Source organism: Pinus tabuliformis, chromosome 7, assembly GCF_031772625.1.
Source record: "Pinus tabuliformis cultivar Carrire ecotype Pingquan chromosome 7, CPIR1, whole genome shotgun sequence".
NCBI lineage: Eukaryota > Viridiplantae > Streptophyta > Pinopsida > Pinales > Pinaceae > Pinus > Pinus tabuliformis.
The window spans coordinates 138,710,348-138,998,705 of NC_142293.1; the positions used below are offsets into that span (position 1 = coordinate 138,710,348).

A 288,358-nucleotide genomic window follows, 5' to 3' on the forward strand; every position below is an offset into this window, starting at 1 on the left:
ATTTTGTAATATTTTCCTAGTTGTAATATAGAAGAATATATATTGCTAGGGAAAATAGGATGAGTGTCTTTTGAATACTATGTTGAGGGATAAATTTAGGCCATTTAGGAATTTGTTGGATAATCCCTTGAAACAAAGGCCATTTAGGAATTTGTTGGATAATTCACTGAAACAAACTAAGTTTTTTGAATCTGAGTACGGAAGCCTCATGTAATAGATTTTCAATGTAATTGAGAAGATAGCATTTTAGAGGAGAGTTACAACAGTGCTCAACCCAAGAAAGGATGGAGGAAGGAGAAGGTGTACTAACTCCAGAGCCATAAATAAAATTACAATCATGTACGAATTTCCACTTCCATGTATTGATGGTGTGTAATAGATTTTCAATGTAATTAAGAAGATGTCATTTTAGAGGAGAGTTCCAATGATGCCCAAGCCAAAAAAGGATGGGGGAAGGAGAATGTGTACAAACTCCAGAGCCGTAAATAAAATTACAATCATGTACGAATTTCCACTTCCATGTATTGATGATTTAATTATCTGTGTAAGTGGTGCCAAGTATTTCCCCAAGATTGATCTAAAAATTGGATACTATTATATTAGGATTAAAGAAGGGGATGAATGAAAAACAAATTTCAAAACAAATCATGGATTGTATGAATGGTTAGTGATGTCTTTTGGTCTCACTAATTCCCCTAGTACTTTCATGAGACTGATTAATGAGGTTTGAAAAGAATTTACTAGTAAGTTTGTTATAGACTATCTAGATGATATCTTTGTATACAATAAAAAAAGGAAGATAACTTTAGGCATCTCAAGTTAGTCTTAAGAACCTTTTAACAAGCTAAATTATTGATTAATTTGAAGAAATGCAGTTTTATGAAGAAGGAAATGGTATACTTGAGTTTTGTGATATTAGAAGATTGTTTAAATATGGATTAGGAAAAATTTAAAGAAATTATTAATTGACATGTTCCAAAGAATGTCTGTAAGGTGGTGAAGAGTTTTCACAGTCTAGCAAGGTTTATTAGGATTAATAAAAATTGTGTTCCTATTGTAGAGACCATGAAATAAAACAAAAAATCATTCAAATTGACAATAATAACTGATAGGAATTTTAAATTTTTGTGATTAATAATGTTTAGAAAGTTTTTTTTTTCTAGATAAATGACATAAATAGTTTTCATGTTAACCAGTTTTGAAGAGCATAATGTGGTTCATCATTAAGACTAAGGTGGAAAGTCTCATCTATAAATGTAAATAAATAATGTAGAGATACAATGATTAAATTCCAATGAATATAAAGAAAGTCATTTAATAATATTTTTTTTATTGAATTATATATATAATCAAAAGAAATTTATAAGAACCTATAAGTTATTAAAGATTAATAAAAATTCTAAGTAAAAAATAATATGAGAGTGATGAAAATAAAAAATAAAAAAAGAGAATATATCTATATATATATATATATAAGTGGATTAAAGGTGAGGAAAAAGGAACAAAATAACCACATTTATTTAAAAATATAAACATACATTTTTAAGGATATACATAAGAGAATAATTTTATCGATAAGAAAAAATGAAAGACAAATAGATTTGAATATGTATCGTAGGAATGTGTGTATAGTATTAGCAATAAGACTAAAAAAACACTATAATGAGCTAGAATTAATTAAATCTTTTTAAACCAAAAGTAAGAAAAAAAAGTTACACAATTAAAAAAAAAGTTACACAATTAAAAAAAAATAAAAAGAAAAGAGAAAATATAAGTAAAATAAGCATATGATTTTAAACAAAAAGCTAATGAAAAGAAAGGAATAGACCAAAGAAATAAAACGATGGGTGTTATAGGAAAATTTACTGTTTCTACAAACGCCTAACCCTCTAGACCTAGTAGCTAGTCTAGAAACAACAGACAAAGTAATTCGTCGCTTTTCCTATAGTTAACAGATAAGAGAAAGAAGAACAAAGGTACTAACCTGTAACTTTCGCTCGATCCCTCTCTCCTTTGAACGATTTAGCCACTCCTTTCCGTACTTAACTTGCTTGGAAAGTACCTGCACACAAGCCGAGACATAAACCCATCAAAGCATACAATAATGGTGATCTATTAACTAAACATATCATAGTCAAGAATACGATATACATCATATGGACACATGAATGGAAAAATCTTAGAATTCTTTATTAATAGAAGGAAAGATTACAACCCATGTAGATGCATGTTTGATCTAGTGTCATCCTTCCAGCTTCAAACCCTTCTCTCCTCATGAAGCAACAATTCAACATCATTACAATACTCTTGCTAATCTCATTCAAATAGCATTTCCTTAACTCAAGAAATTCCAACCTAGACCAGCCTTTGAATGCTTGGTCAATTTATAGCTAAATGGAGGAGGTTAAGCCATTAATGGCCCTCATGTGCTTTGCCAAAATTGGGAAGTGGTTCCATGGAGGAAGGTATAATGGATTAAGGTTCATTCATCCTCTTCCTCATCCAAAAGTGAGCTCAATCCATCTGGAAACTTCCAGAAGGATCCATCGGATGAGGAATCCAATGGATTCATTTAAAGAATTCGATGAATCTCGCTCATTGCAGGTGAAATAAAGGCTAGGTGCAATGCATAGCACCCAGACAGTGCAGTTCCTGCAATGCATTTCAACCTGATAAAGGGCCATCTGTGCTAATCTCTCTAGGGGCATTTTTTTGGGTGAATGGTGTCATGAAACTCTTAGGAGGCAAGCATGATGTAGGTTAACCTCATTAGGGAATGAAAACAACTGAATTAGGGGTTGATGGACCCTAATAATATGGATCTGGAAGTCGGGGTTGATGTGCCCAAATTTTCCTGTAACAACAGGGAACCCTTAGGAAGATAGGGTAGGGATCCAATAACTAATAATATTTCAACCATTGACTCTATTCAGCATATTATATTTTTTTCTCAATTTCAATGGCCTCTAAACTTTCGATGATGGAAATGATCAATCTTAGCAATGACATGGGCCTCTTCTATAGAAATGTGATGTTTTGTCTTCTCGACGTGTTTGGCCAACGCTGAGGAGTGAGTCCTACAATGTTGGATGTCAGTTGTATACTCTTGAATCCTTAGATTTATGGAGCAACAAGTTTCTCCAATGTAGGGGGTCTCATAGGAACATGAGATTACATAAACACCTTTCATGTTTTTAGGGTCCATTAGATTTTTGACAGATCTCAGGGAGCTTTGAATGGTGTTCAGGGGCCTAAACTGGAAGTGACCTTGTGCTTCTTAAGAATATGAGCAATATTGTCAGTTGTCCCTTGGAGAAAGGGAAGATGAACATTGGTAACCAAATCTCCACAATCTTTCCTCATTCTTGGACCATTTCTCGCCTTTAAGAAAGCTTTGAGACCTAGGTGCTTATTATAACCTATTTTGAACACTTTAATGAGATGGGTTTTCTCATTATCCAAGTGACTTTCATCTAAAACCATTAAAGCATGAGTAGCCAATGGGTTGAGAACTCCTAGCTTTTGGGTCAAATAATGATGGGAACTCGCATGATGATATTTCTCTGTGCAATTCTTCTTGTGAAAGACTTGATGAGAAAAAGAACCATCATCTTTCTTAGAAACAAGAACGTCAAGGAAAGGCATGCTACCATTGACTTCCAACTCCTGGTAAACTTGATTGACTATTATGATGCTGAAAAAACAAATCTAATTTTTCCTGCCTATGAGGCTAGATGATATTGAAGATATAATCTACAAACCTCTTCCAAAATAACATGAGAGTGGAGAACCCATGACCACTCTGCATGTCTATTCATAGAATTCACCTTCAAAACTAAAAAGATTGAGGTAAAGAAAATCACAACCAACTTGGTTGTACTATACTTCAATAAATCTTAAATATTACACAATATATTTTTATAAATTATAATATTAAAAAATATATATTAAAATAATATGACACTTAAATTCCTCAAATTTCAAATAAAAATTATTAATTGGATTACATCTGTTGAATTGAGGCTTTTGTGATCCATAACATTTATAAGAAGAGTTTTGGCGTAAATCACATGTAGAAAACCTTTGTCGACGCGTTTCGAACCAACTAGTGTGGTTCATCGTCAGGACAAGTTGAGGAGTTAGATCATGGCCGCATATTAAATAGGAATAGCAGATCTTCCAAACAACTAGGTTGACTAGGTTGACCATGAACGGTTATATAAAAAACAGCTAGATTATATAATAATATTAAAATGTTAATAAGTCAAAGGTAATAACTTATAGTAATAAAATAATATTATAATAATAGTAAATAATTTTCTTCTTAATAAATAATTTTATATATTATATATTGGAATGTTATTATATTTTATTTTATTAATATATTTTTCTTTGGTTAATAAATTAATTTATTTAATTCCTTTTTTATTTATTTAATCATTTAAATCACTAGGGATAAGAAAAGGGGGTTTTTAGAATGTTATTCTATTTTATTTTATTTATATATTTTCCTTGGTTATTAAATTATTTTATTTAATTCTTTTTTAACTTATTTAATCATTTAAATCACTAGGGATAGGTAAAGGGGGTTTTATATATTAGAATGTTCTTCTAATTTATTTTATTTATATATTTTTCTTGGTTAATAAAGTAATTTATTTAATTCCTTTTTAATTTATTTAATCATTTAAATTATTTTATTTATATATTTTTCTTGGTTAATAAAGTAATTTATTTAATTCCTTTTTAATTTATTTAATCATTTAAATCACTAGGGATAAGTAAAGGGGTTTACTAATAATAATGATTTAATGGAATTAATAAACTATTACTAAATATTGGTTAAATTTTTTATTTTTTATTTTTTATTATTTTTATGGTAAAGGTAAAAGCTTAATAACAAATATACAAGTAAAGCCAAGTAATAGTACAAGCCAGAATTAATAATATTTTGATAAGGAAATAGAATAAAAATTATAACAAGTGACAAATTTTAAATACAAGAAAGTTAAGGACCAGACAATTAGTGAAGGTTAAAAACAGGACAATTAGTCAAAAACTACTGCACATCCATAACAATGCTGTAAATATATGAAAAAATTCTTCAACAAAGAATAAAAACTACACCACCAAAAATTAATAAACCTAAAATTAAAAAAAAAAAAAAAAAAAACCTATATGTCAGTAAGCAATTAATGGAAAGGGAAGAAATGGAACAACAGTAAGGACATGTCCATATTAAATGTTTGTACAAGAATTAGTTTGCTACATAAATCATACAACATGGAGGAACCATTGTGTTTAAGCTTCGATGTGTTTGAATATGATCTGCATACCATGCTGAGGCTGGAGAATAAACATAACGATGGGAGCATGCTGGTAGGCAGATGAAAAAGTGAATGAGAATCTCTGTAAAATCATAGCTAACACAGTCTTGGCCTCCAACATGGAAAAGTTTTGGCCAATACATGATCTTGGACCCACAGCAAATGGCAAATAGGCATTTGGATGAACGGTTGCCCTTGAAGGACCATCTGCAAATCTTTCTGGCTTAAACATGTTTGCATCTGGGCCCAGAGCTTCTCATTGTGATGCACTTCCAGAATTGATAAAGTCAAGGCTGCACCTTTTGGAAGTGAGAAAGCCCCGAGCTTCATGTGTTTGTATGCTTTTCTTATCAACGTGCACGCAGGTGGATATTGCCTTCATTTAACACCATAGTCATCTGTCCACCAGAGAAAACAGAGAACAGTCACCAGCTTAAATGACAAATAACCAACAAATAGAAATATATGATAGCTGCAGAGTTGATCAGTTTATCGTGTTAATTAATTAGGTGTACTTTCGTCGACTCAGCTACCTAATGTAATGGCAGCTACATCCGAGAAGGTCAAGATTTGACTAATGTGAAAACATTCAAAATAGATTCACCCGAGTAATGTGAAAACAAATGGTAGCTACCAAAATTATTGTCACGATGTCTACTTGATTTATGAAGATCAACTGATTGAAGAGTGGTGGAAGCCTCAGTGTAATGGTCAAGTTTGATTGGAATCTTGAAACAAATTGTCAAGGTTTTACCATATAATTTTTTTACATATGATTGAATTTGTCATTAAACTTTTACACAAACTCTTTTATACCAGCTCAAATGCTTACACAGAGTCTGAAATACAAGGTACATGCTTTGCCATGGATGCTCTGGCTGCTCTTGACTCTGCTATCAGCGCTGTTTCATCGATTTCTGGGTCTAGTTCTGATACTACTGCTGCTGGATCTATTATTAGAACACGATCCATTGGATAATTGTGAAATTTTTTATTTTTCAATTTGATATATTACATTTTTTCTTATTAGGATGAACAATTTGTCTAGAGAATAATGGTAACTGTTAAATGAAAAATTTGATGGGAAAAATATTTTTCAACGGTGGAAATTAAAAATGTGGGATGTCCTAGTACAACAAAGGTTGGATAAAGCATTTTGATGGTAGTAGCGAGAAGGCTGCAATGATAAGGAGGCAACTAAATCTACTTATTTATTTATGACATCAGCAACTGGGTCATATGAGCGAGAATGAGAAAGCACAAATTACTTCTAACTTTGAAATTTCTCAATTTAGTTTTCTAAAAAAGTTGTATATTTGGAAAACAACGTAGGTAGATATCTAAAGCAAGCAGTCATATTAGTTAAGGAATTTTTTATTATATTCATTCTGGTATTTGGGCTACCCCTTCAGATATCTAAAGCCATAAGTCATGTGTAAAGGAATTCTTTATTATATTCATTCTGATATTTATTTATTTGTAATATTTATAGATAATTTCTCCATAAAATTGTTAGTTTATGTTTTGAAAAAAAAAAGATAATGTGTTTGATACATTTAAACAATTTAGAGTAATGGTAGAAAATAAAACTAGGAAAGCAATTAAATATTTGAGAACAGATAATAGGGGCTTGTTGATTTCTTTAGAATTCAAAAATTATTGCAAAGATGTTGGAATAGTAAAACCATTATATATACTCCTACAAAGAGTAAGGGAGATACTCAACAATGCCAATTTGTAACAAAAATTGTGGGTAGAAGAAGTACTACTTGTTATCTTGTAAACAGATCACCATCAGTTACAATAAACTATAAAATAAGTGAAGAGATATGGAAAAGTCACTCTTGTGATTATTCAAACTTAAAAATCTTTGGTTGTGAAACTTACACACTTGCTCTTAAGAATCAACCATCTAAATTAGTCCCTAGATAAATATATATATGTTTGTTGATTATGATAATGTTGCCAAGGGATATAAATATTGTGGGACCCTACTTCGCACAAAATCATCATCAATAAAGATGTGATATTTGATGAATCCTCTCTTATTAAATCATATTGTGCACAAGATGTTTTGAAATAGGTATAGGAACAAGCACCAAATTAACAAATTTAGATTGAGATTAAACCCTCCATAGACACATGGAAGCTAGAAGAAACTTTTGATAATAAATAAGTCATATATGTTGAATACACTAAGGAAGATCTAACAAAAGATCTACACCGAATAGAAAACCTCCAAAAGGGTATATCAATTTCACATTATTTATTTCTTTGGTTATTTGTGATGGGGAACCTTCTTGTTGCTTTGAAATAGGATTTGGGATCTGTTAGAACTTTTGAAACAAAGAAATGTTGTTGGATGTAAATGGATTTACAAATTGAAGAGAAGTGGTGATACTGATATTGAAAGGTATTGATGCAGGAGCATTCAACCCAAGAGAAAATCATTGTAAAATCATTGTAATTAAGTAGACATAGGGAGTCATGTATCTTAAGAAAAGTTAGTTTCCTAAGTCTCAAGTCAATTTAATATTAGACCTTTAAGTGATTTAATAGATAATGAGAGGAAGTGGTAAATACTCTCGAATTAAAGGAGACCCTGAGTAGGTAGTAACGACAAAAGAGTTCAAAGTCAATTACAACTTTTAAACACTTGCATGGTTCGAGGAACTAGAGGGAGAGCTTTTAGGAATTTAATGAATTAGAAGTGGACATAGAGGATAGAGTACATCTAGGAGTTGGTTCAATAGATCTAGGAGTTAAACCAGGATGAGTTCAACAGAACTCACTGGCATATATGTAAGCCCACAGGCAGAGTCAAAAGGGAGGCCACAATATTGAAGAATAGACCTATGCGAGACAGAGAAGTCTCGAATGTAATCATTTGTTTATATATATATATACAGAGATTCATTCCTAACTTTGTCAGTATGCGTGAAACGAGTATTTCATGGATGAATTACTCATGAATTTGTAGGTTCTGTAACAAGCTTGCATGCAGAGTTCTAAAGGTCATGCAGAGAAGCAAATGATTCAGAGGAATCATAAAGGGATCTTTGAATCCAAGCGAAGAGACAGAGTGTAGCTCTGGAGAGAAGGAGCGAAGTGAGAATTCGCTGAAGAGTTAAGCTCAGAGAAGTTTAACAACGGAGGAAAAAGGTGAAACCTTGAAGAAATCCCAAATCACAGAGAAACGCTGAAGAAACAACGTAAATTCTAAGTAAAAAGAAGAGCGGAGATGATCCGAATTGGATCCTAGAACACTCTCTAAATTTTCATGACTGTTTCAAATTATGCTAAAAGATTCAAGTCTTAGAAAAATCAAAGCTATTAGAAGGAATCCTCGTAACAGTTGCAGTTGTGGCCAGAGCGGAGCAACGAGGACCCTCGGTTGAGCGTGCAAACCGTTGGCCCATGGTAACGCGCACTGGCACAAATTGGCAAAACCAGAGGCCAAATCAAGAAATAGATGCTAAAGCGCTAATCGCGTATCGCAGGGCATCCCCCTCAGTGAAGGAAAGCCCCGAAGTGCCTGGACCCGAAATCGTTATAAAATTCGAAAAAGTAACGCATTCGGTTCCGTAGCGTAGGATTCCACAAACCGGCAGGATATCGGAAGGCCTCGAGGTGATAAGAAGTTTTGACTGAGTCCTGCCAAATGCCACACATCAAGTGACACGCATTTGGTGGATGAGAGAGAAAACCGCTCGCATCGGATGAGTAAACATTGTGCAACTTGTCTGCTCGATATGAAGGACGACCGTAGAATCTGGGGGGCCCAGATCAACAGTGGAGATGTGTCCCGACGACTGACGGATTTGACAAGTCAAAAAGCAAGATGATAGGGGATTTGAAGTCCAACGGGTATGATGAGTTGGCAAACGATTCATGATTCGCAGGCGATCTTGAAGCAAACGGAATTAACGACCCTTCAAAAAAGATTCAAGGAATCTGACACCTAGTTCGTTGGGAAACAGGTGGCCACCTCCCTGCGAGGCATTACCCAGTGATGATGATGCAGAGTAGAGGAATTCAAATGGACAAAGGTAAGGAAACCAGAAGGCCGAGAAGCGGAAATGAACAGTCAAAAGAACAGATTGGCTTTAACGCCGTGACCTGACAAAAGCAAAGGGATGAACAGAGAGGCAAACAAGAGTTAGCTATACACAAAAGTTAAGAGCAGAGAATAGAGAGAAGAAGTCGAGCTGACCTGAAGGCAGCATCGAGCCAGATAGAGCGAGAGAGACTCAGAGAGTCTGTGTAATCCATTGAAGGCTTGAGAGGTTCAAGCAAAATCCTCGACATAGGCCTGTCATACTGCTATGACCCTCAGAGGTCGAGTTTCAGTAAGGAGAGTCTGTGCACTCCATTCCTACTGAATTCATTCTGTTTAGTGAGTCTCAAATCGAGCTCACTGTTGTAAAAGCTTTACTTGAAAACATAATAGAGAGGCCACCACTAAAAGGCTGGACCAGGAGATGTAAATCAGGAGCATTGGGTGAACTCCTTATTAAACTTGTTTTGTTTACATGTTTGACTGTTATGTTTTCTCTAACTGCCTCAGTGTCTATGTATTTCACAATCTTATCGATCCATTGCATAAACTAACATAGGCACATCCATGCACATGAATTTGTAATACCTTTAATTCTTTGTCCTGGATAAATTCCAGATCAAGTGGTATCAGAGCTCTAGGTTACTAAGGTTAGACAAGCTTGTGCTAGATCTTGTTGTTGAGTGCTAACTAGATCAATGCTTAAATTAGGAGAAGGAAAGTTGGCTGAAACTAACCTAGAAATTGGAAGAGTCTATTCTAAGAGGAAAATGTCAGAAGAAAATCCCTTGGAATCACACCCCTAGTTCAAGGATAGTTTTATGACCATGAGATCCATGGTGGAGGAAATGTATAGGGAATTTAAGAAAAATAGAGATGAAGATTCATCAAACTCCAAACAAGACAAAGGAGTAGAAGAATCTCTCCTCCATGACCACTCTAAAGGCAAAGGGAAAGAAGAAAATTTTCTCACGCCTCCTAATAGCCCTGAAAGTAAAAAGAAGACTTCTTTGATTAAATTAGATGTTAAATTTGATTTACCAATATATGATGGAGAGTTGAGTGCAGAGAAGCTAGATAATTGGATCAGATAGATTGATGTTTATTGCAGAGTGCAGAGCATTGACTCAGACAAGAGTAAGATTCAGCTAGCTAGCCTACGCCTTGGAGGCACTGCCTTGGTATGGTGGGAAGGCAGGACACAAGCTGACATGAAGAAACATGGTAAGATTCTTTCTGTCTGGAGTGAATTTGTTTCTGCAATTAAAAAGAAATTCTATCCACTAGCCTACATGCAGCAAGCCATGATGAGCTGGCAAACTCTTCGACAACTAAAAGGGAAAAGTGTACAAGGTTACACCCAAGAATTTAGGAAAAGAGCTTTGATTCTAGGAATTTCTTTAGACTCACCTGAGACTCTGTTGAAGTATATAGGTGGTCTACACAGCTACATGAGGCACACTATCCTCATGTTTAATCCCACCAGCATAGATGAGGTATCCATTCAGGCTACGTATCTAGAAGCTAGAGGTAAGAATGGGAACCCAAAAGTTGGGGGATCATCCAAACCCACTGTAAGAAAAAATAAGGAGAAAAGAAAACAGAAATGGAAAGAGAGGAAGACAAACACTGTACAGAAAAGCAAGTCTTCATGCACTCACTGTAAGAAGGATGGGCATGATGATGAGCACTGCTGGATTCTACATCTGGAGTTGAAACCTAAGAAGTTTGAGGGCAAGAAAAAGAAGACTGTTGTAGCTATTCAAAAAGATTTGGGGTCAGACTCAAGAGATGAAGCAACAATCGCTACCACAGGTATAGAAGGTAAAAATTCTGAAGCATCTACTAGTAATTCTGCACAATCTACTGATAATGAAGAAAATGAGAGAAAAAGACGTGAGCTTTTTCATATTCGAGTTATTTCTAATCATCAAAAGATTGATACTTTGTTTGATAGTGGCTCACAAGTACATTTATTTTTTAAAGAAATTGTAAAGAAGTTGGGATTACTAACCACACCTCACAAGAAACCATATCCATTAGGTTGGTTATGTGATAAAGCAAAGCTACAAGTGACTAGACAATGTAAACTTAAGTTTTCTTTTGGGTCAACCTTTGTAGATGAGGTTGAGTTAGATATAGTTCCTTTGGATATATGTGGAATTGTTTTAGGAAGTCCTTGTATGATAGAAAAATCTATTTTCTATAGAGCTGAGAACAAGTATCTATTGGTTAAAGATGGAATCGAATATATTGTAAGAGCTCATAAGCTCAAGAATAATTATAGTCTCATAAACTCAGGGCAGATGAAACAAATTGTAAATTCATGCAAACAATTTTTACTAATGGTTGTAAAGGAAAAGAAGCATGATAAAACCAATGTATTTGAGGGCTGTGATGCTAAACAACAAGCTGATTTAGAAAAGGTTGTTTTAGAATATGATATATTGTTTCAAGAACCTAAAGGTTTGCCGCCCAAAAAGGAAATAGTGCATGATATTAATTTGCAACAAGATGCTCCATTGCCTAACATCGAAATGTATAGGTTGTCAGCTTTAAAGAATGCAGAAATCAAGAAGCATGTACAGGAGCTACTCGAGAAGGGGTTCATCAGACCTAGCACATCACCATGCAGGTCTCCAATTGTTCTGGTGAGAAAGAAAGATGGCTCGTGGAGAATGTGCATTGATTACCAAGCACTGAATAAGATAACGATAAAAAATCGTTATCCCCTTCCTTGCATAGATGATCTATTAGATCAATTGAAAGACGTTGTTTATTTTTCCAAGTTAGACTTGCATAGTGGCTATCATCAGGTCAGAGTTGCAGAGCAAGATGCATGGAAGACTTCTTTCAAAACAAAGCAGGGACTGTATGAGTGGATGGTTATGCCTTTTGACTTAACTAATGCTCTTGCTACTTTCATGAGAGTAATGAATGATGTACTCAGACCTTTTCTTGATGACTTTGTTATTGTATATCTGGATGACATTCTTATATTTAGCAAAGCGTGGGAGGAACAATTAAAGCATGTTAAGTAGACTCTAGATGTTTTGAAAAGAGAAAATCTTTATGTTAAACTATCAAAATGTGAATTTGGAAAAACATCTTTGAATTATTTGGGACATATAGTAGGGGATGGTGAATTGAAGATAGATCCCTCTAAGGTTGCAGTCATTGTAGACTAGCCTAAACCCAAATCTACTACATAAGTTAGAAGCTTCTTAGGAGCACCACAATATTGGAGAAAGTTTAATTCTAACTTTTCCTTAATTGCGGCTCCCTTACATGCTTTAACAGGATTGAACAAGGTGTTTCAGTAGGGAGGCAAATAGTAGAAAGCCTTTAACAGCTTGAAAGAAAATATAAGTACAACACTAGTACTAGCACTACCTAATATTCAAAGACCATTTGAGATTGGAATAGATGCCAATGACTATGCCATGGGAGCAGTGTTGATGCAGCACGGTAAACCCATATGTTATCATTCTGAGACATTTAATTTTGCAGTAGTTAACTATCCCACATATGATAAAGAATTGTATGGATTAGTACAGAGTGTGAAAAAGTGGAAACATTACTTAATGGGCAAAGAGACAGTTACACATACTGATCATCAACCACTTCAATATCTACACTCCCAAACTAAGTTGCAGCAATCAAGACACTATAGATGGATGGGTTTTCTACAACAGTTTCATTTAGTCATCATATATAAAAAGGGCATACACAATAAATTTGCAACTATGTTGTCCAAACCAATTATAAAAGCATCTACTATACTTAAGCATAATTCAGTATTGGATGAGAGCTACATTGAACAATATGCTCAAGAAATAGATTTTAAAGATGTATATGCAACTTTAAGTCAAGGCAAACAAGTAGAAGAATTGGATTATCATGTTAAGGACCAACTCTTGTATCATTTTGGGAAGCTATGCATTCCACAAACTGAAAGAGTAAAGATAATTCGAGAAGCACACACTTCTCTAATATCAAGTCACCTTGGTGTAAGTAAAATGGTTGCACAACTACAAAGATTTTGTTATTGGCCAAAAATGAATGAGACAATTTCTAGATATGCAAGAGGGTGTACCATGTGTGCTAAAAGCAAGCCCAACAATAGAAAACTAGGCTTGTACACTCCACTACAAGTTCCTTCTCATCCTTGGGAAAGTGTTTCCATGGACTTTGTTGGAGGACTGCCTAAATCTAGGAAAGGTCATGACTATTTATATGTTGTTGTGGATAGGTTCAGCAAAATGTGTATTTTAATACCTTGTAACAAACAGATTACAGCTGAACAAACTGAAAAGTTGTTCTTCCAGCATGTATGGATCCATTTTTGATTACCCACTTCCACAATATCAGATCTAGATACCCGATTTGTTGGCAAATTTTGCTCAAGTTTGTGGGAATTGATGGACACCAGGCTGAAGAAGAGCACAACTTTTCATCCACAAACAAATGGGCAAACTGAAGTGGTAAAAAAGATAGTGATCCAGTTGCTCATAGGCTATTGTAGGAAGCATCCCAAACTTTGGGATGAACATTTATGTTATGTGCAGCATGCTTACAACTGAGCTAAACATTCTTCTACATAGAGATATCCTTTTGAGACCTGTTTTGGTTTCACATCGAGGTCTCCCTTGGATTTTGTATTTGGTAAGTACATAGTAGTTGATGGACATAGTGATGTGGACAAGGCATCCAAGTTCATTGAACAAATCCAAGAGATTCACCAGGTAGTACAGGAACAACTGGAAAAGAGCCAAGCCAAGTACAAGGCAAGGCATGACAAGCATCAGATGGAGCATAGTTTCCAAGTTGGTGATCAAGTCTAGCTGTATATCAGCAAAGATAGAATGCAAGGTGAAGGTAAGAAGCTAAATCCAATAAGGTATGGAAATTTCAAGATACTTGAGAAAATTGGTGATAATGTTTTTCGCCTTGATCTACCAGCTTACATGCACATCTACTCAGTCGTTAATGTAGACAGCTTAAGACTATTTGAACCTTCATTAATTGAAGATCCCTAAGATCAGAGTCAATTTCCTTCTATTGATGATATATTGCCTGAATATCTTAATGAATTGTAGGAAGATACAATTCTGGACAGGAAGGCAAGAACTACACGTAGAGGGGATGTTGAATACCTCAGGATTGGACTGAAAGGTTCAAAACCAAGCAGTGCGAAATGGATAGAAATTGAGCAAGCGAGGAAGAAATACCCTCACTTGATTGATGCTTAAAAATAAAACCAACTTTTGGTGGTCCAAAATATTTTTCAGTGGGAAGGCTGTGATGTGAATTAGATCCTACAACACTCTCTAAGTTTTCATGACTGTTTCAAATTATGCTAAAAGATTCAAGCCTTAGAAAAATCAAAGCTATCAGAAGGAATCCTCGTAACAACTGCAGTTGTGGCCATAGCGGAGCAATGAAGACCCTCGGTCGAGCACGTAAACCATTGGCCCATGGTGATGCGCACTGGCACAAACTAGCAAAACCAGAGGCCAAATCAAGAAATGGGGGTGGTTTCTGATGCGTGATTAGCACTAAAGTGCTAATTGCATATCTCAGGGCATCCCCCTTAGTGAAGGAAAGCCCCGAAGCACCTGGACCCGAAATCGCTATAAAATTCGGAAAAGTAACACATTCGGTTCCATAGCACGGGATTCCACAAACCGGCAAGATATCAGAAGGCCTCGAGGTGGTAAGTAGTTTTGACTGAGTCCCGCCCGATGCCACACATCGAGTGACACACGTCCGGTGGATGAGAGAGAAAACCACCCGCATCGGATGGGTAAACATCGTGCAACTTGTCCGCCCGATATGAAGGACGACTGTAGGATCTGGGGGGCCCAGATCAACGGTGGAGATGCGTCCCAATGACTGACCGAATTTGACAAGTCAAAAAGCAAGATGAAAAGGGATTTGAAGTCTAATGGGGATGATGAGTTGGCAAACGATTCATGATTCGTAGGTGATCTTGAAGCAAACGGAATTAACGGCCCTTCAAAAATGATTCAAGGAATCTGACAACCAGTTCATTGGGAAACAGGTGGCCACCTCCATGTGAGGTGTTACCCAGTGATGATGATGCAGAGCAAAGGAATTCAAATGGACAAAGGTAAGGAAACCAAAAGGTTGGGAAGCGGAAATGAACAGTAAAAAGAACAAACCAACTTTAAGGCCATGACCTAACAGAAGCAGAGGGATGAATAGAGAGGCAGACAAGAGTTAGCTAGATGCAGAAGCTAAGAGCAGAGAATAGAGAGAAGAAGCCGAGCTGACCTAAAGGCAGCATTGAGCCAGACAGAGCCAGAGAGAGTTAGAGAGTCCGTGTACTCCATTGAAGGCTTGAGAGGCAAACTCCTTGACATAGGCCTATCATACTACTATGATCCTCAGAGGTCAAGTTTCAATAAGGAGAGTCTGTGCACTCCATTCCTACTAACTTCATTCTATTTAGTGAGTCTCGAATCGAGCTCAATGTTGTAAAAACTCTGGGTGAAAACATAATAGAGAGACCACCACTAAAAGGCTAGACCAGGAGACATAGCCGAGGAGCATTGGGTGAACTCCTTATTAAACTTGTTTTATTTACATGTTTGATTGTTATGTTTTCTCTAACTACCTCAGTGTCTGTGTATTTACTACCTCAGTGTCTGTGTATTTCGCAATCTTATCGATCCATTGCATAAAGTAACATAGGCACATCCATGCACATGAGTCTGTAATACCTTTAATTCTTTGTCCTGGATAAATTCCAGATTAGGAGAAGTAAAGTATCGGTTCATATGAGCCATTAGATCTCAAAGATAAACATTCTTCGCATAAGAGGAGAGCGCAGGAGATAACTGGTGAAAAGGCAGCTTTATAACCTTAAGTGGTGTTTTGGGCGGTAAAGGAGTGGTAAGTGGTATCGAAGTTTAGTCCTCTGATTCCATTAATAACGCGACACGTAGCAGCGGGGGTGTGTGGGAAAACCGCTTTATCAGGTAGTTGAACCCTGCTCGTTGTTTGTCCGAAATAAACAACAAGCGTTAGATTTGAAGGAGAAAGATCGACGACGGAGTTATTTACAAAGTTTAAGTCCCACAAGTGTAAAACCCAGTTTACACTAAAAATGAGCGCAAAACATAGTTGGATTTAGAATCCAAACTTGAAAAATTATAAAATTTGGCCTATACCCTTATCGAGTCCAAGAGTATGATTGCATCAGAGGTTTATGTGTTATAGCATCGGTCCTTTAATACTCCGACTTGCGATATGGTGATGAAGCGATGCGTTGATAGCCGATAATCGGCGATCGGAGATCGGAGGGGTCGGAAGATGGAGATTGGTGCAACAGAAAGGCGATAGACTAAGAGGTAGACCTAATGATAAATATATATGTGGGCTTAAGATATTTGAAGTCCAGTTCTATGTTCCGATGAGTTTCCTTTGTTTTGGGTATGTTTCCTTTGTAAATGAGATAGTAAATAATTAAGCACTGATAGTGTATTCCGAGAAGTAATATAATCACATATCGGCATAGCGGAAGGATGGGTATTAAGGTGAATCGCGGCGGAGTCGATTGTGATCAGCGACAAAGGTAACCTCGAAATTTGTACGGAAGTCGTACGAAAAGCAGAAAAAGGTCTGTTTTGTAGCATTTTCCTTTGTAAATGGGTTTTAAAAGGGAAAATAGCATTGATGAGGGATTTATGTGTGAAAACCATATGTAACCAAAGTTAAGGAAGGTAAAGGTTATATATGCGGGTTTAAGGGTTACGATGGTTTAATGAAGGTTTGTAAGAGTTAATGAGTCCCGAATGGAAGGAGAAAGGGTTATATTGAGTTTAAAGTCCCGATAGGAGGTTTAGGTGGGGTGATTGAGTTCTAACATAAAGGAACTGTAAAAGAGGGCCTTAACCATTATAGGTTGAAAATTTGACTCCTTCGAGAGTCAAATACCTGGGATAGTTGTGTTTATGCATTTTTATGCATGCTGTGGGTATAAGCGGGGGTAACCCTGACATCATAGTGGTATCAAAGCAGGTTGTACTTGAAGTAATTGGGGTCAAAACAGAACAAAGAATTCTATGAGAAAGAATTGAGAACAAAATATGTGTTAAGGTGTTTATGCAGGAAAGAGGAAGGATCAAAGTCTAATCTGAGAGAAGGAAGGCACACAGAGGTGATGTGTAGTAGATCTTGCAGATGCAAGAAATAGAGGACAATCCATCTAAGGCACAGGTGGAATGGTGAAACAAGATCATGCTGATATCTTGAAGGTGAGGTAATATGTTATGTTCTGTTTTAAATTGAGAATGTGTGTTTATATGCTAATGCACATGTGACAGCAAGAGAAGCTGTGAAAGGAGAACCATATGTGTTCTTGAAGACAGAGTAAGGAAAACACTATTATGGAAAAGTGGCAGTGAACCTGAAAAATCCAACAAGAGATTGGATAGAGGACAACTGAAGTGTTCTCAAGAGAGAGTGAGATATTGCAGAAGCATAGAAGGAGGAAAGGTGTTGCTCAAGAGAAGGTTCCAGACAGAGGACCCGTACTTACCAAAATACTGAGTGAGGAGAGATTAGTGAGGTAAGATTGTAGTGAGGAGAACTAGCTGTTGCAGAGGCTTGTTACAGATGAGTGAGGAGCTCATAAAGAAAGAGGAGAAGAAGATGACTACTGATAGTCATAACAGAGGTTCAGAGAGAAGCCACAACAGAAGAAATATGAAGAAATAAGATGCCAAAGCAAATGGCAAGAGGATGAGTCAAGAGGAAATTGACAAAGAGATTGCAGAGTTAAAAGAACAACTCGATGCATTAAAGAGGATACTAGAGGAAAGCCAGAGACTAGGTTGGGTCTTAAGGAAGAAGCAAATGAAATGGCATGAGATACAGAGAAGGATACAGCAAAAGCAAGTAAAGTGGCTAAGGGGAACACTCAAGGAAGTTGAGTTGGAAATGGAAGAGTCCATTTGTGAACCAGAACAGGGAGAAATTCTGGGAGAAAGTGAAGATGAAGACTTGAAGACTGAAATTTCAAGTGAGACCAAAAGGTCTGATGATTTTAAATCTGACAATTTGTGTATGTTTGCAGGTGAAACATGTGAAGGAAATTTTTTTGATATTGTCATAAAAGAGAAAGAAGACAAGAATAATCTAAATTTTGTTTTGGAAGAAGATGAGACAGATAGGTCTCATATGCAGTTGGAGAAAGATATCAAGCAACCAAGTGAAGGGCTTGAAGAGATTGAAGAGGTGACCATCGAAGAAATTCTGAATCATATGAAGGATTTAGAATGGCAAGGAGATATGATGGCTGAACCATCAAGTGAGACCATAGAGTCTTATATTTTTAAAACTGATAGTTTGTGTATGATGGCAGATATTGCAGGAGAAAAGCAACCTTTTGAAGATATCTTCAAAGGAGATGAAGATCTAGAAATAAAAGGTGACAAAGAAAACTTCTCAGAAGAAGAAGAATTTGACTGCATACAGAAGAAAAAGTTTATGGATGAGTCTATAGAAGCTGTCATAGAGATGAAGAATCAGGATCTTATTCTGATGAAGAATGAAGGAATATTGTCTCAGAAAGGTAATCAAATGAGTTTGATTAATGTTATTGATGAAAAACAGATACAAGAGAATGATAATGCAGATGGTGAGACAAGGATAGCTCTTGGAGAAGGTAAACAACAAGAGATTAAAAGAAAACTTGAAGAAGAGACTATGTTAGTTGAAAACATAGTAAAAGATCATCAATTCACCATGATAATAGGCATCGTGGAAATAGCCATGGAAGCTATTGAGGAAGAAGGACATCTACTGAAATATGTTAAGAAGGAAGAAGTCTATGAAAAAGACTTAGCAAAGGGAGAAAGAACACTAATAAAGGAGTGTTTTGCAGAGCATAAACAATCTTTTGAAGCTGTCAGAAGTATGGAGAAGTATCTTTTAGAAGATAAAAACTCTGAAGTAAAAGAGGATGGAGAATGTTTCTTAAATGAGAGAAGCAGTGATTTATTGCAGCAGAAAGGACTTAATAATGAATGGATGTGTGAAGATGTGACAACACATGAACAAGTTCTTGTGGAAGAAGGAGATGAATTCAGTTTGAAGAGCTGATATGTGAAGCAACAGTTGAGACTGTTGAACCTTATGATTTCCAAACTAATAATTTGTTTATAAATGCAGGAAACATAAGTGATGATGAAATACTTATGAAGTGTCACAAAGAGATTACATTGCTGGGATATTTGCTGAGAAATTCAGAGTATGACAGTGTGATTACAAAGGAAGGAGTTCACTATGGTGGAAAAGAGTAGGAAGACATCATTAGGACAAATGATGTGGAGGAGAAACTAGTCGACAGTCTCATGAATTCTTTTGAGAATTCAACACAACGTATTGATGTGATGACAGAGGAGAAAGAAATAGAGCAATAAACTAAATTGTTTCCAAAGGAGGATAAGGCACAAAAGCCTTTTGTTTTTTATGTTAACAAGTGTTTTGTGAGTGCAAGTTTTGTTGTAGGTGCTGGAGGAGATTTGGCACAGATGAACAACCAAATAAAGATGAGAGAAGAAGATTTTGTGGAAGAATTCAATCCATGGAACAAAGATGTTAAATTGTTGGAAAGAGTGCTGGATAGTCATGATTCAATCATGAAAGAGGGTAAAGATGATAGGGAGGCAGCCAATATAGGAGTCACAACAAAAGTCAGCATAAGAGTCAACATAGAAGTTAGCATAGCAAGTATGGAAAAAGTTGGAACAAGAATAACAGAACAAGAAGAAGAACAACAGATTGAAGAACTAGTTGACAACAACAACAATCTGAAGCAAAGAGAAAGAGGAAGAAGTAAGAAGTAGAATATAGACCAGTCCAAAGATGTACTAGAAACAGAGATTGAAGAAATGTGGCAGCTAATGATGAAGCAGTCCAAATGGAGGAAAATGGTAGCAGCATGAAGTGTGATCAATCAGAGTTTGAATTTAATTGACAAAGAGAAGAAAATGGAGCAGAAGACAACAGAAGTGCAGCAGCAATAAAGGAACAAGACATTTGGGCAGTTACAACACAAAGTATGGGATCCAGGAAGACCAAGATCAAAGACACATGATCAGGAGATCATGAATATTTTCTACTTTGGGAGTCTGATGCAGGAGCATTCAACCCAAGAGAAAATCATTGTAATTAAGTAGACATAGGGGGTCATGTATCTTAAGAAAAGTTAGTTTCCTAAGTCTCAAGTCAATGTAATATTAGAGCTTTAAGTGATTTAATTAGATAATGAGAGGAAGTGGTAAATACTCTCGAATTAAAGGAAAACCTGAGTGTTATCACTTAGAAGTATTCCCTAGAAGTTTTAAAAAGAAGGAATAATCTGAGGTAACCACAAACCTAATCTTTTAGACTCAGGTTCTAGCCAACCTAAGTCTAGAGAGGGTTCTCTCTTTATAATTTAACTTTGTTTTAGGTGGGATTTCAGGCTAGTTCTTAGTGCTCATGATGTTTTGATTTTGATTGGGTGGTGGACTTATGGGAATAGATGGGAAAAGCAAGCCTTCAAGCCATTGGGCTATGGAGTAAATCAAAGAGTCGCTTAACTAGAGCAGATCAATTACTAAAGGTAGAGTTCACAGGGTAGGCTAGCACAACAAAAAGAAAATTTGCAGGTTCAAATGGATGAGGTAGTCCTAACCAAGGTAAAAGGGCAATGAAGAATCCTTAAATCAGGATTAAGATGAAGAACAGAAGGAGATCAGTAGCAAAGGGCAACTAAGAATCCTTTACTATGGACCAAAGCGGGGAAACTACGGAAGTAAGGGAGCAATTAAGAATTCCCAGACTAAGATAGTTTAGTAGAAACAGTGAGAAAGTAAACAGTCAAGACAAAGAGAATTAAAGCTAATTCTGAAATATCATTCCTTGTTTACTATTCAGTTTTCATAGAGAAACATGTGAATATTTATAAACATGAAGAGAATACAGTAATAAACACGAAGAGATAATACTTATTTGATTTCCACTATGCACAAGAATCCTGTGAAATGTCTTTAGCTTTATTTCATGATCCAGCAAGCCAATCCAATCTTGATTACAATAGCTCCTTAACTTGATAAGAAATGTCTACAGAAATGTCTTTGAATCCACCCTAATAATTTTGAAATTTGAAGTATTTATACAAAAAATGTTACAAAATATCTCCTAACAATTTGAGAATTATTCTAGGAAATCAAAATATCTTCGAGCATGAAGATAGAGACATGTGGAAAACTGCCTTCTTGCTGTCCCTTTTATTGTGATTGTCTTGGCTCTTGTAATTCGAATTTGGCTCTTTCAGTTGCTTGATATCTATGTGCTGGAATCACTTTATGTCTTCAACCTACTGATACTCTTTACCTTCTACACTTTGACCTTGTTTCACCTGTTTTACCTGGTTGCCATATGGATTTACCGCAATAACCTTAAAGCAAATCTGTTAATTTTACCCACCATTCATCTTTAGGTAATTTCATCTTTAGCATTTTTCTATATGTCTCATCAGCTTCAGTGTACTTCACAAAATTTGGCTTGTTGACAAACAAGTGCTTTACCTCATGCTCTAGGAAGAACAGATTTTCCAAATTATCATACAATACCTTTCCTGTGGGCAGAGCTTTTACCCCTGAAGTACTAGCTTGGTTGCTGGCCAACTTGTTTAGTCTCTCAACGTAGTCCTCTTGTGTCATAAGCTTGTCATGAATAACCATGGGATTGGGAAGACCTTTTTCCCTCAAAATACCAAACTTTGTCATGAATATATCAATATCAGCTTGTATGCTTTGGCATTTCTTCTTAAGATTCAGCATTGGGTTCCTTTTAGTAAGAATCTTCTTGATTTCTATGATGGTCCCTATCCTATCTTCTATGCCCAATTCATCTAGTTGATACTTTTTCTTGCTATTGAAGAGTGTTATCAGTTGGTTGGCCTCTTCCGACTTGTCTCCCAGCTCTTCTCTTGCCTTTTGAATTGCTTTGGTGGCCACTTTCACTAGTTCAGTCTGCTAAAAAATTACTTGAATTGATGACCAAACATCATTGACAGAGTCAATGATGTTGGCCCAGAGCATCTACTTTATATCTCCTAGTGGTTGTTGCAATGTTAAGTCCTTTTCAAGGATTTTTATCCTTTCACCCATTCTTTGACTCTTCTGAGCTTCTTATTTCTGTTGTATTTGTGCAAGTTTGCAGTAACTTGACACTTTTTCTCTAAGCCTTTTAAGCTATGTAGCCTGGATGGTCATTTCCTCCATGGCTTTTACTAACTCAGTTGTTTTCTCTATAGATGTACCTGCACTTGTAGATGTACCTATGACTGGCATAGCTGTAGCTGGTGGAACTGTTGGTGCTAAGGAAGTAGCCAATGTAGAGGGCACTGCTGTAGAGACTGTAGGAATGACAGTCTGTGGAGTGGTGGCCAACTCACTCTGTTTAGACTGAATCAATCTGTCTAGCTATTTTTCTGTTATTTTTAATTTATCATTTAGCTTAAGGACTAAGTTCATAAGCTCCCCCTGTTCCTTCTAGCTTTCTAGTACTTCAGCTGTTTGTGGATGATGCAAATGAGGGATTTTGAGTTGCTTTTTCAAAGCAGCTATGTCCTCATTTTTCTTTTTAATTAGCTTTTTTGCAGCCTTTACATCCTTGGGATCATGTCCCAACTCTATGATTAAGTCCTCTAAGGACTTTATCCTGGTATCCTTGGCCTGTGAAGAGGCCTTTCCTAGTTGGAATTGTGTTGATATATTATTCAGTAAATTTTGTAGTTGATGTGCTGCAACGGCCTTGCTGGTCAATGTAGAATAGACCATTTCTCCGGTCTGTTTGTGCAATTCTATTTGGTCGATAGGATGTATATCCTTCACCAACACCTCAAAATTTGTCTTCAAGTAATCTGCTATAGACCTAGGCTGCTGTGTGGTAGGTTTCATGAAAGTCATTTGCATCTTACCTTCTTTTACATCAAAGGCTGACATTAGCCTTGTTTGATTAGTGGGAGCCATTTTAAGGTATTGTGCATAGCTCTGAGCCTTCAACCTTTCATTTTTGGCCTTTATCTCTTTGTATTTCTCTCTAATGTCTTGGTCCTGGCCAGTTGGAGCCCTGAATGAGGATACTTCCACGCTCTATTGTCTTTCCAGCATTTGAGCTTGTGTAGTGGAAGGTTCTTGTGTTCCTCTAGAGGGAGTGGTCTGCCTGCTCTCTGCCCTTTATGTACCTGTGGTTCCAGCTGTTTCCTATGTAAACTCTTGTTCTAAAAAAGGATTTAGCCTTTGTATTTTAACTTAAGTTTGTGCAACAAGTCTGTTAGAAGGAGTGGCTTCCTCCCTGTCTCTTTTGGGATTCTTCTCCTCATTTAGAGGAGTCTGTACAATAGGAGGAGTACTCATGATGTGTTCTGACTGAGCCAAATTTTCTGATATGTCTGGTTCCTTTGATTCTTCTTTCCCTTGAGGTCCTTCTTCTGCTTGTTTCTCACTGTGTTCCTATGTTTCCCTTTGGGATAGGGATTCTCTTGGAACATGTACAAAAGAATCTTCATCAAGTCTCCTTTCTAGATCAATCAACACATTATCAACAACAACTTATGTGCTATCTCTATCCACTAAAGTGTTCTCCACCCATTCTAGTTGATTTGCATATTGTTCTATCTCAGGAGTCCCGTGATGGATATAGGGAGACAATTTGTTCTTTTGTCTTCTATTGCAGATGAAATCAAAAGGGTCGTATCTCCATATGAAGCTTTGTTTCAGTCTAAACCTTTGAAGGATTTCTTCTGCTTCCTTTCCAGCTTCCCTACTGTTGCATATAAAGGGGCCAAGTTGGAATTTTATTCTGAGTTGAGCTTTCTTCTTAGCCTTTACAAAATGTACCTCATTTGAATTAATTATTTGCCTGTAGTACTCCGGAGCAAACAGTCTCATGGGGAGGTATCTTGGTAGTTTGTAGGGTGCTAACTCACAACCATATATTCTGATTTCAGTGTGATTTTGGTACAAGTACCAATCTCCCACTCTGTGTTGTTTGGACATCTATAGGACCCTCATGATATCTGCACTGATCCTAGGGGGAGTACTTCCTAACAACATAGCTTCCATTGGGTGCACAAAAGGATCTATGAAATCTGTATAAGTATAAGGAGAGTCATATTGGTGGATTAATGGGGTCCAGAAGACTACCGATCTAGGGTTGCCTTTGGTATCAAGCTTTTGAAGTGTATATGGGAATTTATCAGCTTGATAGTATAGGAAGGATGATATAAGACTGATGAGTACTTGAATACTCTTTCATTGTCCATTCTCATGAATTGATCATGCATTTTATCTACAATGAATTTGACATAGTCAAACATGATGGTAGGGGGATGTCTAGGGGTGTAAATGGAAATGAAGGCTATAATAATCTCATTGAAAAACTCACTGGTAGTCTAGCCTAAAACACTAGATATCATTGATATATTTCCCAGCCAAGTTCAAAGAATATGGTCCACATGTATGGGGGAGGGTCCTTTGGAATGTATTTCTCTTCCACAACGAAGGTCTCGAACAATTGAGCAAGCTTGATAGAGGTGATTGTAGAGAATCTGTCAAGTAGGTCTCCAACCTATTTGGGGGTCAGGTTTGCGCTAGTTGCAACTGGAATATTTCATTGATGGCCTAAGTAGTGATGGCGAATAATATAGTATGGTAAGGAGTCATCACTGCTCTTTGGCTAGGACTATAGTTCATATGGCAATAGTGGACAATTTTAGGTAAGATATGAACTCTAGGGAATTGGTACTTAGGAAAACCTGATTCCCACAAACCTATTTTGTTTGCATGGTTTAAGTACCAGTCCCTGTACCTGCAGTATAACTTCAGTGGGGATATGGACAGAGGTGTCTTTGATTTGAAAGTCTTTGTCTTCCAAAGGGAGATGGTCTAGATTCCGGTGGGGAGTAGTAATTTGTTATGAAACCAACTCAAGAAAAGATAGAAAAGATAGATCAACACCTTAGAATTCAGCCTCTTCGAGGGGGCAACCTCCTTTACATTACATAAATGAACAATTCTTGGATGATACAAATGACAAAACCTCCTTTCTATATATAGGAGTCTAAGGAGTCACAATATAATCTAGCCGACCTAACAATAATAATATAAAGCCACAAAAATAACAATAGAGGGATTCTATGGGGCACAGAAATAACAACATGGGGGTAATAGGGGCACAACAATATAAATAAGGGGTATAACTACAATAGTAATGGGGTAATCACTAGTATTATAGGGACCCAACATGCCCCTCTCCTTCAAAAAAGTGTTGTCCTCAACGCTTGAGTAGTTCTGGATACTTCTGCATAAAATTCTCATCCTCCCATGTGGAATCTTCAGCGGATAAGTTCTTCCACTTGATAAGATACTCTGAAATTGATCGATTTCGTAGCTGTCGAGTTCTTGTTTCTGTGACTGCTTACGGTTCCAATATAATTTTTCCTTCCTCGTCAAGTTTTGGCAATATTGTTTGAACTGGGAGCTTGTCGCCTATAACCTTCTTTAAACATGAAACATGGAAAACTGGGTGCAATCGAGAAGCTGCAGGAAGCTCCAATTTGTATGCCATAGTACCAATCTTTTGCAACACCTTGTACGGACCATAATACTTTGGTGATAATTTATTATCCTTCTTAGCTTGCTTTAGGGACATTTTCTTATATGGTTGTAGCCGTAGGAATACCCAATCACCTACATCAAAACTTCTTTCACTGCGATGTTGATCTGCCTGTTGTTTCATTCTATTTTGTGCCAACACGAGGTTATCCTTTAAGAGTTGGAGGACTTGTTGTTGATGTTCGATGTGATGTTCCACTGCCTGAACCTTAGAATTTTCTCTTAAATATGATGTGATGGATGGTGGTTGATACCCATAAAGTGCCATAAATGGGGTCATTTTTTTTGCTGTATGGAAGGAAGTGTTATACCACCATTCAGCCAGAGGCAACCATTTGACCCATTGTGTTTGTTTATCAGATACAAAGCAACGAAGATATCCTTCCAAACATTTGTTTACTATCTCAGTTTGCCCATCAGATTGAGGATGATAAGATGAGCTATGAGCTAACTGAGTACCAAGACAAGAAAATAATTCTGTCCAAAAATTTCCAGTGAAAATGGGATCTCTGTCACTTACAATAATCTTTGGGTTTCCATGTAGCTTTTGAATTGTTTCCATAAATGCAGTAGAAACTGTACTGGCTTTAAATGGATGTGATAATGCACAAAAGTGTGCATACTTGGTAAGTCTGTCAACTACCACCATGATGACACTCTTTCCCTCAGACTTGGGTAAACCTGTGATAAAATCCATTGAAACCTCCTCCCAACGTTGGCTTGGAATGGATAAAGGTTGTAATAGACCCGGTGTCTTAATTGTTTCAACTTTATTTTGTTGGCAAACCAAACATTCCGCCACAAACTTTTGAATATCTGATTTAAGGCCATCCCAAAAAAATTCCTTCTTAACCCTGTGGTAAGTTTTTAAAAATCCTGAGTGCCCTCCTAAGGGAGAAGTGTGCAATTCCATAAGAATCTTTTGTTTTAGCTGGGAATTCTTACAGAGGTATAAGCGATCTTTGTACCATAACGAATCATTTTTCCAGCTAAATGTATCAGACATACTGGAATCTTGTTGTAGCTTTCGAATAAGTGCCCACACTTCTTCATCATTCTTCCATTCCTCCCTTGCTTCGTTTATCCAATCTGGTTGGATAATAGAAATGGTGCACAACAATGCTTCCACATCCTCATCCTTTCTTGAGAGTGCATCTGCCACCACATTTTGCTTCCCTTTTTTGTAGATGATTTCAAAGTCATAACCCAACATCTTTGTGACCCACTTTTGTTGCTCTTCAGAGGATAATCTTTGTTCTAAAAAGTATTTAAGGCTATCATGATCCATTTTTACCTTGAAGTGTCTTCCCATTAGGTAGGGTCGCCATTTCTTAAGTGCATGGAGTATTGCCAACATTTCCTTCTCATAAATAGCTTTGCTTAAAAACTTTCCCTTGATTGGACGACTTTCAAAAGCAATGGGTCTTTCATCTTGCATTAGAACAACACCAATTCCATTTCCTGAAGCATCACATTCCACAATAAAGGTTTTTGTGAAGTCCGGTGTAGCTAAGACCGGTGCTTGGCACATTGCCTCTTTAAGATGTTCAAAGGCCTTTGTTGCTTCCGGAGTCCATGAAAATGCATCTTTCTTCAATAATGTTGTTAGAGGTGCTGCTATTCTCCCATAATTCTTAACAAACTTGCGATAATACCCTGTCAACCCAAGAAATCCTCGCAGATGCTTTATGGATGTGGGGATTTTCCATTCCTTAATGGCTTTAATTTTGCTAGGGTCTACCTTAACTCCTTCATGAGATACAATATGACCCAAATATTCCACCTCCTGGACTCCAAAGAAACATTTGGATCTTTTTGCATATAATTGTTTCTCCTCCAATAGTTGTAGCACCCTGTCAACATGTTCAACATGATCCTTCCAAGACTTGCTGTAGATTAGTATATCATCAAAAAATACTAACACAAATTTTCTAAGGAATGGTTTGAAAATTGAATTCATCAAACCTTGAAATGTTGAAGGTGCATTGGTAAGGCCAAAAGGCATGACCAAAAATTCATAATGACCCTCATGAGTTCTAAATGCCATTTTCGGAATGTCTTCAATCTTCATTCTGATTTGATGATATCCCGAACGAAGATCCAACTTGGTGAAGTAAATTGATCCATGCAATTCATCCAGTAATTCATCAATGACAGGAATGGGGAACTTATCTTTAATAGTGAGCTTGTTGAGCTCCCTATAATCCGGACACATGCGCCATGATCCATCCTTCTTGTGCACCAATACTACTGGAGTAGAGAAAGAACTTTGACTTGGTTGAATTATACCAGCCTCTAGCATTTCTGCAACCATACGTTCAATTTCACTTTTTTGGACATAGGGATATCTGTACGGCCTGATGTTTGGAGGAACACTTCCTGGAATCAGATGAATAGCATGATCATGATCACGCATAGGTGGGAGACCTTTGGGAGTCTCAAATACCTTGGAATGATTGTCCAAGACTTTTTGGAGATCTGGAGAAATAGATGATTCCGATGTGGAAACATCTAGCGAACATAATTGTGCAATTACACCTCTTTGCTCCTTTTTTAGAAGCTTTGTCATACCATTAGAGCTGATTATCTTTCCTGGTTTCCCTGCAATACCCCTTAATTCAACTTCCTTTCCTTCTGTAGAAAATTTAATGAAAAGTTCTTGAAAATTAAAAGCTATTGTACCCAAGGATTGTAGCCATTGGACTCCTAGTACAACATCAGCACCTCCCATTGGAATGGAAAGCATTGGGCTAGTCAATACATATTCTCCCATGGATAGCTTGATATTATGGCACTTTCCAGAGCAATTTATTGTTCCTCCATTTGCAATCATCACTTGACACTCTGGTGCTGGATATAGGAAGCAATTCAATTCTTTTGCTACCCTACAATGAATAAAATTGTGGGTGCTTCCTGAATCAATCAACACTATTACCTTTTTCTTCTTGATTTGTCCTTCTATCTTGATGGTTTGAGGAGTGGTAATTCCCACCAATGCATTACAAGATATGGTCGGATTTATTTGTTCTTCATCTAGGCTTTGTTCCTGGAGTATATCTTCTTCTTTTGACCTTTCTTGCTCCTTTTCTTCTTCCTCTTCACAATCTATGTAGAATAATTTCTTCTCAACACACTTATGACCTTTAGTGTATTTGCTATCACAACTGTAACAAAGCCCTTTTGCTCTTTTTTCTTCCAATTGTTGTGGTGTCAACCTTATAGGTTGTGGAAGACTGGGGGCAACAACACTTCCGTCTTTATAGTTGTGAGTGGTATGCTTCCTAGTTGCCATAATTTTGCTTTCCATTTTTCTTGCTAACCTGAATGCCTTCTCTAATGAATCAGGTTCCCAAAGGCGAACATCATGTTGGATATTATCCTTTAAAGACCCTATGAACACATCAATCCTATGCTCCTCTGGAATATCTTTTACCCTTATGTTCAATTTTTGGAACTCCTCAATGTGCTCCATTACTGAACCCTTTTGTTTGAGACTTATCAATTGGCTAAAAAAAGTGTTGCTTTTTGTATCTTCATAATGTGCTATCAATTCTTCCGTAAAAATTGCCCAAGTGATAAATTGTTTACGAGAGCAAAGCCATTGATACCATACAAACTGATTTGGTTCCAAATATACAGTTTCCATACGTACCTTTTGTGTGTTTTGCACATTATTGAGATCGAAGAACTGCTCCATCTGTAATATCCATGTGGCGGGATCCTTGCCATCAAACTTCCTCATATCGATTTTTGGAATATGGTGGGTCTTCGATCCAACATTAGAGTCTATGGAATCATGATTAACATTTCTTTTGTTCACATCATGAGTTTCCTTTACAACCTTTTCACCATTAGTAAGTATTTCTTGTAGAAAATTTGTCAAATTTGTCTTCAAATCTGCCATGTCTGTCTTCAAATCTGTCTTCAAATTTTCCATGTCTCTCTTCAAATATGTCTTCAAATCTATCTTCAAATCATCCATCTTAGCTTCCACGCCATTTATCTTAGATTCCACGCCATTTATCTTAGCCTCTGTTAGCTTTTGTGAGCGTGACATTTGTTGCACTTGTTCTTGTAATTTTGATATATCATGTAGCATTTCTTCCTCTTCTTCATGAGTCATGCTAGAGCTTTCAGGTTCCTTACTAGGTGTTTGCATTTTCTTTCCTCGGGGCATCAGTTACCAATAATAATGCTTTACTATGCCCTTTGAATTCCGTTAAACCAAGCTTACACAAAAATTTAAAAAAAGCTACACACCTTTTTTCACTTTATAGAAGCCTGATATTGAATCTGATGTATCTCTGTAATTTCAGATCATCCAATTCTGAAATTGTGATTTGTAGTAGCCTTTTGTGTCCTCTTTCCAATGCCACAAGTCTGAGCCAAATTGGATTCTCCAAGGAAGAGTTATGTGAAATCTCCCACAGTGACTTGCTTTTAGACTAGTTCCGTAGAGTGAACTTGTACGACGTTCCACGAGTCACTGTTTCAACCTTTGGATCTGAAACACACATACAAGAAACTACAGTCCGTCCTCTTTCTATACCTTCTTACGAAATTTCAATCCAATCCCCAGAGAGAAAGTTATGACGATTTTCCCCAGGTCACCTGTTTTGAATGTAATTCAGGAGTCTGCAAAAAGACCAACTTCCTCAGATCATATCTCCGCAAATATCACGCGAAAAGCTCCGAAATTTGGACCCAAGGTTCAACGCGATTTCTTCTAAAATGGGTTTTTTTTTTTACTTCTGTAACATCACAGAAAAAAAGTTATAGTGAAAATTCCACGATGACCTGTTTGGAGCAGCGAAACCCTAGAATCCAAAGCTCCGATACCAAATGTTATGAAACCAGCTCAAGAAAAGATAGAAAAGATAGATCAACGCCTTAGAATTCAGCCTCTTCGAGGGGGAAACCTCCTTTACATTACATAAATGAACAATTATTGTATGATACAAATGACAAAACCTCCTTTCTATATATAGGAGTCTAAGGAGTCACAATATAATCTAGCCGACCTAACAATAATAATATAAAGCCACAAAAATAACAATAGAGGGATTCTATGGGGCACAGAAATAACAACATGGGGGTAATAGGGGCACAACAATATAAATAAGGGGTATAACTACAATAGTAATGGGGTAATCACCAATATTATAGGGACCCAACATAATTGGTAGGACATTCAGTGCAACTAGAGCAGCCATTCTTGGTTTTTGTGGATTCAAGAATGGGGGAAAAAGGGTTTTTAGTCAAATTGGGGGAAAATTGGTTCAATTCAGAGTGCTTTGGGGTTGCTGGGAAATTGTTTTACTTAATTACTTAATAATTTTAAAGCAATTGAGTAACAGGTTTGGGAATTAGACAGGGTTTCTCGATGTATTTGGATAAATACCTAGTTTTGGATCTGAACAGGTTGATGGATGATTGTGCATGGTTTGAAGGAGGCGTACGTGACTGAAGAATGGATTGGATGTTCAGTAGCTTCGGCAGGTTGACGGTTGAACATGGGTTGGCAATTGCATGGAGGTCTGAGCATTTTCCATGATAAAACCAAAAACAATGAGTTTTTTAGTTTTATTTGTAAAGTCAACCAATTTGGCGGGTACACGGGGAAAGGTACGTTTGGCATTAAGTGGGGGATGAGACGTTTTGTCATCTAGCGGGAGGCAGTAAGTGGGTTTGGGTCACACTGCTTTTGGGCTTGAGGTGGTTTCAGGGGGAGGTTGCCCGATGCCATTTATCGGGCGACACGTAGCATTGGGGTCCAAAGCGAAACCACCCATATCGGGTGGGTAAAGTTCGACCTTCAGAGGCCGCCCAATATGATCATCAACCGTCAGATCGAAAGGGGGCAGATCGCACAGTGATCAGGGTGGGGGTTTCATCACGAGGTTAAATGGAGGGGCTCGACGAAGGTTTTAAAAGTGGCAAGATTAAGTTAATCAGGGATTATGGTGTGGTTAGGGCATCGGGGGTGATTTCATTGGCGGGGTTGACTATCAATTAACCGCAGATCGGTTAATTAATTTCTTTTATTTGAATAGGGTTTATAAAGTTTATGTTTCAAACTTTTCGGGCGGGATATTAATATAAGGGTTTTTATTATATAACTATAGGGGAAGGGTTTATTGCTTTGGGAATTAATATACATATAAGTGTTAGAAGTTAATATGATATTGGTGGAGAATGAATAAAATGCTAAGTATAATGCATTTCTTTCTTTTGTTTTGTCACAAACATTATACTTAGGTTAAAGTAGTTTTTTGGTTTTTTATGAGAAAAAGGGTCTTTTCATGGGGGAATGATCACTTTTTCTAGGATAACAAGGTTTTATCCTTAGAGAAAGGGGTTTATTAGGGGAAAATGATTTTTCCTTAGGAAAATGATGTTTTTCTTGGGAAAAGGGATTTGTTGGGGAATATGAGTGAATTTGAAGGGGGTGAATGCTTATGAGGGGACTTTTAGCACTTAGGACCTATAAGTTATTAGGTTGAGGGTCTGGTTCCTCCAGAAGTCAGAGAAATGCTCTGAGCCCCTTTAACTTAAGATTTTAGGTACTTTAAGGCTTTTCTTGGAAATTAGTTAAATGGAAAATGTAATGAATGAGGGAGGTTAATCAATTGACTTTGTGTGCTTTGATAAATGCTCAATTTTCATCCATACTTAGAACTTTGATGATGAAGGTAAATAATATGATCTTATCTAATCAATCATCACAATTCTGCAACCATTCTTCTACTTACCCATCTACTTGTCCTACCATTTTTACCTCTCTTTATTAGGATGCACTTAAGCTAGCAAACCCTTTATCAAAACTTTTCTTTTCTTTTAGAAAAGTAATCTATCTAAGTCTAACCTTATTACATCCAAGGGTTCAAATTAAACAGTTGAGCTCCTTTTATTTACTCTACCTATCTACTTCTCTACCAAGATTAAACAATTTGGTCAGATTTATTCTCTATCTCTAAGCATAAAATTGAAAACATGAAATAGCCAAGTTTAAACATTTTGACCATCCATGGATTGTGGAAAAGGTAACAAGCTGCAAACAATATTTTATTCTCCATGAAAAGTAAATAGTAGTGGTATTTTGACTTGTACACTTTCATGGTCTTTTTCTTTCTTGGGGTTCATTTTTATCTTATTTGACTTTTTATTCTTTTTTTCCTTTGATTTTTCTTTTAGGACATACCCTGTTTACATTTTTTATTTTTATTTTTTAAATATGGAAAACATTTGCAATAAGCAAAGGTATGTACATATTACAGATTTGACCTCAGCCATTCAAAAATTATGACCCCTATTGGTATAGGAACACAATAGTGGCTCCACTTGGGGATGGAATTTCCTAGTGAAATGTCAAGAACTGGTAGATCAATGGCCTTCCTAATTACTGTGGTCTAATTTCTGCAACTTTTCCCTTTTACTTTGTTGCATTATTGGTATTTATGACAGTGAAACTTCTAAAGCTTAGGGCCTTCTCTTTGGGCTTCAACTCTAAAATTACCATCCAATCAACACTAAAATTTTGAAGAATAAAATATGTACAAGTAATTAGTAAAATCAATGACTGGGATCCATGTAGTGCTTAAGCATTCAACCATTAATGGGTCCTCCTTCTACTTCTGCACCATCCAATTCTTTGAGGAAAAAAGAATTATTAACCCTGAAAGAATAAATGATGTAAGGGCCTCTCCATAGGAAGTCGAACTTCCCATGTTTACCTTTGTCTCCCCTTCTTGAGTCCCATTCCAAAAGTTTATCTCCTAGGTAGAAATCTTCTGCCTTGGTCCTTTCGTCGAAAGCTTTCTTGATTCTCTCCTGCACAACCTGGGATTTGATATAAACTTCTTCCCTGGTTTGTTGTAAGTGAATTGTCTGGTTGATCCTTCTTTGAATATCATTTGGCTCAACCTGTGCTTCTTGGAGCAACTTCATCACTGGTGTTCCCAAGGAAGATGGGAAAACAACCTCCATTCCATAGACTAGATGATAAGGACTAGTACCAATGCATTTCTTTGTGGTCAGCCTATCTGCCCAAAAGGCATTTACTAGCTTCTTGTTCCAGGTTTTCTTGTTATCTTCCAACAATTCTTTGATGATATGTACTAAGCTCTTGTTGGAAGACTCTGCTAGTCCGTTTCCTTGGGGATAGTAGGTTGTGGAGTGACCCAGGGTTATATGATATTTGTTGCAGAAATCAATCATCCTCTTTGATTTGAAAGCTGCTGCATTGTCTATGATGATTTTGGTTGGGCAACCGAATCTAGACAGAATGTTGGCCTCAAGGAAACCTATTATGACAGTATCAGTAGCCTGTCTTGAGGGTATGGCTTCTATCCATTTTGTAAAATAATCTGTGGCAGTCAAGATCCATCTATGTTGGGTAGAGAAGGGGGGTGGATTTCACCAATGAAGTCAAGACCCCATTATTGAAAAGGTGCTTCGGTAGATATTGGTTTCAAAGGTAATGGTAATAGTTTTCATTTTCCTTCAAAAATCTGACATTTGTGACATGAGTTTGCAAATTTCTTTACATCAGAAAATAGAGTTGGCCAGTAAAAGCTAGCTTTTACGATCTTGTGAGCTGTGGTTTTCCAGTAAATATGCCCCCCACAGTCACCTGCATGAAATTCTTGTAATATTTATTCAGATTCTTCCTTTAACAAACAATTAAGAAGGATGCCTTTGTGATTTTTCCAAAATAAAGCATTGTCAATTATGCAAAACTTCAAAGATTTCATTTTAAGAATCTACTTTTAGTCCTGGATAACTCAGGAGGTGATCTGAAAATCACTTGTGAGTGATATCAGTTAATTAATTAATGAAGGTATTACAGACTCATGTGTTGGTGTGTGTCTATGTTATCTTAGGCAATGGATCAATAAGATTTCAAAATACACAGACACTGGAAGTTGGAAAACAGTAAGAGAAACATAGCAAGCAAATGAAAAAACACAACAAATTAATAAGGAGTTCACCCAATCCTCATGGGCTACATCTCTGGTCAAGATTTTATTGGTGGCCTTCTTTTATTGTGTCTTAGGTAGAGTTTCTACAATGAGGAACTCAATTTGAGTCTCCAGAACAAATGATGCTTAGTAGGGTGGTTCTTGGATTCCCCAAGCCACTAGAGTGCACAGACTCTCCCTTACCAAGTCTCGACCCCAACTGGTCTTGATGGGATGAGTCCAATTTGGTACTCAGTTCCCGACAGATATCTTCACAGGGATTGCTTGAACCTCTCAAGCCTTCTGTCTGCTCAATGCTGCCTTAGCTCTATAGGTCAGCTCAACTCTCTGTTCTTTTCTTCCGTCTCTTCGGTCTCACTGTCTCCTTCTTCTCTCTTTCACTGTCTATTCATGGCTTAAAGCCAATCCGTCCCTTGACTGTTTTCTTCCTCTTCCATCTCTTCAGATCGTCTGCTGCTGTCTGCTTGGAATTCCTTGCCTTTGCGTGATCGCCACTGTGTAACATTTCACAGGGAGGTGGCCACTTGTCCCTTCATAAACTGAGTGCCAGCTTTTCCTCAAGCGGTTTGTTATTTCAGTTATGCCGCAAAATGATCCATCTTCCAGCTTAGTGGTCAATTCGGACTTCAACCTTTATATTCCGTAGCTTAATTCTCCCTCCGAATCTAGTTTCCCATCGGGCACAATCTCCACCATTAGATTTGGGGCCTCCAGATCCTACAGTTATCGCTCTTATCATGCGGTTGACTTTCTCTAACGTTGGCCTACGATGAGAGCGATTTTTTCTCTCATCCTCTAGACACACGTCAATCAACGTATGGAATCGCTCGATCCCCTGCCAAATCCGCTTACCCCCTAAAACGCCTCCAATATTCCATCGATTTTGGAGCACAGAACCCACCTTCGGTTTTAGCGCTTTTCCCACAGTTTCCTGGCTTCCCTTGTGACCGAGCACTCGGGGCTTTTCCTTCTCAAGGGGTTTTTCCTAGCGATGCGCGATTAGCGCTTAGCACATTGGAAATGGATTTCATTTTCTGATATGGATTTCCCAATTGCTAGTTTGTGCCACTGCGTTGTCTCCATGGGCCTCGGTCAGCGCACTTTAACTGAGGTCCTCGTTGTTCTGTGCTGGCTACAAACTGCCATTATCCAGATGTCTTCCTGATAGCTCATTGTTCATAGGTTTTTGAAGTCTGTCATGATTTTTTACAGTCATAGAACTCTGATAATTTTCATGGATCCAATTCGGATCACGACCTTGCCATTGAAAAAGCTTTTGGACCACCAAAAGTTGGTTTTCAAGCATCGACTAAGTGAGGATACAATTGTCTCACTTGTCTAATCTCTATCCATTTTGCACTGCTCGGCTTTGATCCCCTGAGCCCAACCCTAAGGCACTCAACATCTCCCCTGCGTGTCATCCTCACCTTCCTGTCTAGAACTGTGTCTTCCTGCAATTCATTAAACAGGTCATCAATAGAAGGCAATTGACTCTGCTCTTCGGGATCCTCAATTAGTGAGGGTTGAAACAATCTCAAGCAATCTGCATTCACGACTGAGTAGATGTGCATGTAAGCTGGTAGATCAAGGCGAAAAGCATTCTCACCAATTTTCTTAAGTATTTTGAAGGGTCTATACCTGATAGGCTTTAGCTTTTTAACTTCACCTTGCATCCTGCCCTTGCTAATATACAGCCAGACTTGATCACCAACTTGGAAACTATGCTCCATCTGATGCTTGTCATGCCTTGCCTTATATTTGGCTTGGCACTTTTCCAGCTGTTCCTATACTACCTAGTGGACCTCTTGGGTCTGTTCAATGAACCTAGTTGCCCTATCCACATCACTATGTCCTTCAAATGTTGTGTCCTTACCAAAGACAAAATCCAAAGGAGACCTTGGTGTGAAACCAAAATAGGTCTCAAAAGGAAATATCTATGTAGAATAATGTTTGGCTCAGTTGTAAGCATGTTGTACATAACACAAATGTTCATCCCAAAGCCTAGGATGCTTGCTGCAATATCCCCTGAGTAACTGGATCATTGTCCTGTTGACTACTTCTGTCTGGCCATCGGTTTGTGGATGAAAAGCTGTGATTTTCTTCAATTTGGTGTCCATCAGTTCCCATAGACTTGACCAAAACTTTCCCACAAATCAGATGTCTCGATCAGATACAATGGAAGTGGGTAATCCAAAATGAACCCAGACATGTTGAAAGAAAAGTTTTGCAGTTTGTTCAACTGTAATCTGTTTATTACAAGGTATCAAAATACACATTTTGCTGAACCTATCCACAACACATACAGATAGTCACGACCTTTCCTAGATTTAGGTAGTCCTCCAACAAAATCCATGGAAACACTTTCCCAAGGATGAGAAGGAACTGGTAATGGAGTGTACAAGCCTAATTTTCTATTGCTAGGCTTTCTTTTAGCACACATAGTACACCCTCTTACATATCTAGAAACTGTCTCATTCATTTTTGGCCAATAACAAAATCTTTACAGCTATGCAACTATTTTACTTACCCCAAAGTGACCTGATATTAGAGAAGTGTGTGCTTCTCGAATTATCTTTACTCTTTCAGTTTGTGGAATGCATAACTTCCCACAATGATATACAAGTCAGTCCTTTACATGATAATCTGATTCTTCTACTCGTTTACCTTGACTTAAAGTTGCATATACATCTTTAAAGTCTATATGTTGAGCATATTGTTCAATGTAGCTCTCATGTAACACATAATTATGCTTAAGTATAGAAGATGCATTATAATGGGTCTAGATAACATACCTGCAACTTTATTGTGTATGCCCTTTTTATATCTAATGGCTAAATGAAACTATTGTAGAAAACCCATGCATCTATAGTGTCTTGATTGCTGTAACTTAGTTTGGGAGTGTAGATATTGAAGTGGTTTATGATCAATATGTATTATTGTCTCTTTTCCCATTAATTAATGTTTCCACTTTTTCACACTCTGTACTAATGCATACAATTATTTATCTTATGTGGGATAGTTAACTACTGCAGAATTAAATGTCTCAGAATGATACCATATGGGTTACCGTGCTGTGTTAACACTGCTCCCATGGCATAGTGACTGGCATCTGTTTGGCTCTCAAATGGTCTTTGAATATCAGGCAGTGCTAGTACTGGTGTTGTACTAATCTTTTCTTTCAAGGTGTCGAAGACTTTCTGCTATTTTCTTCCCCACTGAAACACCTTGTTCAATCATGTTAAAGCATGTAAGGGATTTGCAATTAAGGAAAAGTTAGAAATGGACTTTCTCCAATATTGTGCTGCTCCTAAGAAGCTCCTAACTTCTGTAGTAGATTTGGGTTTAGCCCAGTTTACAATGACTGCCACCTTAGAGGGATCTATCTTCAATTCACCACCCCCTACTATATGTCCCAAATAATTCAAATATGTTTTGCCAAATTCACATTTTGAGAGTTTAACATAAATTTTTTCTCTTTTCAAAACATCTAGTGTCTGCTTAACATGCTTTAAATGTTCTTCCCATGTTTTGTTAAATATCAGAATGTCATCCAGATACACAATAACAAAATCATTAAGAAAAGGTCTGAGTACATCATTCATTAATCTCATGAAAGTAGCAGGAGCATTAGTTAAGCCAAAAGGCATAACCAGCCACTCTGACAATCCCTACTTTGTCTTTAAAGCAGTCTTACATGCATCTTGTTCTACAAATCTGACCTGATGATATCCACTATGCAAGTCTAACTTGGAAAAATAAACAGCTTCTTTCAATTGATCCAAAATATCATCTATGTGAGGAAGGGGATAACGATTTTTGACTGTTATCTTATTTAGTGCTCGGTAATCAATGCGCATTCTCCACGAGCCATCTTTCTTTCTCACCAAAATGATTGGTGACCCACATGGTGATGTGCTAGGTCTGATGAACCCTTTTTCGAGCAACTCTTGCACCTACTTCTTGATTTCTGCATTCTCTAAAGTGGACAACCTGTACATTCCAATGTTAGGCAATGGAGCATCTTGCTGCAAAAAATATCATGCACTATTTCCTTTTTGGGTGGCAGACCTTTAGGTTCTTGAAACAAGATATCATACTTTGAAACAACTTTTTCTAAATCAGCTTGTTGTTTAGCATCATAGCCCTCAAATACATTTTTTTTATCAGGTTTCTTTTCCTTTACAACCATCAGTAAAAAATGTTTGCATGAATTTATCATTCGTTTCATCTGCCCTGAGTTTATGAGAGTATAATTTTTCTTGAGCTTATGAGCTCTTACAAAGTATTCGATTCCATGTTTAACGAGTAGATACTTGTTCTCAACTCTATAGAAGATAGATTTTCTGTCATACAAGTAAGGACTTCCTAAAAAAATTCCACATATATCCAAAGGAATTATGTCTAACTCAACCTCATCTACAAATGCTGACCCAAAAGAAAACTTGAGTTTGCATTGTCTAGTCACTTGTAGTTGTGCTTTATCATTTAACCATCCTAATGGGTATGGTTTCTTGTGAGGTGTAGTCAGTAATCCCAACTTCTTTACAATTGCTTCAGAAATTAAATTTACTTGTGAGCCACTATCAAACAAAGTATCAATCTTTTGATGTTTGGAAATAACTTGAATATGGAAAAGCTCATGTATTTTTCTCTCATTTTCTTCATCAGTAGTAGATTGTGTAGAATTACTAGTAGATGCTTCAAAATTCTTACCTTTTATACATGTGGCTGCAATAATTGTTTCATCTCTTGAGTCTGATCCCAAATCTTTTTGAATAGCTGCAACAACCTTCTTCTTCTTGCCCTCGAACTTCTTTGGTCTCAGCTTCAGATGCAGAATCCAACTATGCTCGTCATCATGCCCATCCTTCTTATAGTGAGTGCATGAATGTTATGAAACCAACTCACAAAAAGATAGAAAAAATAGTTGAATGCCTTAGAATTCAGCCTCTTCGAGGGGGCAACCTCCTTTACATTACACAAATGAACAAATCTTGGATGATTCAAATGAAAAAACCTCCTTTCTATATATAGGAGTCTAAGGAGTCACAATATAAAGCAGCTGACCTAACAATAATAATATAAAGCCACAAAAATAACAATAGAGGGATTCTATGGGGCACAATAATAAAAATATGGGGACAATAGGGGCACAACAATATTACTAAGGGATACAACTACAATAGTAATGGGGTAATCATTAGTATTATAGGGACCTAACATGCTCCTCTCCTTCAAAAAAGTGTTGTCCTCAACGCTTGAGTAGTTTTGGATGCTTCTGTATAAAATTCTCATCCTCCCATGTGGAATCTTCAGCAGATAAGTTCTTGCACTTGATGAGATGCTTCGAAATTGATCGATTACATAGTTGTTGAGTTCTTGTTTCTGTGACTGCTTCTGGTTCCAATATAATTTTTCCTTCCTCATCAAGTTTTGGCAATATTGTTTGAACTGGGAGCTTGTCGCCCATAACCTTCTTTAAACATGAAACATGGAAAACTGGATGCACTCGAGACGCTGCAGGAAGCTCCAATTTGTATGCCATTGTACCAATTGTTTGCAACACCTTGTACGGACCATAATACTTTGGTGATAATTTATTATCCTTCTTAGCTTTCTTGAGGGACACTTGTTTATATGGTTGTAGCCGTATGAATACCCAATCACCTACATCAAAACTTCTTTCGCTGTGATGTTGATCTGCCTTTTGTTTCATTCTATTCTGTGCCAACATTAGGTTATCCTTTAAGAGTTGGAGGACTTGTTGTTGATGTTCTATGTGATGTTCCACTACTTGAACCTTAGAATTTTCTCTTAAATATGATGTGATGGATGGTGGCTGATATCCATAAAGTTCCATAAATGGGGTCATTTTTGTTGTTGTATGGAAGGAAGTGTTATACCACCATTCAACCAGAGGCAACCATTTGACCCATTGTGTATGTTTATCAGATACAAAGCAACGAATATATCCTTCCAAACATTTGTTTACTATCTCAGTTTGCCCATCAGATTGAGGATGATAAGATGAGATATGAGCTAACTGAGTACCAAGACAAGAAAATAATTCTGTCCAAAAATTTCTAGTGAAACTGGGATCTCTGTCACTTACAATAATCTTTGGGTTTCCATGTAGCTTTTGAATTGTTTCCATAAATGCAGTAGAAACTGTACTGGCTTTAAATGGATGTGATAATGCACAAAAGTGTGCATACTTGGTAAGCCTATCAACTATCATCATAATGACACTCTTTCCCTCAGACTTGGGTAAACCTATGATAAAATCCATTGAAACTTCCTCCCAACGTTGGCTTGGAATGGATAAAGGTTGTAATAGACCCGGGGTCTTAATTGTTCCAACTTTATTTTGTTGGAAAACCTAACATTCCGCCACAAACTTTTGAATATCCGATTTAAGGCCATCCCAAAAAAATTCCTTCTTAACCCTGTGGTAAGTTTTTAAAAATCCTGAGTGCCCACCTAAGGGAGAAGTGTGTAATTCCATAAGAATCTTTGTTTGAGTTGCGAATTCTTACAGAGGTATAAGCGATCTTTGTACCATAATGAATCATTTTTCTAGCTAAATGTATTAGATGTATTGGAATCTTGTTGTAACTTTCGAATAAGTGCCCACACTTCTTCATCATTATTCCATTCCTCTCTTGCTTCGTTTATCCAATCTGGTTGGATAATAGAAATGGTGCACAACAATGCTTCCACATCCTCATCCTTTCTTGAGAGTGCATCTACCACCACATTTTGCTTCCCTTTTTTGTAGATGATCTCAAAGTCATAACCCAACATCTTTGTGACCCACTTTTGTTGCTCTTCAGAGGATAAACTTTGTTCTAAAAATTATTTAAGGCTACCATGATCCATTTTTACCTTGAAGTGTCTTCCCATTAGGTAGGGTCGCCATTTCTTAAGTGCATGTAGTATTGCCAATGTTTCCTTCTCATAAATAGCTTTGTGTATAAACTTTCCCTTGATTGGACGACTTTCAAAAGCAATGGGTCTTTCATCTTGCATTAAAACGACACCAATTCCATTTACTGAAGCATCACATTCCACAATAAAGGCTTTTGTGAAGTTTGGTGTAGCTAAGACCGGTGTTTGGCACATTGCCTCTTTAAGATGTTCGAAGGCCTTTGTTGCTTTTGGAGTCCATGAAAATGCATCTTTCTTCAATAATTTTGTTAGAGGCGCTACTATTCTCCCATAATTCTTAACAAACTTGCAATAATACCCTGTCAACCCGAGAAATCCTCGCAGATGCTTTATGGATGTGGGGATTTTCCATTCATTAATGGCTTTAATTTTTCTAGGGTCTACCTTAACTCCTTCATGAGATACAATATGACCCAGATATTCCACCTCTTGTACTCCAAAGAAACATTTGGATCTTTTTGCATATAATTGTTTCTCCTCCAATAGTTGTAGCACCCTGTCAACATGTTCAACATGATCCTTCCAAGACTTGTTGTAGATTAGTATATCATCAAAAAATAATAACACAAATTTTCTAAGGAAGGGTTTGAAAATGGAATTCATCAAACCTTGTTCTTCAATAATGTTGTTAGAGGCGCTACTATTCTCCCATAATTCTTAACAAACTTGCGATAATACCCTGTCAACCCGAGAAATCCTCGCAGATGCTTTATGGATGTGGGGATTTTCCATTCATTAATGGCTTTAATTTTTCTAGGGTCTACCTTAACTCCTTCATGAGATACAATATGACCCAGATATTCCACCTCTTGTACTCCAAAGAAACATTTGGATCTTTTTGCATATAATTGTTTCTCCTCCAATAGTTGTAGCACCCTGTCAACATGTTCAACATGATCCTTCCAAGACTTGTTGTAGATTAGTATATCATCAAAAAATACTAACACAAATTTTCTAAGGAAGGGTTTGAAAATGGAATTCATCAATCCTTGAAATGTAGAAGGTGCATTGGTAAGGCCAAAAGGCATGACCAAAAATTCATAATGACCCTAATGAGTTCTAAATGTTGTTTTTGGAATGTATTCAATCTTCATTCTGATTTGATGATATCCTGAAAGAAGATCTAACTTGGTGAAGTAAATTGATCCATGCAACTCATCTAGTAATTCATCAATGACAGGAATGGGAAACTTATCTTTAATAGTGAGCTTGTTGAGCTCCCTATAATCCAGACACATGTGCCATGATCCATCCTTCTTGTGTACCAATACTACTGGAGTATAGAAAGAACTTTGACTAGGTTGAATTATACCAACCTCTAGCATTTCTGCAACCATACGTTCAATTTCACTCTTTTGGGCATAGGGATATCTGTACGGCCTGATGTTTGGAGGAACACTTCCTAGAATCAGATGAATAGCATGATCATGATCACGAATAGGTGGGAGACCTTTGGGAGTCTCAAATACCTTGGAATGATTGTCCAAGACTTTTTGGAGATCTAGAGAAATAGATGATTCTGATGTGAAAACATCTAGCGAACATAATTGTGCAATTACACCTCTTTGTTCCTTTTTTAGAAGCTTTGTCATATCGTTAGAGCTGATTATATTTCTTGGTTTCCTTGCAATACCCATTAATTCAACTTCCTTTCCTTCCGCAGAAAATTTCATGAAAAGTTCTTGAAAATTGAAAGCTATTGTACCCAAGGATTGTAGCCATTGGACTCCTAGTACAACATCAGCACCTCCCATTGGAATGGAAAGCTTTGGGCTAGTCAATACATATTCTCAAATGGATAGCTTGATATTATGGAACTTTCCAGAGCAATTTATCGTTCCTCCGTTTGAAACCATCACTTGACACTCTGGTGCTGGATATAGGAAGCAATTCAATTCTTTTGCTACCTTAAAATGAATAAAATTGTGGGTGCTTCCTGAATCAATCAACACTATTACCTTTTTCTTCTTGATTTGTTCTTCTATCTTGATGGTTTGAGGAGTGGTAATTCCAGCCAATGCATTACAAGATATGGTCAAATTCATTTCTTCTTTATCTAGGCTTTGTTCCTAGAGTATATTCTCTTCTTTTGACCTTTCTTGCTCCTTTTCTTCTTCCTCTTCACAATCTATGTAGAATAATTTCTTGTCAGCACACTTATGACCTTAAGTGTATTTGCTATCAAAATTGTAACAAAGCCCTTTTGCTCTTTTTTCTTCCAATTGTTGTGGTGTCAACCTTATAGGTTGTGGAAGGCTAGGGGTAACAACACTTCCATCTTTATAGTTGTGACTGGTATGCTTCCTGGTTGCCATAATTTTGCTTTCCATTTTTCTTACTAACCTGAATACCTTCTCTAATGAATTAGGCTCCCAAAGGCAAACATCATGTTGGATATTATCCTTTAAAGTCCCTATCAACACATCAATCCTATGCTCCTCTGGAATATTTTTTACCCTTATGTTCAATTTTTGGAACTCCTCAATGTGCTCCATTATTGAACCCTTTTGTTTGAGACTTATCCATTGGCTAAAAAAAGTTTTGCTTTTTGTATCCTCATAATGTGCTGTCAATTCTTCCGTAAAAATTGCCCAAGTGATAATTTGTTTACGAGAGAAAAGCCATTGATACCATACAAACTAATTTGGTTCCAAATATAAAGTTGCAATACGTACCTATTGTGTGTTTTGCACATTATTGAGATCGAAAAGTTGCTCCATCTGTAATATCCATGTTGCGGTATCCTTGCCATCAAACTTCCTCATATTGATTTTTGGAATATGGTGGGTCTTCGATCCAACATTAGAGTCTATGGAATCATGATTAACATTTTTTTTGTTCTCATCATGATTTTCCTTTACTACCCTTTCACCATTAGTGACCATTTCTTGTAGCAACTTATTCATATTTATCTTCAATTCTTCCATCTTATCATCCATGCCATCAATTTTAGTGTCCATGCCATTCATCTTAGCTTCCATGCCATCCATCTTAGCTTCTACGGCTTTCTTTAAACAATCCATCTTAGCTTCTACACCTTTCTTTAAACCATCCATCTTAACTTCTACATCTTTCCTTAAACCATCCATCTTAGATTTTGTTGCTTTTTGTGCAAGTGACACTTGTTGATCCGGATTTAAACAGGAATGCAATAAAATACAGAGATAACTATAAAGACAGATATGCAGTGGAAATAATACCTCATTTCATTACTGTAAAATACTGAAATATGCTTACAAACAGAAATGGAAATAAACCAGCTAGGGCGATGGTAGCTTATCTCTGAGAAGAGATGTGGTGGCTACATGCCTCTGAACTATCTTACAATGAGGCTCGAAGGCCTATTTATTGTTGAGAAACAATGGAAAACCCTTTACATTCCAAAACCTAACCCTAGAAGATGAAACGCCAAATTGTGGGCCCCGTTTTTGGGTAAGTTCGTACATCAACTTCCCGGGGTCGCGAATTGGTCCTACTATCTCCGTTTGACGTGCATGATAGCCCGTTGGAAAGATCTCTCCGAGGACTACGACGAAAAAGATGATTTTTATCAGAAAAATTGTTGGCGGTAGGTTTCCCAAAAAACATCGTTTAGGGCCTCAAAATGGCTCCGGAAGTTTAGGACCCAAAAAACTGATAAAAATAGTAAATTGTGCTATAATTAAGGAAACTGAAAAAACTGTAAGAAGCACTAGAGGGGATCCAAGTGGAATTAGCGGGTGGCCACCAATATCCACCTGGATCATTCCTCCCCCCTTACGAAGCAATGGTCCCCATTGCGTTGAGTTCCTCCATGAGATGAGGGAACTTCTGCTGCACTTGGTCCCTGGTGAGCCACTTGCCCTGGTGAAGGAGTTGTCCTGCTTTGACAACTCGATATAGTTGGATATTCTGCTGGCGAGTGTGCTTGATCTGTGTGTCCATGATCCGATCAGTTGCAACTTGTTCCATGCAAGCTGGATTTAACTCTGTGGGTGTGAGTTTTTCTGCAATGTCGGACGTGTCTAGTAATGGTGGAAAGTATGGCCGAAGGCGGTCGACATTGAACACCGGGTGCAGGCCAAGGAATGGGGCAATGCTGAGCTCAAATGCATTGTCTCCCACAGCCTTGGTAAAAGTGTAAGGGCCATATTGGAGTGGTCTGAGTTTCCGATAGGCTCTGGTAAGGCGTTCCTTTTGCAAATGCAACCAGACTTTGTCTCCCACTTGAAACTTGTGTGGCACCCGATGTTGATCATGTCGCTGCTTGTACTTGGCATTTGATTTCTCCAGAATGTCATGGACCTGCTGGCGAATATGTTGGATGTGCTCAATGAAGTTGTTTGCCTTATCTGTTTTAGACTGGACATGAGCAGAATCTACATGAGTAGCTGCAAATGGCATGGCCACATCGATGGGACATAGTGGCTGGAATCCCAATCCCTCCTGGAAAGGGCTGTGGCCAGTCGAGTTGCGGAGAGCCCGGTTGTAGCTATGCTAAACATAGGGGAGGCTCTCGTCCCATGTGCGTGGATGCTTTGAGTTGTACATGTGCAGAATGTGTACGATCATCCTGTTGACGACCTCAGTCTGAACATCAGTTTGAGGATGGAAGGCTGTGGACTTAGTGAGTTTGGTGTCTAGCATTGACCAGAGGCTAGACCAAAATGTACTGAGGAACCTGCTATCCTGATCTAAAATGATAGACTGTGGGATCCCAAAGTGTACCCATACTCGTTCAAAGAAGAGTTTAGCAGTGGCTTCTACTGTGATACTCTTCTTGTAGGCCGCCATAATGGCCATCTTCGAGAACCTGTCGACGACCACAAAAACACAGTCATTTCCATGCCTAGTGGAAGGGAGGTCTGACATGTAATCCATGGAGATGGATTCCCAAGGTCGACTAGGGGTAGGCAGCGGGGTATAGAGGCCTTGCTTCTTGATGGTCGGTTTGGCAATGGTGCAAGCAGTGCACGATATGATGTACTTCCCCACATCATGTCGAAGATTCGGCCAATAGAAATATTTCTGCAGTACTGCCACCGTTTTTTCAACCCCAAAATGCCCAATGGCCCGACTGTAGTGTGCTTCCCAGATCATCTTGGCACGCTCGCTTGAAGGAACACAAAGGTGACCCAGGTGGCATAACAGGTTGTCCTAGAGGTGAAAATCTGGAACATGCTGACCCTCCAAGAGTGTCTAGTATGTGTGGCCAAATTCCGAGTCGCTTTTGTAGAGAAGTGGCCAATCAGAAGTCTCGTGCCCACAAGAGTTGAGCACGGTGGTTAACGCTATGATCGGTGGTCGACTGAGGCAATCTGCAACATTATTGGTGCTGCACTTCTTATACTTGATATTCAAATGGAACTATTGTAGGTATGTGGACCACTTCTGATGGCGATCATTCTGCAATTTCCCTTGGGTCTGTATGAACTGCAGGGGTCGGTGGTCTGTGTGGATGACCGTTTCCTTCCCCAAAATGTAATGCTTCCATTGTCGGCAGGCCTGCACAATGGAATACATCTCTTTGTCATAAATGGGATACTTCCGGACTGTGTCTGAAAGTGTCTCACTGTGATATGCCACTTGATGCCCGTGTTGAGTAAGGACTGCCCCAATAGCATAGTCAGAGTCATCTGTCTCGACATCAAATGGTTGTTGCAAGTCTGGTAATGCAAGAACTGGTGTTGTGCAGAGTCGATCTTTCAACTCTGTGAATGCCTTCTGTTGAGATTCAGACCAAATTTTTTTTGCCTTCGCTCCTCCCTTGGTGACCTGACTCAAGGGCCAAGTGATATGAGAAAATCCCAACACGAACCTGCGGTAGAAGTTGGCAAGGCCTAGAAAGCTACGAAGCTCTGTCAGAGTGGTTGGAGATGGCCAATCCCGAATGACTTGGATCTTGGCTGGATCCACATGCACCCCCCGTTCATCAATAATTATCCCAGATACTGAACCTGGGTCATGCCAAAAGTTCATTTCTCCAAATTGGCATATAACTTGTGTTGTCGCAGTGTTTGGAGAATCTGTCGGATGTGGTGGAGGTGCTCTTCCCAAGTCTTGCTAAAGATCAAGATGTCATCCAAGTATACCACTACAAATGAGTTGGTGAATGGCCGCAAGATGTCGTCCATTAGCCTCATGAAGGTTGCAGGAGCATTCGTCAATCAGAAAGGCATAACCAACCATTCGAAAAGGCCCTCCTTGGCTTTGAAGGCAATCTTCCACACATCAGAGGGTTCGATTGGTACCTGGTGATATCCTGACTTCAAATCGATCTTGCTGAAATATTTTGCCCCCTTTAGTTGGTCAAGGAGGTCATCAATCCATGGGATTGGGTACCTATTACGGACAGTGATCTTGTTCAGCGCTCGATAGTCAATACAGAGTCTCCAAGTCCCATCCTTCTTTTGTACCAGCACGATCGGGCTCCCACAGGGTGATGAACTCGGACGGATGTGACCTTTTTGCAGCAGCTCCTGAATCTGCCTCTTGATTTCATCGTTCTCCAGAACAGAGCGCCGATAGATTGGTCCATTGGGCAGCGGTGAACCTGGGGTCAGATCAATGGAGTGCTTGACCTGACAGTGTAGAGGAACCCCTGCGGGGGAGGTGAAGATGTCCTCATACTCCTCCACTACCTTGCCCATCTGTAGTTGTTGTGCGGAGGGGCCCTGTCTGGAGGTCGTGGCCACCGTATTCTTCTTTTCTTGAGGGCATATCATCAGGAAAACAAACTTCCCGGTTTTGGAAATGTGCTTACTGCATTATTTTGCAGTAACCAAAGAGATGGCGGTAGGCGGTGCTACCTCTGGTATCCTATACAACTTATTTCCCAAAGTAACAATAACAGCACGGGGCCTTGACTCATACACAGCATGTCGCTTCCACAAGTATGGTTGTCCTAATAACACATCACAAACTTCAAGGGGAGCAATGTCACACAATACCTCATCCGTGAAGGGCTTGATGTTGTATGGAAGGTGACACTGTTGGCTCACGAGAAGATCCCATCCTTGGTGCAGCCACCCAATGGTGTATGGTTGTGGATGTGCTGTGGTCGGTAAGCCCAACCGTTTCACAACCTCTGCCGAAATGAGGTTCTTTTGGCTCTCGCTGTCGACAATGAACTGTAGCGGGGAGCCCTTTACCCACATCTGGGAGTGGAAGAGACGCTCCTCCTCCTCTGGATCTTCAGGTTCCTCCTTCTGGATCTTCGTGGTGGCAACGGTGGCGTTGGGCTCCGCATTGGTAATCTACTTCCCTTTTTCATTCCCCTTATCGGGTTCTAACTCAGAGTCAGAACATGCATCTGATTCTGATACCTTTAGCTCGGCCACCAGTGACTGCTTGGCCCAACACTCACTTGTGTTGTCAGTGGAGCTCTTATGGAACTCACACCACTTTCCGGTGTCCTTTTTCGACTTCGCGGCGCTTTTCTTTGCTTGCAGCTTTGGCGGGTTGTCTTGGGCCGCCCCGCCTTGGCTTTGTCCTTTGTTCTGTGGTTTGGGGGCACCTTTCCCTTGTTTTGGATTCGCAGACCCAAAGTCTCGCTTCTTCTGTTTAAACTTTTGCTCCACCTTGATGGCATATCGGTACGCCGTGCCGAGCGAGGAGATGTTTAGGAATTTTATTTCTTCTTGGATGTACTTGTGTAGGCAGCCACGGTATTTGAGTACCAAATGCTGCTCTGTATCCTTGATACCCAACTTTGTGCGAAGGGTATGGAAAATATTGGTAAACTCTGGTACGTCTTGGTCCCTTCCCTGCCGTAGCGTGGTCCACTTTATGTATTGATCCTCATAGCTTTTGATAGGGTAGTACTGCTCCTTGATGGCATCTCGGAATGAATCCCAAGTCGGTGCGACTGAAAATAGTGAGCCTGTACTTTCATCCTTCTGCTCACAGTGGGTTTCCCACCAATCCTTGACGTGGGGGGTTGTTTTGAGAAGAGCGAAAATAATCTTTTCCCGACTGGAAAAATCATGAACAAAAAAATAACCCTCTAGCACATTTAACCATTTATCGACGGCATCTGCGTCTATCTAACCCTCGAATATGGGGATTTCAAAATTAACTTGTACCTTAAATGGTGTGGCGTTTCCAGAGTTGTTGTTGGAAGCCGATGCGTCGCCCTTGGGTAGCCGCTGAAGGATTTGGGCAAAGTTGTCCATCATCACATTCCTTTGTCGCTCGAGGGCTTCTTCGAGTAAGATTTTGATAGGATCTCCTGCCCCCTCATCTTTCTTTTCATCCGCCATGGGAGGCCGTTGGGATTTGCGAGGCTGGTCTTCAACCAGTTCAAGCCCTAACTCCTTATATCCCGACCTCGTTGGGGACATGCAAAGAAAAATAGAGAAGAAAAGCACACCGCTCTGATACCACTGATCCAGATTTAAACAGGAACGCAATAAAATACAGAGATAACCATAAAGACGGATATGCAGCGGAAATAATACCTCAGTTCATTACTGTAAAATACTCAAATATGCTTACAAACAGAAATGGAAATAAACCAGCTAGGGTGATGGTAGCTTATCTCTGAGAAGAGATCTGGTGGCCACATGCCTCTGAACTATCTTACAAGAGAAACAATGGAAAACCCTTCACATTCCAAAACCTAACCCTAGAAGATGAAACGCTAAATTGTGGGCCCCGTTTTTGGGTAAGTTGGTGCATCAACTTCCCGGGGTCGCGAATTGGTCGTACTATCTCCGTTTGACGTGCATGATAGCCCGTTGGAAATATCTCTCCGAGGACTACGACAGAAAAGACGATTTTTATAAGAAAAATCGCTGGCGGTAGGTTTCCCAAAAAACATCGTTTAGGGCCTCAAAACGGCTCCGGAATTTTAGGACCCGAAAAACTGCTAAAAATAGTAAATTATGCTATAATTAAGGAAACTGAAAAAACTGTAAGAAGCACTAGAGGGGATCCAAGTGGAATTAGCGGGTGGCCACCAATATCCACCTGGATCATTCCTCCCCCCTTACGAAGCAATGGTCCTCATTGCGTTGAGTTCCTCCATGAGATGAGGGAACTTCTGCTGCACTTGGTCCCTGGTGAGCCACTTGCCCTGGTGAAGGAGTTGTCCTGCTTTGACAACTCGATACAGTTGGATATTCTGCTGGCGAGTGTGCTTGATCTGTGTGTCCATGATCCGATCAGTTGCAACTTGTTCCATGCAAGCTGGATTTAACTCTGTGGATGTGAAGTGTTCTGCAATGTCGGACGTGTCTAGTAATTGTGGAAAGTATGGCCGAAGGCGGTCGACATTGAACACCGGGTGCAGGCCAAGGAATGGGGGAATGCTGAGCTCAAATGCATTGTCTCCCACAGCCTTGGTAATGGTGTAAGGGCCATATCGGAGTGGTCTGAGTTTCCGATAGGCTCCGGTAAGGCGTTCCTTTTGCAAATGCAACTAGACTTTGTCTCCCACTTGAAACTTGTGTGGCACCCGATGTTGATCATGTCGCTGCTTGTACTTGGCATTTGATTTCTCCAGAATGTCATGGAACTGCTGGCGAATATGTTGGATGTGCTTAATGAAGTTGTTTTCCTTATCTGTTTCGGACTGGACATGAGCAGAATCTGCGTGAGTAGCTGCAAATGGCATGGCCACATCGATGGGACATAGTGGCTGGAATCCCAATCCCACCTGGAAAGGGCTGTGGCCAGTCGAGTTGTGGAGAGCCCAGTTGTAGCTGTGCTAAACATAGGGGAGGCTCTCGTCCCATGTGCGTGGATTCTTTGAGTTGTACATGTGCAGAATGTGTATGATCATCTTCTTGACGACCTCAGTCTGGCCATTAGTTTGAGGATGGAAGGCTGTGGACTTAGTGAGTTTGGTGTCTAGCATCGACCAGAGGCTAGACCAAAATGTATTGAGGAACCTGCTGTCCTGATCTAAAATGATAGGCTATGGGATCCCAAAGTGTACCCATACTCGTTCAAAGAAGAGTTTAGCAGTGGCTTCTACTGTGATACTCTTCTTGTAGGCCGCCATAATGGCCATCTTCGAGAACCTGTCGACGACCACAAAAACACAGTCATTTCCATGCCTAGTGGAAGGGAGGTCTGACATGTAATCCATGGAGATGGATTCCCAAGGTCGACTAGGGGTAGGCAGCGGGGTATAGAGGCCTTGCTTCCTGATGGTTGGTTTGGCAATGGCGCAAGCAGTGCATGATCTGATGTACTTCCTGACATCCCATCGAAGATTCGGCCAATAGAAATATTTCTGCAGTACTACCACCGTTTTTTCGACCCCAAAATGCCCAACGGCCCAACTATTGTGTGCTTCCCAGATCATCTTGGGACGCTCGCTTGAAGGAACACAAAGGTGACCCAGGTGGCATAACAGGTCATCCTGGAGGTGAAAATCTGGAACATGCTGACCCTCCAAGAGTGTCTGGTATGTGTGGCCAAATTCGCGGTCGCTTTTGTAGAGAAGTGGCTAATCAAAAGTCTCGTGCCCACAAGAGTTGAGCACGGTGGTTAACTGTTACAGGGAAAAGTGTCTATTTAGAACTGCTCTATCCCACTAAGGTGTGACAGCTGCCTTAGAAACAAACAGAGAAAAACTACTTTTGTATTTCCTTTATGAATTATAGATAGAGAGGAATAGAAAGAACCAACCTCTGTCTTGCGCTAATCCTTTGATTCGATCCCTCTCTTCTTTGATAGTCTCCAGCTACCTGCTCCCTAGCATGCCCAGCTTCACAAAGTACCTGTAAGATCACAGAAGCATAACACTATACAAAGACATGGATCTATATTCATAAACAACTTAGGATCAGATTTAAATTGACCATACAAATGTAACAAGCATCAATGATACAAAAGCATGGAGGAAAACTCAAATTGCTTTTATTGATAAACAAGAAAAGATCCAGGAGGAGTTACAACCAGTTGTTCCGACCCAGCATCAACCTCCCAGCAAAGAAGCCCCTCTTCACCTCAAACAAAGCTTAGATCACCCAACAATCTAATGTTTGTCTTTAGAAACCAACAGCAATTCCTTACAATATGCAAAATTCCAGCCTCTGGATCTCTAGGATGAGGGATCCATATATAGATATCTGTAAGGGGGATGAGTCAGCTTGTGATTTTGTTAGTGTCTTCTCTCTGACAGTTCTTTCTTCCACTTGGAGACTGAGGGCCTCTTACTCATCCTTGGTCGAATTCAGTGAGGCAAGTGTCACAGGAGAAGATTCTGGAAGCTTCCATTGCCTCTCCACCTCGCGGAATGACACTGCCATTTGTCATTTCTCGCCCATCGCACCCCACTGAAGGGAGTTTTGAAATGCAACGCACCCTCACAGTGTATTTAGGTGAGATGCAACGCACTTAGCCAATGGAGCAGCTGCAATGATCCTGTTTTGACCAATTCTGAGCAGTTTCTGGTGGAGAACTTCTGGGAGAAGCTGTAATTTGTTGACCTTGTTCGTTTAGGGGTTAGAACAACACTTTTAGGGACTTAGGAGCCCTTGGTTTATGGACATTTCATGCTTGAGGTTGTAGGGCACAAAAATGTCTATAACAGTTACCCCCTAAAGTATGAGGCCGTTAACCTTTTGGTGTCGGGTGAAATGCTTTATTATGAGGATCCGAAGTTCTTTCAATTCTGTGAGGAGACCTGTAATAAGATACAATACAATACATTATCTTCATAATATTTTCATGATCTAGCTGAGGCAGGCATTCCCATGCTCAGCTTTATAAATTCATTTTCATGTACATAGGACAGACAATCGTCTGAGTGTAGACTGATGATTCTAATAGAGCCATCATCCTTTTGGTAGGATGATTATCTGTGCTGCAATGCTGTACATTTAATGTCTTTATTTCCCTAAATATATATCGCAGCCCGGATGGATGAAACTAGATCCGGGGTCTTCATTCTCGTCCGATCTTCACTCGAAGTACAATTCGATCCATGTGAGAAATGTTCTGAAGTCGAACATGGAAAGACATCGCTTGATTACCAGTCAATGATGTAAACTGTTAACAAGCGCGAGAGGAATCACCGATAATGATAATGACCCTCAAGGTACTGCAGTACAATTCACGTGGTGTGAATAAAGGACTTGGCGTCGAACACCACGCAAAATCTTTCGGTCGAAGGCCATTGATGTATACTTGTTGCCGGAAGTGAGAAACTTGCCATTGAGGCATGCAAGCTTCAAAGTACTAAATGGGGTGTTCCTAGATCAACTTCTTGGATAATGAGCTGATGTCAACAAGAAGTGATCTGTCACAGGAGGGCCTTATTGAATCCCACATCAATGACACGGAACGGAGCAAATGATTTTGATGGAGGTGAAAACGATCTGGTGATATAAGGTTCAGGGTGGCGGTCATGAAAGAATGGAGTATAATGTATGGTAGTGGGTGAGACATGGGTGACTTCTTTGGATGACTTCTCTTGAACATATCGGCGACACTGATGTGATGGATTGGTAGCATTAACCCCAAATGTGGATGGTATGGCGTGACCATGGTGATGTGACCGGTGAATGAAACAACCCAACCCAACTCGGACACGGAGTCGAAGTGTCATGTTCAAGAGCGACTTGCTACCAACAAAGTTTCTTTGAGTTTTCTTCCCAATTTTTCCCCAGTCATTGCTGACCAGTACCTCTTTATTTTTGTCAAGCTTGAGGAGGATAACATATGCTTGTTCTATAATTTTACCTTCGGGCAAACCCATCGCTATGTTTTAACGAGCCTAGCGATAGTGAAACTCGTTCTCGTCTATAGACAAGTTTGTTGCTATTAATCTTTTTAACGAGTTTAAAGACAAAGATAACTCGGTGCTTTTCAATTTTAGAGAGTCTGAAAAGGAACGTAAAGGTAACTCCAAAATTCCTTTTTCGTCATCTAATCCCTTAAGTCCGAAAAAGTATAAAACAATACAGAAGGGATGAATTTTCGATAGTTTTAACGAGCCAAACAAAACAAGTGCTCGATCTTTTTGTGTAATAATCCCTCAGGTCCAGAAAGATTAAAATCTAGAGGAGGGATAGCACTTCCTGTCCCTTTAACGAGCTGGAGAGGCCAATGGCTCGACAACCTTTTCATATTTTACGAGTCAGTTGAAAAGAGCTTAAAGGAGACTCGTCTTTTGAGGAACGAGTGATAAAACGGGTAGCAGCTAATTCCAGGTAAGGTTTGTAATTTTCCAATCACGGCAGTGTCACAAGGATGGCTAGTGAAATCACTCTTCGCAGCTGTTCCTCAAAATGGGTAAACAATCAAATGGAGGTGAATGATCGGCCAATGAAAAAGTGGAGGTGATGGTGCAAACACGACCAAGGCTTTAATGGCTGAAGTACTACATTCACGATGGTTATTTATCGGGGAATAGTTCATTTTTTAATGAGCTTAAACGCGGGTGGAAACATTTGCTCATGTCTTATGTTTATTTTTTAACGAGCTTGAACTATGTGCTAAAACTGCTCGATGCGGGTTTATTTTTTAACGAGCTTGAACCTTGCGGTAACACTGCTCGAGGCGGGTTTATTTTTTAATGAGCTTGAACCCTGCAGTAACTCTGCTCGTGATAAGTTTGCATGCCCCCAGCATAATAACGCAAATCGAGGTGCATGCCCCCCAAGATTCATTGCATTCAACCCGGTGGTTGGAATGAAGGTTTACCTTCGAGATCTTCGAAAGACTCAACTTTGATTTTACGAGATCGTAATCAAAGACTCGATTTGGAAAGGGAGTCATTTCATTTTTTAATGAGGTTGACATAGTAAAAGAACTATCCTCATGACTCCTTGTTTCATTTTTTAATGAGGTCGAGATGAGATAAGAACCATCCTCGAATTCCACCGTATTTACAGTATTTGATAGAAAGTCAAAAACTGATGGATGATTAAGGTCATTGGAATAATCTTCATTGTAATATGGGAGATGGGAACGATGGTGGTGATCTTCCCATGGTGCCTCTCCTATCATCATTGATTGAATGATTCCTTGGTCTGTAGAATATACATGCGACCAAGGACCTGAAGAGGTGCCATATTCCTTAGACCTATCTATCCAAACACTCGATGAGCGTTGATTTGGGTTTGGCCCCCAAGCCAAGAAAAATGATTGCTACAATATTTCTATAATGGCGATGATCCATGCTGACAAAATGTTTAGGAATCTTCTGAATCCATTAGATATAGAAGATTTCATATTGCAGGTTTCCACTGTGGCCACTTCCTACAAATTACTCGGAGGCGATAGGGCAAAAGTACCCATTAAGACAGGGTCTTTTAGGAGGCCTACTCCAATATTTTGAAGTGAATGATTGCTTCCATGGATCATTGGAATGCTTCCCGTAACTTGTGAACTGTTGGGGAGAAATGTTTGTTGGTCGACGATTGTAATTCCTCCTTGGAAGGGAAATGCAATCTTCCTGAATAGGTCAACACAACTGCGGCAATGGCATATATCCAGGGCATTCCCAGTAGGATGTTGTAATCGAGGTTTTCGTCGATTACTTCAACATCAATTTCTACTGTTTTTCCCCCTAGTTCAACTTGCAAGTTACTTAAAATCCCGTATGGAGTGTATGATCGTCCATCAAATGCTTTTAACATCGTTGATGATCTTGACAAGGGTGGTGAGCCTAAATTTTTCCATCAACTCATCGACATAATACATGTAGATGCCCTCTCATCAATAATTGTTCGATGAACAATTTTGTTGAGGGCTTTCACTTGAATAAGGAAAGCTAGTTGAGCTGGTAACTATGGGTCATATCCTTTATGATCAAAGGCCACAAGATTGGAATCCATTGGGTCAATCCCACCTATTACTGATAATAGATCCTGCTTTTGGGAGGGGAAATTTTGTGGTACCTCAAGTGTCGACATAGCGGACGGCGATTGGGCCAGGTCCTCTACTATATTATAATTCTGTGCTACTTTGGCACGAGGATTAAATGTCGATTTGTGTACTACTCCCTTTGGCGGATTTATTATTGGCTCAGGAATGATGGGTGACACAACTTTGGTCAAAGTTGTTGTCGAACTACTAGGTTGTTCATTAGCCTTGTTATTCGATAGCTGTGGATTCTCGTAATATTTATTCCTTGTCAAAGCATCATTTTGCTGCTTTGAGATAGACAACAAAAGCACTTGGGATCGGGAAGCATTTTGATTAGCAACCAGTTTGGTTCCCGGGTTTGGAAACGGATCAGTCAATACTGCTGAGGTTTTTGAACTCTTAAAGAGTTTCTTAACTTCAGCTTTATGTGGACAATCTCTCGTCCGATGATCCTCATCGCATATATGACACCCCGTAGGGGGTTTCCTTTGCCCAGAAGGGTTTGCAGAAGCTTTTTCAGGAGATGACTCGTCCTGCTTCTTTTTCCTGCCTTTCTTTTTCTTCTTGCCCCCTGGTTGATTCAATTGTTTGCCTTTGTCGGTCGACACGACATTTACTTCCGAGGCAAGAAGTTCCTCATTTGCATTTTGACTGGAAATCTTACGGGCCTTTTTAGATGTAGCCTTTGTCGATTTCGTGTCTGTTGCGCCAATCACGCCATCGCCGGCATGAGAGTCATTGTTTGATTTAGGAGGAGGAGGAACTGAGAATTCCGGTCTAGGAGCGTCAGGTATTTTATCATAGAGCGTGCCGGACTGAGTGTAAATCAAGTCCAGATATTGCGCACGAGCGATAACTTGCTCTTCTGTTACGACTCCCCCCTTTGCCACATCTTCCGTGATGGAAGGCAGTAATGACTTGATAAACCATTCAGCTAATAGCTGATCGGGGACATACGTTTTCACCATCCTACGATGACGTCGCCACTCATGTATATGATCAGATATGTGAGTGGCCGTTGTCTATTTGAAATTGGTAAGAAGTTCTATTCCCGTTTCGTACCTTATTGGTAACTGAAAATGGGTTAAAAAGGTTGTGGCTAAGGTACTGAAGTTGTCGAACGAAGCTCTAGGTAATTCGATGTACCATTTTGCCGCCGGACACGTTAACGTCCTTTGAAAGAGGCGAAGTCTTATCGAATCATCATTTAGGGTGTTTGATGAACACCATAGATGAAAGGTCATCACGTGATTCGATGGATCTTCACCCAGATTTCCATTAAATTTAGGAATATCTGATGTAAGTTTATGCGGAATTGCTGGCCACTAAGGGGCGTAAGCGATTGGATCGTTTGTTAACCGATTTAAATCAGGTAACTCTAAAGTTGCCACAAATGGTAACTACTAATTCAGGTTAGGTGAAGCATACCCAGGGTAAGATGGGATTGCCTGAGCAGTTGGTCTTTGCATACCGGCATAATGCATTTGATGCTGGTATGTTTGGTAAGGTTGGTGGACATGACCATTGTAAAATGGTTGATTTTGACCATTTTGAATGTACGACTGTCCACTGTTAGCAAAGATTTGTTGCTCAGAACCTTGGTATACTTGTTGGAATTGCGGTTGTTGGTATTGCACCAGCCATGGTTGTGAAGCCATGTGTTGTTGCCCGATACTAACAGTTTGACCAAGATGAGGGGTAATTATACCCGTCTGAACCTGTGTCATTCCACCGATCGACGATTGTAGTTGAGTCACAGGGTCAAGGGGCTATTGCATTACAACCTGAGAAACTTGAGGTTGGCATACAACAGGCAGCGCTTGAACTTACGACATCGTCACAATAGCTAGTGTAGTTGGAATATTTGACGTAGGTAAGCATTGTTGCATCGAGTATACAACTCTTGGTTGTTGAGGTAGTATAGGTACCCAACCGCTTGAGGTAATTCCAGTGTAACCTGAATGTTGTTGTGAACTCCCATATGGATAGCCTCCCAGAGGGGATAATGAAAGGGTATACTGCCCCCCATACGGTGGTAATCCAGAACTCAAGGGTATTGTTTGCCCTTGGGGGCCGGACTGCCCAAATTAACCTCCAAATGGATCAATTTGTTGAGACTCAACATAAGAGTTTCCGGATATTATTCCAGATGAACAAACAGGAACAGACCATACTGTCGAAATAGCCCTTGAGTGGGCTCCTTCTAGCGGCTGAGAGCTAGTCGGGACAGATGGTATACCGGCGAACATTGTCGGAGTGATAGCATGGAGTTCTGCTGTCGCTGTGTCAGACGACACAGTCCTAGATGTTGATGGTTGTTCAGACATTTGTAGTCTATCCAAAAGATTACCTAGCGATTCTACAGGAGCTTCCGCTAGTGGTAGACTAACTTCTGATGAAGAAGGATATAGAGTGATCCCGACTCCAAAGTGCGTTGGAGTACTTGTTTGAGGATCTTCTACAATTTATTCTATGGCAATCAGACTAGGTGGAAGGGGAAGACCGTCAGGTCCATAAAATATTTCTGGTGCCAAAGAAGGTGTGAAATCGGCAGCGACAGATGTTTGAAGAGCAAGACTCTCCAAACCGGTTGTAGATGGAACTGGTTCGGTAACACAAGTGTTTACTCTCATACTAGGATCAGTATCACTGTCCTTCTATGGCTGCTGAACTTCTTTTGTAGAGGCAGGGATTCCAGAAATGTTTGGAGTAACCGGAGTCTCTGATGTCATTGGAACACTTGTTCTAACTTTAATAGGAGATTTGGAACCGGTTAAACGAGTTCGATTTGTCCGTACTGGCTTTGATTCCATAGACAAAGATGATTGACTCGTAAGCCTCCGCGAACGATGGGGTTTCAATTGACTTTCTTCCATGATTTCGGATTACTCGATCAACTAAAATAAAGGGGAAGTATGTTTCCAAATTAAATGAATTTTAGACGCTTTGACACAACTTGTTTTTTCAGTTTTTAAGAGTCGAGAAAAAACAAAAGATGACTCTAGTCTCCTTCGATTTTTAATGAGCCTGAAGTGACAAGTGCTCAGATGGATCTTTTCCGTTAAGGAGTCTGAAAAGGAATGAAAGGGACTGCTCTGGAAGTCTAGGTAGAGGGAGTACCAAACCAATCGCAAAATTGTAGAATACTTTTTACGGTACGACAGTCAATCTTCCCGAATGCTGTGTTTGGTGCATTGCGATCGATAGGGCGGCAGACACGGCTTCCTATGGATAAAGGATTTAAGCCTATAGGGGTCTCCCAAAATATACTCGACGGTACGTGGGAGCACAAGTCCGTACTGGCACTTATCGTCTCAAAGTGGAGGAATCACCCGACCATCAGTGAGAAAAACAGTTACCAGGCTTTACGACGCCGGAATACGTCTCTAGCCTAGACCTCTAAATGTTGTGCGTTAAGTTCCAAAGCGTTGTTAGATTCATTGAATTTATTTTAAGTTGATCTTGTTTATGAAGTTTGCCTTTCGGGTTCACCACGAGATGTAGATGTAATTCCTAAAATGCAATCTAAAGATGATAAACAAACCTTTTATCTCTTATGTGCAATGAAAATCCTAGCTACTAGGGAAAAGAAAGACAAAATCTTTTCACAAAGAGTAAAGAGCACACTGTAAATGCACTTTCCTAAATCAAGCCAAACAGACTGTCTATATGCAAATGCACATGCATGTATTTGTTTTCGACTTTCTTAGTATTGATGCTAAAAAGAAAGTTGATGTACAAATCTGAATTTCTTTTCAAGCGACAAATATAAACAAGCGTCTTTTCGAAATCAAAAAATAGAGATGATTACGACACCTTACAATTTTGAAATTAATACTTGTTTTTGACACTAGAAAATTACAAATTCAGACCAAAAGCAATAGTAACAGGATAATCGACCATCAACAGCAATCAAACTTTCTCCTACGATCGAAATCGACACTTGCGACATATTCAAATCAAAGGACGACAGTACGACTATGCTACTTTTGCAAAGGAAAACTGTAAATGACTCAAAAAACACACAAAAACATCTACAGTTCTTTTGTACAAAGGAGGCGGAATAACAGCAAGGAGAAGGAGTTTCAAGCAGACATATACTGATCACAGGCAGCAAAATTAAGGAATAGAACTGGAAAGGATGATCCACAGAAGCCACAACTGCACAGAGCTAGTCTGATCAGCGCACCTGTAACACAGGGAATCTGAAATGAAGCGCAGGTTGCCCCTTCAGGAAGTGCGCTGAAATTCAGAATCTCTGAACAGTACCTGCGCTGGGCTAGAAACGAGGCTCTGTCCGGGTTCCGGGTCACAGTTTGCAGTTCAGTTCTTGGTTTTTGGCCGAGTAAAAAGCAATCAATAATGCAACAATCAAGGGTAGATCTAAGGAGGATCTAAGAGCTATCACAAGGGCAATCAGATAGTTTGTGAATCAGCTATTTAAATCATAAACAGATCCAGTGAATGGATTGAAGCAGCAGTTATCTACTTTGCATTTGTTATGGCAAATGCAGTTCGAATACTACTTGTAAGTTTATGAAACAAACAATAAAGAATGATAAACAAACAAACTAATTATCTCCCCAGCGGAGTCGCCATTTTGTTACAGGGAAAAGTGTCTATTTAGAACTGCTCTATCCCACTAAGGTGTGATAGCTGCCTTAGAAACAAACAGAGAAAAACTACTTTTGTATTTCCTTTATGAATTATAGATAGAGAGGAATAGAAAGAACCAACCTCTGTCTTGCACTAATCCTTTGATTCGATCCCTCTCTTCTTTGATAGTCTCCAGCTACCTGCTCCCTAGCATGCCCAGCTTCATAAAGTACCTGTAAGATCACAGAAGCATAGCACTATACAAAGACATGGATCTATATTCATAAACAACTTAGGATCAGATTTAAATTGACCATACAAATGTAACAAGCATCAGTGATACAAAAGCATGGAGGAAAACTCAAATAGCTTTTATTGATAAACAAGAAAAGATCCAGGAGGAGTTACAACCAGTTGTTCCGACCTAGCATCAACCTCCCAGCAAAGAAGCCCCTCTTCACCTCAAACAAAGCTTAGATCACCCAACAATCTGATGTTTGTCTTTAGAAACCAACAGCAATTCCTTACAATATGCAAAATTCCAGCCTCTAGATCTCTGGGATGAGGGATCCATATATAGATATCTGTAAGGGGGATGAATCAGCTTGTGATTTGATTAGTGTCTTCTCTCTGACAGTTCTTGCTTCCACTTGGAGACTGAGGGCCTCTTACTCATCCTTGGTTGAATTCAATGAGGCAAGTGTCACAGGAGAAGATTCTGGAAGCTTCAATTGCCTCTCCACCTCGTGGAATGACACTGCCATTTGTCATTTCTCACCCATCGCACCCCATAGAAGGGAGTTTTGAAATGCAACGCACCCTCACAATGTATTTAGGTGAGATGCAATGCACTTAGCCAATGGAGCAGCTGCAATGATCCTGTTTTGACCAATTCTGAGCAGTTTCTGGTGGAGAACTTCTAGGAGAAGCTGTAATCTGTTGACCTTGTTCCTTTAGGGGTTAGAACAACACTTTTAGGGACTTAGGAGCCCTTGGTTTATGGACATTTCATGCTTGAGGTTGTAGGGCAAAAAAATGTCTATAACATTAACGCCATGATCGGTGGCCGACTGACGCAATCTGCAACATTATTGGTGCTGCCCTTCTTATACTTGATATTCAAATGGAACTGTTGCAGGTATGTGGACCACTTCTTATGGCGATCATTCTGCAATTTCCCTTGGGTCTGTATGAACTGCAGGGGTCGGTGGTCTGTGTGGATGACCGTTTCCTTCCCCAAAATGTAATGCTTCCATTGTCAGCAGGCCTGCACAATGGAATACATCTCTTTGTCATAAGTGGGATACTTCCGGACTATGTCTGAAAGTGTCTCACTGTGATATGCCACTGGATGCCCGTGTTGAGTAAGGACTGCCCTAATAGCATAGTCAGAGGCATCTGTCTCGACCTCAAATGGTTGTTGCAAGTCTGGTAATGCAAGAACTGGTGCTGTGCAGAGTCGATCTTTCAACTCTGTGAATGCCTTCTGTTGAGATTCAGACCAAATTTTTTTTGCTTTCGCTCCTCCCTTGGTGACCTGACTCAAGGGCCAAGTGATATGAGAAAATCCCAACACGAACCTACAGTAGAAGTTGGCAAGGCCTAGAAAGCTGCGAAGCTCTGTCAGAGTGGTTGGAGATGGCCAATCCCGAATGACTTGGATCTTGGCTGGATCCACATGCACCCCCCGTTCATCAATAATTATCCCAGATACTGAACCTGGGTCATGCCAAAAGTGCACATCTCCAAATTGGCACATAACTTGTGTTGTCGCAGTGTTTGGAGAATCTGTCGGATGTGGTGGAGGTGCTCTTCCCAAGTCTTGCTAAAGATCAAGATGTCATCCAAGTATACCACTACAAATGAGTTGGTGAATGGCCGCAAGATGTCATCCATCAGCCTCATGAAGGTTGCAGGAGCATTCGTCAATCAGAAAGGCATAACCAACCATTCTAAAAGGCCCTCCTTGGCTTTGAAGGCAGTCTTCCACACATCGGAGGGTTCGATTGGTACCTAGTGATATCCTGACTTCAAATCGATCTTGCTGAAATATTTTGCCCCCTTTAGTTGGTCCAGGAGGTCATCAATCCGTGGGATTGGGTACCTATTACGGACAGTGATCTTGTTCAGCGCTCGATAGTCAATACAGAGTCTCCAAGTCCCATCCTTCTTTTGTACCATCACGATCGGGCTCCCACAGGGCGATGAACTCGGACGGATGTGACCTTTTTGCAGCAACTCTTGAATCTGCCTCTTGATTTCATCGTTCTCCAGAACAGAGTGCCGATAGATTGGTCCATTGGGCAGCGGCGAACCTGGGGTCAGATCACTGGAGTGCTTGACCTGACAGTGTAGAGGAACCCCTGCGGGGGAGGTGAAGATGTCCTCATACTCCTCCACTACCTTGTCCATCTGTAGTTGTCGTGCGGAGGGGCCCTGTCTGGAGGTCGTGGCCATCGTCTTCTTCTTTTCTTGAGGGCGTATCATCAGGAAAACAAACTTCTCGGTTTTTGAAATGAGCTTACTGCATTGTTTTGCAGTAACCAAAGAGATGGCGGTAGGCGGTGCTACCTCTGGTATCCTGTACAACTTATTTCCCAAAGTAACAATTACAGCACGGGGCCTTGACTCATACACAGCATGTCGCTTCCACAAGTATGGTTGTCCTAATAACACATCACAAAATTCAAGGGGAGAAATGTCACACAATACCTCATCCGTGAAGGGCTTGATGTTGTATGGAAGGCGACACTGTTGGCTCACACGAAGATCCCGTCCTTGGTGCAGCCACCCAATGGTGTATGGTTGTGGATGTGCTATGGTCGGTAAGCCCAACCGTTTCACAACCTCTGCCGAAATGAGGTTCTTTTGGCTCCCGCTGTGGACAATGAACTATAGCAGGGAGCCCTTTACCCACATCTGGGAGTGGAAGAGACGCTCCTCCTCCTCTGGATCTTCAGGTTCCTCCTTCTGGATCTTCATGGTGGCAACGGTGGCATTGGGCTCCGCATCGATAATCTGCTTCCATTTTTCATTCCCCTTATCAGATTCTGACTCAGAGTCAGAACATGCATCTGATTCTGAAACCTTTAGCTTGGCCACCAGTGACTTCTTGGCCCAACACTCACTTGTGTTGTGAGTGGAGCTCTTATGGAACTCACACCACTTTTCGGTGTCCTTTTTCGACTTCACGGCGCTGTTCTTTGCTTGCAGCTTTGGCGGGTTGTCTTGGGCCACCCCGCCTTGGCTTTGTCCTTTGTCCTGCAGTTTGGGGGCACCTTTCCCTTGTTTCGGATTCGCAGACCCAAAGTCTCGCTTCTTCTGTTTAAACTTTTGCTCCACCTTGACGGCATATCGGTATGCCGTGCCGAGCGAGGAGATGTTTAGGAATTCTATTTCTTCTTGGATGTACTTGTGTAGGCAGCCACGGTATTTGAGTACCAAATGTTGCTCTGTATCCTTGACACCCAACTTTGTGCGAAGGGTATGGAAAATATTGGTAAACTCTGGTACGTCTTGGTCCCTTCCCTGCCGTAGCGTGGTCCACTTTATGTATTGATCCTCATAGCTTCCGACAAGGTAGTACTGCTCCTTGATGGCATCTCGGAATGAATCCCAAGTTGATGCGACTGAAAATAGTGAGCCTGTACTTTCATCCTTCTGCTGGCAGTAAGTTTCCCACCAATCCTTGACGTGGGGGGCTGCTTTGAGAAGAGCGAAAATAATCTTTTCCCGACTGGAAAAATCATGAACAGAAAAAAACCCTCTTGCACATTTAACCATTTATCGACAGCATCTGCGTCTATCTAACCCTCGAATATGGGGATTTCAAAATTAACTTGTACCTTAAATGGTGTGGCGTTTCCAGAGTTGCTGTTGGAAGTCGATGCGTCGCCCCTGTGTAGCCGCTGAAGGATTTGGGAAAAGTTGTTCATCATCGCATTCCTTTGTCGCTCGAGGGCTTCTTCAAGAAAGATTTTGATAGGATCTCCTGCCCCCTCATCTTTCTTTTCATCCGCCATGGGAGGCCGTTGGGATTTGCGAGGCTGGTCTTGCAAAGGTTCGACCAGTTCAAGCCCTAACTCCTTATATCCCGACCTCGTTGGGGACATGCAAAGAAAAACAGAGAAGAAAAGCAAACCGCTCTGATACCACTGATCCGGATTTAAACAGGAATGCAATAAAATACAGAGATAACCATAAAGACAGATATGCAACGGAAATAATACCTCATTTCATTACTGTAAAATACTGAAATATGCTTACAAACAGAAATGGAAATAAACCAGCTAGGGCGATGGTAGTTTATCTCTTAGAAGAGATGTGGTGGCTACATGCCTCTGAACTATCTTACAATGAGGCTCGAAGGCCTATTTATTGTTGAGAAACAATGGAAAACCCTTCACATTCCAAAACCTAACCCTAGAAGATGAAACGCCAAATTGTGGGCCCCGTTTTTGGGTAAGTTGGTACATCAACTTCCCGGGGTCGCGAATTGGTCGTACTATCTCCATTTGACGTGAATGATAGCCCGTTGGAAAGATCTCTCCGATGACTACGACGGAAAAGACGATTTTTATTAGAAAAATCGCTGGCGGTAGGTTTCCCAAAAAACATCGTTTAGGGCCTCAAAACGGCTCCGGAAGTTTAGGACCCGAAAAACTGCTAAAAATAGTAAATTGTGCTATAATTAAGGAAACTGAAAAAACTGTAAGAAGCACTAGAGGGGATCCAAGTGGAATTAGCGGGTGGCCACCAATATCCACCTGGATCACTTGTTGCACTTGGTCTCGTAATTTTGATATATCATATTGCATTTCTTCCTCTTCTTCATGAGTCGTGCTAGAGCTTTCAGGTTTCTTACTAGGTGTTTGAATTTTCTTTCCTCGGGGCATCAATTACCGATAATAATGCTTTACTATGCCCTTTGAATCCCTTCAAACTAATTTTTCAAACCAAGCTTATGCAAAATTAAAAAAAAAACTACACACATTTTTTCACTTTGTAGAAGCTTGATATTGAATTTGATGTATCTCTGCAATTTCGGATCATCCAGTTCTAAAATTGTGATCTATAGTAGTCCTCTGTGTCCTCTTTCCAATACCACCAGTCTGATCCAAATTGGATTCTCCAAAGAATAGTTATGCATAATCTCCCAAGATGACCTGATTATAGGCCTTTCCAGAAGAGCGAACTTGTATGAAGTGCCACGTGTCACTGTTTCAAACTTTGGCTTTGAAAAATATACACAAGAACTACAGTCCATCCTCTTTCTGTACCTTTTTACAAAATGTGAATCCGATGCTCAGAGAGAAAGTTATGATGATTTTACCTAGGTCACCTGTTTGGAATGTAATTCAGGAGTCTGCAAAAAGACCAACTTCCTCAGATCATATCTCCGTAAATATAGCACGACAAGTTCTGAAATTCAGACCCAAGCTTCAATGCAATTTCATCTCAAATGGGTTTTTTTTTGCTTCTGAAACATCGCAGAAAAAAAGTTATAGCGAAAATTCCACAATGACCTTTTTGGAGTAGCGAAACCCAGAATCCAAAGCTCTGATACCAAATGTTATGAAACCAGCTTACAAAAAGATAGAAAAAATAGTTGAACGCCTTAGAATTCGGCCTCTTCGAGGAGGCAACCTCCTTTACATTACACAGATGAACAATTCTTGGATGATTCAAATGACAAAACCTCCTTTCTATATATAGGAGTCTAAGGAGTCACAATATAACCCATTCGACCTAACAATAATAATATAAAGTCACAAAAATAACAATAGAGGGATTCTATGGGGCACAATAATAAAAATATGGGGACAATAGGGGCACAACAATATTAATAAGGGATAGAACTGCAATAGTAATGGGGTAATCACTAGTATTATAGGGACCTAATAATGAAGCCTTACTTTTCTATGTAGTGTTGGCCTTCCTTGCTTTCCATTTCTATTTTCTTTTCTCCTTATTCTTGCTTGCAGTGGGTTGGGATGATCCCCCAACTTCTGGGTTTCCATTCTTTCCTCTAGCTTCTAGATGAGTAGCTTGAACAGATACCTCATCTATACTAGTGGGATTAAACATGAGGATAGTGTGCCTCATGTAGCTGTATAGACCACCAATGTACTTCAACAGAGTCTCAGGTGAGTCTAATGAGATTCCTAGAATCAATGCTCTGTTCCTAAATTCTTGTGTGTAACCTTGTACACTTTTCCCTTTCAACTGTCAAAGAGTTTGCCAACTCATCATGGCTTGCTGCATGTAGGCCAATGGATAGAACTATTTTTTGATTGCAGAAACAAATTCACTCCAGACAGAAATAGTCTTACTATGTCTCTTCATGTCAGCTTGGGTCCTGCCTTCCCACCAAACCAAGGCAGTGCCTCCAAGGTGTAGGCTTGCCAGCTGAATCTTGCTCTTGTCTGAATCAATACTCTGCACTCTACAATAAACATCAATTTGTCTAATCCAATTGTCCAACTTTTCTGCATTCAACTCTCCATCATATATTGCTAAATCAAATTTAACATCTAGTTTAATCAATGATGTCTTCTTTTTATGTTCAACGCTATTAGGAGGTGTGAGAAAGCTTTCTTCTTTCCCTTTACCTTTTCAGTGGTCATGAAGGAGAGACTCTTCTTCTCCTTTATCTTGTTTGGAGCCTGATGAATCTTCATCCTTATGTTTTCTAAAGTCCTTATACATTTCCTCTACCATGGACCTTATGGCTAGGATACTATCTATGAATTGAGGGTTTGGCCCCACAGAACCTTCCTCTGACATTATCTTCCGAGGATAGACTCTCCCAGTTTCAGGATTAGTTTCGACCAACTCTCCTTCTCCTAATTTGAGCTTTGATCTAGTTAAAATTCAATAGCTAAATCCAGCACAAGCTTGTCTAACCTTAACAGCCTAAAGCTTTGATAGCACTTGATCTGAAAATCACTTGTGAGTGATCTCAACTAATTAATTAATGAAGGTATTATAGACTCATGTGTTGGGGTGTGTCTATGTTATCTTAGGAAACAGATCAATAAGATTGCAAAATACACAGACACTGGAAGATGGAAAAGAGTAAGAGAGACATAGCAAGCAAATGCAAAAACACAACAAATTAATAAGGAGTTCAACCAATCCTCCTGGGCTATGTCTCCAATCCAGCTTTCATTGGTGGCCTACTTTTATTGTGTCTTAAGCAGAGTTTCTACAATGAGGAGCTCAATTTGAGTCTGTTGAACAGATGATGCTTAGTAGGGTGGTTCTTGGATTCCCCAAGCCACTAAAGTGCATAGACTCTCCCTTACCAAGTCTCGACCCCAACTGGTCTTGATGGGAAGAGTCCAATTTGGTACTCAGTTCCCAACAGATATCCTCATAGGAATTACTTGAACCTCTCAAGCCTTCTGTCTACTCGATGCTGCCTTAGCTCTGCAGGTCAGCTCGGCTCTCTATTCTCTGCTTCTGTCTCTTCAGTCTCATTGTATCCTTCTTCTCCCTTTCTCTGTCTGTTCATGGCTTAAAGCCAATCCATCCCTTGACTGTTCGCTTCCTCTTCCATCTCTTCAGATCACTTGCTACTATCCGCTTGGAATTCCCTGCCTCTGCATCATCGCCACTGTGTAACATTTCACAGGGAGGTGGCCACTTGTCCCTTCATGAACTGAGTGCTAGCTCTTTCTCAAACAGTTCGTTATTTCGGTTATGCCGCGAAATGTTTCATCCGCCAGCTTAGCGGTCAATTCAGACTTCAACCTTTATATGCCGTAGCTTAATTCTCCCTCTGAATCTGGTTTCCCATCAGGTGCAATCCCCACCATTAGATCTAGGGCCTACAGATCCTAAGGTTATCGCTCTTATCGTGCGGTTGACTTGCTCGGACGTTAGCCTGCGATGAGAGAGGTTTTCTCTCTTATCCGCCGGACACGCATCAATTAACGTATGGAATCACGCGTTCCCCTGCCAAATCTGCTTACCGCCCAAAACTCCTTCGATATTTTGCCAATTTTGGAGAGCGGTACTTGCCTTCGGTTTTAGCACTTTTCCCACGGTTTCTTGGCTTCCCTTGTGACCGAGTGCTCAAGGCTTTTCCTTCTCGAGGGGTTTTCCCTAATCGTGCATCAGAAATGGCCTCCATTTTTTGATCTGGATTTCCCAATTGCTAATTTGCACCACTGTGCGATCTCCATGGGCCTCGATCAGGGTGCTTTGACCGAGGTCCTCGTTGTTCCGTGCTGGCTACAAACTGCCACTGTCCAGGGGTCTTCCTGATAGCTCATTGTTCACAAGTTTTTGAAGTCTGTCATGATTTGATACAATCATAGAACTCTGATAATTTTCATGGATCCAATTCGGATCAGGAGGAGCTTGAAGATTTTGTAGAACGTATATAATGTCAGCATACCATGGTGAGTCAGTAAAGGCCTGGCTGATCTGTGGAGTCGCCATATCCTCTTCATTATCCAATTCTGCAATGAAATTTATGTCTAGGGCTTGACAGTTCGATTCAGCCATGAGCTTGGCTAAGCCTTGGCCTTTGATTAATTTTGTAGGTTAAATTTCTAGGTCATATTCTAATATGGTAGCTATCCACTTCCCTCTCTTTCCATCTGGTCCATCCTGTGTTAGGATGTCTTTGACTACAACATTGGGAACATAACCTATTATATAAGAATATAGGATGTAAACTCTGAAATCTTTAATGGCTTTGACTAGAGAAAAAACTTGCTTTTCCATTATATTATACTTTAAAGGTGAATCTCTCAAGGCTTTGTTAAAGAAGGCTATTGGTCGTTCAAAACCCTGATCATTTTTCTATAGTAGTACTGCAACAATGGTATGTTCGGAGGCAAAAGAAAATATGATGAAATCCCTATCAAACATTGGACTGATAAGAACTGGTGTTTGTGTTAAGGCTAGATTTATATCTTCGAAAGACCTTTTAGCCTCAAGTGTCCATTTAATAGTCGAATCTTTCTTTAACATATTGTTTAGTAATCTAACTAGCTCAGCTAAGTTAGAGATAAATCTTCTCAAAAAGTTTATTTTACCTAACAAGGCTTGTAGTTCTCTGATGTTCCTAGGATGTAGTATTTGTAAAATGGCTTCAATTCGTGTTGGGTCGATCTAGATACCATCTTTGGAGATTATGTGGCTTAGTAATTTTCCCTCTTCCAACCCAAATAAAGATTTTTTAGGATTCAGAGAAATTCCATACTTCCTACACTTGGTGAAGACTTGCCTTAGGTGATCCAGGTGTTGCTGATCTGATTTAGAGAATACCATGATATCATCTAGGTATATTACCAGGAAGTCATGGATTTCCTTAGAAAATGCTATGTCCATTGCTCTTTGAAAGGTGGCCCCTACATTTTTTAATCCAAAAGGCATCTTCACATACATGAAAGTGCCCCAAGGAGTAGTGAATGCAGTTTTTGCCTGATCGTCTGGGTGGACTAAAATCTGGTTATAACTGGAAAACCCATCTAGTAGTGAGATTCTAGTTGAACCTACTACCCTCTGTAATATGTGATCCATTTTGGGAAGAGGGTACTTATCCTTGAGTGAAACTTTATTTAGATTCCTAATGTCAACACACAGTCTAATTTCGCCAGTTTTCTTTCTTGTAGGAACCAAATTAGGAACCCAATCTGAGAATCTAATTGGTGCAATGATCTTGGGTTCGTACATTATTTTGATTTCCTTTTCAATAGAAGGCAATAGAATGGGGTTAATCCTTCTAAGCTTATGTCTAAAAGGCTTCTAGTTTTCTTTTAAGGGAATGGTGTGTTGTATTATGCTGGTGTCATAGGACTTAAGATCCTCATAACTCCAAGCGAAAACATCTTGGAATTTCTTTAACAGTTCTATGTATTCCACTTTTTCATTAGTATGCAAAGACTTTGAAAGTTTTATCAGTTTGGATCTTCTTCAAAGCCTATGTTACACTCCTCTATATCCAATTTTAAGGGTTCCATTTTCGACTTTCTCGGGACATCGTTTGAATCAAACAAGTCCTCCAAAGGGGTTAATCCTTTGGGCAAAATATTGTCTTTAAGATTAATGACTTTAGATTCTTCGTCGATTGCTTCATCAATTTCAATCTGTTTTAGGTTTTAAATATCTAATTTTGTAAACTTTGTGGGATGGAATCTATCTATCCTTTCATCTTATACTTTGTTAATTTCTATTTTGTTAGTATAATCAAAATCTAATGTTATGTCAGTATCTATGTTGCTATTTACAAATTCTTCATCTAAAGTCAGAAAGTTGTTAATTTGTTGATTGTTATTGAATACTTGCTAGTTCTTTAAGTTGTCAGGAATAGCAGGTCTCTGCCTAACCTCAGAAGTGTACTAATAGTTAGGCTGAAAAAGTAACTGGCAAGTACTAGCAAACATAGCTAAACTATGAGCTTGCATATTGTGTTTTCTTGGGATAACAATAAGGTTGGTTTCTTAAAAAGTACTTGGTATTTCTACAACTGTTCCTCTATAAAATCCTAACCTAGGATCCCTATTCATATGAACAACGTTAATTTGTTTTATTACCAACTCAGAATATCCCATAATAAACTCTTATGGCTCCTAACCTTTTGACCAATTTGAGACCTAACAGAAGTGATTCGTACTCGGCCATGTTGTTTATACATTTAAAGTTCAATCTATAGGCATGACCCTCTAAATGATCAGTTTCTAGGTTGTAAATCCATACTCTTGCTCCTGTACCTAGTTTGTTTACTGACCCATCTAATTCAAGATGCCATATAATTTCATGTTCGTAATTCTTACTGACTTGACTAATGTATCTAGTTCATATTTATTATCTGAAATTTCTTGAATTTGGACACTTTGATTTTCTTTTGCTATTGCAATTTCTTTTGGTTCTGAAATGATGTTGTTTGAAGTGTCTTCTTGGTTCGATTCATCATTATAGAGGATGAAATAATTAATATCAGAATGCATTGAATATATAGGAAAGTTTTGAGGTCTCTCCTGGGTACTCACTACATACTTCATCAGAGTCTCTCTATACAATTTTTTAGGATGTCCAAAGACTGATATGGTAGAATATGAAATGTCAATTTGCAGAGATCCCTAGAGTTTGGCACCCCATGATCTAGACAACAACATGCCATATTTAGGTGGTATATTAGCAACAACTATGTCCATAAGAATGGTCTTAGTAGGGTACTACACTAGGGAAACACACAGGTCTTTTATAAGTCCTAGGCACTTAACTTGGCTTGAATCAAATGAAAACAGGTCCTTGTAAGGCCTAGTGATATCCAAGTTTAGCTTCTCCATAACAGATTTAGGCATAAGATTGTGTGAAGCCCCAGAGTCTAGCATGGAATTATGTAGGATTTTATCGTGGATGTTAAGGCTAATGTAGAAGGGTGGTATCCCTCCTTCCACTAGTTTTCCATTAACATCAAGACCAAAAATTAACTCAGGTTGATCATCAAATAAGTTAACAGAGTCTTCATTCTCAACAAAGTTTAAAGATTTGCTTATTTGAGATTTGTAAGTTTCATTTTTAATCAGTTTTGTTAAAGGAACTAAGATTTTAAGTTTGGTCACCTTTGCTCCCAAATTGAAAGGCAAAGGGGATTTATTTGTCTGAACATTTGAAATCTTAACAACAGGGTTTGGAGTAGTTTGTTCTTCTTTTTCAGTGTTTGGAGTCTTTTTTATTAGATTTTCTAATATGATTTCTGGAGACTATTCCATTGTTCACTTGGAGGAAACTAAACTGGAAGGTTTCTCACTAGAAGGTTGGTCATTGGTTACATCTTCAATAGTGGGACTGGGAGGGTTCTGATTTGATCTAGATAGGATTTGGAGAGTTTTTCTAATTGGGGCTGCTTTAACTTTCTTAGGCCCATTAGGTATTGCTTTCTTGTTTTGGTCTGGAAAATCAATGTTCTTTTTGCTCCTCAAACTGTATTGTTTATGCACTTCAAAGATTACAAAGTCATACCCTTGCTTGTAATCGAATGATTCTCTAGTTTGGGTTTGTAACCACTGAAGCATGTGTAATTCTTGGTCATCTTGAGTCAGAAAGATAGTTTCCTCATCATCTAACCCCGTTATTTTAATTTGGGTGTCTTGCTCAGGGTCTTCTAGATGGGAAGTTTCAACATAGTTCTCTTAGAAAGGAGGTCTAATGTTCTGATCAGGCCCATTTTTACCAATATTTTGGTTCTAGTTCTTCCTAAAGTTTGGATTCCTCACTGGAGGTGCCTGTTGGTTGTCCCAATGAGATTTCCTTTCAATGATTTCTATCCTATCTATCAATTTTTCCATCCCTTTGGATAAAGCATCCATTTTTTGATCAAAGGGTGTAGTTTCCTCTTTCAAGGGTGTTCTTCTTTCATTTCTAACCCTAGGTCTTTTGGATAGCAGATTAGCTTCTACGCTAACTACTACACTCTGCATATCTTCTAGGGTTGGGGGATTCCTCTCTCTCAGTTGGAAAGCCATATCAGTGTCAAACTTGTATGGAAACTTTATCAAGGCTAAACTAGGTGGATGTCTAAGGTCAAGTGGTATTGCGTTATATACATCGTTAAATCTAGTACAATAGTCTTGAACAGTTTTGTTTGGTCCCTTCTTAAGGTTTTCATATTTAGAAAGCATTTGAAGAGGGTTCTTTTTCTTCTCCCACCTATTTAAAAATTGCTGGTAAAAAAATTCTAAACTATCTATACTATTGTTAGGAAGAGATCTAAACCATGTTCTCACTTCTCCAGCTAGAGTTTGAGCAAAAATTCTCATTTGGACATCTCCTATGTCAATTTCATGTAGTTCAAAATAATTTGTCATTTTTCTTGTGTGCTGCTATGCTGTGTAAGATCCAATGCCATGAAATAAGACAATTTTACTCTGGTAATCCGGTGACATGAGGAGTAGGCATCACAAGAGGGGCATATCTCTTTGCCATAGCTCTGAGTTGGGTAGGACTGAGAACAGGAGTTGGGGTAGTAGGGGGATTTGGGGTAACAAGGGATATTCGATGGGTAGTGATAGGCTGATGGGGAAGTAAAGGTATGAATGGAGATGATGAATGAACTTCAAAAATGTGAGGAAATGATGGTGAACTAAAGGAAGTTGAAGCTGTTTCAGAAAGTTCAGGGATCCTATCAGTAGTAAGGGATGACTAAGGGGAATTTAGAAGGTACTTATCGATTGACAAGTTTTCCCTTTGGACTTCAAGTTCTATTGTAAATTCTGGATCTAGAACTGTGTCATCAAGTGTACTCTCAGACTTGGTTCTAAATAGGGAAAGGTCAAAATACTCATTAAAAGGGAGGTCTTCCACAAACAACCACTCATTAGGGTAGGAATTCACTTTAATTAAAGGTCTTGGGCTTACTGATGGGCTTACTGAACTCTCTTGTCTTCTGGCTATTCTCAAAATAAGGTTGGGATTGTCAAATACAGGGGGAGGATTTGGATCAAGGTTGGCCCTTGTATAGTGAGTTCTCCTTGAAGCCAGATTTCAAGATTTTTCTAATTATTTTCTATTTTTATGAATTTTTTGAAATAACTTCTAATAAACCCTTTAAGAGGCTTGAAAATAAAAAATTGAATTTCTCAAAGGTTTATTAAGACTGAGGGTTTTATTCCCCAGTATGGTTGCCACTATGCTATCACTCAGAAGTCTTCCCTAGAAATTATAAAAAGAAGGAATAATCTGAGGTAACCACAAACCTAATCTTTTAGACTCAGGTTCTAGCCAACCTAAGTCCAGAGAGGGCTCTCTCTTTATAATTTAACTTTGTTTTAGGTGGGATTTCAGGTTAGTTCTTAGTTCTCATGATGTTTTGATTTTGATTGGTTGGTGGACTTATGGGAACAGATGGGTAGAGAAAGCCTTCAAGCCATTGGGCTATGGAGTCAATCAAAGAGTGGCTTAACCGGAGTAGATCAATTACTAAAGGAAGAGTTCACAGGGCAGGATAGCATAGCAAAAAAAAAATCTGTAGGTTCAAATGGATGAGGTAGTCCTAACCAGGGTAAAAGGGAAACAAAGAATCCTTAAACCAAGATTAACGTGAAGAATAGAAGGAGATTAGTAGCAAAGGGCAACTAAGAATCCTTTACTATGGACCAAAGGGGGGAAACTACGGAAGTAAGGGAGCAATTAAGAATTCCTAGACTAAGATAGTTTAGTAGAAAATAGTGAGAAAGTAAACAGTCAAGATAGAGAGCATTAAATCTAATTCTGAAATATCATTCCTTGTTTAATATTTAGATTTCATAGAGAAACATGTGAATATTTATAAACATGAAGAGAATATAGTGATAAACTCGAAGAGATAATACTTATTTGATTTCCATTGTGCACAACAATCCTGTGAAATGTCTTTAGCTTTATTTCATGATCCAGCAAGCCAATCCAATCTTGATTACAATAACTCCTTAACTTGATAAGAAATGTCTACAGAAATGTATTGAATCCACCCTAATAATTTTGAAATGTGAAGTATTTATACAAAAAATGTTACAAAATATCTCATAACAGTTTGAGAATTATTCTAGGAAATCAAAAATATCTTCAAGCATGAAGATAGAGACAAATGGAAAACTACCTTCGTGCTGTCCCTTTTATTGTGATTGTGCTGGCTGTTGTAATTCAAATTTGGCTCTTTCAGTTGCTTGATATTTGTTTGCTGGAATCACTTTATGTCTTCAACCTATTGATACTCTTTACCTGCTACACTTTGACCTTGTTTCACTTGTCTTACCTAGCTGCCATATGGATTTATTGTAGTAACTTTATAGTAAATCTGTTAATTTTACCCACCATTCATCTTCAGGTAATTTCATCTTTAGCATTTTTCTGTATGTCTCATTAGCTTCAATGTACTTGGAAAAATTTGGCTTGTTGACAAATAGGTGCTTTACCTCATCCTCTAGGAAGAACAGATTTTCCAGATTATCATACAATACCTTTCCTGTGGGTAGAGCTTTTACCCCTAAAGTACTAGCTGGGTTGTTAGCCAACTTGTTTAGTGTCTCAACGTAGTCCTCCTGGGTCATAATCTTTTCATGAATAACCATAGGACTGGGAAGACCTTTTTCCCTCAAAATACCAAACTTTGTCATGAATCTATCAATATTAGCTTGTATGCTTTGGCATTTCTTCTTGAGATTGAGCATAAGGTTCCTTTTAGTAAGAATCTTCTTGATTTCTATGATGATACCTGTCCTATCTTCTATGCCCAGTTCATTCAGCTGATACATGTTCTTGCTGTTCAAGAGTGTTATCAGTTGGTTGGGCTCTTCCGGCTTGTCTCCCAGATCTTCTCTTGCCTTTTGAATTGCTTTGGTGGTCACTTTCACTAGTTCAGTCTGCTAAAAAATTGCTTGAATTGATGGCCAAACATCATTGACAGAGTCAATGATGTTGGCCCAGAGCATCTCCTTTATATCTCCTAGTGGTTGTTGCAATGTTAAGTTCTTTTCAAGGATTTTTATCCTTTCACCCATTCTTTAACTCTTCTGAGCTTCTTCTTTCTGCTGTGTTTGTGCAAGTTTGCAGTCAGTTTCCAAACTTGACACTTTTTCTCTAAGCCTTTTAAGCTCTGTAGCCTGGATGGTCATTTCCTCCATGGATTTTACTAATTAAGTTGTTTTCTCTCTAGATGCACTTGCAATTGTAGATGTACCTGTGACTGGTATAGTTGTAGCTATTGGAACTGTTGGTGCTAAGGAAGCAGCCGATGTAGAGGGCACTACTTTAGAGATTGTAGGAATGACAGTCTGTGGAGTGGTGGCCAAATCACTCTGTTTAGACTAAATCAATCTGTCTAGCTCTTTCTTTGTTTCTTTTAATTGATCATTTAGCTTAAGGACTAAGTCCATAATCTCCTCCTATTCCTTCTGGGTTTCTGGTACTTCAACTATTTGTGGATGATGCAGATGAGGGATTTTGAGCTGCTTTTTCAAAGCAGCTATGTCATCATTTTTCTTTTTGATTAGATTTTATGCAGCCTTTACATCCTTGGGATCATGTCCCAACTCTATGATTAAGTCCTCTAAGGACTTTATCCTGGTATCCTTGGCCTATGAAGAGGCCTTTTCTATTTGGAATTGTGCTGATATATTATTCAGCAAATTTTTTAGTTGATGTGTTGCAATGGCCTTGCTGCTCAATGTAGAATAGACCATTTCTCCGATCTATTTGTGCAATTCTATTTGGTCGATAGGATGTATATCCTTCACCAGCACCTCAAAATTTGTCTTCAAGTAATCTGCTATTGACCTGGACTGCTATGTGGTAGGTTTCATGAAAGTCATTTGCATCTTACCTTCTTTTACATCAAAGGCTGACATTAGCCTTGTTTGATTAGTGGGAGCCATTTTAAGGTATTTTTCATAGCTCTAAGCCTTCAACCTTTCATTTCTGGCCTTTATCTCTTTGTGTTTTTCTCTAATGTCCTGGTCTTGGCCACTTGGAGCCCTGAATGAGGATTCTTCCACGTTTTGTTGTCTTTCCAGCATTTGAGCCTGTGTATTGGAAGGTTCTTGTGTTCCTCCAGAGGGAGTGGTCTGCTTGCTCTTTTCCATTTCTATACCTGTGGTTCCAGTTGTTTCCTCTGTAAACTCTTGTTCTGAAAAAGGATTTAGCCTTTGTCTTTTAACATAAGTCTGTGCAACAGGTCTGTTAGAAGGAGTGGCTTCCTCCCTATCTCTTTTGGGATTCTTCTCCTCATTTAGAGGAGTCTGTATAATAGGAGGAGTACTCATGATGTGTTCTAGCTAAGCCAGCTCTTATGATATGTCTAGTTGCTCTAATTCTTCTTGCGCTTGAGGTCCTTTTTCTGCTTGTTGCTCATTGTGTTCCTGTGTTTCCCTTTGGGATAGGGATTCTCTGGGCATTTGTACAAAAGAATCTTCATCAAGTCTCCTTTCTAGATCAATCAACACATTATCAACAACAACTTCTGTGATATCTTTGTCTATCTCAGGAATATTGTGATGGATATACGGAGACAATTTGTTCTTTTGTCTTCTATTGCAAATGAAATCAAAAGGGTCGTATCTCCATATGAAGCTTTCTTTCAGTCTGAGCCTTTGAAGGATTTCTTCTGCTTCCTTACCAACTTCCCTACTGTTGCATATAAAAGGGCCAAGTTGGTCTTTTATTCTGAGTTGATATTTCTTCTTAGCCTTTACAAAATGTACCTCATCTGAATTAATTATTTTCCTATAGTACTCCAGAGCAAACAGTCTCATGGGGAGGTATCTTGGTAGTTTGTAGGGTGCTAACTCACAGCCATATATTCTGATTTCAGTGTGATTTTGGTACAAGTACCAATCTCCCACTCTGTATTGTTTGGATAACCATAGGGCCCTCCTGATATCTGCACTAATCCTGGGGGGAGGACTTCCTAATAACATAGCGACCACTGGGTGCACAAAAATATCTATGAAATCTGTATAAGTATAAGGAGAGTCATATTGGTGGATTAATGGCATCTAGAAGACTACTGATCTAGGGTTGCCTCCGTTATCAAGCTTTTGAAGTGTAAATGGGAATTTATTAGCTTGATAGTATAGGAAAAGATGATATAAAACTGATGAGTACTTGAATACTCTTTCATTGTCCATTCTCATGAATTGATCATGCATTTTATTTGCAATGAATTTGGCATAGTCAGACATGATGGCAGGGGGCTGTCCAGGGGTGTAAATGGACATGAAGTTTATAGTAATCTCATCGACAAACTCATTGGTAGTCTGGCCTAAAACACAAGATATCATTGATATAATGTCTTGGCCAAGTTCAGAGAATATGGTCCACATGTATGGGGGAGGGTCCTTTGGAATGTATTTCTCTTTCACAATGAATGTCTCGAACAATTGAGCAAGCTTGATAGAGGTGCTTGTAGAGAATCTGTCAAGCAGGTCTCCAACAGAAACAAGGGTCAGTTTTTGCCCTGGTTGCAACTGTAGTATTTCATTGGTGGACTCAGCAATGATGGTGAATAATATAGTATGGTCAGGAGTCATCACTACTCTTTGGCTGGGACTGTAGTTCATAAGGCAATAGTGGAAAATTTCAGGGAAGATATGAATTCTAGGGAATTGGTACTTGGGCAAACATGATTCCCACAGACCTATTTTGTCTACATGGTTTAAGTACTGATCCCTATACCTGCAGTATAAATTCAGTGGGGATTCATGGACAAAGGTGTCTTTGATTTGAAAGTCTTTGTCCACCAAAGGGAGATGGTCTAAGTCCCAGTGGGGAGTAGTAATTGGTAGGACATTCAGTGCAATTGGAGCAGCCATTCTTGGTTCTTGTGGATTCAAGAACGGGGGAAAAAGGTTTTTCAGTCAAATTGGGGGTAAATTGGTTCAATTCAGAGTGGTTTGGGGTTGCTGGGCAATTGTTTTACTTAATTACTTAATAATTTTAAGGCAATTGAGTAACAGGTTTGGGAATTAGACAAGGTTTCTTGGTGTATTCGGATAAATACCTGGTTTTGTATTTGAACAGGTTGATGGGCAACTGTGCACAGTTTGCATGAGGCATACGTGGCTGAAGAATGGACTGGACGTTCAGTAGCTTTGGCAGGTTGACGATTGAACATGGGTTGGCCGTTGCATGGAGTTCTGAGCGTTTTCCATGATAAAACAAAAAGAAATGAGTTTTTTTAGTTTTATTTGTAAAGTCAACCAATTTGGCAGGTACACAGGGAAAGGTGCATTTGGCATTAAGCAGGCGATGAGACGATTTGTCGTCTAGCGGGAGGCGGTAAGTGGGTTTGGGTCACACTTCTTTTGGGCCTGAGGTGGTTTCGTGGGGAGGTTACCCAATGGCATTTATTGGGCGACACGTAGCATTGGGGTCCAAAGCAAAACCATCCTTATCGGGTGGGTAAAGTTCTACTGTTAGAGGCCACCCGATATGATCGTCAATCGTCAGATTGAAAAGGGGAAAATCACATGGTGATCAGGGTGGGGGTTTTGTCACAAGGTTAAATGGAGGGGCCCGAAAAAGGTTTTTAAAGTGGAAAGATTAAGTTAATCAGGGGTTATGGTGTGGTTAAGGCGTCGGGGGTGATTTCATTGGAGGGATTGACTATCAATTAACCGTAGATTAGTTAATTGATTTTTTTTTTATTTGAATAGGGTTTATAAAGTTTATGTTTCAGAATTTTCGGGGCAGGATATTAATATAAGAGTTTTTATTATGTAATTATATGGGAAGGGTTTATTTCTTTGGGAATTAATATACATATAAGTGTTAGAAGTGAATATGATATTGGTGGAGAATGAATAAAACGCTAAGTATAATGCATTTCGTTCTTTTGTTTTGTTACAAACATTATACTTAGGTTAAAGTCGTTTTTTGGTTTTTTATGAGAAAAAGGGTCTTTTCATGGGGGAATGATCACTTTTTCTAGGATAACTAGGTTTTATCCTTAAGGAAAGGGGTTTATTAGGGGAAAGTGGTTTTTCCTTAGGAAAATGATGTTTTTCTTGGGAAAAGGGATTTGTTGGGGAATATGAGTGAATTTGAAGGGGGTGAATGCTTATGAGGGGACTTTTAGCACTTAGGACCTATAAGTTATTGGGCCGAGGGTCCGGTCCCTCCAGAAGTCAGAGAAATGCTCTGAGCCCCTTTAACTTAAGATTTTAGGTACTTTAAGACTTTTCTTGGAAATTAGTTAAGTCGAAAATGTAATGAATGAGGGAGGTTAATCAATTGACTTTGTGTGCTTTGATAAATTCTCAATTTTCATCAATACTTAGAACTTTGATGATGAAGGTGAATATTATGATCTTATCTAATCAATCATCACAATTTTGCAACCATTCTTCTACTTACCCATCTACTCATCCTACCATTTTTACTTCTCTTTATTAGGGTGCACTTAAGCTGGCAAACCTTTTATCAAACCTTTTCTTTTCTTTTACAAAAGTAATCTGTCTAAGTCTAACCTTATTACATTCAAAGGCTTAGATTAAATAGTTGAGCTCCTTTTATTTACTCTACCTATCTACTTATCTGCCAAGATTAAACAGTTTGGTCAGATTTTATTCTCTATCTCTAAGCATAAAATTGAAAACATGAAATAGCCAAGTTTAAACATTTTGACCATCCATGGACTATGGAAAAGGTAACAAGTTGCACACAATCTTTTATTCTGCATCAAAAGTAAATAGTAGTGGCATTTTCACTTGCACACTTTCATGGTCTTTTTCTTTCTTGGGGTTCAGTTTTATCTTTTTTGACCTTTTATTCTTTTTGTCCTTTGATTTTTCTTTTAGGACATACCCTCTTTACATTTTTTAATTTTTTTTTTTTTTTGAATATGGAAAACATTTGCAAAAAGAAAAGGTATGTACATATTACAGATTTCACCTCAGTCATTCAAAAATTACGACCCCTATTAGTATAGGAACACAATAGGTAGTAATGACAAAAGAATTCAAAGTCAATTACAACTCTTAAACAATTGCATGATTCGAGGAACTAGAGGGAGAGATTTTAGGAATTTAATGAATTAGAAGTGGACATAGAGGATAGAGTATATCTAGGAGTTGATTCAATAGATCTAGGAGTCAAACTAGGATGAGTTCAATAGAACTCACTGGCATATATGTAAGGCCACGGGCAGAGTCAAAAGGGAGGCCACAACATTGAAGAATAGGCCTGTGCAAGACAGAGAAGTCTCGAATGTAATCATTTGTTTATATATATATATATATATATATATATATATATATATATATATATATATATATATATATATATATACAGAGGTTTATTCCTGATTGTGTCAGTATGCATGAAACGAGTATTTCATGGATGAATTACTCATGAATTCATAGGTTTTGTAACAAGGTTGCAGGCAAAGTTCTGAAGGTCGCGCAGAGGAGCAAATGATTTAGAGGAATCATAAAGGGATCTTTGAATCCAAGTGAAGAGACAGAGCATAGCTCTGGAGAGAAGGAGCAAAGTGAGAATTTTCTGAAGAGTTAAGCTTAGAGAAGTTGAACAACGGAGGCGGAAGGTGAAACCTTGAAGAAATCCCAAATCATAGAGAAACCCTGAAGAAACAACATAAATTCTAAGTAAAATGAAGTGCAAAGAAGTAAAGTATTGGTGCATATGAACCATTAGATCTCAAAGATCAATGGTCTTCGCATAAGAGGAGAGCACGGGAGATAATTGGTGAAAGGCGACTTTATAACCTTAAGTGGTGTTTTAGGCGGCAAAGGAGTGGTAAGTGGTATCAAAGGTTAGTCCTCTGATTCCATTAATAATGCGACACATAGCAGTGGGGGTGTGTGGGAAAACCGCTTTTATCGGGTGGTTAAACCCCTTGCTTGTTGTCTCTTTGAAATAAACAGCAAGCATCAGATTTGAAGGAGCAAGATCGACGGAAAAATTATTTACAAAGTTTAAGTCCCGCAAGTGTAAAACCCAATTTACACTAAAAATGAGCGCAAAACATAGTCGGATTTAGAATCCGGACCTGAAAACTTATAAAAGTTGGCCTATACCCTTATCGGGTCCGAGAGTATGATCACATCGGAGGTTTATGTGTTATAGCATCAGTCCTTTAATACTCCAACTTGCGATATGGTGATGAAGCGATGCACTGACAACCGATAATTGGCGATCGGAGATCGGAGGGGTCGGAGGATGGAGATCAGCGCAGCGGAAAGGCAATAGACTAAGAGGCAGACCCAATGATAAATATAGATGTGGGCTTATGATATTTGAAGTCCGGCTCTATGTTCTGGTGGGTTTCCTTTGTTTTGGGTATGTTTCATTTGTAAACGGGACAATAAAGAATTAAGCGATGATAATGTATTCTGAGAAGTAATATAATCACATATCGGCGTAGCGGAAGGATGGGTATTAAGGTGAACTGTGGTGGACCCAATTGTGATCAGCGAAAGGTAACCTCAGAATCTGTGTGGAAGTCATACGAAAAGTGGAAAAAGGTATGTTTTGTAGCATTTTCCTTTGTAAATGGGTTTTAAATGGAAAATAGTGTTGATGAGGGATTTATGTGTGAAAACCATATGTAACCAAAGTTAAGGAAGGTAAAGGTTATATATATGGGTTTAAGGGTTATGAAGGTTTAATGAAGGTTTGTAAGAGTTAATGAGTCCCAAATGGAAGGAGAAAGGGTTATATTGAGTTTAAAGTCCCGATAGGAGGTTTAGGCAGGGTGATTGAGTTCTGACATAAAGGAACTGTAAAAGAGGGCCTTAACCATTAGAGGTTGAAAATTTGACTCCTTTGAGAGTCAAATACCTGGGACAGTTGTGTTTATGCATTTTTATGCATGCTGTGGGTATAAGCGGGGGTAACCCTGACATCAGGTATAAAGCCAAGCTAGTAGTAAAAGGATACTCTAAGATGGAAGACATATATTTCCATGATTTTTTTTGGCTACGCAAATTTGTATATGTTTGTATTGTCTTAGCCGTAGTTTCTTTGCTTGATTTGGAGTTAGAGTAATTATATGTTAAAACAACATTCTCACATGGAGATTTGGATCAAGAGATTTATATGGAAAGACTAGAAGGTTTTCTACTTTACAAGATCAAGAAATCATTTTATGCCCTAACTTTGTTTCCTTCATGATAATCTGGGATTATACTAGTAGTGAGAATCACCATTGCATGCAATTCAAAAGTTTAAATTGCATATTCATTGTCTTAGTGCTAGATGCCAAGGATGTGCTTATTGCAAGCCAAAGCATGGATGCAATCAACATGTTGAAGGCTCAAATGGAAAGGACTCTTTGATATAAAGGATCTAGGAGAAACAAAATAAATCTTAGGCATTTAAATACAAAGAGAGAGAAAATTGTAAACTTAGGTTTTCACAGTAGAAGTACGTTGAGAAAATATTTCTAGAATTAGAAATGAATAATGTGAAATTGGATAATATCCCTTTCACTTTAAATTTTAAGTTTTCTTTGGGTTTATGTCCTAATAGTGAAAAAGAAAAATGTTATATGCCTCATGTACCTTATGCTAATGCTCTAGGAAGTCTAATGTATGTGGTGGTTTGTACAAGACCAAACATTTCACATGCAGTGGGTGTTGTTAGTAGGTACATGGAAAATTTGGCAAAATAATATTTGTTGGGTTGCAATGAAATGGGTGTTTCAATATCTTAAAGACCCCAATGATTATTGTATCACCTTTAATGATTGTAACAATTATGTATGAACTGATATGTTGATTTTGGTTTTGTATGTGATTTGGACAAGAGAAGGTCTACTTTAAGATATGTCTTTACTCTTATAGGGCATCCATTAGTTGGACATCAAAGCTTCAAGAAACAATTGTTTATCCACCACTAAGGAAAAGTATATTGATGTCTCACATGTTTGCAAAGAGAAAATTTGGTTGAAGAGTATTCTAGGAGAAATTCGAAAATGCATAACAACCTAATTTTTTATATGCAATAGTAAAACTGCTATACCTTTGGCTACAAATCCAATCCATCATAGTAATACTAAAGATATTGATATAAAATACCATTTTGTAAGACAAATTATTGATGGAGGTGGAGTATATCTTAAAAGGATCCAGACTGAAGAAAATTGTTACCTAAGTTAGCCTTTTGTTAGGGTTGCCTAGAGGGTGATGATTTTTGAAACCAAATGATATTTTCTAAAACTATTGTAATAGTGACTACTTCATTTAGGAAAATCAAGACACTGAGGAGGCATGGAAGCGATTGTAATCTTGGTTTGATAATAAAAAAATTTGCATTGCGAGTGGATGTTTACTTGAGAAATTGTTACCATGTAAAATCTTGTGCACGGATGAATTTTGTGTCATTATTTTTGTAATTAAATGTTTGCACAAACTCTAAAAAACTCTAAAATACCAACAATACCAACAGAACTTGGGAAAATACAAGAAATGTAACTAGTCAATGAAATAGTTTTTTAGTTGAAATATAAATATGCAATTTAGAATAAAATACCAACAGAACTTGGGAAAATACAAGAAATGTAACTAGTCAATGAAATAGTTTTTTAGTTGAAATATAAATATGCAATTTAGAATAAAATGCTGAATTTTTGTTATTTAAAATATGCTTTTAAATATATAAATAGATTCAATTAGTGATAAACTCTTATAAAAACATATAGATTAAACAACTTATAATGGTTAAAAATCTCTGCCAAAAATCAAATATTTTTTTTATTCAATCCTATAAAAACCATAACCCTTTGTGATCATCTCTGTCATAAATAAAAATAAGTGTATTTTAAATTTTATTCATGACAGTACAACGCAGTATGGATTTTAATAAGTTGACCTGTCTTCTAATTGTCTGCTGTGAAAATGGATCAGAAAATAAAAGCAAGCAAAATGAATGCTCATTTTGTTGTCTTTCTGTCTTTTATAAGGAGGCCATCGAGTCGGCCATGTCAATCTCAAAGCTCACTCATCTCAGGTTCCTTATAGATCCAAGTCAGATCAACTCTGGTAACACTGACCAAACTAGTGGATGTGTGTGGGACATGTAAAGCTTACATATATCTAGTTCTTCTGGGAATGACTACGGTGTCCAACAATCTTTTATGAGGTAAGTTCTCCATTGAATTTGGGAGAAGTTTTAGCTACTAAATCAGAACTGAATATATATAGTATACAGATCTAAACCGGGAGGACCATTTTAGGAAATATGTAAACATTTTTGAGCTGGGGAACAAAGCAGAGATGCTTGGTCTGCTTTGCTATGTAGGGAGCTAACATTAGTGTGGCTACGCTTTGGTTCCATGATATATCATTGTTATTCACGTTTATATCCAGTATTAAATGATGAATCTTCCAAACAAAAATGATTTCTTAACTTTTGCTGACCAGGAAAAGCCCCAAAAATATGGAATATGTAAAATGAAATGCAAAATTTGTCCTTATTGTGTTGATTTATTTGAATGGACAAACAGTAACACCATCAATGGTTAACACCATCAATGGTTAATATGTTTTATAGCCTTAATTGAGACACACCTGAGAAAGGAAAAGAAAATTCATTCAAAACTGAGAAAAATGATGGAATACATATTGATTTCATCCTGCTAAGCATGTTTGCATCTGGTATATCTGTGGCACAAATACTGTTAACTTCTTTCCTTAATATTTCCTGCCAATTCAGATTTATCGCAAGTAAAAATACTGTCCAGGTTAACAGACTCGAAGTTGTCTCAGGGCCTGCAAAGAAAAATGTTTTGCATTCATCCATGTTTTCGTCAATAGTTAGCGTTACATTTCTTTGATTTCCACTCAACTCCTTCTTGTTGGCAGCGATCATGATTCCAAGCAGGTCATTTTCATAGTCAACATGAGTTCTTACGGTTGTTCCGGGCTCCAGCCTACTTTGAATTATGGAATTTAGGAATTTTTTAATCCTTCTATCAATATGCCATGCATACCTGTTCTTTCTTTGGAGAAATATATCTGAAAAAAACCCATGGAATATAAGTCAACAATCCTTAATTATAAGTACTATGAAGCATCATACTTGTGCAAAAGCTCAATGAACTAGTAGACCCTTGTGCAAAAGTAAAAGATCTAAGGATTATGGCACTGGCCCATAGAAGAGCAGCACCCAAAAGAATACATAAACAGAAGTACACATGAACCTGCAGTTACATGCAAAACTATATAATTTGAAGATAAATATACTGTAATTACTGGCTTCCTCGAATAAAGATAGATTGCTCAGCTTTAGCAATCATTTCTGGTAATTCTTTCTGCAATTGAAATACTTCTTTTCCTTCTTCGTAAGCACTACCGAATGCAGTGTGGGATATGATGTCTACTGATGATGCCCTAAACTCTTTATGAACATCAATTTCTTTGCCATGAGAGTCTGCCTGAGCCACCATCTCTTGCCAATTCTCGAGCATGGTTGAAGTGCAATCAGCCATTCTCTTTACCATTGCCTGTGATTGGAACATTTGAAGGTAGCTGAAGTTAGTAGCATACTCTACAACGTTCCAACTGTCAGGAAGTCTCTAACAAATAGTACCAGGTAGTCTCTAACAAATAGTATCAGGGTGATGCAAATCTTTGTTCAGAAGAGAATCATAGGCAGATTCACAGCATATAAAATGTAATTGGACATGCCAGAGGAAAGCACTCGAAAATAAGAAATCAAATGGCCCTGTATAAAATTTTCTCCAATTCACAAGTCTTTTCAGTTTTAATGAATTTTAAATTGCTTGACTCCATCCTTGTTAGGCACCACGTTCTCACGGTGGATTGCAATGTATGCACCAGCTTGATATTTTCAAATTATAAGCATAGATTAATTGTTTCTTTGTATGTACATCTAACCAAGTGATTTTGTTAGTTTGTAGCATGCTTATGTTGAATAATGTTAGACATACACTACCACACCAAGGGTATTTTTAAGACATTTTTTTAAGACAGAAAGCTTTTGTCTTAAAAAATCATTTTTTATTTTAAGACAAAAACAGTTTGAGACAAAAATATTTTAAGACAACTTTATATTTAAGACAAATAATTTATGACTAAAATATTTTGAGACAAAACTTTATATTTAAGACAAAAGTAGTTTGAGACAAACATTTAAAGACAAAACCTTATATTTAAGATAAAAATGATTTAAAACAAAATTATTTTAAAGACAAAAACAATTTAAGACAATTATTTTAAGATAAAACTTTATATTTAAGACAAAACTTTATATTTAAGACAATGGCCACTTTAGATGAAACCTATTTAATACAATTAAATATTAAGACACAAACATATCATTAAGACAATATTATCTAACATCTGCAAATTGACTCTGACAGTGCACCCTATGTCCGCCAGCTTGCAGGCAACTACTGTCTTGCGCCTATACTGAGGTTTCTATTTTATTTACCATTCACATTATCTTATATAAAGACAACGATCTTTCGGGCTCTTTGTTTTGTGGGGGTAGTCGACTAAGAAGAACGCGACAACTTTTACTGACAAGATTTCTCGGACATCAATTCCCCTTCTGTCCCTTTCATATCTACTGATATGATTAGAGACAACTTGTATATCGTTGCATTCGGCACTGCTACATGGAGGGGGATTTTAAGACAATTTTTTAAGAGAAAAGAAATATTTTGTCTTCAAATTTTCAATACGAGGCGCTAGTAAAAAAGGTAAAGGTAAAGGATTAGGGGTCCTTCTACTAGCATTCACAAAGTGGTTGGTTTACCATGGTTGTGAAGTAATATTCAACAAAGGAAAAGCGTTCCTAAGACACATAGCCACGGGACAGGTGAAGCAGATCAAGGTTTTTGTGAAGAACCTGTATAAGTTAGATGTGGAAGATTGTGTTGCATTAAGCACTAAGGCAAAGAAAGTGTAGGTCGCGATGTCAATAAACTTTGGCACAAAATACTTGGTCATTTGCATCATGGTACCTCAAATATTATACAACAAATAACCACTGGCCTCCCTAAAGGAGCACTTAAGCAATAGGATATATGCAAAGGATGTACATTACAGAAATACATAAAATCCACATTCCATGGTCAGGACAACAAAGAACATGCATTCCTAGAAAGGATCCACTATGATGCTTATGGACATTTCTCGACAACCTACACTGTAAGACACAAATATTTTGTCATTTTTATTGATGACTTCTCACGGAAGTGTTGGATCTTCTTCATGTGGAATAAAGATGAAACATTCTCCAAGTTCGTAGAATTCAAGACACTAGTTGAAAAAGAAGCTAGCAAGAAGGTGAAGGCTCTGTTGTAGCGGTTGCAACACCCTCCAAAATTTTGGCCTGCACTTAAATTTCGGAGCCTACTATGGATATTGTGATCGATCGTTCCTTAGTCACTTATTGGTAAGTTGATGATCTCAAGCTCCCCTTTTCGATCTTAAGAGTCATTCATGCTTTTATCTTTACATAGAATGTGTCATCTTTGGGCATGGGGGTTATCCATTGTCATGCAAAGGGAGATTTGTTTTCTTCAAGGGGAAATATTTATGAGAATGGGTTGTCCTCACCACATAGACATGTTTCACACTCATTTCACACACTCTTACACAAATGTCACCTTTATCCTCCCAAAGTCTATCATCAGAGTCGCACTTGCCATAAGCTACCACAAAGGTTGTTGCATTAAGCGAAGTATGTGTTATATGTTCTGGATGGTCTATGTTGTATCGCTAAGTTTTCAAGTGTGTGATCGTAGTCAAGTTTTATCATTGTTCACATCAGTTCCATTGATCCCATACTTAGCCAAATTTCGGAGTTTCCTTAGCAACCTAGCCTCATCCAACTCTCCTCAATTGCACACTTCACATATGTAAGCCTCAAGCTTTTCCATTTCCTATTGGAACTGTGCAATGCACAGAAATCCCAACCTCCCTTAGCATTCAAAAATGTGCAGTGGTTTCCTCCAATGTCCTTCTCTCAGCCGAAACCCACTGTCTCCAGAAACTATGTAGTTTTGTCCCTTGACTACCCAATCTGCCTTGCATCCTGAAATTGCGTAGATGTGTCCTCCCAAGGCCTCATCCCATAGCAATGCCTTGCATCCTAAAACTGTGTAAATGTTTCCACCCATGGCCTCCTCCCGCAACAGTCATTGCCCATTGAAAATACACAATCATGTCTCTCAGGGGCCACGAAGAAAGATGACATGATAGATGACTCTCAAGGGGATGAAGAGAAAAATAAGCAGACCAAGGAACCCAAGGTATGATAGAATATCCGGACCGCACAAAGACTCCATCTGATTCATAACTCTTTGGAGGCTAGGTATGGAAAACAAACCACATTTTTTGAAATACACCTCTTACTGTAGCTTAAAAGTTTGCTTATCATTGTCGTATCATTCTGTCTTTAATGACATCCATAGTTGCAAGAACTAAAACTCATTCCATGTGTTTCCTCTACGTGCCTTGCTCCCTTTCACTTGTTTATTGCATAGCTTAGAATATGAAGAGTATTACCACTTGTTTATTTAAGCTATGGAGGTTGTGACCAACATGATCATATGACTAACCAGGGACAATGCAAGGCATCCTAAGTGGGATGAAAGATGTTTGATGATATGTATATAGTCAGTACACTCCTTTTCATTACTCCTTTGCATTAATCCTTGCTTTGTATCTTGCATGTACCCTCACTACTTGTCAAATTTGGCTACCTACTACCAATAGTCTCTTAGCTCTTTCTTGACAAAGCAGGGGAAGGAATTTCCTTCAACCTGATTTCTTCAAGGCTCTTCATAGAAAGTATATAGCTAAGAGAAGGAGATGTGGAATCTCACTATCAAACTCTTGAAAATACTTTGCATGTTTGAATCTATCCAAACGATTAAGCTGTCACTCAACAACATTGTCAATCTTGGAAGACTCAAGAAATATCACATCTCTAGATATTATAAACTTCTTATTCACTTAATCATAGATATTGTATGCTTTGGACATATGAGTACCCAAAGAAGATACATTTATGACTCCTTGCACTGAGTTTTTTTATCTGTTCCTTAGGTATGAACGCATAACAGGAGGAACAAAAAACCCTAAGATGCCTCACTGAAGGAATGTGGCCATACCACATTTCATAGGGAGTCTTGTTTCTAATAGCAAGACATGGACACCTATTATTTATGTACACAACACATAGAACCACATCAGCCCAAAACCTTATGAATTTAACATGTGAACTATGCCAAGTTCATAGTGAAATTAATACATTTCAGTGAACTATGTGTTGAAAAATGCAACAAGAAATTTTCAATTTGATTTTTCCTTGATTAAATTGAAAAAAATTGAATTTCCACATTAACAAACAACTTGGGTGATGTTAAGTTGTGTGAAATCGTTTGTGTCACCTAGTTTACTCAATAAATTTGAGTTGGAGGGGTTAGAGTTCAATTATGCATATGTGATTGCTAATTTGTAGCAATACAAGTCAATTATCTCAGGTTGTTGTCAGTTAAACTAGTTATAAATTTTGGAGGAACTAGTGGAAGGTCATTTAAGCAGTGGTACTTTAGTCAAACTCAGTGATCATCCAGTTAACTGATCAATCAACCCAAAATAGTTGGGGCATGTAGAGAAGTCAAGTTCCCTAAGATTGGTGGAGATTCCAAGGAAGTTTTAATTTCTTGTAGCTCACACAATTGCAAGAACTTACTATAACCATAGTGGAGGAGGTAGCTTGAGTAGGAGCTTCTTATGAAATTGGAGAGGGAATGATTGTTGGTAGCATTAATATCTTACCAACAATTTGTTTTGCACCACACTTCAATGTTTTGGGCAGGATTTTTGAGGGTGGATATTTTTTTCTGATGCTTTTTCGTCATGCATGTCCTCACTAAATATGTTTTGGGATGTCTGTACTAGTTCCTTGCAAATTTCTGTTTTTCAAGGCTTAACTACTTATGATCTTAGGTGCTCACAATAGTCTGATAGTTTATGGCACTCTCCAAATCACCATTCCTGAAAGGATCCAACAAAATGACTTGAGAGGAAGATGAGAAGGGCACACTCTTATTGGAACTAGCCTAAAACTAGTGGAATTGGTTGGTCCCAATGGTTTTAGAGTTGTACTAGTCTAGTTTGGTGGTTCAGATTGGCTAAGGTTGGTCTTGTATTGAACTAACCTTAAAACACCAAAGTGACTAGTTCTCTACTAAACTAACCAATTCTGAAGAATGTAGTGCAACATAGCTATTGACCAAAAAATATTATTTTTTTAATAAAAAATACTTAAAAGGAAAAAAAATATCTTAACCCTAGGGCCCTACAAAAACTAACCCTATTGATTAATGGTAATATTTAATTTTTAAAGTTAAAGAAAAAGTTGACATTCTCCTTATCTTTCCTTTTTGAAGAGGAAAGATAAGGATAATATCAAATTTTACTTAAATTTTTAATATTAACATTAATTGTTTCAGGTTGTTTCAGAGTGGTTCCAACTTCATTCAATTTTGAGAAAGTCAAATTTTAGATCCCATTCAAAACTTGGTGGTGACTGTTTGAACTGCGTCTTTGTAATGAGACCTAGACTTTGACTTCTAATTTTTCATGTGCATTTATTCGATAATCATATTCCTCGTGAGACTTTGTAGTAGAAGTTGATCTTTAATCCATTGAAAGTGCTTGACCTAGCTTAGGGAACCATTAGCTACCCCTCCCAAGTTTCTCCTCGACATTGAAATTTTCTTCGGAAGCAGGCATTCATTTTATCCATTAGATTGTTTTTCCACTATGACAATCCAACAACACCCCTGCCAGCATATGCTTGACAATCCATCTCATCTTTACTGCTACCTTATAAACACTCTTAAATCTTGTGTCTCCAATCTAAAAGAGGAAGAACCATAAAGGGCCTTCTTGGCCCTCTTCTCAACCCACAATATGTTTAGCTTCTCTCTTGTGCTTACACTCTAGTCTTCTCACAGCTTCAAAATGGAAAATCTTAAACATAGTCTCATGATGTGCATTCAGAGAGGCAAAATTCACCCTTGTTTTACATCAAATTACCCTCTAGAATTACCTTTACCTTTGCATGCAAGCATATATTTTCCTTGTGGAGGAATGTTAAGCTTCCCATCCCTATTTCACCTCCCTCTCCTACCCTCATGAACCTGATAAGTTGAATTTAACCAATCTCACTATATCTGAGATAAACAACCCATCCAACTGGGTAGATTGAGTTGAGACCCTTTTAGAAACTAAATCCATCCCTCCACAATGATATGTCCCTCTCCAACAACATCATCATGTTTTCTTCGAGATCTATCATTCCCATGATCACCATAAATTTCCTAGTCCTTCACTTACATCTTTCGTAATGTCATCATTCAGATCACTTATACTTTGTTGTATTGTTGCTTTTGTTATGATTTCATTTAATGGAAATATCTCCCTAGTAGGCACGAGTAACCAAATTCAAGTTCTTATTGAACTCTTGTGTTAACATACTTGATTTTCATTTTGACCTATTCAGTTTCAAATTCTAATGTGGTTGGTTCATTGGTTGAATACTAGCATTCACCAAGTCGTTATTAATGATCATAGTTAGTTTAGAGTGAACGTTGGACTTTTCCTTGAAAACCAAGCCCCAAGAATATGCAATTATCATGGAACATTTCAAAGCTCATACTTTTCTACAAAGGAATACACTATTTTCATTCATCAAGAAAAGTTATATGAGAAAGAACCAAGTGGTTATGAATTTCAACACTTTCACCTACATTTCCTATCTATCATTTTCTTATTAAATGGGAAAGTTGGGTTTTTGGGATTTTCAAATTAAAGTTATACACTCGTGGTGTTCATCTTGCATTTTGGTCTCCTTCTAAAATCTTGTTTGGTATGTGCAAAACGAGCATTGGTGCAACTTTTAGTGGTGCAATTTTTAAAGATATGCAAATTCTATATTGATTTAAGACATGCAATGTTCAATATCTACATGATACCTTTTCTTGACATTCCATTCATAAATTTGAAATTTGTAACAAGTATAAATTTTACTAATTAAATATTATATTTATTATTACAAAATTGAAGACAAAGGAAGAACAATATATAATGTAGATTTATGTGAATGGAAAATGTTAAGACAAAGGAATAATTATATAATGATAGGTGTGTTACAGATCCATTTGGGCACATCACTCCCATCATTCAGATCAATACCATTAGGCCTCATCAAACCCTAATTCATTTGTTACATGCCCTAGACAAGTCATCACTTTGAATGCCTTCTTCCCTAAGAGTTTCTTGGCCTCAAGCCCTCCAGAATTGCCTCCTTGAGGGACCAGCATAGCCTTGGTTAGGGGTAAGTGTGCTTCAGTGTAGGTAGGACCATGTCAGGGTGCTCTACAGAGCATCTAGGCCCACTTTGACCTGCGCTGGAGTTTGAGCAAAATCATCATAGGGTTCTCGGAATATTCTTATCTTCTGAAGCCATCTAGAAGTTTCCCACACTTATCATCTCCTATGAGCTCGAAATTGGATAGGGAATGAGTTAAGTAACCTCCTATCCTCTCATCCCTTCCTCCATGGAAACTAACTCTAAGTTCGGAAGGCCATTCAATACCCTCATTTATGACCAAACCTCCTCCATTTTCCTATAAATTGAGCACTCATCTAAGTGATCACGGGGGTGGAATTTGAGAATTTGTAAGGAAATACTGTTGGTGTGAGGATTGAGATTATAAGAAAGTATTGTTATGCTGCTGGAGTGATGTGCTATTGATGTGATGTTGGTTGGAACCCAAGCTGGAAGAGTGACAATGGATCAGAATTCATGGTTGCAATTCTTCCTTCTACTTAATAAAGTTGTTTACACCTTTTTCCATATGCTTATCTTGATATATTATGTTTATATGTGTGAATGTATCTGATTCCATTTACTTATAGTCGATATATCTCTTGCTTTGATTGGTTCTCTATCTTCTGTTTATGCTTGCAGGTACTTTTTGAGCCAATTAATTTCGAGGAGTGACGGGAGCCATGCAAAGGAGAAAAAAGGAAAGTGAAAGAACAAGTAGGTCCTTTGATTCCCTTGTCTTATTTATCATCTATAGAAAAAGGATAAGCACTTTAAATCTATTGTTCTAGGTATAGCTACCTACCTAGGGAATTAGTATTTATCCGTAGATGCGAAATTCCTCATAACAAAATGGCGACCATACTGGGGAACGGTCATTGTTCTGGGTAGTTTACCTTCATCCTATTACACTCTATTTGACCTTACTTGCTTCCATTGATCTTGTTTCAGCCTATTAGAAGTGTTTTTTGGTGAAAATTGTGCTTGTAAGCCCCTAGGATGGCCTCTCTGGCACTAGCGTAGGTTTGGTCTAGAGACAGAGCACTGCAGAGCACCCCTGGCTTGAGGACAGTGCTCTGAAGCACATTGTCTCCCATTCAAGGCTACGCTGATCCTCCTTAGGACAAAAATTCCTCCTTTGAATTGATTTTTTTCCAAATTTCCTTCTGTTTCTGCTTGCTGAAAGATCAATGATGCTTGTGTCTCTGAAATCAATTTGTGTTTCCTTTGCCAGCCCTACTTTGTCCTTGATTTTTAGTGTTTCTTAAATGATTTCTTTATCACTATCAATTCATTTTCAAAGTTAGTTTATAGTCGATTAATCTTTGTTCAAAAGAAAGTGTCGTAAAAGTATTCATTTCTTTCAAAACGGAACTGTCGTAAAGTCTTCGTTCTTGCAAAAAGATTGATTGATTGTATGTGCATTAGTTTCTTTTTGTTCATCATAACATTAAGGGAATTGAAAATAAAAACTTGCATTGTGCATTGAAAAAGTTTGTGTGTGCTCATAGGAATAGTTTAGGGAAATTGCATTAGATGTGTTCTTTGTTCTTTGATTAAAAGAAACTGATTGCTCTATCCCTACTAACTAAGGTTTTCATTGTTATAATTGAATGGAACGAATGCTTATCATATTAGTTGCATTCTAGGAATTGAAAATACATCACGTGGCGAACCTTGAAAGGTAAATTCTTAATCAAGATCAACTTAAAATTAACATCAATTAACCTAATGGAGCATTGTCACTTAACACAAAACATTTAGAGGTTCTAGGCTAGAGATGTGTTCCGGCATCGTAAAACATAGCAGTTGCCGCTAACTTGTCTGCGATACATTCCAAGTGTGATACCTCATTCCATGTACGTGAGTATATCATAGCTCGTACACGTAACTTCGGGTATATAGGGCGTTGTTATAGTACGTAAAGTATATGGGAATGCTCTCACTGTGTGGTTTCGCATTAGACAGTGCTAATACGGATTGGGCCTCCATGCACTTTTAGGTATATATGGGAGGACAACATTAGGTTTCTATCCATCCTTAGGTAACTGAGTCAGCCGCCTTGTACACTGTGATACACTGAACACAACATTCTGGGAGGTTTCCTGCCCATACTTCTTGGTTCGCCAGGAGGTATTCTGCAATTCACAGTTGCTTGGTAAACTTTTTGCTTAGTTTACCCCTTTTTGTTTATTTCTTTTTTGTAATAAAATCAATCAGAGATCATGGAGGAAAATCAACCCTTACCCTGTTATTCGCAGAGAGCAGCGAGTAAACCGACTTTACCGCCTGAAGCTACACCTATCTGGTCGAAGCAGTCTCATTTTACTGGACCCAGTACTTCGAAAACTTCTGGTTCTTCATCTGAATTACTAGAAACACCTATTCCTGTAAGTACTGTGACCCCAGTTACTCCTACGGTTACTAGTACATCTGTTACTGAAGTGGAATCTCCACAATTACCCAAGGAAACTAGAACTAAATCTAGTGAAACAGTAACCCAAGTTGTTCAACAACAAGTTGATTCTCAATCTGAAGTTGCTCAACAAGAAATTACTTCTGAATCTGAATCTGTTCAACGAGAAGTTGATCCTGAACCTATCACTATTCAATCAGAAGTTACTTCTGAACCATAAGTTGTTTATGAAGCCCAACCCGAACCTGTTATTTTACCAGAACACTTGGATCTTGAGGTTGAACAATCAGAAGTTGTTGCCTTACCGGAAGAAGATCGACCAGTACATCCTCAGACGTCCGTAACTGTCGAGACTTCCTCTTTACCTCAGCAACAAATACCAGAAATCTATTACGGACCAGACAGTGAAATTCTTTCACTTGATTTGATTTCAATAGAAGAGGAACCTGAGGTAGAATCACCCAGAACTCGGTTCCATTTTGGAACTGGACTTTATCTCTATCCTCATTTTACTGCTCCTTTTGATCTTGATTACTTTCATACACTCGTTGATTTGTTAGGAAAATTATTTGGAAATTTGACTATGGCAGAGTCAACATCCCAGACCATACCATCTGTTATAGCTACAGCAGAATATTCTGTCGCAACCTCTTCGATGTTTACTACGACACATGAGTCACACTTGTATGTTGTTCCGTCCGTCCCATCGTGTTACCAATATTTATCGGGAACATACTTAGGTGTTGCTTCTAGCCCTTGGTCTTCACCAATGTCCTCTACTGGAATTTTATCTAGTTCCTCATTAACAAATACTGAATAGCTGGACCCATCAAGTTCACATCAAGATGGTTCATCTAGTTACCATCCTATGTATCCACTTTACACTGGACTACCCCCATATGGAGGACAATATGCACATTCTCCTTATCCTCCATTTTCTGGGGGGGAAGCATATGTCGGCATGTTGTCATCTTTAGGTCAGCCTGGAATGACTATTTGTCAATGGAAGCCAATAATGCTCATTCAACCTAGACTTGTGTATCCATCACAACCTATGCAATATGTCTCATCCATACCTACAACACTTGTTGTTACAGCTATACTGCAGTCACAAGCTCAGATTGTTGTATCTCAACCTGTGCAAGCTGGTCCTTCAACCTCAGACCCCCAAGTTTCAGGAATACAGATCCAACCTTCTCAGGCAGTTTTACAACAAGCACTTGTGTCTGGAGTCCAACAACTTTAGGCTAGTTTACCTTTTACTGGAATGACTCAGACTTACACTAGTTTAGTGTATTTATAACCTAGTCAACCTTACATTGGTGGGCAACAACCATTAAATCAACAACCCTTGTATCAACAACAACAACAATTGCTTCAATAGCCTTAGTAGCCCCAATATCAATAGCAACAATTCTAGCAATACCAAACTCAACATGGACTTGGACAACAAGCTTATGTTAGGTTTGGTCAGCAACAAGTTTATCTAGGTCCTGGTCAGCAAGTCTATGTTGGGTTTGGACAACAACAAATATACCCTGGTGCACAACAACAACCTTACACTGGATTTGCTCAACAAAATTACCCATGTCAAGGTTACTAGCAGTAGATACCTTATGCTGGTGTGCAAAGGCCTATTGCCCAGGAAATCCCATCTTACCTTGGATATTCTCAACCTGACCTCCATAGACAATTGCCTTTCGTTGTGACACTTGAGTTACCAGATCTAAAGCGACTCACCAATGAACCAATTCTTTATGCACCTTGGTGGCCAGTGATTCCTCATAAGTTACCTTCTGATATTCTGAAATTCAATGGAAACACTGGAGAAGACCCATCCAACCATGTCATGACTTTTCATTTATGTTGTTCACCAAACTCCTTGAATGATGATTCTGTTAGACTTCGCCTTTTCCAGAGAATGCTTACTGGTCTGGCTACGAAGTGGTACGTTGAGTTACCATGGGCTTCTTTTTATAAATTCACTACCTTAGCTACCACGTTTTTAACCCACTTCCAGTTACCCATATGATATGGAACTGGAATGGAACTATTAACCAACTTTAAACAGACTACTACTACTCATATCCCTAATCATATTCATGAGTGGCGTCATCATCGTCGAATGGTTAAAACATATGTTCCTGATCAGCTTCTAGCTAAGTGGTTTATAAAATCTTGCTTCCATCTATCACTGAGGATGTGGCAAAAGGTGGAGTTGTCATAGAAGAGCAAGTAGTTTCTCGTGCCCAATATTTGGACTTGATTTACACACAGTTTGGCACGCTCTATGACAAGATCCCAAATGCACCTCGATTAGCTTTCACTGTTCCTCCTCCACCATCGAGTAAGGACTCTCATGCTGGAGATGGTGTGATTGGTTCTTTGATCACACAAACAGTAGGTAGACCATCTGGTCAAACACTTGCCATTTCCAATCAAACTTCAAATGCATCTGATAACACTCTTGCTTTTGAAATCAATGTCATGTCATCTGACAAAGGCAAGAATGAAAAGCAACCAGGAAGCAAGAAGAAGGGGAAAAACAAGAAGAAACAAAATAACTCCCCTCAAGAGAAATCATCTGATTCCTCTCCTTTGGCTAGGAAACCTCGTTACCCATGTTTGATTTGTAGTGATGAGCATTTTATGCGAGATTGTCCTCACCGCTCCGAAGTCTCAAAGCCTCTGAAGACTTCTAATACATCTACAGTGTTGACTGATCCTTTTTTGAACTTGGAGACACATATGGTTGCTACAGACCATGCTTCCACTTCCCAAGTGCTTATGCTATCCGCCTCGAAGCCGAAAAATAATATTTTAGTGTCAACACGAAGTAAAGATTATGGAAATGAATCGTCGTCATCGAGTAGATAGGATGATCAACCTAATCCTTTGACCTCGACTTTGAATGATCCTATTCCGCCACCTATTGCACCAGAGTTAACAATAAAATCGCCCAAGGGAGTTATACATAAATCGACATTTAACCCTCGAGCTCGAGCTGCACAGAATTATAATATAGTAGAATATTTATCTCAATCACCTTCGGCTATGTCTACGCTTGAGGTATTTTAGAACTGTCCCTCCCAAAAGCAGGCTTTGTTGTCAGCAATTGGTGGAATCGATCCATCTGATTCCAATCTTGTGGTTTTCAACCATGCGGGTTATACGCCATAGTTACCGACACAATTAGCGTTCCTGATTCAAGTAAATGCCTTGAATAAACTTGTTCATTGAACCATTATTGATGAGGGAGCATCTAATTGTATAATGTCTATGAGTTGCTGGAAAACACTTGGCTCACCGCCTTTGTCACATTCACCAACAACGTTAAAATCTTTTGACGGTCGCACATATACGCCTTCAGGAATATTGAGTAATCTACAAATCGAACTAGGAGGAAAAACAATAACTATTGAATTTGAGGTTGTTGACAGACCCCTTGACTACAAAATTTTACTGGGAAGATTGTGGGTTTATGCTATGGTTGTTGTGGTTTCAACATACTTTCATACAATTCCATTCCCTCATAAGGGTGGAATCATAGTTATCGACCAACTCGCCTTCTTCGCCTCTAGTTCACAGGCTACTGGAAGCATTCCATTGGTACACGGACCCATGCTATCTCTACAAAACATTAGTGTAGGTATCTTTAAAGAATCTTCCCTAATGGGTACTTTTTCATTACCACCACCATCAAATTTGGTGGAAGTGGCAAAAGTTGAGACTTGCAACATGATATCTTCCACTTCATTTGACTTAAGGAAGATTACCAATAGCTTTGAAGTTGATAGTAGTAATGAAATCATGCCACTAATACCTATTGAGATAGCATAGAAATCAATCTTTCTGGCTTGCATAGCGAACCCAAATCCATTTTCGTCAATTGTATGGGTAGATTGTTCATTAGAATATGGTACTTCCTCCGATCCTTTTTCACGTATATTTTCTATTGATGAAGGAATCATCCAATCAATGATGATGGAAGGAGAACCATGGGAAGATTATCATCATCGTTCCCATCTTCCAGATCACATAGAATATTATTCAAATGAACTTAATCACCCTTCAGTTGTTAATTTCCTTCCGAATTATGTTTTCATAAATATAGTAGATTTCGAGCGAAACCTGTCAAATATCAAAGAAACTATTTCTATCAATATTTCGACCAAACCTAATGTTGTAGCTTATATTGTGCTTGAGGTTTATTTATCAGTTATATCACTATCGGGAGTACAAACTCAATAAAACTCCTTTATATTCTTTACCCTTCCCGAAAAGTCTAAAAGAAATGAAATGCTTTGTTTATTATATATCGGCATCACTAAAGGAAGAAATGTAAAAGAATCGGATATAAAGGGTTATATGGAGCTAGACCTGATATGTATATATAAGTACATATTGAAACGAGAAATAAATAAAGAAATATATCAGATTTACAAAGGAAACAAGTGTTAAAGTTAAAGGCCCGGACCTGAAATATATATACTATGCTTTATAAAGTGCGTCGGGTCCGCTGCACCGCAGAACTATGAACGTTGGATACCGCCAATTGCGATATGCGATGGCCGGACCTGAAACATATATATATTATATTGTAAAGTTCAGCGGGTCCGTAAAGTGCCTTATGTATATGTGTTAGTTCATTTCACCGATTGTGATTTGCGATCGCGGGCTGGACCCGAAAGCATATATATTATGTTTTATAGTTGCGGCGGGTCCGTCATATTGCATAATATATATATATATATATATATATATATATATATATATATATATATATATATATATATATATATATATATATATATATATATATATGGAAAGCGCCAATTGCGATGAGCTATGGGGATTCTGGATCCGATAAGTTTATATGCTATATTTTATAACTCAACACGTTTGTCTTATCGAGGGTTGTAAAGGTTTTTATTGATATATCAAGGCCCCTTCATATATATTTGTTTACGCAGTATTTTATGTATTTCTATTATAAAGGATTATAATAGAAAGGCCAAACCCAAAGTGCATATATGTTATGATTTATAAGCCTGGCGGGTCCGCAAAGCATATGAGAAAGCAGATTTCAAGTTATAAGGCATGTTTTCGGGCGGAGCAAAAAACGGTAAATGGTTTTATTAGAGCTCACCTGATGCCACTCAGCATTCAACACGTAGCAGTCGAGTGGAGAGAGGAAACCGCCCATTTCAGGTGGGTATTCTCTGGGCTTATGTCCCACCCGAAACCTTTATAGACCGTCTGATCTAAAAAGCGCAGATCTATGGTGGCGATTTATCGCGGGAAAGGCATGCCTCGATAGTTGTGTAGAGGCCGTATTAAAAGAGGAAAAATCATGTTTTATGGCATATTTTGATTATAAAAGGTATATAATGGAAAAGCTCAAATATGATTGATTTATGCATAAGTCCAACACTATCATAGTTATGCGACTTAAGGGTGTGTAAAGTTAAGTTTGCAGTGATATTTCGGGCCGATTGCAATTTGCGATGGAAGTCAATGGAGCACTAAATGGATGGATTTGACAGGTTTAGAAAGCAAGATTAACTCTTTTTAAGTCTCATATTAATCAAAAGTTTGTGTTAATTTTGCTGTGTAAAGAGGAAAATCAGGGTTAGAGCCGAATCTGAAGAAGAAGACAGTCGGGTATGTTTTCTTTGTGTTTTGTCCAATCAAAATGCCAATATAAGCTCAGGATTACATAAGCTAAACGCATTTTATTACGGCTAAACGAATTAAGAATCATTAGGGTATTTACAAACACATATTAACAAAGCAAGCTAGCAGTTATCGTCTCCTTCTGAATTCAATTATGTTCTTGTTATTTCATGTTCTTTGAGGTGTCTTTTACCCTCTATAAAATTCTGTAATAGTTTTTACTTCATATAGTTAGAAAAGCAGTTAGATAATTTGGGCAGTTTTAGAAATCAACAACTGTTCCACAATATATAAAAAGAGGAAAATTTACTAAGAAAGGGTTGGTGGTTGGAATTTTGGAGAACCCGGAGACTAGGCCACTGTATTCTTGATATCATTGTTGATTAATGAAAGAATCAAAAGTTTCCATGAGTTGTTGGGTATGATTTTGTAATCTTCTTTGTCATGTGTCATGTTATGTTTTCTTCTTTCAAGTATAGTAATGAAGCTGCAGGTCTTTATTTTCTTATGTAGATAAAGTTAAAATTCCTTAAATGAGCACTCCTATACTTGACGTTCCCACCTTCTTTTCTAAGTTATAGATAATAGTTTCTGTGAAAGACCAACATATTATCTTTAACTTCTCACAGAGTCACAGATGGTAGTTTCCGTGTTAAGCAACATATTGTCTATGATTCAATTCTCATTTCCATAATTCTTCTAAGTGATGGATAGTAGTTTCTGTGAAAGATCAACATACCATCTTTAACTTTTCCTTCAAGATTTCTTCATTCATCATTTATATCTAACAACAAATGGCATTTTGAGATGTTCTAGTCATACATGTACTAAGGGTTAAAGACCAAGTTTCTAGGTCCTTCATCTAAAGACACAACATATATCTAAGTGACAAATAAGTGACAAGAAATAATATTTATTAATGTCTTAAGCACAATTTCCCTATAGCCAGGAAATTGGTTTCTTAAGGAACAACACCTAACATTGTAGAAAAAATTCATGTTCGCAAATCTTGTTCTCCATCAAAACTTGATATTTACGGTGCTCTCTTTCATGAATTTCGAGATATATTTGCATGGTCATACGAGGAGATGCCAGGAATTGACTCTAGTATAGTTGAACATGAAATCAAAATGTATCCTAATGTCAAACCAATGTGACAATGCCTCCATCCTATTCATCCAAAGAAGGCTGCTGCTATTAAAATAGAGGTTGAAAAACCTTTCATACTGGTTTCATTTACCCTGTTCCTCTTATTGATTGGGTTTCCAATATTGTTCCTGTCATGAAGAAACAAGGGACAATATGAGTGTGCATTGATTATAGGGATGTTAATCACACTTGTCCAAAAGCCAATTATCCCACTCCCTTTATCGACCAGATTATTGATGAATGTGCCAAATGCAAAATGTTCTGATTTAAGGATGGTTTTTTCGGCTATAATTAGAGAAATATCCATCTAGAGGACCAATCTAAAACTTTTTTTATTTGTCCATGGGGTACATTCTATTATAAGAAACTCCCTTTTAGTTTGAAGAATGCAGGGGAAACTTTTCAGAGGGAAATGAACTATGCCTTCTATGACATCAAATATATTGTTCAACCATACCTTGATGATTTACCTGCTCATTAACGAAAGCAGTCTGATTACCCGGAGCATTTGAGAGCTATATTTTTATGGTGCCAACAATATAAAATACGACTCAATCCACACAAATGTGTGTTTTGTGTTGGTTCTGGTCATTTTCTTAGATTCGTAGTGTCTAAGGAGGGAATTCGACTCGATCCACTTAAGGTTCAGATAGTTCTTGATTTGCCACCACCTTCCAATCTACTATAGTAACAGAGACTCCAAGGGAAGGATAACTTTCTTAGGAGGTTCATTCCCAATTATGCTGAAATGGCTAAAGGATTTACTCGTCTTTTGAGAAAGGGGATACCCTTCCATTGGGATCAGGTTGCGCAATATTCCTTTGATGCTCTTAAAGATACCTTGATTAGAGCCTCATTAATGTATTCCCCAAATTATCAAAATGACTACTTCCTGTATCTCGCCGCTGCAGATACAAACATTGGAATGGTTTTAGTCCAAGAAGAAGATGGGATTGAACATTCGATATATTATTTGATCTGCAATCTCAATGATTCAGAAGTTAAGTACTCTTACGTCGAAAAGTTAGCTCTGGCTGTTGTTCAAGTTGTATAGAGATTTTGCCACTATATCCTACTCTAAAAGACCACTATCATTTCGGATTGCAATCCTATGACATATATTTTGTCATGTCAATTGCTGGGGGGAAAATACTCAAAATGGACCGCCATTTTGCAGGAGTTTGATTTGGAATTCATCAAATCCAAATCAAAGAATTCTCTAGACTTCGCCAAGTTTCTTTGTGAACTTCCTTTGAATACCATTGATTCAACATCAGAGCCATCAATTCTCGATGAGTCTATGTTCCTAATTTTGTCATCTAACGCGTGGTATGGAGATATACTGATTTATCTCCAGACCCTAACTTTCCAACCTAATACCTGTCACTCGCAACAACGATGTATCTGATACCAATCGAAAGATTATCTGATCGTTGGAAACACTCTTTACTGTTGTGGTATCAATACGATTTTACAAAGGTGCCTCACTCATGAGGAAGCCGAGAAAGTTTTGAATGATTTCCATTCAAGTGCTTGTGGTGGACACTTATCTGGTTATGCTACCGTGTAGAGAATTCTATGTCCTGGGTACTTCTGGCCTACCATATTCAAAAGTTGTCACGCATGCCAGATATATGACCATAAAGCTAGATTACCACCTGTAGCATTGCATCCTGTCGTTGTTTTTGGACCATTCGCCAAATGGGGCATTGAGTTCATGACAAGTAACCCCACCTCGACTGGGGGTATGGATACATTATAGTTGCCATTGACTATTTAACAAAATGGGCTAAGGCGATGCCAACGTTAAACAACAGTGGCGAGACAGTTGCACTTTTGTTTTTAAACCATGTGGTTGCCCAGTTTGGTGTACCACAGGCTATAGTTACATATCATGGGTCGCATTTTCATAATCACATGATGGCTGAGTTAACTGCCAAGTTAGGACTTTCACATGATAGTTTTACTCCTTATTATCTGCAAGCGAATGGACAAGTTGAGGCCATCAACAAAGTCCTGAAGCGAATGCATCAAAGAGTGATAGGGGTTCATAAACGAAACTGGAATTTAATCCTGTAGTCTTCCTTGTGGGCATATCAAACCTCGGTGATAAATGCAACTAGATTCACACCCTTTCAATTGGTGTATGATACGGAGGAAATCTTGCCGATACAATGTGAAATTTCATCTCTCAAACTCGCGATTAACCTGTTACCCAACACTTCTGAAGAAGAAGCACGTTTCTTAGAACTTATCCATTTGGATGAAACCTGTCGTGAAGTTGCATTGACTAACTAAATGCATAAGAAACAAATCAAGGTGCAATATGACAAAAATTGTCAAGCCTCATGTTTTCTTAGAAGGAGACCTAGTCTTGCTTTACGATCAGGAAGCTGATAAACTAGGAGCGGGAAAATTTGAACCGCTTTGGATGGGTCCTTATATGTTTTGGCAAAAGGTGCCTACAAGTTGGTGGATTATGATGGAATTCCATTGTCACAACCCTGAAATGGATTGTATCTGAAACGTTACTATGCTTAATTGAGTGTAGTAAAAATCTTTGTATATATGCTTTTGTTGGCATTATGATACAAGTGTTGTCCTTGATGGAAACTCACTCAGAGGTATGATACAGGTGATGGCAACTCAATCAAAGGACAAATCTTAGTACAACAGGTCAAGAGAGAGATATATGCAGGTTAACCTTGATGAAAGTGTGTATACACGCGGGTGAGAAGAACAAAAGGCGCGTATACGTACACATGCAGGTTCACAGAATGAAAGGTGCGTACATGTCTGAAAACTAAGTTTTGGTCTGTGGTATTTGGTCCGTGGTATTTAGTCCGAAGTGTTGACCCCAGGTATTGGGTCCAAGGTATTGGTTCAACATGGTTTTGGGCCATGGTATTGAGAGAAGCCTAAACCTATATAAAGAGAAGATCATTAGGCCAAGGGAAAAAGGTGCAAGTAATGAATATTTGATGAAGTGTGAGATCTAGTATGCTGGTTATGGGTTTGTGGTGCTTAGCTTGATCTGAATCAAGCGGTTGATGATGGATGATGGATTGGGATCTTAAGGCTTGGAATGTTTATCATTATATGGTTTGATCATGGATAGACTAGATCTGAATTATTGACGCATGTTTTATGGTATGAATGTTATGATCTGGGTATGACTGATGTCTGGAACAGCTGCAAAATTATGAGTAAGTAATTTCGGATCTGTACGCGGGTTGGACTCGGTAAAAGCATGTATGTACGCTGGTTTGATTCTTTATAGTAGCATATACATTATGAGATATGATATTTGAAGTTGCAGTTGGATCTGGTTATTGTTGCAGAGTTCTATTGTTTGTTCTATGTTCTGGTTTTAGTATTGGGTGATTCAGAGATTGATGATGCAGGTATAAGTTGATGATTGTATTGCAGTGGTGATTGTTTTGTATTTATGGATCTAGTATGAAAATGTATGAAACGTGGTCCCTGGAGAAAGAGAGAAGATCGTAGAGTTCAGTAGGTCGGCGCCTATGTACTAGTAAACATATTAGCCAGTACAAGAGCCAGGGGGTTGTAGCTCCCTTCTAAGAGCAGCTAGAAAACGAGTGAGCCTTCAGTAGGCTAGCACCTACATACTAGTAAATGGATCGGCTAGTACAAGAGCTAAGGGGTTGTAGCTCCCTGCAGGTAGAAGCCATCGTATTGGTATAAGACTGCACCAGTACATAAATATTGTAAACAAAAGTTTCTTATTAAAGGAAGATAGAGACGAATTGCAGCAGGTGGTTTTCACCCACATTGGGTTTCCACCTTATATCTTGGTGTTCATGTGTGCTCCTTATGTGTGATGATCTGTTCTGTTTTACTGCACCTGTTTACTGTTAATATGGTTAATAATGTTCTGATGCACTCATTGAAGATCTACTAACTGAATCATAAGTTTATTGGATATACGCTAGTTGCTTTAAACACAGTTGCGTATATATAGAGGTATCCTTAACTAGAGTAGCGTATATGAATCTGAGTATGGAAATGAAAAAGTTATATTGATTTGATAATATTGATTCACCCCCCCCTCTCAGTATTATTTCCAACAACTTTAATTTCATGTGTGTGTGTCAGTGTGTCTTTTAGAGTTTTTATGTGGTTAATTAATCCACTTTGCATTGGTTGCAGATTTCGGAACCTTTGGAACCATTTGTTGGTTACGCCGATGGTGCTAATCGTAGTACGCAGAACCTATCTTCTGCAGCATGGGTCATTTTCGCTTCAAGTGGTGCGTTAGTGAGTTTTCAAGGGATTTGTATCGGTGAATCGATGAACAATATCGTTGAGTATAGCACATTGATTGGGCTTCTCTCTGATTCCATTTCACTTAGCATCCACCGAATCATAATTAGGCTAGACTCACAACTCATTGTACTACAACTAACAAACATTTATATTGTCTGAAGCCCAACGATTCTTCGTATGTTCCTTAGATTTCATCTTTTGGAAAGACATTTTGAGTACATTCAATATCAACATACTTCCAGAAACTTTAACACATTAACCGACTCATTAGCAAACTATGTGTTAAATAGACATTTGCGACACATGTAAAAGTAAATTTTCAATTCACATCATTAGTTGAATAGGATTGCACATAACCATATATATATATATATATGTATATGTGTGTGCGTGTGTGTGTATAAACTCTGAAAGTAAAATAGATAGATGTTTTAAAAGTTTTTACAAAATTTGTGTCCAATACATGTTTGGTCATCTGACCTAAAAACTCAAAATGCATGCAAAAAACATCCTAAGTAGACCTAGTGATGCTCATGATAACAGGTCATAGCCTGAGCTATCATGCACAAGAGCCGCATCCAACGGCCTGGAACACCAATAGTATGGTGCTGCAGCCTCATAGGTAACTCCTCGATCCGTACATCCAGAATACCAAGGGTTAATCCCTCCACATGATCCTACAACTCTGCCAGTGTCTCGGCCAAATCCAAATCCTAGAGAACTGCTCTCCCAACATTTATCTGCACTGGCCCACCTACCTCCTGTTGGTGCCTCATAGGTCGAACAGTACCCACATTTGCATGCATAAGAACGATTTTAGTTTAGTTTTGGAACATCAAAACACAAAAACATATAGAAAATTAAAAATCAAAAAACATTTTGGTCAAAAGCAATTTACCTATAGCACCCCATTAAGCACCCACTGGTAGACTCAACTCTGGATCTCCATGAAAATCCATCGCTGAATATGGATGCTCCTCGATGACAATGTGTTGTCGATTGAGCCAACTAAAGAATGCAGTGGAAAATGTAATCAATGACTGACCAACATGTCTAGCCATTAATTCGACCCACCTTTGCATCTGTGGATCTCTAGGACCAGCTACACCCAATGATATATGCTAGGGTTGCATTAAGGTCTCTAAGGTAAAAGTAATGAAGAGCGGTCCATAGCTAAAGTTCTTTGTCTTACCACTCCTTACTTTTGTCAATTTCTCTTTCAGTGAAGAAAGTACTGCTTCACACCAGTTGAATAAAGTTGGCTCAAGGCACTCAAGTTCATACTGTACGTATGATCTATTTGCCAAATGAACTGTCACACTTCCTGCCAACATTGCGATGGTGGAAAGGATTGTTCTCAAAGGAAAAGCATGGATATCTTTGATGATTATCTTTCCATCCTTGCTAGGCTGTGTACCTGGTCGACAGAATTTTCGAACATTGTCCCTCACTGACTCCCCTCCACTGGAAGAACCTAAGAGAGATATGGGGGCACCACGTCTCGAAAACCCTGTAAGAAAGTAAACATCATCGATCACAATAGGGACCACTTTATCCCTTATGTGAAAAGCCTGATCTGTCGGATCCCATGTATGAACTAGGAACTACAATAGTTATGATTGTTGCCTCATTCCAGACAACTTGAAGTATTTGAGCAACCCACAGTTTTTTAGGGCCTCAACTGTACACGGATCATTTAGGGCAATCATGTCTTGTTCTTCATGCTCTCTTTCTCATGAGTTAATAGACATTTTGATCTGATGAAAGACTTAAATCAAACCATAAGCTTAGTTAGGATCCTTTTCATGCAAAAAACTGAAGAAATTTTGGGTCAATTTGGTGAAACAAGTTTGTGAAACTCGCCCAGTGCAGCCCAGGAAAGGAGACACTATGTTGTTGTGCAGAAAGCCTTCTGTCTGGGTGCTGCCCAATACAGTTTTTGACATGCAAGCCTGCACTGATCCCAAGATGAAAAATTCAAACCCCAGGGGCCTTAAAACCCTAAAAGCTTGCATGAAACAGTAAAACAATGACATCAAAAGAAAGAGGAGGGGTAGATCTCCTACGTGGTCCAGACGGCACAAGAAATGATCCGCAGAATCTCTCACAATCAGCTGATGAAGATCGAGGTAAAAAACAGGGTCAGAGCACAAACTGAATGGTAAATATCAAATGGTGAAAATAACATGGTAAATTATTGTTTTTATGTTTATTTCATGATCATTAAATGAGTAAAATTTAGTATTTACCTATTTTTACCAATGGAACAAGTATGTTTAATCCGTTTGGTGTTTCTTTGGACAGATTTACAACTGACTTATAGAATTGGACGTGCACGATCGTGAATTGTACTTTGACCACAAAGCATATTTTTATCTCTTTTTCGAGCACTGTTAAACATCAAAAAAGGAACCCCCCTTGGAGTCCTCTTTAAGCTCTTTTCAGACTCTCGAAATATCAAAATATTGATGAGTGCTTGTCCTTTTCAGCTCGTTAACAGATTGGAAATGACATCTACTCAATATAAGTTTAACCCTTTTTCAGGCTAAGATATATTATTTACGAAAAACAAATACGTTGACCGAACATGGTCAATAGGTTCTCGCTTGTACTGTTTTATGCTTTTTCAGACTTGAGAGACAAATTTACAAAAAAGAACTTGTGGAGTTTGCTTTTTGTCCCTTTTCAAACTCTCTAAACATGAAAAGGACTGAGTTATCATTGTCGTTAAACTCGTTAAAACATCAAATAGTGAAAAACTTGTCCATCATGACAAGACCGAGTTTCACCTTCGCTAGACTCATTAAAACATCACATAGTGATGGATTCACCCGAAGGGTGGAATTATACAACAAGCATATGTTATCCTCCTCAAGCTTGATAAAAGTAAAGAGGTATTGGTCAGCAATGATTGGGGAAAATGGGAAAAGGGGTAAACCACTTTATGGCAACAGGTCACTCTTGAAAATGACACTTTCACTTCATCATTGTGACTATATGGGTTGGGTTATTTGCTTGATGGTCATCATACCTTGGTCTATCATACCATCCATTACTTTTGTTTTGGGTCAATGCTGCCAATTCATTTAGTGTCACCGACATGTTCAAGAGAAGTCACTCAATTAAAATTCATCCTTTGCAATACTCATAAACCTTCATTTTCATGACTGCCATTCTTGAACCTTGTGTCATCAGTGAAATTCCGTCTCCAAAATCATTACACTTGTTTTGTGTCGTTGATGTGGGATACATCAAGGCCTTCCTGCAATGTGTCGCTTCTTGTCGACATTAGCACATTATCCAAGAAGTTGACTTAGAAGCACCCTTCCAATACCTTGAGGCTTGCATACATCAATGGCAGGTTTCTCACTCCCAGCGATAGGTTGACATCACTAACCTTCGACCGAAAGACTTTGTATGGTGTTCAACATCAAAACATCCATTCACACCATGCAAATGTACTATAGTACCTTGAGGATCATTATCATTATTGATGATTTCTCTCGCGTCTGTTAACGGCTTACATCATTGGCTAGTAATCAGACGGTGTCTTCCCATGTTCGACTTCAGATCACATATTTGCATGGTTAGCATCGTACTTGAGCGAACGATTGAACGATATAGAAGACCCTGGATCTAGTTTCATCCATCCAGGCTGCGATTTCAAGAAAGTACCAAATCTTCTGTACAATGGCTTTACATTGATGGTCATCTGATCATGGGTCTGTATCTGTAGATGAATGTCTATGTACTTGTAATGAAAGTTTATATGCTGAGCATGGGTATACCTTCCCTCAGCGATTCATGAGAAAAAATAAAAATATATCATGATATTATGTATTGTAATCGATGCAGGTCACCATCCACCTCGGAAACTCCTCATCACATCGTAAAGCATATCACTCGACATTATTATTTTCAACTTCATGCTTTAGGGGGCAGCTGTTACAGATCCATTTGGGCACATCACTCCCATCATTCAGATCAGTATCGTTAGGACTCATCAAAACCTAATTCAGTTGCTACATGCCCTAGACAAGTCATCACTTTGAATGCCTCCTTCCCTGAGAGTTTCTTGGATTGAATCCCTCCAGAATTGCTTCCTTGAGGGACCAGCGCAGCCTTGGTAAGGGGTAAGTTCACTTTAGTACATTTAGACCCATGTCAGGATGCTTTGCAGAGCACCTAGGCCCACTTTTACATGCGCTGGGCAAGTTTGAGTGAAATCATCATAGGGTTCTGGGAATATTCTTATCTTCTAGAACCATCTAGAAGATTCCCACACTTATCATCTCCTATGAGCTCGAAATTGGAGAGGGAATGAGTTAAGTAACCTCCTATCCTCTCATTCCTTCCACCATGGAAACTAACTCTAAGTTTGGAAGGGCATTCAATACCCTCATTTATGACCAAAACTCCTCCATTTTCATATAAATTAAGCACTCATCTAAGTGATCAGGGGGATGGGCTTTGAAAATTTGTAAGGAGATACTGTTGGTGTGAGGATTGAGATTATAAGAAAGTATTGTTATGTTGCTGGAGTGCTGTGCTATTGATGTGATGTTGGATGGAACCCAAGCTGGAAGAGTGACAATGGATCAGACTTCATGGTTGTAATTCTTCCTTCTACTTAATAAAGTTGTTTACACCTTTTTCCATACGATTATCTTGATATATGATGTTTATATGTGTGAATATTTCTGATTCCATTTACTTATAGTCGATATATCTCTTGCTTTGATTGGTTCTCTGTCTTATGTTTATGCTTCCAGGTACTTTTTGAGCGAGTTAAGTTCGAGAAGGAGCGACGAGAACCATACAAATGAGACAAAAGGAAAGAGAAAGAACAAGTAGGTCCTTTGATTCCCTTGTCTTATTTATTGTCTACAGAAAAAGGATAAGTGCTTTAAATCTATTGTTCTAGGTATAGGTACCTACCTAGGGAATTAGTATTTATCCATAGATGAAAAATTCCTCATAACAAGGTGGACCATAGGGGTTGGGTTCCTTACAATTGATGTATTCTATATAAGGAGGGAGAAGAAGGAGAAGATGGCATCACTTTTTGCTTGTGTAATTGAGGACGAGGCTAAGAAGAGACAACATAATAATGGATTGATGGCTCATGTGTGACTTGTTTTTGAAATATTTGGAGCAATAAGATCTATGGCTAGGTGAAGAGTAGAACTCCAAACATTTTTTGCAATAATCAATCTTGAGTGAATAGAATGTTATATCTACATAGAACTTTGTGAGTACTCTATTCTAGGTGAAGATAGAGTACACCATTTCCTTATTGGAGGTAATTAAACTTTTATCATGGTGTAATTTATTTATAAATATTTAAAATACTAGATGTTTACAGTCAATTTTATAAAGGGTTATGGGCTTAATTTTTTTTGCTCGAATTTTAAATATTGAGAGATATTTGTAATGAGAATATAATGACCTCAATTCCTTGTGAATGCTATAAGTATCTAATATGTGTATTTTTTTCAAATCGAATAGAAATATGATCAACTTTGTTTTTGCTAACGAAAAAACACACAAACATATTCTATTATATAAGATTTTTTGTTATTGTTTACAAAATTATTATCAACCATGGTTTATTTAGAAAATAACATATATTAAACTACATAATGAATTATTAAATTGATCACTGTTTAATACGGGTTGACTTTTAGTGATGTTTCTATCGATCATCTTATGATGTTGTGGACTATTTAGAGGTCACGTCGCTAGTAAGTCAAGTTTTCATGTTTCCTTCTCATGTTTATACAAAATAAATTAGAGAATGGATGGGAATATTTAATTCATGATACTAAAAATGGGATCACAAATTATCTTAAGTTTACACACAATATATTGACAACGTTTCCATGCGAGAAGTACTAGAGTAGAGGGATTGGATAAACCAAGCCTTTTCAATATATGAAAATATTATGCTTCAGAAGTTCATGTGTTGTAGTGATGGATGCATTAAAGAGGAACAATCAAATTAACTCAAACTACAAGAATGGGATATTGATGGGTGGAGCTTAACTTGTACCTATTATGGGAGCCTCATCTTTAGTATCTCCTTCGTCTATATGTTCTCCTTATGTGATGGAATTTTTTCACAAAACTATTTTGAGCGTTAACATTTGTTGATTACATAGTCATCTTGTTTCATTAATAGAATTATATTTCTTGATAAAACAAATAGAAAAAATCCTATTGGTGTGTTAGGATTCAAAGTAATTTTTCCTTCCCCTAATATTATTTTTTAACTTGAGGAGGTGGAGGATTTTGAGGATGGCATATTATGTTCTTCTAAGCAATGTGAGCATGCCTCAACAAAATTTAGGGCCTCAATCAAGAAACCTGGTGAAAGAGATAGTTGTTCGGTAAAATATGTTGATATTGCTGTCAGGATCTTAGATGGTGCCTCCTACCTAACCTAGTCACAGTAAAACAAATTAAACTTTGAAGTTCCACTTTAATTCTTCCTACTAAGTTTTTACCACAATCTTAAGGGACCTTGGTAAAATAAGTCCACTAATGATTAGTCATGACATTCTGGTGTAATAATACTTGTACATACCATAGAGTACATAACTCTGTATCAATAACTAACCTTTTGTATCTATGTGGATGATATTTTGGTTATGGATGACATAGTATCTTGGTGGAAAGATGTTTGGATCCATATGACCATGGTGATAATATTTAACAAAATCCTCATGTCTATTCATCAATTTCATGTGTGATTAGTCGGGACCCAACATGCACATTGTACCTAGGATATAAGATTATGTAATCCTTTCTTGGATGACTTCATTGTCAACATTGAAGGAAACATTTATACTTGATAGTTTGATTTTTGGATGCATTCCTTAGATGACTTCATTCTTAGTGTGGAGTGTAGTACTTGTACATGGGACCTTGGTGTATGGATGATCCCTTTATGGACACACTTCTTGGACTAATTCACTCTTAGGGTTGGGGGCAATGCCCATACACATGAAGTTGGCTTATGGAGATACATCATAGATATAAAATTTGAGAGCAATGTGTTTCAAAGGGGATGAAATAGTGGGATCCCCCCTAGTGATGTAATGGGGTCCATAATGGTTAATAATATTATAAGTATGGTGGTCATTTAATGTAATGTATACAAAGTTTGTTATGTTAGTTATTATTAAATAATTCATATTAGGTAGTTTTCATGCGATAAATGTAATGTGGCCTATTCATTAACATAGGCACCAATAGTGGTTAAAATTCAGGTTTTATAATTGAATAATATTTGAGTTCTCCTTATTTGATTTGTTAAGTATAGTGATTGTATTTGAGCATTAGTTCATTGGGAGGTTGCCCTTGAAGAGGAAAATGAACAAGAATTTATCTTTCCATAAAATGATTACCATAGTTAACTTACCTTACCTTGATGGTTTTGGATTCAATGAAGTGAAATGATTTTTTATCATATTCTTAGAGAAATTACCCCTTAGAGACATTACCTCGCAGTGAATTCATGCACTAGAAACTTATGGAGACCTTTTCTAATCCTTACACCTATCTTTATCTCGGGAGTTGGATCTCATCAATGGTCCAAGACACAGATGCCCATCTGACGGTGAAGGTTTTCTTGAGCTTGGTCATGGTAATTACCTGCCCGATCCAGGCTGGCCGAGGTTCATTGTCTTTATTTTCTATAGGGTTTCTAGACAGCTTCTCCCTCACAAGTTCCAGAGGTTTGGAAAGGTAACCTTTGCACCCTTCCCTACAAAATTTTACAGCTAGTTTCCATAATAACAATGTAAGTTTTGCTAATGAACTTAATACTATTTTTGTGCTAAGTTTCTAGCTTTCATTTTTTTTTACTTGGGGTTTTGATACTGATATGAAACCAGACAAAGTGGCTTGGTTCCGGTTGCCGTGGGCGATGGCTCCAGCAGAAAGAGGTTGAAATTAGGTATTCACTATTAACCCTCACTGGGTTACCCAAGACTCTGTTATGGCTCAGTATTATCTACAAAATTGATGGAATGGTTATGATATGTTACCTACAGTTCAAAAACCCTCCTTTTTTAAATGCTTTCGGGTCTGCACAGGTGTTCCACCTCTCATTTTGCTTATGGCTGACAAATTTCCAGCAGTCATGCTCAAGATTATATTACTCTATGTTTTCCAGGTATTTCATAGACTTATGGTGACATGAAGAGTCAGGGTTTGCTTGTCTTGTTTCCTTAAAAGTGTAAATGGTCGTAATGGCCACTTGAGCCTGAGAGGCTATTCTAGTTTTTGGTCTCCATTGACGCATCTATTAGACTTGGTTATTAATTTTGGGTCTGTAATGTAATTTCCTTAAGTTTCGCTCCTTCTCAACTAGTTAGGGTTTTAGAAGGAAAATTAACTCGGGTCAAAACCTTTTTTTCAATATAGTTGTGCCAGACTTTGGCATTATGGCTTCAACACAATTAGAGTGACTCTATATGGTTAATAGTACTACAATCCTAATTGTTTAATGGTTATAGTAGTTTCTATATTGTGAATGGTGCTACCACATCAATCATTAGAGGGGTTGAAACTGAGAATTTTGCTAAGATTATGAATGTGGTTCTTATTACTATTTGTTACTTCCTGCAATTGTCTCATTATTTACAGTATCATAGAATTTTTCCTCTTGAATTTTTGGGCCATATCACCTCTCCAATCCCCAAGACTCTTGAGCCATATTTCCAGTTCGTTTCGGTTCCCATTTGTCGTTCTGTTTTTTTTATCTCTAGTAACATAGGCAACTCCAACGTTTCTCTGTCAAGTAGTGGGAATGACCTACATCTTAATATGAACATAACCTTTCATTTTACCCAAATAGATGGCATGAAACTCCATATTCTGAAGATAAAGTATACTACAGTCTACTAAGAACAGACTACATTTGCAGTCTATATTTGTCACTTAAGACAGCCATCAGAGAATGTGGTCATATTAATTGTGTTCAAAATTGGTTACATCTATTTGCAGCTTTGCAAGCACAGAATGATCCTCGTATGAAGGGAAAGGAGTCCATCTCAATTTTTTCATAAGCTATATGGACTTGTTTTAGGAGATGCCATGGCACTCCCATGTTGTATGGACACTGGATATTATAGATATTATTATTAAGCCATAGGTGTGGTTTATAAGGCGGTGAGGAATTTTGATTTTTTAATAATTGAATGGATAAAATTTGATTCCACAACAACAGCTAATCAATATTCCACATCTCAAACACCCTGACAAGATCTAAACAACAACAAACCCACCAGAAAAGTGTGAGTTCAAAAGAAATGAGAACAAATTTCAAATCCAAACCACAACACCTAGACAAGATCCTACTTCAAAGCACCCTGACCAGATCTCAAAAATCACGCATCTACCTGAAAACATCTATTAAAAAACAGCAAGCAACAAAGAAATGAGGCAAGAATCCAAATCCAAATCACAACATATAAGAAAGATCCCATTTCAAAAACTCTAGATGAGATCTCAACATCCCCACCACGCCCACTTGAAAACATCTATTAAAACACAACTGAATGTTTATGAAAAAACAGAGAGCATGGCTATGACATTAATTGTTGAAATTGGACACTGCTATGACATGCATGACCCACTCCACCATATGTTGCATGAGTTTTAATGTAACGGGGCTAGGTACAGGGAATGGGGATTTCTGGCAAATAGAAATGGATCATACGTAACAATATAATCAAGGGATTGGTATGCCTAAGAAATATAGTATGTACAAGCAATGGTTGCCGGGCATTAGAAATATTTACCTAGTTTATAAAGGAGAAATACATGAAAAAACTTGGGTGGCCAATTGCACAACCCAAGTTCATCAGACGTCCCTCTGCAAGAACAATGATGCCACTGTTGGTGTCAGGGAACACCCACCTATCACTCTGATTTTTGATGGTAATCTGCTTAACACCAGGGAAAGTTTCAAGGCCTTGCATAGCAATCTCATTGTCAAAGTGATCAATGTTACAAACAATGGCATTGTTCTTCATTTTCCTCATGTGATCTACCATGATGATGTCCTTGTTGCCAATGGTTGTCACAAAGATATCAATAGTGCTAACTACATCCTCAAGGGTGAGAACATGAAGGCCTTCCATAAGCACTTGTAGGGCACATATAGGATCAATCTCTATAAAAATGACCCTAGCTCCAACGACTTTCAAGGTTGCAGCACAACCCTTGCCAACATCTCCAAACCCACAAACAATAGCAACCTTACCAGCAATCATGGCATCTATGGCTCTCATAAGACCATCTCGGAGAGAGTTCCTACATCCATACAAGTTGTCAAACTACAAAAGAAGAAAGAGAATCAGAATCAACACAAACTGCATCTCAAATAGAAAAATTTTGAAAAAAAAAAATATCTGAGAAATCTGGCCCTCGATCTATAATTCACAATAATTCAAAACTTCGATACAAGTCCAATCATCTTTCAAAACCTTAGCTAATATTAACCCATCATAACTAGATAATTGAATATATGTAAAGGTCCTTGATTTTAAATATGAAGATGCTTCTACACCCACCATGAACTCACATTGATTCAACACCTTGAAAATTGATTTTTTTTTAATGTAGTGGAAACTAGTGAATCCTAAAATGTAATGCAATGCAAGCTAACTATACCAAAAGCATCATGATGTGATCTCAATGACACCAAAGAATCAAGGCAACTAACAAGAGCAGTGAAACTCATAACATCATGAATGAGACCAAAATGCCCCCAAGGCCATATCAGATCCAACATCAGGAAGCTGGTATTGCATGATTAAGATTAGCATTAAGATTAAGATACTTCCTAATGCTCTAAACAGATATAAGATAATACTGTTGAAACTGATAAATAACAGTCTAAAATTTATCATATTATACTATAAATCTGTATAACAGTTTGATGATGAGATCCTAACTACTTTAAAACAACCACAAAACTCATTGCTAGAACCAAAAACACAACAGCTAATCAAGATTCCACATCTCAAACACCCTAACAAGATCTAAACAACAACAAACCCACCAGAAAAGTGTGAGTTCAAAAGAAATGAGAACAAATTTCAAATCCAAACCACAACACCTAGACAAGATCCTACTTCAAAGCACCCTGACTAGATCTCAAAAATCATGCATCTACTTGAAAACATCTATTAAAAACAACAAGCGACAAAGAAATGAGGCAAGAATCCAAATCCAAATCACAACATATAAGCAATATCCCATTTCAAAAACTCTAGATAAGATCTCAACATCCCCACCATGCCCACCTAAAAACATCTATTAAAAAACAACAGAATGTTTATGAAAAAGCATAGAGAGCATGGCTATGACATTAATTGGTGAAATTGGACACTACTATGACATGCATGACCCACTCCACCATATGTTGCATGAGTTTTATGTAACAAGGCTAGGTACAGGGAATGGGGATTTCTCACAAATAGTAATGGATCATACACAACAATATAATCAAGGGATTGGTATGCCTGAGCAATCTAGTATGTACAAGCAATGGTTGCAGAGCATTAGAAATATTTACCTGGTTTGTAAAGGAGCAAGACATGACAAAACTTGGGTGGCCAGTTGCACAACCCAAGTTCATCAGATGTCCCTCTGCAAGAACAATGATGCCACTATTGGTGTCAGGGAACACCCACCTATCAGTCTGAGGCTTGTTATTAGGAATAAATAATAATTTTAGGGAAAAAATAATGTTAGCTCAAGAATAAAGAAATTTCTAAAATGTAAATAGAACCCACATTTGTTTAGGGGTTGAACAAATAAAGGGAGGTTGCATCAATAGAGTGGTGACCGACCACCTGAGTGAGTTGAGCATGAAGATGCGTGCAATTGGGGCATGGTTTGATGGGAGCCACATGTAACATATCCCCATAAAAAGAACTTTCTTTTGACAACAATTTACTGATATTATAAGTATTACGATAACTCATAGCGATGTCACTTACCATTTCACATAAATATACATATATCACTTACCATTTCACATAAATATACAAATATCACATAATATTTTGTTTTAAAGTCATGGTTCAAAATATTATTTGCATCACGATGAAGTTCATAATATTTTTGGCTTATGATCTAACCCTCACCCAGCCAACCTTGGGTTTCTGTAACCCAGGCTCCATGAACGTTCTAGGCTCCCCTGAGTGCTAGCCACCTAGCTTTCTCTCCTCTGAAGGATCAACAACAAACCAATGCCATCCGATCACCTTGGGATTACCCTCCGATCAACGACTGCGGTGTTTTGGGTCTCCATCATCGGCTGAGGAGGTTTGTAGGTCGGTAGAGAGTAATTACCCTCGGCAACTGTGCGAACCAAACCCTCATTCTACCAATTCGCATCTTGCTCCACCCCGTAGCAAGATAAGTTAAAGATTTTTTTGCTCATAAACTATACAAAACTTCTAGGGATTCAACTTGGAGGAGAAACCCTCAACTTGCATCAATACCTCCTCCTCATGCTAATAAAGGTTTAACATTACCCTTGTGGAGTTTAATTTTTTAATAGAACTGAAACTTGGAAACTAGAGCTAGCGCATTCAAAGGAACCTCGGCGAAATGGCTCCCATGAAGGGTTGAAATGCGCAATGGGTTCCCTGCAACACGAGAGAGAAATGGGTAATAAACAAAAATAGGGAATTAGCAGTGATGCAGGAAAGAAAACAAAAATCATGACAGTTACCTTGAAATAGGGAGAGACATTGCAAGCCACACCGTTGATTGATTGCTGAAAGGGGAAAATGGGTACCCTGAGTCCGAGGGTTTTCCGTTGACAGAGACCTCCACAATGGCATTACCTTGCATATGTACACAAAATAAGCTAATAAAATATGTACAGTAATTAATTGGTAGAACGAGGGTTTGTTTGATTTCATTACCAAGAGGCTTTATTGTTTTCCTGTTTGAGAAGGTATGTATTAAAAATAATTTACAAGTACCATTTCTGGTGTATTCTATTTTCTTTTTTTCTTTTGCTTAGAACATGGCATCCATCTCTGACAACGAAAGAACATCTGTATGTATCAAAAATAATTTCCAAGTACCATTTCCGGTGTATTCTCTTTGTTTTTTTTTTTTTTTGCTTGGAACATGGCATCCAACTCTAACAACAAGCAGAACCAGTGTTTTTTGGTTAGAAGTGACTCTCTCAAATATATTACCTTAAGGAAAATCTGTGTTCTTAACATGCATATAAGCTTTGGCAATGTGATTATGTGTATGTTTTTATGCCTATAAATTTGTTGAGGACCATTGTGCCATTGATGTGGACATCAACTACTAGGATTACAGGGTCTAGATATTTTGGATAGGTGACTTGCCCCAACATCAGGTTAGATAGTTGTCCTATGACATTGATGGTTAAGGCATCTCTCTTGCGCCTTCCTAGATGCATAAAGCACTTCTCTTTGATCAACCTATTGTATATATGCACATCTTCTATGGCTTGGAGAAGTGATATCTTCACACATAAATGTTTCAATTCTCCCAGGAGTTCAGTCTCTTCTAGGGTAGGCTGGATTGTCATGGATAGTCTCTCATGAAAGGGTGGAGCTGCTTTAGGTTTTCTTTCCTCTTTATCTTCCTCAACCTCTCTAGGTGGAGGTTGGCTATCTGGGGGAACTTTCCCGGATCGCAAGTTGATTTCTTGAATCTCCACAGCATAAGTTGGGCATGATGGTTTCCCACTATACACTTGCTGAGCCTGTCTATTGTTCAGGTTTAGATTTGGCTGGGTAGGAATTTTGGGTTGCCTTGGTGGACCAGAAGGTAACGGTTGTGGTTGAGCAGGTGGTGGAGGTACAAGAGCAGGAAGAGATTTGTATTGGGGCCTCCACACCTGATGAGATGCATTCCACTGAGGTTGCGGCTGAGCATAGGATTGAAATGAATGGGTGGTTGGTTGGGCATGATATTGAGATGTGAAGGACCAAGGAGGAGGCATGGACCTAGAAGGATGAGTAGGGGGGGCCTAAGAAGGTATGGAGTTGACTTGGTTGGGGTTGTAGTGTGCCTGAGATGTCCCTTGCATCCCTTGTTGGTATGGTCTAGGTCCATGCGGTCTCCTTTGGTTTATGTAATAGATATGTTCAGTGGCTCCTTTGGCCCCTTGGTATATAGCTTTAAGTCCGGGCAAGGAAGGGCACTTATCTATAGAATGATCTTCTTCACAGACTGAACAAACCTCTATAGAGTTCAATGGGAATTCATTCCTAGGATGCCTCCTAGTGCATCTAGGGAAAAAAATGGCCAAAGCCCTCTCTTCTTCCTCTTGTTTTCTTTTGATATGTAAGGTATCCATTTGTATGGAAAGATTTTGTAGCATCTCACTCTTGAAGTCTTCCAGCATGTTTCCAATTTCACCTTTAATGGATGAATTGGAAGAACAGGTATTGGCTATGGGTTGACTCCCCCTACCTTTCTTTCTGGTTGCTCTAGAATGGTTTCTAAAAATAGTCTTTACGTCCTCATAAGATAGTTGGTAGATGTTTCCCTCGGCCAGTAGATGGAGGGTGTCTAAAAGATCTTCCCGAATTCCCCTGAGCAGGACCAACTTCAGAGACTCAAGGTCAAGTGTACACCTGGCCCTTTTGTAACTAAGCTAAAACCTCTCTTCATAGTCTTCCAGGGACTCATCACTTCCCATGGTCATTTGGAAGATTTCTTCTTTAGTATCTTTTGACCTACAATAGTCTCGATACTTGTCGTTAAAGGCCTGCTGCATCTGAGCCCAAGTTGTGATGCTATTGCCAGGTAATCCTATGAACCAGCACAGTGCTGCGTCCTTGAGAGTAGATGGGAATAGTTTCAACTTTTGGTCGTCTTTTGCATAGTCATAAGTGCGACATATGACAACAAACTCGAACAAGAAGGTGTCAGGATCTTCTGTAATCAGACCATGGAAGTGAGGTAGGGCTAAAGGACTTATATTCTTCATTTTGGTGTCCCCATTGGTCTCCTGAATGGGAAAGGTACCCTCTATTCTCTCTTCATTCCCCCTAGCATTTTTGTTTTCAGCCATTGGCTTAGGAGGAATGTTTTCTTCTTCTTCTTCCCCTATAGGTTCCTCAAATATGTCTGCTTTTTCACCTAAGGGTTCTTCTTGATTGCAGCCACCGAAGAAGAGAGAAGGTTGGCTATGTGAAGCAGTGGGGATGTTGGGGAAAAATTTTCCTGAGTTATCTCTATTCCTACGAGGCATGAAAGGAAAGCTTTTGGTTGGTTTTTGTTTCTTTTTCCCCACACTGAAAGTACCTGCGGAAACTGAAATTGTGATTGAACAAAACAAATTTCAACTAGCTGAAATGAACTTGTTGAATGGAAATATGCAGAATTGAAAAGGAAAGCAAGGAAATGCAGAACTGAAAGAAAATAAAGGACTAGTCTACTTTTGCTGAAATAAACTATTAGCAAAATGTTGCAGTAGGAAAATAGAAGAAAGCAGTAATCACAAAATACTCTGACGCTTCCTTGGAAACGATGCCAAAAAGTGGTGAGTGCCAGTATTGCAACAAGAATGCTACAACTCATGGGGTGCCAACTTTACTTTTGTCAACTTGGTAGTTCGTAACAAACTTGGAAGCGTCGGTGCTATATGCACAAGTACTAGTTCTTACTGCAGGTTGTCACTTGGTCAGCCAGCACAAGATCACTAGGAGCTCAAGAAAACTTCTATAGATTTAAGAAGAAGCTCTATATATGATGAAAGGAAAGAAAGATTACTCTACAGATGCTATTCTAACTGTAGAAAGGAGAAAGACTGGGATGTAAAGCAAAACCTAGTAAACCTTAATTAACAAGCTAATTCTACTTTTGCCAAAAACACTATGAAAACCGTGAAAGGAATACCATTACCTACTTAAGGAATTTAACAACATCTAACCATGCTATTTCTCGAAGTAAATAAGAAAAAAACATATTTTTGGATTTTTATATGTTTCTATGTGAATTTAACATGCATCTAATTTATTGTGTGTGAGTGTGGCAGCGAATAGGTGGCGTTAGAGGGTGGTTTTGGAGCTTGGGAGGATGTAGGATGGTGTGGATGGGTCCTATAAGGTCTTAGGTGGCCTTCTAGAGGCTTTTCACACACTCGGGCTTCAAAAGAAAGCCTACAGGAAAAACTACAGGAGGACACAAGAAAACTACAGGAGGAAAACAAGGAAACTAGAGGAGGCCTATAGGAGGAGGCCGAGAGAAATTTCCACTATTTTGTGGATGTTAGAGTGGGTGGAAAAGGTGGATGAATTTTGGAATGAGGTGTTAGGGTGCCTAAGGCCTACCATGAATCACCAAGAGAGAGAAAGATGATTGGGTTTGCTCAAGGAGAGAGGAAGATGTTCTATGAAAAATGCATGAAACTAGGGCAGAATTGAGGTGAGGCTTTAGGAGACCTATAGGGCATGATCAAATGGAGGGTGTGATTACTGGTAAGCTAGCCTACTACTGGAAGAGATCTGCTGCATAGAAATTGACAGTCAACCAAGGAAATCAAGTAACCAATGAAATGAGTGCATTCTAGGAAAAACAGAGTTTTGCATTAAGATGGCCTAAACTATGATGCATAAAAGGAAATGCTAAGAAATGTTGTCAGGAAAGAAAGCATGCAAGAGAACTATTATAAATCAGGAAGTGAACATGATATAGAAGATCTAAAGCAAAGAAAAACTAGACTATCAACCTACTAGAGCGCTGTAAACACTAAAAGTCCTAGGAATGACGAAAATCTATGTTTTTGGGGCAGCAAGAGAGTCTTTGCCTCAAATCATGGTCCCAAAGGGAGGAAGAAAGGCCAAGGCACTATTTATAGCCTTTTGAATCTTCTCTGATCACTACTTAACCTACTACAGAAAGCACAAATGGAATAAAAATACTAAATCATCAAAAGCAACCTATTCTTAACCATAAAAGAGATACATCTAATAACAACTAATCTACAAACTGAAGTAAAGCATACAAATACAAGTAAAGAGGAGCTTGGCTACTTGGGTTCAGTCCTAACCCAAGAGCTTCAGCCCTCTGAGGTAACTTAGTGCTAGCTCAAAAAGGATTCCATCTTCATTATAAAAAAATAGCAAGATTACATAAAACTGTCATAAAATAGTGAGCTCGAAATTTGAGCAGAGTTTACGTAAGAAAAAATTTCGACCCTAGTGAGGCCCTAGGCCTCTCTACTTATCCATCTGAAACTACCAACAACTTCCTTAAAATCAGGGAGGCTTGGCTCCCAAAACTTGAGATAACTCTCAACCATCTTCCACTTTCTTGGCTTCCTTCTAGTGCATGATTCGGCCGCTTGTACTCTGAGCTGAATGAAGGGGGTTTCGAAGTGAGGAGGAATAAATGAGGGGGATTCCCTCCTATAAGTCCTCTTCTCTGTCTACTTTGAGTTATTTCTATAGTTTGGCCACTAGATCCTTGACTTTGACCTCGAAATCCATCAATAATCTGCATTAAATACATGTTAGACCACATGGCATAATAACTAACTCAACTCACCCTATAAGCATAAATATAATCAAAAAATCATACAATAAGCTAAGAGAATGGTTGATTTGACTAGGTTAAGAGGTAAAATGAGCCCATATAATTACCCATTTATGAGGCTTATCACACTACTTCCATAGTTTTGAAGTATGGAAAGGAGATAGGGAATTGTTTGTCTCTCAAGGAAAGTATGCAAATGACATATTGAAGAAGTTTCGCGTCGAGAGTATCAAACCCATGGAGACTCTTATAGCAACTAGTTGGAGGAAAGAGGATGCCACTTCAGGTGAGGAATTGGAGGCTACCATTTATCGATAGCTTTTGGGTTCACTAATGTATCTTGTGAACACACGGCCAAATATGTGCTATGAAGTCAACCAAATTAGTCAAGCTATGGTTAGGCCAACCAAATTATATTGGAAGAAATCTAAGTGTGGTTTATGGTACCTTAGATGCACTACCTTGTTTGGACTATGGTAGAGACAAATAGAAGGAGTGAAGTTATGTGGCTTCATAGATGAATATTGGACGTAGAGTCCATCAGATTGGAAGAGCACATTAGGATATTTTTTCAGTGTTGGGTTCACAGTTGTTTCTTGGTATAGCAGGAAGCAAAGATGTGTGGAACTCAACTGAGCAGGTGAAGAATACATGGCTTTCAGTTAAGAAGCATGTGAGGCAATCTGGATGAGAAAGATTCTTGTGCGACTATTTGGTTAGATGATGGATCCAACTGTAATATAATATGATAATTAGAGTTGCATCAATATCTTTTAAAATCATGTATTTCATGATCGATCCATGCATATATATATATGGTATCTGTAGTGTACCTAGGCAGGATAGTATGGGGTATAAAGGGAGGTACCCAAGGGAATAATGTAATAATGGGATGGGCCATAGTAATAAATAAGGTGGTTAACCCGTATCATGCAAGGGACCATAAGTAGTTAGTAATAATGTAATGGGCCCATGGTATTAGATAGATGGTATTGAGGGAACCATGGTATTGACCCATGGTATTGTATGTATGAGGCCTATATAGAGGCTAGAGACTCCCCATTGAGAGATGTCAAGGAATATTGTATGAACAGGCATATGGCTTGTGGAGTGTTCTTCTTCCTTAAGGAGTGAATGTATGGTGTTGCCCTACCTTAAGGGTTTGATATTAATAAAGAGAAGCATTTCTATCTATTTCTATCTTATTATTTCTGGGTATATCTGCATTATCATATATTTTGGGGTCAAATCTATAACAAGTGGTATCAGAGCACTTTCTTGGGCAAAAGTGGAGAATTTTTTAAATTTTTTGCAGGAACTTTTTGGGGCGGTGAGTTTGCAGATCAGATCTGTACGTTTTGGGGAAAAATCTAATTACAGATCTAGATTCTTTGTGAAAAATACCCGATTTCAAAAAAAAAATTGGCTGAATCAGAGTCCGGATGAAGGAGATATCGTTGATCTAAAAATCAGTGGTGTTGCAGACATTTTTTTGGGGCAGCGAGTTTGCGATGTAGATTTGTACGTTTTGGGGAAAAATCTGCAAAATGTAGTGTACCTAAGGGGGATAATATGGGGTACAAAGGGAGTTACCCAAGGGAATAATGTAATAATGGGATGGGCCATAGTAATAAATAAGGTTATTAACACGTATCATGTAAGGGACCACAAGTACTTAGTAATAATGTAATGGACCCATGGTATTAGATAGATGTTATTGAGGGAACCGTGGTATTGACCCATGGTATTGTATATATGAGGCCTATATAGAGGCTAGAGACTCCCCATTGAGAAATGTCAAGGAATATTGTATGAACAGGGATATGGCTTGTGGAGTGTTCTCCTTCCTTAAGGAGTGAATGTATGGTGTTGCCCTACCTTAAGGGTTTGATCAATAAAGAATCATTTCTATTCTATATTCAGAGCTTGTTATTCTTGTGTTAGATCTATAACAAGTGGTATCAGAGCACTTTCTTGGGCAAAAGTGGAGAATTTTTTAATTTTTTTGCAGGAACTTTCTGGGGCGGCGATTTTGAAGATAAGATCTATATGTTTTGGGGAAAAATCTGCAAAATCTAATTGCATATCTAGATTCTTTGTGAAAAACCATCCGATTTCAAAAAAAAAAATCAACCGAATCAGAGTCGAGATGAAGGAGATATCGCTGATCTAAAAATCAGTAGTGTTGCAGACATTTTTCAGGGCAGTAGGTTTGCGGCATAGATTTGTACATTTTGGGTCAAAATTTGCAAAATATAATTGCAGATCTAGATTCTTTGTGAGAAAACACCCAAGTTCAAAAAAAAATCGGCCAAATCGGAGTCCGGATGAGGGAGATATTACTGATTTAAATTCAACTCTTTTTCAGAATTTTTGGTGACAATGGGAGAGTTGCAGCGTGGATCTGAAATTCCAGTGCCTAGATCGGGATTTCTATCACATGGGAAGATGTAGAATGGTCATTCCATTTCCGAAAACAGGTCATAATAGGGATTATGAGAAATATTGACTAAACTGTGGCCACTTTAAATTTTCGCCAAGTAAGTGAATTTTTTTCAAAACCCTCTTCATGGCGGTTCTATGTTTTAAAGGAAAAGACAATGGTCCTACTATTAAAGAATACATAAAACAAAAAAATTCAGTATGGGAAAAAAATTGGAAGGATTCAGTGTGGCTTGGTTTCAAAGATGAGGCTTATAAATGGTATTTCTCACTTGACAACAAGCAGTTGACCAAACTTTCAGATGCAAAATTTGAAAGAATCCTTTTAGACAAATGGTCTCGTGCTAGAAAAAAGGAGAATGAGACACGTAAGGGGTTATCTTCTACTAGTGTCTCCTTATTGCAGGTTCATGGATTGATTCAGAAGGAGAAAATCATTGTACTATAAATCCTACTTGCAAGCATAATTTTATGAATGTTAATTTGGCAAAAAAATTGCAAGTTCCAGTAAAACACATTGAAAACACATAGGTGGATGATGAGGATGTTCAAGTGTATAAGGATTTGAAGATTTCTATTAATAAGTATGTGTTGCATGGTGATTTTTATACTTCAGAGATGGATAATATGGATGTTGTTTTGGGATATCCTTGGATGGAATCCGTGGGTACTGGTGAGCTCCAGTATTGCAGCAATAATGCTGCAACTCTTGGGACTCCCTTCTTTACTTTTATCAACCCGGTAGTTCATAACAAACTTGGAAGGGACAGTGCTGTATGCACAAGTACTAGCTCTTGCCACAACTGTCACTTGGTTAGCTGGCACAAGTTCGCTAGGAGCTTAAGCCAACTTCTATGAGCTCTGAGAAGAAGCTTTTTAACTGATGGATGAAAGCTAACTCAAAGAAGGCTAATCTACTTGCAGAAAGAAACTGGAGAGCTGAAAGGAAACGTAAACCCTAGCAAACCCTAATTTTACCAGCTATCCCTACCGATGCAAGAAAGAGGATGCAAGCTACTGAAAGAGATGCCATTGACTTCTAGGAAGGTAACTACATGTATCTAAGCTACTTCTACAATAACATCTGGAAGAAACATCTTTTTGTATTTTTGAATAAGTTGTCAGAATTATCATGCATGCAATTTTACTACTTTGACTGTGCAGAGGTGGATTGGCGAGAGGGAATGCATGGAGGAGGTCGGGAAGGTTCAGAGAGGGCCTAAGGGATCCCTAACACCCTTCCAAAGAGTTTCACAAAGTTTGGCTATCAAGAAACCTCATTCGTGAGCTTCTACAGGAACTCTGTAGGGGTTCTACAGGATGTCTGTGATTTTCTACAGGATGTCTGTAATTTTTCTACAGGATGTTCAGAAATGGGATTTTGGAGGATGGATGGAGGAAGAAAGATGAAGGAGTGGGTATGGAGGTAGGATAAGGGTTGGAGGTGGTCCAGGTCTTGGTGGATGGAGTTGAGGAAAGATGTAGATGGCTGGATTTGTTCAAGGAGGACTGAAGCAATGTTGCACAAAAACTAGGGTTATGTGAGCAAATGGCAAACGTAAGGCAAGAATCTGAGTTGAGGGATGGAGCAGATGGGTTTGATGGAGTATGGGCAGATAGAGAAGTGGTACAGGTGCTCTGCAAGTTTTTTTTCCAACTGAACCAATGAAGACTTGTAAAATCAAAGACCTAGTTACGTTGACCTAATCTGATCTAGCTGACAGTAAAGAGAATGAACAGAAGTTTGAACTGCAATGAAACCATGTATACTAACTTATGCAACTAAGCAAGCAAAAATCTGAACATGTAACCAACTTCTACAAATGAAAATCAAACACTAGTGATTGCATGGCAAAGCAAAGTAAGTGTTTTTGTGGGCAGCAAGGTCACCTTGATCCCAACTCCTGATCCCACTGAGGGAGAGGTGAAATCAGAGGTGTTTGATGGCCCTTTTTTGAAGCTTTTCCCTGTTAACAGCCTATCAACTCAATCTGAACATCAAAAGTCTTTCTAATCATCAACAATGATCTAGTTAATCAACAATATTTAATCTACTTAACAGAAATGATTTTGCAAATACATAAAGAAAAAATAACAATACATAAAGGAGGCCTTAACACTCGGGTTGGGCCCAAACCCAAGAGCTGCAGGCTCCTATAAAGAACTTAGATCTGATGCCAAGTAAAACTTCTTCTCATTACTCAAAAATAATCATCACAAGAAAGTTATACAACAGTAGCTAAGAAAACGAGCTGAGAAAAGGACAGCACTATAGTGCAAATACCAACAGTTCCAAAAGTAAACTACGAAGGCTGAGGCCTTCCTATTTGTACACTACGAGGGGCCTAGCAGCCCTCCTAAATTCAAGGGACTCAGTTGTTCCAACTGCTAGTAAACAATCACTCTTCCCAAAGCTGCTCGGCTGCCTTTAGAACTCGTTTTGGTGGCCTGTTGAGCTCGGAGTTGAGGGTGGAGATTTCGAGGAAGGGCCATTTAATGCCAAAGACAACCTCCCTATGAATCCTCACCTCAAGCTTGGCTGTCACCTGGGCCATAATTGCTTGGTTTTGCTCCAAAATTTGTCAAAAAAACATGAAATGACCACGTATTAGCCTCCTTGGTAGAGTGACCACCCTTATTCGTTCAAATAACATAAACATACTAGAAAAACATGCATAATCTATGAAAACTGGAGGATTGAACAAGGACAATTAGGCAAAATGAGCCCAATAAGTTACTCAATTCGGGGCTCATCATCACCCCCCTGCTAAATGGGTTGCTTATCCTCTAAGCAATTAGTCCAGTTCATCATCCTTTATGGCTTTGATCGCCTCCCTCACGTCCCAGGCCTCTGTGGTGATATCCTCTTCCTGATCATGGAATCCTGCCTTCCTTTCCACTTCCTCCCATTTTCTACCTTGCTCCTCTTCCTTCACTCCTTCTAGCAATCCCAAAAGTAAAGGAGGACTGAATTTTAGGCCAATCCAATTGGCCTGCAAATTCTGCATCAACTGTTTGTAGAGAGGTACCCTTGCCAAGGCTTGCCTCATGCTGGTGGGAGAGTGGTATTCTTTTATCTTCAGGCTGTGAGGTAGTGTGTTCCACCGCCTTGTGCAGGCATGCAGGCAATTTTCTCCCAACAATCTCTCCATGTCCTCAAAGTGGGCAATGGCTTGAGCCTGTTGCTCAACGTAATCCGGTAGATCCTGAGGACTGTTGGCCAAGTGCTGGTGGGCGCTTATCACTGTTGAGGGGTCATCTGGCTCTACTCTGATCATGACTGGCTCACTGAGCTCTCTGCCTATGATACGGTGGACCTTTGCTGCTCTCTTCTCCTCATGACTCATCCAAGAGGCCATGGCCATAAGTTGGACATCTCCTATCACCGTGTTGGGATCCCATGCGTTCATGTTCGGAAGGACGAAGTTGTGCAAGTAGAACTCTGATAATTTGGCCCTATCCTCTGATGAACTACTGCCACATAGAGCTGCAAACTGATGATAATTTTGGAATGGGGTGATGCCCCTTTGGGCCAAGGTATTGATCTGAAACTGTAACCACTGATCCTTGAAGCATAGGGCATAGGATTTGGCATGCTGCCTACACTGCAGAGCTTCCATTGCCCAGCTAGCCATGCAGGCCAGTTGGGCCTCCTTTTCTTGTACCTGTTATTTCAGAGACTGTATCTCCAAGCCTGCTTGCAATTCTTTTTCCTGTAGCTGTCGATTCAGTGTCTCAATTTCAGTCTGCATCCTTTCCTTTATCTGTTGTTCATCAGGGATATCTTTGGCTGTTGTGGGCTCCTCCTGCTGCTGTTGTTCTCCCAAGATATGAGGCTTGTCTTCCTCCCTCTGTCCCTGTAGTTGTAGCTGCTGTCTAAACAACTCATTTTATTCCTGTAGCTTGACCCACTGGCTGCTCTCCACATGTCGTACCATAGCCAATTTCCTTCTTGCCTCTTTGAGTTGTTCCTCCAGAGGACCTATATCCGCCACACCCTTGGACTTAGCGATTTTCATCCAAGTGTGGGTCCTCACTCTCTCTTCTTCTAGTGCAAGGAAAAGTGGCACTGTGAATTTTTTAGGAATGATCTTTCCGGCCTCTAAGAAGTTATAGTAGGAGCCCAAGCTGGGCTGGGGGCTAGGTTCCACAATGTTCTCCAGCTTTTCTTCCTCCTGTGGTGATTTAGCTGCCTCACTTTCCATTGCTTCGGTCTCCTTCAGCCTAGCCAGTGTTTCCTGTAGAATAGTCTCAGCATCCTGTAGAGAGGCCTTTGTGTCCAACATTTTCATTCTTTCTCTCCAGGTGGATGTCTTCGGGCTTCCCAATTCATATGTGATGGATGCCTTGGAGGGGGACCTCTCCTTTTGTGTGGTAGGAGTGTCCACAATTGTGATTGGTTGTTTTGACGGTGGCTGGGGTCTGCCAGTCTTAATTCTCACACTCCTTCTTGCCTTAAAATACAGGGAAGGCTCCCTCTTTCGCTTCCCCTTCTGCTTGGGAGATGTGCTTAGGGTGGCCAGCACAGCTGCTGCCTCCCTAGCTAAAATCTCCAGCGATTTTTCCTTCTGTTGCCCTGTCTCCAGACTTCCTGTAGAAAGTCCTGTGCTGACTGTTTTCTGTCTTCCTATAGAAACGGTTTTCGGGCTTCCTGTAGAAACGGTTTTCACTGTTTTGGCCTGCTTGGCTGGGGGTGCCTTCTCTTTTAATTTTGTTGTGGTTGCCTTGGATGTGCCCTCACTTGCTTGGACTTTTTCAGTCCTTTCTGCCCTGATTTGCAACCGTTTCTCCCTTGGCGTTTGTGCCTTTATTCCACCCACAGTTTTGGGCTCAGCAGCTTGGCCTTTCTCTTGTTTCTCTTCCTTCTCTTTCTATGGTGGTCTATCCTGGGGTTCCTTACCCTTGGCTTTCTCTTCTGCCTCAATGTGCTCCCTTTCCTCACTATTGGATGAAGTGAGTTCCTCGGCTAGAATCTGGATATCATCATCCTTGGACATATTGCGGAAAATCTCCCAGGAGAGAGGGACAGTATAGGTATGGAGGGCATCTTCTACTAGAAGCTTGATAAGCCCATGATGATCTAGCTGGTCCAGTGTCAATTCCTTCATTTTTGTGCCACACTCCATTAATGATTGTAGGAGGAAATATGGGATGCTTAACTTTTGTTCTGTGGGTAAATCCATCTTATGCCCGAGTTCAGCTAGCAACCGGAAGTGATAACCATATACAATACTGAACCGCCCCTCATAGGTAATGTATTTCATGATCTGAATGCTGACCTCGCTCCAAAATGGATGTAGGCTGGCTCTCTGGACCCCATTTTTATCCTCTGAAAACTGTTCTTCTGGTAGGAAGAATTCCTTTTTGGCCTTTTGCCCCAATGCCCTCTCCTCTTTGCTCCAGGGTATCCCCAATGGCAGATTAGTGACGCGGCTGATGAGTTGTGGGGTAAGTTTTAAGGTCAAACCTCTGAAATTTATAGTGGTCAATATCTTGGATTTAGGCTGCAGAGACATTAAGAACTCTTCTGTTACCTCATCATCATGACCTTGAATTCTGTCACAGAAGGTCATCCAATTGACACAGGTAAATATGTCTACCACCTTGGGAGTTTCTCACAATTTCCTAGAATCCATGGGTTCCTTTCTGATAAACCCTCCTAACATGGTGAGAATGCTTTGTTTTGGCTTGTGTTCTGATCAAGAGAGGAATTCTGTGTATGGTTTCCTCCTTTGATTCTCAGGATAGGGTTTCTCAGATGTTTGTATCTCACTTTGCACCAATTCCCTGGTTATAATGCTGCTGCTGCCCAAAACTCAACTGTCAAAAGGGCATTAGGCTCTCATAGACAGAGTGCAGAGCTTAATTTTCACACCAATCACATACAAGTACATTCTTCATGCACAGGTTAGCCCTTACAGTGGTTTATCGTTTCTACAGGAGGAATTTGTTAACAGGAACTGTGAAGGAGAATGTGACGCAGAACCAACTGAAATAAATTTCTTGTATCACACAGGCAAACCACCATTCTTGACCCACAGGCAGACTTGTTTTAATTATCCTATTCCAAACAGTTTAATTCACCACCTTTCAAAATATCATGCATGGGAATGGCGTTTTCGAGCCTACCTCTCTTCGAAATTCCAATTTCAACGCAAAAGATCCAGGTTTCTCTGCTCCGGGAGGCTATGCTGTGCTTCCTGTAGAGCTCCTTCCTGTAGAGAGCTTTGCCGGCTTCTGGAGGATGTCACGGCGCTTCTGAGCAAGCCTGGGATGCGGGAGGATTTTGAAAAGGGCCGAGAAGCTCGGGCTAATGAACTGAAGAGGAGGAGGACGCGTACATTGCTGAAAACCGGTTGCAAGTGTAAATGACAGTGGTTAATGTGAGTTCTCTGGCCAAATGATTTTGAATTACGGTGCAATTCATGGTGCAGGGGTGAGGTGTCCAGGCCGATCCATTAGCTAACGCCATGACCATCATTCTTCGGCGTGTCTCTGACCACCATTTCCTATCTCTGCCATTACCCGCCGTCATCACTGCCAATCCGTCGATTTCACTGCCAATCTGCTGTTTTTCCCCGACCGGACACTTCCCACGTGTCGGCTCCACGTCCCTTTGGCAGATTTGAGTGTAATCGAGCTCGTTCGGATCCCATGAGGCCATTCGACTGACTGTGGGTGGCCAGTTGACTGGCCACCGAATTCGTTCAATCCGCACCATTCACAGACATGCAGTTTTCATAGTATAATCTATGCAATTTGACGAATAAGGTTAAACACTTACCTGTGTGGCCATGGACGTGTTCTGTAGGTTTCGGAACGTGGAATGATGGCTTTGCTCACTGCTGCTTCATGCACAGGCACTGGAATTCCTTCGTTCATTGGCTAAAGCTGTATGCAAGGCTTCGGGACCCGATCCTTTGGTTGTGAATGCTACATGCACGGCTCTTTCTTTTCTCAGCCGTCGAGGAGGTGTTTACAAGAAGAGCTTGTTGCATGTCTCCTGCATCGATTTCAACTGCTATTGACTCCATAGTATGTGCTCCAGACGGATCAGCTGCTATAGGATTCCTGTAGGACATCCTGTAGCTGCTTCTCCTCCTGGGATGCATGCTGAAACGAGCAAGGTTGTATTCACAGATGAAGGGTCCTGATGGAGCTTTGACAGGTAGAGTGTTCGAGCCTTTATGTGCTTGATTTGTCCCTTGAAAAAAATTGCAATATGAGGAAAACATGACTCTTTGCATGACTGTGCAGGAATACAGGACCAGATTGTTGTAATGGCGGTGGAAAGAGATGAAACCGGTGATGGATGGAAGAGAGGGGTGGATGCAGGCCTCATCAACAGAATTCAAGCTTTAAATCCCTTTCCAGAATCAATTTTGGCTTGCTCGAAGGCTCTACAGGATGTTTCCTGTAGAAATGTGGAACTTCCTGTAGAAAGCCCCAAAACTTCCTGTAGAAAGCTCAGAACTTCTTGTAGGAGGTTGAATCTCGACTCGAATGTGTTCAAATCCTGGAAAAAGTGAGTGGCCATGGAGGGGGTGTCTGTGAGGATGTCTGGTAGCTTGGTACAGACCCCTGTCCTCGTTTTGCGTGACCTTCTTTATCTGCACTGTATTCCCTACAACCTGCAATAATTCCAGAGATTAGACCTGTTTCTTTTTCTTCTTCTTTTTTTTTTTTTTCTTTTTTCTTTTTGAGAGATAGCAGGGGCACCTCCATGAGGTTTTCACCCCCACTATCTGCCCTGGGTGCCTCATAGAGGTTTTCGCCCAAGGATCTTTTTTATTCCATTTCTTTATTTTCTGAGAGACAGCTGGGGCGCCTCCATGAGGTTTTCACCCTCATTGTCTGCCCTGGGCAGGTTTTCACCCAGGGATCTTTTTATTCCTTTTTTTTTTTTTGATGATCAAGGTGTGGCCGGAATAGAGGCAGAACCCTGCTCTATTACCAGCATTGATTTTTCCACAGTTTCAATGAACTCCTACCTCGAAAGGGGTTTCTTGTAGATTTTCAATCGATGCCCATTGACAATCATGGGGATGGCTTCTTCATCAATGGTCCTGATAAGGACTAAACCATTGTCATTGAATTTCTCCACTGTATATGGTCCTAACCCTCTTGTCCTCAGATTTCCTTTGAAATCCTTGTATCTTGAGTCATACAACAGCGCCCAATCTCCCGGCTGGAATTGTTTTTCATTAAGGTGCCAGTCATGCCACATCTTCCTATGAAGTTGAAATTCTTCTGAGTGGAGGAGGGCCTGCATTCTGTGTTCATCTAATCCATTCAGCTGCAATAATCTTTCACGTTGAGCATGGATGAGATCTAGGTCCAGCTGAGCTGCCACCCTCAATGTATTGTACTCGAACTCTAGGGATAGCAAAGCTTTCTTCCTGTAGACCAGCTCATAAGGTGTGAAACCTGTTGTAGTCTTCCGAGTGGTGTTGTAGGCCCAGGTGGCCTCAACCAAGTGATCTACCCAATCCTTTCTACTACTCACAACCTCAGTCAAAATCCCTTCCAATTCTCTATTAGTGACTTCCACCTACCCATTTGCTTGAGGATGATAGGGGGTGGAAGTCTTGTGCTTGATCTTGTGATGCGCGAGCAAGTCTTCAATTGGGTTGGAGGTGAACTGGCTTCCTTGATCTGTGACTAACTCTCTTGGGTAGCCAAACTTGTAGAAGATATTTTCCCTCAGAAACTCAGTCACCTTTTCTTCCGTTGCTGCTTTGATTGCCTTCGTTTCTGCCCATTTGGTCAGATAGTTGGTGCACATAATGATGTAAGACCGTTTCTTTGAAGGAGGGTTGATAGAACCCAAAAAATCCATGCCCCACTTCTCAAATGGCTCGAAGGTCACTTGAGGCTGGAGAGGCATTTCATCCCTTGGAGTCGGTTTCCCCATCCTCTGACATCGGTCACACTGGCTGATGTATCTTTTGACATCTTGATGAAGAGTAGGCCAATAGTAGCCTTCCTGTAGAATTTTGAAGGCAGTCCTTTTTGCTGCAAAGTGGCCCCCACAAGGTCTGTCATGACAGGTTAGGATGATGTCAAAGACTTCCTCCTCCCTAACACAACGCCTCAAGATCTGATCTGGCCCAAGTTTGAATAGGTTTCCCCCGATCCAAGTGAACGGGGAACTCTTCCTTACAATTCTTCTCTTCTCCTTTGAGGATAGATGCGGAGGGAACTGTGCTAAGACCAAGTAATTTTCTATATCAGCAAACCATGGAGAGAGTACCGAGATAGCAAACATATGTTCATCTGGCATCTGGTCATCCACTGTTCCTTCTTCACCTGCAGGCAAGTCCAATCTAGACAAGAAGTTAGCAACAACATTTTCCTTAGTTGGCTTGTCTACAATAGTCAAATCAAATTGCTGCAACAAAAGTAACCATCTAATGATACGAGCATTGACATCAGGCTTATTCATTAAATATCTAATCACAGCATGATCAGTGTGTACAAATGTTTGATAACCAGTGATGTAGTGTCTGAACTTGTTTAGGGAATGGACTACAACCAGGAATTCTTTCTCGGTTATGGTATAGTTCATTTCTGCCTTGGACAGGTTTTTGCTGACAAAGTATATGGCATATGGGAGTTTCTCCTCAACTTGTCCTAAGGCTACCCCTATGGCTTTGTTTGAGGCATCAGTGTGGATGTGGAAAGGTAGGGCCCAGTTTGGACCTCTCAAGATCAGGGTGGACACCATCTTATCTTTCAACTCATCTAGTGCCCCTTGATAGTTGTCAGTCCATTTAAACTCAACATCTTTCCCTAAGAGGCCAAACAATGGCGAGGCTAGCTTACTGAAGTCTTTAATGAATCTTCAATAATATCCTGCTAAGCCCAGGAAACTATGAACATCTCTTACCTTTTGAGGAGGAGGGACCTTTTGGATGATAGCAATTTTATTAGGATCCACCTGTAATCCTTGCCAAGAAATGGTATGGCCTAGCACGGTCCCTTCAATCATCAGGAATTCACATTTTCCAGGACTGAGGGACATGTTCATCTCAATGCACTTGGTTAGAACTTTTCCCAGATTAGTCATTGCTTCTTGGAAGTTGGACCCATAAGGAGTAAAGTCATCCATATAGATTTCTACCGAATCATGGACCAACTCAGAAAAGATGCTCAATACTGCTCTCTAGAAAGTGGTGGGAGCGTTGCATAGCCCAAAGGGAAGGACTCGGTAGGCAAAAGTACCCCAAGGACAGGTGAAGGTGGTTTTATCTTGGTCTTCCGTGCTTATTTGGATCTGGTTATACCCACTGAACCCATCTAGGAAAGAGAAGAACTTCTTCCCTGCTAGTCCATCCAACACTTGATCTATGAAAGGCAAAGGGAAATGGTCTTTCTTGGTGGCTTTGTTAAGTTCTCAGTAATCTACACAGATTCTCCACTTCCCGTTCTTCTTGGGCACAAGCACTAGAGGCGAGACCCACTCACTATCGGAGATAGGGTAGATGAATCCTGCATCCAATAATTTTTGCAATTCTTCTTTGACAATGTCTTTAAGGGCTGGATTCATTCTCCTCTGAGGCTACCTGACTGGTCTACAATCTTCTTTGATGTAGATGTGATGGGTATAGACCGAAGGATGGACTCCTTTCATCTCCTTATAGCTCCAAGCGAAATCATCTAAATGATTGTTCAGTAAGTTACACAACTCATTCTCCTAGGAAGGAGATAAGGAGGAGCTGATATTTAAAGTTCTTTCGAGACCAAACTCCACATTCTTAACTCCGGGAGGGGTCGGATCAGTCACACAGAGGTCCACTAAGGAGCTGGCTTGGGTATCTTCCACCAATTCCTCTAAGGATAGTGCACTGAGAGGTGGATTTTGAATCAAAGTCTCGATCAAATCATCCTCGGTTTGAGGGCCTCCCCTAGTGGTTTCTACTGTGCACAATGGTGCAGAGTAGACCTCATCCTCATCTCCTTCTTCCAACCAGAGTGGTAAGTCATGTTCTAGCAGAGGTCGGGCAGGAGGATATAGGACTAGCTGCTTGGACATAGGCCCATTCTTGATGGTCATGCTTCCAGCTCGGTAACTGATGTAAGCATCCGCAGTGGCTAACCAAGGCCTTCCCAAAATTAGGGGGTATCCAGTGAGATTTGCCTTTGGCTGAAGGACCAAGAAGTCTGCAGGGTACTCCCAAGAGTCAACAGAGACCAAGACATCTTCCACAATCCCTTCGGGAGTCACGGTGGAGCGATCTGCCAATTGCAAGACCGTCGAGGTCTTCCTTAAGGAACTCTGAAGGTTGAGTTTAAGCATGGTGTCCCTAGTCATCACATTAATGGCAGCCCCTAGATCGATCAAGGTATGGGGGATTATGGTACCATTGATGTGGACATCAACTACAGGACTCCCAGGGTCCAAATAATTTGGACATATTACTTTCCCCAACATTAGATCGGACAGTTGTTCGATGACATTGATAGTCGAGGCATCTCTCTTTCACCTGCCTTCATGCCTAAAACACTTCTCCTTAATCAATTTGTTGTATATCGGTACATCTTTGATGGCCTGGAGAAGTGGTATTTTCACACACAACTGTTTAAGTTCTCCCAAAAGTTCAGTCTCCTCCGGGTTTGGTTGCGTGGTTACTCTTAGTCGCTCAGGAAAGGGTAGAATGGCTTTGGGTTCACTTTCCTGTTTCTCTTCCTCATCCTCTGGGGGAGGAGGTTGGTGATCTGCAAGGGTCTTCCCGTATCGTAGGTTGATATCCTGGATCTCCACAACATAGGTAGGACATGTTGTCTCCCCAGTGTAAACCTGTTGGGCCTGTCGGTTGTTGGGGTTCGAGTTCGGTTGAGTAGGCATCTGGGGTTGTCTTGGAGGAGCAGGAGGTAATGGTTGTGGCTGAGTCGGTGGTGGAGGCAGAATGGTGGGAGGAGAGTTGTATTGGGGCCTCCACCCTGGTTGAGGTGCATTCCACTGAGGCTGTGGCTAGACATGTGAGCGAAATGAATGAGCAGTGGGTTGAGTATGGTATTGAGGTGGATAGGACCACGAAGGAGGTGCAGACCAGGAAGGATAAGCAAGGGGACCCCAAGAAGGCATGTGAGCAGATTGGTTGGGGCTATAATAAGCTTGGGATGTCCCTTGCATCCCCTACTGGTAAGGTCTGGGCCCATGCGACCTCCTTTGGTTGAGGAAGTAGAGAGGTTCAGTGGTTGCCTCAGTCCCTTGGTACATGGCTTTAAATACAGGCAAGGTTGGGCATTGGCTCGTGGGGTGGTTCTCCTCACAAACAAAACATACTTCTACTGAGTGCAATGGACACTCATTCTTAGGGTGCTTCCTCGTACATCTGGGACAGAAAATGGCCAAAGCCCTCTCAGCTTCCTCTTTCTTTTGTTGGATTCGGAAAGTATCAAGTTGCATGGAAATGGTCTGTCTCATCTCACTTTTGAGGTCTTCCATCTGATTAGCAAACTCATGCTTGGAGAAGGTAGTACTAGCTGAAAGTGGATTCCCCCTACCTCTTTTCCGGGCTGCCCTAGAGTGGTTTCTAAACACAGTCTTTATGTCCTCATAAGGTAGTTGGTAGATGTCTCCTCCAGTTAGCATGTGAAGGGTATCTAGAAGGTCTTGAGGGACTCCTCGGAGTAGAACCAGCTTTAGAGATTCAGGGTCAAGTGTGCACCTGACCCGTTTATAGCTAAGTTGGAACCTTTCCTCATAGTCTTCTAAAGACTCATCATTTCCCATGGTCATCCGAAAGATTTTTCCCTTGGTTTCCTTTGACCTATAGTAATCCCAGTATTTGTTGTTAAAGGCTTGCTGCATCTGAGCCCAAGTAGTGATACTGCTTCCAGGTAACCCCATGAACCAGTGTAATGCTGCATCCTTGAGGGTAGAGGGAAAGAGTTTCAACTTTTGCTCGTCTTCTATATAGTCATAAGTTCGACAAAGGACAACAAACTCAAACAGGAAGGTATCAGGGTCTTCAGTGGTCAATCCATGGAAATGAGGTAAGGCTGAGGGACTTATGTTCTTCATTTTCATGTCCCCATTGGTCTCTTGGATGGGAAGGTACCTTCTATTCTCTCGTCATCGTCTCTACCGTTTCTGTTTTCAGCCATGGTCTCAAAAGGAATGTTTTCTTTCTCTTCTTCTATTATAGGATCTTCGTATATCTCAGGAGGTTCACCTATAGGTTCTTCTGGGTCACTGCCACCAAATAAGAGAGAAGGGTGACTCAGTGAAGTGGTGGGGGTGTTGGGTAGGAATTTTCCAGTATTATCTCTATTCCTACGAAGCATGAAAGGATTTTTGGTTGCTTTTGTTTTTTTTTCTCTATTTGTACCTGCAAAACTGAAACAGATGGAATTGCAACTAACTAAAATCTATCTTGCAGAAATGAAAATGCGGAATTGAAATGAAAGCAGGAAAGGACTAATCTATTTTGCTGAAATCAAATTGCAAGAATGAAATCTTAGACTATGCTTGCAGAATTGAAATTCTATTTTACTTTTGCAGAAATGAAAATGCAAAATGGAACTGGAATAAACTACTTAGCAGAAGGTTAGAGTAGGAAAATAGAAGAAAAGCAGCAATCACCAATACTCTGACGCTTCCCCGGCAACGGCGCCAAAAAGAGTGGCGAGCTCCAGTATTGCAGCAATAATGCTGCAACTCCTGGGACTCCCTTCTTTATTTTTATCGACCCAGTAGTTCGTAACAAACTTGGAAGCGACGGTGCTGTATGCACAAGTACTAGCTCTTGTTGCAGCTGTCACTTGGTCAGCTGGCACAAGTCCGCTAGGAGCTTAAGCCAACTTCTATGAGATCTGAGAAGAAGCTTTTTAACTGATGGACGAAAGCTAACTCAAAGAAGGTTGATCTACTTGCAGAAAGAAACTGGAGAGCTGAAACGAAATGTAAACCCTAGCAAACCCTAATTTTACCAGCTATCCCTACCGATGCAAGAAAGAGGATGCAAGCTACTCGAAAGAGATGCCATTGACTTCTAGGAAGGTAACTACATGTATCTAAGCTACTTCTACAGTAACATCTAGAAGAAACATCTTTTTGTATTTTTGAATAAGTTTCCAGAATTATCATGCATGCGATTTGACTGTTTTGACTGTGCAAAGGTGGATTGGCGAGAGGGAATGCTTGGAGGAGGTCGGGAAGGTTCAGAGAAGGCCTAAGGGGTCCCTAACACCCTTCCAGAGAGTTTCACAGAGTTTGGCTATCAAGAAACCTCATTCGTGAGCTTCTACAGGAAGTCTGCAGGGGTTCTACAGGATGTCTGTGATTTTCTACAAGATGTCTGTAATCTTTCTACAGGATGTTCAGAAATGGCATTTTGGAGGATGGATGGAGGAAGAAATATGAAGGAGTGGGTATGGAGGTAGGATAGGGTTGGAGGTGGTCCAGGTCTTGGTTGATGGAGTTGAGGAAAGATGTAGATGGCTGGATTTGTTCAAGGAGGACTGAAGAAATGTTGCACAAAAACTAGGGTTATGTGAGCAGATGGCAAACGTAAGGCAAGAATCTAAGTTGAGGGATGGAGCAGATGGGTTTGATGGAGTATGGGCAGATAGAGAAGTGGTACAGGTGCTCTGCAAATTATTTTTCCAACTGAACCAACGAAGACTTGTAAAATTAAAGACCTAGTTACGTTGACCTAATCTGATCTAGCTGACAGTAAAGAGAATGGGCAGAAGTATGAACTGCAATGAAACCATGTATACTAACTTATGAAACTAAGCAAGAAAAAATCTGAACACGTATCCAACTTCTACAAATGAAAATCAAACACTAGTGATTGCATGGCAAAGCAAAGTAAGTGTTTTTGTGGGCAGCAAGGTCACCTTGAACCCAGCTCCTGATCCCACTAAGGGAGAGGTGAAATCAGAGGTGTTTGAAAGCCCTTTTTTGAAGATTTTCCCCGTTAACAACCTATCAAATCAATCTGAACATCAAAAGTCTTTCTAATCATCAATAGTGACCTAGTTAATTAGCAAGATTTAATCTACTTAACAGAAATGATTTTGCAAATACATAAAGAACAAATAACAATACATAAAGGAGGCCTTAGCACTCGGGTTGGGCCCAACCCCAAGAGCTGCAGGCTCCTATAAAGAACTCAGATCTGATGCCAAGTAAAATTGCTTCTCATTACTCAAAAATAATCATCACAAGAGTGTTATACAATAGTAGCTAAGAAAACAAGCCGAGAAAGGGACAACACTATAGTGAAAATACCAACAGTTCCAAAAGTAAACTATGAAGGTTGAGGCATTCCTATTTGTACACTATGAGGGGCCTAGCAGCCCTCCTAAATTCAATGGACTCGACTGTTCCAACTGCTAGTAAACAGTCACTCTTCCCAAAGCTGCTTGACTGCCTTTAGAACTCGTTTTGATGGCCTGTTGAGCTCGGAGTTGAGGGTGGAGATTTCGAGGAAGGGCCATTTAATGCCAAAGACAACCTCCCTATGAATCCTCACCTCAAGCTTGGCTATCACCTGGGCCATAATTGCTTGGTTTGCTCCAAAATTTGTCCAAAAAACCTGAAATGACCACGTATTAGCCTCCTTGGTAGAGTGACCACCCTTATTCGTTCAAATAACATAAACATACTAGAAAAACATGCATAATCTATGAAAAATGGAGGATTGAACAAGGACAATTAGGAAAAATGAGCCCAATAAGTTACCCAATTCGGGGCTCATCAGGTACTATCAATATTAATGTGCAGAAGAAATTCTTGAAGCTTTGGTATAAAAAGAAGAGAATTACATTACAGGATATTTCCATCAATAAACAGGTATAGTTCATGAAGGTTGACGCAAAAGATGTTCCAGGGACTAACATATCATATGATGAGCCTTTGATGATTGACAATGAAACACAAACAGAGGCTGAAGCAGAAAATGTTATAGGTGCTGATACATCAGATGAGGACTCAGTGGTTGAAGTAATATTGGAAGGTAAGACACCACAGCAGGCACCACAGTAGGGTGAATTAAAGAAAAATACACCATGGGTTAAAACTTCAACATATCATCACCCACATCACCCCGCAAAAAAACAACCAACAAGATGACAACTAATTAGCCACAAGGATAACAACCCCCACATGATAGATAGAGAGGAGTGAAGATCCACCTACTACACATCAACACAAAAGAGCTGCCACAGTCAACTTCTATCTCAAGCGAGTGAGGCACCAGCGAAATCGAGGGTTCACCTTTCCCTTGGATGGCTAGATGCACGTGCATGGTACCAGTGGACTACTCTTTTGAGTAGATCTTATTATTTGTGTTCTTCCCATGTTTCGGGGATGAAACATGTTAAGGGGGGTGGAATGTTATGTATCTAGGGGGGATAATATGGGGTACAAAGGGAGGTACCCAAGGGAATAATGTAATAATGGGATGGACCATAGTAATAAATAAGGTGGTTAACCCGTATCATGTAAGGGACCACAAGTAGTTAGTAATAATGTAATGGGCCCATGGTATTAGATAGATGGTATTGAAGGAACCATGGTAATGACCCATGGTAATGTATGTATGAGGCCTATATAGAGGCTAGAGACTCCACATTGACGGGTGTCAAGGAATATTGTTTGAACAGGCATATGGCTTGTGGAGTGTTCTCCTTCCTTAAGGAGTGAATGTATGGTGTTATCCTACCTTAAGGGTTTGATATTAATAAAGAGAAGCATTTCTATATATTTCTATCTTATTATTTCTGGTTATATTTGCACTATCATATATTTTTGGGTTAGATCTATAACAAGTGGTATCAGAGCACTTTCTTGGGCAAAAGTGGAGAATTTTTTTTTAATTTTTTGCAGGAACTTTTTGGGGCGGTGAGTTTGCAGATCATATCTGTATGCTTTGGGGCAAAATCTGCAAAATATAATTACAGATATGGGTTCTTTGTGAAAAAATACCCGATTTCAAAAAAAAATCGATCGAATCAGAATCCGGATGAAGGAGATAATCTAAAAATCAGTGGTGTTGCAGACATTTTTTTGGGGCAGTGAGTTTGTGGCACAGATTTGTACGTTTTGGGGCAAAATTTGCAAAATATAATTGCATATTTGGATTCTTTGTGAAAAAATACTGGATTTCAAAAAAAACCGACCGAATTGGAGTCCGGATGAAGGAGATATCACTGATCTAAATATCAGTGGTGTTGTAGACATTTTTTCAGGGCAGCAAGTTTGCAGTGCAGATTTGTACATTTTTGGGAAACATCTCCAAAAAATAATTGTAGATATGGATTATTTGTAAAAAAATACCCAATTTCAAAAAAAAATCAGTCAAATCAGAGTCTGGATGAGGGAGATATCGCTGATTTAAAATCAGCTCTTTTTTTTTCAGAATTTTTGGTGTTGGTGGGAGAGTTGTAGCGCAGATTTGAAATTCCAATGCCTAGATTGAGATTTCTACCACATGAGAAGATGCAAAATGGTTGTTCCATTTTCAAAAACAGTTCATAATAGTGATTTTGAGCAATATTGACGGAATTGTGACCATTTCAAATTTTCACCTAGTAAGTGAAATTTTTTTTCAAAAAACTCTTCATGGTGGATATTAATTTTATAGGGAAAGATGATAGCCCTACTATTGAAGAATTCATACAGAAACAAAAGTTCACATATGGGACACTTTAGAAGGTTGTAGTGGGGCTTAGTATGAAAGATGAGGCTGCTAAATGGTGGTTCTCACTTGACTACAAGCAGTTGACCAAACTGTCAGATGAAGAATTGGAAAGAGTCCTTTTAGACAAATGGTCTCGTGCTAGAAAAAAGAAGAATGAGACACGTAAGGGGTTATTTTCTACTAGTGTCACATTATTGTAGGTTCATGGATTGATTCAGAAGGAGAAGATGATTGTGTCTATAAATCATAGCTGCAAGAATAATTTTATCAATGTTAATTTGGCAAAAAAATTGCAAGTTCCAGCCAAACACATTGAAAAATACACATCTTGATGATGAGGATGTTCAAGTTTATAAGGATTTGAAGCTTTCTATGGATAAGTATGTGTTGCATGGTGATTTTTATACTTCAAGTATGGATAACATGGATGTTGTTTTGGGATATCCTTGGATGGAATCCGTCGGTACTATCAATATTAATGTGCAGAAGAAATTTCTGAAGCTCCGGTATAAAAGGAAGAAAATTACATTACAGGATATTTCCATCAATAAACAGGTAGAGTCCAGGAAGGCTGAAGTAGAAGATGTTCCAAGGACTGACATATCAGATAATGAGCGATTGATGGTTGACAACCACACACAAACATCAAACCAGGTACAAGAAAAACAGGTAGACACTGAAGCAGAAAATGTTACATCAGAGGGGGACTCAGTGGTTGAAGTAATATTGAAAGATAATAAACAACAACAGGCACCACAATAGGTACCAAATACCCATCAGGCTCTATTAGGTGATGAATTAAATAAATATACATCGTTGGTTAACACTTTAGCATATCACCACCCACATCACCCTGCAAGAAAACAACCAACAAGATGGTAACGAATTAGCCACAAGGACAACAACCCCCGCATGACAGATAGAGAGGAGCGAAGATCTACCTACTACACATCAACACAGAAGAGCTGCCAAGGTCAACTTCCATCTCAAGCGAGCGAGGCACCATCGAAATCGAGGGTTCACCTTTCTCTTGGATGGCTAGATGCACGTGCATGGTACCAGTGGACTACTCTTTTGAGTATATCTTATTATTTGTGTTCTTCCCATGTTTTGGGGACGAAACATATTAAGGGGGGTGGAATGTAGTGTACCTATGGGGGATAATATGGGGTACAAAGGGAGGTACCCAAGGGAATAATGTAATAATGGGATGGGCCATAGAAATAAATAAGGTGGTTAACCCGTATCATGTAAGGGACCACAAGTAGTTAGTAATAATGTAATGGGCCCATGGTATTAGATAGATGGTATTGAGGGAACCATGGTATTGACCCATGGTATTGTATGTACGTGGCCTATATAGAGGCTAGAGACTCCCCATTGAGAGATGTCAAGGAACATTATATGAACAGGCATATGGCCTATGGAGTGTTCTTCTTCCTTAAAGAGTGAATGTATGGTGTTGCCCTACCTTAAGGGTTTGATCAATAAAGAATCATTTCTATTCTATATTCAGATCTTGTTATTCTTGGGTTAGATCTATAACAGTATCACCATTTACGAGATTGTGTGTAGAGGTATTTAATGTTGTTGGAATACATTCTAACAGAGGAACAAGATGCAAACATTTTGACAAAGGATTTTTCAAGAGGAAAATTTGAGTTCCATAGAGGCAGGATCCGGGTAACTAATAATCCATTTCTTTCTAAGAGGGAGTGTTGAAAATGTAGCAAGAAAATATCAGTTGACCTTACTTTGTTCAAACTAGAGGAAATTAAAATTTCCACATTAGCAAAAATTTTGGAGGTAGTTAACTGAGGTGACATGGCACTTGTCACTCAGCTAACTTAGTTAATTCAAGTTGGGGAAACTTAAGTTCAATTCAGTATGATTTATTTCTAATTTTGTAGTAATATATTTCAATTAAATTGAGTTATGGTCAATTAACTAGTTCTAACTGTTAGAGGAATTAGTGGAAGGTCAAGTTGTGGAAGTGTGACTTCAACCACACTCAGTAGTCAACCAATTAACGAGTAAATCAACCCAAAATAACTGATTCATGCAGATAATTTGAGTTACCTAGTTGAGAAGGATATTCCAAGGCAGTGTACTATCTATTATATATTATTCTTATGTGTACAAGTGGTGCATGCAATCAGAGGATCGACCTAAAGGAATTGCGTAATTCAATTGAGGGAATTTCCTAATTAATAGGGGCCTAATTTCTCAAGAAATGGTGCAATGAAATAGGAGCTTATAGGGCTTGAGAATTGGATAATTTTTTCTAGATTCAGCCATTGAGGCAGAGGGATAGACTATACACTTGCAGGTTATGCTCAGACTTGAGAAACATATGTATGACATCTCTATTCTTTGCTTAATGAAATACAAATAGGAAGGGGTTTTGAGAAGTTGTTTTACCCTAGATAAATATCTGTGTATGTGTGATGTTTCTTCTAGCTTGTCTATGATTTTTATTCTTGGTCATGAATTGAATTTTGTGGATCAGTAGAGTATATTTGAGTCTTATGTTTTAGTAAATTTCATGAGCAGTTTCAGATCTACACCATAATTCTACAAGTGTTGAGTTATAATTATGTCAGTCCTTTTGAGCATTGGAAAGTGCAGTAACAATTCATAATCTTGAAATTATAGAGCCTTTGTTCGATATTTGTTCCTCGCGTTCTCCTTTTCATATCATTTCTAGTATTGATCTTGAATCTAGGTAGGAAGTTTATTGGATTACGAAAGTTTGAAGATTTGTAATTTACATTAGATCTGAGTGAAAGACATATATACTTGTGCATTTGAGATTTTTTACACAGTCAGTGCACCTGATTTAGGATGATTATACCATGGATAGATTTGGGACTTCTCTTCTACTTCCCTTTGTTTCATAGAAAGAGAGTTTTCTTTTAAAGGAATTGAGTACAAAATTGGATTAAGCCTAGTAAGTTGGGATTTTTAGTGAATCTATTGTCCACAATGTTATTTTCCTTGTTTGAGATAGTCTTCACATTCAAGTTGATCAGTCTTGTGTCATTACTCAAGTTTCCGATAGTGGTTTGCATTTAAATAGTTAGGGTTTTTCCTTTCAATTATCAATAATTAGGGTTTTCTTTTGAGCTATCAGTTATGGTTTAATATGGATTTGGTTTCAAATGTTGGTGAATTTAAGGTAGTGTTTATGGCTTCATTTCTAAATATTTCTTTTGAGTTCTAGATTTGAGCAAGGATTGATTAAGTGCAGGAACTCAAGGTGTGAGCAGGTACTCTAGTATTTTGTTTTGCAGGTTCCTAGAGTCCTCTGGAATTTCTAGTTTTACGCCTCGAAGTCCATGGAGCCCAGATTGACATTAAATGTTGGTCCATTAATATACCCTATATCGCACCCAACAACAATAATCATGAAACATGCATTTTTCTTCATCAAACACATTAGGCCTCCTAGGGTCAACCTTGGATCATATATGATCCTCATAAGATCAACAAATAATTCTATCAAGGAGGCATTCACAAGCCCTCCACAAGTCCTTTAATAGGTTTTCCTCCATATCATTGTCACAAAATCATATCTATGACTCAAATAGAATACATGTTATTGTATCATGGTCATATCACTGTCACGTATTGGTTTCATCACAATCATAAGTATCATTGTCATACATTAATGTCGTAAGGATACTTCCATACATTATTTTCATAAATAAACCTCCACATCACTGAAGATTAGGGCACATAAAACCTTATCATAGACCTTATATAAGCATCATACCTTATGTCCTATTATGGGCTCTTCTAACCAACCCTCTAAGTTGTGTACTGGCAGCCTTATATGTCTTTCCAAACTAGATTCATAGCACCTAGTATCCATCAACATAAAATAAACCAACACATACCTTTTAGGACCATGATTCTTGTTGAGCCTCAAACCTGCATCTTCCTATACACCCTCTCAGCCTTCTTTTTCCCACTTACTTCATCCATGAAGCTGTTAAATCATTGCATTATAGTCTAAAAAGAGCTTCTGACATGGTTTTCTAACTATGCTTATGACTGTTGTTTGGTTTATATTTTTGTTCAGGCAGCTGCAGAAACTTGTCAGTTTCCGCAGCCAGCACAGGTTTCCGCAGCCAGCACAGGATTCCGCAGCTATTTTTTTAAAAGCTATGCTACAGGTGTCCTATGAAGAAACGAGCCACATGGGCAAGCTACAGGTGACGGGTACATGGAACGTGTCCCTTCAAATCTGCCAAATCATCCATATAAGGTCACGGTCAACGAGGGTCAAAGGCAAAGCCAACCAAGGTATTTAGTGGTGGCACGTCTCTGTTTGGAGCACGTGAGAGTTTACGTGGCCCAGTCCTCAGCCCACGGAGACATCGACACACCTGGAGATCATCCCCGTAACCTGAATCCAACAGCTACCACTCTGAAGATTTAATAGGCATGATGACAGTTACGCTAGATCTCGGCTGAGGAGATCTACGTGTCTTTCGCAACGCAGTTAATAGCATAGGATTTAGTTAGTCAGTTCATCACTTTTTCATTATAAATAACGCGTTGATGAACGCTGTAAAGAAGCTTTTGGAATGTAATTTTTGAACTGTTTTCTATTGTCACCCCACTGTACTCTGTTTTATATGTTGCTACTGTTTTAATACATGAGAAGACTACTTTCTTGAGCTCGTTCTTGTGACTGTTCATTGACTGCCTGAGGTGGCAGAGGGCCCCTGCGCACTAAAGCCCTGTATAGTTGTCATTTGATTTTATTATGTTTCTGTTTTTATAATTACTAGCTTGTATATAACATGTCGTTTTGATGTTTTTAATTCACTGTTGTTTATATTTTCACTTTTGTTTTCTTATAGCTATCAGCTGATCAACGTTTTTCTGCAGGTTTTCTTAGGCAGCCCGGGCAAATTTTCATCTTTTTGATAACTATTGACATATGAGATCATCTTGTCCTTCCTGCTAATTTCCATTTTCTGAAGTTTAATTCCAGCACTGTCCTTTTTCAAGTTATGATTTGCTTATTTATTTTTCTGCTACTTAGACATCATACTACTCATTTGTTTATGGTTTCTTTCTATAGTCAAGTGACTCTATTAGTAAGGAATCAGAATATTACTTATTGTAGTGTGATTTAGTTATCATATTGCTTAAACTTGTTCATGATTGCTTCCCACAAGGTAGATTGAGCTGAAGGGTAAAGGATCTGAAGAGTTGAAGTAGTGTGATTAGTCTCTTTTTTACAATTTAATTTCTTGCCATTTAGATATCATATTACTTGGCTTGTTCATGATTGCTTCCCACAAGGTAGATTGAGTTGAAGGGTAAAGGATCTGAAGAGTTGAAGTAGTGTGAATTAGCTGCTTTGCTTTTAATTTGAGTTGCTTTAAGTTCAGTTTTTACTTTCTTTTCATTCAGCAGCAAGGATACTGGGCCATTGTCATTAGTTCACTGTTTGATACATTTACTTACTCTTAAGAATTGATTTCATTACAGTTGTTTTAAAGCTTTCTCTTTGATCACTTTTAAGTTTGGGGAAATCACTGTAGAAATCACCATCACCATCCACACTTAACTTTCATTTTCGCCATCACACATTAGGAAAAGATAAATCCAAAAACAAACTAGAAAACTCAAAAACGACAAAAGACTAAGGAAATGGTTATCTAGTACATATAGTACACTTCACTTCGTCAGTTTACGAATCCCGGATTGACATTTTAAATAGCAATTTAGAATACACTAAATTGACCAAACATTTTGGTGCCGTTGCCGGGGAAGTGAAATTAGGTAGCCAATTTCTTAAAAAAAAAAAAAACAAGAAAATTTCAAGGAAGGAAAATTGATAACCTCTCAAAGTATGCTCTCCTCTTGCACTTAGTGTGATTTGGAGGATCAGAAAAGAGAAAGTTATTGGTTTAATAGTTTCTTGAGTATGCTCTCTTCTTGCACCTAGAGTGATCTGGAAGATCAGAAAGAGAATTATTAGCCCTACTTGAAGAAAAATAAAAATGACATGCATAGAGCCAGAGATTCTAGGGGAAGGTTTTTAGCTAGAGCCAAGAGTTTGATTTTTACAACTCCTTCTACCTCAAGGAATAGACAAGAGACACCTCCATCATCTCCAACCTACACTCCTAGCCTTAGGATTCCTGGAATTCAAGAGACAGTAGTTGAGTTAGGAAACTCTTCCTCACCATCCATTGAATCTGAATTAGGAAAATATTCTTTCTTTTCTTCTACAGGGAGACACATTGTAATTGAAGAAGTAGAATCACCTGAGGAAGAAGAGGGAGAAATTACTCCTCGTTCGCCATTAGTAGAAGAACCAGAGGAGTCTGAAATCTCTGAGAAAACTACCATGACAGAAGAGGGAGTTAACGGATTTGGTAGAGGTAGAGGTAGAGGAGGAGGAGGAGGAAATAATGGAGGAGGTAGAGGTAACAATGGGGGAAATAGAGATGGAGATAACTCATTTGGATTTCCTATAGTCGTTGAGGATTCTCGAGCAACAATGAAAAATATTTCACCATCTGTCCTCCCAAACTTTCATCGGTTAAGAAATGAAGATCCTGAAACATTTCTATTTGAGTTTGAGGTCGTGTGTCGAACCTATGATTATCTGGAAGACTCTCAAAAACTCAAATTGTTTCCTTCAACATTGAAAGGAGCTGCTTTGAAATGGTTCATGGGATTACTCACTCAATCCATTAGGACTTGGAATGATATGAAACAAACATTCTTGGATAGATACATGGATTATTGTATGCCTACCAACCACAAGGATGAAGTATTTAAAATGGTACAAAAAGAAGATGAAAACTTGGAGGATTTACTTGAAAGATTCCAATACAATCTGAAAAGAGCAAAGATGAGTAATTTAGATGAGGAAACCTTGAAAGCCCTTCTATTAAAAGCCATTAGAGATGAATGGATAGATATTTTGAACATGATGGGAAAAGGAGACATATCTCAACTTCCACTTCATGACATAGCAGAACTATGTGTCCATCTCTCAAGAGGAAAATCTAAAACTGGAAAAGGGCCTAGAGATCCTTCTCTCATCAGAGCAAACAAATCTGCAACTAGATCAGTAAGTAGGGCTGAGATTAGCAATATGCTTGATGAATTCAAAACTGATATCTTAGGGAGTCTTAGTGAGCAACTAGACACTCTTAAGATCCACAATAAGCAGAAAACAGAAGCTGAAGCTTTAGCCATATTTTTCCCAAAATATAGAAAGAAACATGCTCTCAGGGAATGTCCCTTGGATGCAAAAGTTGTAGAAACATGTGTGATCTATTCAGAGAATCATGAGAACAAGGATTGTCCTTCAATTCCTGGGCTCAAAGCTGTCTTTCAAGAAGATCCAAATACAATCGAGTCTCTCTGTTTTGTTGCAAGGAGACCTTGGCAGGGGCAACAAAATCAAGGGTTTAACAACTCTATGAACTTTCAACCCTCACCAAATTGGAATCCTTGGCAACAACCTTGGTCCCAACCTCAAAATCCTTTTCAATCATGGGTACAAGGTATGCAAAATCCTTATGGGAGATTTGCTCAATTTTATCAATATCCTCCATCTTTTCAAAATCAACAGGCTCCACAACTTCCAAATCAAAACCCACAACTATCATTGCCATTTCAACAACAACAACATTCTCAACAAAACCAAAATTCTCAACTCTTGCTTCCATTCCAACAGAAGTCAAATCAACTTCCTTCTCAGCCATTGCCAAACCCCAATAATAAAAACCCTCAAAATGCTTACATGATAGAAGGTCAACAATTTCCTGCCTATATGATTGTTCCTCTCAATGATGTACAACTCAGATCTGGTAGAGTTCTAGATAAACCTTCTATAGATGCCCAAAATCAAAGCATTTCTGAGGAAGAATCTCTTGAAGCCAATAAGGGTTCTGAAGCATCTCTTCAAAACCCAAACACTCAGAAAGAAAAAGAAGAACTAACCCCTACAACTCCTATAGTTGAGCAACCTGTATCTTCATCCACACCTCCTTTTCCTGAAAGATTACAAATTGACAAAGGGGTGGAAAAAAAAATCTTGTTGCCTGACTATGATTTTCTAGATGAATTGAAGAATGTCTGTATCAAGATTCCCTTGTTACAAGCCATTAAAGAGATTCCTATTCTAGCAAAAACAATAAAGAAGTTGAGTCTTAAAAGACCAGGAAGGAAACCTAGAGACACAAGAAGAATCCACCTGGTAGGGAAAATTGCAGACATCATGATGGGAAAAATTACTATGCAGAAGTATGTAGATCCCGGTAGTCCAATTGTCAAAACACATATCAATGGGGTTGAAATTCCAAACACTTTGATTGATTTAGGGGCTGCTATTAACATTATGAGTAGACAGACTATGGAACAGCTGAAACTTCCTAATCTTCTCTTTACACCTACTTTACTGCAACTTGCAGATCGATCAATTATTAAACCAGATGGTGTATTAGAAGACATTTCAGTCTCCTTAGACTCTTGGGAATATCCAGTGGATTTCATGATTTTAACTCCCAAGAGTAATTTAGGAGGACATCCTCTCATTTTAGGAAGACCTTGGCTAGCCACAGCCGATGCTTTCATTAGTTGTAGGTCTGGGGATATGTATATTTCTGATGGTAATTCGACAAAGAAATTCAATCTGTATCCTCCAGCAAAAGAAATCACAAAAATAGGAGATAATGAATGGATTGATGATGAAAATACTATACAACCTGTCTTTACCATCTCTAAAGTTAGTGAAGATAGTCAAATTCTGAACACATTAGAAAATTTTGAAACATCTTCAGAATATGACCACACACAATTTCAGTTAGATTCTGACATTGAGTATCTATCATCTAGACAAATGTCTCTTTTCTCTATGGAAGAATTTGGTAGCTTTGCCATTGAAATCTTTCCAAGAAAAACATTGAATATCAACAAAAATTTGGAAAGATCACAACAGGAAGAACTAACCAAAATCTTGCAAAAACATTCTACTGCATTTGCATGGGAGTATACCGATATGAAAGGTATTGACCCTAAGACTTGCATTCATCACATCTATATTGAGGAAAACAGTAGACCAATCAGACAACCTTAGAGAAGGATGAATCCAAACCTTAGGGAGATAGTGAAAGAAGAGCTCCAAAAGTTACTTAATGTGAACTTCATTTATCCAATTTCAGATAGCCGATGGGTTTCTCCTTTGGTTATAGTACCTAAAAAGAATGGTAAATGGAGAGTATGCATTGATTACAGGGAATTGAACAAAGCAACTTTGAAGGATCACTTTCCTTTACCCTTTATCGATCAGGTATTAGATACTTTAGCAGGAAAAAAGTATTTTTCATTTTTGGATGGTTTTAGTGGTTAAAATCAGATTCAGGTAGCACCTGAAGATCAGGACAAGACCACATTTACCTGTCCATGGGGAACTTTTGCTTATCGAGTACTTCCTTTTGGATTATGTAATGCACCCACAACATTTCAAAGGGCAGTACTAGGAATCTTTTCCGATCTAATCCATGATTGTGTAGAGGTTTATATGGATGATTTTACAGTTTATGGTAATTCGTTTGAAGAGGCATTAGAGAATTTGGAAAAAGTCCTTATAAGATGTAAAGAAACAAACCTATCATTAAGTCATGAAAAATTCTTTATGATGTTTACTGAAGGGATTGCTTTAGGACATCATATTTCAGGAGATGGGATTAAAGTTGATAGATCAAAAGTTGAAGTCATCTCCAAGTTGCCTATTCCAAATTGTCAAAAAGATGTTAGAAGTTTTCTTGGATTCACTGGATACTATAGAAGATTTATTGAAAACTTCACCAAAATAGCATCTCCACTCTTCAAATTACTTACAAAAGATTGTGAATTCAAATGGGATCCTGATTGTCAATCTGCATTTGAAACTTTGAAAACAAGAATATCTGAAGCACCCATTTTGAGAGGTCCAAATTGGAAACTTCCTTTCCATATTTCCACAGATGCTTCAGATACAGATCTAGGAGCTGTGTTAGGACAAAAGGATTTAGTTCCTTATGCCATTTACTACACCAGTAAAAATTTGACTCCCACTGAGTTAAACTATACTGTGAATGAGAAAGAGTTCTTAGCTGTTGTTCATGCAATCAATAAGTTTAGACACTATATAACCGGCTATGAAACTTTTGTCCATACTGATCATTCTGCAATTAGATATCTTATGAATAAACCTGTTACTAATGGCAGAGTTACAAGATGGCACTTACTTTTACAAGAATTCAATATTACTATGTTGGATAGACCAGGGAAACAAAATACAGTAGCTGATTTCTTGTCTAGAATCCAAAATACTAACGAAGATTCTCCTGTAGAGGATAAGTTTCCAGATGAATATTTGTTTGCAGTAACTACTAAGACTCCTTGGTATGCAGATATTGCTAACTACTTGGTTACAAGGAAGCTACCTCCACATCTATTTCCTGGTGAAAAAAGAAAAATTATTCAGGAGAGCTCAAGTTATTCATGGATTTCTAATGAATTGTTTAAAACAGGGCTAGATTGTGTGATCAGAAGATGTGTTCGGGAAGATGAAATGTCTGACATCCTTAAGGCATGTCATGATGAACCATGCGGTGGACACTTTGCTAACAAAAGGACGGCCTATAAAATCCTTTCTTTAGGATATTATTGGCCTTCCCTTTTCAAAGATACAAAACAATATGTCAGAAGGTGTGACAGCTGCCAAAGAGTTGGGAGACCGACTCTTTCAAATGAAATGCCATTACAACCACAGGTACTCATCGAACCCTTTGAAAAATGGGCTTTAGATTTCATTGGACCCATTAATCCACCATCTAAACAAAAGAAGTATATATTGGTATGCACTGATTATGTCACTAAATGGGTAGAAGCCAAAGCATTGCCTTCTGCCACTGAAAATTCAGTTGTTCAATTTATTTTTGAGGATATTTTTACTCGTTTTGGTGTCCCAAGAGAAATTGTGACAAATCAGGGAAGTCAATTTACATCTAACTTGATGGAGAAGCTGATGGAAGAATATAAAATCAAGCATAGAAAATCTACTCCTTACCATCCGCAAGCAAATGGCCAAGTGGAATCTACAAACAAAGTTCTTGAAAGCATCATCACCAAAACTGTTCATCTACACAGAAAAGATTGGGCAGAAAGGTTTCCTGAAGCCTTATGGGCCTACAGAACTACATGGAGGAATACAACAGGACATTCTCCCTATGAACTTGTTTATGGGAAAGAGGTCCTGCTCCCCATTGAGTTTCAAATCAAGACTTTCAAGATGGCAGTCCAGTTGGGGATGAATCTATCAGAAGCCCAAAAGCACAGAATGGAGCAGCTGAATGAGCTAGATGAGATCAGACAAGATGCAATTTTAAGGACTGATCTAGTTCAACATCAAAGAGCTAAGTGGCATGACAGATACATCAAAGAGAGAAAGTTTCAAGAAGGATATTAGGCGTTACTGTTCGATTCCAAGTTTAAAGACTTCAAAGGAAAATTTCAGACTCATTGGCTTGGGCCATATGAGATTGACAAAGTCTTTAACAATGGAGCAGTAAGAATCAAGACTATTGATGAATTTCAAACTCCTCTCATTGTGAATGACCACCGATTGAAAATTTATCATAAGCCACTCTCAAAAGAGGAATTTGTCAAAATGTTCCAGGAGAATTCTGCAATAAGGCTGGTGGAGAAGAATCCTTCTCCCCCATTAGCCTAGTCTTTGTTTCTTTCAGTAAATAAATAAATAAATAAAATCGTATAAGCCTGAAAACCAATCATAGATTGGCAGTCTTATACAGAAAATGTAGAGTGAAAATCAGGGACACCTGACACTCTATATTTTCCAAAAACATTCTCCTCTCCTTCTCTTTCCATCTTCACTCCATTTCATTTTCCATCTCACTTCACCTCCATCTCACTCTCATTACCATTTCACTTCACCCCACTTCATTTTCATTTCATTCCACTCATTCCATTTCACTTCATCAATAAAAGTCCAGGACTATTTTCATTCAGTTAGTTCTTCTCTAACTATCTTTGTGCAGTTAAGGGGGTGCTGTCTCAGTTTCCGCAGCTGGACACCGTTTCCGCAGCCAGAAGCAGTTTCCGCAGCCAGAAACGATTTCCGCAGCCAGCATCACTCTGTTTTCAAATTTACAGTCAACTGTTAGTGCCATAATCATGAAATGCAGGTGTAATTGAGCTAAAGACATGGGGCATCTCCAAGACATCAAGGAAGAGCAATTGGTTAGAAGCCTTGAGGAAAAATTGACAAAGTTTCCAAAGGTATGATCAAAAATCTTTATCAAATAACAATTCAAGTCATAATTACGCATAGTTATCAAACCATAACAAGTTCTACTATGTGCAATGATTTGATACGATAGCTCCACTACCACTCCTATTCCACGATATCACTCCACACACCTTGCATTCATTTCTCCAACGGTCTCATGATTATTCGGAGTTTAAACTCAAGACTGGCTGCAGTTCTATTTATTACCCGTACTCTTGAGACGTGACCTATTGTGTTACGGTTCTTCTTAGCCGTAATTTCTACAGCCGTCTATTGAGACGTGTAAAAATTTCATACACAGTCATCAATCCGATTCCATTCGTTTACCACTCCACTAATACCATACCTCTCGCATGCTTCCGCATTTTATTTTGAACTTGCTCACTTCTACTCACCCTCTGTTCCTCTGGTAATTCGGGTACTGCCACTACAGTTTGTTCTCCATTTCCGACTGCAGCCACTACAGTTTGTTCTCCATTTCCGACTGCAGTCACTACAGTCATCCTAAAACCCCGATTATAGTCACTACAGTCTATTCTAAACCCTGTAACAGAGCTGTTTTTTTTTTTTTTGAGCCCTCACACGCAGAAGAACTCTCAGTTGGAATTCAAAACAACAGATGGGAAAATTACTGAGAGCCGAGCCAGAAGGACCTAAATACTTGGAGGGTTATCCTAAAACTAAGGAATTGCTGAAGAAAGCCAGATGGCTACGATTTATCCAAAAGTTTAAAGGGCATAACAAGGAGGTGACCAAAGCTTTTGCGCGGTCTTTTGATGGACAAACAGTGGAGATTGGAGACTTAAAGTTTACAGTGACTGAGGCCACAGTAGCAGCTGCCACAGGCCTACCTCAAGAAGGTGAAAGGTGGTTTAAAAATAGAAGTGTGGACGATCAAATATGGAGAATCATGCTACAAAACCAAGGTATGGATACCACTGTATTTACAAGAGGCATCCCTGTTCATGCACTAAAAGAGGAATGGTCTAGTCTACTGTTAGTCATCCAGAAATTTATCACATGTGAAGGTCGTTTTGGTTCTATGTATATGTATCATGCTAGACTTATGATGAATTTCTTAGAGGGTCACACTCTTAATTTGCCTCATTTTCTGTTATTGAGTTTGAAAAAGATGAGTTTTACGGTTCAAAAACACATAGGCAACATTGAATCTCATCTCTACCATCATGGATTCATAAAAATTCTTATTGAGGACCAGTTAAAGAAAACTAAGGATACTTGGGAGCAATTTTTGACAAGAAACTACTTCCAAGAGTCGTCTGAGGCCTCTGGAAGCAGTCCACCAAAGATCCCAAGGAAAAGTAGGAGGAAAGAAAAGAACATTACAGTCCAAGACTCCCCTACAATAGAAATTCAAGAAACTGTCCAAAAAGAAGAAGAAGATAGAGCTAAAAATAAGAAACAGAAGAAAGAAAAAGGCAAAAGAACCATTCAAGAAGTCTATCCATCCCCTGAGCAATCCATAGAGGAGGATTATCAACCTCTGTCAGAAAGATTAGTACATCTTCAAGCTGCTGCTATAGCAAAGAAAAAGCAAAAAGGAAAACAGAGTGCACAAGAGAAGAGTACTAGTCCATACTTAAGGAGGAGCACTAGGCTAAAAGGAAAAGTGAATAAAACCCAAGAAAAATAGTCTCACTTTATTGATTTAGGTGAAGAGACAATTGAGAAATCTCCAGCCCAGCCAAGCATTGAATCAAGTCCTCCACATGATGAAAGCCCTTTTCGGCCGGAAAGAGAGAACAATCCTCCTCCTCCACCAGATTTTGAGCCTAGTCCGAGAAAGACACCTGAGGTAGATCCTAATCAGCAAGAGGCATATAACTACCTAGAGTCCTTAGAACAATCAGCTGCAGGACCAAGTACCACTCTGCCACTAGATGCACAAGTTCAGTCTTTGAAACAGGAAGTATTTGAACTAGAAGTCCTAAATAGGCATATCAAACAGGAAAATGAAGCACTCAAAGAGCAGAGTAAAGTAGACAAGATTGTCCATGATAACACTATGCTCCATTTAGGACTGTGGCAAAAGAAAAACAGGAAACTGAAGAAGAAGTGCAAAAAGTTAAGCAGAGCATTGATTAATCTCAAGTTCAAATGTCTAGTCAGGAAACCAAGGATGATGTTAGCATCAAAGAAGAAGAAAAGAGGGCTAGATGTCCTAGCAGAAGCCTCAGAGCATATGGATTAGAGGGAAATAACTAAATTTTGGTTGCATGAGGACATGCAACACCTTCACAGTGGGGGTATGTTGAGCCTCAAACCTGCATCTTCCTATACACCCTCTCAGCCTTCTTTTTCCCACTTACTTCATCCATCAAGCTGTTAAATCATTGCATTATAGTCTAAAAAGAGCTTCTGACATGGTTTTCTAACTATGCTTATGACTGTTGTTTGGTTTAGATTTTTGTTTAGGTAGCTGCGGAAACTGACAGCACAGGTTTCCGCAGCCAGCACAGGATTCTGCAGCTATTTTGTTAAAAGCTATGCTACAAGTGTCCTATGAAGAAATGAGCCACATGGGCAAGCTACAGGTGACGGGTATATCGAACGTGTCCCTTCAAATCTGCCAAATCATCCATAGAAGGTCACAGTCAACGAGGGTCAAAGGCAAAGCCAACCAAGGTATTTAGCGATGGCACGTCTCTGTTTGGAGCACATGAGAGTTTACGTGGCCCAGTCCTCAGCCCACGGAGACATCGGCACACCTGGAGATCATCCCCGTAACCTGAATCCAACAGCTACCACTCTGAAGATTTAATAGCCATGATGACAGTTACGCTAGATCTCAGCTGAGGAGATCTCGGTGTCTTTGGCAACGCAGTTAATAGCATAGGATTCAGTTAGTCAGTTCAACACTTTTTCATTATAAATAACGCGTTGATGAACGTTGTAAAGAATCTTTTGGAATGTAATTTTTGAACTGTTTTCTATTGTCACCCCACTGTACTCTGTTTTATATGTTGCTGTTGTTTTAATACATGAGAAGACTACTTTCTTGAGCTCATTCTTGTGACTGTTCGTTGACTGGCTGAGGTGGCAGAGGGCCCCTGCGCACTAAAGCCCTGTATAGTTGTCATTTGATTTTATTATGTTTCTGTTTTTATAATTACTAGCTTGTATATAACATGTCGTTTTGATGTTTTTAATTCACTGTTGTTTATATTTTCACTTTTGTTTTCTTATAGCTATCAGCTGATCAATGTTTTTCTGCAAGTTTTCTTAGGCAGCCTGGGAAAATTTTCATATTTTTGATAACTATTGACATATGAGATCATCTTGTCCTTCCTGCTAATTTCCATTTTCTGAAGTTTAATTCCAGCACTGTCCTTTTTCAAGTTGTGATTTGCTTATTTATTTTTCTGCTACTTAGAAATCATACTACTCATTTGTTTATGGTTTCTTTCTATAGTCAAGTGACTCTATTAGTAAGGAATCAGAATATTACTTATTGTAGTGTGATTTAGTTATCATATTGCTTAAACTTGTTCATGATTGCTTCCCACAAGGTAAATTGAGTTGAAGGGTAAAGGATCTGAAGAGTTGAAGTAGTGTGATTAGTTTCTTTTATACAATTTAATTTCTTGCCATTTAGATATCATATTACTTGACTTGTTCATGATTGCTTCCCACAAGGTAGATTGAGATGAAGGGTAAAGGATCTGAAGATTTGAAGTAGTGTGCATTAGCTGCTTTGCTTTTAATTTGAGTTGCTTTAAGTTCAGTTTTTTTACTTTCTTTTCATTCAACAGCAAGGATACTGGGCCATTGTCATTAGTTCACTGTTTCATACATTTACTTCCTCTTAAGAATTGATTTCATTACAGTTGTTTTAAAGCTTTATCTTTGATCACTTTTAAGTTTGGGGAAATCACTGTAGAAATCACCATCACCATCCACACTTAACTTTCATTTTCGCCATCACACATTAGGAAAATATAAATCCAAAAACAAACTAGAAAACTCAAAAACGACAAAAGACTAAGGAAATGGTTATCTAGTACATATAGTACACTTCGCTTCGTCAGTTTACGAATCCCGGATTGACATTTTAAATAGCAATTTAGAATACACTAAATTGACCAAACAATTCTACCATGGAGATACTCCTCGGATTTAGTGCATATACCTGAATTTTTCAGCCCCTGGTTAGGGCTTCCTGGTCCCTGGTCCAACCTTCTAGTAAAGTCAATTTTGGCCCAAAAACATACTTTCTTCTTGCCTCCTCATAGCCTCAAAAGTCATCCTTATTTTCTTTGCAAACCTCAGAGAAAAGCAAATTTATGAAGCTCACATACCGCAAAACGAGGAATTTATGTAGCTCGCATATCACAAACTCTCTCTAGCTCACAAATTACATAATGATGAATTTTGTAGCTTTCATATCAAAGAATTCTTGTAGCTTGAAAATCATAGAATGATGACTCTCTGTAAATTAAATATCATAGGATTTCTATAATTCACAAATCGTAGAATGATGAATTTATTTAGCTCACATATCACAAATTTTTTGTAGCTCGCAAATCACAAAATGGTGACTTTTTGTAGCTAACATATCAGTGAATTTTTGTATCTCGCAAATCGCAGAATGACAACTTTTTGTAGCTCACGTATCACATACTTTTAATAGTTGAAAATCATAAAATCGATGCCTCATAACATCCAAAGTTATCTCAGATCAAGATGATTGTGTGTGTGGAATGAGCTCCAAGGCTTGTTTATTTATACTAGACAATGCAGGAGCCAAAGGGTGGTCTTAATGCCAACGTTACCCTTCAACTAGTGATGCTAACTTGAGGAAAAGCCTCTTCCAATTTTCTCTTGAGAATATTTAAATATACTTATCAAATGCCTTAATGATTGTTAGCCCAATTCTTTTTATACCACATTAAATAATAGGACGAATACTAAGACGATTTGAACTGTTTAATAATAATATTTCTCATTTATCCAAATTAAATTCTCTTTTGGGGCAACATGAATTCTCCTTAGATAAATTCATCATGACACTACCCAAAATTTCAACACTTCGTCTCAGCTAGGGATGAATTTCGAACTGCACCATAAGACTCATCTTGGATGCACACGTCTCAACATGAGGGAAGCTCATCTCATTTAATAGAAGAAGAATAATCCACAATGAAGGGTAGGGGATATCTATTTACCACAAACAAGTCCATGGTAATCACATTTGACCTTGGTAAACATCGCACGCACCCTAATGATCTCTAGGTCAAGCTCCATGACCTCATCTTAGCTAAACAATGATGACTCAATCCATAGAAGAACAAGTATGATCCACACTAACAATAGGGGAGATCAATCTACCACAACCAAGTCCATGAAATTCATAAATGACCTTGGTAGAGATCATCCAAACTGACTGACCCTCTCCCAACTTGATCCTCGGTGACCAAGTGGTAGACCACCTACATCCAATACCTAGGAGAGATCAATTTACCATAACCAAGTCCATGGTAGGTGAAACCGGCATTATATAAAGATCACACACACCTAAGTTTACTCTCCCATGTGGTGAAGATGGTAGGTAATCTCAACAACCTTAACCGAGTCCACAACCCCTTTATAAGGGTGACTTATGTGTAGGATGCAAAGTGGGGTATGTACTCAGAAAATTCCATGGCTTTAAGGAGTACCCTCACCCAGGAGCTCCCTTGCTTTTCTCCCATCACGAAGTCCACTACTAGTTATAAAGAGTGCAAGCATGAGCATAGCTCGGTGTTATCAATCAACAGTGTTCCCTCTCGGGGAGGGAGATCCTCACTGCACATCCCCCTTCACCAAGTCCATGACTAGTCAGAAATATGGTGGAAGGCATATGCTTGATGGACACATTATCATGCACTCCAAGCCGCTCTTAGAAGAATATGAAATTTAATGGCTTGGTGAGAATGTCTAAAACCTTCTCATCCACTGAAGCCTCATTGCTTTAATTTGGAAATAAGACATTGTCAGAGACTCATTGCTCCCTCTGTGCTAGAGCCTCATTAATCCCTCTATGTTAGAGCCTCATCACTCCCTCTGTCTTACCATGATAATCTTGTGGATAGATTTTGAAGCCGTATTTCTCACAATATGATCAACCATTACTAGACAAAGTGCAAGGAAATTCTACTACTTGCTCATTCAGGAAATCAGATCAAGAACCATACTAAAACAACACCTAGATGTGTTCTTCATATTCACAACACTCTTGGTTCTCTTGACATCGATATATCTCTCGAATCATGACACTACCTCAATCCATGATTTACTACACCATTTAGGTATCTCAATACTAGCTTTGCAGCATCCCAACATACATGTCTAGGATTTATTTGTCTCAGAGTACATGATGCAAAGAAAGGATCCATTTGGTGTCCTGGGATCCATCAAATAGAATCTGAAGAGGAGTCTCTCAAATTATTTAGTGTAATCCATCATGCCAAGTCTCTCATAGTGTACTTCCTTTGACAAAGAAGTCCTCATCATCTCTTTATTACACTTCTAACCTCAAGAAGTTGATCACAAAGGCTCATAGTTCAACATCCTCTGGTACTAGACACTAAGATGATTTGTTGCTATCAGAAATATTTTTTTAGCATATATAAAATCAAATATAAAAGACATACCTTCAACCCTGAAGAGAGGTTGGTGTTTGCACCAGATTTCCATCAATACCAACATACCATGCCCAAGGGACATGCTTCAATCCACAATCATGAGTATCCTACTCATGCACCTCAAAGCCCTAAGGTAGCCCAAAGTATGCTTCTTCCTTAAACATCATAGAGGAAGCCAACTTCACATACATCACAGGTGCTAGAATCTTATAATCATAATTATTTATCATAGATGAACTTTCTATAACATAGATGCCCAACACTGCTACATCTTCTCATCTTGAATGGTCGTTGCATGGAGGATATATTTCTCATTGCATATCATCTTATTGTTGCATTCGTTCTAACAACCTACTACCTCTAAATAGGAATCCTTTTCGGTCATAGTCAAACCTGGGAGATTGCTTCTTCCCTCGAGGTTTAATATCTTGTACATTTTCCAGTGCCACTCTAATCATGGGATGACTCTAATTTGTATATCATAGACTTTTGTAGCTGGAAAATTGTAGAGTAAAAAAAATTTATAGCTTGCATATCACATACTTTTTGTGGCTTGCAAATCACAAAATGATGACTCTCTATAGATCGTATATCACAGACTTTATGTAGCTCAAAAATCGTAGAATTGTGACTTTTTATAGCTCGCATATCACAGACATTTTGTAGCTCGCAAATCATAGAATGATAATTTTTTGTACCTCACAAATCGTAGAACAATGATTTTCTATAGCTTGAATATTACAGACACTTCGTAGCTCACAAATCGCAGAATGATGATTTTATGTAGCTCGCATATTGAAGACTTTCTATAGCTTGCAAATTGCAGAACGCTGAATTTATGTAGCTTACATATCACAAAATTTCTATAAATTGCAGATCACATACTTTTTGTAGCCTGCAAATCATAAAATCGTTGCCTTAGAGCATCTGAAGTTATCTGAGATCAAGATGATTGTGTGTGTGAAATGTTCTACAAGGATTTTTTATTTATGCTAGACTATGCAGGAGCCAAGGGGGGTCTTAATACCAATGTGAACCTTCAACTAATGAGGTTGAATAGAGGAAAAAAATCTTCTAGTTTTCTCTTGAGAATATTTAAATATAATTATCAAATTCCTTGATGATTGCTAGCCCAACAAATTTTATGCCACAATAAATAATAGGAGGGATACCAAGTTGATTTGAACACTTTAATAATAATAATTTTCCTTTATCCAAATTCAATTATCTTTTGGGTAACATGGGTTCTCCTTAGGAAACTTCATCCCGAAGTTGACCCAAATTTCAAAATTTCTTGTACTAACGATAGTCTACTACTATTGTTGTTAATGCTGGTATTGGATATACCAAAACAAGATCTACTAGATAGTTGTGAAAGTTTTTATTTTTCAATTTGACATATTAAATTTTTTCTTAATAGGACGAATAATTTCTATAGAGGATACTGGTAAATGTTAAATTTGAAGTTGAAAAATTTAATGGGAAAAATAATTTTGAATTGTGGAAATTAAAAATTTGGGATCTCCTAGTACAACAAGGGTGGCATAAGGAATTATATGGTAGTAGCAAGAAGCATGTAACAATGACAAATGAAGACTTTGAAGAGGTGGCTAAATCCACTCATTTATGACATAAAAAATTGGGTCATATGAGCGAGAAAGGACTAAAGGTATTAATAAACCATGAATTACTTCCAAATTTGAAATATCCAAATTTTGTTTTCTAAAAACATTGTATATTTGGAAAATAGTGTATAAAGATATATAGATCAAGTGGTCATGTTAGTAAATAAATTCTTGATTATATTCATTATGATATTTAGCGGCCATCCCCTATAGTTTAGTTTGGAGGATCATCATGTTTTGTAACATTTATAAATTATTTCTCTAAAAAATTAGCGATCGTTTATGTTTTGAAAAGAAAAGCTAATGTGTTTGATACATTTAAAATTTTTAGAGTAATTGTAGAAAAGAAAACTAGGAAAGCAATCAAGTCTTTAAGAACATATAACATGGGCATATTGGCTTCTTTAGAATTCAAAAAATATTGTAAAGAAGTTGGAATCATAAGACAAAAAAACACTATATATACTAATTTGTAAAATGGTGTAGTGGAGCACATGAACAAGACTTTTCTATAAAGAGTAAGGAACATGCTCAACAATGCCAATTTGAAGCAAGAATTGTGGGTAGAAGTAGTGAGTACTACTTGTTATCTTGCAAATTGATCATCATCAGTCACAATAAACGGTAAAATCCATGAAGAGATATGGAAAGGTCCTTCTTGCGATTCTTCAAATTTAAAAATATTTGGTTGTGAAGCTAACACACTTACTCTTAAGAATCAATATTCTAAATTAGACCCTAGATCAAAAACATATATATTTTTTTATTATGGTATCCTATTACACACGAAATCATCATCAACAAAGGTGTAATATTTAATGAATCCTCTCTTATTAAATCTCATGTGCAAAAGATGTTTTGAAATATATATAGGAACAAACACCAAATTGAAAAATTGAGATTGAGATTGAACCATCTATAGACACATGGGAGCAAGAAGAAACTTATGATAATAAATAAGTCATAGATGTTGAATACATTGAGGAAAATGTTTGAAATTCCAAAACTAACACTAAAATAATCCACACGAGAGAAAACGTCCTTTAAAAATGTATATTTATTTCACGTCATCTATTGCTTTGCTTACTGACAATGGGTAACCATCTTGTTATTATGAAGTAATATATGATATCAATAATCCAAATGGACGAAAATGGTGAAAGAATAAATAGATGACTTAGAGAGAAACTTGACTTGGGATCTGGTTGAACTTTCGAAAGATAGAAATGTTGTTGGATGTAAATGGGTTTACAAATTGAAGAGAGGTGTTGATAGTGATATTGAAAGATATAAATATAGATTGGTAGTAAAAGGATACTCTCATATGGAAGGTATATATTTATATGATTTTTTTCATCGGTTGTTAAACTTGTATCTATTTGTATTGTGTTGGCACTAATTGCTTTGTCTGATTTGGAGTTAGAGAAATTAGATGTTAAAACAAAATTCTTGCATGGAGATTTGAACGAAGAGATTTATATGGTACAACTAGAAGGTTTTTGCAATATCGCAACAAAATATTAGTTTGCAAGCTCAAGAAATCATTCTATGGCCTTAGGTAGTCACCCATGCAATCGTACAAGAAATTTGATTCCTTCATGATGACCTAGAATTATACTTGAAGTGAATATCATCATTGCATGTATTCCAAAATATTAAATGACATATTCATTATCTTAGTGTTATATGTTGATGATATTCTTATTGCAAGCAAAATCATGGAGGAAATCAACAATTTGAAGGCACAAATGGTTACAACCCTTTGATATGAAGGATCTAGGAGTGACAGAACAAATCTTGGGCATTAAAATACATAGAGAAAAAAAAATGGTATTAGGTTTTCACTGCAGAAGTATGTTGAGAAAATATTTTTAGAATGTGAAATGAATAATGTGAAAATGGTTAATATGTCTTTCAATTCCCATTTTAAGCTTTCTTTAGGTTTATGTCCTAATAGTGAAGAAGAAAAGGGTTATATGTCTAATGTACCTATGCTAATGCAATAAGAAGTCTAATGCATGTGATGGTATGTACTAGACTAGGCATTTCACGTGCAGTGGGTGTTTTTAGTAGGTACATGGAAAATTTGGCAAAAGGACATTGGGTTGCAGTGGAATGGGTGCTTCAATATCTTAGAGACACCAACGATTATACCATCATCTCTAATGGTTGTACGATTATTCCTATAGACATGTTGATTCTGATTTTGTAGATGATTTGGACAAGAGAAGGTCTACTTCAAGATATGCTTTACTCTTGCAGGGGGATTGATTAGTTGGATGTCAAAGCTTTAAGAAATAGTTTCTTTATCCACCAGAGAGGAAATGTACATTGATGTCTCACATGCTTGCAAAAAGACAATTTGGTTGAAGGGTCTTCTAGGTGAACTAGAAAAATGTAGAACAACATAATTATATTTTGTGATAGTCAAAGTGTTGTACATTTGGCTACAAAACCAGTTCATCATAGCATGACTAAACATATTGATATAAAATATCATTTGTAATACAAGTTATTGATGAAAATGGAGTAGATCTTAAAAACATTGAGCCTCAAGAAAATTCCGCACATATATTTACAAAACAAATGTTATTAGAGACGTTGTCGTGCTCTCTGACTTCTATTAGCATACATAAGAGGTGATGAAAGGAGTTTGGAAAGGTAAATGTATTAGAAAATTGTTGTCAAGGTGTAGAATGTTAAATGTGATAGTAATTTAATTTAATGAAAATGTAAAGCTGGATTCACATAAGTAAACCTTTTGTTATGACTACCTAAATAGTGTTGGTTTTCGAAACCAAAAGATATTTACCAAAACTATTCTAACATTGCCTACTTTATTTATGAAAATTGAGATATTGAAGAGGCATGGGAGCTTGATTGTAATCTTCTTCTAATAATAAACATCTTTGCATTGCTCGTAGATGTTTCCTTGAATAAATTGTCAAAATTTTACCACATAAAATATTGTGTACTATTGAATTTTGTGTCATTATTCTTGTGATTAAATGCTTGCATGTACTCTAAAATACCAACAGAACTTGGAAAAATATAGGAAGTGTAACTAGCCACTAAAATGGTTTTTTAGTTGAAATTTAGAAATGCAATTTTAATGAGATTGTGAATTTTTTTTATTAAAATTATGTTTTGAATGTATAAATAGATTCAACTCTTAATAAACCTTAGTAGAAAACATATAGATTAAACAAATTAAACTTACAATTGTTAAAAATATCGAACGAAAATCGAACATTTTTTTTTTTTTGGGTCAATTATATAAAAAATATAAACAAAATCCATAGTCGTTTGTGATCATGTCTATCATAAATAAAAAATAATGTATTTTAAATTTTGTTCATGATAGTACGTGATTTCAAAGCACCATGAATTTTATACGGTTCCCAAGTCTTCTAATTTTATGCTCACGGGAAAAAGTATGATTCAGGGTCATCTCAATCTCAGAGTCGAATCGTTTCAAATTCCTGTGATAGAAAAGTCAGATCACTATCTGATAACACTGACCCAACTAGTCGATGTGTGTGGGACAGGTATAACTTACGTACATCTACTTCTTATGGAAATGACAACGGTGCCCAACAATTTCTACAAGGCAAGTTATCCATTAAATTTGGGAAATTTTTTAGCTTTTAATCATAACTGAATATATAGCATATAGTTCTAAACCAAGATGACCATTTTAGGAAAAATGTAAATACTTTTCAGCTTGGGAACAAAGCAGACATGCTTTCTCTGCTTGGCTATGGACGGAGCTAACATTAGTGTGGCTACACTTTGGTTCCATTATATTATATATCATTGTTGATTCAAATTTCTATTCAGTTTTTTGAAGTTTTTCTAATTAGGAAAAGTCCCAAAAATACTGAATATATCTAAAATGAAATGGAAAAAATTTCCTTGCTATCTTGATTTATTTGGATGGACAAATTAGAACACCATCAATGATTGATATTTTTTATAGCCTTAAATGAGAAAAATTAGAAAGAAAAATAGCATTCATTCAAAATTGAGAAAAGTGATGGAATACATAATGATTTCCTCCTGCTAGGCCCGTCTGCATCTAGAATATTTGTGCAACAAATGTAGAAATTACTTGTAAATTCAAACTACAGATTGTAATACACTAAAAAAATTGACTTGAATCTACTCTACTCATGAGCGGAAACAATAATTGATCGATGAAATCGTGAAGCAAAAAATGTAAGAATTCAATCGCGAATAACACAATAATTTTCTAGGGAAAGCCACAGCTAAAAGACTATGCTATATGTTTATTTCATTAATCAGTGAATTTGAGAAGATTACAATGCTTTTCTCAAGCCTGAGAAAACTCTACACTATCAAAATCTACCGCACTGCTTCACAAACAAGCTCCATCCAATACTTAGCCAAATCTTCTGCCTACCAAGATCTTATTTCCTTGTGCAGTTTTCTAGGGAATTAGCCCATATTTGATTAGGAAATTCCTCATCCATAACTGCACAATCCATCATATGCCTTCCTCTTATTGCATGCACTACCTATACAATTCAAATGATTATACAACTGATATTACATTGTCTCTAAACTCCAATATCAACTGGGTCTCTCTCTGATCTGACATGCATGAGTTAATTATGAGTGAATTTTCAGTTTACTGGTTGAGACCTGTTGGTTACACCCCACAACTACAGGCTACACCCCACTACTGGATCTCCTACCAATTCCGCCATCATTTGGAACTAGTTTAACTAAATTTAACTCTGTTAAACTGAATTAATTAATTACAACTCCAAAGAAATCAACCTAGGCCCCTAAAATTTAGGAACCACTCTACATGACTCTAGATAGAATTCCAACTCGAATTAATTGAGCCAACTACGTCAAATTAACTTAGTTAACTATTACAAGTTGCTATGAGAATTAGAACTACAATTTAATTCCTAATTTAATTCAAGGACAAATTAAATTAGGATTTTCTTTCTTGATGCCATTTTTCACATTTTTGTTATTTTCAACACTCCCTTTCAACAAGAAAGGAATTCAACTCTATCCCGATCTGGTACCTTTGGATTTTTTTGCATGAAACACTTGTCACTATTGTTGTTGCTACTGTAACATCTACAACCAAAAAGCATCCAAACAAAATAAACTAAATCAACTGTGTCTACATCTGTCTACTAGGAAAAAGTGTATTGTTGTTGACTCTTCTACTGAACCTCCTTCTCTACTATCAACTCTATTTTACACTCCTCGGTATCTGACTAATATTGATCCTCCTACTACTGAATATTGTGGGCCCCCATAGCAAGGTAATGATCCATGAGGTAAAAACACTTGAATGGACCCTACCCAAATTTCTGCACTCTTGGGACTATTGCTTCACATCACCCCACCTATCACCTGGAGGTATGGCTGCATGTGATCCCTTGGCCCACTTCGATTGAAATTTCCCCCCCACTGGAGGTCTATGCTCAAGTGGATGTCTCCACTCAGTCTCCTCTTTGCTTCTCCAATTGTGGTTGCTCCACAACTTGTTGAGGTTTCTTCTGAGGCTGCATGTTGAGAGATCATTTATGCTCCCTCTCAACCACCAAGTCTCTAACCTTTTCCTTTATCCTCAAGGCTTTGCATGCATCTTGTACATCAAGTGCATACATGTTCTTAACTCGCACACCGATCTGTTTCACTTTTCCTATGGTGATGTGTCTAAGGAAAACCTTTCCTTTGCTAAATATCACATCGTAACCATGGTCTTTCAATATCGCAACAGAAACAAGATTCTTCTTTAGTCATGGAACATACATCATATATGTGAGTCTGATATGGGATACAGACTCCCTCTTAAAAGTAATAGTACTGATATCGGTTGTGCTATACCTCCCATCATCTCCAAACTCTATGTTTTGCTTGAGGTTTTTCTCCTCCAAGTCACTGAAGAGATCTCTATTCCCCGTCATATGGAACGAGGCACCGCTATCGAGATACCACATGTTTCCCATTACAGTGATTTCCATGTATGCAACAAGAGTGAAATCAAGTTTGAATTGTGAAGTTATAGCTTCACATGTTGCTTCTACTGTAGGCTCCTTCTTGCTTGCTTTCTTCTATGGGAATTTCATGGCATATTGCCCGAACTCGTGACAATGAAAACACTTGATGTTCAACAAGTCCTTCTTCTTGCCGCCCTCCTTGCCTTGGCACTTCTTTCCCTTGGCTTTTTGTTATGGTTGACTAATGAAAAATCCTCTTCCACTTCTTTGGATGAGGTCCCATATTTGATGTTCTATCAATCTCGTCTTGCACCCAGTTGGACCACAACTCCTCCCACTTTGGTAGCTTCTCCCTCCCATTAATTGAGTCGTACTAGTTGTGCTAGCTCTTGGGAAATTCTAGAAGTGCTAGGATCAACAAATCGTCTTCAAAAACTGTAACATCGACACTTCCAAGCTCATCCCAACATTGGGTGAACTCGGTCAAGTACTTTGGTATTGTATCGCCCTTCTCCATCTTTCTCTTTATGAGATTGTCCTTCAATGCCAACTTCCTATCGTCAATTTTGTTTTGAAACAAGTTCGTCAAGGCCTTCCACATTACAAATGGATTTTCCTTACCCTGGTGGTTTGAGAGAATATGATGTCGAACTCCTTCTAGGATAATCCTTATCGCCTTTGCCCCACACTTTCACCACTCTACTATATCTTGAGCATCAACTAGCTTAGGAATATTTTTGTCTATGAATTCATTAAGCCTGTTGTCTTCCAAAAATGCCTCCATCCTGTCCTTCCGAGAAATATAGTTTGAAATACCCTCAAGGGCATATTCGATTCTCAATAAGTAGAATGACATCCTGTTGACTCTGAAGTGTGATACTGCAAATTTGATTTCTCCTGTAAATGAAAAACTCATGTTCTCCTCTTCTAAAGTGATTTTTAGCTCCGATAGCATATAGAAATTCCTTGTAGATTCAAATTGTAGATTGTAATATGCTCAAAAAATTGACTTGAATCTAATCTACTCATCAGTGGAAACAATAATTGGTTGATGAAATCACGAAGCAGAAAAATGAAGAATTCAATCACACATAACAAAAACAAATATCGAGAAAGCCACATCTAAAACCCCTGCTATCTGTATATTGCATTAATAAAAAAAATGAGATTACAATGCTTTGCTCAAGCCCGAGAAAACTTTTCACTGTCACAATCTATCTCATTGCTTCACAAACAAGCTCCAACCAATACTTAGCCAAATCTATTACCTTCCAATCTCCTATTTCCTTGTGCAGTTTCCTAGGGAATTAGCCCATATTTAATTGGGAAATTCCTCATCCACAATTGTGCAATCCATCATAGGCCTTCATATGATTGCATGGACCACTTATACAATTCAGATGTTTATACAACTGGTAGTACATTGTCCATGAACTCCAATCGCAACTGAGTCTCTCTCTGATTTGACATGCATGAGTTAATTATGAGTGAATCTTCAGTTTATTGGTTTAGCAGTGTTGGTTACACCCTACTACTGCAGGTTACACCCCACTACTAGATCTCCCACTAATTCTTCCATCAGTTCAAACTAATTTAATTGAATTTAACTCAATTAAACTGAATTAAATAATTACAACTCAAAAGAACTCAACCTGGGACCCTAAAATTTAGGAACCAATCTACACGACTCTAGATAGACTCCCAACTCGAATTAACTAAGCAAACTAAGTCAAATTAACTTAGTTCACTATTACAAGTTGCTATGAGAATTATAATTACAATTTAATTCAAGGGAAAATTAAATTAGGAATTTCTTTCTTGATGTTATTTTAACATTTCTTGTTGCTATTTTCAATAAAAAAAATACTATTAAATTCTTTCCTTAATATTTCCTACCAATATAGGTTTATTGCAAGAAAAAATATTGTTCAGGCTAACAGATTGGAAGTTGTCTCATGGCCTACAAAAAAAATGTTTTGCATTCATCCATGATTCCATCAATAGTTAACATTAGATTTATTTTATTTCCACTCAATTCCTTTTTGTTGGCAGACATCATGATTCCAAAAAGGTCATTTTCATAGTTAAAATGAGTGCTTGTTGTTGTTCTAGGCTCCAACCTACTTTGAATTATGGAATTTAGGATATGTTTTATCCTTCTATCAATCTGCCATGCATACCTGTTCTTTTTGGTAGGAATATATCTGGAAAAAACCCATGGAATGTAAGTCAACAATACTTAATTATAAGTACTATGAAGCACCATATTTGTGCAAAAGCTCTATGGACTAGTAGACCCTTATGCAAAATTAAAAGATCTAAGGATTATGGCACTGGGTCATACAAGAGAAGCACCTAAGGGATGTTAAAAGAAGACATAAATAGGACACATGAACCTGCAGTCACATGAAAAACTATATAATTTAAAGATAATTATATTGTAATTATTGACTTCATGGGATGAAGATAGATTTCTCATCTTGAGCAGTTATTTGTAGTAAGTCTCTCTACAATTGCAATACATATTTTCCTTCTTTGTAACCACTACCAAATGTAGTATGGGATATGATGTATGTTGTTAATGCCCTAAACTCTTTATGAACATCAATTCATTTTCCATGAGAGCCTATCTGAGCCATCATATCTTCCCAATTCTCGAGCATGGTTGAAGTGCAAGAAGCCATTCTCTTCACCATTTTTTATGATTGAAACATTTGAAGGTAACTGAAGCTATTAGCATTCTTTACAAGGCTCCAACTTTGAGGAAGTCTAACAATATTGATAATGCAAATCCTTGTTTAGCAGAGATAGGAAAATTCACAACATATGAAATGTACTTAGACATGCTATAGGAAAACACTCAAAAATAAGAAATCAGATGGCCATGTATAAAATTTTATCCAATTCATAAATATTTTCAGTTTTAATGAATTTTATATTGCTTAACTCCATCCTTTTTTGACACCACATTCCCATGGTGGATTTTTTTTTTTTTTTTTTTGATTCAATAAGATTGATGCCTTCCATTAATCAAGAAAAAATATTACATAATGTACATTTTGCAAGACAGTGCCAAAAATAGCAACATCTGAAACAAACAAAACCACAAAACCAGTGCATACACCACCAATGCACTACTTAACCATCAAATTTCACATTAGAAAACCTTCTTTCCTTCTTAACCTAAAAGATAAAAAGCAAAGTACTAATGTGTTGACGGGCCTTCTAGACTTCAGAAGTCCTGCGCATCAAAGAGCCCTTCACTCCTTAATGAGGAGGGCCCACAAAAACCTACGGCCCACACAAACCAATGGCCCACAAAGCTTAGAGAGACTTGACAACCCGAAGAACGAGCGATCCAACCCTCGAGGATCCGATGGCCAAGATCTATATCGGATGAACCAACAAGCCCACCTCTTAAAACCCAATCGGACCCGAAGAGAAAGCAAAACTCCTTTCTAAGAAATTTCGGGTCCATTTTCAATTTTAACTCTTGATTAGTTATATAACCTGACTCCCGTTAGATCCAGACCTCACCGATTCGACGGTTTTGATATGATTTCGGGCCCGCAACATGCACACCCACTAAAATTAGAGCAGACCCAATGGGAGGCCTTAACTGCCGCTCTATAATTTTTTGGGTCCATTTTCTAGGCTATCTTCATGCAACTATCTACCTGATATCCGTTGGATGCTGGCGCTCATTTCCATCAAAGGTCGGTTGCCTGTCAACCTGCTCACTTTTTACTCCTTTCTTCTTCCCTATCATTGGTGCCCTTTTACTATCTCCTTAGGTCAAATTACTGCCTGTCTTTCATGCTTTGAAGATACTCCCTATCTGCGGTCGCCTGTCTGTGACAGTCCTCACACAGTTTCCCTGAGGGAGTCGCCTCCCACTCATAGCACCTGTTATCTCTTGTACAAAGCACACCCTCATTCGCCAGATGATCTGCTAGTCTGTTGGCAGTTCTGCGAACATGAACAAATCTGAGTGTTCTTAGGGCTCTCAGGTGGAGTTGAATGCGTTGATAGACCTGCAATAACCGCCAATGTTTTGATACTTTTTCTGGTGTTGAGCCATTGCCTATCTTTTTGACCGAATTGATTGTCAATTCAGAGTCTGCCTCTATGATTGTATTGTGTAAATTGTACTCAATCAAGATTTCTAGGCATTTCTCTAGGGCCATGAGCTCCGCCATATTGTTTGTGGCATTCCCCAAATGACTATGAAAGATAACTTTTATGCTTCCCTATTCGTCTCTTATGACTCCTCCATAACCAGCAACCCTAGGGTTTCCCTTAGAGGCTCCATCTATATTAAATTTCAAAAGCCATGGGGGCGCGGTTGCCAGTAGTCCTTCCCCACTGTTGTATGTTTTACTATCTTGCTTATGCCCTGGGGGACATGCGACTGGAGGCCCAAATGCAAAAGAATGTGAGCATCCTGGTTTCAAGGAGGGTTCTCGGGGGGTTGCTTTATAAGGGTGCTTATAGTTTCTTTGAGCTGTCTTAAAATCTGAGCTATGATGCTCTGGGTTGAGCCTGTTCTGTTCTTGAAAATCCTGTTGTTTCTTTCTTTCCAAACATCCCAGATCAAAAAACCTGGAATCAGAGTCCAGGCTTTATTGACTATCTCATTTTCTGAGAAGTCTTTCCTCCAATTCTTCAGAGTTCCAGTGATGCTACTTTCGTCCCTATCAGTTTGCCTGAAAATTGAAGCTACCCAATTCCATAAGGTGGAGGTGAAAGTGCAGAGGTTAAGTAAGTGATCCATCATTTCTTCTTGCAGGCCACATAGCTGGCATCTAGATGGACCAGCTAAGCCTCTTTTTCTTAGATTTTCCCAAGTCAAAACTTTTTTATGATGTACCAACCACATGAACAGTTTGATTTTTATCTAGTGTGGGTTCTTCCATAGGTCTTTCCATATCTTATCAGGGTTTGGAAAGTCAAGTCCAGTGGCAATTCTTTTGGCTTCTTTGAGGTTGAAGTTGCCTTCGCTGTTTCTTCCCCATCTTAGTTGGTCAGATGAAGTTGAAGTCAAAATATTTCTCTGTTCCAGGATCACTGCAAGAGCTTCAGCCTGGGCTTTCAAAGGGGTTTCTTCACTGTATACTAGGTCCCTCCAAGTTCTCCATTTTCCATTGTCCCTTGTCTGATCCCAAAAATCACTAACCCTGAGCAACCCTTTATTGTCAGTGTCATTTTTGAGAATGTCTAGTCCTTCTCTGCATAGGTTAGGCTCCTGCTGCCAGTTATCCTCCCAAAACCAGGCTAGGTTTCCATCTCTGATCTCCTAGAAACTATGCTTCTGAACAATAGCTCTATTCTCCCAGGCATTGTTCCAAATATGGGAGCCCTTGATGAGCCCTGTCATTTTGATATGGTCCCTTTCTTGCCAATTATTTGCATACTTCTGTTTCCAGAGCTTAGCCCAAGGGGTTCTCATTTCCTTTAGCCATCTCCACCAAAGTTTTTCCCCCAAAACTTTGCTTAGGGTTTCCGGGTCATGAAGTCCCAAACCACCATGGGTTTTGGGTTTGCAGAGCTTTTCCCAAGCTACTAGAGCCCATTTCTTTTTCTCTTCCCCTTTTCCCCAAAGAAAATCTCTTTGGATGTTCCTGATGTGTTGTAAAACTCCTTTTGGGGTAGGAAGAGCAGAAAACATGTAGATGGGTATGGTTTGCAGGACAACCTTTGTCAGCACTAGCCTTCCTGCTAAGTTTAAGGATCTTCTTGTCCATTTTCTGATTTTGTCCTGCAATTTATTTGTCACTGGCTCCCAAACTTCCTTGCTCAGAGGTTTGTCTATAAGAGGTATTCCCAGATATTTGGAGGGTAGTTGATCTCTTTGAAATCCGAGAATTCTGGTGAGATTTCTCTGAATGGAAATATCAGTATTGAAAAAGAAATTTTTTTATTTTGTGAGGCTTACCTCTGTACCAGTAGCCAGTGCAAAATCATTTAGGATTTGTTTGAAAGATTTAGCTTCCTTGACCGTGGGTGTACCCTGCAGCATGGTGTCATCCACAAATTGTTGATGAGTCAAGGTGTCCCCATTCAGGGTTAGTTTGAGACCCTGGATTTTTCCTTCCACCTTGGCTGAGTTGATTGCTTTGCCTAAACCTTCCATCATGTGATCCGAATTGGATCCATAGAAGACTGTTAAAGAACCATGACTATATCGGGTCGATACAAATCTCTAAAGAATCCAAAACAGCGATCAAAAACACCCTGAACCAATGGAAATGGAAGCCAGCGTGGAACAATGAGGACCTCAGTCAAATCGCACTGACCGAGGCCCATGGAGACTGCGTAGGAGGTCAAAGTAGCCCCTAGGAGCCCCGGATCGGGAGCCAGAGGTGGATTTTGATGCGTGATTAGCGCTTCGTTGGGCGAATAGGGCCATGAAGGAAAAGCCTGAGCACTCGGTCGCATGGGGGAACCGGAGAACTGCGGGTGGAAAAGCGAAAAAGCACTAATGTACAAAGGCAGGACCCACGCTCTGGAAAACCAGTGGTATTGATTGGGGTGCCCACAAAAAGTAAGTGGTTTTGGAATGAAGCGGAGTGATCCCACTCAACGATCAACGCATGGCAGGCGGAGGTGAGAGAAAAATGTCGTTGATCCCGCACTATCAGTCGAGCAAGTCAACCGCGCGGGACGTGCGTATGATGTTGGATCTGGGGGACCCAGATCAGATGGCTGAGGTCACGCCTGATGGAGGAAGCAGAACCAACAGGGAATACGCCACATTTTAAAAGGGATTTGGAATCAGTTTGACTGCCACGATGGAGGAAAGACTTCATCCACGACGTAACTGAAGAAACAAACCTACGAAGCAGGCTGGCACTGTTTAGAGGAGGACATGTGGCCACTCCCTGAGTGTTCATGATGATGCTGAACAAGGAACTCCAAGCACAGCTGCAAAAGGTGAATCGATAGAGGTGGAAGAGGAGCCGAATAGGCATGAGAACAAATGGCTAAAAGCCATGAATAGGAAAAAAAATACACGGTCAAGTCGGAGAACAGTCTGAGAGATGAAGGAAGAAGACAGAGAGACCAGAATCCCGTGAGAAGGATGGAACAGAGAGAACAGTAAAGTGAAAGCAGAAAGAGACAAAGGTTCGAGCTAACTAGCGACAGCATCGAGCATCAGAGAGCTTGAGAGATTCAAGCCATCCCATAGAGGAATTTGTCCGGACTGAGCACCACATTTGGCTCTTTCCACTGTAGACCAGAAGGTCATAGAGCTGGTAGGAAGAAGAAGAGTATGTGTACTCTAGTGGCTTGGGGAATCCAAGAACCACCCTGCCAAGAAAACATGCTTCAGGAGAACTCACATTGAGTCCCTGCATTGTAATTCTCTGCTTAAAGACATAATAAAACAAGGCCACCACTGAAAGTTGGACTGGAGATGTAGCCCTGGAGAATAGGATGAACTCCTTATTAAAATTCTTGTGTCTTTGTGTTGCTTACTGTATTTCTTTGCTGTCTTTCCATTTAATGTCTGTGTATTGGTAATCTGCTCGATCCGTTTCTTAAATAACACAGAACACACACCATCACATGAGTCTGTAATACCTTTGTTTAATAAATCTTCAACTGATGTCACTCATAGGGTGATTATCAGATCAAGTGGTATCAGAGCTTTAGGCTGTAAGGTTAGACAAGCTTGTGTTGGTTTAGCTGTGAATGCTCACTAGATCAAAGCTCAAATTAGGAGAAGGAGAGTTGGTGGAAACTAATCCTGAAATTGGGAGAGTCTATTCTTAAAAGACAATGTCAGAGGAAGGTTCTATGGGGCCAGACCCTCAATTCATAGAGAGTTTCCTAGCTATAAAGTCTATGGTAGAAGAAATGTATAGGGGCTTTAGAAAGCATAAGGTTGAATATTCATCAGATTCTAAACAAGATAAAGAGGAAGACGAGTCTCATTCCCATGACCAATCAAAAGGAAAAGGGAAAGAGGAAAGCTTTCTCACACCTCCTAATAGCCCTGTGCATAATAAGAAAGTGTCTTTTATTAAGCTAGATGTTAAATTTGATTTGCCTATATATGATGGAGAGTTAAATGCTGAAAAGTTGGACAATTGGATTAGACAAATTGATGTGTATTGCAGGATACAGAACATAGACTCAGACAAGAGTAAGATTCAGCTGGCAAGCCTACACCTAGGAAGCACTGCCTTGGTTTGGTGGGAAGGCAGAACCCAAGCTAATATGAAGAAACATGGTAAGACCATCTCTGTCTGGAGTGAATTTGTTGCTGCAATCAAAAAGCAGTTCTATCCATTGGCCTACATGCAACAAGCCATGATGAGTTGGCAAACTCTTCGACAACTAAAAGGGAAAAGTGTGCAAGGGTATACTCAAGAGTTTAGAAAGAGAGCATTGATGTTGGGTATTTCGTTAGACTCACCAGAGACTCTTTTAAAGTACATTGGTGGTATACACAGCTACATGAGGCATACCATCCACATGTGTAATCCCACTAGTATAGATGAGGTATCTGTACAAGCTACTCATCTAGAGGCTAGAGGAAAGAATGGAAATCCAGAAGTTGGGGGACCATCCCAACCCACTGTAAGTAAGAGCAAGGAGAAAAGAAAGAAGAAGTGGAAAGCAAGGAAGGTTAACACTACATAGAAAAGCAAAGCTTCATGCACTCACTATAAAAAGGAGGGGCATAATGATGAGCACTGTTGGATTCTGCATCCAGAGCTAAGACCTAAGAAGTCCGAGGGCAAGAAGAAGAAGGCTGCTGCAACTATTCAGAAAGATTTGGGGTCAGACTTGGGAGATGAAACAATCATTGGAACCACAGGTATAAAAGGTAAGAATTCTGAAGCATCTACTAGTAATTTTGCTCAATCTGTTATTGATGATAAACATGAGAGAAAAATACATGAGCTTTTCCATATTCGAGTTATTTCCAAAAATCAAAAGATTGATACTTTGTTTGATAGTGGCTCACAAGTAAATCTAATTTCTGAAGGAATTGTAAATAAATTGGGATTAGCAACTACACCTCATAAGAAACCATACCCACTAGGATGGTTGAATGATAAAGCACAACTATAAGTGACTAGACAGTACAAACTCAAGTTTTCTTTTGGGTCAGCATTGGTAGATGAGGTTGAGTTAGATATAATTCCTTTGGATATATGTGGAATTGTTTTAGGAAGCCCTTAATTATATGACAGAAAGGATATTTTCTATAGAGTTGAGAACAAGTATCTGCTTGTTAAAGATGGAATCGAATACTTTGTAAGAGCTCATAAGCTTAAGAATAATTATACTCTCATAAACTCAGGGCAGATGAAAAGAATGATAAATTCATGCAAACAGTTCTTACTGATGGTTGTAAAGGAAAAGAAACCTGATCAAACCAATGTATTTTAGGGCTGTAATGCTGATCAACAAGTTGATATAGAAAATATTGTTTCAGAGTATGATGTCTTGTTTCAAGAACCTAAAGGTCTGCCACCCAAAAAGGGAATAGTACATGATATTATTTTGCAGCAAGATGTTCCATTGCTTAACATTGGGATGTACGGGTTATCTGCTTTAGAGAATGTTGAAATCAAGAAGCAGGTGTAGGAGTTGCTCGAGAAAGGGTTCATTAGACCTAGCACATCACCATGTGGGTCACCAATCATTTTGGTGAGAAGGAAAGATGGCTTGTGGAGAATGTGCATTGATTATCAGGCACTGAATAAGATAACAATCAAAAATCGTTATCCCCTTGTTCGCATAGATGATCTTTTAGATAAATTAAAGGAAGCTATTTATTTCACCAAGCTGGATTTGCACAATGGATACCATCAGGTCAGAGTTGCAGAGCAAGATGCATGGAAGACTGCTTTCAAAACAAAGTAGGGATTGTATGAATGGCTGGTTATGCCTTTTGGCTTAACTAATGCTCCTACTACATTCATGAGATTAATGAATGATGTACTTAGACCTTTTCTTGATGATTTTGTTATTGTGTATCTGGATGACATTCTGATTTTTAGTAAAACATGGGAAGAACACTTAAAGCATGTTAAACAGAAATTAGATGTTTTGAAAAGAGAAAAACTTTATGTTAAACTCTCAAAATGTCAATTTGGAAAAACATCTCTAAACTACTTGGGTCACATAGTAGGGGGAGGTGAATTGAAAATAGATCCCTCTAAAGTGGCAGTCATTGGAAACTAGCCTAAACCAAAGTCTGCTACAAAAGTGAGAAGCTTCTTAGGAGCAGCACAATATTGGAGGAAGATTATTTCTTATTTTTCCTCAATTTCAGCTCCCTTACATGCTTTGACAGGATTGAACAAGGTGGTTTAGTGGGGAGGCAAATAGCAGAAATCCTTCGACACCTTGAAAGAAAAGATTAGTACAACACCTGTATTAGCACTGCCAGATCTACAAAGACCATTTGAGATCCAAACAGATGCCAGTGACTATGCCATGGGAGCAGTGTTGACACAGCATGGTAAACCCATATGTTATCATTCTGAGACTTTTAATCCTGCAGTAGTTAACTATCCTGCATATGATAAAGAATTGTATGCATTAGTTCAGAGTGTGAAAAAGTGGAAACATTACTTAATGGGCAAAGAGACAGTAATACATACTAATCATCAACCACCTCAATACCTACACTCCCAAACTAAGTTGTAGCAATCAAGACATTACAAATGGATGGGTTTTCTACAATAGTTTCATTTAGTCATCAGATATAAAAAGGGCATACATAACAAGGTTAAAGACATGTTATCTAGACCCATTATAAATGCATCTACCATAGTTAAGCATAATTATGTGCTACATGTAAGCTACATAGAACAATATGCTCAAGATATGGACTTTAAAGATGTATATGCAACTTTGAGTCAAGGCAAAAGATTAGAAGAATTGGACTATCATGTGAAGGACCGACTCTTATACCATTGTGGGAAACTTTGCATTCCACAAACTAAGAGGGTAAAGATAATTAGGGAAGCACACACTTCTTTGATATCATGTCACTTTGGGGTAAGTAAAACAGTTGAACAACTGCAAAGTTTTTGCTATTGGCTGAAAATGAATGAGACAGTTTCTAGATATGTAAAAGGGTGTACTATGTGTGCCAAAAGCAAGCCTAGCAATAGAAAACTAGACTTGTACACTCCATTACCAGTTCCTTCTCACCCTTTGGAAAGTGTTTCCATGGTTTTTGTTGGAGGACTGCCTAAATCTAGGAAAGGTCATGATTATCTGTATGTTATTGTGGATAGGTTCAGTAAAATGTGTATTTTGATACCTTGTAATAAACAGATTACAGTTGAAAAAATTGCAAAATTGTTCTTTAAACATGTATGGGTTCATTTTGGATTACCCACTTCCATTATATCTGATCGAGACACCTAATTTGTGGGGAAGTTTTGGTTGAGTCTGTGGGAACTGATGGACACCAAATTAAAGAAAATCACATCTTTTCATCCACAAACAGATGGCCAGACGAAAGTAGTTAACAGGAAAGTGATCTAGTTACTGAGAGGATATTGCAGCGAACATCCTAAGCTTTGGGATGAACACTTGTGTTATGTGCAACATGCTTACAATAGAGCCAAACACTTTTCTACATAGAGATCTTCTTTTGAGACCTGTTTTGGTTTCACACCCAGGTCTCCTTTGGATTTTGTCTTTGGTAAAGATACCATGGTTGATAAACACAATGATGTGGACAAGGCAACTAGGTTCATTGAACAGATCTAGGAGATCCACCAAGCAGTATAGGAACAGCTGGAAAAGATCCAAACCAAGTACAAGGCTAGGCATGATAAGCATCGGATGGAGCATAGTTTTCAAGTTGGAGACCAAGTCTGGCTGTATATCAGCAAGGACAGGATGCAAGGTGAAGGTAAAAATCTAAAACCTATCAGGTATGGACCCTTCAGGATACTTGAGAAGATTCGTGAAAATGCTTTTCGCCTTGATCTACCAGCTTACATGCACATCTACTTAGACTTAAATGCAGATTGCTTGAGATTGTTTGAACCTTCAATGTTTGAGGACCCTGAGGAGCAAAGTCTTGGACAGGAAGGTGAGGACAAGGCGCAGAGGAGATGTGGAATACCTCAGGATTGGACTCAGAGGTTCAAAGCCGAGCAGTGCAAAGTGGATTGAGATTGGACAAGTGAGAAAGCAATACCCTCACTTAGTCGACGCTTGAAAGAAAACCAACTTTTGGTGGTCCAAAAGATTTTTCAGTGGGAAGGCCGTGATCCGAATTGGATCCATAGAAGACTGTTAAAGAACCATGACTGTATCGGGTTGAAACAAATCTCTAAAGAATCCAAAACAACGATCAAAAACACCTTGAACTAGTGGCAATGGCAGCCAACGTGGAACGACGAGGACCTCGGTCAAAGCGCGCTGACAGAGGCCCATGCAGACTATGCAGGAGGTCAAAGTAGCCCCGGATCGGGAAACAGAGGTGGATTTTGATGCGCGATTAGCGGGTAATCGCTAATCGCGCATTGCTGGGCGAACAGGGCCGTGAAGGAAAAGCCCGAGCACTTGGTCACGTGGGGGAACCAGAGAACCGCGGGCAGAAAAGCGAAAAAGTGCTAACATACAAAGGCGAGACCCATGCACTGGGAAACCAGCGGTATTGATCGGGGTGCCCAAAAACGATAAGCGGTTTTGGAAGGAAGTGGAGCGATCCCACTTAATGATCGACGCGTGGCAGGCGGAGGTGAGAGAAAACCACCATTGATCGCACACTATCGGTTGAGCAAGTCAACCACGCAAGACGTGTGTATGACGTTGGATCTGGGGGACCCAGATCGGATGGCTGAGGTTGCGCCTGATGGAGGAAGCGGAACTTATACGGAATACGCCGCATTTTAAAAGGGATTTGGAATCTGTTTGACTGCCATGGTGGAGGAAAGACTTCAAGCACGATGTAACTAAAGAAAGGAACCGACGAAGCAGGCTGGCACTATTTAGAGGAGGACATGTGGCCACTCCCTAAGTGCTCATGATGACGCCGAACATGGAACTCCAAGCACAGATGCAGAAGGTGAATCGACAGAGGTCGAAGAGGAATCGAACAGGCATGAGAACAAATGGCTAAAAGCCATGAACATGAAAAAAATACACGGTCAAGTCGGAGAACAGTCCGAGAGACGAAGAAGACAAAGAGACCAGAATCTAGAGAGGAGGATGGAACACAGAGAATAGTAAAGCGAAAGCAGAAAGAGACAGAGGGCCGAGCTGACCAGCGACAGCATCGAGCACCAGAGAGCTTGAGAGATTCAAGCCATCCCATAGAGAAATCTGTTCGGATTGAGCACCACATTTGGCTCTTTCCACTGTAGACCAGAAGGTCATAGAGCTGGTAGGAAGAAGAAGAGTTTGTGTACTCCAGTGGCTTGGGGAATCAAAGAACCACCCTGCCAAGCAAACTTGCTTCAGGAGAACTCACATTGAGTCCCTGCATTGTAATTCTCTGCTTAAAGGCACAATAAAACAAGGCCACCACTAAAAGCTAGACCGGAGATGTAGCCCTGGAGAATAGGGTGAACTCCTTATTAAAATTCTTGTGTCTTTGTGTTGCTTACTGTATTTCTATATTGTCTTTCCATTTAATGTCTGTGTATTGGCAATCTGATCAATCCATTTCTTAAATAACACAGAACACACACCAACATATGAGTTTGTAATACCTTTGTTTAATAAATCTTCAAATGATGTCACTCATAGGGTGATTGTTAGATCATCATGAGAATAAAGAGGAAGGGGGAAAGCAGATCTCCTTGTCTGAGGCCTCTTGAAGGCCTGAATGTTCTGGATGGAGAGCCATTAAGAAGGATTGAAAAACTAGCTGTGGTAACAAGGGCCATTACCCATCTTATCCAGTTGTGGTCGAAGCCATAAGCTTTTAGTACCTCCCTGATGTACGACCAGCTTAGCTTATCATAAGATTTCTCTAGGTCAAGTTGTATGATCATACCCGCATGCTTATTTCTCTTGAGAGAATGAACCACCTCGTGAGCTTGAATGATGTTATTGAGAATTTGCCTTCCTTCCACATATCCAGTTTGCTCCTCAGACACAAGAGTTGGAAGAAGGGGTTTGAGTCTGTTTGCAATCACTTTAGAAATGATTTTGTACACCACATTGCATAAAGCTATGGGTCTGTATCTATCAGGTGTCATAGCTTTTTCCTGCTTTGGGATTAAGGCTATGAAAGATGCATTGAGCGCCCTTAAAACTGTTTTTGATTTTCTAGAATCCTCCACAACATCAAGGATATCTTGTTTGACTATTTCCCAGCATGTTTTGAAGAAGTCTACATTGAACCCATCTGGGCCTGGAGCTTTCCCATTTTTCATCTCTTTGATGACTTCATTGACCTCCTCTTTAGTCACTGGCCTATTGAGATTGTAATTGTCTTCCCTGGTTACTAGTTTTGGAATGTGTTGTGTGAAGCTGTTAATAAATTGTGATCTGTCTGAGAGAGGCTCCTCAGCTATGCTTTGAAAATGTTGTACCAAAATAGACTCCATTTCTTTGTGGGTGCTTAGCTCTTTCCCTTGAGTATCTTTGAGTTTTACAATCCTGTTATGAGCCCTGTGATCCATGGTTGACTTGTGAAAAAACCTTGTATTTCTTTCCCCTTCTTTAATCCATTGCACTCTCGATTTCTGTCTCTAGAAGATCTCCTCTTGCTGGCATCTGTTCTCCCATTCTTGTTGAAGAGAGTCAGCTTTCATTTTCCTTTCCTCGGTAAAGCCATCAATGATGAGGATTTGGTTAATTCCCTAAAGTTTCTGTTCAACTTCTCTTTTGGCTTTGAAAATATTTCCAAACTCATTTTTGTTCCATTCTTTAAGCCTGAGTTTGATGTGTTTTAGTCTCTGTTGTAGTAGGAACATCTTCGTGCCTTGAACAGGCATGTCTTCCACCCACCATTTTCCAATGTTAGCGATGAAGTCAGGGTGAGTTAGCCAGAAATTTTCAAACTTGAAAGGTCTGTTCCTCATAGTGCCTATAAAAGCCGCTTCAATATTGATAAGCCAGTGATCCGAGCCTCTGAAAGGAAGGATTAAAGTAGTCAAGTCAAGGCCAGTGAGAAATAGGTCCTCCGAGATTATGAATCTGTCTAGTTTAGAGGCAACTTGAGAAGCCCCTCCCCTCTTATTGTTCCATGTGAAGGTGCCATTTATTGTCTCCATATCCACCAGCCTCATATTGTTTAAGATGTTCTAGAAGGAAATGGAGTCTCTGCCTAGAATTCTGGCCCCACCTTTTTTTCTATTAGATATCTGATCATGTTGAAGTCCCCTCCCAGAATCTAGAGCATAACATGATGTCTCTCTCTCAGCTCCTCCAATGAGGTGAGTAGCCTGAGTTTGACTTCAAGTTTTTGAGGACCATAGACATTTGTGATCATATAGAGTTCCTTATCACCCAAAGGTTGGATAACCAATGAAAGGTAATTCTTGGATGCTTCAACATCCAGGATTCCAAATTCAGGATTCCAAATTCTTGGGGATTCCAAAGAGTGAGAATTCCTCCTATTGTATTGTTTGCTTTGACTTCTAGATACTCATACTTAATAAGCCATTTGCTATGTATCTCTCTAATTTTTTCTATTGAACATTTTGTTTCTTGTATAAACACCATATTTGGTTTTTCTCTTTTATTCTATTGTTAAGATTTCTTTGTTTTCTTTTACCCCTAATATTCTAGGTTGTGAGCTTCATTATGAAAGGTTTGTAAATGAGTAACTAGTAAGATCTTTCATCTTGCCTGAGTTAATCATGAGTTTCCCACACTCTGTTAGTAGCTCATTTTGTCTCTTCCTTCCTCTTTTCTTGCCTGGGTTCTTGGTAGAGTGTCCTGATGTTACCTCCATCAGTTTTATCCCTCTATTTCCCTGGTTGTCATGGTTCCTTTTGATTCCAACAGCCTTTGCCTAAGATCTCCAGAGAAAGAGCTGTTGTACTCTGTCAAACTCCTCTTGTGGTAGAGAATCTACACCTCTGTTGGTTCCCCACTCCAGGAACTTTTTTAGATCCAGATTCTCCCTCTCAAGAATCTCCTATAGTTCATGGTCCTCCGTTGGCCATATTCCCATAAATTTTCATATGACCGCATATGTCGCCATGTGATCTCTGTGTGCCTGTAGCGCCGGATCATTTAGGACAACCCAGGGTTTTATAGTAGACCTGTGTTTACAGGGTCAAGTGTTAGTCTTGTGCTCAGTTCTCTGACCACTGTCGCCTGTCTTCTTCTCTCTTATGACTTCCTCATGATTCTCCTCTTGTTCATGAGGTTTGCTGCTTTCCGACTTTTTTTACTTATTTTCTCTGTTTCTGCCTCCATTGGTTTTTTGAATCGATTTGAACCCGCCTCCTTGTTTCTATCCGCTACTACCTGACTGTAGGAGGGAGTGGAGCTCCCCCCTCCTTTCCCCCTCCATTATTACCAGCTCGCTCTCGTCGCTCTGTGTTCAGGACCCTCGCTCGCATCGCTCCTTTACAGACCATTCCCATGGTGGCTTTCAAGGTCTGCACCAGCCTGGTATTTTCAAATTATAAGCATAGAATATTTTTTTCCTGGTATGTACATCTAAGGAAACACTTTTTTTTGTCTATAACAAACCTATGTTTAATAATATTAAACATATAAGGTGTTTCTATACTATTAAAATCTCCAATTCATTACTCCATAAACTATCATAGTTGTCCATCCATTATCACATCTTATTATACTCCTATAATGATTATAGTCCATTCCAAGAGCCCGAGCCTTAAGTTTATCAATATGAAAGGTAAGCTTTAGAATCGTCCTGTGATTAAACCACTTCAATCCTTGTGTCAAGACCAACCCCTGACCCAATAGAGACAACATAGGAGGCCTGAGGGTCTGCTTGTCATAGTGTCCAAACTTGTTTGATAAAAGTTCTTTCAAATGTTTTGGGTCAGCAACGTACAACCTTGAACATGTCCCATCCCAGTAGAAAAATGTCTCTCCTGAACACAAACAAATTACCAAATACGGATTAGAAATAAATTTCAAACTATTCAGCAATCCTTTTTTCAAACTTGACAGTAGTGCAAAACTCCGAACAACTAGCAGAGAGTATATGTTGTAAATTCTAGTCGGCTGTTGCCTACCTGAGGAACATATGAAAATAAAAGAATCCTTTAAACAAAAGAGAATGAATGATAGAGCGAATCATATATCTGACACCACTTATGGAACTATGGTGTGACTCTAGGATCAATGTTATGGGAAATATTTTGCATAGGTTGTGTAAGAGCCTCCTTGAGAAGTTTTGTCTACATTGGCCCACACCCATGAGTACCTGGTAAGGTGGACCTCTTATCCCTTGGGTTGCATAGGAATTGTGAACACGTTAGGGCTCGATATGAGGTTTTTAAGAGATTAACAACTATGGTTCCAAACAAAACAATAAAATAGAAGTCAATGCTTCAACACTCCTTCTAATCTCAATATCCATTCTCAAAAATTCATACTATATCGTATTATTACAGGGCTATTTCATTATTCTTGCCTTCTAGATCTATAGTTCTCTGTGTCGATGAAATGGTCAGAAAAATAAGCTACAAGCTTCAAATTTATAAGTTCCTTTAGAGATCTTTCAATCAACTCTAAAGTGCCACAATGACAACCCAATTTTGTTGTTTGGGTAAATAAAATAGTAACCTCAATTGGATGCCTACTAATAGTGTACATAAAACTGGCAGTCTGTAAGAGATCCTTACAAGTGGAACAATTCACCACATAATTGTCATTCCATGCAGCTTCATCAACAAGGAAAGTTTATATGTATAGAGCTTACAAAGTTTAAATTGGCACATCAAACCATCATATCAAAGCTTTCTTTTTGGATAAAAACTCATTAAGAAATCATGTCGGAGTTTTCAACCAACTAAGTTTTGAAATGATCGTGTGATGTGCCAATTTAAGGTTAGTAGGCTACAAATAAGAGTGATTTTTTTGGATTTTTATTTATAACATATCATTTGCGACATGATAACCAATATGAAATAAGAATGTACTAATGTGAACATATTTAAACAAGGCTACATAGCTGGCACTTCGTGTCGCGTTGTTTAATTATTGAATTTTTAATGGTATGAACTAGTTTCCACATTTGAACAAGGGCTACATAACGACTTGCTTAGTTTAAATATTTAAATTGGAGTGAAAAATACATACAACTTTATATTCATAAAAATTGTAATTAAAATAGCAAGAAAATTAATGATTGCATTATCTTTGCCTAGATAGAAATAATAAGAACGTTATTTGTGAATGTTTTTTTGTCAACTTTAATAACATGTTTAAGTAAAAAATAATAAAGAAATAAATATTTCATCAATAGTTCATACTAATTTGACGGTGCATTGCATTAACTAAACGTAATGATTACATAATAATAAGACTATATGTAATAAAACGAAAGAAAAATAAAACTGAAATATTTTAAACAATAAAGTAATTTTTTTTTGTAATGTCAAATTTATTCCAAAAAGATAAATAATTGATGGTAAAACTCAATTATTGTTAAATTTCCATAAAGGAAATCTGTATATTCACATTAATCAAATAGTGTTACAAATAAATATATGAAGTGTTGTCTCAAGATAGGGAAACTATCTTGGACACACGATCTGTTGTTTGAGAGAATATCTCAACCACACACAAAACTAGGAAACACAATAGGAATAGACTCCTCTAGATAGAAAGAACACAACTGAGACAAGTAGTAATTACATGTTCCAACACACCCCCTTAATGAGTACTTGTCTCGACATCAATCTGCAAAGTCTAGTTGTGGTCAAACATAACAAAAGAATATGTTGATGTCCATATAAAGGAGTAACCATCCACCGAAATGCATGGGTACCAATCGCTAGTTTTGTAGGATGTCCTTCGCATAGATGGTTCTGTCAATCATTATAACTGCATACCTGTACTTGTACCTGTAAATCTCCCCTGATACCATCATCACGGGTTTCATTGGCTCACCCTTAACCATGCATTGTGCTCAGCTGGAGATACGCTGAGACCTCTGCAAAAGTAAATTTCTCCTGTGAGTAAGGTATGTCACTCCCAACCACCTAGACACCGAAACTGTGAGCACTGAGGCTCCTATGTTGCCACTCGGGCACTGTAGCCACGAAGGCTCTTTAGCCATTAGGGCTCTAATGTAGCCAATAAGGCTCTATAGCTAAATCAGGCTTACATTTCACACTCCAACTCTTGGAGTTATCAAATATATACATTATAAAGACCACTACAAAACATCCTAGACTTGCTTACAATTAATATGTGTGACTCATAATGCATCATGCTAGTGAGTCTATCCCACAAACTCACACTAATTCACACAAACTCGATTGTCCATCATCCTCCAATCTCTAATGCTACCATTTTGAGTATGATGTCTTCATCATATCTATTAATCAATGATTATTACAAATATATTTGTCTATTTTTGGAATAGCCAATTCCAACATAGATTCAAACTCGTGACACTAATTAGCCAGACTAATTGTCACAAAACATCCCAAAAAAATAAAAATTTAACCAAACTTACATGAATGACATGACAAGTTTTAAACACTTAATAAAATAAGAATGCAAGGTAGTACGACCCCTAACCAACTCTAATTCGATGTAACCCATTAAGCCCTTAGTGGGTTCTTTCAATATTAAGTTCCCGGCCCCTTCACGCAACACAATGCTTAGCACCTCGACATAGCAGCATTGGAGATCTTGTCCCAAGTTGTACGCAACACTATGCTTAGCACCTCAACATAGCAGCATTAGAGATGGAATGGTTTAAAAATGATATTAGAAAATTAAAATTATTAAATTAATTAAGTATTTAATTAATTTATATACATATTTCTACTATTCATAAATATAGAAAATATATATAAATAAAAATAATATTTATTTTTAAATTTAATTTAAAAAAATCAAAATAATTTTTTTAAATAAACTGATTTAAATACGTTATAAGCAATTTATTCATTTTCTTTAGGAAAAAAATGCGTAGCTCCTCAAAAAAGATTGTTCTTTGCACTAGGGAAATAAATGCTGAATTTTGATTTAAAACAAACAATTTCTTCATACGCTCGACATTTCTCTCAATTTCTTAAATACATCACCAAGTTCTTGCACTAGTGAACTAAATGCTGAATTTTTATTTAAAACATACAATTTCTTTATACTCTCTAGAGTTCTCTCAATTTCTTAAATACATCACAAATTCTTGCAATAAAGAAATAAATACTAAATTTTGATTTAAAACAAACAATTTCTTCATACTCTCGAGCGTTCTCTCAATTTATTAAATACATCACCAAGTTCTTGCACAAGTGAAATAAATGCTGAATTTTGATTTAAAACAAACAATTTCTTCATACTCTCGAGAGTTCTCTTTAACACTATAGTTTAGAAAAACATAAACAATCACATTTCAGTAAACTTCCCTTCAACTAAATTCGGGCCAAAGTTTTCTACCCACATAATTCATATTATATATATATTTTTTATTTAATATTAAGATTGATCTAGAATTCTATTAAAGGGTATAGTCTTACTTTATATAAAGTTTTCTAGATTTTATTATTACTAGGTAAGTAGAGGATATTGCATTGAGTTTATGGTCTTTTATATTATTTTGATTTAATTTTGAATATTGAAATTTATTATTTTTTGACATTATTTTAATTTATTTTTCTTTAATTTGATTGGTTATGAAAATGAATAGATTATTGTTAATACATGGATTAATGAGCCAAAAGTACATATGTCCAATCATAAAATATGGTCCATTAAACTTATTTGACCTCTTTTCTTTTATAGTTAACTATTTAAAAAATCTATTAACACAAATTCCAATTATATAGGTCAAAATTTTATTTATAAAATTTAATTATTAAATAAAAATAAAACTTAATAACATCTTACAATTAATATTAAAAAATTAAAAAAATTATATAGTACTTTAGTTACTTAAAGTTTTTTTGTTGTAAACCTATAAGTTCATATACATGGATGGAACTATGACTTATTATCACTATATTAAGTGTTTTTATCATGTTATAATTAATTATATGTTTTCACTAATTATATTTTCTTAAATTAAGAATTGTTTTCTTTAATCATAATATTTTCATAATTATTTAATTTTGTTTTAAAATTAAAAATAATTTTTTTTAATATTTTGTTTTTATTATATGATATTCAACTACAATTAATTAATTTTTCCATATGTTTCAATCAATTAAAAATGTATAATTTAATATTTTTAAATAAAAAAATTTATTTTATTTAACTAAAATATTTTCATAATTATTTAATCCTACAAAATAATATGTTAAACTATAAAATATCTAATATATTTTAAAAAAACAGCTATATTCATGGAAATAGAATTTTATACTTCATGATAAGGACTAATAAAACATTATTACAGTTGTTGAGTAAGATTAAATTCTTCACTACATAATGAAAAATTACAAATAATAAAATATCTTAATTTACCAATTAACAAAATATAAATAGACCAGATTCTAAAATAACAAAATATCTCAATTTACAAATCAATGAAATTTAAATAGTCCAGATTGCAAACTTTAACAATAATTTAAATTCAATATTTTTACTTTAATGTAACTATATTTAAATTAAATAACAGATAACTTCTGTATAACACTTGTTTAAAAAAACTATAGTTTACTTAATGTAAATAACATTTAATCCATCCCTATGGTTACGCACCTCTGATTTAGGGGATTGTCTTTTTATTACTAATGATTAGGCGAAATATCAAAAATTAGTAATAATCATTACCCTCCATTGATATTTACTGTAAATCCTCCATTGATATGTGCTGTACTGTGACGGCGTTGGTAGCAGATCAGGGACACGTTGTTAATAAGGTTATATTAAACACCAAGGCATTCTTAAATTAAAAGAGAGACACAATTCGAAATCCAATCTGTGGCTTTATGGCCAGATCGTTGGTATGCATTTCAAAATCTCGGTGATTATAAATGATAAAGATCATGTTTACGCGAATTATTATCTTTGGATGTTATTATAATTATCTATTACATATGAAACGAGGGTTATATAATAGTTAGTATTTGTAGCGCTAGTTTAAATATTGAGTTTAAATATCATTCAATTAAAGTAAATATTAAATTTGAATTAGTTTTAAAGTTCAGAATTTAGTGAATTTAGGTTTTACAATTAGAAAATTATAATTTTGTGTTTAATGAGTTAGGTCGTTTTTCACTGAGTTTATCTTATTGTATTTGTTTATTAATAATAATATTATTAAATTAATTTAAGTAATTTTATATTTAAAACAAAAATTTTATTAACATTAAAGCAAAGTGCGGTCTATAAATTATACATACATTTGTATAGATGAATGAACAATATAATCATCATTTCATTTAAATGACAAGATAGAATTGGACCATTTTTGGTTATAAAATAGTATTGTCTAAAAAAACCTATAAATTAGAAAAATAATGGAAATTGTGGTAAGATTATAACAAAATTTCAGGAAATTTTTTGAAAATCTAGGTTACATTTTCAAATTTTAGGATTTTGGACGCCCCAGGCTTCTTGATTGTGTTGAATCCATTCCCACCATCAAAAAAATGATTCAAACCCTCTAACACTTATTTTTTGAATTTTTTTGCTAGAATCAAACAAAAAAACTATCATCTAAACAAATTTATAACATCAATAAACCACACTTTATAAAATTAATATATCTTTTCATAAATTGAAACCAACTTTAATATCATATTTAGATAAGTAAAAAAAATGTGTGTTAAATAAAGAGGAGAGTACCATGAAATGAAAATGGTTTATCAATGATCCAAATTGTTCAAAAGCACCTTCATGCTCACTTCTACATCGAGTGGTCTTGTTGATGTCTTTTTCATAGGTATGGAAGTAAGAGGTACCATCCAAATGATGTGAGAGTGTCCAACGCATATGTTGTTACAAATCCTTGTGAGGTAGGGTTAGCCAACATGCTATATATCCCACTAAACTCAAAGCAACATAATTTTAACTATTATAAGCAAAGAAGTAATGCTTTTTTTTAACCATATGTTGAATCGGTAACTGCCAGTCTTAATCTATGGGAGACCTAGGATCAATCCTTGTAGTTGCCTCTATAACACCAGGAGTACATCCAACCACTTGCAAGTCGGGTATACTAAGATCCTATGTCAGTCCTAATTTATGGGAGACCGAGGATCAATCCTCATAGCTGCCTCTATAACACGAGGAGTAGTACATCCAACCACCTGCAAGTCAGGTATACTAAGATTCTATGCCAGTCCTAATTTATGGAAGACCCAGGATCAATCCTCGTAGCTGCCTCTATAACACCAGGAGTAGTACATCCAACCATCCAACCACCTGCAAGTTAGGTATACTAAGATCCTATGGCAGTCCTAATTTATGGGAGACCCAGGATCAATCCTCGTAGCTGCCTCTATAACACCAGGAGTAGTACATCCAACCACCTGCAAGTCGGGTATACTAAGATCCTATGATAGGAGTAGTACATCCAACCACGTACATCCAACCACCTGCAAGTCGGGTATACTAAGATCCTATGATAGGAGTAGTACATCCAACCACGTGCAAGTCGGGTATAATAAGATCCTATGATAGGAGTAGTGCATCAAATTAGGGAGACCCAGGATCAATCCTCGTAGCTACTTCTATAACACCAGGAGTAGTACATCCAACCACCTACAAGTCGGGTATACTAAGATCCTATGATAGGAGTAGTACATCCAACCACCCGCAAGTCGGGTATACTAAGATCCTATGATAGGAGTAGTACATCAAATTAGGGAGACCCAGGATCAATCCTCGTAGCTACTTCTATAACACCAGGAGTAGTACATCCAACCACCTGCAAGTCGGGTATACTAAGATCCTATGATAGGAGTAGTACATCCAACCACCTACCTACAAGTCGCTATACTAAGATAGGATCAATCCTCGTAGCTGCCTCTATAACACCAGGAGTACATCCAACCACCTGCAAGGGATTGGGGAATCCACCCCTTTAGCTTCCACCACAGCGAGTCAGTGTACTCAATAAGATTTGAACTTCGGTCTTCCAGGCTTCGCCCAAATGACTTACGGCTAAACCACACATCACTGTACAAGCAAAGAAGCAATGTTATAATTAGACACGGTAAAAAATTAAAAGCCAAATGGACTACAATGTCGGGTTATTCCAACTCTAGATACATTGCACCAAGTTCATTTATGTGACGCCTCTTTGGAGTAAGCAATATTTTCAGTTCCATTCGTTATTTAATACCCTGTAAGAGAGCGTGACGGGACAGTGCAGATGACATGCATGCATGGGCTAATATTATATAGCATGCAGTAACCTAATCATTGCATGATGGATATATATTGATATATGGGCACTCTCACATCTACTTACGGTCAATTTCTCAGGCAAACACTTTCCTGTTTTTTTGTATGGATGATCATTAAAACAAGGTGGTATGGGTATCATATGCCCATCCATTCCCCCACACCAACTGATATTGATTGCCATGGAATGTCCTCATACAAAATGAAAAACATGAGGTCGTTTGTTGATAAATACGGTATACAAAATGATGTATCAGAAACCCATGTTGTACCGTTTTTGCACTGGATCCCTTGAATTTGTGTTTACCCTCGTTCTGATAAGATCCAGAAAAAGGCCTACTTTGTCTGTCATTCGATCAGGATCATACTTTTCTCCTCAATTTGTTTTTCGTTTCATTTGAAGCTGTGCATCAAAAAAAATATATGATTCTTCCTTAGGAAGAAAACCAGTATTGAATAACTAGATTATAATTGAATATTTGGAAGTTACTGATAATTTTGTATGATTTAATAGTGGAAATACTAATATGTATTTAAACAATAATATATTGATTACAACATATTAGAATTCCCGTAGTTTTCATAACCAGAATGAATTCGTTTGTTTTTCAGCGAACATTGGAATTTTGTGGAGAAAATTGTGGGCATTGTATTGATAAATTTGAATGAGGGATCATGAGTTGACGCCAAATATCCAGTCGTCGAGCAGGGAGTGGGAGTTGAGGATTTCCCTGAGAGTACAAATGAATGGGAGGATTTTAAAACTTTGTCAAGAGGTTATGAGAAGAATTTCTAGTGGTATTTAAGAATGAAAAATTTTAGAGCTAATATTTTCAGGTGGGTTAATTTTCTATGATTTTCCAAAAAAATAATTTATCATTTTTTATTTTTTCTAAAAATGATTAGCCCAAATTTTATAATATAATATTATTTTACTTTAAAAATAATAAATATTATATAGAGTATATATATAAAATTATTATAAATTTGAACAATTTTACAAATATATTAATAAATATTTTATAATTTATATATGAAAAGCTAGTAAAATTTTCCAATATTATAATTTTTCATCCTTTAAAATTTTCTTTTATGGTTGTGCCTATAAAAATAGATTGAATCTAAACTAATTGTTTCAGATATATCGACCTGCTATAAGTGAGTTGTTTGAGGTGGATGACTCTGAGCCACCCATTTGTGGGTTATTTAAGGGAAATGAAGATGGGTCAGCGCTTGTTGACACTTAATCATTAAGATTGGGTGAATATAATGTAAGTAAATAAATAAGTAATATGAACAGTCATCCGGAGATGAAGTGAACAGATGAAGTGAACAATGTCCCTCATGTGTATAATAAAGACCAACCTAAAAAAATAACATGAATTGAATTTTGTGGAGCTATTACCTGACCTGACAGAAATCCCTTAAATTTGGTTGTGTAACAATGGAATAGGCAGTGTTTTCCACTTTTATGCGGAAGATGACATGTTTTCGAAAAGTAAGGAAGTGAAGGATGGAGTCTTAAGCCTATCATAATCACTGTGTTATAACCCCTAGTTTAGTTTAAGTTGCTTAAAAAGTCAACGACTCATTAGTGGAGGTTTTTAGTCATAGTGATTACATGTTTACTTTATTTTTAATATATTTCGAAGAAAGGGAGTAAAGTTGTTCTATTATTTAGTTTTTATTTATATTTTTTGTAATTTTATTTTGAAAAAGAACTTTTTTTTGATGGGTTGATATGAAAATATATATATTAATATATATATAATTGGTTTTTTAAAGTGACAATGTGATTAGAAGATAAATAGTGTTAATTTTTTATGATGGCCATACAAATTTGGAAAAGCAATAATACACCAACTTAAAAAAATGATTTAACGTATTTTTATAGTTATTTTGAAATCAAATTAAATTCCAGTGTTTATAATTTTCTTTATATTAAAATTACAATTTTTTTTTTACTAATTACAATCTAAAGCAATAATACACCAACTTTAAAAAATGATTTAACGTATTTTTATAGTTATTTTGAAATCAAATTAAATTCCAGTGTTTATAATTTTCTTTATATTTTGTATTAAAATTACAATTTTTTTTTTTACTAAGTACAATATATATCTTCATTTTAATGAATATTTAAATGATGAAATTTATTTCTTGTACAATTTTTTTGCTGTAAAATAATAAAGAATTTTAATTTTTTTAATGTTAATTAAATATTTTTAAATATAAGAATATATACTTTTTAATATTAAATTTTAAAATTTCTAAATATACTAATAAACGTACCTACGAGTTATAATTAATTTTTTTTATTTAGATTATAAATCTTAATCTATATTAGTATGGCATATATATTTTTTACAAAAATATATAAGATGATAAGAAAAAAAAATGAATTTAAAAATATTTTATTTTCAAAATTGTAATTTTATTGTTTTATTTTATTTGTATATAGGTATATGTCTCACAAATTAGTATCCTTGTTATTATAAAGAAATTAAAATAAAAAGGAAAATTTTGTTATTTTTATATTTATTAATATTTTACAAATAAATTGACAAATTTATAAAGCTATATAAATATGGAAGAAAAATAATTTGTTTTATTAAGTAGAAAAGGTTGTGATGAGTAATATTTTATTCTGCTTTATGATATCTACTAGTGTAGCCATATAAATTAAATCACTAGTAAATCAAAATATTTCAATAAGTTGCTATAACTTATTAAATAAAAAATAAACCAAGAATAACTAAATTAAAAAAATATTTTAAATTATTATTCTAATTATTATTTTTTTATGAAAAAATAATGTATAAGTTAAAGATTCATTCATTTTAAAAACATGGAACATGATTCTTAACCTACATTTTTAATCTAATATCCATCTTAAGCATAGATCTAGCATGCAAACCTTTTTTAGAGTGCAAAATTTGAAAATCTCTCTCTATATATAACACCCCTCAATGAATAGTAAAAAAACTAATTTACTTCTACTAAAAGTAACACTACATATTATGGGCTAATAGAAGGCCTAATACTAATTTACTTCTACTAAAAGCAACACTACATATTATGGGCTAATAGAAGGTCTAATACAATGTTAGACATGAGTATTTTTATTTGAGCTTATTACCTCAGATAGGACACTATTGACACTATTGAGGTAATGAAGGACCTGCCATAGAGAAATTTAGAGAAATTCTTGAGGTGGTTGTGACTAGTGGAATTTTTGTACAAAAATGCGAGTCTATGAAAATTTTGAGCAAGAAATTCTTGAGCTGGTTGGGGCTTGGGGCTCCAGTGGAACAACTAGTGGAATTTGTGTGGAGACATGGTTTGGTCTCTTTCCAAGAAATAGAGTCTTTCTTGGAGGGAAATTAACTAGGGGGAGATCTAATGGTGATATAGTGCTCATTGGTTGAGATGAGCATTTTCTCTTTCCTAGTGATTTCTTTGGGTTTCAACCTACTAATCTTGAACAAATAAGTATTTTTGTGAAATGTTCCTATAAATTGCAATATGATATGATCCTGAAGCGTTTCTGTAACTTGTATTTGTGGAAAAGTAAAAAATCTGATCAAATAAACTAAAATATTTAAATCAGTGATTCCTGGAAATTATTGGGCTCATGAGAGATTTAATACTCTATTATCAATTGAATTATAAAAATAAAAAACAACAACAAAAATGACCTAACCTAATGCAGTACCTAAGCTATTAAAAACTAAATTAAAGACAATTCTAAGTCTCAAATAACGAGATGAAAAAATTATACAATTGTGAGAAATTTATATTAAATACACATTTGTAGAGGAAATATCCATTTAAGTTATAACCCTAATCTCTCATATATCTATATATACAAGGTCGTAGCTGAAGTTACAGTAATTACTAGAATGTATATGAACATAAAACAACACTCCTAGAGATATGTTAGTCACTTATAGTCAAACTTATCACTAATATGTGCATAAAAAATATAAGATGAGAACTTTAGCTTAATTACATTTGAATCATTATCTTATCAGTATTGTAAAAGGGTACAATAGATAAAAAGGTAAAATTTGTGAGGGATGTTGCAAGAACTGTTCTTTATTAATAATAAATTTACAGCATTGAGAGAGTGAACAAACTTTGAATCGAGTTCTGTATTAACCAAGAAGTATGAAAAATACAAATAAATATACTATGCATAGTAAAATTGTAAATAATTCGAGAAGTAGGAAACTATTTTGGAAAAAGGAAATTCAGCCTCGTATTACCAAGATAATTTAGAGAGAGGTGATAATAGTTATGACCATAGGTGTCCCTCCTAGTGAAGTTGGGCACTTTAGTGCCTATACCTCCTATTGGAGTTGGGCACTTTAATGATTTTGTTGAAGATAATGGAGAATATCCTAGAATAGGTAGAGTTGGTTTACGTAACCTCCGTATAGGAATTAGTTTCTATTTCTTAGGATGTTGTTCTAACATCCCTAAAACCATGTTATCTATTTAATGTGTAATGTGTATGAACAATGTAGAGCATTTTGTAGAGCCAGACTCTCCTGGTTCAAACTCTTTTTCGTAGAGCTAACCAGTGGGTTTTATTTTATTAATACAAACATTGCCATTTTTATCATGGTATCAGAGAGTCAGGACTGAGGAACCTATACACTGGCTGGGGGGTGATTCTTTGAACCAAGATCATCGTAATTGTGAGGAGGATAACTGTGACGATTCCGAGATCGTCGCTGGTTCTGAGTGTACCTCTGCGATGAGGGCACTGTAGCTCCTTCGCGCATATTTTTTAACTTTCTCGTTGTAGGAAAGACGTGTACAGCTCCGATGACATCGTAGAAAATATAGGCATGCATATCTGCGACGATCGTGGAAGCCAACAACAAGGTTGTAGTTACGAGGGGAAGCCAAGAACAAGTATGTTGTTGTCAAAGAAGCTGCATGGGGAAGCCAAGAACAAGGCTGTAGCTGACAACAGAAGGTTGTCTGGAGGCTGAGAAGGAAACCACGGTGATCCGCGGGTGTGTTGCGAGATCAAACAACATTTAAGATTAGTGATCTATATTTGTCATAGATCTGGGGTAAATTTAACATCTTTTACCTATCGATTTTTTTTTCTAAATCGCCAAGATGAATAACAATATATTTGAAGCATGCATGAACGAGCATAACAAGCTCGATGGTTCCAATTATGCAAATTGGAAGTTCAAGATGCAAACTCTGCTAGAAGTGCAAAGTTCTTGGATGATTGTGAATGGGGATGAGCCGAAGCCTGCGACTGGATCATCATTGATCCCAGATTGGGAGAAACGAGAAAGTAGAGCAAGGAAAATGTTAAAGATGTCAGTGAAACACTGCATTATACCGCACATCAAAGAAGGTAAGTCAACTAACGAGATTTGGGGAATTCTAAAGGAATTGTATGAGATCAAGAATTCAAATCGTCTTTAGTTCCTCAAGAGTAAGATCCTATCCCTGAAGATGGAGGAGAATGAAACAATTGGTTCATTCGTAGCATGGATCAAGGATCTGAAGAACAAACTAGCAGACATTGGTGATATAGTTGACGATACAGATCTTGTAACCATTACAATGAATGGTGTCACTAATGATTATCAAAAGCTCATCACTAGGATAAATGCCAGAGAGAAGATCCCACATTTTGAAGAGTTGACAGGTATACTGATGTAGGAAGAAGAGAGGAGATCGACTCTAAAACCCCAGAGTGCCGATATTACATTGATGGCAAAGAAAAACTTCTACAAAGGGAAAGGAGGTCCACAACAGCAAAACAGAGAAAGTTCACAGAAACGTTCAAATCAGACGCAAGGTATGCATCCGAATAAAAACTACTCTGAAACTAAATTTTTTTATTGCGGAAAATTGGGTCATATTGCTAGGGAGTGTAGGAAAAAGAAATATCATGAAGAACAGCAGAAGCCAAAAAGACATGCACATCTCGCGAATGGTGATCATGTGCAAAATTTCAGATCGTTCATGGCAGATCGTGATGAAAATGTTGATGCAGACATGTGGTATGTAGATTCAGGAGCATCAACACACATGGCAAGGAATAAGCACTGGCTCGAGGATTTTAAATAAATCAACAAAGGCGCACAGATTTACCTAGGTGATGATAGAAGTCATCAAATCAAAGGATGTGGGAAACTTTCTGTCATTCTACCTAATGGTAATATCAAACAAATTTATAATGTTATGTATGTGCCTGGTATAAGAAAGAGCTTGATTTCTGTATCTATGATTACAGATCAAGATTTGAAAGTTGAATTTTTAAAATTTAACTATTACATTAAAGATCTACTAGATGGCATGAAGATAATTGCTACAGGAATCTGAACAGGAGGACTGTACAATTTGGATGTGAGACTTGCACCAGTTTGAGCATTGACAACATCGAGCCTAACTACAGAAGAGCTTTGGCATTAGAGGTTCGTCCACATCAACTACAATTATTTGTTGTTACTACAAAGGAAGGAAATGGTAAGAGATCTTCCTATGCTAAAGCAAGTACATAATGATTGTGATGCTTGTATTTTAGGGAAAATGCATAGAGAAGAATTCGTTGTTCGAGTAGAAAATAAATAGAGGAATATACTGGAATTAGTGCACACAGACCTTTGTGGACCCATGAAGACAAAATCATTAGGAGGTGCACTATATTTTCTACTGTTTATTGATGACTGTACAAAGTTTTCTTGGGTGTATTTATTAAGTAAGAAGAGTCATACATTCGAATACTTTAAGCAGTTTAAAAATATGATTAAATGACAAATAGGGAAACAGATAAAAATTCTCCGTTCTGATCAAAGCGAAGAATACAGGAAGGATGAGCTTATCAGATATTGTAAAGATCATGGAATTTTGCAGCAATTCACAGTACTCCATACTCCACAACAAAATGGAGTAACACAAAGAAAGAACATAACACTGGTGGAATGTGCTATAAGTATGCTGAAAGGTATGAATATTTCGAATGGTTTTTAGGCTGAAGAAGTGAATACTACAGTTTATTTGAAAAATAGGAGTCCTACAAAAAGTCTTGAGTCTAAAACTCCTTTTGAAGCATTATATGGATATAAGCCTGCAGTAAAACACTTAAGAATATTTGGATCTAAAGCATTTGCCCACATTCCAAAGGAATATAGAAGAAAATTAGATTCAAAAGCCATCAAATGTACTTTTATAGGGTATTGTTCGTCATATAAAGCATACAGATTATTTAATCCCTCTACTCACAAGATTTTTGTTAGTAGAGATGTTAAATTCCATGAGCAGGATCATGAAGAATCCGACAAGAACTATGAGGAATGGGACATTTCGTACTTTGTGGAAGAAGAAGCAGAGAACAGTCAGGGTCAACAACAAACAAAGGCAGAGGATGAACAACAACAAAAACAACAACAACAACAATAACAACAACAACAGCAGTAGGAAGAAAAAGTAAATGATGATCAAATAAGGTTTGAAACCACCACCCCACCACTCAGGAGATCAAGTAGGAAAGCTCAAATTCTTGCAATATATAGGGAAAATGATTTTATAACTAGTATGATGAATGTGGTTGATTGAATGAAAAGAACTTATCTCAAAGAGCGGAGGAGGCAGTGTTCGTCAAGACGGAAAAACTAGGGTTTGAGATTATTACAAAGGCATTTTCCATGGAAGGACGCAAAGGAGGGAGCTCCACTACCTCCTACAAGAAGGTTGTGGCCAGAAGGGGAAAAAACCAATGGAAAATGACAAAGAGCCTTCAGAAGGAAGGGAAAGAAACAGTGAAGAAGAACAGGAGGGAACTAAGTCAAGGAAGCATAATGATGCAAAGGAAAATGAGGAAGACGACAATGAGAAAGGAACAAAAAACAAAGCACACATGGGACCATGCAAACCCAAAGCGGTGGTAACTTCCAGGGTCATTTTAAATGAGCCAGCGTTGCAGGCGCACGAGGATCACATGTAAACTTATGCAATCATTTGTAAATTCATGGGTCTATGGTCCACTGAAAAAGCCTTACAAATGTGGTTAAATACCACTGGAAACCAAAAGGCATCATTAACCTACATCTTGGGTCTAAGGGTTTTTTCACTATGGTATTTGCAAATATTGAAGATAAGGATAGAGTGTTTAAAGGAGGGCCCTACTTTTATGCTGCAGTAGGCCTCCATATGCGACCCTAGATTACGAATTTTGTTCCAGAACATGAAACTTTTACATCGGTTCCGGTTTGGGTAAGACTCTATTCTCTACCTATTGATTACTGGCAAACAGAATCTCTAGCCGCCATAGGAAATAAGTATACTTCTTTTGCTAGAATATGTGTGGAAATGGATCTCTCTGGAGCTCTGCCGGACGAGGTTATTTTGGAGGTTTTTGATGAAGAATGGATACAAACAATAGATTATGAACATATCACATTCAGATGTCGCAAATGTCACGAGCATGGACATTTGTTCAGAGAATGCCCTCTCAGTAAAATAGAGAACAAAAACAAAACTGACACAATGAAGGATTCAAAAATCTCCGTCAAGGTGGAACATAAAGGAAAAGGAGGTAAAAGAGGACCAAAACCATGTAAATCAGCAGGGCAGCAAGCTAATCAAAACATGTTTCATGTCCTGGAAGTAGATGAAGGTTCCATAGAAACAGATCAGGCAAATGAAGGAGATCCAGAGGAGGAGGATAAAGTAGAAGAAAGGAAACAACTATAAGATAATAACAAACATAAAGAATTTATGATGAATGATGCAGACCAGGAGATGGATCAGGAAATGACCCAAAGCGAGATGGAAATGGAGGACCATGAGCTCCAGGAAATTCTTGAGAAAGAAAACCTAGATTTGGAAGGTTTCTTGAATCAAGGAACCAAAGAAGGGTTAGACTCGTTACCCACAGAGGAGTTCAACAGAGTTCAACAGCTGTTTTTATGGAAAACCCAGACTACAGGGGTGGATAGACAAAAACACAAAGACAGGCAGAGCAACAAAGGAGTGAAAACAACTAAAAATACAGCGGGACTAGCACTCAGAAACCCGAGGCGGAAACAGGGCAGAAAAAGTAGAATGAGTTGTTGATGGAATGTGGAAAGCTAATGATAGATTTAGGTAAGATGAAAGACCTATCCAGTTACTCCTTTACTAATCTTTAATTATGAAATTCACTTCTTGGAATATCAGGGGTCTAGGTAGTAAAAGGAAACAAAGATTACTGAATAATAAATGAAACAAGCAGCTCTAGATATGATTTTCATCCAAGAAACTAAGTGTTCCATCTAGAAGATAAGAGATATCCATAGAAAATGGCTCAATAAATTTGAGTTTCTGGAAGTCAAAGCAGAGAATACAGCAGGAGGTATTCTCACTCTTTGGAATCCACATAAAATCAGCTTAATAGATGCGGAGGCATCTAGGGATTATTTATTTGTAGTCATTCAACCTGTGGGAGACAAGGATACCTACCTGGTAACGAATTTTTATGGCCCTCAAAGAATGGGCGACAAACTCAAGCTTCTAAACTCTCTAGAGAATCTTAGAGACAGACATGCAAGAATACCCTGGATCCTGGGATGTGATTTCAACATGATCAAATCACTTACAGAAAAAAAGGGGGAACTCGAGTTCTAGGAAAAGATTCTTTGGCCTTTCAAACCTTTATTGATAAGATGACACTGGTGGACATTGTAACGAGTAATGGAATCTTTACTTGGAACAATAAAATAGGAGGAGAGTCTCAGGTGGCCTCTAAATTAGACAGATTCATAATCTCAGATGATCTCATGTTCAATGACAAGGAAATGGTTGCAAGTATGCTCCCCTTTGGAGGCTCAGATCACTGGCAATTTCAACTGGAGGTTCAGGGCATTGGTACCCCCAGGAACAGACCTTTTCGATTTGAGAACATCTGGCTTACCCACCCAGACTTCATCAGCAACTTAGCCAAATGGTGGTCAGAAGATTTAAACATTTAGGTCACCAACATGTTCCTTCTTCAGAAAAGACTAAAACACATCAAGCTCCAGCTTAAAGACTGGAACAAGAATGAATTTGGTAACATATTTGAAGAGAAAAGAATCATTGAAGGTAAAATGTAGGAACTCAACCAAGCCCTTATTGTGGAGGGACATGATAAAGCCAAAAGTGATCAAGCCACTAAATATCATCAAAATTGGGAGAATTTATGGAAACAAGAGGAAATATTTTGGAGACAAAAATCTAGAGTTCAGTGGCTAAAAGAAGGTGAACGTAATACCAGATTTTCCCACAAATCCACCATGGCAAATAGAGCTCATAATATAATTTCTTTGATCAAGGATGAAAGAGGAAATCTTCTCAATTCTCATGAAGAAATAGATGTAGTTCTAGTCCAGCACTTTCGAAACATAGCAAAGGAAACCTGTCATGATAGAGAACTCCACATCCGGGACTTCACTAAGCATATACCCAGGATGATTTCCAGAGAGGATAATGCCAATGTTTACAGGCCAGTGACTGAAGAGGAAGTTAGTGGAGTACTCAAATAAATGCAAAATGGGAAGGCGCCAGGCCCGGATGGTTTCAATGTTGACTTCTTCAAGGCTTGCTGGAATATTGTCAAACATGACATTCTGCAGGTGGTTGAGGATTCCAGAAAGAACAAAACCATTTTGAAGGCTCTGAACACCACTTTTCTAGCACTGATCCCTAAACAAGATTTGGCTCAAACCCCTAATAGGTTTAGACCTATAGCTTTGCGCAACGTGGTGTACAAGATACTATCTAAAGTTGTTGCTAATAGACTCAAACCCCTCCTTCCTTCACTAGTCTCGGGGGAACAATCTGAATATGTGGAAGGAAGGCAAATTCTTAATAACATTATTCAAGCTCATGAAGTGGTGCATTCTCTCACTAGCAAAAGAAAGGCTGGAATGATCATGCAACTGGACATAGCCAAAGCTTATGATAAGCTAAACTGGAACTATATCGAGAAAGTTCTTATTTATTTCAGGTTCGACCACAATTGGGTAAGATGGATTATGGCTTTAGTCACTTCTTCCAGTTTCTCAATTCTAGTCAATGGTTCTCCTTCGGAGACTTTTATTCCTTCCAGAGGCCTTAGGCAGGGTGGCCCTCTCTCACCCTTCCTCTTTATCGTCATGATGTAAGGACTAGGAAGGTCTATCAAGAATGCAAAGGAAGTTGGTAAAATCAAGGGTCTTCAACTCTCGGACAATGGATAAGCCTTGACTCATAAACAATTTGTGGATGACACCATGCTGCAAGGAATCCCTACAGTCAAAGAAGCACTTGCTTATAAACAAATCCTAAGTGACTTTGCCATGGCTTCAGGTATGGAAGTAAATCTTTCCAAATCCAAAATCTTTTTCTTCAATACTAATATTGCTATTCAGAGGAACATATCCAGAATTCTGGGCTTTCAAAAGGATTCTCTCCCCTCAAATTATCTGAGAGTTCCTCTAACAGCTAAACCGTTACATAAGAGAATCTGGGAGCCGATAATTAATAAATTACAAGACAAAACTAGGAAATGGACTATGAGATCTCTAAACTTGGCTGGCAGGTTGGTCCTCACAAAGGCCGTTCTACAATCAATCCTAGTCTTTATGCTTTCAGCTATCCTTGGTCCTAAAGGAATCCTAAACCAAATGAGAAACATACAAAGAGACTTTCTATGGAGTAAGGGGGAAGATAAGAAGAAATGGGCCTTAGTTGCCTGGGAAAAAAATCTGTAAACCCAGAAACCATGGGGGCCTTGGATTGGATGATCCTGAGATTCTGAGCAAGGTTTTAGGGGCAAAATTATGGTGGCGATGGATCAAAGAACCAGAAGCACATTGGGCTATCCTTTGGAAAGAAAAATATGCAAGCTCTTGGCCAGATATTGACCGCATAAGGATGGATGGTAATATAAGAGGATCATATATTTGGAACAAATCCTGGGAAAACAGAAGCATAATTCAAGATCACAGCTTCTGGGAAATTAGAGAGGGAGACTTAGCCTTATTCTGGGAAGATAGATGGCAACAAGAACCCATTTTGTTAAAGGGGGATTTGGAGGACCTCAAAGCAGAGATAGACACTAAGGTGCTCACCAAAGTCAAGGATTTTTGGGATCAAAACAACGGTTCAGGGAAATGGAGAAACTGGAGGAATCTTGACCTCAAAAATGGCAGTCCCCTAAAAGCTAAGGCTAAGAGACTAATGAAGATGTTAGAACAAAGGAAAATTCTAGTTTCAAGGGGGCATGACCAACTGAGATGGGGCAACAATAATGAGGGGACTTATAATCTCAAGGAAGCTAAACTCGTTCTCCTTGAACTAGTTTCCTAAGCTCCAGACAGGATTTGGCAAAACCTATGGAAACTTCAAGGGTGGATGAAAATTAAAATTTTTATGTTGCTGGTACTGCATAGGAAAATTCTGACCTGGGATAACATTAGGAAAAGGGGTGTCCTGGGACCTTCCAGATGCCAGCTCTGTGAAGTTCAAGAGGAGACAATGGAGCACCTTCTCAACAACTACATTTTTACTTCTAGATTATGGGATTCTTTCACCTCTATCTTCCAACAATCTGATAGAGACATTGGAAGTCTTTTCAATACCCTCACCAATTGGAGAAAGAACTTTTCTGATAATGAAGTTTTGAGTTCAGGTTGGGCTCTAAAACCAAGCTTCATTATTTGAAATGTCTCGAAAGAAAGGAACAATAGAATCTTCAAAAATGCTAAAAAATCTCCCTAGTTTCTCTTTGATCTGATCCTAAAACAGATTAAGGAAACTGTTGGCACTGTTGTCCAAAGTCTCCCTACGAAACCCCCTTCTGCTACAGAATGGAGGATTCTTGGTAAGTTAGAGTTGCAGGGGCTTGTTCCTTAGGGCTTGGTCAGGAAAGCGTCAATTTTGGATCCTGAGCTAGATTTCTGGCATCCCCCCCCCCAGGGTTTTCTGAAATTGAACATTAATGGTGCTTCTAAAGGTAATCAGGGCACGGCCGGCCATGGAGGGGTGTTAAGGGATGATAATGGCAGGATTTGTTAGGATATTCCGACACATAGGAAATAGTTAAGTACAACTTGGTCTAGTATAGAGTTAGGTATAGAGTTAGGTAAAGTGTGTTTCTTTACCTTGTACATTTTGTAACTTACAATCCGACGGTCACGATATGTAGTGATACGACGGTTCATTCTCTCCTCGGTATTACCGACACTTGATCCGTGGCTTGACACCCGATTGGTCCATGATTTCTATTTAAAGCGCATGGAGGGTCATTTGTAGGGTAATCCGTCTATGAGAGAAGCATATGTAAATTTTCATTCTTTTATTAATAAATTGCCTGAAGTGGCCGCGTTGGCTCAGGCCGTGGACTGTTTCCCTCTTTGAGGGTTTTAACCACGTCAAAAATACTGGTGTATTGATCTGCGATCAGGTTGTGAGTGGTGTCCTTTGGTGTTCTATTTGAGGAACTTACCCTGTAAATTCCTACATGGTATCAGAGCTATTTGAGGGCTGCGTCCGTTGGTGATCCGAATCTGAAGCCGGTAGAACTGCATCCGACTGCCGTTTCCTAGATCTACTATTTCTGACTGCTTTCGGGCCGAGAGGACTTCTCTGTTGTGTTGGGAGCATCTGTTCCAATGAGGAACCCCTTTCGTTTCAAGCGAAAAGGTTTTCGGTAGCCCTAGCTGTGTCATTTTTAAGATCTGTTTTCTCTCTGTTTATTTCGGTTTTGGTTTATTTAGCTTTTTTTATTACCGGATCTATACCTTTCATTTCTGCGTATGCTCTTTGCCCTGCGACTCTGTGCGATCTGGGCAAATCAGAAACAGAAAGGAAGGATTTCTCTCATGCGTATGCTCTTTTCCTTGCGCCTTAGTGTGATCTCGGAAAATCAGAAACATTGAGGAAAATGTTTAGTTTCCGGCTAAAGCTAACTTTGAGCCGCAAGGTTCATTTTTTAAAATATTTAGTTTTTCGGCTAAAGCTAACTTCGAGCCGTAAGGTTCATTTTCTTTGCATGTCCGTGTTGGGTTTTGTGTTTTTTGTTTTGTAGGGAAAAAGAGCTTTCTCAAAGCAAGCACGCAACCCAAAGCATCAACCCCTCCCCCCTCTCTCTCTCTCTCTCTCAAATTTTTTGTATAGCTCAATTGGTTCAAAGCTATTTTAAGAGAGTAGAGGTCTTGGGTTCAAATCTCCATTTTTTGGGGGCAGATTTTTTTATTTCCGCACATTCCCGCACTTCGTTGGCAACTTCATCAATTTTTTTTCAAAAAGCCATAACTTCTTCATCCGGAAGCCGTTTTCAGAACCGTTTTTTTTGAAACAGCCTAATTTTTCGAGATCTATCCATTGGAGCACTTATTTTCAGCATCTTTAGCTTCAGTTTCCATTGAAATGGAAATTCAATACCAAGTTACCCTTGACAGCACCAACTACTTCCAATGGTTGTCCTGCATTGAGGATTTACTTAGAAGTAAAGGTCTCTACAGAATAGCCTCAGGCCAAGAAAAGAAACTGAAGGATGAAGATAAGGCTGCTAAATGGGAAAATAGGCAAGATCAAGCATGTGGATTGATAGGGATGTCTATTTCTCCAGATATTAGATTCCATATTGCAGAACTTGATACTCCTGATGAAGCAATGAAACAAATCAATAAAGTTTTTGGGATTAAAAATGAACTTAGAGCCCATCAACTTGAAAATGAGTTGCTTCCATTGGACCCTAATAATTTTTCTTGCATTGAAGATTTCTTGTCCAAGTTCAAGACCCTTAGATATCTCTTGGAAGGTGTTAAGGTTAAGAAAGAAGATAGTAACTTTATCTATTCCATTCTTACTAAGTTGGGACCAGCCTACTCTGTGTTTGTTTCCACCTTCCATTCTACAAGAGAAGCCTTCATCTCTCAAGGAACAGACTACAAGTCCCCTTCCTTTGACTCTTTTTGTGATTCTTTAATAAGAGAACAAGAAAAACTCTTACACCTTGGTCTTCTTAATCTTGGAAACTCTTCCAAGAAAGCGCTAGCCACCCAGCAGCAACGAAATTCAAAGAATCCTAAGAAGTCATATCCTAAAAAGAATGGTACTAAACCAAACAAGGGTCCTAAGCAATCTCAGCCTCAAAATGAAAAATCATTTCAACAAAATGATAAGACAAATAAAAACAAATGGAAGAAGACTGATAGACATTGCAATTTTTGTAATCGAGATGGCCACTTAGAATCCAAATGCTTTAAGAAGATGGAAGCCTTGGAAGCAGCGATGAAGAAACATAACATCCATTTGGAGCATTCTTCACCTTCAACTTCATCTTCAGGAATGGCACTTTCTGCATGTGGTTGTCAAGCATCTCGGTCTAGCTATGCACTAAATGTATCTTCTTCTTCTCATTCTCATGAGTGGCTCATTGATTCTAGATCTTCTTATCACATGGCCAAAAATAAAGCTATGTTTTCTTCTTTAAATGATTGTAACACCAAAAAAATATATGTTGGTGATGATAGATCTCTTACTGTTGTAGGGATTGGAACTATTCATCTAGACAATGGTCAGTTTAATGATGTATTATGTGTTCCAACCTTATCCTGCAACCTTCTATCTGTATATCAGATAACTCATTCAGGTGAAGGTAAAATCGTTGAATTTTCACCTCATGATGTTGTAATCAAGGACCTAAGAGATCCTAAACAGATTTTAGCTACTGGCGTTGCTGATGATTCTACAAGGTTGTATAAGTTTCACAACTTTGGGTCATCAAATCTTCCCTCAGTATTTGTTGCTCATAAGGATGAAGTGAGTAAACTTTGGCATGAGCGATTTGGTCACTTAAACTATCGCTCCCTTCAGCATCTATGTAAAGAAAATATGGTGACAGGTCTTCCTATGGTATCTTGCAGAGATGGTGTTTGTTCCGGATGTGTACTCGGAAAACATCACCGGGACAGTTTTGAAAAACGTGCCTCTTGTCCCGCCTCAGCCCCTTTACAGCATAGTGATTTATGTGGTCCACTTCTAGTTGTTTCATTCTCTGGCTGCAAGTATTTCTTAACTTTCATTGATGATTTCTCCAGACGCACTTGGGTATACTTCTTAAAACTCAAGAGTGAATTATTTAACACATTTTTGGCCTTCAAGGCCTTTGTTGAAAAACAATCTGGACATCAAATTCTTAAGCTAAGATCTGATAATGGCGGAGAATATGTTAAAAACACATTCATCAACTTTTGCAGTGAGAATGGAATTCAAATGCAACATATTGTTCCATATACTCCACAACAAAATGGTGTAGCTGAAAGGAAGAATTGCACCTTAAAGGAAATGGCTAATTGTATGCTACAAACTAAAGGACTTGGTCTTAGTTTTTGGGCAGAAGCAATTAACTGTGCAAATTACATAATAAATCGCACTCCTACTAAGGCTTTAAAGAATATCACTCCAGAAGAAGCATGGAGCTCAATCAAACCAGATGTAAGTCACTTTCGTGTTTTTGGAAGTGAAGCGTGGGCCCATATTCCAAATGAAAAGCATAAAGCTTTAGAACCTAAGAGTGAAAAATGTACTTTCGTTGGATATTCTGAAGATGTCAAAGGCTATAGACTTATTCCATTTAAGTCCAAAAATGTTATCATTAGAAGAGATGTAAAATTTGATGAAAATATCTCGGCCTGCGAACCTAGTCCGGCGGATGTGCCACCTCTCCCTATCTCTTCTACTTTTGAAAACATTTCTTCTTCAGATTATGAAAGTGAGGATGACAATCCTTCCTCACCATCTCAGGATCCTCCTTTAGCTCCTCAGCTTCTAAAATGGGTTCGTGCTACTCGAGATGCAGCAGGTGATCTTGCCGGTGATCCTACAGATCAACGACGCACACGTTCTCAGTTTGACAGAGCCTCTTCTTTACTGGCTCAAGCTCCAGTAAATTATGATCCTGACACCTTTGCAGAAGCTTCAGGCCATCCAGATTGGGAAGCAGCTATGAATGAAGAATATCATTCATTATTGGCAAATGATACATGGGATCTTGTTCCTCTACCAAAGGGACGAAAACTTGTTAGATGCAAATGGGTTTACAGAACCAAGTATGGACTAGATGGGAAAGTTGATAAACATAAAGCTCGTCTTGTTGCTAAAGGTTTTTCATAGGTTGAAGGCATTGACTACACTGAAACCTTCTCCCCTGTTGTCAAAATGAACTCTATCCGCCTTGTTATTTCCCTTGCTGCCTCGTTCAAATGGGAAGTCCATCAGATGGATGTTAAATCCGCCTTCTTGCATGGGGACTTGCATGAAGAAATCTATATGGAACAACCTATTGGCTTTATACAAACAGACTCCACCCTTGTATGTCGGCTTAAGAAATCCCTTTATGGTCTCAAGCAAGCTCCTCCAGCTTGGTATGCCAAAATGGATAACGTTCTTTTAGAATCTGGCTTTTCTAGGTGTCATTCTGACAATACTGTCTAGACCAAGAAAGTGGGCAAGTCTCTTATCATTCTTGTTCTTTATGTTGATGATCTTATCCTGACTGGTAATGATCCCAACCTTATAAACCATGTGAAGTCTAGCCTTAAAAGGAAGTTTGAAATGACAGACTTAGGACACTTACATTATTTTCTCGGTCTTCAAGTCTTGCAATCCAAGGAAGGTATTTCCCTTTCTCAGTCCAAGTATGCCTGTGATATTCTACGCCATTTTCACATGGAAGACTATAAGCCAACCCCTTCTCCCTTCCAGTCTGGAGTCAAACTTTCAGTCACTTGTACTTCTCCTAAAGTTGATGCTACCTTATACCGTCAACTTGTAGGAAAATTTTTGTATCTAACCCATACTCGTCCTGACCTTTCCTTTGCTGTTGGTCTTGTTGCTCGGTTTATGCAAAACCCACGTGAAAGTCATTGGAAAGCAGCTAAAAGAATACTTCGTTATGTTCGAGGTACAGTTTAGTTTGGGATTCATTACAGTGTCGAAGCAGCTCCTCTATTGGTTGGTTTCACTATTCTAATTGGGCTGGTGACCCTAATGATCGGAAGTCTACTGCCGGTTATGTGTTCACTCTTGGTTCAGGACCTATTACATGGGCTTGCAAGAAACAAGGTGCCATTTCTCTTTCATTAGCAGAAGCAGAGTATCGTGGTGCCATAGAAGCTAGTAAGGAAGCCTTGTGGCTTCATCAGATCCTGTCAGAGTTTGGCTTTCAGCAGCAGCATCCGACTACACTTTGGTGTGATAATCAAAGTGCCATTCAGCTATGCAAAGATCCAGTCCAACATCAGCGCAACAAACACATTGAAATGCACATGCACTTCATCAGAAAGCTCATCCATGACCATGTTCTTGAAGTGCAATATTGTTTAACAGATGATCAAGTTGCAGACATCTTTACAAAGGCTCTCACAGAGGCGAAGTTCACTAAACTTCGATTTATGGTTGGAGTTCAGGAAGTTGTCACTAAGGGGGGATAGGCTCTAGTGCCTCCTTCCTTCTCCTATTGTGTCATATTTGTAAATCCTTCAATCCTATCCCAAGTTGTTCTTAAGGGGGGATGTTAGGATATTCCGACACATAGGAAATAGTTAAGTACAACTTGGTCTAGTATAGAGTTAGGTAAAGTGTGTTTCTTTACCTTGTACATTTTGTAACTTACAATCCGACGGTCACGATATGTAGTGATCCGACAGTTCATTCTCTCCTCAGTATTATCGACACTTGATCCGTGGCATGACACCCGATTGGTCCATGATTTCTATTTAAAGCGCATGGAGGGTCATTTGTAGGGTAATCCGTCTATGAGAGAAGCATATGTAAATTTTCATTCTTTTATTAATAAATTGCCTGAAGTGGCCGCTTTAGCTCAGGCCGTGGACTGTTTCCCTCTTTGAGGGTTTTAACCACGTCAAAAATACTGGTGTATTGATCTGCGATCTAGTTGTGAGCGGTGTCCTTTGGTGTTCTGTCTGAGGAACTTACCCTGTAAATTCCTACAGGATTCTATTTATCTTCCATGGTCATTTAGGCAAAGCTACCAACAACATGGCACAGCTGATGGCCATGGAACAATGTCTAGAGTTCCTGGTTCAAGAAAACCGCCAAAATACAATTATTCAAGCTGATTCCGAGTTAATCATTAACTAGGTCAAGAGAATAAGCTGGGGAACAAAACCAGAAAAGGCCTCAAGAAACTGGAGGCTGATCCAAGTCTTTCAATGGATTTACAGTCACCTATACGGTCTAAGAACAGTCAGTTTTCCTCATGTGCGTAGAAAGGGAAATAAAATGGCAGATTTGCTGGCCAATCAAGGAGTGATCTGCACAAATAATAGAGTGGCGATGGCCTGGCAAGATCTCCCTCAAAATAGATTAAAAACGGAGTGTCAAAACCAAGTAGATGAAGATAAGACAGTGTTCCATGAAAGAGCCATGGAGGAGGGCACAACTGACCAACTGCTGTTTGCTTAGAGGCTTGCTCTCAATTGGGTCTTTTGAGAGTGGCTTGTAGGGGTCAACAAGTGAATCCCAGGTTATTTTTTCTCTATAGGGTCCAGTTGCAGCAACGTGGATGTTTTGGTTTGGTGGGTATCGAGAAGTATGGTAGATGATTTAATGCACATTGGCTCAAGGAAGGTTGATGCAGAGAACAGTCGAAAGCCAAATACCATCGGAGGTCGTGAAACCAGAAGTTTTTCTAGTTGGTTCACTTTACCGCAACCTAAGCAGTTTTCTGGGGATCACGACTCTCAAAGGCGGGAAATGGTATTTCCTTTTAGGGAGTGATACCATTTTGCGTGCTCCACGTGGTGGTGGGGATGGAGGAATACCGCCCTCATCGCACGTTAACGTGCGCGAAGGTAGGCGGGTGAGCTATCAGCCTCCACCGTTGGATCATTCACATCAGATCAACGGCTGGGAGTGTTCGTGCACATCTGCGGGTCCCAGTGGCGAACAACAGGCTCTCTTTACCGCGAAGTTTTTCCAGTTGGCACTCTTCTTCATGTAGTTTTTCAGGTAGCGACACTCTACTCCGACCTGAGTGGTTTTCCGAGGATCGCGACCCTTAAAGGTGGGAAGGGGTTTTTCATTTTCGGGAGTGATTCAATTATGCATGCTCCACGTGGTGGTGGGGATAGGAGGAATACCGCCCTCATCGCACACTAAAGTGCGCGAAGGTAGGGGGTGCGAAATGAGTCTCAAATGTTGGATCATTAATTGTAGATCAACGGATGGGATTGTTCGTGCCTGTCTGTGGGTCCTAGAGATAAACAACGGGTTGCTTAACATAGAGAAATGGTTCATAGTCATTGGATCAAATGACAGGGTCAACGGTTAAGATTAAAAGGGCAAGTCAGGAGTTGGCGGGAAGCGGGTGTCCTTGACATGAAAAGACTTTTCACTCTGGCCATTGGGCCACGGGTTAAGAAGTCAGACGGATGTGATATCCTTATTTAATTGACATTTTTTTGTTCTTTTTGGGTCCGTTTCCTGATTCTTGTTGCATTCCTTTCTGAAATGTAAGGTATGGTTATAGGGAGGGAGGCATGGGCTTTGATCCTGATTTTCAGGTTTTGATAGGGTCTCTCCATGGTCCACGACCATGCGGGAATACTTGTATTTTATGTACTCTATTTGATGATTAATGAATTTGAAGGTCTGACTCTTGCATTAGCAAAAAAAAGAATGTGGTTGAATTGTCTAGTTATAAAGAAGAAAATGAAAGTAGTGAATGGAAAAGAGCCATGGAACAGGAAGATGATTCAATAATCAGAAATAACACTTGGGAATTGGTTGAACTTCCTAGAGGAAACCAAACCATAGGTTTCAAATGGTTATATAAACCAAAAATTAATGCAGATGGAACTATAGAAAAACTAAAAGCTAGGTTGGTTGCAAAGGGGTACACACAAAAAGAAGGGATAGGCTATGAAGAAACCTTCGCCCTTGTAGCTAAATTGAACACCATCAGAATGTTAATTGCTTTAGCTACTAAGAAACATTGGATGATGCACCAATTAGATGTAAAGTCTGCATTTTTGAATGGAGAACTAAAAGAAGAGGTTTATCTAGAGCAACCGGAAGGGTTTGTCTAGAAAGGAAAAGAACATTTAGTCTATAGATTGAAGAAAGCACTTTATGGACTAAAACAAGTTCCCAAGTCGTGGTATGAGAAAATTGATTCATTTTTTCTACCAGCTGGCTATAATAGAAGTAAGAATGACCCTAATCTTTAAACCATGAAAGATGAACAAGGGTGCGTAGTGTTGATTTCTTTATATGTAGATGATTTGAGAATTACAGGTGATGTTACATATCTAGTTGATGAAATCAAGCAACAGATGTCACAGATGTTTGAGGTGAAGCACCTTGGTGAACTCAGATACTATTTAGTTCTTGAAATCTAGAGAGATTTAGGTCAAACATTTATGTCCCAAGAAAATTATGTCAAAGGCTTATTAGAAAAGTTTAGAATGGATCAGTGTAAGCCTGCACCGATACCATTACAACAAAACTTCAAATTGTAGTGTGAGGATGGCTCAAAAGCAGCGGATGCAACACTTTACAGACATCTAGTTGGGAGTCTAATCTTCCTAACTACCACTAGACATGATTTGGCTTATGCAGTGAGTGTGCTAAGCCAATTTATGTATAATCCACTTGAAAGCCGTTGGAATGTAGCAAAGAGTGTTTTGAGGTATCTACAAGGTACTGTAGACTATGGAATTATTTACACTGACTCTTCTGATGCTAGATTGGCGGGATTTGTAGATTCAGATTGGGCTGGAAATGTAGATGATCACAGATCTATAACATGTTATACATTTAGTCTTGGATCCGGGGTGATCACATGGAGCAGCGAGAAGCAGAACACAGTCTCCTTGTCCTCAGTGGAAGCAGAATATCAAGCCATGTGTACAACAACGTGTGAGGGAGCTTGGTTGCGGAGACTTCTCCAGGATGTTGGGGAAGAATAGAGAGTCGCAACAACAATCAGATGCGACAATCAGAGTTCAATCAACCTGGCCAACAATTCGGTGTTTCACAAAAACACTAAATATATTGATACACAATTCCACTTTGTTAGGGAGAAAGTACAATCTAAAGAAATTCATCTGGAATATTGTAACACATGTGATAATGTTGCGGACATTTTCACTAAGCCTCTTGGAAAAGTTAAGTTTCAAATGTTTAGGGACATGTTAGGCATATATGTGAACCCATTCTCCATTAAGGGGGAGTGTTGAAGATAATGGAGAATATCTTAGAATAGGTAGATTTGGTTCATGTAACCTCAGGATAGGAATTAGTTTCTATTTCTCAGGTGTTGTTCTAACTTCCCTAAAACCATGTTTTCTATTTAATGTGTAATGTGTATGAACAATGTAGAGCGTTCTGCAGAGCCAGACTCTTTGGTTCAAACTCTCTTTCGTAGAGCTTACCAGTGGGTTTTATTTTATTAATACAAACATTGCCATTTTTATCAATTTACTAATCAAAAAATTGATCGGATTGTTTGAATTTAAGGATGTCAGTATATTCTCGTCGTTGCCTTAATATCAATGGATTGAATTCACACCACTAACTTTTGTGCATATCTAAATCGCATGATTAAACGTTGTTTAAATTATTCTTTTACAAAGATCCATTAAAAATTTACCATGCCATTTGTTAATTGACACCTATGAGGATTAACCATAATGGGAAGACTACAAAATGTAACACACACCTTACACATACACTTGGCATAGTAGTGGAGAGGTGTATTTTTGAATTAGTTTCAAACCATTGGTAATGTGTGTCCAATTCTAAATAACAGGTGTCTGTAATTTAAAAACTAACTTGGGAAGATAAAGGGTGTTTTCTCTTAACAACATGTTTAACACTTCTTTAAATTTCCTTGTAAAATAATCTACTATAAATTTAGTTAGAAAGGAGAAATTTTCCTTAATCTCTTTCTTATGAACCTAGAAAACATATGTTATCATTTAATCTTTAATTTTTCCCAGCAATAAACTTTGTGAATGTAACTATATTCACATTCTTTTAGGATGAAAATTTACACCGCCAATTAATTTGTATTTATTTAAAGAAGGATTATTCCCAATATGCATGAGTTTTTTGGCATTCACTCATTTTATGAATCTCCTCATTTCAATTCACATTTAATAATTTCTTTTCTGTTGAATTATATCTTTCATTTTACCAACTATTACAAGCCATCTTATTATATATTTTTGTATTTTGAGATAGAGTTTATTTCAAAAATATATTCAATCTAAGTAGTAGGGTTAGTAAGGTTAATTTGTATAGTAATAAAATTAAAGATCAAAAATATTTAAATACAAAAAAATTAGGTTAAAAGATATTACTTAGTTTAAGAAGTAAAGTTTTGGTTTGGAAAACAGTTGAAATTTTTATATAATTTTGATCAAATCCGGTAAAATTTTTAGGAAATTTAGGTTACCATTGTGAAGTTTTAGAATTTTGGATACTTTCTATTTTTTGATAAACAACTTAAAATATATTTTATAACCAACTATTTAAATGTGAGATTTAAGTTTCAGAATTTTGGGTGCCTTTGGGATTTTTGATAGACAACCCAAAATATACTCTATAACCAACTATTTAAATGTAAAATTCTTTTTTTTTTATGAATAATGTTATGAACATATATTGTAACTTTTGTGACTAAATTATGGTGGATGTATGATGCCTCAAAGAGTCATTATACCCTGATCAACAATTATTAGCAATAATATCAAATTCTAATTACACAAAATTAATATATTAAGAAAAAATAAAAATAATTTTTTAATAATAAAAATGATTGATTATTAATATTTGTTTATAAACCAACAACAAAATTGAAGTCCAAAAACTATATATTCCTCTATCATTTTCAAATATTTAGCTCTGCCAAAATTTTTAGTGATAGTGATCGTGATAAAGATTTTTCTACCTTTTTAAAATTTAAATATGAAAGTATAGTATATGTTTTTTATTTAGTTAGTTATCTTGAAATAAGCTCATGATCCGTTTCAAACCATTGGTGTTGTGTGTGGTTTCATTAAATTATACATCAATTTCACCCTTCCCTGTTGTTAATAATAACTCCAAAGAACAAGTGTCTCTATAACTCCAAAAAACAAGTGTCCATCAATTTCACCATTCCACCAATCGTTCCATTAATCCGCAATGGAATTAATAACTCCAAAAAACAAGTGTCCATCAATTTCACCATTCATGCTCTTAATAATGACTCCCCTACTCCATCTTTGATTGTAAGGTGGAGGAATAATAGAATAACTCTCCCACTCCATGCCCAATTATAACCTTGAGAAATAATAGAATAACATGGCCACTCCATCTTGAGCGTTTCAAATTGTCATTAAATATTTATTGTACTTATTATTCATTACCATTCCATCTATTATAATCAAGGCCTCCTTGGATGCATGCATTTCTTTGTTAGCACTTGGGTTGTGGGAATTGTTGAAGGATTAGTAGAACGTTGGAAGGATTACTCTGAAGATTTGAAGGGCTTCTCTCTGCTTCTATCACCTAGAAAAGGTGAAAACTCTTTCATAGCCTTCCTTTTCTCTACCTAGTATTTTTTTGGTTTCCCTCAAGATGCATTGGAGAAACCCTTTCTTTGTGACTACGTTGTTGGAATTGTTGAAGGATTACTCGAAAGATTGGTGCAAGGATTACTAGAACTATTTAAAGGGGCTTCTCTCTGCTTCTTTATCCTAAGAAAGGTGCACAATTTGTTACCTAGATTTGTTTTCAATGGCCACTGTTAACTAGATTTGTCATTACTCTAATGTGGAATGACTTTGTTCATTATTGTAGCTTCATGATCCGGATTATCCACAGTTTCTAGTTCATTCTGCCAATGTTTCAAACCCCAAAGGGGGTCCATCATCAGGACAAATCAGAAAGAATATGAATGAAAAATTATTGTTCATTATTGTTGAAGTCTTGTTAAACAGTCCATACAAAAAATAAATAATACATATATATAATATATATAAATTAAATAATATATAGATTTATGACATCCATTATTAATATTAAAAAAAAAAAAAAAAACCTAACCCTAAACGTAGCCAGCCACTTTTGACCAGATTGTATGCACAGAGGATGTGCTCATGATTCCCTAACAACCTCAAATTTCTCACCATTTGGGAATGAGAAACTGATCTCCACTTGCTTTATATATTATACACATATTAAATAAAGAATTTGGCATAGCCTCAAACTCTTTTGAAATGATGTAAATATTTAGCCTATAAAATTTCGGAAGTAAGCGAAATTCTACACTTTATCAATCATGGAGGTTTACCGGTTCAAAAAATGTTTGTCCATCCTTATGGAATTCTTTTTATTATCCAAGTTTAAATTATAATGATAGTCACTAGAACTTATGCAAATGTGGTTTTTGTGGGCTATTCTTGTCAACACTCCCTATATCCCTTCATGTTTATGCTTAAAGAATTTGGCATAGCCTCAAACTCTTTTGAAATGATGTAAATATTTAGCCTATAAAATTTCGGAAGTAAGCGAAATTCTACACTTTATCAATCATGGAGGTTTACCGGTTCAAAAAATGTTAATTCTACACTTTACCAATCATGGAGGTTTACCGGTTCAAAAAATGTTTGTCCATCCTTATGGAATTCTTTTTATTATCCAAGTTTAAATTATAATGATAGTCACTGGAACTTATGCAAATGTGGTTTTTGTGGGCTATTCTTGTCAACACTCCCTATATCCCTTCATGTTTATGCTTAAAGAATTTGGCATAGCCTCAAACTCTTTTGAAATGATGTAAATATTTAGCCTATAAAATTTCGGAAGTAAGCGAAATTCTACACTTTATCAATCATGGAGGTTTACCGGTTCAAAAAATGTTAATTCTACACTTTATCAATCATGGAGGTTTACCGGTTCAAAAAATGTTTGTCCATCCTTATGGAATTCTTTTTATTATCCAAGTTTAAATTATAATGATAGTCAGTGGAACTTATGCAAATGTGGTTTTTGTGGGCTATTCTTGTCAACACTCCCTATATCCCTTCATGTTTATGCTTGTTGTATGGTGAGTTGAGATTTTAAATTTTGAAATATTTTAAAAGTTTTAAAGTTAACTCAATGATGTCAAGGACAAGAATAAAAGACCAGAGGAAACATTTTCATGCATCGTCTCTTTCTTTATTGAATCAATTAATTGATTATGTCTCAAACACTTTGTGTCCCTTTCCCAGGCGTTTTGATCAAATACAGCAGTCCGACATTATCAAAGCCAAAGAACATAAATTAAAGAATTATTTACTTCCGCCTGCTTTTCATTTGATAACCTAACAAAACTCAAGATCATTTAACTTCGATCATTTAACCTCGGTAGGAGGGATGGTTAAGTTACCTTCAATAGAAGGAATGAATCAGTTGGCAAGAGCTAACTAGGTTTTCATAGGGCATTAAATGCCAAGTTAGTTGCCCTTGGATATCCTTATAACACACACCCATTATTTTTTATTTATAAAGTCACCTGAGGGTGCGTTATATCCAGGACACAGCTAACCAAACATTTAATGCCCTGTAATAGGCTGGTTAGCTCTTGCCGAATCAATTGGCTATGGCGATAGTGAGGACGCATTCAACTCTAGCGTAGATCTTGATGGCATGATATTTCGGGGTGGCAAAACGTCCTTGAAAAATCTATGTATTTCGAGGAGCCGTAAGGTCTTTTATATATATATACACTGCAACTGTAACATTATGCTCGATATATTGTTGGGCGACAAAGAAACTGAGACCTAAAACTCTAATTATGTAAAACGTATGATGATAACCAGAATTTCGATTAATAATTTTTTTCGGATCCTATTCGGAGACATGAGAATATACGGTAGCCACCCGCCCGCAGCCAACAATTAACAGCATATTTTGACATTGGAGTCAATTTAATGGAACCAAGAGAATTGATAAAGTTGTTTTCTGGTCATTTCAAATTTATTCCAACCTTATTCATTATATCTTTCTAGATTAGGTTGCATTCACTTTTGCAAGGATTTTTATTTTACAATTTATGAGGTGTATTTTGAAATTTTTTAATAAATTTAAGAGTTTTATGATTTTGATAAGTTATTAAAATAAAATATATTAAAATTAAAGGTTTTCGATAAAAAATTTATTAGATATTTGATTTATATAATTAAATTAATTTCAATCTTAATAGTTAAACTAATATGATACTAATTATTTTTTTAAAAGAGAAAGTGATTTACTATCAAATATTTTTAAATTTATTCAATTTTATTTTCCAAGTCAAAAAATATATATAATTATTGAATTATTTTTTTTTAATTTATTTAAATTATCATATTTTGTTTTTAATAAATATTTTAATAATACAATTTTAAATAGTAAAAATATGAGTTTTTTCAAATTTTTAAATATCTTAAAAAATATCTTATAAAAATTTAAATATTTTATAAAAAAATATTTAAGTTCGTTTAATTTATCATATATATATATATTTTGATGATGATGATGATGATGATGGTGGTGGTGGTGGTTAACCTCCACTGAGACCAAACTTTGGTCTATCGGACCTAAAGAAACAAATTATTTAGCTTGATTTAAGATTTTATTCCTATGCTCAAAAAGCTTGGAGAGAAGCCTCCCTAGATCATGTAATTCTGACATCATAAAAGGCTAGGAAGGTTTGCAACAAACATTTTAATTAAAAGCATTGTATCTTTTTAATATTATGAAAGATAATAATATATCAAATAAAAATGAGTAACTAAATCAAAACTTGAATGAGATCATGTAATTCATTTAAATAAATAAATAATAATTCATTTAAATAAATAAATAATGGCAAATTTCTCACCATTTGGGAATGAAAACTCCACTTGAAATTTTGTTCATCTCTCTCTCAAAAAAAGAGTTAAATAACTATACAAAACATTTAAATAAGGTAGACTCATACAAAAAATTATAGCTCAAGGAATTACATTCTTCTCAAGAAATTGAATCTTTCTCCGCACTTTAGATCTACATTTAAGGTAAATATATGCTAATTAAAAATTCATTACATCTAAGAAAGGACAAAAAAATCATCTTTGTAATACTAGGTCTCATTTATTTATACTAATTTTAATGAAATTAATTAAGCTTTGTAATAATGGTTAAAAAAATATTTATTAAATGAGAAATTGTTTAAATTCTAAATAATTAATAAATATTTATATCAAAATTATTTATTAAATCATAAATTGTTTATTCACATACCTAAATTAGTATAAATTACTCATAAACCTGAAAACTAAAACATAAAATTAGTCAATTACTCATAAGCTAAATAACTCATAGTTAATGATAATTAGTCATAAATCTAAGTTAGTTATAATTCATGATTTAATTTGACAATGATCTTAATGTTTATACTAATGAAATCAGATAAGTTTTGCAATAATGATTAAAACTATATTTATTAAATGAGAAATTGTTTAAATCACAAATAATTAATAAATATTTAAATCATAACTATTTATTAATTAACTTGTTTGCTATATTACTAGAAATTACTCATAAACCTAAAAACTGAAACATAGAATTAGTCAGTTACTCATAAACCTAAATAAAACATAGAATTAGTCAATTACTCATAAACCTAAATAAACCATAGTTACTTATAATTAATGATAATTATTCATTAATCTAAATTACTCATAATTAACCTAAATTAATTGTTCACTATAAATTAACTTTGACACCCAAACAAGTGGAATATGTTGTTCTATTAACTATTCATTGTAAAGAATGTCACACCTTTTTCTACTTGTTTAAAAGCCTTGTAAAATATTTTTTTGAAAAAATTGGATACAACTCTTAAACACTATTCTACTCAATTGGATGGATGTCTTACTCCTAAAATTATCACATTGCATCTATTAGCAAGCCATCAATATATTTCAATTTAACCTCCATATACCCCATAATCATATTCAAGTGGATAAAGAAATCCAACTTTCGTGCTAATTGATAATGTCAAATCTCATGTGTGTGTGGTTGCTTGATTGAGGAAATTTTGTTGGATTCAAAAAAAGGGTGTGAGGTATAATTATGAATATTTACATGTGTATTGATGAATAAAAAATTCATTAACTAATGAACAAATATGGGTTCTAAATGTAATTGGTTGTCATTAATATTGTAGGAATTTCGATGATGTCTATGTTTAATATGGGTAATATAATTGGTTGTTATTAATATTATAGAAATTTGTATAATGTATATGTCTTTAGCTCGAATGTATTAATTTAAATATTTAAATGTATTTAATATGTTATTGAGAATTGTTTAAACATTTTTTTTTGGGAAAGAAAAAGAATAATATAATTATATAAGAGAATAATGAAAAAAATCTTCTCATTATATTACATACATATTACAATAGGTTAGAAAAATAAGATATGGATTTTATAAAATTATATCATAAAAAGTTATATCAAATCTCTTATTGTAACCCTTCTTTTTCTTTCATAAATTATAATTACAAAAGAAACATTGTATAATAAAAATATGTATAAAAATAGATTAATTCAATGAAGCAAATCTTTCAATTTTTTTTTAGATAAACTTTAAACACCTTTTTTTTTTCCTTTCATAAATTATAATTACAAAAAAAACATTGTATAATAAAAATATGTATAAGAATAGATTAACTCAATAAAACAAATCTTTTCAATTTTTTTTTTAAAGAAACTTTAAACACTTTACTTAATATATGTTTAAATTCATGTGTTTTTAGATTTTCTATTGTTTATAGTTTGGCTAAAATTGTTTGGAATTACAAGTAAATTTGATTCAAAAAAAAAAGAAAAAGTTACAAGTAAATTTGAGTAAAGATTGTTTGGAATCACAAGTAAATTTGACAAATATTGTTTGGAATTACAAGTAAATTTGAGTAAACAATAAAAAATAAGATTGAGTCAACAAAAATGTAGTTAGTTCCAACCAAAACTTCATGAATATCTACACTTTAGACAACCCATTAAGAATATTTATAAACACATAAAATAAAAATAGTAACTCAGTTTTAAGATTAAGATCAAGTTATATATCATTATTTTTTATACAATGGAGACATATAGAATTAATTGTTTTAGAAACACATTTTCTTAATGGTTAAGAACATTTAAATTATAATTATTATGATTAAAAATTACATTATTAAATAAGAAATATTATTTTAATAAATATTAAGAAATTCAAATAATTAAAAAAAGTTATAAATATATAAAATTATGTTGAAAAATATCACAAACATAAAACATATTACATTTTTTATTATTTAAATTTCCTAATATTTGTTAATTTAACCTCTATATACCACATAATCATAATCATGTAGATATTAATGTAGTCCATTAGAATGTTTAAGTTGTGATATTAATGCAATCCATTACAAGGATTATCTTATCATATTAACAATCTATTGTTTTATTAATAAATAAGTAAAATGATTTTAGATTAATTCTAAATATGAAAAAAATTAATATATACAAATGTGTTGTTTTAGAAATTTAGTAATATAATTTTAATTTGATATTTTTGGATTCATTATGATTGAGTCATTTTTTTTTTGTCAAATTCCAACCAGAAATTATTTAGGTGATTCACATTACATACATAATTAAAACATATAACTAAAATAAATTCACTACTATACAAAACAGGTAGCCATGTGATCTTGAATCTAGAAAAAAAACCAAGTTGTTCACCAACTATTTTTTATTAGTTCAAATTTCACTCTTACACAACCATTAACATTTTTTATCCTTAACAAAATGGAAAATTGTGTATGGTAAATTATGTATTTATGTTACTTTTAATTTTATTCAACATTAAATTGTTTTGTTGATATCAAATGCGTTTTTTTTTTACTGTTAGGTGATTTCATTGTTTCATCATGGATCCAGCTATTTGGAGTTGTCTTCCATTCGAAGTTCTTGAACTTGTCTTCCTGTGGCTCCCTTTATCGGTTGTGATAAAGTTTAGCACTGTTTGTAAAAAATGGAAGAATGCTTTGCAAAACCCTTCTTTCTTTTTATGTTGCAAGAATGTCTCTACGAACAAACTTGGATTTTTCATTCCTTTCCTTAATAGTGAAGACAATTGTTTTGCTGCTCAATACCTTAATCAGAATGGCCACATATCTCAATTTCATTTGGGATTCATAGATTCAAGATACAGAGTAGAGTGTATTGTTGGACCAATGGTGGTTTTATCCTTACCAATAGAATGCTCCGAAACACACAACTATTTTGTAACGAATCCATTTACAAAGGCATTTAAAAGCATAGGGCCAATACAAATTGGAGACTTGGGATTCTTTTCATTATTGGAAAATGTAAGCAGTAGAAAATATGACTCGGTTGTTCTAAAACATATCTATGACAGAATGCAGTCTAAATTTTATGTTTGTAGTAGTCTTGATAGGGTATGGCAAAGGGTTGTTGTTCCATTTGGTGGCACTTCACCCCCTAAGAATGTAGTTTTTTATAAAAGTAAATTGTTTTGGTTGTATCTCGACAAGGAGTATGAAGATTATCCTCAGTACGGGTATACAATCTACTGGTTTGACGTAATAAAAAATGAGTGGGGTTTTTCATTTTTTTCCAATCAGTGACATCAGTTGTATGTCATTTGCAATATACATGAATCAGTTGATATGCCTTGTCAATGATGGCTCCACTTCTGTATGGTCAATTGAAGAATTAGATCATTTCCAATTTGGTCAATCGTGTGTTGAACGAAGAATTGACTACTTTGAAGATGATTGGGGTTTCAGATGGAAGTTGTTGGAAGAAATTTCTGCAGATATAAATAGCAAATGTCCTCGTTATCTTCTGTTCCAAACAGTTCATGGTCTGGTTCTTATGTGCAACTACAGTGAAGTTCCTTTCCTATTATATGACATGATAACTCGCATATGTTTTCCAATAGATATTGATAATTCAACTAATGAGCAGATGTCTCAGTTTTGGTACCCAACATTGGAGGATTGCAATGATTTGTTTGAATATGGAGATTTTTTTGCAATTTCTCCCCATATGGATTCTGTTGATGAGATTCCACCATTGGATATCAATATGGATTCTTAGGATATTAGTATTCTTAGGAGTTCTTATAAATATTTCCATTTTATATACTCTCTATGGTTGTGGAAAATATTTCCATTTTTGTCTCTCTACATACTATGGGTCTTTATGGTAATACTTTAAAATTATGTTTGTATCGATCTTTGTGATGTAAAATATTTAATATTGTTTCCCCTAAAGTTTTCTTATTTACATGTAAATATTTCTCGATGTTATGCATTTTTCTTTGTTTGTATAATTATAATTTCTATGAGTTATGTTAAGAGCATGTGTTTCCTATATGTTAATGATACAGCTTGAGTGGGCCTAATGGTTAAGAGCATGTGTTTCCTCCTAAGAGGTCACAGATTCAAAACCAGAGGGAGGTAGAGTATGTATGCCTTCGTAGACTTAGCATTCAAATCGCTGCATGGAGGTGGGTCCCTTATCCCACAAACAAGGGGTTCTCATACAGTAATTTGGTGTCTAGCTTGGCTGTGACCTTAAAAATGGACATATTATTTGTATTAGTTTTTGTCATTGATTCTCAAACAATGTTATATGTTTATGTTCATTTTAATATTTATATTTATATTTTGATAGTATATAGTTTCAAATTTTTAGATATACTTCCAATTCATGTAATTCTTAGAGTATTGTGTCCCAATAGTATGGGTTTCATTTTAATTCTAATATGATACATGGAAATTTAGACTCTTTTGTTGAAGCCATTTGGAAGAATTCATTTATGTTTTTTTCCATTTTGAATTTTTTGTTTTTAGCCATTTGGAAAAATCCTTATACATTTTGATAAGTTTATATGGTTGGAAAAAATAACATATACACTTTTTATGTTTTTCATGATTTCCAAAAAAAAACTTGTGCCTTTTTCATTCTTTTTTGTTTGTTTATATTAGATATTAGTTATGTTCCATGTTTATGATTCCATAATAATATTTTATTATTCATTGTATACATGTCATCTGAAGGCACAAGAAAGCGTGCAAGAAAACGAAATTTTTCACCAAAATCACGTGAGAGGTCAAATGAAAGTCATCGTTTATCGTAGCAACAAAATAAGGATGCCATAAATGAGCATAGGAGAGCTACATATAATAGAAAAACACGTGAAGCCACTCTTGAAAATGATTTTATAATTCCTCGTACGTATTGTACTATGGATGATATAATGGAAAGAACATTTCTTGTTAATAGTTAATTATCAGGATATGCTCCTCGTCAGCATAATCTTGTTGTTCAATGCACTTCTAAAAATGTTCATAACAATGGCGAAACATCATGCAATCGGGAGGAACACCATATCGATATTGTGGATGCAAATGTCCACCCTAACTCTTTTGTGTGTCCAATTGCATTTTTTGATGGCTAAAGGTTGAAAAACATCCATGGTGGAGCTAATGATGACATTTTGTGTGATGATTTGGATGATAGTTTACTTGGCCATTTGTTTGATCATTTGGATCCAGTTACTCAAAACATCAAATCTTCAAATCCCTTTTCTCAAAGTAATGTGGTCCCACCAAGAGAATCAGTGATCCCTGATAACATTTCGCGTGGAAGAATGGAGGTAACACAATTATATTTTGATTTTCACTGCAATAGTGGTTGTTCTATTACATTCCTATATTTACAAAGTTTTGTTTACTAAACTTATGTTATTTTATTCCCTTCGAATAGGATATAACTTGTTTAAATAGAGGTCTAGAAATTAACTCCCAAAGTGTTCCATCTACTAATCTGAGAAGTGAAGATGAAGCATGTCATAATCTTCCTGTGCATTCTCCTCAATGATCAAATTGCCAGACTAATGTAAATTTTCAATGTTTTTGATTTTTCTTTTCATTTTTTAAATTTATAGTTGCTTTGACATTGAATTTTATGGCGTATTTTATTTTCTTTGAACATGACACAAGTCATTTAAATAGAGGCATACAAATTAACTTCATAATATTGCATCTACTAATGTTAGAAGTGAAGAGGAACCATCTCATGGCGTTCATCCACATTGCCAAACAAATGTAAATGTTGAGTGAATTTGATATTTTTCTCATTTGTTCATTTGCAGTTGCCTGGAAATTGTATTTTGTAACCTTTCATGGAGAAACCATGATCTCATCTCATTAGGTTGGAGAATTGGAATCCAAAACATCAAATTGTAAAACTAATGTAGATGTTCAATGTATTTGATTTATTTTCAATTTTTTAATCTTTCTTTTTTGGACATTTAGTTTTATAACGTATTTTATTTTTTTGAAAGAGGAAAAAATTCATTTGAATAGAGGCATAGAAACTACATCCAAAAATGTTCCATCCACTGATCTTAGAATCCAAGAGCAACCATCTCATAACCCTCATCCACATGAAGACACAAATGTAAATTTTGAATGCATTTGATTCTTTTTCATTTTCTTCTTTTATAATTAGTTGGAAATTAAATTTTAAAGTCTTTTACGACAAATAGACCTTTACATCCTCTCAGGTTCATGAAATGCACACCATAAATTTGGAAAGACATTCTCATATATCCATTCCACATGCTTCAAATTTGCAAAGGGAATCTCATGTTCTTGAAGATGAAGTAAATGTTAGAGGAAATTTTACTCATCCAAATGGCTTTCAACATGATTCGGCTAGTAGAGATCATATTCATTTTGATGAAACATGATTACAGTGCATAAAAGGTTTCGAGCAACGATAAATAGCTTGTCAGTTGTCCAAATGTGCCACATTTGACAAGAATCATATCTCGAAATCCATGTTATGAGACATTCTCAAGGACCTGTTTGTAGACGATGTAAGAGTGAAAGAGGAGCCCATTATTTTTGTCGATATAATAACATGGATCCTGGAGAGTAACCTCATATTTTAAGAGTTCTTAATCAAGTTGAAGAAATGCTAATAGCATGTGTGAATCCTATTTTGCAAGTGACACATGCTCGAGGTGGGCAATATAAGTATAATGGTCATACAATTAGCTTTCCTCAAGATATTTCTACAATTGTACAAAGCCTTCCCCACCATGTTGAAGATATTGACTTTCTAATTGTGAGGAGACATGGCACTCAATCTAAATATTGTGAATGTTGTGTCAAAAGATCTCGAGTGATAGCTGCATTGCTTTTAAAAATCCAACATGATCAATATTATTGAAATGTTGTAATTGATTATGATTCAATGAATGCTCTACCTGAAAGATCAACAGATGTCTCCTCCAAGCTTAAATTTGTTGATTGTGATATTGAAGAATCTGAGATCAATGAAACTAATAATGAAGGGTTTCCTGCTAAGAATTTTCCCTCTCATCCTTCTTCTTTTGTTGCTCGCCTACCAAACGAACGAAGAGAAGTGGAAGAAATTAGAGCATTTCTTGATAATGTTGATTCTTCACATGTTCAAGACATGGATTGGCCCAGTATTGGAACCTCTCTAGTGAATGAATATAATACAGAGGGGTTATTAGATATGGCATTCCCAACATTGTTCCCCACTGGTGATGTTGATTGGTTGCAACCATGTATTTGTAGTGTTGAACTTCATGAGTATGCATTGCATCTTCTTAGGTACTATGATCAGAGATTTGGAAGCCATCCTCGCTTTCAATATTACCTATTAAACATGATAATGTGATATTAGAGCCAAGCAACTACTGCAATTTTTACAAAGAAACATTTACATGATAACTCACCTACAACAATTGAGGAGTTGCGTCACCAACTATCTGATTTACCAGATAATAAGTTGGTTGAGCATCTTATGTGGTTTGGTTCTTCTCTAAGAGGTACAAGGGAATACTGGACTAAGTGTCGATCTGAATTAACAGACATGATTACTCAGTTAGGATGTCCATCTTTATTTTTTACTTTGAGTGCAGATGACACAAAGTGGCTAGAGTTACATAACCTCATGCCCATACATTCACATTCTCGTCTTCAAATGAGCATCGTATGAAAATTGAGAATGTTATCCAGTACCCTCATATTGTTGCGACATTTATGCACCACAGTTTCAATATTTTTCGAGAGGAAGTTATCCAAAAATATCTTAAAGCTAAAGACTTTTGGTACAGGTTTGTGTTTAATTTTTTCTATACTTTTTCAACTTTTATTATGATTCTATTTATATTGTTTGTAGTAACTATATATTAATTTTTTTCAGATATGAGTGGAAACACAGAGGTTCAACACATATCCATGGTTTCCTATGGTTAGAAGGTGCTCCTGACATGGAAATACTTGATTGGTCAAATAGTTCTAATGTACAACTTGCAAAGATATTCTTCGACAAATATGTAACTATATGGAATCCGCGCGACATACATCTTCACAACATAATGGTTTCATGAAGCCTCAATGATGACCCTTGCCTATTGAATACTGGTCAAATTTTCTCTTCTAATCCTCATAATGATTATGAAGAATTGTTAAACTGTGTCCAAAGGCACACAAAGTGTACTGTAGATTCTTGTTTGTGCAAAAAGGGCACTATTCTAACATGTCAGTACAATGCTCCATGGGATCTTTGTGATGAATCAAGATTGTTCATAGATGATTAAGGAAGAAAAAAATATGAGCCAGCAAGAAATGATGACAGGCTTAATGTACATAACACTGACCTTCTAACAATGTGGCATGCAAATGTTAATTGCCAGCCAATGCTTTCTCTCTATGCTGTGTTGAAATACATTGCTAAGTATGCATCAAAAGCATAAAAAAGGTATTAAAGTTATCATCATATTTTAACTAGAATTTCAAATTCTATTGGCTCTGAGGATCATGCTTTATTTGCATATAGAAAGTTTCTTGCAGAAATGATCGTTGACCATGATGCTGGAGCACAAGAAAAATGTCATATGTTGCTTAAGCTACCTCTTGTTATTTGTAGTTGGAAATTTGTTTCCTTAAATGTTGGAAGGAAGGTTATTAGGAAAATATCAAGGGATGTCTTGCAATGTTCATCTAAGAATACATTTGTTCAACATTATCAGAAGAGACCTTTTTCCATGAACATCTATCTTTGATAAAAATAGCAAGATCTTGGATATTTGATAGCAAGTCTAAACAAGATCCATGGAAGCCTAGAGATGTTCATGCTATTGTCCAAGTTTGGCCACAGTTTTATTCTATTCCTAGTGAGGCTTCAGACAAATTTGAAACCTTTTGTTGGATAGAATTGCAATTGTACAAGCCATTTCGTGACATTCCTGCAGAAATTGGCCTTTCAGCTGAAATTATTATTGAAAATTGGAGGAATTTTCGATATCGAGCATGGCATGTTGATCAACATCGATCAATTATAGACAATATTGAAGATGAAGAAGATGGTGATTTTTCTAACCAAGAAATGAATCTTGAAGAATGGAATATTTTCTCTCGCTTGGTTCCACCAAATGATGTAAATGTTTCTGATCTTCACACCCTTGGTCGAAGGGAATTTGATATATCCTTTGACTAGGAAAGTACAACTATTTCTGATGATGTTGTAGAAGAAGCTATTAATTTTATAAGGAATGCAAAATCAACGGGTGATATTGTTGGCCTTTCAAATAGAATATTTACATCTCCAGATTCTTTGTTGGAAAAACAATGACTTGCTTTTGAAATTGTCTTAAGGCACTTTGCTGAATATGAGATTTGTGAAGCTCTTATTATGATTATTCAGGGCACTGTGGACACTGGGAAGTCTTTCCTTATCCATTGTATTTTTGAAGCTCTTTCTAATTCATCAAGTAATGGAAGAAGCCCTTTGCATCTTCTTGCCCCAACAGGAATAGTTGATTTTAATATACATGCAAAAAAAGTACACTCAGATCTATAAATTCCAATTAAAGATATGTAGCCACTACAAGGGTAGTCACTTGCAGTATTCCAAGAAGAAATGAGACATGTTAGATATATATTGATTGATGAAATGAGCTTTCTAGGATCAAGGTTGTTTATGCAAATAGATGCTTGATTACGAGAAGTATCTCCAGAGAAAAAGAATTGTCCTTTTGGTGGAAGATCCACCATCCTTGTGGGTCACCTTGGGCAACTGACACCTGTGAGAGATAAGCCTTTGTATGCAGGTAAAACAATAGGGAAAGTCTTATGGAACAAATTCAACATTGTTTTCACTCTTGACACAATCTTTCTCCAACAAGGGAATAATGAGAAATAATCTTATTTTCATAAAGTCCTCAATAACATAAGAAATGTAGAACCTGTTCCTAAAGATTGGGAGTTTCTTATGTCATGGGTTGATATGAGGTTGCATCCTAGAGAAAGATATTTATTTAATGCAACAGTTCACATGTTTCCAACAAATAATTTGGTCTCCTTCCATAATAGGCATATGTTAAAATCATTAAATTCTCCAATTGCACGATGTGTTGCTGAGCATTCAAGGCATTCAAAAATCAGTGGTGTTGATGATGATCAATTGGACCATGAAGTTTTGTTGTGTCGTGGTCAGTGTGTTATGTTGACATGTAATTTATGGGTTGAAGTTGGCTTGGTGAATGGTGCACTTGGTTATGTTAAGGATATATTTTATCCACCTACCTCTAAGCCACCTCAACTTCCAATGTTCACAACTGTTGTTTTTGATAAGTATGTTGGTGTTCCATTTGATGCAACCAATCCAAACATTGTCCCTATCACCCCAATGATAAGAGGAAATCGAAAAAAAATTCCTTTGAAGATGGCATGGGCTCTTACAATCCACAAGTCACAGGGATTGACTTTAGAACGAGCGTCAGTTGATATCAGGAATAAAGAGCAGCAAGGCCTTACCTTCACAGCCATATCAAGAGTGAAATCAATAGATGGTTTACGCATTGCACCACCTTTTTCTTTTCAACATTATGCCAAGATGAAGGATAACACATATGTTACAATTAAGAAGAAGGAAGAGGAGCGATTGAAGTCCATATCACTATGAAATACAACTAATAACATTTTGACCTTCTTTATAGTATGTTTTTTTAATTGGTTTTATTATCCTCTTGATTTAATTTTAATATAATAATCATTTTGATATATTTATTATATTAATAAATTCATCATATTCATAGTAATATTTGAGAAATTTGTTTACATCGTTTTTCATGTTGTTCATTTTACTTATTTATTTTTTTAAGTGCCTATTGCTCTTTTCTTTGCAACAGACCATTCAAACATAAACAATGAGTTATATGAACCAATTATTCCAAATCATTTATATAATTGGTTCATATTGATATTAATATTATGGATTCATATTACATCATGAAATGAAAAAATAGAGGTTTTTAATATTGGTTTATTGATCCATTAAGTTTATAATATTCATAGTCACGTGGGTTGATAAATCCGTTGGGTTTAAAAAATTAATTCCTATTAATCCCTTTTGTTTTTAATATTGATCCCTTGCCATTTTTTATCCCTTTGGTTTCTAATATTTTTCCCTTGGGTTTATTAATTCCCAATGGTTTATAATATCAAATTATTGGGCTTCTTCATTCTTCAACTTTTTAATATTAATAATTCCTTGGTTTCATAATCCCTTGAGGTTTTAGTGTTAATCCGTTGGGTTTATTATTCCTTTGGGTTTATTATATCAATCCCTTGGGTTTATTATTCCCTTTGGTTTATATTATTAGTCCCTTTTGTTTAATAATATTCCCTTAGGTTCATAATCCCTTGGGGTTTTAGTATTAATCCCTTGGGTTTATAATATCAATCGCTTGGGTTTATTATTCCCGAGTAAAACATGGTTTATTATAATGTTGACCATGGTCCAACATGGAATTGTGATCAGGATTGCCTCAATAGGAAAATCAATGATGGTCTATCATGTTTATTTTAATGTTTATAATATTTGTCTTAGGGTTTATATACGTTGGGTTTATAATATTAGTCCCTTGGATTTAATATTATTCCCCTAGGTTCATAATCCCTTGGGGTTTTAGTATTAATCCCTTTGTTTTATTATTCCTTTGGGTTTCTCGTATTAATCCCTTGGGTTTATTATTCCCTTAGGTTTATAATATTGATCATGGTAAACCATTGTCAATCATAGCCAACCATGGTCAACCATGCTTGAATGTCACATTGTGACAAGGATTGTCTCACCATGAAAATAAATAATAATCCCTTGGGTTTATTATTCCTTTGGCTTTATTATATCAATCCCTTGGGTTTATATTATTAGTCCCTTTTGTTTAACAGTATTCCCTTTGGTTCATAATCCCTTGGGGTTTTAGTATTAATCCCTTGGGTTTATAATATCAATTGCTTGGGTTTATTATTCCCGAGTCAAACATAGTTTATTATGATCTCGACCATGGTCCAACATGGAATTTTGATAAGGATTGTCTCAATATCAAAATCAATGATGGTCCATCATGTTTATTTCAATGTTTATAATATTTGTCCTAGGGTTTATATAGGTTGGGTTTATAATATTAGTCCCTTGGGTTTAGTATTTCTCCCTTGGGTTCATAATCCCTTGGGGTTTTAGTATTAATCCCTTAATTTTATTATTCCTTTGGGTTTCTCATATTAATCCCTTGGGTTTATTATTCCCTTAGGTTTATAATATTGATCATGGTAAACCATTGTCAATCATAGCCAACCATGGTCAACCATGCTTGAATGTCACATTGTGACAAGGATTGTATCACCATGAAACTAAATGATGTTTATTTTAGTGTTTTTAATATTTATATTTGGGTTTACGAATGTTGGGTTTATAATATTAGTCCCTTGGGTTTAATATTATTCCCTTGGGTTCATAATCCCTTGTGTTTTTAGTATTAATCCCTTGGGTTTATTATTCATTTGGGTTTATAATATCAATCCCCTGGGTTTATTATTACCTCATGTTTATAATATCAATCATGATCAACCATGGTTGAATGTCACATTGTCACAAGGATTGTATCACCATGAATAAATCATGTTTATTTTAGTCTTTGTAATATTTATATTTGGGTTTACAAATGTTGGGTTTATAATATTAGTCCCTTGGGCTTAATATTATTCCCTTGGGTTCATAATCCCTTGGGGTTTTATTATTAATCCCTTGGGCTTAATATTATTCCCTTGGGTTCATAATCCCTTGGGATTTTAGTATTAATCCCTTGGGTTTATTATTCATTTGGGTTTATAATGTAAATAAATTGGGTTTACTATTCCCTTAGGTTTATAATATCAATCATGGTCAACCATTGTCAATCATAGCCAACCATGGTAAACCATGTTTGAATGTTGCATTGTAACAAGGATTGTCTCACCATCAAAATAAATGATGTTTATTTTAGTGTTTGTAGTATTTATATTTGGGTTTATCAATATTGGGTTTATAATATTAGTCCCATGGGTTTAATATTATTCCCTTTGGTTCATAATCCCTTGGGGTTTTAGTATTAATCCCTTAGTTTTATTATTCCTTTGGGTTTATAATATCAATCCCTTGGGGTTATTATTTCCTTAGGTTTATAATATCAATCATGGTCAACCATGGTTGAATCCCGCATTGTGACAAGGATTGTCTCACCATCAAAATAAATCATGTTTATTTTAGTCTTTATAGTATTTATATTTGGGTTTACCAAATTTTGGTTTATAATATTAGTCCCACGGTTGAATGTCCCATTTTGACAAACATTTTCTCACCATGAAAATAAACCATGTTTATTTTAGTGTTTGTAATATTTATATTTGGGTTTACCATATTAGTCCCATGGTTGAATGTCCCATTTTGACAAATATTGTCTCACCATGAAAATAAATCATGTTTATTTTTGTCTTTGTGATATTTACATTTGGGTTTATGATTGTTGGGTCTATAATATTAGGCCCTTGGGTTTAATATTATTCTCTTGGTTTATTATTCATTTGGGTTTTAATATCAATCCCTTGGGTTTATTATTCCAACAAGGTTTATAATATCAATCATGGTCAACCATGGTTGAATGTCACATTCTGACAAGGATTGTCCCACCATGAAAATAAATCATGTTTATTTCAGAATTTGTAATATTTATATTTGGTTTTATGAATGTTGGGTTTATAATATTAGTCCCTTGGGTTTAATATTATTCCCTTGGGTTCATAATCCCTTGGGTTTTAGTATTAATCCCTTGGTTTTATTGTTCACTTTGGTTTATAATATCAATCATTGTAAACCATTGTCAATCATAGCCAAACATGGTCAACCATGGTTGAATGTCACATTGTGACAAGAATTGTCTCACCATAAAAAAACCATGTCTATTTTTGTGTTTGTAGTATTTATAATTGGGTTTACCAATGTCGGGTTTATAATATTAGTCCCATGGTTGAATGTCACATTTTGACAAATATTGTCTCACCATGAAAATAAAACATGTTTATTTTAGTGTTTGTAATATTTATATTTGGGTTTACGAATATTGGGTTTATAATATTAGTGTCTTGAGCTTAATATTATTCCCTTGGTATCATAATCCCTTGGGGTTTTAGTATTAATCCCTTGGGTTTATTATTCATTTGGATTTATAATATCAAAACTTTGGGCTTTTTATGTTTATAATATAAATCATAGCCAAACATGGTGAACCATGTTTGAATGTCGCATTGTGAGAAAGATTGTCTCACCATCAAAATAAACTATGTTTATTTTAGTGTTTGTAGTATTGATATTTGGCTTTACCAATGTTCGATTTATAATATTAGTCCCATGCGTTTGATATTATTCCCTTGGGTTCATAATCCCTTGGGTTTTAGTATTAATCCCTTGGGTTTATTATTCATTTGAGTTTATAATATCAATCCCTTGGGTTTATTATTCCCTTTGGTTGATAATAGCAATCATGGTAAACCATTGTCAATCATAGCCAAACATCGTCAACCATGGTTGAATGTCGCATTGTGACAAGAATTGCCTCACCGTCAAAAGAAACCATGTTTATTTTAGTATTTGTAGTATTTATATTTGGGTTTACCAATGTTTGGTTTATAATATTAGTCCCTTGGTTTTTTTTCTTTTTGATCAAGTAAGAGTAGGACCTTATATTAAGCTAGCCAAATACACATAAATTACATGAAGCCGCACCCGCTCTGTGAGAGTTCAATAGTCAGCAGGGCAGACAAAACTAAACCATTTACCCAAAATCAAGAGAAGCCTAAATAGGAAAACTGGGGAGAAACCGCCAAACAATTAGGGCACAAGTCCATTTGGTAGTGCTTACGTGCACCAAATGAACCTAGAACTCCTTGGAAGACGAGTCCACCAAACCGAGGGCCACAAAAAGGCCACAAATGACCCGTCGAGGGTCCACAAGAGGTCCCACCACAAACCACACTTAAAACTATCAAACGGACTCGACGAAAATTATAAGAATAGCACTCTAAAATTTTTTCGGGTCCAACCAACTAGCACAAACAAATCGTCGCCATTGATCAACTGACTAAGATCCAATGGCCTTCATGAATAGTGGGAGGACAAGAAGCACGAGAGTTAACCGCTTGATGAGGGCAGTTTTCTCTCACCTCACGCCACAACGTGTCGCATGAAGAGTGGAATTGGAGCCAATCTAAAAAAAACCAGAAACCATTCAGACCCCGCCTGATATACCACTTGTGGTTTTCAAACGATTGTTTTGCGGAAAAAAAAACACATCCTTTTGCCACGTGATGTCCTTCAGTTCAGTCCAGTGGGCAGTTCTTGAGCCAATCCAGTCCACCTAGATTCTTTGTCAAACACTAACTAAGCAATATGAAAATGGACACCCCAACCTGTGGCGCTATCCGAATCAATCCTTTCATCATTCAATCCAAAGTGCTCCAAGCTTTAGAAAACAACCAAACCAAAGAGGGTTAGACTGTATAGGGTTCTCCATCCTCCCGCCAGTCTTTTGAGGCCCTTCGATCCGTCCTATTAGTCCATAATTCCATATCTTGGGTTGCCTGATAGAGACAGTCCTCCCACAATTTGCCTCGAGGTAATGAATTCCAAGCATACCTAGAATCCCTGTCCCTATTGGTGACACCTTCATTCGCCAATCGATTCGCTAACATGTTAGCTTTCCTTTTCACATGAACAAATTTGACCATTTTAAGGGTTTGCATGTGAGAGTAGATGTGGTGAAAAACCTGCAAAAGCTTCGAGTGCTTCAACACTTTATTTGGAGAGGTTCCATTGCATATTTTCTTAGCCACTCTAATAATCAATTTCAAATCTACTTCAATTATAACATTGTGTGAATTGGAATCCACCAGGATTTCCAAGCATTGCTCTAATTCCATGAGCTCAACCATGTTATTAGTGGCCTTCCCCAAGTGGCCATGGAAGATTTTCTGTATTTGCCCCTGATCATCTCTTATAGAACCCCTAAAGCCCGCTAATCCTGGGTTGCCCATAGATGCTCCATCAATATTAACCTTTAAGAAACCATAAGGAGGGGGATTCCAAATGTTAACACCTTTATTTATTAGGCTCACTTCCTTTATTATTCCCAGAGGACTAATGGACTGGAGACCCAAGTGAAGTATAATACTCTCCTCTTGGGGCAATGGAGGATCCTTAGGAAGAGTCCTCAACAAGCTTCTTACTGTGTCTTTGAGCTGCCTTAGAATTTGATCAATTATGTGTTGGGGCTTTCTTGTTTTGTTTTTGAAGATCCGACTGTTGCGCTCTTTCCAAACATTCCAGATGACAAAGCCTGGAACCAGAATCTAGGTTTTATTAATAATCTCATTCCCTGAGAAATTCTTCCTCCAGTTCTTCAAAGTGTTGGATATGCTAAGACTATCCCTATCAGTTTGTCTAAAGATTGAGGCCACCCAGTACCACACCTTGGAAGTGAAAGGACAAAGGTTAATAAGGTGTTCAATCGTCTCCTCATGTGAGCCACAGAGGTAACATTTGGAAGGACCAATGAATCCTTTCTTTAGGATATTCTCCCAAGTTAAGATCTTCCTTTGATGCACTAGCCAGATGAATAACTTTATTTTCATCCAGTGGGGGCTTTGCCATAGTTTCTTCTATACTTGATCAAGATTCACATAGTTAAATCTTGTAACTTCTTGTTTAGCCTCTTTGAGGTTAAAGTTACCTTCAGTGTTCTTTCCCCATCTTAATTGGTCAGGTGAGGAGGAAACCAAAATCCTTCTATGCCCTAGATCCTGGGTGAGAGTGTCTGCCTTGGCCTTCAGAGGACTCTCATCACTGTATCTTAGAACCTTCCAATTCCTCCATTTTCCATTATTCCTTCCTTAGTCCAAGAAATATTTTACCAAAGCTAGACCTTTGCTACTTGTATCACTTTTGAGATCTTCTAATTCATCCCTATAAGGGTTGGGTTCCTGTTGCCAGTTGTCCTCCCAAAATCTAGCAAGGTCCTCTGCTCGGATTTTCCAGAAACAATGTTGCTAAACAATACTTTTATTTTCCCAGGCAAGGTTCCAAATATGTGAGCCCCTTATTTTCCCTGACATTCTAATGTGATCCTTCTCCTACCAATACTTGGCATACTTTTGTTTCTAAAGCTTAGTCCAGGGGGAATTTGACTCCTTGATCCATCTCCACCAAATCTTAGCTCCGGAAACTCTGCTGAGGGTCTCAAGATCATGAAGCCCCAAGCCGCCATGGCTTTTGGGCTTGTAGAGCTTGTCCTAGGCTACTAAAGCCCACTTCTTTTTCTCTTCCCCTCTGCCCCACAGAAAGTCCCTTTGTATACTTCTTATCTATTGCTTAATGCCTTGAGGAGCAGGAAGAGCTACAAACATGAAAATGGGAATGGCCTGCAAGACCGCCTGTGTGAGCACAAGGCGCCCTGCCAAATTTAGTGACCTGCAAGTCCATTTTCTGACCTTGTCATGAAGTTTATTTAATATTGGCTCCCGCACTTTCTTGTTAAGAGGTCTGTCAGTAAGAGGAATTCTAAGATATTTGGAAGGTAGTTGTTCCCTTTGAAATCCAAGAATTCTGGTAACGTTTCACTGAATAGCAATATTAGTGTTAAAGAAAAATACTTTGGAATTGTTAAGGCTTACCTCTGTGCTTGCTACCATAGAAAAGTCATTTAAGATGTTTTTGATTGCTCTAGCTTCCCTGACTGTGGGTATGTGCTGCAACATAGTATCATCCACAAATTGTTGATGAGTGTTTGCCACTCCATCCGAGGTGAGTTTGATGCCCTGGATTCGCCTTTCCGCATTTGCCCTTTTGGTCGCTCTACCCAGCCCTTCCATCATGAGGACAAAGAGGAACGGTGAGAGCAGATCGCCCTGTCTGAGTCCTCTAGAGGGTGTGAAGGTTCTTGAAGGAGCTCCATTAAGAAATATGGAAAACCTGGTCATGGTGACTAGTGCCATAACCCATCTTATCCAATTTTGGTCAAAGCCATATGCTTTTAGAATTGCTCTTATGTAAGACCAGCTTAGCTTGTCATAGGCTTTCACTAGGTCCAACTAAATGATCATACCTGCTTTTTTGTTGCTTTTGAGAGAGTGTACCAACTCATGAGTTTGGATTATATTGTTGAGGATTTGTCTTCCTTCCACATAGCCTGTCTACTCCTCCGAGATGAGAGAAGGTAGTAGGGGCTTGAGTCTATTGGCTATTACTTTGGAAAAATTTTAAACACCACATTACATAGGGCTATGGGTAGAAAACCATCTGGAGTCATGGAATTTTCCTGTTTTGGGATCAAAGCTATGAAGGAATCATTAAGAGCCTTCAGAACCTTCTTGGACTTTCTTGAGTCTTCCAAAACCTCGAGGATATCATGTTTGACAATTTCCCAGCAGGCTTTGAAGAAGTCTACATTGACTCCATCTAGGCCTGCTGCTTTTCCATTCTGCATTTCACTAATTACTTCACTGATGTCCTCTTTCGACATTGGCCTGTTAAGATTGTGGTTGTCCTCTCTGGTGACCAGCTAAGGGATATATTGAGTGAAATGGTCAATGAACCTGGATCTATCCTCCAATGGCTCCTTTGCAATGTTGAAGAAGCATTGTACAAGGACCGATTCCATATCATTGTCAGAGACAAGCTCAATCCCTTGTGAATCTTTGGTCTTTGTGATTTTGTTGTGAGCCCTGTGAGCCATAGTGGATTTATGAAAGAACTTTGTATTTCTTTCTCCCTCCTAATCCATTGTATCCTAGATTTCTACCTCCAGAAAATTTCCTCTTATAAGCATTGATCTTCCCATTCTTTCTGCAAAGAGTCAATTAGTTTTTTTCGCTCTTCGGTGAAGCCATCTGTGATGTTGATCTGATTGATCTCCTGGAGCTTCTGCTCAGTTTTTCTTTTGGCTTTGAAGATATTGCCAAATTCCGTTTTGTTCCAAGCTTTAAGTTTGGATTTGATATGTTTAAGTTTCTGTTGGAGCATGAACATTTTAGTACCTTGAATGTTCAACTCCTCTCTCCACCATTTATCAATGTTACTAGTGAATTCAGGGTGTGAGAGCTAGGCATTTTCAAGCCTAAAAGGTCTGTTTCCTGGTGTGCCCATAAAGGTGGCTTCCAGCTGTACCGACCAATGATCCGAACCTCCAAAGGGTAGAATGGAAGCTGTTATGGCAGGGCCTGTGAGAAGGAGGTCCTCTGGAATTATAAATCTATCAAGTTTAGATGCAGCTTGAGAAGCCCCTCCCCTCTTGTTGTTCCATGTGAAGGTTCCATTTATTGTTTCAGTGTCCACTAGTCCCATGTTCATAATGAAGTTCTGGAAGGCCATGGAGTCTCTTCCTAGCTATCTAGTGCCTCCTTTTTTCTCTAAAAGATATCTTATCATATTGAAATCTCCTGCAATGATCCAGGGCACATTGGGATGTCTTGCTCTTAGATCCTCCAGTGAGGTGAGAAGCTTGAGTTTGTCTGCTTTCTTTTGGGGTCCATAAACATTTGTGATCATGTATATCTCCTTATCACCTACAGGTTGACAAACCAAGGAAAGATAGTTCTTGGATGCTTCAGCATCCAGGATTCCAAATTTTTGTGGATCCCACAGTGTGAGAATCCCCCCCGCCAAGTTGTTTGCCTTAACCTCTAGATACTCATACTTGATTAACCACTTATTATGAATTTTCCTTACCTTATCCATCGAATATTTTGTCTCTTGAATAAACACCATATCTGGTTTTTCTTCTTTCATTTTGTTACTGAGATTTCTTTGTTTCCTTCTATTTCCTATGCCTCTAATATTCTAGGTTGTGAGCTTCATTAAGAAAGGTTTGTAAAGGAATAACTGGTGAGATCTTTCATCTTACCTTAGTTAATCAATAGTTTCCCACATTCATGTAGCAACTCATTCTGCCTTTTTATTCCTCTTTTCTTGCCTAAGCTTTTTGGAGATTGTGCCTATGAATTATCCATCATTTTGACCCCACTTGGTTCCTGGATTTCATGATTTCTTTTGACTCCAGATCCCTTCGATTGTGACCTTCATAGAAAGAGTTGTTGTACTCTATTGTAATCCTCTTTCGGCAGGGAGTCAACTCCTATGTTCTTTCCTTGTTCTAGAAATTTCTCTAGATCTAGATTTTCCCTATCTAGAATCTCCTTTAGTTCATGATCCTCTATTCCCGCTTCACTTCGAGTCATCTCATGGTCCCTACTGATTTCCATGCAGCTTGGTAGATCGTCCTTTTGCTGGTTGGTTACTATGATATCCTCCATTTCAGCTTCCTCATCCTGCTCCTTGGTTATATTTTCCATGTCCTGGATTGTATCCTTGTCCCCCTCTTCTTCCTCTAGGACCTTGAAACTATTGTGTCTTGTATGTCTATCCTCATTTATCTTCTTGTGTGGACGTTTACCCCCTTTCCCTTTGCCCCCAGCCTTGGTGAAACCCTTGTGATCTCTATCCACAGTATTTTTCCCACTACCTTCCATATTGATTGTTGGGCAGTATCTGAATAGATGCCCATGTTCATGGGATTTGTGGCACCTAAAAGGGATGTGCTCATAGTCCACAGTCTGCACCCATTCTTCATCATACACTTCTAAAATTATATCTTCTGGAAGGGTTCCAGATAAGACCATTTCCACACAAATTCGGGCAAAAGAGGTATATTTTCCTTTCAGAGTTGCCTCCGAGATCTTTAGAAAATGCCCTAGCTTGTTACCTATTGTTTTCAAAGATTCTAGTAGCCAATAATCTAGAGGATGGGAGTAAAGTTTGATCCAAACTAGTACTGATGTGAATGTTTCCCATTCCGAGACAAAGTTCATCATCCATGGCCTCATGTAGAGTCCTGTCGTAGCATAGAAATATGGCCCCTCTTCGAACACTCTATCTTTGTCTTGTAGGCCTGTGAATACCACTATGAAGAAGCTCTTAGAACCTAGATGAAGATGTATTTCCCCCTTTGGCTTCCAATGTCTCCTTATCCAAACATGTAATGCCCTCTTTCTTGGCCATAGCCCCATGAACTTGCATATGATCGCATGTTCCATCATATGATCCCTATGTGCTTGTATCACTGGATCACTCAATATGACCCAGGGAATAATGCTTGATTTGGGTTTGCAGACCCCAATTGTCCTTATGGAAGTCGATTTTTCACCGCTGCCTCTATTATCCTTTTCTTTACTTGTTGCCTGTTGATCCCCTTCTCGATCTTGAAGTCCGTTTCTTCCAAATTTTCCCTTGCTTCTTGCCTCTGATACCTTCTTCGGAGGTTTTTTGAAATGCTTCTTTCTCGCTTCCTTACTTCCTTTTGTAACTACCTGATTGTAGAAAGGAGTAGCACTCCCCCCTGCGCATCATGCCATGGTACCCTGAGTCAAAACCCTAGTGCCAACTCCAACCCTAGCTCAAGTTGTAGTCCATTTCTAGTGAATGGTTGTCCCTTGGTTTATTATTCCCAAGTCAAACATGGTTTATTATAATGTTGACCACGGTCCAACATGGAATTGTGATAAGGATTGTCTCAATATGAAAATCAATCATTGTCGAACATGTTTATTTTAATGTTTATAATATTTGTCTTAGGGTTTATATACATTGGAATTATAATATTAGTCCCTTGGATTTAATATTATTCCCTTGGGTTCATAATCCGTTGAGGTTTTAGTATTAATCCCTTAGGTTTATTATTCCTTTAGGTTTATAATATCGATCATGGTAAATCATTGTCAATCATAGCCAACCATGGTCAACCATGCTTGAATGTCACATTATGACAAGGATTATCTCACCATGAATATAAATAATAATCCCTTGGGTTTATTATTCCTTTGGGTTTATTATATCAATCCCTTGGGTTTATTAGTCCCTTCGGTTTATATTATTAGTCCCTTTTGTTTAATAATATTCCCTTTGGTTCATAATCCCTTGGGGTTTTAGTATTAATCGCTTGGGTTTATAATATCAATCGCTTGGGTTTATTATTCCCGAGTCAAACATGGTTTATTATGATGTCGACCATGGTCCAACATGGAATTGTGATAAGGATTGTCTCAATATGAAAATCAATGATGGTCCATCATGTTTATTTCAATGTTTATAATATTTGTCTTAGGGTTTATATATGTTGGGTTTATAATATTAGTCCCTTGGGTTTAATATTATTCCTTTGGGTTTATAATCCCTTGGGGTTTTAGTATTAATCCCTTAATTTTATTATTCCTTTGGGTTTCTCATATTAATCCCTTAGGTTTATAATACTGATCATGGTAAACCATTGTCAATCATAGCCAACCATTGTCAACCATGCTTGAATGTCACATTGTGACAAGGATTGTCACCATGAAAATAACTAATGTTTATTTTAGTGTTTGCAATATTTATATTTGGGTTTACGAATGTTGGGTTTATAATATTAGTCCCTTGGGTTTAATATTATTCCCTTGGGTTTTGTTGATGCTGTTGTTGGGAAAAGTATCCATTCAGAATGCCCCTATCCCACTCTAAGGTGTGATAGTGCCTTAGCAACAAACAAGGAAAACTATTTTCGTATTCTTCTTTATGAAATGTAAACGAAGAGGAAGGATGTAACTAACTTGTGTCTTTCGCTAGTTTTTCGATCCAATCGCTCTCCTCTTTATTCGCTTCCCGCTGCCTGCTCCCTCACTGGTCCAGCTTCACTAAGTTCCTGCAAGATCACAGAAGAGGAAACTACACAAAAGACATAGATTTACATTCATAAAAAGCTTAGGATCAGATTAAGCTAAACATGCAAATATAACAAAACATCATTGATACACAGCATGTAGGAGAAACTCAAATAGTTTTATTGATATGATAAGAAAGTCCAAGAGGAGATACAACCAAGTGAGTCCCGATCCAGCATCTACCTCCCAGCAAAGGAATCCCTTCCTCTCCTCCAACAAAGCATAAATCACCCAATGCACTAATCTCAATCTCAAACCAACATCAATTCTCTGCAAAGTACAAAATTCCAGCCCCTGGATCTCTTGGATGAGGGATCCATATATAGATGTAAGCAGAGAGGATGAGTCAGCTTATGTTTTGACTTGTGGCTTCTGTCTGTCAGTTCTTGCTTCCACTTGGAGTCTGAGAGCCTCTTACTCATCACTGGTCGAATTCATTGAGGCAAGTGTCATTGAGGAAGATTCTGGAAGCTTCCAGTGTCTGTACACCTCACGGAATGACACTGCCATTTGGCATTTCTCACTCAGCGCACCCTGGTAGTGCATTTAGGTGCGTTGCAACGCACCTAGCTAGTGTACTGGGGTGCATTGCAACGCAGGCAACTAGTAGAGCATCTGAATTGATCCTGATTTGACTAGTTCTGAGTGGTTTTTGGTGGAGAACTTCTGGGAGAAGCTGTCATTGGTTAACCTTGTTCCTTTAGGGGCAGGAACAACTCTTTTAGGGACTTTGGATCCCTTGGATTATGGACATTTCATGCTCAATGCTGTAAGACACAAAAATGTCTATAACAGTTGCCCCCTAAAGTATGAGGCCGTTTATCAGGTGAAATGCTTTATTAGGAGGATCCGAAGTTCTTTCAATGCTGGGAGGAGACCTGTAATAAGATACAATACAATACATTATTTTTCATACTGTTTTCATGATCTAGTTGAGGCGGGCATTCCCATGCTCAGCTTTATAAATTCATTTTTATGTACATAGGACAGACAATTCTCATGTCAATGTCTTTATTTTTCCTGAATATATATTGCAGCCCGGATGGATGAAACTAGATCTGGGGTATTCAATCTCGTCTGATCTTCACTCTAAGTACAAGTCGATCCATGTGAGAAATGTTTTGAAGTCGAACATGGAAAGACATCGCTTGATTACCAGTCAATGATGTGAACTGTTAACAAGCGCGAGAGGAATCACCGATAATGATAATGACCCTCAAGGTACTGCAGTACAATTCACGTGGTGTGAATAAAGGACTTGGCATCGAACACCACGCAAAATCTTTCGGTCGAAGGTCATTGATGTATACCTGTCGCCGGAAGTGAGAAACTTGCCATTGAGGCATGCAAGCTTCAAAGTACTGAAGGGGTGTTCCTAGATCAACTTCTTGGATAATGAGCTGATGTCGACAAGAAGCGATCCGTCAAAGGAGGGCCTTAATGTATCCCACATCAGTGACATGGAACGGAGCAACTGATTTTGATGGAGGTGAAAACGATCTGATGATATATGGTTCAGGGTGGCGGTCATGAAAGAATGAAGTATAATGTATGGTAGTGGATGGGACGCGGTTGACTTCTCTGGATGACTTCTCTTGAACATATCGGCGACACTTGTGTGATGGATTGGTAGCATTTACCCCAAAGGTGGATGGTATGGCGAGACCATGGCGATGTGATCGGTGAATGAAACAACCCAACCCGACTCAAGCATGGAGTGGAAGTGTCATGTTCAAGAGCGACTTGCTACCAATAAAAGTTCTTTGAGTTTCTTCCCAATTTTTCCCCAGTCATTACTGACCAGTACCTCTTTATTTTTGTCAAGCTTGAGGAGGATAACATATGCTTGTTCTATAATTTTCCCTTCGGGCAAACCCATCGCTATGTTTTAACGAGCCTAGCAATAGTGAAACTCGTTCTCGTCTAAAGACAAGTTTGTCGCTATTAATCTTTTTAACGAGTCTAACGACAAATATAACTCGGTCCTTTTCATTTTTAGAGAGTTTGAAAAGGTACGTAAAGATAACTCCAAAGTTCCTTTTTCGTCATCTAATCCCTTAAGTCCGAAAAAGTATAAAACAATACAGAAGGGATGAATTTTCGATAGTTTTAACGAGCCGAACAAAACAAGCGTTCGATCTTTTTGTGCAATAATCCCTCAGGTCCAAAAAGATTAAAATCTAGAGGAGGGATAGCACTTCCGGTCACTTTAACGAGCTGGAAGGCCAAAACTCGGCAATCTTTTCATATTTTACGAGTCAGATGAAAAGAGCTTAAAGAAGACTCGTCTTTTGAGGAACGAGTGATAAAATGGGTAGCAGCTGATTCTAGGTAAGGGTTGGAATTTTCCAATCATGGCAGTGTCACAAGGATGGCTAGTGAAATCACTCTTCGCAACTGTTCCTCAAAATGGGTAAACAATCAAATGGAGGTGAATGATCGGCCAATGGAAAAGTGGAGGTGACGGTGCAAACACGACCAAGGCTTTAGTGGCTGATAATGTTACATTCACGGTGGTTATTTACCGGAGGATAGTTCATTTTTTAACGAGCTTAAACGCGGATTGAAACACTTGCTCGATCTTATGTTTATTTTTTTAACGAGCATGAGCTATGTGCTAAAACTGCTCGATTTTATGTTTATTTTTTAACGAGCATGAACTATGCGCTAAAACTGCTCGATTAATCCAGTCATATGATAAGAATGTCTCATTTAAGATTCCATTTTTTATGGAGCTTGCACCTTACAAAGCTTTGCTCCGGAATCCTTTCTTTATGCAAGTTAGGAAACGACTAACCCAAAAAACAGATAAATAATCGCTCTTTGCTTGCACTCCAAAAGGTTTGCATGCCCCCAGGTATAAAACAGAGTTTCAAGGTTACCTCTACTTCACTTCCGCCAAAACAATTGTTTTACCGAGAGAGGCCTACCTCTTTCAGGTCACCCAAAGATTGTTCTATTAATCTTTCAAACAAAACACTTCTTCGGCGATGTCTACCGAGGTAGACAAAGGTGAGTGACAACAAGTGCCAAACACATAACTTTGACAAAAGAATCTTATTCTAGAACAACCCCTCTTCCAATCACGGACGGGGTACGAACTAGTCATATTCTCCCGCGGAAAGATACCCTATACCCAAAGTTTTCCTGCCGAAGCAAACCAGGACGCATGCCCCCTGGGTTCCAGTCATATCCTTCCGAATCACTCGCGCTCATCGGGAGGACGGACCGTGGGTTGAGACATTTCTTGCGTGAAGAGACCATTTAGGGATGGTATATGACTATTTGCGATGCGTGATCCGGGAAATGAAAGCTGGTCCATGAGCTTGACCACTCTTCCTTCGTGCGGAAAACACATTACTCTAAAGAGTGAGGAGACGATGGCTCCCATGCAATAAATATAGTCTCGTCCAAGGAGTAGGTTATAATCCAAGGGTCCTTGAACGACCATCACGTTCATTTGAACGGTCTTCCCTTTCAATGTTATGGGCACATTGGGGAGGATCCCTAAAGGTCGACTGGTTCCTTTATCGAAGCCTGTCAGATTTCTCATCTCAGGCAAAAGCGATGGCGAACCAAGCGCTTTCCAAGCAATAGAGGAAAGGATACTCACAGATGCCCCTTCATCAATGATGGTGCCAGCCATGACCATTCTGTATATTTGGACGATAATTCGGAATGGTATGTTTGCTGGCAAATGGGGTCTGCCTAGTTGGTTCCAGTCGAAGGATACAACTAGGTTGCTTGGTGGTGGGACCGAGTAGACGGCCGGGTATGACTCTGATGAACTTCCTCCCTGCGATAAAGGAATGGGTGGATTTCCCCCGTGTTCGTCGGAGTCTGTGTTGATGAAGAGAATTTGGATGGTGTCATCCTTATCCTCTTCAGTGACTGTATCATTCGAAGATAAATCCTCTGAAGGCAAGACCGCGTCAACTGCCGCCTCGACCTTTTGACTTTCGTCGGGTATGGATTTAGCTGGTTCATCTTCAATGATAGACGCTTCAGCTGACCACTTGAGCGGGCCAGCTGGATTTTCAACTAACGAAGGACTCGGCAAGAGTTTTTTATATCCAGGAGGAAGTCGTAACGGTGAAACCGGACGATCATCCAAAACTCTTTTAGCTTCGTCTAAGAAGGGACAACGGTGGATGGCATGATTGCCTTCACACAGTCTACAGGGAGATCTAGCTCTCCCTTTTTGTCCTGGGACTTCACTTTCGCTAGTTGACGGTGTGCTTTCAACATGGCTATCAGAGGTTGACGCCACCGGATTGTGCAAACGGGAAGACCAGTCCCTTAGTATCCGAGGGATGCAGGGACAATCTCTGTGAAAGTGGTCTCCCTTGCAAATGACACATGGCGATTTAGGCCTAGTCAGTGCTGTGTGTGGATTTTCATTACACGACACTTGTTTTCCCTTATTTGCCTTTGGCTCCTTCTTCTTTTTCTCTTTCTTCTTCTTTTCCTTCTTCTCCTTAGGAACTTGGTTTTTAGCTTTACCAGTCCTGTCACACGAAGAGGAAGGAAGAGAGGAAGAATGAGAGGAAGTAGAAGGTTGGTGGGAAATTCTGGACTCGTCTAGTTGCTGATTCGACTGTTCAGGAATAGTGGTGTTCTGAACGACATTGGTTGAGAAGAGCTAGACCAGCAAGCCAATTGTCAGTCCTGGAAGCGACAACGTGGCCATATGGGGCGCACCAACATCTCCCCAAGAGGAGAAGGGACTAGGATTTCCACCAAGGGAAATTCCTTGGTTGGTAGGCTCCATTTTCTCAACCTAAAGATCAACGCAGGAAAAAGGGTGATTATTCTGTTTAAAATAAATTTTAACGACGCTTAGACACAACTTGCTTTTTCAATTTTAAAGAGTCGAGAAAAAGCAAAAGATGACTCTAGTCTCCTTCGATTTTTAATGAGCCTGAAGTGACAAGTGCTCAGATGGAACTTTTCCGTTGAGTCTGAAAAGGAACGAAAGGGACTGCTCTGGAGTTCTAGGTAGAGGTTGTGCCAAACTTTTCGCAAAACCGCAGAATACTTTTTAAGGTACGGGCGGTCAATCTTCCCGAATGCTGTGTTCAGTGCATTGCGATCAGCAGGGCGGCCGACACGGCTTCCTATGGATAAAGGTTTTATGCCTATAGGGGTCTCCCAATATATACTCGACGGTACGTGGGAGCACAATCCGTACTGGCACTTATCGTCTCTCAGGAGGAATCACCCAACCATCAGTGAGGCGACCAGTGACCAGGTTTTATGACGCCGGAACACGTCTCTAGCCTAGACCTCTATGTTGTGCGTTAAGTTACAAAGCGTTGTTAAGTTCATTCAATTTATTTTAGGTTGATCTTTCTTAGAAGTTTGCCTTTTTGGATCACCACGAGATGTATGATACAATTCCTAAATGCAGTCTAAAGATGATAAGCAAGCTTTTATATCTTTTCAACAATGAAAATCCTAGCTACAAGGGGGAAAAGAAAGACACCATCTTTTCTCAAAGAGCATAGAGCACACTGTAAATGCACTTTTCCTAAATCAACATACAAACTGTCAAAATGCAAATGCACATATGCATGTATTTGTTTTCACTTTCTTAATATTGATGCCTAAAAAGAAAGCTATTGTACAAATTTGAATTCGATTTCAAGTGAACACACAAACAAGTTTCCTTTTCGAAATCAAAAAGACGATTACGACACTTTATGATTTACTTGTTTCGACACTAGAAATGCATAAATTCAAACCAAAAGACAAAAGTAAAAGCGTAATCAACTGTGAACAACAAACAAACTCACTCCTAAGATCAAAACGACACTTACGACAGGTCTAGATCTAAGGGCGACAGTATGACTAGTTTACTTTTGTAATGGGAAACTGCAAATGATGTAACAAATACACAAAGAACAAATACAGTTTCTTTATACAACTGAGGCAGAATTGAGGCAAAGAAAAGGGGTTTCAGATAGGTACACACACTGATAACAGGCTGCAAAAAACAGAGATAAAACTGAGCAAAAGGAAGCAGGGAACCACAGCTGCACAAGGCCAAAGTTGATCAGCGCACCCTCATCACAGAGAAACTGAACTTCAGCGCAGGTAGCCCTCTCGGGACCCGCATTGAAATGCAGAACCTCTTCACAGAGTCTACGCTGAAACAGAAACGAGAGTTGTTTCTGGGTTCTGGGTTACGGTTTGCAGTTTAATCTACGGTTTTTGGCCGGATAAAAGCTATAAATTAGGTACAATTAGAGGGATGATTTAAAGGAGGACTAAGATCCATCACAAAGGGCTGTTAGAGCATTTGTGGGTTAGCTGTTCAGATCATAAACAAATCCTAGTGAAAGGATTGAAGTAGCAGCTACTTTGCATTTGATAATGGTAAATGCTTTTCGATTGCTTCTTCTTGTGTTTATGAAACAAACAATCAATGGAAACACAAATAAACTAACTAGATACGATCCCCAGCGGAGTCGCCAATTTGTTGTTGGGAAAAGTATCCATTCAGAACGCCCCTATCCCACTCTAAGGTGTGATAGTGCCTTAGCAACAAACAAGGAAAACTATTTTCGTATTCTTCTTTATGAAATGTAAACGAAGAGGAAGGATGTAACTAACCTGTGTCTTTCGCTAGTTTGTCGATCCAATCGCTCTCCTCTTTGTTTGCATCCTGCTGCCTGCTCCCTCACTGGTCCAGCTTCACTAAGTTCCTACAAGATCACAGAAGAGGAAACTACACAAAAGACATAGATTTACATTCATAAAAAGCTTAGGATCAGATTAAGCTAAACATGCAAATATAACAAAACATCATTGATACACAGCATGTAGGAGAAACTCAAATAGTTTTATTGATATGATAAGAAAGTCCAAGAGGAGATACAACCAAGTGAGTCCCGATCTAGCATCTACCTCCCAGAAAAGGAATCCCTTCCTCTCCTCCACAAAGCATAAATCACCCAATGCACTAATCTCAATCTCAAACCAACAGCAATTCTCTGCAAAGTACAAAATTCCAGCCCCCGGATCTCTTGAATGAGGGATCCATATATAGATGTAAGCAGAGAGGATGAGTCAACTTATGTTTTGACTTGTGGCTTCTCTCTGTCAGTTCTTGCTTCCACTTGGAGGCTGAGAGCCTCTTACTCATCACTGGTCGAATTCATTGAGGCAAGTGTCATTGAGGAAGATTCTGGAAGCTTCCAGTGTCTGTAAACCTCGCGGAATGACACTGCCATTTGGCATTTCTCGCTCAGCGCACCCTGGTAGTGCATTTAGGTGCGTTGCAACGCACCTAGCTAGTGTACTGGGGTTCATTGCAACGCAGGCAACTAGTAGAGCATCTGAATTGATCCTGATTTGACTAGTTCTGAGTGGTTTTTGGTGGAGAACTTCTAGGAGAAGCTGTCATTGGTTAACCTTGTTCCTTTAGGGGCAGGAACAACTCTTTTAGGGACTTTGGATCCCTTGGATTATGGAAATTTCATGCTCAATGCTGTAAGGCACAAAAATGTCTATAACAGATGCCTCTAAAATTCTAGCACCAACATTGGGGATAACCACCCGGTACAGACCTTAGTACAACTCCTTTTTCATTTGGTATGGTGGCTCCGATTGGATATTATGGGACCATTTTCCCAGTAATGTATGATTTGATTGATGATTGTTTCATAATGTATAATAAAGATGATAAGTGCTTTGACCTATAACTCAAAAATATACAACTATACTTATTTAACCCGGGTAATGTATTAACAATGCGATTTCTAATTATTCCTAACAGACAAATAATTATATAGATGGCTTACTTATCAATAGAAAGACGCATTCATATATAATGATTACTTTGTTTAAGAAATTAAACAAAGTAATTATAAAAAAAACATATCGCATTCATAACAATGTATATCGCTGACATATATATTTAAAGTATAACAATTCTAAATCTTCAAAAATGACATGATAAAGAATTGTTTGAAGATCATACATATATCAATAATAAAAAATGTTAAAAAGGAATGCTTCATCACATAAGGAAACAAGACAAAAGAATAGTGATAGAAATATCGCATGCGTTTGAGTCTTTCCAATGTAAATAACACTCCGATTCCACTTCCTTATTTGAGAAAACTTCCAGGAGATACAAAAGTGCAGGTCTTGAAAACGTTTCTTCACAAAAATGCAGAACCACGATCGACTACTAATAAAAATATATTCAAAAGTACAAAAGTGTAATTTCTCAAGTCAAGTTTTATACAAGTTGAGGACTTTCTATTCAAAGACATGAAAGGGTTTAAATAATAAAATAAAAACTAACTATCAATAAAAATCGCTTTAAGCTGTTGAAACTGCAAGCATGAAAATATGGGATTTTATTTATGAAAATAACGGTGCGATAGCCTTTGAACGGATTCATTGTATCTACTTCTTCTCTTGCATTCGCAGCTGAAAAATTAAGAGCATTTTCTAAATTTCCGAAGGATGACTCAGCCTGGAATGTAATTGACATGTGTATATGGTATTTGAAAGCTCGGGAACCATGTGATTGACAATATCGGTAAGGAATTTGGTGGCCATCTGCTGGCTATGCAGCTTGACTAGGAAGAACCAAAATGCATCCCAATTCAAGTTTTGCACTTTGTCGATTTGTTCTTCTCTACTCTCTAGATCCTCCCTCCATTTATTTTCTAGCGCTTTTGCTTTCGGGAGATTTCTTGGGGAGCAATCGGAGATCAAGTTAGCTCCATATAAGCTATCATTTATCAACTCGATCACAATGTTCATTGTAGCCCCGGCTCTAGAAGTAGCTCTTTCGGCCTTTATTAACTTTGATTCCCACTCTGAAAAAAATACTTCTTTATGCAATTCTTGGATTTTCGGTAGATTAGCAGCCATGCCTTCTTCTATACTTTTCCAAGAGAGAAATCTTGTTACCTTATCATCTGTGTTTTCAAATTCTAACCTAGTGTCAACTTCCTGTTCAATGAGTGATGCAGTGATGATACACAATGGGTCAACCAATGATATTTTATGGCAAAGGATATTCAGTTGCTGAGATAAGGCTTTAGTCATTTCCTGGGCTTCTTTCTTGAATTCATCAATCTTAAGATAACCTTTGAATTTCTCTACCTATAATTGCAGTTGTGCGATTTGTTCTTCTTTGGCCTTCTTTTCCTACTAAAGTACCACTTAAAGCTTGCTGAGTTCTTGAGACAAATTTTGTTGTTTCTGGAGAGCATGCTGATCGATATTTTGTTTCTCCAGATTTAATTGTTCTTTCAGTTTCTCATTCTGTTGGTTTTTCTCTACTAGTTATTGCTCAAGCTGACCAATTTTTTGTTGTTCCACTGCCGTTTTCTCTTTAAGTTGGGTGATCCTTAGATCTTTTTCTTTGATCAGTTGGCTAACTTCAGAGGCCTTGTCCATTGTAGTGGTTGTATAGGCACCTACATATTGAGATAACTTAGTTAAATCCTTAAAAGGATTGACTTCTGAGTCTTTCCATACCACATTCATAAGTTCAGCTTGAGGAGTTGAGAATGGTCCTTGGTCCATTTTCCTCTTTTTCCTCTATCTTTTGACCACAGCCCTATGCTTTGGACTATAAAATACATCCATGGGTGGAATTTCCTCAACCTTCAATACAATTTCTTCGGAAGGATTCTCTGGAATTATTTCAATATCATGTTGAGTGTTGACTGTGCCGACTACCCCTTCAATTGTAATACTAGTAACAATAGGCTCCTGTGTTGCGGGCGATTTTGGTATAATGATATTTTGGGAGTCATTCTGCTTCTTGATTTGTTGATCAAATTTCTCCCATTTCCTTGATTAAGTTGGCATCAATATGCACAGTGGTATCTAGGAGCTCACTAGTCTTTTCATTTGTCTGCTCCTTTTCGGGAATCTTGTTCTTCATTGTGGCCTTCTTGCTACACCATAGGGGTAGTGTTTAATAAATCCAGAGGTATGGTTTGTAACCTCTGTGTCCTGAATTGCATGAACTTATCTATCTCCCCTGCTCCCAATTTGATCCTTGCTAGATGTTTTACCTGTGAAAACGACTCAGCCGAAGTGAACAAGTCATCATAGTCATCTTTCTCATGTTCAAATTTGGCAAGTTTCACCTGAGTGGTAAAGTTGTAAGCCACTTCGTTTGGGTCATACTGTCTCTCAGGGATGACTGCTAACTTCAAAATTTTTATCTTCTGTGCTTCTTTCTCAGAATATTTGAAATCACACAGTGAGTAAGTGCCACAGCGGAGGGGAAATGTAGTCCACATTTGTTTCTTGGACTCTTTGAGGTTTCTGGACATTCCTGTCTCTGTTACCTGGTGAGATAGTTCTCTGGCCAATAGCTTATCAGGAATGTACAATGGGAGAACATATGGATCTATGGTGCTGCCAAAAAGTCTGACATAGGTGAACTTTTCTTCACCAAACCAACTGTCGATTGATGTTAGGTCAATGCTGGCCTCATCAGATAACCGAGGAGTAGGTTTGTTGAATATGGCCTGATGGATGGGTAAAACAAAACCATGGCAAATTCTATATATATGATCTTTATAATGGGCCTTCCACAAATACTTATTATAAATGTGAATAGGAGTTGGGCCTTGAGGAGTCCATTTCCAACCTAGAACGGGGAAGTCAGAATTGAAACAGATGGTATCCATAATGTAGGTGGTCATATAGAATGGGGGTATTATTCGGGTAGTTACATACCTATTTCTTCTATAGTCAAGGATTTGGTTGGCCATTTTATATGTGATAATGAAATCAAATCGGAAGATTTCAAAGGAGCTTTTGGGATGTGTCTTATGATTTTAGCGATGCGCGATTGCGATCGGCTTATCGCATCAGAGGTTTTCAATGGAACACTTTAAGTTCACTGTTGAGATAAAGGATGTGTGCGATGCGACAATTTTCTTTTATAATTATTTCCTTTGATAAAGCTTTTTTACAATAAGGTTTTATTATGACTCAAATCGGATCGGATTTTCTTAAAAGGACCTACGTGGGTTCAAAAGTTTTGCAAATTGTGATTGCGATCTAACCTACCCTAAAAGAAAATTTTTATATGACCTATTATAAAAATTTATTTTCAAACGTTTTATTGATTATATTTATATTCTAAAGGGGACCCATTTCTTATTAAATTTTTATATGAAATTTTTTGAAATGAGGAGGGTTGTTGTATAGGACAACAATTGGTGATTCACTGGGAGAAATAGTTATCTCTGAAAAATAATGAAATATCTAAAACTTTCTTAGTTTTGAAACAAGTAAGGATAAAGAAAACCATCTAAGAATAGCTAAATAAAAATTAACTCTGAATATAATAAAAAAAATTGCAATTTCTTTTACAATCCCTTAAAAATAAAAACATTTTTGGTTTCTTCAAGCTTCGATTGGTTGATAAAGATAAAGTAGGGGGTTCCTCCAACTTAGCTTTTAAATTTACTCTTTTGTCGCAGGTAGTGCCTCTGTTGCCAGCAAACATCTATAGTCTCGATAGGGTTACCTTTTGACCATCAATCATTCATTGTCCCATCCATCTAAGAGTATAACTTTTGAAAGATAAATCGATAAAGATATGTTTACATATATTTTTTTGATTTTATATTCTTTTAACTTTTTAAGATAAAAAGCCATTGTCCTGGATTGGGAGCCAGCTTATAACAATGCCATTCACTAGTTGTAATTGAACTAAACAAGTTGGCTTGTAATGAGACCCCTTGTCTTATGATTATAAGCCATTACCCTGTTTTGATATGCAGTATTGGTAATGTCAGTTTAATTAGCTCCCTATGATCATGGTAAGCAGGCTCATGATGAGGACCCTTATATTTTATATTAGACATATTTCAGAATTACAATCTAAACTTAGTGGATGGGGTGAATGAATTTCTCCTTAAGAGTTTATGGATGACATTTTTAGAGTTATGGATGCTAAGCTTGGAAAAGTATTTACTTTTTATGAATAACCTTTCTCGACTTTATAAAACTTAGAATGATTTATAGTATTTTCAAGGTTTTGGAAGATTTTACAAACTTAAAAGAGGTTCTCAAAGTTTCATGTTTTATTCATCTTTCCAAAACTGTAATCATTTCCTTAAAATTTTGCACCTATTGAAAGCAACTATTCACAATATTTTATTAAAGAGATTTCCAATAGTAAAAGGCCAAGGGAAGACTATTTACAACATTATTTTTCTAGAATAAAAAAATTTGCACAAAGAATATTTATAGGTAAGAAGGGGTTACCTCCTAAAGAAAAGAATTTCTTTAAGATAAGCCCATTCACAAGAAGAGAATCTCTCTTTCCTGATAAATCTTGCAGTATGAATGTTGATGAGCCTATCTTTTCAATGATTTGAAATGGTCCAAGCCAGATCTTTTGAAATTTGGTATGTTTACCTTTGTCTTCATGTGCGTTGTCCCATTTCAACACGAGATCACCAATTTGTAATGTTTTTTAGCCAGTAGAACTTTCATCAAAAGAAGATTTAATGACTTGTTAATGTTTAACATGAGTTATTTTGGCCTTTTCTCTTTCTTCATCTAATTTCAGGTTTTGATCAAATCTTAATTGGATAGAGGAAGAAGGATTTTCTTCAATAAATTGTACTAGCGCTAGAGATGGGAGTGCTAAGTTTGAAGGTATTACAGCTTCTTTCCCATACACTAAGTTAAAAGGAGAGGTACCTATTGAGGTCTTCTGAGTTATGCGATCTACCCATAATGCAAATATTAAAGATTTATGCCAATTCTTTTAATTTTGATCAACAGTTCTTTTAATAATCTTAATGAGATTCCTTTTAGTTGACTTTACGAAACCATTACCTTGAGGATTGTAATTTGTAGAATATTTTAATTTAAAACCTCTCTTAAGAGCAATTCAACTATACTACTCCCAGAAAAATAAGATGCATTATCAAAAATAAGGGCATTAGGTATACCAAACCTGGTAATGATGAATTGATTAATGAATTCAATAATTGCATCAGAATTCGATACCTTTAATGGAATTTCTTCTACCCACTTTGTGAAGTAGTCCGTGGCTGTAAGAAAGTATCTGTGTTGCTTGGAAGAATGTGGAACAATATCTCATATGATATCAAGCCCCACTGTTCAAATGGTTGCTCAATGTTTACTGGTTATAAAGAAAAGGTTGTTTTCCTTTGTCTCCCACTAGCAGTTTGGCATATCTTGGATTTCCTAATCCTTTAGCTGCCTTGGATAATAGACTAGCTGGAAGAGGAGAAGAAGGTACCACATTCAATTCTTTTAGTAACAACCTCTCTTGATGTTTGAGCTTGCTAAGTTAATGTAAAGAATTATTTGCTCGAGTCTTCTTCATGTCTTCCATGATGTTATAATCCATAGAATTAGAAACTACTAACGTTTTAGATGATGATGGAGGATTAGAGAATGATGGTTGATTTTGAGAAGGCACAATTAGAGTTTTCATCATGGGACCTTTGTCTTTAGTAACAAGGCTTGAATTTTTCTTCTTTGGATTTTTTTGAATAGGCTCTACTGCATTTTTACTTCTGGTATTTACTGGGAGAGCTTCTTGTTCACTTTCATTATCAGAGTTTGGCAAGATAAAGTCCCACATTCCATGAAATTCAACTGTTTCATATTCTTCTGTTTCCTCTGATGATAAAACTGTGTCTTCATCTTCATCGTCATCTATATTTGATTCCACATTAGATATAGCATTAGGTGGTTTAGGGTCAGTTAATTGATTTCTTCTAAAGTTTCTAAATGGTTTTTTAGTAGAAGTTTCAACTACCTACTTTTTTATTTCCACCATTTCATTGGACATAGTTTTGAGAAACTTTTGTAAACCTTCCATGTCATATGGATCTTTAACTTCTTTCTTTTTTGAATGATCTTTGAAAGTAACCTTTTTGGATTTTCTTTCTTCAAGAGCATTTTTCTTTTCCAAAGCAATGATACGTTTTTCAACAACAATCGCTTCCTTCATTTTTCTACTAATGTGGGTTTCGCAACCCTATCAACGAAGATGGCTATGTTTGAAGGTAAGGCAGAAATATACCATTCGCTTCAGACTTCTTCACTAGGCTTGGATGCTGTTGGAATTTTATTCAACAGTTTATTAAATCAGGAGTTGAAGTCTTTGATGGGTTCCTTTGAGTCATATTTTAGATTGGAGAGATCATTAATCAAAGTCGCTGTGGACCTATCGTCTCCAAACTTAGTTAAAAATTTCTCCTGAAAAGCATCCCAGCTATTGATGGATCCTGGTGGTAATGAAAAATACCATGATCCAGCTGCTCCTTGTAGAGTGTATGGAAATAGCCTAACAACAGTGTCTTCTTCTGTTACCCCATTCAAGTTTATTGATAACATAAAATTATTTATATGTTCTTCTGCTAATATGCCAATGTCAGGATTAAATTTTGGTAACCATTTTTTAGGATGGGCCGGTAATTGACTCAAAGGTGCAGGCATTGCGACAGCTCCTCGATTGGTCCATGGCCTTGGTTGAGGTTGTGCCATTGTTGCACTAATGGTAGAAGAAGGTGAGGAAGTCGTTGAAAGTGATTGGGTAGAGGATGTTGGAGTACTTGTACTCTTTTGGACTATGATTTGGAGTTATGAAACAGATGGATGACTTTGTAATGGTTTATATGGAATGGATGATGATGAGGAAAGAATCTCATTGTCAGACTCTAAAGGTGTCTTCCTAGCTCTTTTTCAACTTGGCAGAGGAAATTCATCTTGTGGAATACCAAGCTATTCACTCTGTGCTCTAGTAATAGGATGGGATGGAATATATTGCGAAGTCACATTGCCTTGGGATAACTCAGACTGTTCTTGGGATATCGAAAACCCTTGGAGTGACGATATTTTTGTGTAACAGATTGCCCCCTAAAGTGCGAAGTCTGTAGTAGATGAGGATTTTATTTATCATTTAGGAAGAGTTAAGTACTTTATCATTTCGAGGATCATCTTGTGGAGAGCCCGGTCGGAACCTGTAAAAACATTCAATGCAAGATATATATATGAGATCATATCATCGCTAAGGTAGGCATTCCCATTCTCAGATCAAAACTGACTTAGAAGACTAACTACTGCTCTGATATAGGAATGATCTTGTAATACATCACAAGTATAGACTCATGTAGACACAGTATGGATGCAGCCATCTCTTTATGAATAGTCCACCATATAATGAATACAATATTCCTCGCAGCTTGGATTGCGGAAACTAGATCCAGGGTCTTCATTTCTACTTCCCGAAACAGTACGATTCTATCCATGCGAATGAATGTGTTGAAGTCGAACATGGTAGAAACCACTTGATTACAAGTCAATGATGTAAACTATTAACAAGTGTGAGAGAAACCACCAGTAATGTCAATGGCTCTCAAAGTACTCAGTACAATCCATGAGATGTGAATAGATGTGTTGATGTCGAACATGTCACGGAATCCTTTGATCGAAGGTCAATGATGCAACCTGTCGTCAAAGGCGAGAAACCTACCATTGAGGCATGCAGATCCCAAGGTACTAACGATTTCTAGATCATCTTTCTAGATAATGAGCTGAAGTCGATAGAAAGCGATCCGTCGCAGGCAAGCCCACAACACGAAATCATAGATCAAGTTGAAGAAATTTAGTTGCAAGGACAGACTCAGGGATGGTCAAGATGGATGATAGATATTTTGCAGATGAATAGCTTATTGGCAGTGACCTCTTGAACACATAACGACACAGCAGATGGTTTGGTGACAATTGACCCAAAGTTAATACCCAGAAACCGGCTGAAGACTTTCAATGTGGTTTTATCAACTGTTAGGCAAAGGATTTCCAAACCAGGTGAATAAAAGTGTCGTGTTCAATAGTGGTTACAAAGTATGACAAACAGGCTCATTTTTTTCTCTCTTCCCCCACCATTTCTAGCAAGTACCTCTTTATTTTTGACAATCTTGAGGAGGATAACATTTGCTTGATTATAAGATCATCCTTCGGATGAGTGCAACTTAGTTTAAATTTGAACCCTAAGAAGGAGTGGTTCGTTCCTGTTTGTAATTGAACAGGTCCTTTACTGTTAAATTTTAACGAGTCCAGTATAGGAGAAACTCGGCATTTTTCAATTTTAGAGAGTCTGAAAAAACTTAAGAAGACTCCAGGGTTGACCTTTTTCGTAAATTTGTGTCTCCTAAGCCCGAAAAAGTATAAAATAATACTTGAGAAAACCGCTTGATCATTACGACCAAGGAGTACTTTTCGTAATTAGTGCCCCTGATCCGAAAAAGTAAAAAAGCGATCAGCGACACATCGTTTTATAACCAATATCGAATTTGAAACGACAAAAATCCAGCAATCTTTTCTTGTTTTTAAGGTTAGAAAAGAGTTGTAAGTGGACCGTCTTTTTAGTTCCGTTTTAACGAGTTTAAAAAGAAAAACTCGGCGATCTTTTCATGTTTTAGGAGTCAGAAAAGAGCTTAAAGGTGACTCTAAATGTTTTTTTTTCCGTCGAAAATGATTGATTTCGCCTGAACAATCCGTTATCCTGAACAAAAATTGCAAACATTACTCATACCTATTTGAAATGGATAAAAATGCTGCAAAAATTACCTTTCTAAAGTGAAACATAAACAAATTTACAATTCATTTATTCAAAAAACTTATAAAAAGGGTTTTCATCAATTCATTTTTACCGTTGAAGATTTGGGTGAGAAAATAGTGCTTTTGTTCAGAAACTTCCCGTGAAGATTGCGGAAAATCCATCCGTCGAAATTGAACGCCGTCTTCTCCAGGTAATCCACATCATCCTACTCTTCAATTTCAACCATTTCAATTTGCGTTTTAGGGTTTTATTTCATTTTTTAGAGGGTTTTTAGGCTAGAAACCCGCGCGCGGGGGCCCGTAGGCATAACACTGGCAGCCCGCGGACCCCGACTTTTTCTCAATGGGGAAAAAGTTAGAGGTCCACACCTTCCATGAAGGCAAGGTGCAGATCCACGCACTGTCTCTAATACAGAGGGTGCGGTCCCCGCAGCAAGGGTTTTTAACCCAAAAATTCTCAAAATTAACCCAAACAATTTAATTTCTTGCATTTTAATTTGCCTTTTTGTTGGATGTAGATTGTACATCATGCTAGATTGGCGAGAACGGGAGCATGAGGATGTAGATCTTGCCGCGTTAAATCACCAACCTTCAATCGATGCATTGAAGGCATGCGCTTGTACAAATTCTGGGCCATACCTGGCATGAGGGCCCAGGTGGACTTCTTGTAGTGGCTGGTAGACAGGTGGAGCATACAGGACTAGTGCTTCTTCATTGGTGGCCACCAGCTCGAAATTGAGCCGGCAGATATATACTTTTTGACTGGTTTTCCTAAGAGAGGCGCAGACTTGACTCTATTTGGGACTAGGCCAGGTGGCCAGTCTGTCGATAGCCTCCAGCTAGAGTTCTGCAACAGCCAGGCTAGAGACAAAGGGATGGACATTAAAACCATATCCCATCCTGAACTCTGGTGTTATAGACAATTTTGTGCATTGCAGCATCAGGCATGAATTGTCAATAATCCAAGGGATCCAAAGTCCCTAAACATGATGTTCCTACCCCTAGAGAAACAAGGTCAGCAAACCAACAGCTCTCAGATCAGTTCTCCACCTGAAAACACTCAAAAACAAGCAATCCTGAAATCAAAGCAGGTGCTCCACTAGGCTTCTGCGCTGAAACTCAACTCCTCCATGGTGTACCTGCATTGCAAAGCAGGTAGAACAAAGGCCACCTGCGCTGAGCGAGATGGGACAAGTGGCACACTGAGTCATTGCTCTGGAATCTTCCAAAAATGACACTTGGATCAGGGATTTCGCCTTGTGATGAGTCAGAGGCTCTGTTTCTCCAAGTGGAAGCAAAGTTCTCCAAGTGGACTCAAGAACTGAAGATCAACTGAAGAGAGAGAGGACACAAGGCAGCTACACATCAGTTGCAAGCTGACTCATCCTTTCTCAATTCATCTATATATTGAGCTCTCTCCTATGAGCTCAGGAGGCTGGAATTTTGTGCAAAGTAATGATATGCTGTTGGTTTCACTATAGAACTATTGGGTGATTGCTTGAAGGAGGTGAAGAGGAGAAATTCTTTCTGCTGGGAGGTGTTGCTGGATTGGGGCCTTCAATGGTTGTAACCTTCTCAGAACTTTACTTCTTCCATTAATAAAAGCTATTGAGGTTCTTCTATATGCATTTGTTTCAATGATGTATTGCAATGATTGTATATTTGATTTATGCTAATCCTTGAGTCAGTTATGAATGCATGCTTCTTGTAGTTTCCTTCTTTTTTATTTTGCAGGATCTCATTGTAGCTGGGCCAGCAAAAGAGCAAAGAGCTAGGAGCAAGCAGCAAAGAGAAGAGATTGGAGCAAATATTAAGCGCAAGTCAACGGTTAGTGCATTTCTTCATTCTCTCTTGCTTTCATAAAGAAGTAAACCTTAAGTAGTTTTGTTTACAGTTGTTGCTGAGGTACTATCACCCTTAGAGTGGGATAGGGTCATCCGAGTCGGATACTTTTCCCTACAACAAACTGGCGACTCCACTGGGGATCGTATCTGTTTGATTGTTTGTAGTATTTTGCTATTCATTTCCTGAACAAAAGAGTACCAAATCGAAAAGCTTTTGACTGTATCAAAAGCGAAGTAGAGGGCAGCTACTCTAGCTCATTTCTGAGCTTGTTCATGATTTGAAGAGCTGATCTACAAGGATCCTTGTAAGCTCTTAGTGATAGCTTTTCATCTTCCGTGTCATCCCTTAGTGTGTACTTGACTGATAGCTTCTGATTTGAGCAAAAACTGTGAATTTTTGAGAAAATTGTGACCCGGAAACTGTGAAAACGCAACTTTCGTTTTCCAAAGCAGGTAGTACACAGGCTACCTGCTTTGCAATGCAGGTCCCGAAGGGGCTACCTGCGCTGAGAGCCAGACTGGCTGTGCAGCACCTGCGTTGACCCAATTTTGCCTTGTGCATTTGGGGTTTCCTCCCTTTTTCTTGCCTGTTTTCACTATAGATTTTGCAGCCAGTTACCAGTATTGTACCTGTTCTGAAACCAACCTTACTTGCCATCATTCCGCCTCTGTTATATAACGAAATTGTACTTGTTCTTTTGTATTTCTTACATCATTTACAATTTCCCATAACGAAAGTGAACTAGTCTTGCTTTGGCCTCTTAGATCTGAACCTGTGTTAGGCATTTTGCTGGTCTAAAGAGTTAGCTTGTTTGCTGTCCATAGCTGATTAGTCTTTTTACTTTCGTCATTATGGTTTGATTTCATGTATTTCCAGTGATTAAACAAGTAAATCTTAAGGTGTCTTTTGATTTTGGACAAGCTTGTTTGTTTTCGCTTTAAATCGAAATCAAAGTTATATAACAACTTTCTTTTTGTGATACATCAACATTAAGAAAGGGAAAAGAAAATACATGCATTGTGCATTTTGCATTTGACTGTTTGCATGCTGATTTAGGAAATTTTGCATTAGTGTGTGCTCTATGATCTGTGTGAAAAGATTTGCCTTTCTTCTCCTCAGTAGTTAAGATTTTCAAAGTTGAAAGATTGAAAAGTTTGCTTCTCATCTTAGACTGCATTCAGGAATTTGTTACATATATCTCGTGGTGATCCTTAAAGGCAAACTGCTAAGCAAGATCAACATTAAAATAAATTCAATTTACATAACAACGCTTTGTAACATAACGCAAACACATAGAGGTCTAGGTAGAGACGTGTTCCGGCGTCGTTAAACGTAGTGACTGTCGATCTCTACGAAGGTGGGTGATTCCTCCTGAGAGTCGGTGGCACTAATACGGACTTGTGCTCCCACGTACCGTCGCGTATATATTGGGAGACCCCTATAGGAACAAAGCCTTTATCCATAGGAAGCCGTGTCGGCCGCCCTACTGATCGCGATGCAGTGAACACAGCATTCACGAAGATCGACCACCCGTACCGTAAAACGTATTCTGTGGTTTCGCGAAAAGTTTGGCACACCCTCTGCCTAGAACTCCAGAGCAGTTTCTTTTGGCCTTTTTCAAACTCTATAACTGAAAAAGTCCATCCGAGCATTTGTCACTTCGGGCTCGTTAAAACATCAAAGGGGACTAGAGTCATCTTTAGCTTTTTCTCGACTCTTAAAACATGAAAAAGCAAAGTTGTGTCTAAAGCGTCGTTAATAAAATTTATTTTAAATGGAACATAATCACCTCTTATTCCCGCGTTGATCTTTCAGTTGAAAAGTATGGAGCCCACCAACCAAGGAAGTCACCTTGGTGGAAGTCCCAGTCCCTTATCCTCTTGGGGAGATGTTGGTGCGCCCCATATGGCCACATTGTCACTTCCAGGATTGACAATTGGCCTACCTGTATGGCTCTTTTCAACTAATGTAGTTCAGACCACCACAAATCCTGGGCAGTCGAATCAACAGTCAGACCAGTCTAGAGCTACCCACCAGCCTTCCACTTCTTACAATTCTTCCTCTGATCCTTCATCTTCACAAGGTAGAGCTGGCAAAAGTCAGCCTCCCATGGAGAAGAAGGAAAAGAAGAAGAGAGAAAAGAAGCAGAAGGGGCCTATGGCGAAGGCGACTGGGGACAAACAAAAGACATCTGACAAAAATCCACACACTGCACCGACCGGGCCTAAATCGCCATGTGTCATTTGCAAAGGGACCCACTTCCACCGTGATTGTCCTTGTATTCCCCGGATACTAAGGGACTGGTCCCCCAGGTTGCACAATCCGGTAGCATCAACCTCTGGTAGTCATGTTGATTGCAGTCCGTCAACTAGCGAGAGTGAAGGACGAAAAGGGAGACCAAGATCACCCTGCATGCTGTGTGAAGGCGATCACGCCATCCACCGTTGTCCATTCTTAGATGAGGCAAAGAGAGTTTTGGAAGATCGTCCGGTTTCACCGTTACGACTTCCTCCTGGATACCAAAAACTCGCGCCAAGTCCCTCGATAGTTGAAAATCCAGCTGGCCCGCTCAAGTGGTCAGCTGAAGTGTCGGTCATTGAGAATGAACCTGCTGAATCCAGACCAGACGAAAGTCTAAAGGTCGAAACGGCAGTTGACCCGGTTCTTCGTTCAGAGGTTTCATCCTCAAATGACTCCGTCATTGAAGACTCATCTTCAAATGACACCCTCACTGAAGAGAATAAGGATGACACCGTCCAGATTCTTTTCATCAACACAGACTCTGATGAGCATCAGGGCAATGCGCCCATTCCTTTATCGCAGGAAGGAACATCGTCAGGGTTGTATCCGGCCGTGTATTCGGTCCCACCGCCAAGCAACCTGGTTGTGTCCTTTGATTGGAACCAACTAGGCAGACCCCGGTTACCAGCCAATATACCATTCAGAATCATTGTCCAAATCTATAGAATGGTAATGGCTGGAACTATCATTGATGAAGGGGCATCTGTGAGTATCCTTTCCTCTATTGCTTGGAAAGCACTGGGTTCCCCGGCGCTTTTACCTGAGATGAGAAATCTATCAGGTTTTGATAAAGGAACCAGTCGCCCTTTAGGGATCCTCCCCAATGTTCCGATCACATTGAGGAAGAAGACAGTTCATATGAACGTCATGGTCGTCCAAGGACCCTTGGATTATAACCTACTCCTTGGATGGGACTATATATATTGCATGGGAGCTATAGTCTCCTCACTCTTTAGAGTAATGTGTTTTCCACACGAAGGAAAGACGGTCAAGCTCGTAGACCAACTTTCATTTCCGGGATCTCGCATCGCAAATAGTCAAATACCAACCCTAAATGGCTTATTCACTCAAGAAATGCCTCCACCCCCGGTTCTACTTCCCGATGAATGCGAGTGATTCGGAAAGATAGAACTGGGACCCAGGGGGCATCCACCCTGGCCTGCCTTGGGCAGAGAAAACCTTGGGTATAAAGTTAATTCCCGCAGAAGAATATGACTAGTCCGTACCCCGTCCGGCATGGAAGAGAGGGTTGTTCTAGAATAAAGTTCTTTTGTCAAAGTTAAGTGAGTGAGATAATCAGCTTCTCGCTCCCCTTGTCTAGGTAAGTAGGATACCGAGGAAGGGGACCATTTGCGGCAGCAAGTAGCCACCATCTTTGAAGGCAAGCCTCACCCATTAAAACATATGTTTTGAAGGATAAGTAGGGGCAGCCTCCAAAGAAAGAGATGAAATTGCTGCAACAAGTGGTCACCGTCTTTAGTAACCTAGTGATAGACATCGCCGGAAAAAGGGGTTTAGTTTGCGGCAGCGAACAGAACTATTTTTCGGATAATAAGTAAGAGGCAACGCCTCAAAATTATACTTTATACCTGGGGGCATGCAAACCTTTTGGAGTGCAAGCATGGGACGACTATTTATTTTTTAAATTTTTAGGTCCTCCCTTTAAACCTGTAGGTCTAACCCGTTAAACTCGTAGGATTAGCCGTTTCTAGCTTGCATAAAGAAAGGATGTGGGGCAGAAGTTAAAACTTGCCAAATTGGAGTAACTAGTGAGGTATAGCTCCTTAAATATGACTACCTCACCTGAGGCGTTTCTTGTATTATGACTGGTATAATCGAGTAGTTTTAGCACACAGTTCATGCTCGTTAAAAAATAAACGCAAGATCCGAGCAGTTTTAGCACATAGTTCATGCTCGTTAAAAAATAAACATAAGTTGTGAGCAATCTTCCCCTAGAGTTCAAGCTCACCCAGAAAAAATGAACCGGTAAATAACCTTGGTAAATGTAACCTTTGACAGCCATATTAAAGCCCTTGGTCGTGTTCTTACAGTCTCACCTCCATCCATTCATTTGGCCAATCGTTCATCTCCATATGTTTGTTTACCCATTTTGAGGAACAGCTGCGAAGAGTGATTTCACTAAGCCATCCTTGTGACACTGCCATGATTGGAATATTCCAACCTGTACCTGGAATCTGCTGCTGCCCTGTTCATCACTCGTTCCTCGAAAGACGAGTCGTCTTTCAGCTCTTTTCATTGACTCGTAAAATATGAAAAGATTGCCGAGTTTTGGCCTTCCAGCTCGTTAAAGCGACCGGAAAGCTATCCCTCCGCTAGATTTTAATCTTTTTGGACCTGAGGGATTATTGCACAAAAAGATCGAGCGCTTGTTTTGTTCGGCTCGTTAAAGCAATCGAAAATTCATCCCTTCTGTATTGTTTTATACTTTTTCGGACTTAAGGGATTAGATGACGAAAAAGGAATTTTGGAGTTGACTTTATGTACCTTTTCAGACTCTCTAAAAATGAAAAGGACCGAGTTATCCTTGTCGTTAGACTCGTTAAATTCATTAAATAGCGACAAACTTGTCTTTAGACGAGAACGAGTTTCCCTATCGCTAGGCTCGTTAAAACATAGCGATGGGCTTGCCCGAAGGGCAGGTTATAGAACAAGCATATGTTATCCTCCTCAAGCTTGACAAAAATAAAGAGGTACTGGTCAGCAATGACTGGGGAAAAATTGGGAGAACCTCACAGCTTTAATGGTAGCAAGTCGCTCTTGAACATGACACTTTGTCCTCCGTATCACATTGGGTTGGGTTGTTTCATTCACCGGTCTCATCACCATGGTCCTCGCCACACCATCCACATTTGGGGTAATGCTACCGATCCATCACATCAGTGTCGTTATATGTTCAAGAGATGTTGTTCTGCAAAGAGTCAACCGTGTCCCATCCACTGCCATACATTGTCCTTCATCCATTTCATGACCGCCACCCTGAATCATACATCACAGTTTGTTTTCACCTCATCACAATCACTAGCTCCGTTCCGTGTCACTGATGTGGGATTCATTAAGGCCCTCCTTTGACAGATCGCTCCTTGTCGACATCAGCTCATTATCCAAGGAGTTGATCTAGGAACAACCCCTTCAGTACTTTGAAGCTTGCATGCCTCAATGGCAAGTTTCTCACTTCCGGCGACAGGTATACATCAATGACCTTCGACCAGAGGATTTTGCATGGTGGTCGACGCCAAGTCCTTTATTCCCACCATGTGAATTGTACTGCTGTACCTTGAGGGTCATCATCCTTATCGGTGATTCCTCTCGCACTTGTTAACGGTTTACATCATTGACCGGTAATCAAGCGATGTCTTTCCATGTTCGACTTCAAGAAATTCTCACATGGATCGACTTGTACATCGAGTGAAGATCGGAAGAGATTGAAGACCCCAGATCTAGTTTCATCCATCCGGGCTGCGATATATATTCAGGATATAAAGACATTTGATGTGTACATCATTGCAGCAGATGATCATCCTTCTCAAAGGATGATAATTTCAGCAGAGAATTATCAGTCTACCATCAGACGATCGTCTGTTCTATGTACCAAAATGAATTTATAAAGCTGAGCATGGGAATGCCCGCCTCAGCTAGATCATGAAAAAGTATGAAAAATAATGTATTGTATTGTATCTTATTACAGGACACTTCTCAGCAGATTGAATGAACTTCGGATCCTCCTAATAAAGCATTTCACCCGATAAACGACCTCATACTTTAGGGGGCATCTGTTATAGACAATTTTGTGCCTTGCAGCATCAGGCATGAATTGTCAATAATCCAAGGGATCCAAAGTCCCTAAACATGATGTTCCTACCCCTAGAGGAACAAGGTCAGAAAACCAACAGCTCTCAGATCAGTTCTCCACCTGAAAACACTCAAAAACAAGCAATCCTGAAATCAAAGCAGGTGCTCCACTAGGCTTCTGCGCTGAAACTCAACTCCTCCATGGTGTACCTGTGTTGCAAAGCAGGTAGAACAAAGGCCACCTGCGCTGAGCGAGATGGGACAAGTGGCACACTGAGTCATTGCTCTGGAATCTTCCAAAAATGACACTTGGATCAGGGATTTCGCCTTGTGATGAGTCAGAGGCTCTGTTTCTCCAAGTGGAAGCAAAGTTCTCCAAGTGGACTCAAGAACTGAAGATCAACTGAAGAGAGAGAGGACACAAGGCAGCTACACATCAGTTGCAAGCTGACTCATCCTTTCTCAATTCATCTATATATTGAGCTCTCTCCTATGAGCTCAGGAGGCTGGAATTTTGTGCAAAGTAATGATATGCTGTTGGTTTCACTATAGAACTATTGGGTGATTGCTTGAAGGAGGTGAAGAGGAGAAATTCTTTCTGCTGGGAGGTGTTGCTGGATTGGGGCCTTCAATGGTTGTAACCTTCTCAGAACTTTACTTCTTCCATTAATAAAAGCTATTGAGGTTCTTCTATATGCATTTGTTTCAATGATGTATTGCAATGATTGTATATTTGATTTATGCTAATCCTTGAGTCAGTTATGAATGCATGCTTCTTGTAGTTTCCTTCTTTGTTATTTTGCAGGATCTCATTGTAGCTGGGCCAGCAAAAGAGCAAAGAGCTAGGAGCAAGCAGCAAAGAGAAGAGATTGGAGCAAATATTAAGCGCAAGGCAACGGTTAGTGCATTTCTTCATTCTCTCTTGCTTTCATAAAGAAGTAAACCTTAAGTAGTTTTGTTTACAGTTGTTGCTGAGGTACTATCACCCTTAGAGTGGGATAGGGTCATCCGAGTCGGATACTTTTCCCTACAACATCTGGTAATCGCGTTTACTATTACCAGACTTTGCGGGAGTGCCGCACTACATATTGCCACCGGATCCCAGATGCAGATGGTAGTTGACTGCTTTCGAGGCACCATCTTTAACTGGTGCGATGCTGTGTTGGCTACCGACAACTGAAGACCTTTGGTTATGGGGCTTTGGTTGTGAGCTTTGGTCTGGAGAGGGTCCCAATGTTGGTCCCGCAACACCTTACTGTTGGAGCTGGGCTTCCTCGAGAGCCGAAACTGATGCGATGGGTTGTAGTTATGGCCCGTCATCCCGATGAGGGGACAGAGGTCGTTCGATTCAAACCTGAGTATTTCCATTGGTTGGAAAACCAGGTTTTTGCTATTCAGGACTTCCCTTATGCTGGGGTAGATTTTCGCAGTGACCCAAAGATGGCTCTTCCACCAGGAGAGCAATGGGATGACTCAGGTAAAATCATTTTCAACATTTTCCTATTTTAATTTTCTTTTGTTTTTATGTCGTCCTAAAACTGATAGTAAAAGTTTCAATGCATATGTGGGTCCACAGCGACCAGCCGCTCTCCGGCGTTACGAGAGGAAACAACCAGCTGCAGCGGCGCCAGCCCCACAGGACAAATCAACAGAGACCTTGGCCGAGTTGGAGAGTCATCTAGAGCGCTTGACAGGGGACATTCCAGAGATCGACATAGATGACATTCCTCGTCGACTACAGCGCTATGTGATTGGGGTCCCAGGACCTTTTAGGAGGTTCCTTTGTAAGGTGGCCCGTACAGTGGTTTCGTATCGAGATCATCACCAATGATAGGATGATCGCCTATTGTAGACACATATGACATTTTTGCTTTTTGTACTTATCATTTTTGCCGATCATAAGGTGTTTTTCAACCTATGATCGAGGACGATGTATATTTTGAAACACTCCTATATATATCACTATTACCGGCTTATCTTGTAAATCATGTTATGGAATGCTTTTAAATTTACATGTATGATTATTGCAAATGTCTACTTAACATTCGAGAAGCAATTGCATCTGCTAATGTATTTAAAGATCTTGGAATATGTTGATATTCAATATAATCAAATTCACGTTCCAAGAGACGCACTCTCAAAAATAATCTCAATAACACTGGATTTCTAATGGCATACACTCTATTAAGCTGTAATACAACGAGTTTAGAATCTAACCTCACTATCAAACTCCGAATCCCAAATGAAATAGATTCAAATAATAACTCAATCACTGCACTATACTCGGCAATGTTATTCGTTGTTTGACCGAGGCTTACCCCATGCATAGATACCAACTTGTCAGAGGGCGAATAGATAACCCAAGCTGCGGAAGAAATGTTCCGTGTATTACGACAAGCACCATGAGCGAAACCAATGTATGTTTGGAGAGGCATCGACATCTGCAATATCAAGAGTAAAACCAAGATAAGCAAGAATAATGACGAAAAACACTCTCTAAGCTAAGCACACTTTTTAAACTAAAACACACCAACTAGAAAGAAAACTATCCTAACTAAAGCTCTCCATACCCATTCTTTAAGCATAATACCTCTTCAGGTAAAGACCATTTCTGGGTTTACCTAAAGAGTCCCCGTCAAAGTTTACCAATTCGTAGGCCCCTTTTGCTAGCTTTCGCTTGACAACATAGGGACCATGCCACATAGGAACGAATTTTCTAGCGCCTAATTTATCATTAGCTTGATTGTACAATAAGACTAGGTCTCCTTCCGAAAAATTTCGAGGGGTCACATTTCGATCATACTGAGCTTTAATACGTTTTGTGTGAGTTTCGATCGCCAATGTAGCATCACGTCGATTCTCATCTAATTGAGCCAAGTATAACAAACGTTTTTCCTCTTCGGAAGTGGCTGGAAGTAACTCGATGGCCATTTGCAATGACGGGATTTCACATTCAATGGGTAACACAGCTTCCAGACCATAAACTAGTTGGAAAGGAGTGAACCCTGTTGACGTTTTTACTGAGGTTTGATATGCCCAAAGCGCTGAATCCCAATGATTCGTCGGATCATGATGACTAAAACTTTGTTGATGGATTCAACCAGACCATTAGCTTGTGGATAATAAGGAGTTGAACTATCGTGACGCGAGCCAAGCTAGCCTGTAAGTTCGGTCATCATAACGTTTCGAAAATGACGCCCATGATCAGTGATAATCGCTTGTGGAACACCAAACCTAGCAATTATATGATTGAACATGAAAATTGTAGTTGTTTTGCCGTCTGCCCCAAATGTAGGCATCGCCTCGACCCACTTGGTAAAATAATCTACCGCAAGGATGATATGCGCATGCCCCCCGGCCGAGTGAGGGTTACATGTAATAAAATCGATACCCCATTTGGCAAAAGGACCAACAGAAATTATAGGGTGGAGAGGAGCAGGTGGAGCGCGCATCTTTCGATCAAAAATTTGGCAGTTGTGGCATTTTCGGACCACGTTAATACAATCTTTAAACAAAGACGGCCAGAAGTAGCCAGCGCGCAATATCTTTTGGGCTATGGCATACCCAGACATATGACCGCCACACGCTCCAGAGTGACAGTCATTTAGAACCCTTTCAGCTTCCTCATGAGTTAAACAACGTCGAAAAACAGAGTCTGCCCCACGGCGATAAAGAGTATCTCCAATAATTCTAAATTGTTGGGACTGGAATCGTATTTTTCGACATTCTGACCTTGAAATTTCTGGCCGAAAGGATTGGGTTTGGAGATAAACGATGATATCCCCATACCATGGATCTAAAGTGCTGATTAGAAACAAGGATTTGTCCGCAATGGGCTCCTCCGCCACAGTTTCCGTGTCAGCACGCGGGAAGTCACACATTAACTCTGCAAAAACTAAAGATTTCTTAGACTTAGATTTTTCAAATTCCTGATGTTACCTCCATCAGTTTTACCCCTCTATTTTCCTGGTTGTCATGGTTCCTTTTGATTCCAGCAGCCTTTGCCTGAGATCTCCAGAGAAAGAGCTGTTGTGCTCTGTCAAACTCCTCGTGGTAGAGAATCTACACCTTTTTTGGTTCCCCACTCCAGGAACTTTTCTAGATCCAGATTCTCCCTCTCAAGAATATCCTGTAGTTCATGGTCCTCCGTTGGCCATATTCCCATAAATTTGCATATGACCGCATATGTCGCCATGTGATCCCTATGTGCATGTAGCGCATGAACATTTAGGACAACCCACGGTTTTATAGTAGACCTAGGTTTACAGGGTCAAGTCTTAGTCTTGTGCTCAGTTCTCTGACCCCTGTCGCGTGTCTTCTTCTCTTTTGTGACTTCCTCATGATTCTCCTCCTGTTCATGAGGCTTGCTGCTTTCCGTCTTTTTTTTACTTATTTTCTTTGTTTTTGCCTCCATTGGTTTTTTGAATCGATTTGAACTCGCATCCTCATTTCTATCCACAACTACCTGACTGTAGGAGGGAGTGGAGCTCCCCCCTCCTTTCCCCCTCCATTGTTACCAGCTCGCTCTCGTCGCTCTGTGTTCAGGACCCTCGCTCCCATCGCTCCTTTGCAGACCATTCCCATGGTGGCTTTCAAGGTCTGCACCAGCCTAGTATTTTCAAATTATAAGCGTAGAATATTTTTTTCCTAGTATGTACATCTAAGGAAACACTTTTTTAGTCTATAACAAACCTATGTTTAATAATATTAAACATATAAGGTGGTTCTATACTATTAAAATCTCCAATTCATTACTCCATAAACTGTCATAGTTGTTCATCCATTATCACATCTTATTATACTCCTATAATGATTATAGTCCATTCCAAGAGCCCGAGCCTTAAGTTTATCAATATGAAAGGTAAGCTTTAGAATCGTCCTGTGATTAAACCACTTCAATCCTTGTGTCAAGACCAACCCCTGACCCAATAGAGACAACATAGGAGGCCTGAGGGTCTTCTTGTCATAGTGTCCAAACTTGTTTGATAAAACTTCTTTCAAATGTTTTGGGTCAGCAATGTACAACCTTGAACAGGTCCCATCACAGTAGAAAAATGTCTCTCTTGAACACAAACAAATTACCAAATACGGATTAGAAATAAATTTCAAACTATTTAGCAATCCTTTTTTCAACCTTGACACTAGTGCAAAACTTCGAACAACTAGCAGAGAGTATATGTTGTAGATTCTAGTCGGTCGTTGCCTACCCGAGGAACATATGAAAATAAAAGAATCCTTTAAACAAAAGAGAATGAATGATAGAGAGAATCATATATCTAACACCACTTATGGAACTATGGTGTGACTCTAGGATCAATGTATGGGAAATATTTTGCATAGGTTGTGTAACAGCCTCCCTGAGAAGTTTTTTCTACATTGGCCCACACCCATGAGTATCTGGTAAGGTGGACCTCTTATCCCTTGGGTTGCATAGGAATTGTGAACACGTTAGGCCTCAATATGAGGTTTTTAAGAGATTGACAACTATGGTTCCAAAAAAAACAATAAAATAGAAGCCAATGCTTCAACACTCCTTCTAATCTCAATATCCATTCTCAAAATTCATACTATATCGTACTATTACAAGGCTATTTCATTATTCTTTCCTTCTAGATCTATAGTTCTCTGTGTCGATGAAATGGTCAGAAAAATGAGCTACAAGCTTCAAATTTATAAGTGCCCTTAGAGATCTTGCAAGCAACTCTAAAGTGCCACAATGACAACCCACTTTTGTTGTTTGGGTAAATAAAATAGTAACCTCAATTGGATGCCTACTAATAGTGTACATAAAACTGGCAGTCTGTAAGAGATCCTTACAAGTGGAACAATTCACCACATAATTGTCATTCCATGCAGCTTCATCAACAAGGAAAGTTTATATGTATAGAGCTTACAAAGTTTAAATTGGCACATCAAACCATCATATCAAAGCTTGCTTGTTGGATAAAAACTCGTTAAGAAATCATATTGGAGTTTTCAACCAACTATGTTTTGAAATGATCGTGTGATGTGCCAATTTAAGGTTAGTAGGCTACAAATACGAGTGATTTTTTAGGATTTTTATTTATAACATATCATTCGTGACGTGATAACCAATATGAAATAAGAATGTACTAATGTGAACATATTTAAACAAGGCTACATAGCTGGCACTTCGTGTCGCATTGTTTAATTATTGAATTTTTAATGGTATGAACTAGTTTCCACATTTGAACAAGGGCTACATAACGATTTGCTTAGTTTAAATATAGTTAAATTAGAGTGAAAAATACATACAACTTTATATTCATAAGAAAATTAATGATTGCATTATCTTTGCCTAGATAGAAATAATAAGAACTCTATTTGTGAATGTTTTTTTATAAACTTTAATAACATGTTTAAGTAAAAAATAATAAAGAAATAAATATTTCATCAATAGTTCATACTAATTTGACAGTGCATTGCATTAACTAAATGTAATGATTACATAATAATAAGACTATATATAATAAAACGAAAGAAAAATAAAACTGAAATATTTTAAACAATAAAGTAATTTTTTTTTGTAATGTCAAATTTATTCCAAAAAAATAAATAATTGATGGTAAAACTCAATTATTGTTAAATTTCCATAAAGGAAATCTCTATATTCACATTAATCAAATAATGTTACAAATAAATATATGAAGTGTTGTCTCAAGTTAGGGAAACTATCTTGGACACACGATCTGTTGGTTGAGAGAATATCTCAACCACACACAAAACTGGGAAACACAAAAGGAATAGACTCCTCTAGATAGAAAGAACACAACTAAGACAAGTAGTAATTACATGTTCCAACACACCCCCTTAATGAGTACTTGTCTCGATATCAATCTGCAAAGTCTAGTTGTCGTCAAACATAACAAAAGAATATGTTGATGTCCATATAAAGGAGTAACCATCCACCGAAATGCATGGGTACCAATCGCTAGTTTTGTAGGATGTCCTTCGCATAGATGGTTCTGTCAATCATTATAACTGCATACCTGTACTTGTACCTGTAAATCCCCCCTGATACCATCATCATGGATTTCATTGGCTCACCCTTAACCATGCATTGTGCTCAGATGGAGATACGCTGAGACCTTTGCAAAAGTAAATTTCTCCTGTGAGTAAGGTATGTCACTCCCAACCACCTAGACACTGAAACTGTGAGCACGAGGCTCCTATGTTGCCACTGGGGCACTGTAGCCACGAAGGCTCTGTAGCCATTAGGGCACTAATGTAGCCAATAAGGCTCTATAGGTAAATCAGGCTTACATTTCACACTCCAACTCTTGGAGTTATCAAATATATACATTATAAAGACCACTACAAAACATCTTAGACTTGCTTACAATTAATATGCGTGACTCATAATGCATCATGCTAGTGAGTCTATCCCACAAACTCACACCAATTCACACAAACTCGATTGTCCATCATCCTCTAATCTCTAATGCTACCATTTTGAGTATGATGTTTTCATCATATCTATTAATCAATGATTCTTACAAATAAATTTGTCTATTTTTGGAATAGCCAATTCCAACATAGATTCAAACTCGTGACACTAGTTAACAATTGTCACAAAACATGCACAAAAGAAACATTTTTTACCAAATTTACATTAATGACATGACAAATTTTAAACACTTCATAAAATAAAAATACAAGGTAGTACGACCCCTAAACAACTCTAATTCGATGTAACCCATTAAGCCCTTAGTGGGTTCTTTCAATATTAAGTTCCAGGCCCCTTCACGCAACACTATGCTTAGCACCTCAACATAGCAGCATTGGAGATCTTGTCCCTAGTTGTACGAAAACACCTCAAATGTTCACAAAGTCAAAATCAGATTTAACGCAATAAACAACAGAATCTGCGAAGTAGTAGAGCCCACACGAGACTGTGCTTCACGTCGGCTCCACTCTAACTCTAGTTCTGGCACGGTTCAGCAGTTAATGATTCGACAACAAATGATTTAGCTGCTAAGCTTGATTTCGATTAAGATAAATCTCGTTTATCATTCGTTGATCTCTTCTTCTGTGAGCCTCACATAGGCGGGGAGGTATATACCTTGTCTTGCAGCATGCACCACCGCACAGGTCAGATCACGAATTGGAGATCAACTCTTCACAACATACCACACCAGGATCGCTTCACCCAATAAGCTTCATAGATCTTCTACCTTTGCGTAGCTTCAAGGGCTCGATCAATGCAACAACTCTTAATTTGTTTGACAGTTCAACTCACTCCACCATTGGAGCAGGTAAACTCACTCACTCGATGACAAATCGATAGCTCGACAGATGATATGGATCTAATACAACAAAGTCTGCAAAGGGTCTGTGTTTTGTATTGAAATAGATGGGAAGGTCGGTCTGATCGGATACAGATTCTCTCCAAGGGATGGTAGGCTCAAACTAGTTTCCAACACCTCCGTTGACAGAAAATCATAGCCAGCCTTCAAGGACTTAGTGCTTCTCAGTGGCCTCATCCACCCTCACTCCATACAATGACCAATTAAGCAAAACCAATGTACAGTACCTCGCCAGAACTGGTCTCGGCGATCAGGTCGAACTCTGTGGCGACTCTCGAGCTATTGGGCAGTGGCTCACACAAATTTGAAAAACCGATCACACAAAATATCAATGCCCAATGCCCAAAAACGTGTAGAGCCGCTCCACAAACCGCTCCATGATCCAAGAACCACTGCCGCTCCAAAAGAAATCGGTATATTCACATTAATCCAATAATGTTACAAACAAATATATGAATTGTTGTGTTAACATACTCAATTATTTTGGACACATAATTTGTTGGTGGAAAGAATATCTCAACCACACACAAATTTAGGAAATATTATAGGAACATACTCCTCTAAATAAAAAAACACAATTGAGACAAATAAAAATTACATATTCCAACCATTGTTGTATTATCCATGTTAATTCATTAATTAATTGTTCAATTGAAGTTTCTGTGATCCATAATATTTATAAGTAGAACTTCAGCGTAAATCACATAAAGAGAGACATTTGTCTAGGTGTTTCGAACCAACCAGTGTGGCTCATCGTCAGGACAAACAGATCTAACCTATGTGATTGGACATGCATAGGCTAGATCCGTTTCTTCAACTTGTCCTGACGATGAACCACATTGGTTGGTTCGAAATGCGTCGACAAATGTCTCTCTTTATGTGATTTACGTGGAAGTTCTACTTATAAACATTAATTAATTTTCAATCATATTAATAAAAAAAATTATGCATTTTAAAATCCTTATTTAAAGGAACAATATAAATACCACATACATTTTAAAATCTTTATTTAAAGAAATAATCTAAGGCTTATACATTTTAAAATCCTTATTTAAAGAAACAATTTAAGTAATATAGGAATATAGGAATTGATGAGGAGATTTGGTTGTTCACTAAATGTATCTACAATCCGTACATTAAATTTGAATTGTTCATGGAACCGTCACTTCATTGGGTTGTAGAGTATTTAAAGAAACTATCTAAGTAATATAGGAATTGATGAGGAGATTTGGTTGTTCAAAGAATGGGTCTACAATGTAGATGGAATGGTTTAAAAATGATATTAGAAAATTAAAATTATTAAATTAATTAAGTATTTAATTAATTTATATACATATTTTTACTATTTATAAATATAGAAAATATATATAAATAAAAATAATATTTATTTTTAAATTTAATTAAAAAAATCAAAAATAATTTTTTAAATAAACTGATTTAAATACGTTATAAGCAATTTATTCATTTTCTTTAAAAAACAAAAATGCGTAGCTCTTCAAAAAAGATTGTTCTTTGCACTAGGGAAATAAATGCTGAATTTTGATTTAAAACAAACAATTTCTTCATACGCTCGAGATTTCTCTCAATTTCTTAAATACATCACCAAGTTCTTGCACTAGTGAACTAAATGCTGAAATTTTTATTTAAAACAGACAATTTCTTTATACTCTCTAGAGTTCTCTCAATTTCTTAAATACATCACAAATTCTTGCAATAGTGAAATAAATACTAAATTTTGATTTAAAACAAACAATTTCTTCATACTCTCGAGCGTTCTCTCAATTTATTAAATACATCACCAAGTTCTTGCACAAGTGAAATAAATGCTGAATTTTGATTTAAAACAAACAATTTCTTCATACTCTCGAGAGTTCTCTTAAACACTATAGTTTAAAAAAACATAAACAATCACATTTCAGTAAACTTCCCTTCTACTAAATTAGGGCCAAAGTTTTCTACCCACATAATTCATATTTTATATATATATATATATATATATTATTTAATATTAACATTGACCTATAAATCTTTAGGGTATAGCTTTATTTTATATAAAGTTGTCTAGATTTATTATTCTTAAGTAAGTAGAGGATATTGCATTGAGCTTATGGTCTTTTATATTATTTTGATTTAATTTTGAATATTGAAATTTATTATTTTTGGACATTATTTTAATTTATTTTTCTTTAATTTGATTGGTTATGAAAATGAATAGATTATTGTTTAATGCATAGATTAATGAGTCAAAAGTACATATGTCCGATCATAAAATATGGTCCATTAAACTTATTTGACCTATTTTTTTTTATAGTTAATTATTTTAAAAATCTATTAACACAAATTCCAATTATATAGGTAAAAATTTTATTTATAAAATTTAATTATTAAATACAAATAAAACTTAATAACACTTACAATAAATATTAAAAGAAAAAATTATATAGTACTTTAGTTACTTAAAGTTTTTTGTGGTAAACCCATAAATTCATATACATGCATGGAACTATGACTTATTGATCACTATATTTGTGTTTTTATCATGTTACAATTAATTATATGTTTTCACTAATTATATTTTCTTAAATTAAAAGGTGTTTTCTTTAATTATAATATTTTCATAATTATTTAATTTTACAAAATAATATGTGAAGCTATAAAATATCTAATATATTTTTAAAAAACAGCTATATTCAGGGAAATAGAATTGTATACTTCATGATAAGGACTAATAAAACATTTACTGTTGTTGAGTAAGATTAAATTCTCCACTACATAATGAGAAATTACAAATAATAAAATATTTTAATTTACCAGTGAACAAAATATAAATAAATATAAATAGACCAGATTCTAAAATAACAAAATATCTCAATTTACGAATCAATAAAATCTAAATAGTTCAAATTACAAAAGTTAACAATAATTTTAAAAATTCAATATTTTTACTTTAATGTAACTATATTTAAATTAAATAACAAAGAACTTCTATATAACACTTGTTTAAAAAAACTATAGTTCCCTGCATGTAAATAACATTTAATTTAAGTTATTTCTCTTTCAGCACCCTTCTATAGCCCATCCCTATGGTTACGCACCTCTGATTTAGGGGGATTGTCTTTTTATTACTAATTATTCAGCGAAATATCATATTTAAATTGACTAAATGTTGAATTATATAAACATTTGTGTGCGTGGAAAGTTTAGATTTGTGCTAATTACAATGGAGACTCTCATTCATTCAAATGCATGCGACAAATAATCATTACGCCGTAAGGCGTTCCTCTGGGAAGAACTCCCTTCCATTGCCACTCTGTACCTTTCTGCACCCTTGATTTCGTTGTTAGACGATGGAATTGATATTAGCCGTTTGATTTGATTCGATTCGAGGGGTTCGATTCATTATCCCTCCCCCCTCCCCGCGCATAGCACCTGGCATTTGGCGGCTCAGGGCATATGGTATCTGGCAAGCATGCGCGTATGGTATATGGTATCTGGCAAGGATTGCATATGGTTTTTGTTCCCAATTTGTCTTTTCTACTGCCTTTCGGTCATTTGCGTGTCTTTTCTACTGCCTCTCGGCCATTTGCGTGTTTTACCAGCTTCTGGCTCATCTTTACATTCAGCGCCCTCTCCTCTTTTCGGTTCTCTGTTTTCTTTTGTTCTGTAGGTCAGGCAATGTTAATGAAGCTCTGAAAGCCTTTAATCAATCGACATCTAAAGGATGTGCTCCAAATACAGAGTCATGCAAGATTCTGGTTGATACTCTTCACAGTGCAGGCAGAAATAATCTAAGTTTTGTTTAAAATTGGATTATGAGGGCCAAATGCCAACTTTGGGAGAAGAAGAGAAAATTAATTAGGCCCAGAGTATTGTCTTGAAAGCCACAATTGTTCGGCTAATTTTGTTGTTGGTATTGTGACTAAGGTTCATAAAGCTTGGTTATTATCAGAGGGCAATGCCAATCCAAATCATTGAACGAGTGTCCAAGGAGAGCAAATCACCAGTCGAAGGCCTCATTACTTACTCTGCGCAGATTGAATGAGAGAGTCGATCTGTAGAAGTAAATTGAAGTTTCTTTCTCTTATTTAAAGGCCGCAATCATCCGCTTAAAGAGACCAGAATTATTGTGCCAGCACAACGAAGATGCCATAGCATGAGGAGCTAAATACACCATGCACGGAGCCTGTGTGACAGTGCAATTACAATGGTTGTACATTTCCCGTTGATCGAAAAGGAGTGTATTGCAGCACGTGACCATAAAATAAGATGGAGTGTGCGAAGTAAAGAAGCCAATTACTATTCTGCGGAGCTTCCATTTTCATAGTCCAATTGTGTTTGTTGAGCGAGTGCCAAAATTTGGTGTGATTAGCAAGCATTTCCTCTTCTGATCGAATTCTGGGCAGAGTAGAATCAAGGGACGCGTTGCCTGGGCTGGAGGGATGAAGTCCTTTGTATAATTTGTTGGACAAGCATCCTGTGGTATATTTTGCATGAGTTTCATATTTTTTTTTTGAAGGGATGTGTATTTATGGTGCGTTGTGGGACCAGTTAGACTATTCTATCCGTTGGGCACAATTTGAAGCAAAGTAAGACCACAGCCTGCTTAGAACCGAGCTTACTTTGCTGCGTGGAGTTTTCTCAAAGCCTGAACCCCTCATTCTGAAGTCAAATGAGTTGAAGAGTTGACTGTTCAAGCTTATTCAGGATTGCATGCAACTCAGTGGCTACATGATTGAGGAACATTCCAGAGGCATCCATAACCAACAATGGTCCAATTTCAAGAGAGGGGCGCAGTTACTTGTTTCACTGCCCATGAGTTTGCTTATCTGGAATGGTCTACGTGGTTCTAAAGGAGCTATAACAGAGGCTGGAACACACCCAAAATCCCTCCCCACGCATAGCATCTGGCATTTGGCCGCGCATGGCATATGGTATCTGGCAAGCATGCAAATCAACTTAAGTTACAGTTTTTGTTCCCAATTTGTCTTTTCTACTGCCTCTCGGTCATTTGGGTGTCTTTTCTACTGCCTCTCGGCCATTTGCGTGTTTTACCAGCTTCTGGCTCATCTTTACATTCAGCGCCCTCTCCTCTTTTCGGTTCTCTGTTTTCTTTTGTTCTGTAGGTCAGGCAATGTTAATGAAGCTCTGAAAGCCTTTAATCAATCGACATCTAAAGGATGTGCTCTAGATACAGAGTCATGCAAGATTCTGGTTGATACTCTTCACAGTGCAGGCAGAATAAAAGAAGCCCAGACTATATTAACAAAGCTTTCCCGTGATGGTTCAAATGAAAAGCTTTTTGTTATGAGTCAAGCAGTTCACTCTCCATTGAATTAGCTGAAATTTGGAAGAAGGTGGTGTAGAAGTAAATGCTATTTTGAAAGCCTGCAAACCAGGGAGCAAATGTTAGTTCCTATCCAATATTTGTGTGTTTGACATCTTAGATTTGCCATTTTTGAACAAGGTCTGTGTGGGAGGAAATCTTCTGAGAACTGCTTCTTGTATTGCTTAGTTACATTAGTTGCACATCAAAAGAACATGCATTGGGACTCATTCACCCAGATAGCGGCACTTGTTGGAATGACTTATTCCTATTTAAAGGTTGAAGTACAGTTTGTTCAGCTATCTTCTTTAACTGGAAGGGGAGATGATAAGGCTAGAAATTTGTTGAATCAAATTCCCACAAAGGGCTGCATGCCTAATTTTGTTGCTTTCAACATTGTCCTGTGTGGGCTTTGTAATGTCAGAAGCCGAGGAGCTTATGAAGACAATGTTTTGTAAAGGTCATCCACCAGATGCCACCACCTATACTGCAATGATTATGCGGTACTGCAAAAAGGGAGATGCAGAGAAAGCTCTACACATTTTCGATGAGATGTCACAAAAGGGTTTTAGTCTTGGGCTTGAGAAGGGCTCTGCTGTTATTGGTTGGTTGGTTGTGCAAGGAAGGCAAGGCTTCAAAGGCAAAAAATAGTTCTGGATGGAATGTGCAAAATGGGAAATGCACTTGATACTGCTATCTATACACGTGCTGCATGCCCTCTGTAAAGAGGACATGTTGCATGAAGCAATGCGGTCCTTGATGATGTGGTGAAAAATAGAGGGGTGCCTGATCTTGAAACATACAGGACTCTAATTGAGGGCTTTTCTAAGAAAGGCGAGATGTTGCAAGCATTGAAGCTTTTGCGTGCAATGCTGAAAGAAGAGTGCTTACCTGAGATCAATACCTACAGTACCTTGATAAATGGCTTTTGTTCAAAGCAGCAGGTGCCTGAAGCATATATACTTGTTAGCTTATTGCTTGACAAGGATTACATTGTAGATAGCGACATTTATAGTGTATTTATAAGTGCACTTTGTAGGTCAGGCAATGTTAATGAAGCTCTGAAAGCCTTTAATCAATCGACATCTAAAGGATGTGCTCCAGATACAGAGTCATGCAAGATTCTGGTTGATACTCTTCACAGTGCAGGCAGAATAAAAGAAGCCCAGACTGTATTAACAGAGCTTTCCCGTGATGGTTCAAATGAAAATTCTATTACATAGAGAAATGAAATTTAACCGGAAGGATATGGTATTCAAGTTAACATCCTCAGGAAAAATAATTTTTAAGGTACATCAAAAATAATTTGAGCTAAAAGAGGGCAGGTCTGATTGTTTGGGGTACCTCAATTGGTATGCATGTACCATTCGTATTCAGTTTAGTGGCTTACAAAAGTAAGTGGACTAGACCAGGGTTTCAGTTGGAAAGGGTAAGGTATTTGCTTTTTTGTTTTCTCTTTAGATTTCAACTTTTAGATTTCAGCTTTGGTATTTCAGTATTATACGAGGGAAGAAAAGAATATTAGATAACTGTTAATGTTCTACCTTCTACCCAATGCTACATGGCTAATATACAACCAAATCACCTTAAAAAAGTTTTTACTCCGACAGATTCCGAATGGCCATTACTAATATCCCACGTGGTTATTACATCCATGTAGAAGAGCAGCAAAAATAGAGAGAATTCAAAATCACAAAGTGGCTTTTTAACCATCTGATGGTGATTTGTAATTCACAACCACGTTTATGCCTCCAAGATTCCTATTCCAAATGTTGTATATCCTGACGGTCTGCTTCAGTGAACCATCTAGAGTCTTGTCTGCTTCATTAAGGTTTTATGACTCTAATTAGTAAGCAATCCCTCTACAGCCCGTGGAAGAAATTTTGAATGGTAATACCACTCCCTGATGATCAGAGACCTCGTTGTATATCTGACGATGGCTACTGTGGAGTAAGTGAGACTTGCCAGCACTACACAACGTGTCATCCACATTCAGATCTGATTTGGAATGTCCATCTACAGACAGTCAGAGAGGAACTACCATGGTTTCTTAATGCAATGTGTAATCTTCAGTTTGTTGAAAAGTGGGTCATGGTGATTACACACCAAGAGTGTTGACCTCAAAGGATATGGGAATGGAGTAATTCAAGCACCACACCAAGAGTGTTGACCTCAAAGGATATGGGAATGGAGTAATTCAAGCACCACACCAAGAGTGTTGACCTCAAAGGATATGAGAATGGAGTAATTCAAGCACCACAACTGAGTACATACGAGACACACCTTAAACAAACGAAGATTTTAATATTTTCCTAAACGCAATGAAAGCTGCAATGGAGTTGGCTCTGGAGCTTGAGACTCTTTAAAGGTTTCAGATTTCTCATATTCTGTGTTCTATAGA

At 37.8% G+C, this 288,358-nt stretch overlaps 1 pseudogene; it reads right to left on the reverse strand.

Annotated features, from left to right (window-relative positions):
* Positions 1 to 5,301: 5,301 nt before the first annotated feature.
* On the reverse strand, positions 5,302 to 189,537 carry LOC149246138 (cytochrome P450 709B2-like; annotated as a pseudogene).
* Positions 189,538 to 288,358: the final 98,821 nt, after the last annotated feature.